At 40.9% G+C, this 272,555-nt stretch overlaps 14 protein-coding genes, 2 long non-coding RNA genes, 1 other non-coding gene and 4 pseudogenes across 33 annotated transcripts in view; 7 read left to right on the top strand and 14 right to left on the bottom strand.

The window, feature by feature from the left end:
• LOC103695871 (nodulation protein H-like) overlaps positions 1-12,274 on the top strand; it is a 12,553-nt gene extending 279 nt beyond the window's left edge. The window contains exons 1-6 of one of the 3 annotated variants that reach the window (XM_008777304.3): positions 1-112; positions 807-1,045; positions 1,123-1,381; positions 11,354-11,533; positions 11,653-11,808; positions 11,891-12,274. The exon at positions 1-112 is cut by the window's left edge and continues 279 nt beyond it. In XM_008777304.3, coding sequence (XP_008775526.2) covers positions 83-112; positions 807-1,045; positions 1,123-1,381; positions 11,354-11,533; positions 11,653-11,808; positions 11,891-12,082 — 1,056 coding nt within the window. In that variant the 5' untranslated portion in view covers positions 1-82 and the 3' untranslated portion in view covers positions 12,083-12,274. Of the gene's footprint in view, positions 113-775; positions 1,046-1,122; positions 1,382-11,353; positions 11,534-11,652; positions 11,809-11,890 lie in introns of all 3 variants that reach the window. The other 2 variants (XM_008777306.3, XM_017847046.3) reach the window with 2 other exon arrangements.
• A 569-nt stretch (positions 12,275-12,843) lies between these two features.
• On the bottom strand, positions 12,844-18,781 carry LOC103700767 (receptor-like serine/threonine-protein kinase SD1-8). The gene is made up of 7 exons (XM_039125859.1): positions 17,339-18,781; positions 15,904-16,041; positions 15,658-15,827; positions 15,079-15,289; positions 13,604-13,841; positions 13,338-13,488; positions 12,844-13,245 (listed from the first exon to the last, which is right to left on the bottom strand). The coding sequence occupies exons 1-7, from the start codon at positions 18,609-18,611 to the stop codon at positions 12,937-12,939; spliced, it is 2,490 nt and encodes an 829-aa protein (XP_038981787.1). The 5' UTR covers positions 18,612-18,781; the 3' UTR covers positions 12,844-12,936.
• An 18,798-nt stretch (positions 18,782-37,579) lies between these two features.
• On the bottom strand, positions 37,580-43,600 carry LOC120110554 (receptor-like serine/threonine-protein kinase SD1-8). Its single transcript, XM_039125860.1, has 7 exons — positions 42,154-43,600; positions 40,719-40,856; positions 40,473-40,642; positions 39,895-40,105; positions 38,420-38,657; positions 38,154-38,304; positions 37,580-38,061 (listed from the first exon to the last, which is right to left on the bottom strand). The coding sequence occupies exons 1-7, from the start codon at positions 43,424-43,426 to the stop codon at positions 37,753-37,755; spliced, it is 2,490 nt and encodes an 829-aa protein (XP_038981788.1). The 5' UTR covers positions 43,427-43,600; the 3' UTR covers positions 37,580-37,752.
• A 4,884-nt stretch (positions 43,601-48,484) lies between these two features.
• Positions 48,485-79,457, bottom strand: LOC108510942 (G-type lectin S-receptor-like serine/threonine-protein kinase SD1-1). Of its 5 annotated transcripts, XM_039125849.1 has the most exons (9): positions 78,624-79,457; positions 78,384-78,547; positions 77,994-78,204; positions 50,779-50,889; positions 50,536-50,702; positions 50,145-50,355; positions 49,305-49,542; positions 49,076-49,226; positions 48,485-48,987 (listed from the first exon to the last, which is right to left on the bottom strand). In XM_039125849.1, the coding sequence occupies exons 1-9, from the start codon at positions 78,853-78,855 to the stop codon at positions 48,679-48,681; spliced, it is 1,794 nt and encodes a 597-aa protein (XP_038981777.1). In that variant the 5' UTR covers positions 78,856-79,457; the 3' UTR covers positions 48,485-48,678. The 5 variants fall into 5 exon arrangements, with proteins under 5 accessions (XP_038981777.1, XP_038981776.1, XP_038981775.1 ...); XM_039125848.1 differs by lacking the exons at positions 77,994-78,204; positions 78,384-78,547; positions 78,624-79,457 and adding an exon at positions 52,577-53,910 and having other exon boundaries at positions 49,305-49,374; positions 49,477-49,542; positions 50,779-50,901; XM_039125847.1 differs by lacking the exons at positions 77,994-78,204; positions 78,384-78,547; positions 78,624-79,457 and adding an exon at positions 52,577-53,910 and having other exon boundaries at positions 50,779-50,901.
• Positions 57,545-61,367, top strand: LOC113462040. Of its 4 annotated transcripts, none has more exons than XR_005511675.1 (5): positions 57,545-57,961; positions 58,036-58,164; positions 60,319-60,703; positions 60,788-60,887; positions 60,972-61,367. It is a non-coding gene; the product is annotated as an uncharacterized LOC113462040 (long non-coding RNA). The 4 variants fall into 4 exon arrangements; XR_005511676.1 differs by having other exon boundaries at positions 59,978-60,703; XR_005511674.1 differs by having other exon boundaries at positions 58,036-60,522; positions 60,611-60,703.
• On the bottom strand, positions 62,077-63,367 carry LOC103698295 (annotated as a pseudogene).
• LOC113461483 lies at positions 72,064-72,171 on the top strand. The gene has a single exon (XR_003383757.1). It is a non-coding gene; the product is annotated as a small nucleolar RNA R71 (small nucleolar RNA).
• Positions 79,458-91,174: 11,717 nt separating the features above from the next.
• On the bottom strand, positions 91,175-109,569 carry LOC103697499 (G-type lectin S-receptor-like serine/threonine-protein kinase At4g27290). 4 transcript variants are annotated; one of them, XM_039125843.1, is made up of 10 exons: positions 107,818-109,563; positions 106,032-106,154; positions 105,792-105,958; positions 105,402-105,612; positions 93,408-93,518; positions 93,168-93,334; positions 92,778-92,988; positions 91,930-92,167; positions 91,699-91,849; positions 91,175-91,610 (listed from the first exon to the last, which is right to left on the bottom strand). In XM_039125843.1, exons 1-10 carry the CDS (start codon positions 109,109-109,111, stop codon positions 91,302-91,304), a joined length of 2,982 nt encoding a protein of 993 aa, XP_038981771.1. In that variant the 5' UTR covers positions 109,112-109,563; the 3' UTR covers positions 91,175-91,301. The 4 variants fall into 4 exon arrangements, with proteins under 4 accessions (XP_038981771.1, XP_038981772.1, XP_038981774.1 ...); XM_039125844.1 differs by having other exon boundaries at positions 93,168-93,331; XM_039125846.1 differs by lacking the exons at positions 105,402-105,612; positions 105,792-105,958; positions 106,032-106,154; positions 107,818-109,563 and adding an exon at positions 95,248-96,576 and having other exon boundaries at positions 93,408-93,530.
• Positions 109,570-118,322: 8,753 nt separating this feature from the next.
• LOC103697497 (G-type lectin S-receptor-like serine/threonine-protein kinase SD1-1) lies at positions 118,323-120,892 on the bottom strand. 3 transcript variants are annotated; one of them, XM_026801262.2, is made up of 6 exons: positions 120,626-120,892; positions 120,386-120,552; positions 119,996-120,206; positions 119,148-119,385; positions 118,918-119,068; positions 118,323-118,829 (listed from the first exon to the last, which is right to left on the bottom strand). In XM_026801262.2, exons 1-6 carry the CDS (start codon positions 120,786-120,788, stop codon positions 118,521-118,523), a joined length of 1,239 nt encoding a protein of 412 aa, XP_026657063.2. In that variant the 5' UTR covers positions 120,789-120,892; the 3' UTR covers positions 118,323-118,520. The 3 variants fall into 3 exon arrangements, with proteins under 3 accessions (XP_026657063.2, XP_038981782.1, XP_038981783.1); XM_039125854.1 differs by having other exon boundaries at positions 120,386-120,549; XM_039125855.1 differs by lacking the exons at positions 119,148-119,385; positions 120,386-120,552; positions 120,626-120,892 and having other exon boundaries at positions 119,996-120,089.
• A 1,032-nt stretch (positions 120,893-121,924) lies between these two features.
• On the bottom strand, positions 121,925-124,209 carry LOC120110659 (receptor-like serine/threonine-protein kinase SD1-8). The gene has a single exon (XM_039126239.1). It carries the CDS (start codon positions 123,221-123,223, stop codon positions 121,925-121,927), a length of 1,299 nt encoding a protein of 432 aa, XP_038982167.1. The 5' UTR covers positions 123,224-124,209.
• Positions 124,210-132,262: 8,053 nt separating this feature from the next.
• Positions 132,263-138,783, bottom strand: LOC113462724 (receptor-like serine/threonine-protein kinase SD1-8). Of its 2 annotated transcripts, XM_039125852.1 has the most exons (7): positions 137,447-138,783; positions 136,458-136,577; positions 136,218-136,381; positions 135,847-136,057; positions 135,020-135,257; positions 134,792-134,942; positions 132,263-134,703 (listed from the first exon to the last, which is right to left on the bottom strand). In XM_039125852.1, exons 1-7 carry the CDS (start codon positions 138,738-138,740, stop codon positions 134,395-134,397), a joined length of 2,487 nt encoding a protein of 828 aa, XP_038981780.1. In that variant the 5' UTR covers positions 138,741-138,783; the 3' UTR covers positions 132,263-134,394. The 2 variants fall into 2 exon arrangements, with proteins under 2 accessions (XP_038981780.1, XP_038981781.1); XM_039125853.1 differs by lacking the exons at positions 135,020-135,257; positions 136,218-136,381; positions 136,458-136,577; positions 137,447-138,783 and having other exon boundaries at positions 135,847-135,980.
• Positions 138,784-143,111: 4,328 nt separating this feature from the next.
• On the bottom strand, positions 143,112-144,737 carry LOC113462728 (annotated as a pseudogene).
• An 814-nt stretch (positions 144,738-145,551) lies between these two features.
• LOC103707168 lies at positions 145,552-150,042 on the top strand. The gene is made up of 3 exons (XR_005511677.1): positions 145,552-147,668; positions 148,346-148,393; positions 149,302-150,042. It is a non-coding gene; the product is annotated as an uncharacterized LOC103707168 (long non-coding RNA).
• Positions 150,043-152,567: 2,525 nt separating this feature from the next.
• Positions 152,568-167,486, bottom strand: LOC108510683 (annotated as a pseudogene).
• Positions 166,658-167,538, bottom strand: LOC103698371 (annotated as a pseudogene).
• A 4,938-nt stretch (positions 167,539-172,476) lies between these two features.
• Positions 172,477-188,155, bottom strand: LOC103707212. Its single transcript, XM_017842824.3, has 14 exons — positions 186,363-188,155; positions 185,047-185,175; positions 184,740-184,891; positions 183,108-183,318; positions 182,768-183,005; positions 182,525-182,675; positions 182,143-182,450; positions 175,857-177,238; positions 174,838-174,957; positions 174,598-174,761; positions 174,227-174,437; positions 173,400-173,637; positions 173,166-173,316; positions 172,477-173,077 (listed from the first exon to the last, which is right to left on the bottom strand). Exons 1-14 carry the CDS (start codon positions 187,636-187,638, stop codon positions 172,769-172,771), a joined length of 5,040 nt encoding a protein of 1,679 aa, XP_017698313.3. The 5' UTR covers positions 187,639-188,155; the 3' UTR covers positions 172,477-172,768.
• A 29,448-nt stretch (positions 188,156-217,603) lies between these two features.
• Positions 217,604-220,771, bottom strand: LOC120110552 (zinc finger BED domain-containing protein RICESLEEPER 2-like). 2 transcript variants are annotated; one of them, XM_039125842.1, is made up of 5 exons: positions 218,848-220,771; positions 218,667-218,749; positions 218,423-218,556; positions 217,836-218,345; positions 217,604-217,732 (listed from the first exon to the last, which is right to left on the bottom strand). In XM_039125842.1, exon 1 carries the CDS (start codon positions 220,344-220,346, stop codon positions 219,171-219,173), a length of 1,176 nt encoding a protein of 391 aa, XP_038981770.1. In that variant the 5' UTR covers positions 220,347-220,771; the 3' UTR covers positions 217,604-217,732; positions 217,836-218,345; positions 218,423-218,556; positions 218,667-218,749; positions 218,848-219,170. The 2 variants fall into 2 exon arrangements, with proteins under 2 accessions (XP_038981770.1, XP_038981769.1); XM_039125841.1 differs by having other exon boundaries at positions 217,836-218,556.
• Positions 220,772-224,483: 3,712 nt separating this feature from the next.
• Positions 224,484-229,445, top strand: LOC103707166 (probable NAD(P)H dehydrogenase (quinone) FQR1-like 1). Its single transcript, XM_008791553.4, has 4 exons — positions 224,484-224,636; positions 226,760-226,853; positions 227,807-228,069; positions 228,883-229,445. Exons 1-4 carry the CDS (start codon positions 224,614-224,616, stop codon positions 229,112-229,114), a joined length of 612 nt encoding a protein of 203 aa, XP_008789775.1. The 5' UTR covers positions 224,484-224,613; the 3' UTR covers positions 229,115-229,445.
• Positions 229,446-239,723: 10,278 nt separating this feature from the next.
• LOC120110658 lies at positions 239,724-241,100 on the top strand. Its single transcript, XM_039126238.1, has one exon. The coding sequence runs from the start codon at positions 239,724-239,726 to the stop codon at positions 241,098-241,100; it is 1,377 nt and encodes a 458-aa protein (XP_038982166.1).
• Positions 241,101-249,485: 8,385 nt separating this feature from the next.
• LOC103707210 lies at positions 249,486-250,166 on the top strand. The gene has a single exon (XM_008791614.1). The coding sequence runs from the start codon at positions 249,486-249,488 to the stop codon at positions 250,164-250,166; it is 681 nt and encodes a 226-aa protein (XP_008789836.1).
• Positions 250,167-256,786: 6,620 nt separating this feature from the next.
• LOC103707209 (transcription factor bHLH123-like) lies at positions 256,787-259,493 on the bottom strand. The gene is made up of 7 exons (XM_008791613.4): positions 259,050-259,493; positions 258,333-258,927; positions 258,101-258,217; positions 257,930-257,995; positions 257,747-257,812; positions 257,576-257,626; positions 256,787-257,478 (listed from the first exon to the last, which is right to left on the bottom strand). Exons 1-7 carry the CDS (start codon positions 259,382-259,384, stop codon positions 257,329-257,331), a joined length of 1,380 nt encoding a protein of 459 aa, XP_008789835.1. The 5' UTR covers positions 259,385-259,493; the 3' UTR covers positions 256,787-257,328.
• Between the last annotated feature and the right edge of the window lie 13,062 nt (positions 259,494-272,555).

Here is a 272,555-nt window from a genome sequence, read left to right as displayed (position 1 = left end):
GAGGGAGGAGAAGAATATAGGGAGTTCTTTCCATGCCCTTTTTCCATACAGATTCAAGAAAGGGAAAGAGAGGAAGGAAAAAATGATGGAAGAATGCTGTTATTTCAATAAGGTGATCATTTCATCTCTGACTCTTGTTCCCTTTTTTTCCTTTTTGATTTCTTGTTTATAGTAGATTAACCCGTGTTTTGCAACATTTCGTTTTGATGTAAAATTTGGGATCTTTTTTTTTGTTTTGTTGGATTCTGGGAACAAGATGTATCCTTTTTATGCTTTCTCGGTAGATTTGTTTCTATCTGGTGGTTACTTCAATTCTTCATGTCGTTTTGGCTAAAGCTTTGTGTTTTGATCTCGGCGTTCTTTGGGTAGATAACATATGAGATTTTTTTCCTTTTTATCCCTTTTCATTTGGTTCAATTTCTTGACTTTGAGAAACAGAGATTTGGATAGGCTGATTTGGCTTCGAAGATTGAGTTCTTTGTTTTGAAAGATCACCTTTTTAGATCACGTTCCACGGTTTCCCTCCCATAAAAGATCACCACTTTAGATCAATGCATTGTTTTGAATCATCTTTTGTTTCCATTAGCCTCTCAGCTCATGATTTCTTTCTGATTTATGAGGCATTGTCATGCGAAGATACTTTTAGGAACTTCTTGTCTCATAATCTGGTTACTTCCATTTAGCCTTTTTGCATTCTTCCAAGGATTTGTTGGTTGCAAAAAAAAAAAATCGAGGGAGATACTGTATCTTTCTAAACTAGTTGCAAAACTTACAGGGTTGGTTTTCCACAAATCCTTCTCATGCAGGATAGTCTTCTCATAAAGCCTCCGAAGAAATATCCACTTGTGTTATGGATGGCTGCGTTGGCCTTGGTAATGATAAGTGGCGTTTATATATGTATACTGTATTTAAAGCAAAAGTGGGTCCCCACAATGCCTAATCCAATTATGTTGAGACTTAAGGAACCTAAACCCTGTCCTGATCCTGGCATTCCGCAATCCGAGGTTCCTTATGTGCACTATCCAGAACCCACTACTTATAGTAGGTAATGATGGTTTCTTGTTCGTTAATTGATTATCTTTGGTCAGAATCATGTGACACATGTTTTGGTGAATCTTGCAGGAATGAGTGTGCGTGCACACCAGTTTGGTTCTTTGCAATTTTATCGATGCAGAGGTCTGGAAGCGGGTGGTTTGAGACCTTGTTGAATAGCCATGTTAATGTTAGTTCCAATGGTGAGATCTTCTCTGTCAAAGAAAGACGGAGTAATATTTCATCTATCTTGCAGACATTAGATGAAGTGTACAATCTGGACTGGTATAGTAGTGCTTCTAAAAATGAATGCACAGCTGCTGTTGGCTTCAAATGGATGCTTAATCAGGTAAAACCGTATATCCTGCACATTGTTTTTTAAATTATGAATCCTATCTGACCCTAATTCAGCTGAACTTTATCATGTAATGAAATTGAAAAATGCTACACTCTTCTCCTTCTCTACAAACTTTGACTTTGTGCTTCAATTGAAGCTGTGGACCTAGACTAAATTAATTTGTTGTTTGGTTTCTTTTTCTTTTCCTTTTTTTTTTGAAGTTTGACTTTATGGTATTGCAGTCATCAATCTCTCTATCTATATCAGCTTCTGAGCTCCAGGAATTCAGGTTTTTGGGATGGGAAAGATGTGTTTCCTGGTTCCTAACATTAGGAGTATATATGTTTATTACACTGCTTTTTCTTGCTTATAGCCATAACCTCATTTTCTTGGGAAAGAGTGAATCTGTTTGGATGTTAAACCATCTAGACTTCATCACAAATAGAATTTGTTGGGTAAAGAAAAAATGACTTAGTTTTGCAAAATCTTATTATGTGGATGGTTGGGCTTTGAATGATTTTTTTTTCTAGAAACTAAGACTTTGAAGAACCTTTAGAAAAGTGGAACCTTATATTTATGGAGACACCTAAATTGCAGGAATTGTTGTGGATTTTTTTTTTTGACATGACTTTGTAGGATCAGATTTCATGAAACTGCTCTCAAGTCTGGAGTAAGGAAAACTGAAGGCCTTGATCAGATTGAAATTTTTTTCAGGAACCGGTTATGGGGCAGTAAAACTAAAGTGAAGTGTCTAAACCAGAAGGATATAAATGCAAATCGTTATCGGAAGGCAACTTCAAGATATATAAGAAACAGGATGGAACAAATTAGTAGCTTGGGATGCAATTGAAGAAAAGCTAGAAGGTTGTGGATGTGTCATGGAGAATATTAAAATGCTCTAAATTGGAGATAATGTGTCTAGGCAAATTTGCTATTAAGTAAAATTGGGAAATAACATTTGATTTTGATCTTTGATCCGCATTGGTTTCGTGTTGCAAGGATGAGGACAGAAAAAGGAAGTAACACATTGATTGTATAATAATGATGGTTTTGTACTTCTTCAATGAAAGATCTGGGGATTAGTGAAGCAGGAGATGATGCTTGAGTTCCATGGATTTAGCTCAAATATTATACTGAACTGGGCATGAAAGATATTTCACTATTTACAAATTAGCTTAGCCAATGTGGTGAGCCCTTTTTTTTTCGTTTTTGTAACTTAGAGTTTTTTTTTCTTCTCTTGGTCATCTTTTCTTTTATGGTGGGCAGACAGATCTACAAAATTTTTCATTCCAGGCATAGGAAGGAGTGTGATATTTTGCTCAGCAATGGAGAGGGAATGAACATGGAGAAAATCAGGTATATCTCATATCATGGTTGCATGCATTATGAGATTTGGTGCATTTTGACAAGTGATATCTGGCTGTTTCTCTTGAGGAGGTGTTGGGTTAGTGAGCTAGAGATTTGTTTGCCCGGTGGACTGGTTGCAAGAAGAATAAACCTGCGGTTCTAAACTTTGTCTTCTTCTGTGCATTGAGGCTCATAAGAAACATTCCTAAATAAAGTTACTCTGGTCTGAGACTGAAGCCCTGTAACTAGGAAGAAAATTAACACTTTGTAGGCAGTCAAACATGCACTAAATAATGCAAAGTCTCAATTTCGATAATGCTTCACCTTTTAAGATGCCAATAATGATAGTTGTCCCTCTATACAAACATCATGGGATAATTTTTTGTTTTTGGGGGGGGAGGGAGGAGCACCTGCCTATGACATGGGAAGATTGAAATTGGGAAATTTAACTTCCTTGTTGGGGACATGGTGATGAATATATGGAGGAGAGTGAAAGATTCTTTGAAGATTTATTATGGGGCTTTGAGAGGAGGAGGATGTTTGGGGTGGGGTGGGAGGTTGTTACTCAGGATGTTTCTTGTGGAATGTGCAGTTGAAGCATTGGAGAGGGTTCACAAAAAGGTGTATAGTGTCCAACTTTGGGAGGACAGCTAGGGTTGGCTTGTACCTGTATAGGCATTTTCTCCTAGCTTGTATTTCATAAGCATGAATCTGAGGACTGAACTGTGTGGTATTCTGTGGCTGTTCTTTGGTATATGGCCTTCCAATTAATATTTTGGGAAAAGTTAACAGTGTCGTTCCTCAGTTGGGAGGCAAGCATGATGATAGAAGGGATAGGATGGTTTGGTGTTTTCATTTAAATGAGGTGTTTTTTTTTTCTGGTTTTGGCCCGTTTGTTATGTTCCCTTCCTCTGTTTCCTGGTGTTAGGATATGGGACTTTATAGGAACAATTCCTCTAGCTGTGCTGCTGATTTTTGATAAACATCTTATTGATCACCAAGAATCAGTGCAAAATCATGGCACTTACCTTGCCTGCTGATGTTCTCTCTGTCATTCTTTTGTTATATTAGGTTAGTCTTTGTTGTTTTAGATATAAGATTTTAACTTTTGAACTGTTCAGTGTCATTGGTACATATGGTTTTCATGTTACAGTAAGTTTCAGATTTGATTATCCTTTTCCAGTCAATCATTGATTCTTATGATGAAACCTGCTGCTGTTATTTGGGCTAGTCTGAAGGAACTGAAATCTGAATGTTTTGTTAAAGAGATCAACTTTCTTCCTTGTCTGTAATAATAAATTTTGTAAGCTATAGAATGCTAGAACTTTGAAAAGATTTCTGACTGGCATGCTTGAAAAGTTTGGACATTTCTTTTTACAATATAAATAATGGATCATCTGAGCATCTGGAGATCGATTATTGCTTGCCTCTATTGTAGTTTTGATGTTTTATGCTATTTGATCATATTTACATGCCCAACTTGCTAACATAGATGGACTATTTTTGATGTTTTGGCAGTTCTGGCCTTCTGGGTGGATTAGGCATTATGATGTTTATTTTGTATTGCTGATCTGCATTTTGAGCTTGTTATTTCTTTAATATGTGATGCAATTTGAGTACTCAAGTTGTCTTTGTAATGCTCTACCAGCCGCTGAACATTGTTAGTATTTGTTAGTAACGCTAGGTGTGCAGTTTATGATGACTATAGAAAAGGTTTTTCTTAAAAGATGCGAACACTGTATTTGCAAAGAGGCAAATCAATTAGTAGTACAGATAAATATAAAATGAATTAAAAGGTGGTGATGCTAGGAAAAGATGTGCACATTCAGAAGTTGTATAATGAGAATTCTTATAGAAATAAATTTTGAAGATTCTCGTTAGTCAGGTCACGCTTATACCTTTATCATATCTACATAATTGAGACAGGGAAACAATTGAAAAAGGAAATAAAAGCAAAGGACAATGTGTTAAGACTAGTTGAAAAACCGAACATGTGAAAGATTGTGCAAGAGAGTTGGATAATATGTTGAAATAGCTTATTCAATGAAATTCTGAATAATCAAAAAATTGACAAATGATTTTGAAAGAATTATGGTTCTAGGTCAAGAAAAGTATTTAATATTTAGATATGACCTTGTTTGTTTGAAGAAGTTTATGTATATTAGAATTATGTTTCCGTTTATCTCTGTGGTAAACCTAGAGATGAATGCAATTCCTTCTATTAAACCTAAGCTTTGTTGCTGTTTGTTAATATTTGTTGAAACTTCAAAACTCCTAAAATAACTATGGCAGGATGCTTTCTGTTGCATAGGCACGAGTTACATAACCAACAAATTACGTTTGCTGCATACAATTGGTCTTGTAGGTTTAATAGCCAGGCTTTTCTTGTCCATGCTTCCTTTGACCCGGATTCATCACCAATAGAAGGGATGGATGCCAACTGAAGCTGATCTTTATACCTTATCAAACTTTGAATTATCTTACTTTGATTTGTCAGTCGTATTATGTAACTATAGATTCGAAAGATATTTTCCCTTTTTGCTTTTTTTCCCTCTAAGGGGAAGAGAGAGAGAGAGAGAGGTAAAAGTACTGTTGCTATACCATTTTATAAGCCGTTTAATTTGTTTAGTATCACCTTCTACTGAACTACTAAGGCTGCGGTTTTTAGAGGGGATAGATAAGGGGCAACACTTATACTATTCCACAGGATAAGCCTCTTTTTGCCATTTGGTTGGAGGGATAAGTGCAAGTGTATTAGGTGAATGCATCAGTTTTCATAATGATTTTGATTATATCACAAGGACAAAATTGCCTCCCACTTTTTCGGCGTGTTTAAAGAGCGGTACAGGCAAAATGATAATTAGAATGGATAAGTATCCCCTATTCCACGGGATAACTCTACTATGCCATTTTTGTGGAACAGAATTATCCCCCCCTTTTCTCTCTCTCTCTCTCTCTCTCTCTGTTCTTTTGGCATTTACCTAATAAGCCTATTCTTGAGTGTGTTTAGATGTTTGGCAAGATATCCCTATTTTGGGGGATATCCCCACTTATCCCCCCTACCAAATGCGGGCTACAACAACTTCTGAAATTGCCTCTATTATTCTGCACCATCCAACAGCTTCTCGAGCATTATTATAAACCAATGGCTCCTTTATATTTTGGTCTGCTGCCTCTTATAGTACTGCCAGGACAGCATGTAACTCAGTCAAGATGTTTCCCTGATGCCAAGCTATGGAATTTGCTGCACCTAAGAATTTTGGCTTTTTTTTTTAATTTATTAAGACACCATCACCCTCTGGTCTATTTGTCAGAATCAAAAAGGCATTACTGAAGAACTTCATAGACTTGTCTTATGGTTTGTTTCTTCCTTCATTTGTTTCTTCAATAATTTTAATTTTTATAGCTCCCTCTATAACCTTGTTAATTAAGTACTGGAAGGTGTAAAAACTTTCATATATTTTCTACAAAAATCTCTTTTTCCAAATCATGATTTGAAGTTTAGTTTAAGACCTTAAAACCAAAATTTTAATGTCCAGTCCAATCCAACATTCATGTTGGTGTGAGTTTCAACCAAAACTAACGGGCTTAAATTTATTACATATATAGGTTTTTTTATGCTTTTTCCTTCTTTAGAATTCCTTCATTTCTGTAAGGGACAGATGCAGTTTTATATGAAACTTAGAGTTTGCAAGTTTTAAGGATATTTAGAAGCATTATAATTTCAAAATCTAAAGATGTGTAAAGTAAAAGTAGAAATCTTGCATACATTTGGCTATCCTAAAGCCAAAATTTTGTAGAAATCTCCATTGGCATATGTTGGATTGTAATCTAGCATTAAACAATTTCTTCCACTCAAAACATGATATTTTGAAAAATAACTCGTTTTGCACCAAAAAAAAAAAACTCTTTTGAAATTATTTTCTGAATTCTTTCATAATTTTGTTCCTTTTTATGATTTTTGTACAAATTTAGTTGAATTGCAAAAACTAGAGGGATCCAAATTCTCATACATTGTTGAAATATTCAACAATCACATGGTAAGTACTATGTTTGTTGCTGTACATTTTTCAAAAATTGTTTCATTTGATTATTCTGAGATTCATTATGTTTTCATAAATGGTTGTTTACATTTGTCAGAAGATATTTCATTTGATTATTCTGACATTCATTATGTTTCTGTAAATGGTTGTTGAAGTTCCTTTCCTTCTATGTCTTCATAACTTTTTTCTTCACAAACTGGAGTGCTTTAAAGGGCTGTATAAACATAGGATCAATTTCTCCATTATACTCCTGCAAAATGGATTTGTGGTCTGATAACTCAGTAAGGCTTACTTCATTGATAGCGTATAGATGTAGGTAAAACAATGACTATGAAGCTTTTTAAATAAATAATTTTAGCATAAGAGGAAATTTATTTTTCCAAATACCATTCCATTTTCAAATTTGCCATTTGCTCCATCCAATAATGAACTTCATATGGGTAATTAGCTTCCAACTAATTCTTCCCCAACTTAAGCATTTTGATTCATGATGGGAAGGCTTAATGAGGCCACTCTATTACTTAGGTAGTAGACATAATGATTTAGAGAGAAGAGAGAGAATCGAAACATGTTACTAAGTACTAACAGAATATACCTCAAACATTTTTTATTAGTGATGTTGAGGCTACTCTATTACTTAGGTAGTAGACAAAACGATTTAGAGTGAAGAGAGAGAACCTAAACATGTGATTATCAGAATCTACCTTGAGTATATATAAGTTGAATGAATTGTATCGATCTTCTTGGAATTTTTTTTGGGACGTGCAAGAAGCTATGTATGGATGGTTAATTTCTTGGTGTAGACCTTATATACTGAGGGCTGACTAAATATTTGTCAAGCTACTGCTAGTTACACCCTCATTATAATTTTTGTACCTGAGGAAACTAAAATAGGTTGATGCCTCATCCTGTATGTTATCTGGTTTGAAGTTTGGGAAGTGAGAATTTATAGAACTTCCAAAAGAAGCTAGATAATTGTAGACTATATTTCGGAGCACTTTTTGGTAGTGTGCTTTTAGTGTTAGATCCTAAGATCTGATTTTCATAGTGTTTTTACCAGGAATGCTTTTTTGTGCTACTCTTTTTTTGGATGCTAGACATCTCCTTACAACTTTGATGATCAGAGGATAATTACTGTTCTTCTTCAAAAATAGTGTTTTTTATCCTAAATTCCATGTTCTTCTCATAACCATGCACTCGCAATGATCATCACCTCCACTCTCTGCTATAATCGGCAGCCACAAGTCTCATGCATTGCTTTGCTGCTAGTCATACCCTATCACCGCATGGTGGTTATCTTGCATACTGTCTTTCACATTCATTGTCATTCATCAATTGCCAACCCGCTACCACTGATGGAATATGATCAAATTTGGCATCTATGATGGTGATGATGGAGATGGTTGGTTGGTCATATGCTTGTGTACAAGAAGCAACTCATGCTTACAAAAATTAAGGAACATCAGACTAGGTTGGTTTGAATTGTGAAGCTGTGTCTTGACACACCCCGCAAAAGTGGTGCCCTTCTTTGTTTATATCAATTTGTATTAGAGCCTTATTATGTATCCTATATGCATCAAAATCTAACTCCTTGCTATATCTAGTGTGGATTCTTCAGTGTATTCTCCAAACTAGTGAATCTTGCAAAAACAAAAAAGGAAAAGTAATATAGGAGAAAAAGAAAGAAATTAGGAAAAGGAAGAGAAAGTAGCCATTTTGGGAGAGAGTTGCAAAAGTAGTTAACAAGGAAATCATGCTAGTGATGATATTTGGAAAGAACTTAAGTGCCACTGGTCTAGTATGGGGTGTATTGGCTTGTGACAACTATGCTAAATTATGTTAAAACAAAAAAATTCTTTTTAAATTATTAAAAAAAGAATGACTTAATATGTATCATGCCAACCTAGTGTTGGATGCCAATAGTTGGAATGCATGTTTGCCTTACCATGCTGTGTTGATGTAAATGCAATGCTATGCTGCAACAAATTATTGAAGAATTTTTTGCATCTATGCTCCAAATTTTGAGGTTTGCATGTATAACCCTATAAATTTTCATTTTTAGCACATTCCATTACAAATATTATTATCTTTGTTTAGCAGGATTGACCTTATAGTTAGCTATCGTTAGCAGTCGTGAGCCTACCAAGGATTACAATCATTTACTTGTACTTAAAATATAATTTTGTCATAACTAGTATAATTACCTTTGAGCGAAGGGTGGGCGTGCTAGGGCTTTAGGTTGGGCTTAGGGATGGGCTGAGGGGAAAGCTTGAGGTAGATGTAGGAGCCAAGGAAGAGGAGCTTGCGGATGGAGCCGGAGAAGAGGGCAGCATCGACAATGTTGGTCTGGTCTGGAGGTTGATGGTGATGAAGTTGGCGGAGGTGGAGTTGGCTTGGCACTGCTGACTTTGGTTGTGACGAAGGATTTGATGATGGAATGTCAAGTAAGGTCTAGCACAAGTGTGGAGTTTGATGAACCCCAATGAGACTAACTTCTTATGGTCGGTGGAGCCGTGGGTCATATCCCTAGCTCTTCTCCCCTTCTTCCTCTAACCCCTTTCCACTTCTCCCTAAAATCCTCCTTTAGTTTCAACTCAAATCCCTTCGATTGATCTCGAAATCTAATGGAACCTACCCTAATTCAAAAATTCCTACCTGAAGTTTTTCTTAGATCGGAGAGAATGATGATGTTGGAGAACTATGCTGCTGTGCTGCTCCACCTTCAGTCCCTAGTCTTGTCGTGCCCTTCCTCAACTCCTGGATCTCTGATGCCTTTGCTTGTGAGACCAAAGCCCTCTAGATCTCTCTCTTTGACCTTAGCTCCACCATCTCCGCCACCCATTCCCCATCTTTTCTTCCTCCCTCAACATCATTAAAGCACGATCCTACCTCTCCATCCCCTTACAACTCAACTTTGGATTGAAGCGGATGGTGGCGCTGCCGGTGATAAAGAGGATCTTGATGAGGAAATTATGGGCTTTGAAATGGTGCCCAACAACATTTGTCAATACTGCCCCTACCAACTTTTGCCAAATGGACAAGCCGGTAAACAGTGTCTGATTGGACTACACCAAGCTCATGATCGAGTCGGAGTTGAAGCCTAAACTGCAGAAGGTCAGGGGGAGCCCGATGGCTGGGATGGTTGAGCTGGGGATTGGCAGTCTCACTTCGCCTAAAGCAAACACAGTTCAGGAGCCAATCAATTTCAAGTTTGAACCAATTCCCATTTTTTTCAACCCTAGAATTTTGGATGTCATGTAGACGATACCAGGAGGGGGAGATCTAATAAATAGTTCTCTTAAAAGATTTTGGGGGATCAGATGGATATGTTATATTACATAAGGTGGGCGTTTGTTCTACACAAGGGAAAATGTGTCATTTCCATGAAAATGGCTGGTTCTCAAGTCTTTCAGGCATATAGTTGACTAGGAGGGTGTTTATGCAAATACAGAATGTTTGAAATGATGTTTGTGTAAAGATAAGTTTATGGAGCTATAAATGCAAAATTCCCAATGCTAAAAGACTTGAAAGGCTCATCTCTTCATAAAAAAATAGCAAAGACTTAAAAAAAATATTCTGTGCCAACCTAGTGTTGGGAGTCCATTTTGGCCCAATATGGTGTATACCAGTCAGAACAGACTGATACATGTCACTGCTCGACACAATGGTGGGGCAACGGTAATAGGGAGGATTCCAACTTATTCCCTTCTCTGACTTCTTTATTTTCCTTTAACTAGAGAAATGATTGAGCACTTGAGTTTTTCTAGAGTAATGTCACTGTGAAGAGCATTTTATGATAAGACGAACCTAAGCTTACATTAAGATGGTGATACTCCTACATACATTTGCCTAAAGATGGAAAGAAATAACATACATTTGTCAGCAAATCCTTCATATTACTGTTTATGAAATCCTTGAGAGATCTTATGCTCTCATGAGCTGTACATGAGCAGCTTAAGTTCTGCTTGAAATTAGATGAGCAGCTCAAGTTATTCTTGAAGATAAATTAGCTGACTGGAGCTTGGCTCAATTACTAAACCAGCCGAGCTTGAGTTAGGCTGGGCTTGCTCAAGCTGTTCTTGTTGCCATCCCCACTATTATGTTAACGAGGCCCCTTATGAACAGAACCCACATATGACCCAGAGTTGCTTATTGTTTTGTTGCATAAACCTTTACTATAACATTGGAACTCACAAGTTCTCTTGGCGACAATCCTAATAAGATCTTGACAAGGTTATTTCATCAGAGAAATTTCGTTTTCTGAGTAGTGAATGAACTTTCTGCCGGGATAAGCCTCTCATGGAAATCATATAGAATGAAGAACACCCCCCCATATATATATATATGTTAATTTTTATCTTGCAGAAACCTGAAAAATATAAAATTGGGAAATAGTTTTTGCTTGTGGTCTTTTAAGTCTCGTACTTTCTAGTGTCTTTTAAATATATCTTTTTTTTTAATATTTACTGAGATTATCCAATGAGAAGCCTGGTTGTACACTGCTGGTGCTGTCACATGGTGATATTTAGATTTTTTCCTCCCTGAGCTTACTATTTGTTGCATCCACCTGAAGTTCTTGTCATGGCTACTTCAGGGTGTCATCCATCATCATGACGAAATAGTTAAATACTTCAATCAAAGAGGGGTCTCTGCAATATTCCTCTTCAGAAGAAATCTACTTCGTCGCATGGTTTCAGTACTTGCAAATATGCATGACCGGGGTGCCAAGCAGCTAAATGGGACCCATAAAGCTCATGTGCATTCAAGGGATGAGGTCATGCTTTTGCACTTTATACCGAGATGTATTAGTACTTTCTCAAAAAAAGGAACAAAAATCTCTGATACCTATAGTAGACTTGAATCTTGAGATGTGTGGTGGTTTATGGCATACAGGCTGATGTACTTGCAAGATATAAGCCCACAATCAATGTAAATTCATTGGTTCCAGAACTAAAGCAGATGGATAAGTGGGGTGCTGATGCTCTGGATTACTTCAAGAGCACTCGCCACATTCTTCTCTATTATGAAGATCTTGTGAACAACCGCAAGGTGAGTGGTGGGAGCAAGTAGAGGGAATGTAAACAAATATAACTTGTACCAGCCTAACCATAATATTCTTTGTTTCCTGCAGAAGGTTAAGGATGTTCTAAAGTTCCTTAGACTGCCAAAAAGGAAGCTTTCCAGCCGTCATGTAAAGATCCACAGGAGACCATTGTCTGATCAGGTTGAAAACTGGGATGCTGTCTATGATACTCTGAAGGGAACAGAATATGAGAGCTTCTTGCATGCTGACTATCAAATGCAGCAAGAAACCATCAGCTAGGCGCGGCTGGTTGTAAATAACTTATCGTCGGTTCTTTTTTTGCCCTTGCATGCTGGTGCCTCCCGTTGAAGAAATTTTGATTATTTTTATCCTAACAGAAATTCTTATACAGGTTTACAGAGAGATGTTTTTTCCCACTTTGCAGAACGTTCTAATTTATATTTGAGCAATAAAAATGAAAATTGGCAGCAATTTTTGTCCCTATGCTTATTTTCAAGTTTTCAAATCTGATTTTCTTTTTTTAGACAAATGAATCTATTAGGTTGAAACTAGCTTGAGCTGTTGATTCGGTGATATCAGATGATATAGCTCTTTTGGAGCCAAAGGATTGTGCACACCCAGCCCATAAAGGAGTGATGGATTTAGAACAATCAGGTTGGTCCAAGAAAACAAGGCAAAATTTAAAAGAATTAGTAGGTTGGCATCATGTAACAACCTAGGGCTTTACCCAAAATAGCTAGCTAAAAAGTATTATTTGAAATTTTTGATTATGTATAAATACTTAGATTTATCCAGTGAGTAACCGATGTGGAACTAAACACATGTCTATACGGGTGTCCTCGTTAGACTAAGGGTTCAAATTCATTCAAATTTAAATGGTTTTGTGCTGCAGTATTTCCTAATCTATATAGATTATGGGTCGAATTTGCTATGATATCATATTTAACAACTTAGAATTTTATCTAAAATGGTTAGCCGGAAGGTATTATTTAGGTTTCTTGATTCTATATAAGTATCAAAGATCGATCCAGCTAAGACTGAACACAAGCTTGTACGGATTTTGATACATCCACTTTTCTATTCCAAATTAGAAAATTTACAATTTCTTATGGTTGCATTCACCCTGACATCTTTTATCGACCTTCAAATACTGTAACTGATAAGTCATTTATAGTTAGCGAATCTTGCTTGCTTGATGATGAAACAATTTCAGTGGGGCCTTTGTTTGCAACAAAACCAGGTGGTTTAGGGTATGGGAGACTGCTGCTCTCGCTGCCTAGCATCAACACTACAGTCGACATTGCTGGCCTGTCCTCCGGGTGTTCTTGAACACACAAGAGACCCACCTTTATGCACCTCAACACTTCAGCCACGGGAAATGAGTAACCTATTGATTCATCCACTAGTTCCAAGCCATTCCCTTCTTTCCATGAATTCCATGCCTGAAAAATGTGCAGCAAATGTCATTAATTCTTTTTTCTTAAAAAAATAAATAAATAGAGCATCTAATTGAAGGACCTTTTTTTATACTTACATGTCCTAGAAGATTTATATGGCGGTTGGAGAGATAAACCCCTCTATTTTTCTTGCTACTTATGATTTCAAGTACTAAAACACCAAAGCTAAATACATCAGATTTCACTGAGAAGATACCATCCATGGCATACTCAGGAGACATGTATCCGCTGCATTATCATTAAGGTGATTGAACTATTAGATTTTCAATATAGAATATTATATGTACAATAAAATACTTTTCTTGAGCAAATTTTGTACAAATAAATACTTCAAAATACTTACTAGGTACCAACCACTCGGTGTGTATTTACTTCTGCCTCATCCCCCCCAAATATTCTTGCCAAGCCGAAGTCCGAAATTTTGGGGTTCATCTCTTTGTCAAGTAGAATGTTGCTAGCTTTGAGATCCCTGTGGATAATTCTTAATCTAGAATCTTGGTGGAGATAGAGAAGCCCACGGGCGATCCCTAATATAATGTTGTAGCGGGTTTGCCAATCCAGCAGTGCAGCTTTAGCTTTGTCTGATGAAAAATTAGTTGCGTTAACTTTTGTATGCTATTACTCGGAGTAAAATTTAGTGAGCAAAAGAATGCATGCAGTCCAAAAGCCATCAACGTTGGTAACAAATGAACTGCTGGGTATTGTGAGACTCATGCTGGTAAAGATTGATTAAACTGTAATAGCTTGAGAAGCATCACTGTGACAAGCCTATGCTCAACTTGATGGGGCTTGGCAACCCTACCACACATCTGGTTGAGAAATCTAACCAAAATTTTCAACTCGAGCTAAGAAAGTGGTGTTTTGAGTGTTCTCTCTTTTTGAAATGGCATTTCAGTTAAGAAAGCTGATTAGAGAACGTCACTTTGAGTCCACAATACTTATTATCCAAAAGTACTTTTAGATAAAAAATGGTGTTTGGTAAAATTTTCGGAAAACTGTTTCAGCTTTTGCGATAAGCTGAAAATAGCTTTTCGGAAGAAGCTCCAATTTGGAGCTTTCCGAAAATGCTATTTTCAGCTTTGTCGGGAAGCTGTTTTTTGGACCAAAATACCCCCATTTAAATCACACTTTTTCCCCCAAAACCCTTATCCCGCCTCTTCCTTTCTCCCTTTCCCTCTCAATCTTCTTCTTCCTTTCTCTCTATTTATTAGAGAGATAAATGGTCATTAGAATGATAAAAAATTAATTTACACTAATAATTATAATATTTTATATATTTATTATTGTATTATACTATAAATATAATATTATATTATATTATATCATAATACATTGATATGTTATGTTAAATAATTTAATATTATATTAAATTATTATTCTATAATACATAATGTTATAGTACTATCTTATAATAATATAATATTATATTATATTAATATTATACTATATCATATATTTATGTATTAATACATATTATATTTTATTATGCTTTATTATATAATACCGATAATGTTCTTTATGGTTATTTTGTCATATAAAAGTACTTTCTCAGTTTGTTTACCAAACACATGTTAAAATGCCATAGCACTTTAGAAATGTAGTTACCAAATAGCAAACAGATTTTTATAAACGCTCTACTTCCAACAGCTCTACTGCTAACAGCTCCCCCAAACAGGGCCTTAGTCCTCTACCGAAAAAATGGAAAAGCTTAGTACTGATTTGAATGTTAGTTTTACAAGAGGAATAATAACACTTAATCATGACATTGCTAATGAGATATTAAGTGGCGGGTCAGAGGGGAGAAAAAGATTTACTAACCAAATAGGAAGGCATCCAAGCTTTTATTAGGCATGTACTCATAGATTAACATCCTTTCCTCTCCTTGGATGCAGCAGCCAAGAAGCCGAACAAGGTTCCGGTGCTGAAGCTTGGCAATGAGCGTCACCTCATTCTTGAACTCATCGATGCCTTGCACTGAAGTCTTTGCAAGCCTCTTCACAGCTATTTCTTGTTCCTCCCCCAGGTTTCCCTGAATGCACCACATCCAGCATTATGAGACACTGCTAGTATATTGAACAGGGGGGGTATCAAACAGATATCAAGGTCCAGACGAAACCAACATGTATCTAGAATACTGACTTTAGAACCAGACACTGATCAAGAACCTCATAGTGACTTTTTTTTTTTTTTTTTTTTTTCATGTATAGAGTCAAAACCCCCACATGACAGCAATTATCTTGCTAAACATGTCACCTAACCATTTTCTCATGAAAGGGAATTCACATCATCCAGATTGCAATTAGTATAATTTGATCTCACTTATCTCTCCTTCCATCCTGGTACTGATTTCCTAGTAATGACGTTCTATAAAGTTCTGTTCTTGGACAGAGAGCATACCATGTATACAGGGCCAAAGCCACCTTCACCAAGCTTGTTTTTGATAGAGAAGTTATCAGTCGCTGCTATAATTGTACCCAAATCATACAAAGGCAGATCCAACTCCTTTCCTTCAGTGCCTTCATTGATGTAGTTATTGGCGAAGGAACTGGTACCTAACATGGACATAGCTGTTGAACACAAATAATTGTCAGCATGAGCCTTATATTACATTAATTTATTATGATGTTGAAGGTTTAATTGTACCCTGTTTTCTTCTCCTCCTCCTCCTCCTCTTCTTATACCAAATGCAAGAACCAATCCAGCCAAGCAGTAGAGTTCCCAGAACAGAGCCCACCACGATGGCAGCTATTCCGCTCTGGTGTGAATGTTTTGATGCCGAACCTGAAACGTCACTGCCATTGTATGAATACAAGAATTTGTTTTCTTTCTGTTAGTTGTCAGTCCTTCTCAAACTACAATAGTTGTTGCTTAGCTACTTCAGCAACGCAACCAAACTTGTGGGGTCCGGGTTCCCTTGGGGCAGGATCTGTTTCATGGAGTATGACTTTTCGGATGTACTGCTATCATGATCTAAGGTCGTGAGATTATGAGAAGAAACCACAAGAAATCAGATTATAGATAAAAATTTTCATACCGAAACTACATTCTGGCCAATGTAGAACAGGTGTCTTTATAATTGGAAATTTTTGTATATTAATGTCATTGGCGTCTTTATAAACTAATGTCATGTTTTATATACACTGTACATCTAATCAACGTCAGTCAAATCTGTAGGTATAAAACAACTTTCCGTTGTTCATTCTCATCTCTCCAGGACCATAGAAGTGGTGGAGATATGTTCCTGGGAAGCACAGAAGACGGTTTGCAAAATAGCTAACACTGCAAACGGTGAAACAATCTGAATACAACAGGGCGTTGGAGAAAATTTAGAAAGTAGTTTCTGAAAAGTAAACTCTAGGAATTGCGTTCTCTTGACGGCATTCTGACCTTTTTATCAGATATTGGCACATTGTCTAAAGTTATAGAGGTGTTACTCCTGATAAATACCCTGGTCTTACAGGACCTGACAAACTCTAATAGTACAAGGTTATAAACTGGTAAATTTTCCTCCAGTCGAGGATATTATCGTATTTCTATTTTCCAACGCCCAACTAAAATCTAAAGGGAAGCTTCTGTCGTAACTTCCAGGCGAAATTTTTATAGTAGATGAAACGAACATAGCACTAAAGTCAGAGAGGTCGGCTTCTCGCGCTTTTTTTTTTAGTTTGTTTGTTTTGTCTGCTGTGGTGGAATGCTCATACCACTTGGGCATAAATACATACAATAGCACTAAAGTCAAAGACGTCGACTTCCTTGCAAATAAAAAAGACAATTTGCATTTGTTTGGATAGAACCCCCCTTGGTTTTGGAGACTCTGCTTTCCTCCAGCTAGACCTCTAGGCTGGGGTCTACTACACCAAATTCCACTCGTTGCCACTTCGGTGGCCCTGGATTATACACACCATTAGCAATGTGTAAGCTCCATACAGAATCGATGCAAACAAGAGCCGGGCTTGATGTTCGCTGGACTTCAGCTCCCAGTAACCCAAGTTATATCTCATCTAAAAAAGTTCTTTTTTAATTGTAATATTTCATCTAAATTATCACTATTTATCTTAAGCAACGAAACAGAACGTACCTAGATCGGCGGCTGCTAGCCGGACGTAGATATCCTGTCCACCAAACGTGAACACCCTAAGATCAGTGAGTTCGGTAGTCCAAGTTATGCACCCCCCGCCACTGGAGTTAGCACTAGCATAAGCCGTGCACGAACAATTCCTCAAACACATAGCCCTGCACTGATCTAAATTCAAGCTCATGTCGACGGTCGAGTTCGACGTGTCGGGTAGCTTCACCTCGTTCACCGTCACGAAGCCGTCGGTCCCATTCCGACAATCCAGTGCTGTCTTCCTTTTGCACCCATCCGACCCATCCCTCAGAGCCCAATTCGTCGGCGACCTGGGCTCGAACCCCTGCAAGCAGTCGCATATCGGCGAGTTGTTGGTGTCGCAGAGCCCGAATGGACCGCACGGCGACACGCCGTCACACTGGTCCTTGGGAGCAAACCAGAAGATGCTCCACACTTGGCTCTGGTCAAGCCAGACCAGTCGTTGGGTCACGCCGGACTGGTTCACGATCAGCCTCGAGATGACCGATCCGTTGAGGATGTTGAATGCGTAGTAGATTTCATCCCGGTCCATGACAAAGTCGAAGGTGAACATGCTATACGTCTTCATCTCCGGGATGCCGCTGAACCTTTGGCCGACCCATGGCCCCGTGCGCCAGAGCCGGTGCGCGCCGGCCCATAAGAATATCTCGGGGTCGCCCTCGACGTCCAGCGCCATGGAGTAGTAGCCCGGTGCCGGGTCGCTAGGATCGGTCCATGCCGTCAGGTTGCGGTTCAAATGGCTGGTCAAGTTCCACCCGAGCTTCATGCCCGGGAGCAGCGTGTCGGTCGGGTAGTCGAAGCTCTGCCATGCGAAGCTACCAGGATCATTGCTATCACCATTAGCTTCTTTTACGATGAAATTGCCGCTGTCTAAGAGTTGTGCGACTGGGCTGGCTAGGCCCGATGAGCCCGCGGACCAGACGGCCGTGGAGTTCTGGTCGGTGACGACGAGCGTTCCGTTGGCGGTGATTGATAAGCTTCCCTTGGGCTCGGAGATCGGGTGCTGGCGGTTGGCGACCCACACGACGGTCTGTACTGAGACCTTGCGGTACCATATGCCTACATAGCGGTTGTTGGAGTTGATGGGACTGAAGAAGCCTAATTCGAAGATCCCACCGGCGGAGATCAGGATTTGGCCGTCGCGGAGGGGCTGGGTTGGAGTCAGGATGTCGCTTCCAACGGAGAGAGAGAAGAGAGAGGAAAGGAGGAAGAGTAGTGATTGGAATACGGGAGGCCTTCTCATGTTTCCAAATGGCTTAATTTGGTGCAAAGGAAAAAGAAGAAACGTTCTATTTATTCTGGGATTGCACTACCGAACCTTGATCGGATGATTAAGTAAAAAGCTAATAATGATAAGAAAGGATCATCTAACCTATAATCATCATTTTTTAATCTCTCTTGTCTGGACCGTTTCATATGGCAAATGGTGGAATGGAGTCAGACCTGGTGCAGTGCGTTAAGGTTTATCATATAAAATAATGACCGTTGAAGCTGGAACTTGGTGACTCCACGATTTGATCACGGCGGTGGAAGTGGATATGGTAAACCGGGATGAGCACAACACTAGCTTGCGGGGGACGGACGGCTTATGATTCCTTTGGTGGCGATTACAGAGGAGACCAATTGATTGTCGGCTCAAAGACTTGTGTGGTGATGAGCTGAAAGTTCATGATACACGGAATAATATATCGTGGCCCACTGTCATGAGAAGCACGGCATACTACGACCAGCCAATCAGGGTCCACTATTTCGGCATTGAACGAATTCGATGGCTGATATCATACGGAGTGATGAAGCTCTTTCATCTGCACCCGTTGGTGTTTACAGGTCCTTGAGATATTCCTATTCCTGGTGCTTATTTCTACGAACGTGGGGACCAGCATGCATCAGCATATCACGACAATGGAGGATGGTATGTAGCTCCGTGGACTCAATGTTCAAACTAATAGACACCTAACTGGGTGACACAAGTAGTCATCTTTTATAGTTAAGACTGCAGCCCTACTGTTTCATTAAAGAAAAAAAAAAAAAGACTGCAGCTCTGCTGGAATTTAGATGAGATAGCAAGGTTGACTCAATGTTCAAACTAATCTTGGAATATAATATGACCATCAGGCTTTCTAGGAATTAGATGAGATAGCTACGAGATATCAAATTTCAAGACTCTTAACATTGATGGAAGTCCCCGAGGACTAGTATAAACTGTCGCCACTACAAAAGAATTGATATCTCCCGGCGCTATATTTCGTCTATACCGACGCTTTTAAGCGTCGGAGAATTTCCCACCCACGCTCCCCGAAGCGTGGGTCCGACGTCGGGCAGGTGGGCGTGGGTCCGGTTTAGGCCGACGCGTCAAAAAAGCGTCGTCGCTCTATGCCGACGCTTTTAAGCGTCGTTCCGTTTGGAGATACCCGATGCTTAAAAGCGTCGGCATACTTCGACCGACGCTTCACACGGATGTTTCTATTGGACTATGCCGACGCTTAAAAGCGCCGGCTCATGCTCCCTGACCGACGCTATAAAGCGTCGTTAAAGGCGTTCAACATTGCTTGGTATTTCCGACGCTATATAGCATCGGCAATAGCATTTTTGTTAAAATTTTTTTTATAAAAGCAATTTTTAATACTCTATATACATTAATAAAATAACAAAACACATACACTAAATCACATAGATAATAAAATACACATCACAAACAAGAACTTTTCATTCAAAATATTCATATTGTTATATTTGATTACATTGTACTTCAAAAATATTCTAAAAACATCCATCTCAAATTCCTAAGTACACAATCTACGATGTATCAAGAGTCGACGGCATCATCATCTCTACGAATAGATGAAGTATCAGCAACCTACAAGAAAAAAAAATACTTTAGAAACTAAAATACGAAAGTCATCACGCTCATACAAGAATACATTATAATTATATAAAATATTCAAATATATTTAGTTATGTACCGGAGGAGCAAATCTCTGCAAAAAAGATGAAATATGGTCAAGCTGATCCTGCAAAGATTGTATCTTCAACTCTTGGCTCTGCTTCAACTCCGCCATATCAGTCATATGACTCTGCCTCATCTCCTCTATCCTTGTCTCAAATGACTGCTTTATCTGTGCCATCTCTGTCTTCAAACTACAAACCTCTGCAGTGCTAGTACCTTGTCTGGCATCTTGGGTATATCGGCTCACTGCAGACAGCTGAGTGGGGGTAACTCCGACACCGTAACCCCTCACGCGACCATAACGTTCTGGGCCCATCAATTCGGCATAGACCTGAGCCTCGACGCGACTGGCCGCATCGGATGATGATGACTCCCCGACGCGCTCTGAAATAAGATTTGTAGCTCTTTCCTATATCTCTCTCAAAAAAATAAACAGTCACATTAATAATTTAAAAGAAGTAAAATTAATAAAAAAATTATGATCAAATAAAAGATGAATACATACAACTATATCTCTCGACTCGTCCCGGACAAAGCTGCCATCTCGGTGAGTGTGGGTCATCTTATAAAACTCTACCTCACCAGGCTCTCTTCCATGCTCTACTATCTACACATACGGAAAGTATATTGGTAAACTATATATCATGATACGTGCTATATGTTAGTAGAGTTTCAAATAGTTTCAAAAGAACTTACGAATACATTTCTACGTCTCGCATAACTCTTCGAGCCTGAAGTATGAGGAACTGCTTGAGATGCTCGTGCAGCTCTACCAATATTAGAATATGTCTGCCAAAATAAAAGCACACAGTATAATATGATTCAATGTATATATTTGCAATCTATATTAGTAATAAATATAATAGAAGATATTGAAACAATATACATGACCTGTCCTCTTTCAGAAAACCAGTAGTGAACAAGCTCCCTCCACTGCTGAGGGTATACATCAGGAGGAGTCACACGAGCAACCTCCTCCTCTGTCATACCCTCGCACTTGAAGTCCGTCTTCAATTTTGCTTTATATTCTTTCCATTTGCGGTTGAGGGACTTTAGCACCCAATCATGGCTCTCTGGAGGGAGTACAAACTTACCCTACAACAAGGTACAAAATGTTATAATAATATTAAACCTCTAAAATAAAATTATGGTACAAAGCAAATTAACATACAGAAGGTGTCGAATTAAAAAGAATAAATTCAATTCATTACCTCTATAAGTTTAAGAAGCTCAACCTTATACGAAGGAAGCATGTCATTCCACTTCGTATAGTTGAGCGGACACAGCTGACCCTTGCGTGCAACCGATCCTAAAAAGCTTGATAGAAGACTTCCAGCTCTATTGATGGGCTGCCCCAATTCGTTGCATCGGATGATGATCTTCTCACCCGGAGGAAGCTTCCACACATCCTTTCTTGAGTGGGTCTCCGTCTCGTCCTCACCGTCCCTTGTCCATCTATTAAAATTAAATAAAATATGTCTTAAAAAGTTGAAGACAAATATGAACATAAAATATGAACTTTAAATCGAATTACCCTGGATCCGGAGCTCATCCTCCGGGCAATCAGCAGGAGGCTCGTGCTGAGATCCTGACTCGTGCTGCTGGTGCTCACATGGCTGCTGGGACTGTAGGGACTGATCAGAAGTAGATCCCACCTGAGAATGCTGGAACTCCACATCTCTAAATCGTCTCCCCCGGGGCATATTGTTACCTGGTATGCATAAAAAAGAATCAATATTTGGTTAAATGATAAATTTATACTAAATAAAGTTCCCCACCATCTTTTGCTCTTATTTTAGTTTAGTGAGTTCCCCACCATCTTTTGCTCTTATTTTAGTTTAGTGAGTTCCCCACCATACTGCATGCTGCAATGCAATCGATAATTATGTATCTCACTTGCAAAAGCAAAGTTTCATAACCAATTTACAAGCATTGGATTGTGCTTCATTGCTTGGTCTGAAGTTGCAAAAAATGAATGTTACCAATTTGTGTTAGCATCTAGAAAAAGGATGTTAAGAAGGCTTGGAAAAAAAGTGGGGAATTTGATTTATGATAGCCACTTCCCCCTTTTCCCCTAGTAAGAAGAGAGAAAGCCACTTACAAGAAGAAAACTCATTCAAGATCCTCCTAATAATTGGGTCTAAATAGCCAGCGAGAAAGGACTGTGAATAGAAGCAATGCTTTTAGCACAATCAAATTACTGAGCCCTTAGGTATATTCTAAATGCCAAACCCCACAGATTCAACAATTTTTCTGTTCCCAAAAGAAATTGATGATAACAAAGTAAAGTTTTTTATTCCAAAGTCCTCAATGCTTATGGCAATTTAATTATTAACCTCTCTCCCTTATTTGAGAGTGTACAATAAAAGATACAAGTGCATGTGAAAAATCTCACCAATACCAGAAATTAAATGAGACATGGCCAGCCCCAAAATCAGCAAGCTAATGAATAAAGCTACAAAAAGATAAGGGGTGAGAAATCTATTTTGCCTAAACAGTTCTCATCAAAACGTTCATGACTGAAAGTTCCTATCAGATAACTGCCCAAAGTTTGTAGGCATGTGTGTAATGATGTGAAGTCCTGAGACCAAAACAGTCATATCCACTGTAGTATGTGGCAACTTTCTATAACCCATCAGAATTTGAATGTCGAGAAGGAAAATTGTTCTATGACAAAAGATTCCAACAAGTGTTTTCCCACCCATGAAAGCAAAGTTGGTGGGCAAACACTAGTGTATGCCCTGAAGGTTCTTAGAGTAATAATAACTACCTCCAAATTCCTACAAGTCAGAAAGGAATCAATGCCATCAAGATAATTGATGCGGTTGGATCCACTAGACCGCCTCGGACTTAATCATTTGGTTATTTTTGCTTTTGAGTCCTTGATGTTAATTTTATTTCAGCATAGCCTTGCTTGGGTTAGCCGACTTGGCCTTTATTAGAGTCGCTTTGGGTTTAGTTGTTTCTTGAATTCAATTAGATTAAGTCAAGTTAAGGGGTCAGGTAGCCACCTATAAATAGATGTGGTGAGCACCTATTTCAGTATGCAAAAATTAATTGAAAGGCTTTTGCCTTAGCTCTCTTTCCTTCTCTCTTCTCTTCTTGCGACGCCTTCCCCCTCTCCCTAGGCCGCCGTCCAAGGCCGCCGCCCCCTCCTTCATCCGGCTGCACCACCTCTGTCCCGAGAGGCCAGCCACCTTCTCCCTCTTCTTCCTCTCCTCCTTGATCCCTTCCAGCTTCTACAAACAACTCCATCCCGTTGGATTATCAGCCCGTCCTTCCCTGCGCAGTCATCAGTCGGAGGCTGATATCTTAAGATCCCGACGTCCTCTCTAGACCCACGACCTACCGCTGGAAAGCTAACGCGGAGATCTACAACATATCCAAAATTGAGATTGATCTGACGGACGGATCTTTAGAAATCGTGTCTACAATCAGGTCAGAACTACCCTTCCAGAAATCAAGAAGAGTCAAGAATCTTGGGATACGGATCAAATTCTATCGGATCGCATCAATTTGGTATCAGAGCAGTTCAATCTTTGGCCTGGGAAGATGGTGAACACCCGCTCTACAACCTCGAAGCAGCAAGAAGCGGCATCTTCAAAGGGCATCGACCCACATCAAGAAGGCTCGCGATCACCCGCGGCCTCGGCGGACCTGAGACCCGATCTTGATTCCACCGACCGTCTCTTGGAGTTCTTGCGTGGGAATCAAACAACTATGCAGCAGAGCCAACAACAATTGATGGAGAAGATGGATACCACGCAACGCCATATCGAGATGATGTTGCAACTATTGCTAAATCAGCGGCAAGAAACTCCACCGGGGGGAGCTCCGCGTCGGACCCGGGTGGAATCTCCGGCCCCTACCCGTGGACGACCAGGACGGAGGGGACCCCCTCCTCGTGAGCCTCTCCTTCCCAACCCACCAGAGGAGATGCGGCTGGACCAAGGAGAAGATCGACCTAGACCTCGACCCGAGCTCATACCGATTGGCGCACGCGCTAGGGCTCGGGGGTTGAGCCCGATTGGCATCGACGACGGGTCGGATATGGAGGATGATCCCATCCAGAATTTTCAGATGAGGAACCAGCGTGTGGGAGAGTACCCACGCCGAGGATATGAACGAGATCGGGACCGTAATGGAGATCGAGAGGGAGGAAATCGCGGACTGACTCTTAGGCTGAAATTTCCTAAGTTTAAAGACGGCGATCCTCTCGATTGGGTGTATCGAGCTGAGCGGTTCTTTCACTACCATGGCACAGCGGAGGACCAAAAGGTATTGATCTCATCTTTTCACCTAGAAGAGACCGCCCTGCGATGGTTTCAAACCGCCGACCGAGCCCGACCTTTCAACGGTTGGGAGGATTTTTCTGCAGCAATTTGTCGGCGTTTTGGCCCTACCGAGTACGATGACTTCCAGTCTATGCTATCAAGGGTCACCCAAAAGACTACTGTTAGAGCCTTTCAAGAGGAGTTTGAGAGGATCAGCAACCGAGTGGTGGGGTGGAGCGACTCCGCGCTGAAAAGCGTATACCTTGGAGGACTTCGTGTCGACATTCAAGCCGAGGTAAGGACTTTGCGGCCACAATCTCTGGAGGATGCCTTTGCCTTGGCCCTAATGGTGGAAGAGAAGATCAAGACCACTCGATCAGCGGCACGGGGCAGCTGGACCAACCCCCGGGCCGGCCAAACCGCAGGGGGCTCCATCGGCCAGCCGAGAGCGCCGATGGTTGCAGCAGCCAACACAGGGCCGAGGACCCCTCTTCGCTTGTCAGGTGACGTCAAGAGGGTTGAGCGTCCACCCGGGAGGACCTTGACACCAGCACAAGTGGAGGAACGTCGAGTAAAAGGCCTATGTTTTCGCTGCGACGAGAAATTTACACCGGGACACCGGTGTGCGCGGCCCGTCGGAGCGGTGATGTTGATCGACGGATTGGAGGACGAGGCCGTGGCTGAAGATGGTGATGAGGTTGCTGAGGATGAGCCCCAAGATTTAGAGGCCGAGGAAGAGGACGTGCCACCTCAGATTTCATTGCATGCCTACTCCGGATCGGCGACACCGAAAACGCTACGCGTGGACGGCATGATCAAAAGACGTGTGGTGCGTATCCTCATAGATACGGGCAGCACCCACAATTTTTTGGATGAGAGGCTCGTCAAACAGATCGGTCTCATAGCAGAGCCAACATTGGGCTTCGACGTGGCATTGGGTGACGGAGCCACATTGAGGGCGGAGGGCATATGCCGAGGCATCACTTTGACGATCCAGGGCAGCCAATTCAAGCTCGATCTCTATCCGTTGGCATTACGAGGAGCTGATTTGGTCCTTGGTACGCAGTGGCTGCAGAGTCTTGGCCCGGTTACATTCGACTTCGCCGAGATGTGGGTGACTTTCAGACGGAGCGGACGGCGAGTTAGATTGGATGGCATTCGGCCTAGCCCAAGGGCTGCACTTCAGCCCCTAGTCGGCTTGCCCGGACCCGGCGCGCACAGCTACTTGATGCAGCTCTTACCTTTGTCGACGGAGACCACGACGGAGGCAGGTATACCTACTGATTTGGCTGCTCTCTTACAGGGGTTCGCAGATTTATTTGAGGAGCCTCATGGTCTTCCACCCGAGAGGGAGCACGATCATCACATAGAGATTGTACCGGGAGCAGAACCGGCGAATGTGAGGCCTTACCGCTACCCGCACGTTCAGAAGGAGGAGATCTCAAAGATGGTACGAGAGATGTTGGAGAGCGGCATCATTCAGCCCAGTAGAAGCTCATATTCATCGCCGGTGCTGCTGGTACATAAGAAGGACGGGACGTGGCGATTCTGCGTCGACTACCGGGCACTTAACGCGATCACCGTTAAGGACCGGTATCCGATTCCAGTCATCGAGGAGCTGTTGGATGAGCTTGCTGGTGCGGAATACTTCAGCAAACTTGATCTCCGTGCCGGATACCACCAGATCCGTGTCAGGCCCGAAGATGTGCACAAGACGGCGTTTCGGACACACGATGGCCATTATGAGTTCCGGGTGATGCCGTTCGGCCTCACCAATGCACCAGCGACGTTCCAGGGGCTCATGAATGACATATTCAGACCATTACTACGACGGTATGTCCTTGTATTCTTCGATGACATACTGGTTTACAGTCGTTCATGGCAGGAGCACCTAGAGCACTTAGAGGAAGTGCTGAAAATTCTGCGCAGAAATCAATTGAAGGTAAAGCGATCCAAGTGCCTATGGGCCGAGCCGAAGGTCGAGTACCTAGGCCATGTCATCTCTGCTGCAGGTGTGGAGCCGGACCAAGCAAAGATACATTGCATGACCGAGTGGCCGCTACCCAAGAACCAAAAGGAGCTGTGAGGATTTTTGGGCCTAACCAGTTATTACCGCCGGTTTGTGGAGGGATATGGAAAGATCGCCGCGCCACTGACCCTGTTGCTGCGAAAGGGCGAGTTTAGATGGACCGAGGCAGCGACGGAAGCGTTCGAGAAGCTCAAGGAAGCCATGACGACGGCCCCGGTTTTGGCGCTACCCGATTTTGCCAAACCGTTTGTAGTCGAGTGTGATGCTTCCGGTGCCGGCATTGGTGCTGTTTTGATGCAGGAGGGACGGCCAATTGCTTTCATGAGCAAGGCGTTGTCCCCTAGGACCCGCTCGCTGTCCACATATGAGAGGGAGATGATGGCGGTCATCCATGCAGTCACAAAGTGGAGGCCGTACCTTATCGGCCGCCGATTCATCGTTCGGACTGATCAGCAGAGCCTTCCATTTTTTCTTGAGCAGCGCATACATACTCCAGCCCAGCAGAGGTGGGTGTCGAAGCTTCTCGGCTACGACTATGAGATGGTGTACAAAAAGGGCGCAGAAAATCGAGTGGCGGATGCACTATCGCGCCATCCCGAGTCCGGCGAGTTGGCGGCTTTGACTACGCCGGTTTTTCCTTTTATTTCAGACTTGAGGACCGCCACATGCCGGGATCCGGACCTAGTACAGATCCAGAGGGAGTTGGCAGCAGATCCGAGCAGTCATCCCGAGATGGAGGACCGAGATGGGTTGATTCTGGACTATGGGTTGATCCGCGTGCCCACCGATTCAGCCATGTGGCAGGTATTGATCCAGCACTTTCATGATACTCCTTTTGCTGGACACGAGGGATTTTTCAGGACTTACAAGAGGCTGAGCCAGAGCTGTACGTGGGTAGGCATGAAGGCAGCGGTCAGAGCTTATGTACAGCAATGCGATGTGTGCCAAAGGGCGAAGGCGGATTCACTGCGACCTGCGGGTCTACTTCAGCCTTTACCGATTTCTGATCAGGTTTGGGAGGATGTGTCGATGGACTTCATTGAGGGGCTGCCATTAGTTCGAGGGTACTCAGTGATCATGGTCGTTGTGGACCGCCTCAGCAAGTATGCCCACTTTTCGGCGCTCGCACATCCATTTTCTGCTCGACGGGTGGCAGAGGTCTACATACGGGACATTGCTCGATTACATGGTATGCCTCGGACTATTGTTTCTGATCGTGACCGCATTTTTGTTAGCGCATTCTGGCAGGCTTACTTCAAACAGCAAGGGACGAAGCTTGCCATGAGCTCGGCTTACCACCCTCAGACCGATGGACAGACGGAGGTGGTAAACCGCTGCATCGAGCAGTACTTGCGCTGTATGATTGGTGATCGGCCCCGAGAGTGGCTTTCTTATTTACCTTGGGCCGAGTATTCATACAACACCGCTTTCCACTCAGCCATAGGGATGACACCCTTTGAGGCGGTGTATGGACGAGTACCACCGACGCTGCGAGTTTATGATCTACTGTCACATGCGGACCGGACAGAGGCAGATTTTGAGCTCTTAGACCGCGATGCTACCTTACGGCGGTTAAAGTTCCACATAACGACTGCGCAGAACAGGATGAAGCAGCTGCATGATCGGAAGCACAGAGATCCAGTATACGAGGTGGGCGACTGGGTATACGTCAAGGTGCAGCCTTATCGACAGTTGACACTGCGGCCCATGGCGAACCAGAAGCTCTCTCATCGCTTCTATGGGCCCTTTCAGATAATAGAGCGCATTGGACCCGTGGCGTATCGCTTGGACTTGCCGACTACATCGAGAGTTCACCCGATATTCCACGTGTCGCTTCTGAGGGCCCGACTTGGACCCAAGACATCTGTCGGCCCAATCATACATGAGCCACCGGAGGACGAGGTAGTGGAGCCGGTTCGAGTGCTGGCGAAGCGCAGAATACGAGTAGAAGGACGACTGGAAACCCAGATACTAGTGGAGTGGCTGGGGAGAGCAGCAGACCAGGCCACATGGGAGTTTGAGACTGAGATACTTGATCGTTTTCCTGACTTCCGACCTTGAGGACAAGGTTAAGGGAAGCGTGGTGGAGTGATGCGGTTGGATCCACTAGACCGCCTCGGACTTAATCATTTGGTTATTTTTGCTTTTGAGTCCTTGATGTTAATTTTATTTCAGCATAGCCTTGCTCGGGTTAGCCGACTTGGCCTTTATTAGAGTCGCTTTGGGTTTAGTTGTTTCTTGAATTCAATTAGATTAAGTCAAGTTAAGGGGTCAGGTAGCCACCTATAAATAGATGTGGTGAGCACCTATTTCAGTATGCAAAAATTAATTGAAAGGCTTTTGCCCTAGCTCTCTTCCCTTCTCTCTTCTCTTCTTGCGACGCCTTCCCCCTCTCCCTAGGCCGCCGTCCAAGGCCGCCGCCCCCTCCTTCATCCGGCTGCACTACCTCTGTCCCGAGAGGCCAGCCACCTTCTCCCTCTTCTTCCTCTCCTCCTTGATCCCTTCCAGCTTCTACAACAACTCCATCCCGTTGGATTATCAGCCCGTCCTTCCCTGCGCAGTCATCAGTCGGAGGCTGATATCTTAAGATCCCGACGTCCTCTCTAGACCCACGACCTACCGCTGGAAAGCTAACGCGGAGATCTACAACATATCCAAAATTGAGATCGATCTGACGGACAAATCTTTAGAAATCGTGTCTGCAATCAGGTCGGAACTACCCTTCCAGAAATCAAGAAGAGTCAAGAATCTTGGGATACGGATCAAATTCTATCGGATCGCATCAATAATAGCTTAGATGCTGCTCAAGATAGCATCAAGATAATAGCTTAGATGCTGCTCAAAGAATCTGTTCTATTATAGTTAGGAGGAAAGAATTACTTGCAAGGTCCGGAAGCGAAGTGAGAGATTTGATATCCTCATTTATCCTGTTCATTGAAGAAGTTTGAAGAAGATGTGTTGAATCTACTGTAGCTGGCACATCCCTTGAATCTACTGGCACGGCACTGAAACTATTCTAATACAGTAAAATATTGAGAAGACAGAGAACTGGGAGGAGAGTTTGAATGTGATCTTTTCTCATTAGTCCAAGAACTTACAATGTGTGATTGTAGACATGCGGAATTCTTATGAACATTACATGCGGAATTCTTATGAACGTTGTTTTAAAAACAGCCACTACAGCAGCTATAGTGGCCATTATATAGATATTATGTGATTGTAGACATTACATGTGGTTGATATTTTCATTGCTTTGGCCTTGATCTTTTTTCCTTATTTGTTGCATGAAGTTGATATAAAATAATGATTTTTGATACTTCATAAAAATATATTGATATGTTTCAACAACCCATTTTGAGTACATGGTGCCCACTATAGCACCTGCCATCTGCTCTTCGCCATGAAACCCCCCGGCTACTATGTTCCTGCAATCCACTTTTTAGTACATTGCTCATGAAGGATTTTAAAGAGTCCTTTGTTTCCATTTGAGTTCACTCCTTGCCTCTATCTACTCCTGAATGGAGATAAGCATTGCCACCTTTCCCTTTGAAAATATGAGTGTGATTGGAACACTTGTGTTTAGTTCATTAGTTGTTAAGGGTTTCCCTTTCTTGTGCACTTTCAACTTCTTGTAAATTATAAATGTAGATACTATGATTACATAATCCTAATACACAATGCATTGTCATATTTATCTACTTCAAACATTGTCGACCAATCAAATACAACAAAAAACTCCATCAGAGAAATAACAAAATTCAAATTGCAGCCACTCATCATCATCACCTATGTCATTTCCAAAAGCAAAGTTTCATAACCAATTTACAAGCATTGGATTGTGCTTCATTGCTTGGTCTGAAGTTGCAAAAAATGAATGTTACCACTTCCCCCTTTTGTGTTAGCAAAGTTTCATAACCAATTTACAAGCATTGGATTGTGCTTCATTGCTTGGTCTGAAGTTGCAAAAAATGAATCTCACTTAATTGACATACTAACACAAATTTATGTTGTTTTTATGTGGCTGTGGTCGTTTGGTCAAATGGTGAACCAGTTGGATCTCAAGGTAGTATTATCTAAACCCTAATTATGCTTTTCTCTTTTCCCTCCAATATGAATCATGATCTAGTGATTTGCACAAATGACTGTGAATCTGAATTGGGACTGGGCTTCTTGATCAAGATTTCTATGGTTCATAATACTCATGTTTCCTTCCTTTGATTAAAGGTTCTTGGGGAAGCTGGGGGGTTGGATTTGTTAACTGATCCTAGGCCTATTAATCTCCAAGGAGGAAAAAAGTCCCACATGATTCAGGCCGGAGAGTGTTGGGTTGATAAAAATGGTACTCAAATGGGCTTACAAGCCTATAAATCCAGTAGAAAATTCAGTCCAAATCTTGATAGATTATCTAAATAGGCTCTTAGGAGAACTGATTTGATACTTAATTTTTTAACTTAGCCAAATAGCAACAAAATAATAAAAAATAATAATTGTTCAATGTGCATCAACGATCATACTTATCAGGGTTGCCGCTCGATCGAGGTTTGAGGTCTGCTCGGACGGCGCCGGAGAGAAGGGAGGAGGAGGAGATCCTCGGGCGGAGGCAAAGCTAGAGTATCAGTAAAAAAAGAAAAAAACACCCACGAACACACGAACAAGAAGAGGCGGAGAAGGAGGAGAACAAGCGAGACGAGAAGGAGGGAGAAAAGGGAGGAGGAGAAAAATACCTCAGGTGGAGGTCGGGGTTGGTCGGTCGGCGCCGGAGAGGAGGAAGGAGGAGAGGAGGTTGGAGTCGAACGCTCGGCACCGGAGAGGAGGAAGACGGGTGGCAAAGGCAGCGCCAGAGAGGAGGAAGATGGAAGCTAGGGCAGTGCCGGAGAGGAGGAAGACGGAAGCCGGAGAGGAGAAATAGGGCAGAATGAGGGAGGGATCGATCGGGGTCGGGCACTGGGTTTTAAGGGTTTCTAGCCTTAGACGACGCTTAGAAGCATCGTCTTTGATCGACGCTTATACGCGTCGTGTTTACTCGACGCTTATAAGCGTCGTCTTAGGCCGGGGACAATAATGACGCTTAAAAGCGTCGTCCTAGGTCCAGCTCCCACGCTTCCCAGCAACGCTTTCGCTAGACGACTATGACGACGCTTTTAAGCGTCATTTATTCTTCAAAATGCCGACGCTCTTAAAAAGCGTCGGCAAAATTTGGCACGGCAGAAACTTTTGCCGACGCTTTTTCCTAGCGTCAGCAAAAAAGGGTCGGCCTTTTCTAATTTTACTGTAGTGCGCCATATGGAAATAAGTTGTGCCAATTTGATGAGGTTCTTAAAGCCACTACTTTTTTCCGAGAGAAAGAAAGTTGGTTCCATGTTACATACTTACATCTTACCATGGGCCTATAACCATGCTTCTCTGTCTCGTGGCTGAACCACTTGGTTTGCTTGAAGATAGAGTTGTTGGTGCCTGTGTTGAAGACTGTGAGGACCAATGTGGGCATGTGTTTAGTCCGACATCGGTTATTCACCAACGAAATCTTGAGTACTTATACCGAACTAAAGAACCAAAAAAATATCTTCTAGCTAGTCATTCTAGGTGGGCTCCTCGGTTATTATAAATGGCACAGAACGGACCCGGCTCATAACCCATGTGGACTAGGGAATACTACAACATGGGTATATTTGATCTGATCACAAGCTGATTGTGGTGTTTATGATTAAATTTGAATGGATTTGAATCCTTAGCGTGACGAGGATGCCCGGACTTAAACAGAAGGAGTATATGATGACTCGTGCAGATGTGTCCGTAGTCTTCATCGGTTATTCGCTGGTAGATTTTGGATACTTATATAGGTATCAGAGCGAATTTGGCCCATAATCTATGGAAACTAGGGAACACTGGAACATGAGTTCATGGAGGTTGACCACATGCCGATGTGGTGCTTGTGATTAAATTTGAATGAATTTGAACCCTTAGCCTAACGGAAATGTCAAAGCATGAACAGAGGAAGTATGTGAGAACCCGTATGGGCATTATTCAGTCCCATCTCGGTTATTTGCCGAGAAGATCTTGGATACTTATACAGGACTAAAGAATTCAAAAAATATCTTTTGGCTAGTTATTTTAGGTGAGGTCCTGAGTTGTTATAAATAGTATTAAAACGGACTGGACCCATGGCCCAAGTGGACTATGAGACATTGCAGCACGGGCTCATTAAGGCTGACCATGGGCCGATCGTGGTGCTTGTGATTAGATTTGAATGAATTTTGACCCGTAGCCTGACGAGGCGTCATGGTTTAAATGGAAGAAGGATGTGAGGACTTGTGCAAGCATGTGTTTAGTCTCATGTCGGTTATTTGCCGGAGAGATCTTAGATACTTATACGAGACAAAGAACTCAAAAAATACTTTCCAGCTAGCTATTTTGGGTGAGTTATTACAAAGGCGTCACTAATTGAGACACGATCTCAGTGAGTTGGGCTATCTTCTCCTCTAGTAGTATGAGATATTTCATTATTTCATCATCCGTCAAGGTAGAAGTAGCGGCAATACTCGCCTTTGTCCTCCAATATACTTCAAGCACAGATAGCTCTTCTTCTAACAACTTGTACAGCTCGTGCATTTGGACCATGCACTTAAGCTCCCATAGATGTAGAGGACCGAAGTTTTGATACTAACTTTATCCGATCAGAAGAAGAAAGATTTTTTTCAACTCGCTCAACTCGAATCTCTCAAAAGAAAACTAGAAGAAGCTGGAGGAATCTTAAAAGTAGAGTTTTAAGTCTCCTTTTCTTTCATTAATCCTTAAAAAATGAGATACATAGCTTCTATTTATAATGTGAGGTCCACACTAGCACAATATTGGTCTCTAATCCTAATAGGACTCTTTTTCCTAAAATATACATCTTAAATAGAAAAAAGCTAAAAATTTTAAGGAGGTAGATCTCGATTTCTACATCAACTCTTTCTTATGTCGCTCCACTGAATTCTTATCATATTGAGAGCTACTCTCGGTCAAAGTCTTACCTGAAAAGAAAACTTTCGGTTTGACCAGCCCATTTTGGAGCCTAAATGATAGAATTTCGACCCAATTCAACCTCTTGGCCCAAAGTTGTAGATCTCGAAAAGATACTAATTTTTTTTTTAAAAAAAAGATTATCTCAATCAAGCATCGTATGAGCAAATTATGGCCTCGTGAAATTTGGCCTGTGACTCGACATCCCGATGTAATGGATCTCAGGCTTGAACTCTATCCAGCCTTGCTCGTAGTAGTCAAAGTAGTCCACATCGAGTCTGAAGATCCTCCTGGATCCACTCAAGTAGTTATATTTTGTAGTTAAGACTATTGCTCTACTGTTTCATCAAAAAAAAAAAAAAAGACTGCAGCTCTACTGGAATTTAGATGAGATAGCAAGGTGGACTCATTGTTCAAACTATTATATGACCATTAGGCTTTCCAGGATTGAGATGGGATAGCTACAAGATATCAAATTTGAAGACTCACTTTGCTGAAATTCCCCGAGTCCAGTATAAACTATTCCATACGGAAATAAGATGTGCCAATTTGCTGAAGTTCTCAAAGTCGCTACTTTTTTCTTCGATAAAGAAAGTTGGTACCATGTTACATCTTACAACGGCCCATAACCTTTCATGGTCAACAGTCTCCATTCAAGCTCTTCTTCCATTAATCCTCATTTATTTCATAAATGAACTTGTCCCTGGAGAAATTTTCGTCATTTATAATCGGAATCTTTTTTTTTTTTTATGGAAAGGTAAGCAGAGAGACTGCCACCCAGCTTTTATTGAAAATCGATATCTACAGATAGAAAACAGAAAATAAAAAAAAGTATGATGCTACCAAAGATCGAAGCTAGCAGAGATTCCAGCCATCTATGAAAGTGCAAGTGGAATGAAATGGCAAAATGAAGAGTCAGAAGCTGCAGAGAAGTAGAATGAAACGGAGAGCTTAATCCAAGGTTCAATCATCAAGAAGCGGCCCCAACCAAAGTCAGCAACTTGTTCCACATCTTATCATGACGATGGGCCGTTCTTGTTGAACAAAGAGGCGTCCAAGACATATTATACAGGGGAGGTCTTTCGGAGATATATTCTTCTATTTCTTTCTTTCCAAATTCCCCAGTACATGGCTGCAAGCAGTTGGTCAGCTGCCTTCCTTATGGAACAATCAAAGGACGATCTCCTCCAATTAGTCCAAGCATCATGCAAGTTGGAATGCCAACCCCCGATGTTCAGCTGAATTTTTAGAGCTCTCCAAATGCTATTTTGATGAGTAGAGGATTAACGGACTCGACCCTTGGTCCGCCCAAAATATATCCAGAACTAATATGCCAACCTTTCCTATCCAGAATTTCCCCCGCATGAAGCCTATTGCGCAAAGCGAGCCATAAGAAAATCTTCACCTTTTCCGGAATGGCTGCCTTCCAAATAGTTTTGAAGTGAGGACATACGAGCCACCGTTGTTGAGAAATTGTAGAAGGCCGCCATGGAATAGATGTGTAAAGGCCCACATTTTATTAGGCTTGGGGCACTAGGCCAAAGGGGGAGGGAGATTTCCGATTGGAGACTTTTTCCCTCCCCTGTTTCAAACCCATCTATTCCTCCTCCCCAAATCCATCGGAAGGAAAAAAAAAGAAGAAGAGGGAAATGGGGGATCAAAATACTTAATAAATTTCAAAAGAAAATATGTTTATTTGTGATTTAATTTTCAATCATTATTCTGTATTTTGATTTATCATCTGATATGCTCCGACCTCACTCTGGGGGTATTTTGTTACTTACTAGGCTAGTGTAGCTCGTTATCTTATTTTCTCTATTTTTCAGATCTAGAGACTTGATTGCATGAGATTGGGAAGTGCGCTAGACTTTTCGATTATTACTTTAGTTATTGGCATTTTAGTTAGATTAGCTTGGACATTTGATTATGTTGGCATATGCTATTTTGAAATTTTGTAAAACTGCTTTTGAATAACTTAAATATTTTTGTCAATTTTAGGCGTTTGTATTTGCTTAGATATGATCTGTTGCCTTGCACGCCTGTACATGCGGCATCTGCTGCGCTCCGTGCTCGGGGCGTGACGAGAGTTGCTTATTGTTTTGTTGCATAAACCTTTACTATAACATTGGAACTCACAAGTTCTCTTGGCGACAATCCTAATAAGATCTTGACAAGGTTATTTCATCAGAGAAAATTCGTTTTCTGAGTAGTGAATGAACTTTCTGCCGGGATAAGCCTCTCATGGAAATCATATAGAATAAAGAACACACCCCCATATATATATGTTAATTTTTATCTTGCAGAAACCTGAAAAATATAAAATTGGGAAATAGTTTTTGCTTGTAGTCTTTTAAGTCTCGTACTTTCTAGTGTCCTTTAAATATATCCCCTTTTTTTTAATGTTTACTGAGATTATCCAACAAGAAGCCTGGTTGTACACTGCTGGTGCTGTCACATGGTGATATTTAGATTTTTTCCTCCCCGAGCTTACTATTTGTTGGATCCACCTGAAGTTCTTTTGTCATGGCTACTTCAGGGTGTCATCCATCATCATGACGAACTAGTTAAATACTTCAATCAAAGAGGGGTCTCTGCAATATTCCTCTTCAGAAGAAATCTACTTCGTCGCATGGTTTCAGTACTTGCAAATATGCATGACCGGGGTGCCAAGCAGCTAAATGGGACCCATAAAGCTCATGTGCATTCAAGGGATGAGGTCATGCTTTTGCACTTTATACCGAGATGTATTAGTACTTTCTCAAAAAAAGGAACAAAAATCTCTGATACCTATAGTAGACTTGAATCTTGAGATGTGTGGTGGTTTATGGCATACAGGCTGATGTACTTGCAAGATATAAGCCCACAATCAATGTAAATTCATTGGTTCCAGAACTAAAGCAGATGGATAAGTGGGGTGCTGATGCTCTGGATTACTTCAAGAGCACTCGCCACATTCTTCTCTATTATGAAGATCTTGTGAACAGCCGCAAGGTGAGTGGTGGGAGCAAGGTAGAGGGAATGTAAACAAATATAACTTGTACCAGCCTAACCATAATATTCTTTGTTTCCTGCAGAAGGTTAAGGATGTTCTAAAGTTCCTTAGACTGCCAAAAAGGAAGCTTTCCAGCCGTCATGTAAAGATCCACACGAGACCATTGTCTGATCAGGTTGAAAACTGGGATGCTGTCTATAATACTCTGAAGGGAACAGAATATGAGAGCTTCTTGCATGCTGACTATCAAATGCAGCAAGAAACCATCACCTAGGCGCGGCTGGTTGTAAATAACTTATCGTCGGTTCTTTTTTTGCCCTTGCATGCTGGTGCCTCCCGTTGAAGAAATTTTGATTATTTTTATCCTAACAGAAATTCTTATACAGGTTTACAGAGATATGTTTTTTCCCACTTTACAGAACGTTCTAATTTATATTTGAGCAATAAAAATGAAAATTGGCAGCAATTTTTGTCCCTATGCTTATTTTCAAGTTTTCAAATCTGATTTTCTTTTTTTAGACAAATGAATCTTTTAGGTTGAAACTAGCTTGAGCTGTTGATTCGGTGATATCAGATGATATAGCTCTTTTGGAGCCAAAGGATTGTGCACACCCAGCCCATAAAGGAGTGATAGATTTAGAACAATCAGGTTGGTCGAAGAAAACAAGGCAAAATTTAAAAGAATTAGTAGGTTGGCATCATGTAACAACCTAGGGCTTTACCTAAAATAGCTAGCTAAAAAGTATTATTTGAAATTTTTGATTATGTATAAATACTTAGATCTATCCAGTGAGTAACCGATGTGGAACTAAACACATGCCTATACGGGTGTCCTCGTCAGACTAAGGGTTCAAATTCATTGAAATTTAAATGATTTTGTGCTGCAGTATTTCCTAATCTATATAGATTATGGGTCGGATTTGCTATGATATCATATTTAACAACTTAGAATTTTATCTAAAATGGTTAGCCGGAAGGTATCATTTAAGTTTCTTGATCCTATATAAGTATCAAAGATCGATCCAGCTAATAACTGATGTGGGACTAAACACACGCCTGTACGGATTTTGATACATCCAATTTTCTATTCCAAATTAGAAAATTTACAATTTCTTATGGTTGCATTCACCCTGACATCTTTTATCGACCTTCAAATACTGTAACTGATAAGTCATTTACAGTTAGCGAATCTTGCTTGCTTGATGATGAAACAATTTCAGTGGGGCCTTTGTTTGCAACAAAACCAGGTGGTTTAGGGTATGGGAGACTGCCGCTCTCGCTGCCTAGCATCAACACTACAGTCGACATTGCTGGCCTGTCCTCCGGGTGCTCTTGAACACACAAGAGACCCACCTTTATGCACCTCAACACTTCAGCCACGGGAAATGAGTAACCTATTGATTCATACACTAGTTCCAAGCCATTCCCTTCTTTCCATGAATTCCATGCCTGAAAAATGTGCAGCAAATGTCATTAATTCTTTTTTCTTAAAAAAATAAATAAATAGAGCATCTAATTGAAGGACCTTTTTTTATACTTACATGTCCTAGAAGATTTATATGGCGGTTGGAGAGATAAACCCCTCTATTTTTCTTGCTACTTATGATTTCAAGTACTAAAACACCAAAGCTAAATACATCAGATTTCACTGAGAAGATACCATCCATGGCATACTCAGGAGACATGTATCCGCTGCATTATCATTAAGGTGATTGAACTATTAGATTTTCAATATAGAATATTATATGTACAATAAAATACTTTTCTTGAGCAAATTTTGTACAAATAAATACTTCAAAATACTTACTAGGTACCAACCACTCGGTGTGTATTTACTTCTGCCTCATCCCCCCCAAATATTCTTGCCAAGCCGAAGTCCGAAATTTTGGGGTTCATCTCTTTGTCAAGTAGAATGTTGCTAGCTTTGAGATCCCTGTGGATAATTCTTAATCTAGAATCTTGGTGGAGATAGAGAAGCCCACGGGCGATCCCTAATATAATGTTGTAGCGGGTTTGCCAATCCAGCAGTGCAGCTTTAGCTTTGTCTGATGAAAAATTAGTTGCGTTAACTTTTGTATGCTATTACTCGGAGTAAAATTTAGTGAGCAAAAGAATGCATGCAGTCCAAAAGCCATCAACGTTGGTAACAAATGAACTGCTGGGTATTGTGAGACTCATGCTGGTAAAGATTGATTAAACTGTAATAGCTTGAGAAGCATCACTGTGACAAGCCTATGCTCAACTTGATGGGGCTTGGCAACCCTACCACACATCTGGTTGAGAAATCTAACCAAAATTTTCAACTCGAGCTAAGAAAGTGGTGTTTTGAGTGTTCTCTCTTTTTGAAATGGCATTTCAGTTAAGAAAGCTGATTAGAGAACGTCACTTTGAGTCCACAATACTTATTATCCAAAAGTACTTTTAGATAAAAAATGGTGTTTGGTAAAATTTTCGGAAAACTGTTTCAGCTTTTGCGATAAGCTGAAAATAGCTTTTCGGAAGAAGCTCCAATTTGGAGCTTTCCGAAAATGCTATTTTCAGCTTTGTCGGGAAGCTGTTTTTTGGACCAAAATACCCCCATTTAAATCACACTTTTTCCCCCAAAACCCTTATCCCGCCTCTTCCTTTCTCCCTTTCCCTCTCAATCTTCTTCTTCCTTTCTCTCTATTTATTAGAGAGATAAATGGTCATTAGAATGATAAAAAATTAATTTACACTAATAATTATAATATTTTATATATTTATTATTGTATTATACTATAAATATAATATTATATTATATTATATCATAATACATTGATATGTTATGTTAAATAATTTAATATTATATTAAATTATTATTCTATAATACATAATGTTATAGTACTATCTTATAATAATATAATATTATATTATATTAATATTATACTATATCATATATTTATGTATTAATACATATTATATTTTATTATGCTTTATTATATAATACCGATAATGTTCTTTATGGTTATTTTGTCATATAAAAGTACTTTCTCAGTTTGTTTACCAAACACATGTTAAAATGCCATAGCACTTTAGAAATGTAGTTACCAAATAGCAAACAGATTTTTATAAACGCTCTACTTCCAACAGCTCTACTGCTAACAGCTCCCCCAAACAGGGCCTTAGTCCTCTACAGAAAAAATGGAAAAGCTTAGTACTGATTTGAATGTTAGTTTTACAAGAGGAATAATAACACTTAATCATGACATTGCTAATGAGATATTAAGTGGCGGGTCAGAGGGGAGAAAAAGATTTACTAACCAAATAGGAAGGCATCCAAGCTTTTATTAGGCATGTACTCATAGATTAACATCCTTTCCTCTCCTTGGATGCAGCAGCCAAGAAGCCGAACAAGGTTCCGGTGCTGAAGCTTGGCAATGAGCGTCACCTCATTCTTGAACTCATCGATGCCTTGCACTGAAGTCTTTGCAAGCCTCTTCACAGCTATTTCTTGTTCCTCCCCCAGGTTTCCCTGAATGCTCCACATCCAGCATTATGAGACACTGCTAGTATATTGAACAGGGGGGGTATCAAACAGATATCAAGGTCCAGACGAAACCAACATGTATCTAGAATACTGACTTTAGAACCAGACACTGATCAAGAACCTCATAGTGACTTTTTTTTTTTTTTTTTTTTTCATGTATAGAGTCAAAACCCCCACATGACAGCAATTATCTTGCTAAACATGTCACCTAACCATTTTCTCATGAAAGGGAATTCACATCATCCAGATTGCAATTAGTATAATTTGATCTCACTGATCTCTCCTTCCATCCTGGTACTGATTTCCTAGTAATGACGTTCTATAAAGTTCTGTTCTTGGACAGAGAGCATACCATGTATACAGGGCCAAAGCCACCTTCACCAAGCTTGTTTTTGATAGAGAAGTTATCAGTCGCTGCTATAATTGTACCCAAATCATACAAAGGCAGATCCAACTCCTTTCCTTCAGTGCCTTCATTGATGTAGTTATTGGCGAAGGAACTGGTACCTAACATGGACATAGCTGTTGAACACAAATAATTGTCAGCATGAGCCTTATATTACATTAATTTATTATGATGTTGAAGGTTTAATTGTACCCTGTTTTCTTCTCCTCCTCCTCCTCCTCTTCTTATACCAAATGCAAGAACCAATCCAGCCAAGCAGTAGAGTTCCCAGAACAGAGCCCACCACGATGGCAGCTATTCCGCTCTGGTGTGAATGTTTTGATGCCGAACCTGAAACGTCACTGCCATTGTATGAATACAAGAATTTGTTTTCTTTCTGTTAGTTGTCAGTCCTTCTCAAACTACAATAGTTGTTGCTTAGCTACTTCAGCAACGCAACCAAACTTGTGGGGTCCGGGTTCCCTTGGGGCAGGATCTGTTTCATGGAGTATGACTTTTCGGATGTACTGCTATCATGATCTAAGGTCGTGAGATTATGAGAAGAAACCACAAGAAATCAGATTATAGATAAAAATTTTCATACCGAAACTACATTCTGGCCAATGTAGAACAGGTGTCTTTATAATTGGAAATTTTTGTATATTAATGTCATTGGCGTCTTTATAAACTAATGTCATGTTTTATATACACTGTACATCTAATCAACGTCAGTCAAATCTGTAGGTATAAAACAACTTTCCGTTGTTCATTCTCATCTCTCCAGGACCATAGAAGTGGTGGAGATATGTTCCTGGGAAGCACAGAAGACGGTTTGCAAAATAGCTAACACTGCAAACGGTGAAACAATCTGAATACAACAGGGCGTTGGAGAAAATTTAGAAAGTAGTTTCTGAAAAGTAAACTCTAGGAATTGCGTTCTCTTGACGGCATTCTGACCTTTTTATCAGATATTGGCACATTGTCTAAAGTTATAGAGGTGTTACTCCTGATAAATACCCTGGTCTTACAGGACCTGACAAACTCTAATAGTACAAGGTTATAAACTGGTAAATTTTCCTCCAGTCGAGGATATTATCGTATTTCTATTTTCCAACGCCCAACTAAAATCTAAAGGGAAGCTTCTGTCGTAACTTCCAGGCGAAATTTTTATAGTAGATGAAACGAACATAGCACTAAAGTCAGAGAGGTCGGCTTCTCGCGCTTTTTTTTTTAGTTTGTTTGTTTTGTCTGCTGTGGTGGAATGCTCATACCACTTGGGCATAAATACATACAATAGCACTAAAGTCAAAGACGTCGACTTCCTTGCAAATAAAAAAGACAATTTGCATTTGTTTGGATAGAACCCCCCTTGGTTTTGGAGACTCTGCTTTCCTCCAGCTAGACCTCTAGGCTGGGGTCTACTACACCAAATTCCACTCGTTGCCACTTCGGTGGCCCTGGATTATACACACCATTAGCAATGTGTAAGCTCCATACAGAATCGATGCAAACAAGAGCCGGGCTTGATGTTCGCTGGACTTCAGCTCCCAGTAACCCAAGTTATATCTCATCTAAAAAAGTTCTTTTTTAATTGTAATATTTCATCTAAATTATCACTATTTATCTTAAGCAACGAAACAGAACGTACCTAGATCGGCGGCTGCTAGCCGGACGTAGATATCCTGTCCACCAAACGTGAACACCCTAAGATCAGTGAGTTCGGTAGTCCAAGTTATGCACCCCCCGCCACTGGAGTTAGCACTAGCATAAGCCGTGCACGAACAATTCCTCAAACACATAGCCCTGCACTGATCTAAATTCAAGCTCATGTCGACGGTCGAGTTCGACGTGTCGGGTAGCTTCACCTCGTTCACCGTCACGAAGCCGTCGGTCCCATTCCGACAATCCAGTGCTGTCTTCCTTTTGCACCCATCCGACCCATCCCTCAGAGCCCAATTCGTCGGCGACCTGGGCTCGAACCCCTGCAAGCAGTCGCATATCGGCGAGTTGTTGGTGTCGCAGAGCCCGAATGGACCGCACGGCGACACGCCGTCACACTGGTCCTTGGGAGCAAACCAGAAGATGCTCCACACTTGGCTCTGGTCAAGCCAGACCAGTCGTTGGGTCACGCCGGACTGGTTCACGATCAGCCTCGAGATGACCGATCCGTTGAGGATGTTGAATGCGTAGTAGATTTCATCCCGGTCCATGACAAAGTCGAAGGTGAACATGCTATACGTCTTCATCTCCGGGATGCCGCTGAACCTTTGGCCGACCCATGGCCCCGTGCGCCAGAGCCGGTGCGCGCCGGCCCATAAGAATATCTCGGGGTCGCCCTCGACGTCCAGCGCCATGGAGTAGTAGCCCGGTGCCGGGTCGCTAGGATCGGTCCATGCCGTCAGGTTGCGGTTCAAATGGCTGGTCAAGTTCCACCCGAGCTTCATGCCCGGGAGCAGCGTGTCGGTCGGGTAGTCGAAGCTCTGCCATGCGAAGCTACCAGGATCATTGCTATCACCATTAGCTTCTTTTACGATGAAATTGCCGCTGTCTAAGAGTTGTGCGACTGGGCTGGCTAGGCCCGATGAGCCCGCGGACCAGACGGCCGTGGAGTTCTGGTCGGTGACGACGAGCGTTCCGTTGGCGGTGATTGATAAGCTTCCCTTGGGCTCGGAGATCGGGTGCTGGCGGTTGGCGACCCACACGACGGTCTGTACTGAGACCTTGCGGTACCATATGCCTACATAGCGGTTGTTGGAGTTGATGGGACTGAAGAAGCCTAATTCGAAGATCCCACCGGCGGAGATCAGGATTTGGCCGTCGCGGAGGGGCTGGGTTGGAGTCAGGATGTCGCTTCCAACGGAGAGAGAGAAGAGAGAGGAAAGGAGGAAGAGTAGTGATTGGAATACGGGAGGCCTTCTCATGTTTCCAAATGGCTTAATTTGGTGCAAAGGAAAAAGAAGAAACGTTCTATTTATTCTGGGATTGCACTACCGAACCTTGATCGGATGATTAAGTAAAAAGCTAATAATGATAAGAAAGGATCATCTAACCTATAATCATCATTTTTTAATCTCTCTTGTCTGGACCGTTTCATATGGCAAATGGTGGAATGGAGTCAGACCTGGTGCAGTGCGTTAAGGTTTATCATATAAAATAATGACCGTTGAAGCTGGAACTTGGTGACTCCACGATTTGATCACGGCGGTGGAAGTGGATATGGTAAACCGGGATGAGCACAACACTAGCTTGCGGGGGACGGACGGCTTATGATTCCTTTGGTGGCGATTACAGAGGAGACCAATTGATTGTCGGCTCAAAGACTTGTGTGGTGATGAGCTGAAAGTTCATGATACACGGAATAATATATCGTGGCCCACTGTCATGAGAAGCACGGCATACTACGACCAGCCAATCAGGGTCCACTATTTCGGCATTGAACGAATTCGATGGCTGATATCATACGGAGTGATGAAGCTCTTTCATCTGCACCCGTTGGTGTTTACAGGTCCTTGAGATATTCCTATTCCTGGTGCTTATTTCTACGAACGTGGGGACCAGCATGCATCAGCATATCACGACAATGGAGGATGGTATGTAGCTCCGTGGACTCAATGTTCAAACTAATAGACACCTAACTGGGTGACACAAGTAGTCATCTTTTATAGTTAAGACTGCAGCCCTACTGTTTCATTAAAGAAAAAAAAAAAAAGACTGCAGCTCTGCTGGAATTTAGATGAGATAGCAAGGTTGACTCAATGTTCAAACTAATCTTGGAATATAATATGACCATCAGGCTTTCTAGGAATTAGATGAGATAGCTACGAGATATCAAATTTCAAGACTCTTAACATTGATGGAAGTCCCCGAGGACTAGTATAAACTGTCGCCATATGGAAATAAGCTGTGCCAATTTGATGAGGTTCTTAAAGCCACTACTTTTTTTCGAGAGAAAGAAAGTTAGTTCCATGTTACATACTTACATCTTACCATGGGCCTATAACCATGCTTCTCTGTCTCGTGGCTGAACCACTTGGTTTGCTTGAAGATAGAGTTGTTGGTGCTTGTGTTGAAGACTGTGAGGACCAATGTGGGCATGTGTTTAGTCCGACATCGGTTATTCACTAACGAAATCTTGAGTACTTATACCGAACTAAAGAACCAAAAAAATATCTTCTAGCTAGTCATTCTAGGTGGGCTCCTGGGTTATTATAAATGGCACAGAACGGACCCGGCTCATAACCCATGTGGACTAGGAAATACTACAACATGGGTATATTTGATCTGATCACAAGCTGATTGTGGTGTTTATGATTAAATTTGAATGGATTTGGATCCTTAGCGTGACGAGGATGCCCGGACTTAAACAGAAGGAGTATATGATGACTCGTGCAGATGTGTCCGTAGTCTTCATCGGTTATTCGCTGGTAGATTTTGGATACTTATATAGGTAACAGAGCGAATTTAGCCCATAATCTATGGAAATTAGGGAACACTGGAACATAAGTTCATGGAGGCTGACCACATGCCGATGTGGTGCTTGTGATTAAATTTGAATGAATTTGAACCCTTAGCCTAACGGAAATGTCAAAGCATGAACAGAGGAAGTATGTGAGAACCCGTATGGGCATTATTCAGTCCCATATCGGTTATTTGCCGAGAAGATCTTGGATATTTATACAGGATTAAAAAATCCAAAAAATATTTTTTGGCTAGTTATTTTAGGTGAGGTCCTGAGTTGTTATAAATAGTATTAAAACGGACTGGACCCATGGCCCAAGTGGACTATGAGACATTGCAGCACAGGCTCATTAAGGCTGACCAAGGGCCGATCGTGGTGCTTGTGATTAGATTTGAATGGATTTTGACCTGTAGCCTGACGAGGCGTCATGGTTTAAATGGAAGAAGGATGTGAGGACTTGCGCAAGCATGTGTTTAGTCTCATGTCGGTTATTTGCTGGAGAGATCTTAGGTACTTATACGAGACAAAGAACTCAAAAAATACTTTCCAACTAGCTATTTTGGATGAGTTCTTACAAAGGCGTCACTAATTGAGACACGATCTCAGTGAGTTGGGCTATCTTCTCCTCTAGTAGTATGAGATATTTCATTATTTCATCATCCGTCAAGGTAGAAGTAGTGGCAATACTCGCCTTTGTCCTCCAATATACTTCAAGCACAGATAGCTCTTCTTCTAACAACTTGTACAGCTCGTGCATTTGGACCATGCACTTAAGCTCCCATAGATGTAGAGGACCGAAGTTTTGATACCAACTTTATCCGATCAGAAGAAGAAAGATTTTTTTCAACTCGCTCAACTCGAATCTCTCAAAAGAAAACTAGAAGAAGCTGGAGGAATCTTAAAAGTAGAGTTTTAAGTCTCCTTTTCTTTCATTAATCCTTAAAAAATGAGATACATAGCTTCTATTTATAATGTGAGGTCCACACTAGTACAATATTGGTCTCTAATTTTAATAGGACTCTTTTTCCTAAAATATACATCTTAAATAGAAAAAAGCTAAAACTTTTAAGGAGGTAGATCTCGATTTCTACATCAACTCTTTCTTATGTCGCTCCACTGAATTTTTACCATATTGAGAGCTACTCTCGGTCAAAGTCTTACCTGAAAAGAAAACTTTCGGTTTGACTAGCCCATTTCGGAGCCTAAATGATAGAATTTCGAACCGATTCAACCTCTTGGCCCAAAGTTGTAGATCTCGAAAAGATACTAATTTTTTTTTTAAAAAAAAGATTATCTCAATCAAGCATCGTATGAGCAAATTATGGCCTCGTGAAGTTTGGTCTGTGACTCGACATCCCGATGTAATGGATCTCAGTCTTGAACCCTATCCAGCCTTGCTCGTAGTAGTCAAAGTAGTCCACATCGAGTCTGAAGATCCTCTGGGATCCACTCAAGTAGTTATATTTTGTAGTTAAGACTATTGCTCTACTGTTTCATCAAAAAAAAAAAAAAGACTGCAGCTCTGCTGGAATTTAGATGAGATAGCAAGGTGGACTCATTATTCAAACTATTATATAACCATTAGGCTTTCCAGGATTGAGATGGGATAGCTACAAGATATCAAATTTGAAGACTCTCATTTTGCTGAAATTCCTCGAGTCCAGTATAAACTGTTCCATACGGAAATAAGATGTGCCAATTTGCTGAAGTTCTCAAAGTCGCTACTTTTTTCTTCGATAAAGAAAGTTGGTACCATGTTACATCTTACAACGGCCCATAACCTTTCATGGTCAACAGTCTCCATTCAAGCTCTTCTTCTATTAATCCTTATTTATTTCATAAATGAACCTGTCCCTGGAGAAATTTTCGTCATTTATAATCGGAATCTTTTTTTTTGATGGAAAGGGAAGCAGAGAGACTGCCACCCAGCTTTTATTGAAAATCGATATCTACAGATAGAAAACAGAAAATAAAAAAAAGTATGATGCTACCAAAGATCGAAGCTAGCAGAGATTCCAGCCATCTATGAAAGTGCAAGTGGAATGAAATGGCAAAATGAAGAGTCAGAAGCTGCAGAGAAGTAGAATGAAACGGAGAGCTTAATCCAAGATTCAATCATCAAGAAGCGGCCCCAACCAAAGTCAGCAACTTGTTCCACATCTTATCATGACGATGGGCCGTTCTTGTTGAACAAAGAGGCGTCCAAGACATATTATACAGGGGAGGTCTTTCGGAGATATATTCTTCTATTTCTTTCTTTCCAAATTCCCCAGTACATGGCTGCAAGCAGTTGGTCAGCTGCCTTCCTTATGGAACAATCAAAGGACGATCTCCTCCAATTAGTCCAAGCATCATGCAAGTTGGAATGCCAACCCGGCCCCGATGTTCAGCTGAATTTTTAGAGCTGTCCAAATGCTATTTTGACGAGTAGAGGATTAACGGACTCGACCCTTGGTCCGCCCAAAATATATCCAGAACTAATATGGCAACCTTTCCTATCCAGAATTTCCCCCGCATGAAGCCTATTGCGCAAAGCGAGCCATAAGAAAATCTTCAGCTTTTCCGGAATGGCTGCCTTCCAAATAGTTTTGAAGTGAGGACATACGAGCCACCGTTGTTGAGAAATTGTATAAGGACTTTATGGAATAGATGCCATTTTGGGTGAGTTTCCAAGAGGGACCATTTGCAATTCGTGAAGGTCCAACCAAGGCAAGGCAAACTCTTAGTAGCTTTAACTGTCTCATTTGTTGGAGAGTCAATGGTCCTCTAAGTCGAATAAGCCAAGCAAGAGCCCTCAACGACCATTGGGAAGCAACGGAGCAATTACGTTTGCAAGCCAAGGGGTAGCGATCATCAAAGATATGCAACAAGGGTGTCGGCCCATACCAATTATCCTCCCAAAATCTGATTTTTCAAGCACTCCCCAGTCTGAAAGACAAGCAATTCCAGGGGACAACTTCCTTGTACATTTTTTGGTTCTCAATCCAAGATTTCTTCTCAAATAATATGCCCTTTTAATCTGCTTCCACCATGGAGCATTTGAACCAATAATGAGCATCCAATCCCATTTAGCCAAAAGTGCAAAATTCATCTGTTCCAAGTTCTTGTTGCCGAGTCCTCCTTGCTCCTTGGATCTGCAAAAAGTATCCCAATTCACCGGGCAATGGAAACCACCAAAGGAAGGCACGCCTCATCCCATCTATTCTGTGAAGAACCCATTTTGGCAGTTTGAACACCGACATAAGATGAGAATGGAGACCTGTCAAGACTGTGTTCATGAGTGTGAGTCTACCTCCCAAAGAGAGTAGCCTTCCTTTCCATGATGCCAATCTAGCATTGATCTTCTCCATTTACACATAGGAATCTTGGAAATAGTCTTTTCCCCTATTTGTAGGATATTCTGCTTCATTTTTAAGTTAATGAATCCAAACTAGCAACAAATTTTAGCTCTCCCTCATGGTTACTATTTTAAGATTTAGAGGAGGATCTACTTTGCTGTCTTCTTTTGGATGAACGACAGTTTGAATTCTTAGTTTTTTCCATTAGTTTCAAAATATTATACAAAACACCTAGTATCAGAAATTTACACTAATGGACTACGGACATGCGATTAGGACCACATATAGTTGAAAGGAATGCATAGACACTGAAAGAACGAGAACTTTTCATAGCTTGTCTCTGATATGAGAAAATTTTACCACCTCGATCTAATGGTCATCGACCTTCAACTGTTGTAACCGATAATCCATTTATACTTGCCGAGTTTGTCTTGCTTTTTGATGACTCATTTTTGGAGGGAGCCCTTGTTGGAAAAAAACCAGGTTGTTTAGGATCTGGCAATGATGCATTCTTGTTGCCCAACATCAATACCACAGAGGACATCGTCGGCCTGTCCTTTGGACATTCTTGAACACACAATAAGCCAAGCTTTATACAGTTCAAGGCTTCAACCATGGAAATAGAGTTGCTGATTGATTTATCTACTAGTTCCAAGCCATTACCATGCATCCATAAACTCCATGCCTGAAAAAAATATTACATCACTATCATGATTTAATGAAAAACAAGAGGAACATATGAACAGATTTAACTATTATTTTCCCAGTCTTACATGTGCTAGAAGGTTTCCTTGGTGCTCAGATATAGATACGCCTCTATTCTTCTTGCCACTAATGATTTCAAGTACCAAGACACCAAAGCTGAATACATCAGATTTCACCGAGAAGACACCATCCATGGCATACTCAGGAGACATGTATCCACTGCATTTATCATTAAAATGATTATATATTTTTTTTGAAGAATAAATATCACGGCAATGAAAGGTAAATAATACTTACTATGTCCCCACAACTCTCCGAGTATTTAGTGTCGTCTCATCCTCCCGAAATATTCTTGCCAAGCCGAAGTCTGATATTTTAGGATTCATATCTTTATCAAGAAGAATGTTGCTAGTTTTAAGATCTCTATGAATAATTCTAAGTCTCGAGTCTCGGTGTAGGTAGAGAAGACCTTGAGCAATCCCTTCTATAATGTTGTATCGGGTTTGCCAATCCAGCAGCACACCTTTATCTTTATCTGTCCAAAGTTTACTTTATATTAGCCTTACTTGCACGAATAATAAAGAAACGAAAAATCAGTCTGCCTTAGATTGATTTTTTTTTTTTCTAACTGGTAGCAAATAAAGCAAGCTTACACACACATTTACCCCAAGAGTTAAAGAAACTATGGAAAAAATATAACCTGCTCCATGAGGTATGGTGGAGCATTATTTTAATTGGTCTAGAAAGATTGATTACTCTATGGTGGTAGATTCAGAAGAATCAATATAACATGCTTAAGCTCCATGAAGTTGGCCACCTCCACAAGGCTAGCCACTCCCTAATTGTCACGACCAAGAACTTTCAATTTTAGCCTAGAGCGTGGTGCTTTGAGAGACCCTACTTCAAGGTTCATTTTCAGATGAGTGTGCCCAGCTATGTGTTTTCGATTTCCAGTACTCTTCCATTTGATCGGCAAAAGTGGGTTCTTGATTCAAGGCAAAGGTTAGTATTTATTGAACTACGTATTTTCTTGAACTCTTGAACCAAGCATTAGAAGGTATCAATTATGCTGTGATTTTCTTAATCTAATTAGGAACAGGAAACAAAGATAAGGAAGAGAACTGAAGATTAACTAACCAAAGATGAAGGCGTCCAAGCTTTTATTAGGCATGTATTCATATACCAGGATCCTTTCCTCTCCTTGAGTGCAGCAACCTAGAAGCCGAACTAGGTTTCGGTGCTGAAGCTTGGCAATCAGTATCACTTCATTCATGAATTCATTAGCGCCCTGTGTCGAAGTCTTTGAAAGCCTTTTCACAGCTATTTCTTGCTCCTCCCCAAGCTTTCCCTGAAATCACCACATTTAGCATTGCTACACTTAAAAGAGTACTAAATCTAGGGCAGTATCAAACTGTTTGAAAGCCCTGAATGCAACATTGTATTCAGAGTGCTGAATTTAGGACCCTACATCGACTAAGACTTACATGGTGACACTCTACTGAGCTCAGTTGGTAAACTATGAAAATACCTTGTACACGGGACCGAAGCCACCCTTTCCAAGTTTGTTTTCGATTGAGAAGTTGTCGGTCGCTGCAATGATTGTCCCCAGATCAAATAGAGGAAGCTCCCAGTCCTTGTCGTCCTTGTATTCGTTGTTGCAGTGACTAGCGAAGGGAATGGCACCTAAGGTAGCCGCTGCAGTAGTCCCAATTAATAAGTAATCACTACTTATCATGTCATGTTTGCATATTGCGAGGTGGACTATATTTACCTGTTCTTCTCCTTCTCTTCATCCGAACGCAAATGCCCACCACAGCAAGCAGCAGAATCCCCACAACAGAGCCCACCACAATCCCAGTTATGGTACGTGAATGTGAATGATCTGATCCTAGGCCTGAAACATCAGCACCGTCGTATAAGTGTACATGATGAACATTCCTTTCTTTTCCTTTTTGTTTTTTTAGAATTTCTTTTTTTCTTTTTGGATCGTCAAGAAGCTCCATGTATAAATTGGGATGAATATTGGTTGCTTTACTTGGACCGAGCTTTAAGTGGGTTAGACCAAGTTATCCATTAGTTGGTTTGAGTTTGGGTTTTTAACAAAACTTTTCAATGGGGACAAGACTGAAAACTTTTAATTTGAGCCCGGAGTGTGGTGTTTTGAGCGACCCTACTTGAAGGTTCCTTTCAGATGAGTCTGCGTGGCCCGAAATATCTGCGGCTCTAATTTTAACTCCATTTCTGATCCGAATTTACTCGGACAAACCTTGAGCTGGCCCAGACCTTCTTCCAATCCTATCTTGAATACTTGAATGTGGTATTATTTATTCTACAGGTATAATGAACACAGCTCGTAATGCAATGAAAGAGTTTCTAATTGGATTTAAATGGGAATCGTGATTGCTTTAAAAAAAATTAAAGCATGCTAATATAAGAATCTTCATGTGAAACTATGAAATTAAAAAAAAGTTACTCAAGCAATCAAATATTATGGATCATATTTAGCTGTTTATGGGAACAAACTAGACCCGGTCCATCTGCAACCCATATAAAGATGGATCATGTCCTATTCCTTGATTCGTGCTCTACTACTAATAGGGCCAGAAATGGGTCGGGCCGGTCTTCGAGTGGGGCTATGGGCAAGATCTGGAAGAATTAACACTGGATTTGGGCTTAAATATGAAGCCCATTTATTTTTCAGTCCGGGTTTGAGTAGCCCATCTTGAGCCCGAGCCGTGCTCAATTCTGGACAAGGATTGAAACTGAGCCCAAATTTAGCTTAGGGCCCATCTTGGTTTAGTTCCAAAAGAAGCTCGTTCCCAATCGATGGTGGTTCGGTTCTATCCTATTATGTGGCTAGACCAACTTAATCGCTATTTTGATAAACATATTTTTGATTATCAGTAGGATGCTAATGTGAAGCTATAGTATTTCATTAAAAAAAATGATGCAACAAAATGAAAGATTGAGAGATTAAGCTTGAATCGGGTCAGCAGGCCTAATTTTCAGCCCAAATGGATAATTTAAACCAGCCTAGTTGGGTTCGGGCGGGCCCAGATCTAGACTCGGGTAGGGCTCACACTAAAATTTTCCAAAAGCTTTCAAGCAAACGCCCAATCCAAAATCTCAAAAATTTTCAAACCGGCCTATAGTAAAGAGGTTTTGCCGGCCGAGCCGGGTCCATTTTGAGCTCTAACTATCAAGTCAAGTTTCAAAATTTTATTAAAGCAGCAAATGCTAAAGTTGGTGGTCGTCTTCCTCCAAATTAAAATAAAAACATGGTTAGTTAGCTGTCCCATCGGTTTCTCAAGTCGATTTCTTGTGTCCCCACCAATAGGTGTGTCAGCTACACCCGATCCCTAAGCCAAGCCAGACTCCCACCAAACAGAACAAACTGGACTGCGTACACCCTATAACGGCGTACAAAGTCCACCATTGAACCAGTACAAATTGGCACCGGCACCGGCACCGGGATGTAGACATATGCCGATGTCCAGCTTGCATTGGTCCAATGGTATAAATCTTTCTAGTGTGCAGTTGCTGACCTCAGTAAATAAAGCAGTACATACCTAGATCGGCCACTGCTAGTCGGACGTAGAGATCCTGTCCACCAAAGGTAAACACCCTAATATCATTGAGCTCCGTCGTCCAAATTATGCATCCGGTCCCATTGATATTAGCACTAGCATAGGCCGTGCATGAACAATTCCTCAAGCATGTCGCCCTACACTCATCCAGTCTCATGCTCCTGTCCACCGTCGACCTCGACGTGTCCGGCAGCTTTGCCTTCTCTATTGTCGCAAACCCATCAGTCCCGTTCCGGCAGTCCAGCTCCGTCATCCTCGCACACCCGTCTTTTCCTTCTCTGAGATCCCAATTTCTCGGCAACCTAGGCTTAAATCCTGGCAAACAACTACATATCGGTGAGTCGTCCGGATTACAGACCCCGTAAGCCCCGCATTGTGACACATAGTCGCATAGGTCCCTCGGCTTAGACATGTAGATGCTCCACATTTGGCTGTCATCAAGCCAGGCAAAGTGTTGGACCTGGCCGGTGTAGTTCATGGTAAGCCTCGTGATGATGGACGTGCTGGTGGTGTTGTATGTGGCGAAGACCTCATCATTCTTGATGACAAAGTCCACTGTGATGACCTTAAAGCGCATCATATCCGGGATGCCACTGAGGCTTTGCCCGTTCCATGGCCCGGCGCGACACAGTTGCTTTGAGCCTTCCAACAAAATTATCTGGGGGTCGCCATGGAGATCCAGAAACATGGTGTAGAGGCCCGGCGCTGGGTCGCTAGGACTGGCCCATGATGTAAGGTTACGATTAAGACCACTTGTTAGGTTCCACCCGAGCTTCATTCCCAGGAGCAGAGTGTCGGTCGGGTAGTCGAAGCTCTGCCATGCAAGGCTCCCTGGAACAATATTACCGTCGCCCTTAGCCTCTTTAACGATGAAATTGCCATTGTCTAAGAGTTGCGCGATTGGACTGGCAAGGTCCGACGAGCCCGAGGACCAGATGGGTTTAGAGTTCTGGTCGGTGATGATGAGAGTTCCATTGGCGGTGATCGACAGGCTACCGTTGCGCTCGGAGATCGGATGCTGGCGATTAGCAACCCACACGATGGTACGAGGTGAGACCTTGTACCATATGCCGACATAACGATTGTTACTGTTGACAGGGCTGAAGAAGCCTAAGGCGAATCTCTCCCCAACTGAGATCAGGATTTGGTCATCAGGGAGGTGCTGGGTTGGAGTCAGGATGTCGCCTCCAACGGAGAGAGAGAAGAGAGAGGAAAAGATCAAGGAGAGAAAGAGTAGGGCTGCAGGGAGCCTGCACATCTTTCCAAACAGCTCCATATCGAAGAAAAGGTTGCAGACTCAATATGGCTTTTATTCTTCTGAAGTTATAAGGCTTGTAGTACTTCGAACCTTGAGGGTTGATTTGTTGGATAAATTAGAGGATAAGGTGGCAATTGGGCCGCGTCATCTGGTCGGACCTATTCAAAATTCCCGTATGTTAATTCTGCGAGACTGCGACGGCGAGACCATTGACCTATCACTGCCGAAAAGTTAATAGGTTGCTCTAATCAGACCTATTCAAAATTCCCATAAGTGACGAGGAGAGCGTTGACCAGTCATTGTAGAAAATATAATGAGGTCTGGGGCCAAACACTGGCTATTTCGTTAAGGGCATAGGCTGTATCCTTTGTGCGGAAGTATTCACCTTCCTTTGCGCGAATCCACCAATAGATCATGCGATCATCGTTTCGAGATCCATACAGCCTAATTAATGATGTTTAAATTGCTTTGAGATCTGTGTTGGGTGCGATCTAATGGACAATATCACGATCGAAGATTAATTGTTCTTTTGCCAGAAAGAAATGAGTTGAAGTCCATCAAGATTAATTTGTTCCCCAGATCGATCATGGTCTCAAGTTGCACCAATATAATCAAGATTTATTGATTGATGCTGTGCCGTGCCAACCGATCCACTAACTTGAAATAAATGAGTGTCCATTAGACATTATCATAATTAAGCCGGTTTTGGGTGGGGACACTATATTTTTTTTTTTCCGTTGATAAGGAAGGCAGGAAAAGCAGCCATCCGGGGGTGGGGACAAAATTATAAATGGGTTATGCATTGTTTTCTCAATTAGATTTGATGGATGTGAATTGCTTTGACATCCATATACAGTGGGACCCAATGGCCGATGTTATGAAAGAAAATCAACCATTCCTAAAATGAAAGAAGAATTCTTCATCAATAATCTCCTTTGCAGTTGTAACTTGGCATTATTTTGTCGTACGGTTTGCATCTTTCGCAGGAAGGATTCACCTTCCTTCGCGCGAATCCACAAATGGGGATAACGCAATTTTTGCTTCGTGATCCGTGCAGCTGGTTAAAGATGAGTTCGGATTGCTTTGAGATCGGTGTTGGGCACTGCACGATCCAACAGACGGCGTTGCGAAGGAAGAACAGCGAACTCGTTTGTCACGGATGACGCAACACCTATCGGAAGAGCTGAAGCATTGCTATTAGTCAAAGGAAACTAAAAGCCCAATCCTAAAATTATGTATACCGCACATGCTACCGAAATGAAAAATAATAACATAATAATATGTTTGACGTATTTCGTCGATTTGATCGATGCCAGCGGTCGCGCGCCCTTATTCTCACCGCCTTATGCTCACCTCCTTAATTTCTTCCCCTCCAACATGGTAAAATTTCACTGCTCGCCACTGCTCCACCGGTAAATCCTGCCCAACGCCAATATCGGTTTGTAATGATGTGATATTAATTATTCGTCGGCAATATACATATATTTCATTCACTACCTCAAAGTCCCAGTCTTTTACCACCATACAATGGTCTTCATACTATTTCTCTTCTCCCTTTCTTTCTCAATATTCTGAGGAGTTGGAATCTCCTAGCGGTGCAACTTTTGCACGACAGAACTCTGCTACTATCTTATTCATTTTGGAGATAAATAAAGTTGCCCATGTTTGAGGTGGGTGATGTAGCCACCCATGCTGGTACTTAACTCTACGGAGGATCCTCGTTCTATTTTGAGATAGCCTTGATATCAGAATTTAAATAGTCCTGGAAAGAGGATCCTCGTTCTACTTTGAGATAGCCTTGATATCAGTATTTAAATAGTCCTTTCCAGCAAAACGAAATGGCTCTACAATTCCCCCAAAGCCAAGGACGTCAGTGATCACTTAAGCTCACCAGGGCACACGTCACCCCAACATCAGCTGAACATCACAGAAGTATTTTTAACTCAGCAAGAGGGAAAAAAGACAAAGCTCCTAGAGGAGATTAGAGAGCTAGTCTCACAAGCATCTGGCTCCTTGATGGTGATGTCGGAAAAGCTGATCTCGCTACGGATACGTTTCCATCGGTTAGAGGTTCCATCATAGCAATTAAAGCAATACAGGCTCCATCATAGCGATTAAAGCAAACCCATCATAGTTATGAATGTATAGGACTTAGATGTATATTGTATCAGGATCTTGGAGAAGGTGCATGAAATAGACCTGGAGACCAGGTTCTTCCGAGGCGGGCCAGTCACCTTGGTACCGGTGGCGTGGATGGGGAGATTGGCTCGACGCTGCACCTACGCTGTACACATCCCATTTTGGGCTTTCGGACTTCGCCAATAATGAATTGGGTGGACTCGGTGGATAATAACCTACCTTTTTTTCTTTTTTTTTTTCTTTTGTTAATAAGTGGTTTTGTATTTTAAACTTAAAAAACACTGTGATCTATTGAAATATCTATAATGCGGACTGGATAATTATGGTGGTCCCCGTTCGTAGTTTGCAAGCGTGCTAGAATTTTTCCACCGCCAGATCAATCATGATCTTAAATTGTACCAATATAATAAAGATTTATTAATTTTCGCCATGCCGACCAATCCACTAACTTGAAATAAATGAGTGTCCGTCAGAGATTATCATAAATAAGCTTGTTTTGAGTGGGAACATATTTATAAATAGGTTATGTATTGTTTTGTCACTTAGATTTGATGGGTCATAAGTGACAAATGGATCAAATATTTTTTATTAGGGATGACAGCTTGGTTGGCCCACAAAATATTGACCGAATCGGATATAGAATTGGTCAAAAATATACCAATCCAAACTTAATCTATTTATTAGGTTAATCAAGAATTAAAAAACAAATTTAATTATTTTATTAAATAAATAATTTAGCTCGATCTAGAATTGATTAAAATAAATTAAACAGTACGAACACAGTTCGAACTTGGCATCCCAACCGTTGGGTCAACTTAAGTTACAACTTCTATTTATCTACCAGTACATATCTGAAAGATACTTTGTGCTGATCGAACGCTGTACTCATGCGAAAAAAGATATTTGTTCGTGCTAAGGGTACGACCTTCGTCCCTCTGCAAACTTCAGTGCCATGGCTTGCTCCTTAAGATGATCATTTCCTTAAGATGTCATTGATTCCACTTAGCTGCTGCAATACAAGTAGACCAATTTCTATCTATACAATTACAAGACATGATTCATCATTAGAAAAAAATTTTTGCTGTCAAAGATAGATGAATTAAACTGTAAGTAGAAAGCACACAAAATTACCATAAGAGGAAGCACAACAAAAGTTGAACTTTAATATTCTAGAATGTACCCCATAGCTGGACTGCATGCTCATAGCTTTAGTAAGTAATTATGATGGCTACAAGATGAATGGAGCTCAAGAAAATACCAGGAAGAATATTAGATAGTTCCAAACTACCGATGCCTATAAAGCATTTCCCAACTTTCTATACATTTTTGGGTGCGAGATAGGTTCTCCATAAATTGGTTCCAGAAGAACTTACTTAGGACAGGAAGAATAAAGGATTTCGTTGTCATATGAAATTAAAACATTTACTCGAACATCATAGAAAAACATGGTAAGAATATGTACGGATAAAAAGGGAATAAAAGAGGAGGTGCTCAAAATCCACTATAGGAAAAAAGGATTTTATCGACGCTTTTTTGCTGACGTTTTACAAGCATCGGCAATTTCCGATCTACCGCCAAAACTAGCCGACACTTTCAAAATGCGTCGGCAAATGACGATGCTTATTAGCGTCGTCGTAGACTTAGGATAAGACAACGCTTATACGCGTCGTTGAAAACCAAATTTCCATCAAAACCCGCGGCCGCCCCCTTCTCTCTCCATCCTCGATCGATCAAGCTCTAATAGAGCTACCTACATCAATCTCTCACCTCCATCCCGAGCCTCCGTCGCCGTCGACCTACCGCCTTCTAAGATTGAAGATTCCCGGCCCCTGTTCCTCTCTCGGTCGATGCCCTAGCTGCCGACATCAATCTCTCACCTCCATCCCGAGCCTCTGTCGCCGTTGACCTCGCCGCCGTTTAAGATCGAAGATTCCGCTTCTCCGCTGCTGTCGATTTCGCCATCGTCTAAGGTAAGTCTCCTCCTCCTCCTCCTCCTCCTTGTTTTCTTCTTGTTTTTAACGCTCGCCCGGCCCCCGTTCCTCAGTCATCCTCTCTCGGCCGAGCAACGTCCGATGCCTCTCCTCCTCCCTCCTCTCCAACGCCGAGCGACCGCGCATCCGCAACCTCCTCTCCTCCTCTCTCCTCTACGGCGCCGACCGGAAGATCCCTAGAGGTATTATAGTCCGGTTCTCAAAATTCTAGATCTTTAGCACAGATCACACTGCAGGTTTCTCAAAATAAGAATTCACACCATTGATCATGATCCACAATATTTAAAATGTGTACAAAATCAAAAAATCAAATATTTTTAAGGCCTTCGGATCATCTTTCAAAGTGCTAAACTAGATATAGGAGTGCTCTGTTTTAGAACTTTTTAACTGTGAGAGCTGGTGTACAAGTTCTGTTTACTTGCCACTTCTTATCACAGTTGCTGATGTTATAGTGTCCTTGATAATCTAAGAGGTCATTGTGTATTTAGTACCAAATTTGTTAAGATGCTGAAAGTCCAAGGCTGAGGCTGACTGGATTCATCTTCATGTAGTTGTTACATGTAGTTGTTATATATTTTCTTCAATTTACCAGTTCTAGAATATAGTATTATTCAGCTTCATCGAAATGTAGAGGTAGCATATTATAGTACAAAATTGCTTCCTGTGCAAATTTGATGAATTCTGACCGAGGCAATCTGCATCTAGTAGTTAAAACAAATTTCAGCGTGCCTGTTTAGCAAGTCTTTCATATTTATTGGTGATTGTGGTACAAACAGGTGACTGATAACTGCTTTGGATTTTCCGAAAAAATAAGCACTCCTAGATTTGTAGCAACATTATGGTTCACCCGTAATCAGGGTTTGAACAATTATAAGCCATGTGCTCATGTCTTCCTATATAATAGCTGGACACAACTCAAATATGTTGCATATAATAATAATTTTTGAAAAGGCCTCTCATGGATAAATTTTGTCAAGGTTCTTCGGTAATTTTTAGATTGTACTTAAATGTTTGTAACATGGGATAGAACCTAACTCTTTAGTTTGTTCTTTCTTTAACTGACTACAACAGATAAATTCTTTTGAATTTCCATGAGTATGTATTGTTGATTCATACCCTGATTTTGTTTTATTATTTTTTATATTACTTGCAGTTCAATCAGTATTTTAATAGAATGGACAAAAGTTGGATAAATAAGTCGAGATCCAGTGCCGAATATTTGAATGGAGTTCAGAATTTCGTTAAATTTGCTTCTGAAAAATCTGAAATAAATGGAAATATTTTTTGTCCATATCAAAAATGTGTAAATTGTTTTGCCATGACTTCAAAAATTGTTGAAGAACATTTAGTATGGAATGGTTTTCTGAAGGGTTATACAGAATGGATATTTCATGTAGAGTCTAAATTGTCGTCTTCATCTAACCAACCCTTAATTATGGAACACACTGCTAGTATTGGATCTAGTAACACGGACAGAAATTCTGTTGTAGAAGATGATATGAGGGGCTTACTCAGAGATGCTCTTGAACATAATATTAGAAATTTAACAGATTTCAGTAGAGAGTAAGAAGGAGCTCTAATAGGTGATGAACATACCGTTAATGAATCTATATATGTTGAGGAACTTATAGATTCTGAAGATAACACAACTCGGTAACATAACTTGCTGAAAGATTGTGATAAAGAACTATATTCGGGTTGTAAGAATTTTTCGAAGATTTTTTTTTCTGGTGCATTTATTTTATTTGAAATATTTGATCGGATGGTCTAGCAAGTTTTTTACAATGCTTCTTCAATTATTAAATGATGCATTTCCAAAAGGTGTTACTTTGCCACCATCTTCTTATGAAGCCAAAAAACTAGTAAAAAAATTGAATCTTGAATATGAGAAGATACACAATTGTCCAAATGACTGTATTTTATACCGTGGTGAAAATATTAACGAAGATTCGTGCTGAACATGTGGATCTTTACGATGGAATAAACAAAATGAAGACGAGCCTAATCTGTCGAATGCAGTGGAGGCTGCACAGACTAAAAAAAAGGGGATAAAATTTTGAAGTATTTTTCTCTCATACCTAGATTGAAAAGGATGTATGCATCATCAAAGACGGCTTCCTTGATGAGATAGCATGATGAAGGCCGTATAAGAGATGGAATGTTAAAACATCCAGTGAATAGTTTAGCATGGAAAGCATTTGATGAAATGGAATGAAATGCTTCCTTCGTATAAGGTTGAGCTTCTTAGAGTTATTGAGGTAAAGAATTGAATTTGCTTACTATCTTCAATTATTGTTTGATTTAACATTGTTATAACATTGTTGACTTTGGTATAGAAAAAGTTTGTCCTTCTTGCAAATAGTCATGATTGGGTGCTGAAGTCCGTCAACCGCAAATAGAAAGAATATAAGATGAAGTTAAAGGCGGACTGAAAGTACGACGGCATGACTGAAGAGGAGGTGGCCCGTGTTTGTCCTCCAGATGTAATATCTCATCAATGGATGGAGCTTGTCCACTATTAGTTTTCTGAGAGAGCTTAGGTTGTGTATATTTTTTCAATACCTTAGATTGTATTTACTATTATTATAGATTAAAAATTTATACATTGTTTATTATTTTTTGGGAAAGATATATTCCAACATTAGTAGAGCTGCTCGAGCATCGCAGACTGTTCCTCACATTTCAGGCTTGATGAGTTATGCGAGGCATAGAGATGAATTCGTAAGTTTTTTTGAAACTCTTTAAATTTATCTTAAATTGTTCTATTATGGGAGGGAGCTTTTTGAAATATACTTTTTATTGTAGATGGATGATAATGGGAGGAAGCCTAGTAAGGTAGAGTTTTATAAGATGACTCACCGACCGAAATAGCAGCTTTGTTCGGAAGGAGTCAAGAGATATAGTTGTATGTATTCATCTTTGACTAGTGCAATGATTTTTTTCTATTATTCGCATACATTAATTTAACTTTTTCTTTTGAGAGATATAGGACAGGGCAACAAGTCTTATTTCAGAGTGCATCGGAGAGTCATCATTATCCGACGCAACCAGTCATATCGAAGCTCAAGTGCTCGCTGAATTGATGGGCCCAGAGCGTTATGGTCGAGTGAGGGGTTACAGCGTTGGAGTTACCCCCACTCATTTGTCTGCAGTGGACATGTATACAAGAAATACTAGAGCAAGTAGTACCACCGTAGAAGTTCATCATCTTCAAACAACTATTAAAGAGCTGAAGCAGAACCAAAAAAATTTGCAGTTTCAGCTTACGAATATTTCATCTTTGTTATAATGATTTCTCCCTTCTCAGGAAAATAACTATATATATTTGAATACTTTACATATTATCAGTTATGATGTATGAGTTAATGTATCACATTATTCCTAACTTCTAAGGTTTTTCTTTTTTTTGTAGATTCCTTATACTTCAAACGCTCGTAGAGATGATGATGATGGAGCTGAATCCCGTCCCTGATACCTTCTAAACTATTTTTTATGGAGTTTGATATGTATATGTTTCTTATTTTTCAAAGTACATTGTAATTCTAAACCTATTATGTAAATTTAATCAGATATGATAATATAAATATTTCGAATGATCTAGATGTTTGTGTTAATGTAATGTAAATTTACAGGGTTCATATTGTTATAATGTGTGTTTTATAATATGTGTTTTATGAGACATATTTGTAATTTTATTTTTTTAAAAAAAATTTACAAACTCCGACGCTTTTAAGCGTCGGTAAAAACGTGTCGTGGCACGCCCGACACGCCTACGCTATAAGGCGTCGGTGAAAGTATGGTTTATGCCGACGCTAAACTAAAGCGTCGGGAAAAACAGATTTTGACCGACGCTTTAAAGCGTCGGGAGTGCCGACACTTTAACGCATCGGCGAAAACACGGATGAAAACTGTCAGGTTCGAATCTGTCTGGTATTCACCGACGCTTTATAAGCATCGGCAAATTCCTGTATCGCCGATGCTTTGGCGATGCTTTCGGTAGCATCGCGGGATGTTAAGCCGATGCTTATTAGCGTCGTTAAAGGTTATAAAAAGCATCGGAAAATGTTAGTTTTCCTGTAGTGATCCTATCGAGATTTCACGGTAACACTTCAAAATTAAACTTGCACTTTTGTTTCAAACATGGTGAATGCATAGCCAACAAAACTGTAACAATCTAAGTCTTTGCCCTGCTGATTAAAGGGAAAGCTAAAACAAATATGTCTGCACCCCTATATAACTCAACGGTCTCAGTCTGCGATAGCCTTCTTGTCCTATAAAGGCAAACATGGAAAGTTAAAGCTTTATTAATTAATAGAAATCTAGCATGCAAAACCAAATCGAAAAAAAACAAAGACTTATTACCTGCAGTGTCCCACAATCCCAAGTTGACAATGCTCCCATCCACATAAACATTAGCACTGAAGTTATCAAAGACAGTGGGATTTGGGAATATAATCCTGCCCAGAAGTCACATTCTAGTGGATGTAAGATCTAAATCACGGGCATATAGATACTTATTTCGTCTGGAGCTTACGACAAACAAAATTCTCAGGACAATCAAAGGGCATAAAGAGATCTATGTTTGAAATTGAGAATGATTCTTTCCATCTGAGATTCTAGTCCTTCAGAGAAACCTAAGAACTTAAGGAACTAGAATAGGTAAAAAAGTTAAATTGCCATACAGTTTGCAGAAACAAGAACAAGAACCATTGATTGTTTCTTCTCAAAACAGAATTGATTATTTTAGAAGGGAAAAAGGAAAAATGCCAAACAAAACAAGACTGGGATCTAAGCAATAAGCAGCAGAAATAATGGGTGCGAAACAAAAGGAGAGAATGAAAATTGTGAAAACAGAGGTTTGGTTTCTGGGCAAAAATAAGTAGAAATGTATAGAATATGAACTAAAAAAAAGGAGTAAATCCACAAAAACTAAACAAACAAGGGTAGACGCACAATAGAGCCAAAAAAAAGGGTAAGATCTTTAAAAAAACAAACCTAAAGATTCTTTATACATATATATATGAAAAAAAAAAAGAGACGTTCTCAGTTTGGGCACCAGAGGAGAGGGCCAAGATACATACAGTAGGGAACTTGTTGCTGGTGTAGCACTAGCACAGTAGCTGATGAGCATGTAGGTCTTCCCCACAGCCCCATCCCCAACAGTCACACATTTAATGAACCTTGTAGCACTCATCCCTCTCCCTCTTCTTACTCTCCCCACTGGAAGAGAGCAAACTTCCTGAGAGAGCAAAAGCAAGCAACACGCAGACACACACACACACACACATACAGATAGGAGAGACCGAGAGAGCCTCCAAGGGGAAGAGATAAAAAGACACAGAGCAGAACTAGAGGAAGAAGATGAATAGGAAACAGTATCTCCAAGCCTTGCAAAGAAAGGAAGTAAATGATGTATAAGCACTGGTACGGAAGGAACACGACGGCGCCGCGATGGAGAAGAGTGGGCGTTTTTACTGTTTCACGACGAGGGTTTCACTGTTTCGGTGAAATAGCTCTGCGCCTCCTTAGGACGCCTAGGTCGCTTAAAGACTTGGGCCGGCCCTGACAGGACCTCGTCGTTATTCATGGCAGTCCATTATGAAAGGCGTTATTGGGCACAATATCCTGGAGGTCACTTAGCCCATATTTGGAAAGCTATTAGTAGAGCTTTTTAAAATAGAATTTTTATAAAAAATTATTTAATGTGTGGTAACTATATTTCTAAATTACTATGATACCTTAACATGTGTTTGGTAAACAAATTGAGAAAGCACTTTTGGATGACAAAATTGTCATAAAGAAAATTGCATAATATTATACAACATTGTTGCGCTCCGTGATCGGATGCTGGCGATTGGCAACCCACACGATGGTACGAGGTGAGACCTTGTACCATATACCGACGTAACGATTGTTAGTGTTGACAGGGCTGAAGAAGGCTAAGATGAATCTCTCGCCAGCTGAGATCAACTCTTGGGGCTCAGAGAGGGGTCGGCCTAGGGCTAGGGTGTCACCTCCAATGGAGGGAGAGAAATAAGAAGAAAGGATCAAGAAGAGAGAGAGTAGGGCTACAGGGAAGCTGCCCATCTTCCCAAATAGCTCCATTTCAAAGAAAAGGTTGCGGACTCAATACGGTTTTTGATTCTTCTGAAGTTATAAGGCTTGTAGTACTTCTTAACCTGAGAGTTGATTTGTTGGATTAATTGGGGGATGAGGTGACTATTGGGCCGTGTCATCTTGTCGGATCTATTCAAAATTTTCGTACATTCTGCGACAATGAGAGCTTTGACCGATAATTGCTAAAAAGATACTAGTCCTTCAGGGGGCATTTGGTAACCCCAACAGGATCACCATGGTGATTTAAGATCTTTGGTGATCCGAATGCTGGAGTGATTTGATCCTTAGTGATTTAAGATCAATGTGTTTGGTAGGCCATGGTCCAGTGATTAAAAATCTCCGGATGTCCATAAATAACTTATTTGGTATGGTATGGAGATCCAAGATCACTAACCACATAATACCACAAATACCCCTAATATATCTTAGATGAATTTTTTATGTGTTTTTAATTCTCATGAATAAAAAATGTAAGTCAATATGCTAATTCCTATAATAGCTCCATAATTTTGTAATATATTCTACTTTTAGTAGCCCATATTATATATTTATTAATCATATAAAATATATTATAATAAAATATTAATATATTTATCATATATTAATTATTAATATATTCTATAAAAATATATTTATTACTCCTATAAATTATTCATCTTATAAAAATATGTTATTTTTCATTATAAAATTAATATTTTTATTTATACTTATATTAAATTTTTTAATACTAATAATTATTTTGATTAAAAAATAAGGTAAATAGGAGTAATATATTAAATATTTTCATTATATAAATATAAAATATAATAATATATTTCTACTATAATTTAAAATTATCCTTTAATAATAATATGATTATAATATGATCAGGAATATATTATAATATAATATATATCATTAATATAATTTATAATATCAACACAATATTATACATATATATATATATATATAACATTGACATAATATATTGATGGTATATTGATATATCAATTTTTTTGCTAAATTGAGGGATATTTTTGTCTTTAACTTTCAACCCAGGATCACTGCCTTGGGGTGATCTTGGATTTCCAACCTCAAGGACGGGTATTCCATCACCGAGTTGGACGGTGATTTGAGGAGTGGAGGTGATTTAGAATTACCGTCACGTAGGATCACCGTGGTGCAACCAAACACGGTGATCTTATCACCTCCACCCACATGACCTTTGATCCTGGGACGATCACCCCATACCAAACGCCCCCTCAGAGGTCTGGGGCTAACACTAGCTATTTTGTCAGGGGCAGGGGTTGTATCCTTCGCACCAATCCACCGATGGATCACATGCTTCGAGATCCATACAACCTGGTGAATGATGGAGTTCAGATTGCTTTGAGATCTGTGCTAGGTGTGATGCAATAGATGATGTCGCAGAAGAAGATACTACTCAAACTCTGATGATGGAACACCTATCGAAAAAACAGATATAGTTTCTAATAATTTCTCATCTCCAAGGGCTTGATCGGTGTGTGCCAAGCTCTCCTAGTCACTTACAGAGCAGTCATACAAGTCTACATTGTGCAAGCGATTGAATACTGGTGATGGGAATTGTGAATTCTGATCCAATCATCATGTCCATACGATCCATGCTAATTCGCTTCGCCCTAACACCAATAATTGTGAAGTTTTGGAGGGGAGTTCGGATTGTATCTACTCCAGGATTGTACAAATAGGACCGATTGATCAATCGCGGTCGTCAATGTACGATGGAATGGTAATGAATGTATTGGACTTGCATATGTACATTGTATCTAGAATCTAGGAGAAGACGCATGATCTAGACCTAGAGACCAAGTACTTCTATGCCTCGACGGGGAGATTGGATTAACATTGCACCTCCATTGTGCACATCCCATTTTGGGATTTCAGACTTCCCCCAGGGGCGGCAAATATAAAAGGGTAGCCCCGTTGTTTTGCCGTGAAATTAAGTTGGACAGTATGTTACGGGGGAATCACAACAATCCTCCATAATGAATTGAGAAATTAAGTAGATAATAACCTATCTTGTTTTCCTTTCTTTTCTTCTTCCGTCCGTACATTGTTCTTAATTCTAAACTTCAAAACATTGTGATCTTTCATAATTTCTGTAGTCAGGACTAGATAATTTTGGGGTTATCGGTGTTCATAGTTTGCAAGTGTGCTGGAAATTTTTTGCTACCAGATCGATCATGGCCTTAAGTTGCACCAATATGATCAAGATTTATTGATTGCTGTCGTGCCGTGCCAACCGATCCACCTAACTTAAAATAAATGAGTGTCGATCAGACATTATTATAATTAAACCGGTTTTGGGTGGGGACATAATCATAAATGGGTTAGGCATTGTTTTGTCAATTAGATTTGATGGGTTTGGATTGCTTTGAGATCTATATACAGTGAGATCCAATAGTCGATGTTATAGTGAGAGAGAGATGTTGGAAGTCAGTTGCTTGTCTTTTAGTAGGAGATAGCGATGTTTTTGTCTTGTAATAGAAAAGAGAGTGCTCTTGGAAAGGCTTGAGTCTTCTTCGTGAGAAGGGCCAAACTTATTGTTTCGGCCTTTATTTTAGTTTGAGTAACTTCATCTTCTCTCCTAATTTTTTTCTTCCACTATTTTTTTTCTGCTCGCAATTCTCTACAAATATTGTTTTATGCTCGGTGTTTGTTCTAGTTTTTGGACCTACGCGATCGATCTATTTTGAATAGCATGTCATTCTACAAAAGAAAGAGACTTAGATATACTCGAATGGCTCTCCACACAAATTCGTTTAGGTCATAGATCGAACGATAAGGTCCAATATCAATGACCTAAGCAGTTTTTTTTTTTTTTTTACTGAACCAGATGATTCATATAATTCTAGTACGGATATATCCCAAAAAAAAAAGTCAAAAGGCAACAGATCTCGGAGCGCACTAGGCAGCTCCTCTCCCCAACTTAAAAGGTATCTCCCGTGTGGTTGGCCAAGAGCAGTTATCCATGACAGAATATGCTGAGATCTCTAATCTGCAGGAGGACTTAAAGGTAACCCTGTTTTTGCCGCTTGGTATCTAATTTCAACACTCATGAATACCGGTTCAAACAGCATATATAAGACATATCAGTTAGGTTATTCCAGTCTGAGATAAATATTAGATATATCATCAAAACAAAAACTGAATTGGTTGATTCAAGATTTGATATCCCTATAAACTAATCTTGTCCTTCATTCATTACAAAACCAATTGCTTGGTTAACTTTCCATGTATCTGCATCTTGGATTGAGTGCTGTCAATCATGTGACTTCGTCCCTCGTCTGTTCTACTGGCAATTTGGAATTGCAACATTAATTCATATTTTCCTGTCAACTGGCTGATGATACCCTCTTCGAAGTTGATGAGTTGGCAGTTTTGTCCTTGCAAATCATCATCTTTGTTGTCAACATTATGTGTTCCTAAACTCCAGTTGGTGTTTAATTAATGATATTATAACGTTCACAATGACAACTTATCATAGTGATGTTTTTACATATACAACGGCACAGAAATGATAACTAATATAAGACAGCAAACTAACAACCATTGCTCATAAAAAAAAAGGCGTAGTAACAGCCAATGTCACCGACATCATAACGACTTAGAGAGCCCGTTACAGGATACTTCATTTTGACTAATATGATCTAATCAGTTGGATATATAATATACTACCTCTAAATTGATCACACTCCAAAAATCTTTATAGATATGTGTGCGCTATGAGCAGTTTAGATGAAGGACTTTCTATTTGAATTTTGAATGCAGTTTTGCTGGGCAGGCTGGCATTCCGGGAGCCCGGACAAATTCGTTGGACAGAACAGTATATCAAGTTGGTCTACCGCTATTCTGTATCGTGGGATTACGCCTTATATGGTTACATTTAAATGAGCGAGTTTTCTTGGGCTGCCTGAGAATTTGCTTGATTAGTTTTTCTATCTTTTCTTGTCCTCCTTTGTTTTATCTTTTTCATAGTTTCTTATTTTGTAAGATTTTCTTGATTCTTTCTCTCTTGTCATTTTATTTAATGAAAGGTGAGATGGTCATTTGGGACCACGACGCTAGACTAGTTGCGGCAGGAGAGCTGGCGGATCTTGACTCGTCAGTGGTGTGCGACGAGCTTCGAGTTGCCTGAGAGGGTGTCTCCTATGTGAGGCAGATACTGGGGCTGGACCGTATTACTCTCGAGTGGGATTCGGCCACGATGATTAGGTAGATCCGAGATCGAGGACACATAGCTGAGGACCGGCTGCTAATCCACGAGATTTGTAAATTACTAAGGGAGTGCGACTCCCACCAGGCCACACACGTCTACAGGGAGGCAAATGGTGCTATTAACTAGGTTGCTTCCTTTGCAGCTCACCACTCTAGAGGCTTCGTATGGATGAATAGTAGGGTTGTGCCAGGACCTTTTTGTAGTTTTTTATTTTCTGATTTTGCTGGCCGCATCTACACTCGCTGTGTGTGAGCCACTGTTGTACCAAAAAAAAAGGTGAGATGGTCTGCCACCTTCTAGCTCAAAAGAATTCTTAATTATCTAGACTATACTATGATTGACGCGAGGTGGTGTCCAAGGTACAATGGTTATTGAGTCTGGTGATTGTCCTAAATACTTGTAATGGTCAAAGTATTTCACATCGAGTTTGGTGATCCTCTTGAATGAAAGGAACACTTGTGGACTGCATGCATTTATTTTCAAAAATTACAGTAGAAGCATTTAGAAATTAAACAATTCATACTTATGCACTAGCATGTTAATTTTTGACTCTTTAACTTGATTTGTGCCTTCATTAGTGATTTCAAGTCTATCCCAAATCTTCTTAGTGGAGTTACATATTGATAGAGTTACATGTTGATATTCTATTGAATTTATTTGCATCTAAGGCACAATAAAGCACATTCATAGCTTTGGCATTTAGTTGTGCCTTTTTCTTATCATTTTCATCCCAGTCCTTTTCGGGTTTGGGAATTACTAAGTTATCAACAGTGTGTATGGAAATGTGAGGTCCATTGACAATAATTCTCCAAACATCATAGTCTTGGGCTTGAATGAATATTCTTATTCTTGCGTTCCAATAGGTATAGTTTGTTCCATTAAATAGGGGTGGCCTATTGGTTGACTGTCCTTCACCTGAGGTTAATCCAAATTGGGTTGCCATTAAATTTTTTACTCAAGAAGGGACTTAGACAACAGTCACTAATGAAGAGCACCTGCTTTGATATCACTTGTTGCCCAGTAGGCAGCCCAAGAGGGGGGTGAATTGGGTCTTAATTAAAAATGTGGAATTTTAATTCGTGATTAATTAGAAATGTCAGTTTAGAATGTTAGATGAATGAAGACAGTGAGATAAAGGAAAGCAAGATACAAACACACGGGATTTATAGTGGTTCAGAGCTAACCTTGCTCCTACGTCCATTCCCCAAATTTTACTTGAGATTTTCACTATAATCCTCGGATTACAGCACGATTGTTTTACAAGCTCACAACCAAAATTTTGTTTTACCGTCTCACAACGAACCACCTCGTTTGTTTTACTCGGGCTCACAAACAATTTGGTTGGTTTTCACAAAGGATCACCAACTACAACCTTAGACCTCCTGATTCAATTTCTTGATTGAATCAAGCATCCAAATATAAAAATGAATGTATAAATACAAGCTTCTAAAAAGCAGATAAAATACTTTTAATGAGAACAAGAAAAAGAAGCTTCTCAGATAATTTTTGCCGATTTAGATGCTGCTTTTTTTCTTCTGGATCCTCTTCGGAGTCAGTCAGCAATGGAGGATCTTTCTATTTCAACTCTGGTGCGGAGAAAGGGTGGGTTCTTCGATGAAGAGTTGCTTTCTCTCGATTTTCCCTTTGAGTGTTTTTTGAGCTCTTGATTCAAATGATTTGCTTGATCTTCTTTGTTTGGATTTTTCGTTCTTATTACTGTTTCACTTAGAATGGGTCTTTTTATATCTCCATTTGAAAAACTAGCTGTTAGACACAAAGGAGTAGCCGTTCTGTCGCCCCTGGCACTTCTGACAAAATATCCGTTGAAACTGGAGTCGTCTTGCCCGTCTAGGAGTAGGCTCGACTAAAGTGGGAGACGTCTCGCATGATTCTGCAGTCGGCTCTGACTCGGGATCCTTCTGACAAGTTATCGCTCGATTCTCGTTGGAGTCGGCTCGCGCGGTTCGGGAGTCGTCTCGCATCTTGGTCTGCCGAAAAAGAGTTCTCTACCTTTGTCTGAGAGAGACGTCTCGTAGCAGTAAGGAGGCGACTCGCGCTTCGTTCGAAAGATAGGAGACGCCTCGCGCTTGACTCGAGTCGACTCGCACTTCGCGATCCGAAATACTCTTTCTGTCTGCCTGAGAGAGTCGTCTCGTAATAGCCGAAAGTCGTCTCACGCTTCATCCGAACGACAGGAGACGGCTCGTGCTTGACTCGAGTCGACTCGCGCTTCATACCTGAAATACCTCTTTCTGTCTGCCTCTTTCTATCTGCTTGAGAGAACTTGTCTACTTTGACCAATACATCCTCGATAATCCCCCTCGAAATTTTGATTGACCTATCAGCTAATTGCAAAGTGACAAAGGTTGGCTTCAACTTACCTAAACTAAGTTGCTCATATACAGAATATGGCAACAAATTCATACTTGCCCCTAAATCTAACAATGTTCGCTCTATCCTAAAGTCGCCTATGATGCATGAGATGGTTGGGCAACCTGAATCTTTATATTTGAGAAGAATGTTGTGCTGCAAAATAGCACTCACATTTTTAGTTAAAAATATCTTTTTCTTAACATTTAATCGGTGCTTGACAGTACACAAGTCCTTAAAAAATTTGGCATATAACGGTACTTGTTTGATTGCATCAAGAAGAGGTATGTTAATCTTTACCTGCTTAAAAAGCTCTAGAATTTCAGAATTAGGTTTGAGCTTTTGCAACGGCTTTAATCGTTGTGGAAAAGATGGAGGAAAAGGGCATTCAACTTTCTCAGTAGAAGTTGGGATCTCAACTTCTTCTTTGTCCTTTTCATCAGCTTTGGGCGCATCAGAATTAGAAGTGATCTGCGGTCTCAATGAGATGGTCTGATCAATAACTTTTCCTTTATGCAAAGTCATAATGCTCTTTGCATGCTCTGTATGCGAACTACAAGGAGCCGCATTATTACTACCATGCACTTGTGGGTTAGGTTGGGGTGGAGCTGGAAGCTTACCCTTCTCCTGGGTACTTAGGACGGTAGTCAACATTGATAATTGGTTCTTTATATCTTCAAAATTTCGAGTATTTTGAGCATTGATATTGGCTTGATCTTGCAGAAAAGATTGTATAGATTGCAAGGTATCCTCGATATTCGGCTTCTGAGAGGGCGGTGATGCAAAAGTAGGATGTGCAGGTGGAGGAGCTGAATGGTATGACTGCTGCGGGTGATCGTTTCTCCACCTAAAATTCGGATGATTCTTCCAACCAGGGTTATACGTATTCGAGAATAGATCATTATAAGGCTTCTGGTAGGAGTTCATCGCATTTGCTTGATCGTGCAAGACTTACTTGAATGCCGGTATGGTGGGGCAATCTGTAGTGGTATGACCAGACGTGTGGCAGATCCCACAACACTCGTTTCTAATCTCTATAGTTTTAACGGGCTCAACCTTCCTAAGTTCAATTTCTTCTACCTTCCTAGTGAGGGCTGCCATTTTAGCATGAAGATCATCCTCAGTTCTGAGGTTGTAAAGGCCTCCCTGTCCAGAGCTAGTAGGCTTGGGCAAAGACTTATTATTTCTATCCCCGTTATCCTAAAGTTGGGCAGTCTCAGCAAGGGAATCTAAATATTTTCATGCCTCGTCAGGTTGCTTTTCTAAAAATCTACCATTGCACATGGTCTCTACAAACTGTTTCAACTGTGGAGACAAACCTTCATAGAAAAAACTAATAGTTCTCCAAGTTTCGAACTCGTGATGAGGGCATGAGAGAAGAAGGTCTTTAAATCTCTCCCAACATTCATAAAAGGTTTCAGTATCTTTTGTTGGAAATTGCTGATGTGCCTTTTTAGAAAGTTGGTGCTTTGTGCGGGAAAGAACTTTTTCAAAAATTCTCTTTGCATATCTTGCCAAGTTCTTATTGATCTAGGTCGGAAAGAGTTTAGCTATGTTTTGGCCTTATCCTTTAGAGAGAAAAGGAACAACATCAGCTTGATGACATCCTCCATGACGTTCGGTATTCTAAATGTAATGCTCAATTCTTCAAAGTCTTTCAGATGAAGGTAAGGACTCTCAGACTTTAATCCATGAAATTTTAGTAGCAATTGAATTACCCCTAGTTTGATGTCAAAATGTCCTACATTATCAGGAAAAATCATGCGTGAAGGCTGACTAGTTCTAGTAGGTTGTAGGTATTGTCTCAAAGTCATAACAGGAGGTTCACGTTCTCGATCATGGTGGCTCCCCGCATCTTCATTTAAATCAGTCATCTCACAGGGTGTGAAATACTGTGAAGGAATCTCAAGATTGTGTCCCAAAGAATTGTCACAAAATGAACAACTTAATCGACCGGTGTCGTCCCTATTCCACTTTAGCATGCAATTTTTTTTTCGGTTTTTTTTCAATTTTTTTATTTTATTTTATTTGTTAAAAAAAGCTGAAACTTACCTCAACTAAATTTTTAATTAAATATGAAAATATACTAATAATTCAGTCGTTCTCCGGCAACGGCGCCAAAAACTTGATGTGTTCGCAAAACTGCTCTCCCAAGTGCATGAGAATCACACAAGTAGTATAACTCAGAAGTCCGAGGCTGATTTCTCAAGGAACGATTTATGTATTATTAGCATAATTTTAGATGTAATTTTCAGTTGATTTTTAGAAATTAAAAGCAGAGAATAATAGGTAAATAAACAAAGTTCAATAAAATAGAGATGGTTAGGGATCTGGAATTTTTCTCGATAATATTACTTTCAACAAATAAACTCGGCAATTCTCGATCAAGAATCAAATAAATAAAATAGTTCTAATCATGGAATATATCGTTTGAATATATGAACTCAATGTCTAAGTATTCATCATGCCAGTTATGTCTACGACAAATCAAATATCAGAGCGATCCATGCATCAATAAATATAAAACATGATGAATCTATCTAATAAATAAATATGAGAGAATCAGAATATATATGAAAAGATGTAAATCAATTAAAACCAAAGTTCAGAGTTTACTTCATGAGAGCAATAAGCCAAGGGTCCTTCCATCACCCTTGACCAAGAGATTTAGCCTCTCATTACAGGCATCAGCATCTCTTCTTCTTTTTTTTTTTCTTTTTGGAAAATAGAGCCTCCTCTGTTTCTCCGTTTCTTTTTTTTTTAATGGCAGAGGCCCCCCTCCCCCTTTCAGTCGGCTATCCCTTATACTCAACTCTCCCCCTCGATGGATCTTGGGAACGTGCTAGAGATCGATGCTAAAGAGGCGAACGGCGGGATCTTGGGCGCTTGGGATGTGGTCGGATGGATGGATGGAAAGCGGAGACGAAAGGAAACCATCACGGCTGGACGCGAGATCTTTGAACGCGTGAGGCTGGAATCTGGGTCGCGAATCCGGAAGCTGATTCGGAAGGGGCGGATTCCTCAAATCTGGGAGGTGGCTGGGACATGGAGGGAAGCTGAGATGCTTGCGGAAGGAGGAATGCGCTGTTAACACGGAAGATTGCACGCGGACGGCTGAAATTCGGGAAGTGAATCATGGACGCGGGCGCTTAGGATCAATCCGGAATGTTGAGCCGAAATTGCTGGGATTCGGAAGCTAGAAACGCTGCTTCTGATTTCTTTCTTTGGCCACGGAAAGCTGGGAATGCTGGGTGTGGATGAGCTGGAAATGAGCTTGGACTCGCGAACGGGTGAGGCTTGGATGCTTGGGAGAAGCAAATGTGGACGATGAAGAGTTGGACACGGACGGCTGGATCGCGAGCTCCTTCAAATGGACGCACGGGATAATTTAACACGGACAGCTGGGAGGAAGCTGGGACACGGACGATGAATAACAAATGGGGGGTATGCTGCTGCTGTACGTGCTGCACTTAGTCTGCTAATGCTCTTTTTAGTGTGCAACTGGGGCTGACCCCATGCGGTTAGCTGTTCACCTACGATGTTGCATCTTTTTTGGACCCAATGCTCATTTTAGCTTTGATTTACGATCACCTACACCCAACAAAAATATAATATTAAATCAGCAATTTTATCATTATTTGTTAGCAATAATACTAATTTAAGTGGTATATAGATCGCACTTTTGTGCTCTCATCATAGAAATTGCTCTTGAACTCTATCCAGAACTACTCGTAGTGATCAAAATGGTCTACATCGAGTCTGAAGATCCTTCTGAATCAACTCAAGTAGTTTTTTGTTGTAATTAAGACTGCAGCTCTACTGTTTCATCAAAAAAAAAAACTACAGCTCTATTGAAATTTAGATTGATAGCAAGGTGGACTCAATGTTCAAACTAATCTTGGAATATTATATGACCATTAGAATATTCAGGATTTAGATGAGATAGCTACAAGATTTCAAATTTCAAGACTCTAAGTTTGCTGGAATTCCACGAGTCTGGTATAAACTAAGGCTTCAAATAGGTTGGGTTGACCCATGACCCGACCTATTTAGACTCGATCCCACCTGATTTAAAGGACCTATAGGAACGAGTCAGGTTCTAAAATTGGACCCGTTCTATTTTCGGGTTGGATTTGGGTTTACTAAATTCTGATCCTACTTGACCCGACCCATTACCTTTTTGGGCAATTTTGGGTTTCTTACCCTATGACCCGACTCGACTCAAATTCTAAAAATCCGTTATGCCCGTAATCATGACCCGAGGTGCATGACCCATCCGTACGACCCATCCATGTGATGTGCCATGTCCCTCCGGGAACTATGATTGGCTCACCCTCAGTCTCTTCCAAATCACAAATACGAAAGAAAAGACTGAAATCCCCTATTCGTTCTCCATCGCCATCGGCTATCTCTCTCCCCCTCCCTCTCCTGTTAGAGCGCTCTCTCCTATCAGCGGTCAACCATCGCAACCGTGACTACTCCTCCCTTTCATCACTCTCTCCGACTTCCCCTCCTTCTCCTTCTTGCGTGAACACGTTCATGAGCGGCGACGCCACCCTCGGTTGCGTGATTTGAGCCTCGTCGGTGACGATGACGACAATGGCGAAGATGAGTCTGACTGGTGCGTGTCAAGCTCTACGGCGTCTTCGTCATCAAGGACAACACCAAGATGAGGGCCTCTCTAATCGAGGTTGAGGTGCTCCCCACCTTTCGATCCAGTGTTCCCCCTCCGAGGTCTCCTCCTGGCGCCGATACCACCGACAAGCGCCTCCAGTGGCCCAGCATCTTCAAGTCACGGGGAAGAAGTAGAGGAGGGACTTGGTGTCAGGGTCATCGGAGAGGAAGCAGAGGAGGCCGACGGGGGAGAAGCCATGGCGGAGGTGGGGGAGAGGGTGGTTGGAAGTAGGGGGGAGGTGAGATCGAGAAAGAGGAGGGCGGCAGGGGTCGAAGGGGGCCCAGCATCGGAGGGAGAGTAGAGGAATAGGGACCAGACAGGAAAGAAAGGTTGAATGGGTTTGGACCCGAACCAGACTCAAATTTTTTAGGTTGGAACACGGTTATACATGCACCTAACCCAACCTGTATGTTCCATTGGTCAAAAATTGTAGCCATGGACCCGATCCGATCGTGTATTGGGTTGGGTCTGGGTCTAAAATTAGGATCCGAACAAGAAACTAGATTGGATCGGGGTCACTTAGGACCCAGACCGATCCAACCCATCTGCACCCCTAATATAATCTGTCCCCATACAGAAATAAGATGTGTCATTGCTGAAGTTCTCAAAGTCACTACATTTTTTCCTAGGAAAGAAAGTTGGTACCATGTTACATCTTACCACGGGCCCATAATCGTTCATGGTCAACGGTCTCCATTCGAGCTCTTCCCCCATTTATCCTCTTTTATTTCAAACATGAACCAATCAAGCGAGAAATGTTGGTCATTTATTCATAGGAATCATGGAAATGGATACCTTTTTCCATATTTGTAGGATATTTTGCTTCATTTTTATGTTAATGAATCCAAACTGGCAAAAAATTTTAGCTCTCCCTCATGGTTACTATTTTAAGATTTACAGGAGGATCTACTTTGCTATCTTCTTTTGGATGAACAATAGTATGAATTCCTATTTTTTTTCATTATTTTCAAAATATTATACAAAACACCTAGTATAAGTTCTTTACACTAATGGACTACTTGCTTGTGATTAGAATTTGAGATAGTTGAAAGGAATGCATAGACACTGAAAGAACGAGAACTTTTCATAGCTTGTCTTTGGTATGAGAAAAGTTTACCACCTAGATCTAATAGTCACCGGCCTTCAACTATTGTAACCGACAATTCATTTATACTTGCAGAGTTTGTCTTGCTTTTTGATGACTCGGTTTTCGAGGAAGCTTTTGTTGGAAAAAAACCAGGATGTTTAGGATCTGGTAAGGATGCATCCTTGGAGCCCAACATCAACACCACAGAGGACATCGTCGGCCTGTCTTTTGGACTTTCTTGAACAGACAATAAGCCAACCTTTATACAGTTCAAGGCTTCAACCATGGAAATTGAGTGGCTGATTGATTTATCCACCAGTTCCAAGCCATTACCATGCATCCATAAACTCCAAGCCTGAAAGAAATATTACATCACTATCATGATTTAATGAAAAACAAGAGGAACATATGAACAGATTTAACTATTATTTTCCCAGTCCTACATGTGCTAGAAGGTTTCCTTCATACTCGGATATGGAAACGCCTCTGTTCTTCTTGCCACTAATTATTTCAAGTACTAAGACACCAAAACTGAATACATCAGATTTCACCGAGAAGACACCATCCATGGCATACTCAGGAGACATGTATCCACTGCATTTATCATTAGGATGATTACATTTTATTTTTTTAAAGAATAAATATCACAAGAATGAAAGATAAATAATACTTACTACGTCCCCACAACTCTCCGAGTATTTAGTGCGGTCTCATCCCCTCGAAATATTCTTGCCAAGCCGAAGTCTGATATTTTAGGGTTCATATCTTTATCAAGAAGAATGTTACTCGCTTTAAGATCCCTGTGAATAATTCTAAGTCTCGAGTCTCGGTGTAGGTAGAGAAGACCTTGAGCAATCCCTTCTATAATGTTGTATCGGGTTTGCCAATCCAGTAACACACCTTTATCTTTATCTGCCCAAAGTTTAATTTATGTTAGCCTTACTTGAAAAAATATTAAAGAAATGGAATATCAGTCCCCCTCAGATTGACACATAAAGCAAATAAAGCATATAACCCAAGAGTTAGCAAATAAAGCAAGCTTACACATGCGTTTACCCCAAGAGTAGTTGAAGAAACTAGGACAAAAATATGCCGGTTAGTGTTAAAACCTGGTATTGACTTGTCTTCAAAGATTAGTTACAGCGTGGTGATAGATTCAGAAGAATCATTATAACATACTTAAGCTCCATGAAGTTGGCCACCTCCACAAGGCCAGCTACTCCCGAATTGTCACAACTAAGAACTTTTAATTTTAGCCTAAAGAGTAGTGCTTTGAGCAACCCTACTTCAAGGTTCATTTTCAGATGAGAGTGCCCAGCTATGTCTTTTCGATTTTCAGTACTCTTCCATTTGATCAGCAAAAGTGGGTTATTGATTTAGCGCAAAAGTTAGTATTTATTGAACTGAGTATTTTCTTGAACTCTTGAACTAAGCATTAGAAGGTATCGATTATGCTGTGATTGTCATAATCTAATCAGGAACAGGAAACAAAGATAAGGAAGAGAACAGAAGATTAACTAACCAAACAGGAAGGCGTCCAAGCTTTTATTAGGCATGTATTCATATACCAGCATCCTTTCCTCTCCTTGAGAGCAGCAACCCAGAAGCCGAACTAGGTTTCGGTGCTGAAGCTTGGCAATCAGCATCACTTCATTCATGAATTCATCAGTGCCCTGCGCTGAAGTCTTTGAAAGCCTCTTCACAGCTATTTCTTGCTCCTCTCCAAGCATTCCCTGAAATCACCACATTCAGCATTGCGATACTTAAGAGTACTAAATCTGGAGGCAGTATCAAACTGTTCGAAAGCCCTGAATGCAACATTGTATTCAGAGTGCTGAAATTAGGACCCTACATCGACTGAGACCTACATGGTGACACTCTACTACGTTCAGTTGGTAAACTATAAAATTACCTTGTACACGGGACCGAAGCCACCCTTTCCAAGCTTGTTTTTGATTGAGAAGTTGTCGGTCGCTGCAATGATTGTCCCCAGATCAAATAGAGGAAGCTCCCAATTTTTGCCGTCCTTGTATTCGTTGTTGCGGTGACTAGCGAAGGGAATGCCACCTAAGGTAGCTGCTGCACTAGTCACAATTAATTAGTAATCACCACTCATGTCATGGCTGCATATCGCGCGGGGGACTAATTTTACCTGTTCTTCTCCTTCTCTTCATTCGAACGCAAATGGCCGCCACAGCAAGTAGCAGAATCCCCGCAATAGAGCCCACCACAATCCCAGCTATGGTATGTGAATGTGAATGATCTGATCCCAGGGCTGAAACATCAGCACCGTTGTATAAGTACATGATGAACATTCTTTTGTTTTCCTTTTTGTTTTTTTGGAATTTCTTTTTATCTTTTTGGATCGTCCAGAAGTTCCACATATAAATTGGGGTGAATATTGGTTGCTTGACTTAGCCCGAGCTTTAAGTGGGTTAGGCCAAGTTATCAATTAGTTTGTTTGATTTTGGGTTTTTAACAAAACTTTTAAATGGGGACAAGACTGAAAACTTCTAATGTGAGTGAGGAGCGTGGTGTTTTAAACTACCCAACTTAAAGATTCCTTTCAGATCAGTGTGTGTGCTTGAAAAGTCTACAAGCTCTAATTTTAACTCCAAATCTGATCCAAATTTACTCGTGCCTAGTCGGTAGCCCATGTCAAAGTCGGCCCAGCCTGACAATCCTCGGGTTGGCCTGGACCCACTTCCAGTCCCACAATGAATACTTGGATGTAGTATTATTTATTTTATGGGTATAATGAGCATAGATTGCAATGCAAAGAAAGAGTTTCTAATAGGACTTAAATGGAAATTATGATTGTTTTAAAAGATTAAAACCTACTCGTATAAGGGACTTCATGTGAAACTATGAACTTAAAAAAAAGTCACCCGAGCAATCAAATATAATGGATCATATTTAGCTGTTTATGGGCAAAATCTAGACTTGGTCCATTTGCAACCCATGTAAAGGTGGATCACGTCCTATTCGTTGATTCGTACTCTACCACCAATAGGGCTGAAAGTGAGTTTGGGCCGGTCTTCAAGTTGGGCGACGGGCAAAGTCCGAAAGAATTAAGACCGGTTTTGGGCTTAAATATAAAGCCCATTTATTTTCTGTCCAAGCTCAAATGGCCCATCCTTGGCCCGACCGAAGCTCAATTTTGGACAAAGACCGAAATATAAAGTTGAATACTTTATAGTCGACTGCACTGTACCGGACGAGGCCGAGCCCGAACCTGAGCCTGCGCCAATAGAGCAGACCCCGAGCTCGGCATGGGCTCTGCATGTTGATGGTTCTTCAAACTCGGGGGGTAGCGGAGCGGGTCTCATCCTTACCAGCTCGGATGGCGTGGTTGCTGAACAAGCTCTACGCCTCGAGTTTTTCGCTTCCAACAATATGGCAGAATACGAAGCACTCATCGCCGGGCTCAAGTTAGCCAAAGAGCTAGGAGTGAAGGACCTGAGGGCCTTCAGCGATTCTCAGCTCATCGTGAACCAAGTCCTGGGTGACTTCGAAGCCAAGGACCCCACAATGCAGAGATATCTCTGGAAGGTACGGGACCTCACCTCGACCCTGAATTTTTTTCACATCCAACATGTTGCCAGGTCAGAGAACCTTAGAGCAGACCAGCTGTCAAAGTTGGCATCCTCTCGCATGAGCGAGCTTCCCAAAGCGGCGGCGCTGGAGTATCTCCAAAAACCCAGCACGGAGGAGCTTGAGCAGGCCCTTTGCACTGAGTTCGAGCCAAGCTGGATGGACGAGCTCGTCAGCTATCTGCGAGACGAAGTCCTCCCCAGTGATGAACGTGAAGCTCGCCGAGTGAAGCGTTCCGCCGTCTGGTACATATTGCACGAGGAAAAGCTTTATCGAAGATCTTTTACCTCCCCCCTCCTCAGGTGTCTCCGCCCAACAGAGGCAGATTATGCAATGCGTGAAGTCCATAAAGGAATTTGTGGAAATCATCTGGGGGGACGAGCACTAGCGCATAAAATTTTGCGCCAAGGATACTACTGGCCGACACTCCAGAAGGATGCCTTGGACTTCGTTCGAAGATGCGACCGATGCCAGAGAAACGCCAATGTCCAACATCGACCCTCGGCTCCGTTAACCTCCATCAGCTCCCCTTGGCCTTTTGCCCAGTGGGGGATCGACATCTTGGGACCATTCTCTCTGGCGACCGGACAAAGAAAATTCCTAGTCGTCTCCATCGACTATTTTACCAAGTGGGTGGAAGCCGAGCCAGTCGCCCAGATCACCGAGCAGAAGATGCGGGATTTTGTCTGGAAGTCAATAATCTGCAGATTCGGTCTTCCCCGCATCCTTGTATTAGACAACGGCCGCCAGTTCGACAACCTTCGCTTTAGAGAATTTTGCTCAGAGCTTGGCATCGACCACCGCTTCACCTCGGTCGCGCACCCTCAGACGAACGGAGAAACTGAGGTAACAAATCGTACTATTTTGCAGAGGCTCAAAGCCAGGCTCGACAAATCCAAAGGACAGTGGGTCGAAGACCTATACAATGTCCTGTGGGCTTACCGGACCACGTTCCGTGTCCCCACCGGCGAAACTCCTTTCAATTTAACATATGGAACGGAAGCCATCATCTCGTTGGAGATCGGACTCTCTTCTCCGAGGGTAGAACATTATGACGCCAGCTCCAACTTCCCACAGCTCAGAAATAACCTGGACCTAATCGAGGTGATAAGGGAGGCCGCCCGAGTTCGCATGGCGAGGTACCAGCAAAAAATAGCACAGTACTACAACGCCAGAGTCAAAATCAAATCCTTTAAGGCAGGGGACCTCGTCCTTAGAAGAGCTGAGGCCTCCCGGCCGACCGAGCAAGGGAAGCTGGCTCCGAACTGGGAGGGACCTTACCGAGTCGTACGTGTCCAACGGCCCGGAGCGTACAAGCTGAAGTCTCTCGATGGGATCCCCATCCCACGAAGTTGGAGTTCCGAAAATCTCCGGATGTACTACCAGTAAAACCCTAAGGGATCCCCCATTATAAATCTCACTTTTCTACAACAGCTTATGTGCAATTGCTCAAATGTGCCAAAATTCTCCTAATGATTGTCTCATGACTATCAGACTTGGCCCAGCTCGTCAATCGGCATTGAGCGAAGCCGGTCGCCTTAACAAAACTCCGGAGCGTCACCATCGAGCTCGGCTCGATCTCCATCGGCCATCGAGCTCGGCTCGATCTCCATCGGCCATCGAGCTCGGCTCGATCTCCATCAAACATCGAGCTCGGCTCGATCTCCATCTGGTCGTGATCAGCAGAATGTTCGTGATTGGCGATGAACATTCTTGATGGCAACTAGTTTCTATTATGCCGGCGTCCCCAGAGAACGGACTCTGAGCAAAAGAGCGTCCTCAAGAGTTCGCCGAGGAGCAAAGCTGACGACCTCGGCGTAAGACGCTCGACCCCAATGGTACCAGGTACCCCTTTTGATAAATGTTTTACACTCATTTACTTCATTCCTGATTAAGCGCCTGAATGAAACCCCGACCAGCGTCGAGGTACCTGGCCGGGCCAATCATTGCCTGGCCTCGCCCGTCTCGCATGCACTGCTCAATGGTGAACTCTAGCCTGGTTTACACCGGCAGCTCGACGAATTCCCATCCCGAGCTTCAGGATATTGGACTTGCTTTAAGTCGGAAGAGGTCCGACAATCCGCCTCGGCAACCCAAGGTCCGAGCTCGCGGAGTCCGAACAAAATTCGAGTTGGGTTAGTGACCTTTGGTCCTAGGGCTCGGCCGAATTCTGAGCCAAGCTCGAGAAGGCTCGCCGAGCCTAAGCGTATTTTCTTTTTTCTAAACACCGCAACATCGCTGATCGAAGGTCCGAGCAATGGAAACTGGGGACCAGAGCTCGGACTGGGCAAATATGCCGAGCCTAAACGTAGGTCTAACTATGTAACGGACGAAATTGGGGCTGCAGAGCCCAAGTCCTTGGAACCTAAAGCGGATTCGATTGAAGAAACCTAGGTCTACTGCGAATCGAAACATAAACCAATCGCAAGTTAAAAAAAGGATATTCATTTAGGGGAGCCCGAAGGCTAAGTACAAAGTTTGGGCTCGGCCTTATAACAATATGAAGGCCATCCCGATTTATAAAAATGATGAAGAATATGAAAAACCTAAGGCTCGACCCTAGTCTTCGGCAACTTCGGGGACGGCTGGTTCCTCCGCGGCCGAGGTCTCCGCATGACCATCTTCAGTAACCTCGGGAGCAGCCTCGAGCGCCCCAACCGGGCCCTCCTCGGCGGCCTCGTCGACCGCCGGTGCTTCCGCCTCTGATTCTTCGACCCCCGCTCCTGGTTGAAGCAGATTAAGGTCGAAGTCGGGGAGAAGTCGCCGCAATTGATTGCGGAAGTCCTTGAAGCCCTGGATAAGCCCGTTCACGCCCTCTTCCTCCAACAGGTCGCGAAACTCTTCCGATTCACGGAAGAGCTTGACGGCGTTTTGGGCCTGCTCTCGAGCCTCCTTCTCCCGAGCCTCGTGATACCCGGCCTTCCGCTCCAGATTCTTTATTTCCCGTTCGCGAGTGACGAGCAAGGATTGCGCGTCGAGCAAACGGACCTCGAGCTCCTGGGCCCTGAGGTGAGCCTCCCCCACCTCCTGCTCGCGGGTAGCAAGCGTCGACTCGGCCTCGGCCAGACGAACCTCTGCGGCGTGAACTTCGGATCTAGCCAGGGCATGTGCGCCCTTCTCCTCTTCGAGCTCGGCAGTCAGAGCCCGAATCTCATCCTCGGCCGCCCCCACCCTCGTCTGGAGCTCCTGTCGCTCGGCCTCGGACACCAGACGCTTCGCCTCGGCCTCCTCATGCCCTCGCTGATACCTTCGGGCTCGCCCCCGATAATCTTGAATTATGTGCATCAGCGTCTCGGTCTCGTGCAGATGCTGTAAAAGAGGAACGTGAGAAATGAATCTAACAAATAAACTTGCACAAATATAAAAGTTAAACTTACCCGGATGGCAGAGCAAAGGGCCGAGTCCATGAAGGCGCCATAGTTCATGGACCGGATCTTGGCCTGGTCGGCCGGGAGCAGCGCGACCCGAAGAACTTCACGCGCCGTCTGGGGATTATCGAGGGCCGAATCGCCCTCGAAAACCGCCCAACCAGGAGCATAGGGCACCCTCTCCTGGTGACCCGACGAGCCCGGTAGACTGGGCTCTGCTGGCCTCGGCGGAGGCGGCCCCGTAGCTCCCTGGCTATTTCCCGGCTCGGGACTGGAGAATTGAGGTCGGACAGGCGGCCGATCTGATTGCCGCAAAATTGGAGCGGGACACGCGAGCGCCAAATCCGCTGCAGAACTTGTCCTTCCTTGGTCGGTGCTTGGGGCTTCCTGCCGACCAGAAACTTGTGAAATTGGCGCCGGGCATGGGAGCGCCACCGTAGCTCCACCAGAGCTCGCGCCCCTAGAACCTGGGCCCTCCCCCCGACCAGCCTCGGAGTGCTCGGTACTAGGAGCGCCCCTCTCGGCGACCACGGTAGCTGAGACCTTCGCCTTCTTCTTTGGCTTAGGTAGTTCTCCCGCAAGCTCGGCCGCCCTTTTCTAGAAGAAGGCGTACAGGATCTCGCTCTTGGTCACCATTTTCGCGATATCTGCAAGGACGAGCAAGATTAGAACGCAGAATGTTTGACAGAAAAGAGAAGGGAACTCTATTATTACCTTTACCCTGAGGACGCGCCGAGCTCAGGCCAACATTCACTAGAGCGTCCTCGCTTATGAGGCCACTCAGAAGAATACCGTCCCCGAGGCTACGAACGGCGTCAAGGATCCCCTGCTCGCGCGTAGAAAGCTTAGGGACTTTGTTGACGGTCCTGAGTCGGCTCGGCCTCCACCTAGGATCAAACCCCCATGTCCGCTCAGAGCCCAAAAAAGAAGAATTTCTTCTTCCATTCGTGAATGGACGACGGAGCGCCCTGGAAGAGTGACCGACCCGCCCGAAGGGCGACATAGAGCCACTCTCCGTCTTCCAGGTTCGACTTCAACATGAAAAGTCGCCGGAAAACATTCACGGAGGTCGGAATCCCTTGCGCCAAACACAGCGACAGGAATCCGACGATTGTCCTCCATGCGTTCGGAGCAAGTTGCGCCGGGACCAACTGGTATTCCGTAAGCAACTCGTTCATGAACCCATGGAAGGGAAACCGTAGGCTGGCCTAGAGTGCCTCCAGATACACTCCGATCCGGCCTACTGGGGGATTCGTTACTTGATCCCCCAGTCCGGCGGGCTCCAAATGGAACCCTCGTCGAGGAAAGAACCACTCCTCGACCATCTCGACCTCTAACTCGCTTATGGTGGACTCGATGTCACTCGGACCGGGACCCATTAAAAAAAAGGGGGAAGAAGAAAGGGTTCCGGGCGAACAAAAAAAAGGGGGGGGGAACCTGTGAAGTTCGTCGGAGATCGGTAACTTCGGACTGAAGAAACTAAACGTAGAAGGTAGAAGAAGACAATAAGAAGGTAGCTGGAGGCCAGGTGGGGATTTATATAGATCCCTCCAACGGCCCAGATCAGCAATGAAAAATGCTGCTCCTCGTTCAGATCATGACGCGTGTTGGCTCGAGAGCCGGAGCACCGCATTCAATTCTGGCTGACGCTTCGAACACAGAAGCGCCTCGTCGGATTGTGTGGCCCTATCATGAGCCCACGACGCGAGGACGTTTCGAGAAAGGCACCCTAATAATGAGACGTTTCGGGAAAGAAGAGACGCCGCCCATTAAAAGCGCCTCGAAGCGCGCGATAATTCAAAATCTCCCTAACCTATGATAACCCGACTAAAACTACTTCCCGCGCTCGAGCTGGTGGCCAGCTTGAGCTCGGAAGTCGGAGGGTAGTGTTGGGGGAAAATCCAAGTCGCACCAGTCCGGAGGCGCTCGCCTAGGGAGCGCCGACCAGAAGGCGTCCGACCCGGAAAGCGCCCGATCAGGGGGCCCCAACCTCGCAACACGGGAAAACCCAAGTGGCGCCCGACCAGAAAGGCGTCCGACCAGAAAGCGTCCGACCAGGAGACGCCGACTAGAACGCGCCGACCTCGTGACGCTCGAGTCAGAGGCACCCCACTGAGCAACTGGCTCGGCTCGGCACCCGGCCAGGTGCCGAGCCCTAAAGATGCCTTGTCTAAATATTCGACCCCAGCCTAATCTCTTAAAGAGAATCTGACAACTAGATATCCAACTCCACCGTACTCTGCTATCGTCGTCAAGCCATTAAGGCACGTGACCTCCGCAGGCCTCTGGCACACCCGATCATTAATGTGTGTGACCCCTGCGGGCCTCCAGTGCACTCAACCATTAAAGAACACAGATCAAGATGATCTCCGGATCGCTGGACCATCAAAGCGTATGGCTCTCCCTAATCACCGGTTCACTCAGCAATTAATGCACTTGCTATCTACGAACCCCAAGCCCACCATGGCCGGCGGTTGAACCACTCCAACAGGTCCGATCAACCATGACAATTCGCTGGCTCCGGTCTGATCCGGTCTCGTTCTCCACAACGCCATTAATGAGCATGATCGTGCCCAATTATCACGAAGAAAACAATTTCCCCTATCACCTCCTAGGTAATATAATATCCTTCTATAAAAGGAAACCGGGGGGAAAGAGGACAGACACAAGAACAAACATTCTCCTCTTTTACCACACTCATATACTAGCCCCCTCTGACTTAAGCATCGGAGGGCCGGCGCCGGAGATTCCAGCCACCGGCTTCTTGCAGGACTCTCCAGGAGGACACCACCAGCTGACGTGCCGCCGCCCACCGTTCCAGCAGCGGAGCTCCTCCCCTCTCAGCTCGCGGCTGCCCCCGGGTCCAATTTCCAGCAACAGTTGGCATTGAAGAACAGGCTTCATACAGGAGAGGTCATTGCCAGGAAAGGATGTGGTCGGTGAGTTCAGGCTGATCATTGTGTAGTTCTAACTTTGAATCCGCGTCTCACCTTTTCCTTAAATGCACCTTCGCCGACCAACTTCCGTGCTCTCTGGACTTCATGGAGGAAAAGAAAAATTCAGCCGGAATGTGCATGAGCCTAGGATCAACTTGCGATGACGCTATTCTTCTAAAGGTCGAGGACATCTTCTACGCCTATGTAATCGGCCTTGCTATCTATCTTTCTTCTATTATTCTCTGCACATTCTCCTCTTGTCCTTTGTAATATACTTTTAATCCAATAAACTGGGGGAGGATTCTTCTTCTCCCTGAATTCCTGAAAAAGAAATCTATATTACAGCCAGCTGGACGAAGGACTCTTTCTATTTGAATTTTGAATGCAGTTTTGCTGGGCTGGCTAGCTTTGCGGGAACCCCGACAAATTCGTTGGGCAGAACAGAATATCAAGTTGGTCTTACCACTATTCCGTATTGTGGGATTACGCCTGATATTGTTATATTTTATTGGGCGAGTATTTTAGGGCTGGCCTGAGAATTTGCTTGATTAGTTTTCCTATCTTTTCTTCTCCTCTGTTTTATTTTTTTTATAATTTCTTATTTTTTAAATTCTTCTTTAATCTCTCTCTTTTGTCATTTTATTTAATGAAAGGTGAGATGGCCTCCCACCTTCTAGCTCAAAAGAATACTTAATTATCTAGCCTATACTATGATTGACATGAGGTGGTGTCCAATGTACAATGGTTGTCAAGCCTCGTGATCGTCCTAAATACTCGTAATGGCCAAAGTATTTCACATCGAATTTGGTGATCCTCCTGAATACTCGCAGTGGTCAAACTGATTCACATCGAGTTTGGTGATCTTTCTGAATACTCGTAGTGGCCAAACTGGTCCACATCGAGTTTGGTGATCCACATTGAGTCCGATGATGCTCTTGGATCATAGCTCCCATTGTTTAGGGATTTAGCTCCTACTAAATTAGAACTAAAGATGGGAAACGCTTGCTTTCCTGCCTTGTAGCTGAACCGCTTGGTTTTACTCGAAGATAAAGTTGTTTGTGCTTGTGTTGATGACGTCGCCATCATCGCCTCATCCGTTGAGATAGAAATAGCAGCCATACTCGTCTTTATCCTTTAATGTAGTTCAAGCATGAATAGCCCTTCTCCTGATTGCTTAAACCGCTCGCGTATGTGGACCATGCACTAAAGCTCCAATAGGACCGAAGCTCTAATACCAATTTGATCCAATTGGGGAGAAGGAAGATTTTTTTCAATCCGCTCAACTCGAATCTCTCAAAAGAAACCTAGAAGAAGATGGAGAAATATTGAAAGTTGTTCTTTAAGTCCTCTTTTTTTTATTGATCCTTAAAAAAAAAGAGGTAAATAGCCTCCATCTAGTAAAAAAAGCTGAAAATCTCAAGAAGATATATCTCGACTTTTACATCAACTCTGCCTTCTGTCACTCTGCCAAATTCTTATTACATAGAGAACAACGCTTAGTCAAAGTATTACTCGAAAAGAAAACTTCAGTTTGATTAACCCATTTTGAGGCTTAAACGATAGAATTTTGGCCTGATTCAACCTTCTAAGTGGTTGGCCCAAAGTTGTAGATTTTGAAAGGATACCCAATTTCTTTTAAAAAAAATCATCTCAATCGGACATCTTATGACCAAATTATGGCCATCTGAAATTTGGCCTGCGACTACTCGTAGTGATCAAAATGGTCTACATCGAGTCTGAAGATCCTTCTGAATCGACTCTAAGTAGTTTTTTGTTGTAATTAAGACTGCAGCTCTAGTGTTTCATCAAAAAAAAAAAACTGTAGCTTTGTTGAAATTTAGATGTGATAGCAAGGTGGACTCAATGTTCAAACTAATCTTGGAATATTATATGACCATTAGAATATTTAGGATTTAGATGAGATAGCTACAAGATGTCAAATTTCAAGACTCTAAGTTTGTTGGAATTCCACGAGTCGGCTTCAAATAGGTTGGGTTGACCCATGACCCGACCTATTTAGACTCGATCCGATCTGATTTAAAGGATATATAGAAATGAATCGGGTTCTAAAATTGGATCCGTTCTATTTTCGGGTCGGATTTGGGTTTACTAAATTCGGATCCTACTCGATCTGACCTATTACATTTTTGGGCAATTTTGGGTTTCTTACCCTATGACCCGACTCGACCCAAATTCAAAAAATTCGTTATGCCCGTAATCATGACCCGTGGGCCATGACCCATCTGTACGACCCATTCACGCGCTATGCCATGTCCCTATAGGAACTGTGACTCGCTCACTCTCAGTCTCTCCCAAATCACAAATATGAAAGAAAAGACTGAAATCCCCTATTTGTTCCCCATCGCCATCGGCCATCTCTCTCTCTCTCTCTCTCTCTCTCTCTCTCTCTCTCTCTCTCTTCCTCCCTCCCTCTCCTGTTAGAGCGCACTCTCCCATCAGCGGTCAGCCATCGCAACCGTGACTACTCCTCCCTTTCGTCACTCTCTCCAACTTTCCCTCCTTGTCCTTCTTGCGTGAACCCGTCCATGAGTGGCGACGCCACCCTCGGTTGCATGATATGAGCTTCGTCGGCAACGATGACGACAATGGCGAAGATGAGTCTGACTGGTGTGTGTCAAGCTCTACGGCATCTTCATCATCAAGGACAACACCAAGACGAGGGCTTCTCTAATCGAGGTTGAGGTGCTCCCTGCCTTTTGATCCAGCGTTCCCCTTCCGAGGTCTCCTCCAGGCTGCTGATGCCACCGACAAGCACCTCCGGTAGCCCAACATCTTGAAGTCACAGGGAAGAAGTAGAGGAGGGACTTGGTGCTAGGGTCATCGGAGAGGAAGCAGAGGAGGCCGATGGGGGAGAAGCCATGGCGGACGGGGGGAGATGGTGCGGGCACCAGAATCCGGAAAAGACTCCAATCAATTAACTCAAGGTCACTGTGGCTAATTTAAATTTGATCGAGTCTTGTAAATAAAATCATTGAGTCAGAAAGCAAGCCAAGTCAGGTTTCTACCACCACCTTTGCACACCCTTGGAGCACCACCTCGGCATCCACATCAACATCAGCTAGCCACCTCACCACTACTCCAACCAATGGAAGCACGCCAACCAGGATGAAGTCAAGCATAAGGAGCCGACCACATCATGCCATCTCATCAAAGGAACCAATGCAACATCACGCCACCTCATCAGAAGAACCAATCCCTATGCAACATGCTATGTGCCACCTATTGGGACGCCACCTCATACAAGTTGACACGTCACCCAAATTCAAAGTCCAAGAGGTCGGCCATAATTCAAATGCAAGAAAATTTCAAATGGGATTCAACAACTCTTCAAACCTTCCCCTTAAAGCTGGCCAACTTTCCTTCCTTTTCTCTAGCAATCAAGCCTTCAAATGTGGGGCGCCATTCATTATGTGTTTAAATTTCAAATCATGAGGAAAGTCTATAAATACCTCCTCATGACATCTTGTAATGTCAATTGATGAATGAATAAAAAGTGCTTCTTTCTTCCTTAGCAATCTTGCTTCGTCACCTTGAGAGAAGGTTGGGCGTGAGGCTCTTGTTCCAGGTCCTTAAAGTACTCCATGTCATTGGGTCAATTATCCTTCCAAACCAATAGCAAAAGGGCCCTGTTGCAACGGAAGATGAAGCTTGATCATCCAATCATCAACCTTCGAGAGTGAGATCAAGGATCCTCCTCCAAAAAAAAATTCCAGAAGTTCAATATTTGGTAAACCTTAACTCTAGGTCTGATTTATTGAAGGAAGTGTCCTAATCAAGTGGTTTCTCAACCACAACGGTCCATTCTTCTAAGTCCTAAATGAATTAGTACATGCGGGTAACTACTCTTGAAATTACTATGCTCATGTTAATGTTTTCTTATCCCATATGTGACTGAATTTTCTGCTGCTATTAGGCTAGTTAATCAACATAACTTACTGATAATCCTTATGTTTAAATCCCTCGCATTCATCCCGCATCAGGAGAGGGTGATTGGAAGTAGGCGGGGGTGGCGAGATCGAGAAGGAGGAGGGCAGTAGGGGTCGAAGGTGGCCCAGCATCGAAGTTAGAGTAGAATTATAGGGACCAGTCAGGAAAGAAAGGTTGAATGGGTTTGGACTCGAACCAGACTCAATTTTTTTAGGTTGGAACTCGGTTATACATGCACCCGATCCAACCTGAATGCTCCATTGGTCAAAAATTGTAGCCATGGACCCGATCCGATCTTCTATTGGATTGGGTCTGGGTCTAAAATTAGGACCCGAACAAAAAACTAGGTTGGGTCACGGTCACTCAGGACCCAGTCCGGCCCGACCCATCTGCACCCCTAATATAAACTGTCCCCATACAAAAATAAGATGTGTCATTGCTGAAGTTCTCAAAGTCACTACATTTTTTCCCAAGAAAGAAAGTTGGTACCATGTTACATCTTACCACAGGCCCATAACCATTCATGGTCAACAGTCTCCATACGAGCTCTTCCACCATTGATCCTCTTTTATTTCATACATGAACCAATCAAGCGAGAAATGTTGGTCATTTATTCATAGCAATTAATCATGGAAATGGATATCTTTTTCCATATTTGTAGGATATTTTGCCTCATTTTTTTGTTAATGAATCCAAACCAGCAAAAAATTTTAGCTCCCCCTCATGGTTACTATTTTAAGATTTAGAGGAGGATCTACTTTGCTATCTTCTTTTGGATGAACAACAGTATGAATTCCTAGTTTTTTTTTTCATTATTTTCAAAATATTATACAAAATGCCTAGTATAAGTTATTTACACTAATGGTCTGCTGACTTGTGATTAGAATTTGAGATAGCTGAAAGAAATGCATAGACACTGAAAGAACGAGAACTTTTCATAGCTTGTCTTTGGTATGAGAAAATTTTACCACCTAGATCTAATAGTCACCGACCTTCAACTATTGTAACCGATAATTCATTTATACTTGCAGAGTTTGTCTTGCTTTTTGATGACTCGGTTTTCGAGGAAGCTTTTGTTGGAAAAAAACCAGGATGTTTAGGATCTGGCAAGGATGCATCCTTGGAGCCCAACATCAACACCACAGAGGACATCGTCGGCCTGTCTTTTGGACTTTCTTGAACAGACAATAAGCCAACCTTTATACAGTTCAAGGCTTCAACCATGGAAATTGAGTGGCTGATTGATTTATCCACCAGTTCCAAGCCATTACCATGCATCCATAAACTCCAAGCCTGAAAGAAATATTACATCACTATCATGATTTAATGAAAAACAAGAGGAACATATGAACAGATTTAACTATTATTTTCCCAGTCCTACATGTGCTAGAAGGTTTCCTTCATACTCGGATATGGAAACGCCTCTGTTCTTCTTGCCACTAATTATTTCAAGTACTAAGACACCAAAACTGAATACATCAAATTTCACCGAGAAGACACCATCCATGGCATACTCAGGAGACATGTATCCACTGCATTTATCATTAGGATGATTACATTTTATTTTTTTAAAGAATAAATATCACAAGAATGAAAGATAAATAATACTTACTACGTCCCCACAACTCTCCGAGTATTTAGTGCGGTCTCATCCCCTCGAAATATTCTTGCCAAGCCGAAGTCTGATATTTTAGGGTTCATATCTTTATCAAGAAGAATGTTACTCGCTTTAAGATCCCTGTGAATAATTCTAAGTCTCGAGTCTCGGTGTAGGTAGAGAAGACCTTGAGCAATCCCTTCTATAATGTTGTATCGGGTTTGCCAATCCAGTAACACACCTTTATCTTTATCTGCCCAAAGTTTAATTTATGTTAGCCTTACTTGAAAAAATATTAAAGAAATGGAATATCAGTCCCCCTCAGATTGACACATAAAGCAAATAAAGCATATAACCCAAGAGTTAGCAAATAAAGCAAGCTTACACATGCGTTTACCCCAAGAGTAGTTGAAGAAACTAGGACAAAAATATGCCGGTTAGTGTTAAAACCTGGTATTGACTTGTCTTCAAAGATTAGTTACAGCGTGGTGATAGATTCAGAAGAATCATTATAACATACTTAAGCTCCATGAAGTTGGCCACCTCCACAAGGCCAGCTACTCCCGAATTGTCACAACTAAGAACTTTTAATTTTAGCCTAAAGAGTAGTGCTTTGAGCAACCCTACTTCAAGGTTCATTTTCAGATGAGAGTGCCCAGCTATGTCTTTTCGATTTTCAGTACTCTTCCATTTGATCAGCAAAAGTGGGTTATTGATTTAGCGCAAAAGTTAGTATTTATTGAACTGAGTATTTTCTTGAACTCTTGAACTAAGCATTAGAAGGTATCGATTATGCTGTGATTGTCATAATCTAATCAGGAACAGGAAACAAAGATAAGGAAGAGAACAGAAGATTAACTAACCAAACAGGAAGGCGTCCAAGCTTTTATTAGGCATGTATTCATATACCAGCATCCTTTCCTCTCCTTGAGAGCAGCAACCCAGAAGCCGAACTAGGTTTCGGTGCTGAAGCTTGGCAATCAGCATCACTTCATTCATGAATTCATCAGTGCCCTGCGCTGAAGTCTTTGAAAGCCTCTTCACAGCTATTTCTTGCTCCTCTCCAAGCATTCCCTGAAATCACCACATTCAGCATTGCGATACTTAAGAGTACTAAATCTGGAGGCAGTATCAAACTGTTCGAAAGCCCTGAATGCAACATTGTATTCAGAGTGCTGAAATTAGGACCCTACATCGACTGAGACCTACATGGTGACACTCTACTACGTTCAGTTGGTAAACTATAAAATTACTTTGTACACGGGACCGAAGCCACCCTTTCCAAGCTTGTTTTTGATTGAGAAGTTGTCGGTCGCTGCAATGATTGTCCCCAGATCAAATAGAGGAAGCTCCCAATTTTTGCCGTCCTTGTATTCGTTGTTGCGGTGACTAGCGAAGGGAATGCCACCTAAGGTAGCTGCTGCACTAGTCACAATTAATTAGTAATCACCACTCATGTCATGGCTGCATATCGCGCGGGGGACTAATTTTACCTGTTCTTCTCCTTCTCTTCATTCGAACGCAAATGGCCGCCACAGCAAGTAGCAGAATCCCCGCAATAGAGCCCACCACAATCCCAGCTATGGTATGTGAATGTGAATGATCTGATCCCAGGGCTGAAACATCAGCACCGTTGTATAAGTACATGATGAACATTCTTTTGTTTTCCTTTTTGTTTTTTTGGAATTTCTTTTTATCTTTTTGGATCGTCCAGAAGTTCCACATATAAATTGGGGTGAATATTGGTTGCTTGACTTAGCCCGAGCTTTAAGTGGGTTAGGCCAAGTTATCAATTAGTTTGTTTGATTTTGGGTTTTTAACAAAACTTTTAAATGGGGACAAGACTGAAAACTTCTAATGTGAGTGAGGAGCGTGGTGTTTTAAACTACCCAACTTAAAGATTCCTTTCAGATCAGTGTGTGTGCTTGAAAAGTCTACAAGCTCTAATTTTAACTCCAAATCTGATCCAAATTTACTCGTGCCTAGTCGGTAGCCCATGTCAAAGTCGGCCCAGCCTGACAATCCTCGGGTTGGCCTGGACCCACTTCCAGTCCCACAATGAATACTTGGATGTAGTATTATTTATTTTATGGGTATAATGAGCATAGATTGCAATGCAAAGAAAGAGTTTCTAATAGGACTTAAATGGAAATTATGATTGTTTTAAAAGATTAAAACCTACTCGTATAAGGGACTTCATGTGAAACTATGAACTTAAAAAAAAGTCACCCGAGCAATCAAATATAATGGATCATATTTAGCTGTTTATGGGCAAAATCTAGACTTGGTCCATTTGCAACCCATGTAAAGGTGGATCACGTCCTATTCGTTGATTCGTGCTCTACCACCAATAGGGCTGAAAGTGAGTTTGGGCCGGTCTTCAAGTTGGGCGACGGGCAAAGCCCGAAAGAATTAAGACCGGTTTTGGGCTTAAATATAAAGCCCATTTATTTTCCGTCCAAGCTCAAATGGCCCTCCTTGGCCCGACCGAAGCTCAATTTTGGACAAAGACCGAAACAGAGCCCAAATTTAGGCTTAGGCCCAGCCCAGTTTAGCTCCAATATAAGCTCGTTCTCAATAGACAGTGGTTTGGTTCTATCCTATTATGTGGCTTGACCAACTTGATTGCTATTCTGATAAACATATTTTTAATTATCAGATGGTTGCTAACGTAAAGCTATAGTATTACATAAAAAAAAAGTGAAGCAACGATATGAATGATTGGGAGATTAAGCTTGAATCGGGTTGGCAATCCTATTTTTCAGCCCAAATAGTTAATTCAGGCCTACTCCATTGGGTTTGGGGCGGGCCCTGGTCTATGCTCAGGCGGGGCTCTAGCTGAAATTTTCCAAAAGCTTTCGAGCAAATGCCCAATCCAAAATCTCAAAAAATTCTCAAGCCGGCCTGTGGTAAAGAGGTTTTCCTGAGCCAGGTCCATTTTGAGCCCAAACTACCAAGTCAAATTTTCGGAATTTCATTAAAGTAGCAAACGCTAAAGTCAGTGGTCGCCTTCCCCCGAATTAAAATGAAAACACGGTTAGTTAGCTGTCCCATCGGTTTCTCAAGTCGATTTCCTATGTCCCCACCAACAGGTAATGTGTTTACTACACCCGACCCCTAAGCCAAGCCAGACTCACACCAAACAGAACAAACTGGACTGCATACACCCTATAACAACATACAAAGTCCACCTTTGAACTAGTACAAACTGGCACCGGCACCGGCACCAACACCGGGGTGAAGACATCTGCCGATTTCCAGCTTGCATTGGTCCAATGGTATAAATATTTCTAGTGTGCAGTTGCTGACCCCAGTAAATGAAACAATACATACCAAGATCGGCCGCTGCTAGTCGGACGTAGAGATCTTGTCCACCAAAAGTAAACACCCTAATATCAGTAAGCTCCGTCGTCCAAATTATGCATCCGGTCCCATCGATATTAGCACTAGCATAGGCCGTGCATGAACAATTCCTCAAGCACATCGCCCCACACTCATCCAGTCTCATGCTCCTGTCCATCGTCGACCTCGACGTGTCCGGCAGCTTTGCCTTCTCTATTGTCGCAAACCCATCAGTCCCGTTTCGACAGTCCAGCTCTGTCATCCTTGCACACCCATCTTTCCCTTCCCTGAGATCCCAATTTCTTGGTGACTTAGGCTTAAATCCCTGCAAACAACTACATACCGGTGAGTCGTCCGGATTACAGACCCCGTAAGCCCCACATTGTGACATATAATCGCATAGGTCCTTCGGCCTAGACATGTAGACACTCCACATTTGGCTGTCATTGAGCCAGATAAGGCGTTGGATATGGCCGGTGTAGTCCACTGTAAGCCTCGTGATGATGGACGTGCTGGTGTTGTACATGTAGAAGACCTCGTCGTTCTTGATGACAAAGTCCGCTGTGAAGACATTACCGTCCATGGCCCTAATATCCGGGTCGCCACTGAAGAATTGCCCGTTCCATGGCCCGGCACGCGTCAGTTGCTTTGAGTCTTCCAACAAAATTATCTGGGGGACGCCACGGAGATCTACAACCACGGTGTAGGAGCCCAGCGCTGGGTCGCTAGGACTGGCCCATGATGTGAAGTTACGGTTGAGGCCACTCGTTAGGTTCCACCCGAACTTCATTCCCGCGAGCAGAGTGTCGGTCGGGTAGTCGAAGCTCTGCCATGCAAGGCTCCCTGGAACAATATTACTGTCGCCCTTAGCCTCTTTAACGATGAAATTGCCGTCGTCTAAGAGTTGCGCGACTGGACTGGCGAGGCCCGAGGACCAGATGGTTTTAGAGTTCTGGTCGGTGATGATGAGAGTTCCATTGGCGGTGATCGACAGGCTGCCGTTGCGCTCAGAGATCGGGTGCTGGCGATTGGCAACCCATAGGATGGTACGAGGTAGGACCTTGTACCATATGCCGACATAACGATTGTTAGTGCTGACAGGGCTGAAGAAGCCTAAGGCGAATCTCTCCCCAGATGAGATCAAGATTTGGCCGTCGCGAAGGGGCTGGGTTGGAGTCAGGATGTCGCCTCCAACGGAGAGAGAGAAGAGAGAGGAAAGGATCAAGGAGAGAAAGAGTAGGGCTGCATGGAGCTTGCACATCTTCCCAAACAGCTCCATATCGAAGAAAAGGGTGCGGACTCAATACGATTTTTGAATCTTCTAAAGTTATAAAGCTCATAGTACTTGGAACCTTGAGGGTTGATTTGTTGGATAAATTAAAAGATAAGGTGACAGTTGGGCCGCATCATCTAGCCGGACCTATTCAAAATTCCCATATGTTCTGCGACGGCGAGATCATTGACCTATCACTGCCAAAAAGTTAATAGGTTGCTCAGATCGGACCTATTAAAAATCCCCATGTGTTCTGCAACAAGAAGAGCGTTGACCGGTCATTGTAGAAAAGATAATGTGTCATTAAGAGGTCTGGGGCCAAACACTGGCTATTTCGTCAAGGGCAGAGGTTGTATCCTTCGCGCTGAAGTATTCACCTTCCTTTGCGTGAATCCACCGATAGATCATGCGAATATCGCTTCGAGATCGATCCATACAGCCTAATTAATGATGTTTAGATTGATTTGAGATCTGTGCTGGGTGCGATCTAATAGACGATGTCATGGTAGAAGATTAATTGTTTTTTTGCCGGAAAGAAACGACTTGAAGTCCGATGATGTAACACCTATCCGAAAAATAGGTATACTTTCTAATAATTTCTTGTCTACAAGGGCGTGATCGGTGTGTGCCAAGCTCTCCTAGTCATTTACAGAATGGTCATGCAAGCCTTCATGTGCAAGCGATTGCGTACTGATGATGGGAATTCTGAATTCTGATCCAATCATCATGTCCATACCATGCATGCTAATTAGCTTCGCCCTAACACCAATAATTGTGATGTTTTGAAGGGGAGTTCGAATTCTTTCTACTCAAGGATTGTACAAATAGGACCCATTGATCAATCACGGTCGTCAAACATTTACGGAATGGTAATGAATGTACTGGACTTACATGTACCTTGTATCAGGAATCTTGGAGAAGATCCATGATCCAGACCTAGAGACCAAGTCTTCCAAGCCGGGCCAGTCACCTTAGTCCCAGTAGCCTCGATGGCGAGATTGGATTAACACTGCACCTCCATTGTGCACATCCTATTTTGGGCTTTTAGAGTTCCCCCAGATCGATCATGGTCTTAAGTTGCACCAATATGATCAAGATTTATTGATTGATGCTGTTTCGTGCCAACCGATTCACCTAACTTGAAATAAATGAGTGTCCATCAGATATTATCATAATTAATCCGGTTTTGGGTAGGGACACTATTTTTTTTTTTCGTTGATAAGGAAGGCTGGAAAAGCAGCCATCCGGGGGTGGGGACAAAATTATAAATGGGTTATGTATTATTTTGTCAATTAGATTTGATAGATGTGAATTGCTTTGACATCTATACATGGTGGGACCAATGGTCGATGTTATGAATGAAAATCAACCATTCCTAAAATGAACGAAGAATTCTTCATCAATAATCTTCTTTGCAGTTGTAATTACCGTAGGATCCGTGGTCCACATCCTACGGTGGGATGTTTTTTTTATAAGTAAAATAAAGATCCCAAGGCCTGACCGTCTAATCCACTTAACTTCTTCTGGCTGATTGTAAATGGACCAGAGCCTTTGTTTAGTAGAATAGCAGGGGCGGTTGGCCTCGTTCTCCTGCAAACTTTAGTGCGTGGCTTGCTCCATGCCTTGAGACTCTTTCCAAGTACGATGCGCGGGTAGGCTGGGCCGCCATGGTGTTCATGAAACATGGAAGAGAGAGTATAATGTGATGTAGAAACTGCACACAGAAGGCGATAAGTCCAATTATAACTAGTTTGGGTACTTACACCAAATCAAATAAATCCGAAGTAACGGACTGATCCTGGATCCAAATAGGTGAATGATTATAGCTTACTTCCTAAAAGAAATGCTCTCCCAAAAATAGATAGGCTAGATTTATCTCTTCTTTTCTTTCAATATTTTAAGTAATCTGCTTTGAATGAAAGAGTAGAAGCTAAGATCCTTCTTTAAGATACGGAATAAGAATTTCAAGCAAATACATATGTATCTCTCTCTCTCTCTCTCTATATATATATATATATATATATATATAGATGTCGGAAGTCCTTTACTCATCTTTTAGTAGGAGATGGCGATATTTTTGTCATGTAATGGAAAAGAGAGTGTGGTTTTACAATAGAGAGAGAGTGTTATGTGAAAACTTAGAGCTGAGGAAAGATATCTTGGAAAGACTTGAGACTTCTTTGTAAGAAGAGCCAAATTTATTGTTTCGGCCTTTATTTTATTTTGAGTAAATTTATTTTCTCTTCCTATTTTTTGCTTTTACTAATATTTTCTTTTTGTAATTTTCTACAAATACTATTTTATGCGCAGTGTTTGTTTTAGTTTTTGGATCTACACGATCAATCTACTTTGGGTAGCGAGTTATTCTACAAAGGAGAGAGACTTAGATATACGCGAATAGTCCTTTACTCAAATTTTGTTAGGTAGTAGATCGGATGATGGGGGTCCCATAGCAATGATCTAAGCTGGGGTCCTCCACTCCAAAGTCTCTCTATGTGTGTATGTGTATGAGCAGTTTAGAGAAAGCAGATTGCATCAAATAACTTGAATCATTGGTGTAGGATGCTTATTATCTAATTCAAAAAAGCTGTAATTCTATGTAATAGTCCAATTAATTGCTAGATGGTTATAGTAGTTCTAATATATTACGACCAGCTCCCTCCATTCACATATCTTGGTTGCCCGTATATTATAACAAGGATATGAAACAATGTTGGTTGCCACTCTTGGAGAAGATGAGTACTAGACTTATGACACGGAAAGGGAGACTGCTCTCTTGGGGAGGAAGAGTCACTCTTGTCAACTCCATTCTCTCAGCATTCCCTTCCTACCTCATGTCCATCTTCAAACCCTCTAGAATCTAGATGGGTGGTCAATAGAATTGTTTGCTACTAAAAGTAGAATATATGACAAAATTATAGAGCTGTTATACGAATTAGCATATTGACTTATATTTTTGATTCATAAGAATTAAAAATACATAAAAAATCCATCTAAGATATATCAGGGGTATTTGTGGTATTATGCGGTCGGTGATCTTGGATTCCCGTACCATACCAAACAAGTTACTCATGGATATCCGAAAATTTGTAATCACTGGACCATGGCCTACCAAACATATTGATCTTAGATCATTAGGAATCAAATCACCCCAGCATTCGGATCATCAAGAATCTTAGATCACCGTGGTGATCCTGTGGGGGTTACCAAACGCCCCCTAGAGGATATGTGCTCTTACTTGGTGTGATGCGTGTTTATGAAAGAACAGAACTCGAAAGCTATATGCTGTCTGTGGAGCCGGGGAATATAATTGGGGTTATCAATGAGTTAGCTAAGAATGGGTTGCAATGGTAGTGAGGAACTTAAAACGGCAGAAATCAGCAAAGATAAGCTTGGCCATCGGAGAAAAAGGATGAAAAATATGTAATTAGGCATGATTCATCAGAGACAATATTTTCATACATTCAACTAAAAGAACCACTTTTAACTGACAAAATGATCAATTTCTTGTTCTCCAGTAGTTGAAATTTTACCACAGTAGCTGATCAGGATCCTTTTCTCCAGAAGAATTAGTTGGGAAACTCTTGCAGCTGATTTCCATATGGGCCTCTTCAATCTTTTCATCACTGCATCAGTACCAGTCCTAAGTGTACTTCTCTTGACTGGTGCTGGATCAATTACTGCAACGCGTTGCATTGGCATTCTAGGCAAGGATGCAACGGAGCATTTGAACAATGTAAGTTATATCATTGTGAAATTCATGAGATCTCTTGATTTCTTAATTTATCGTAATGAAGATTAGAAGGAAAAAATTAGGGTCTTTTTTTTTATTGCTTTTTTTTATTGGTAGTCACTCTGTCAGCGGATTTCATTGTTGTCGCATTCAACAAGGACCTCGCAGCATTTTGGAATTGCACCAGTTTCTGATTGGGAAAGAAGGCAATCATATCAGATTTTGTGAAGATTCTTAGGTTGGCCCCTTTCCTTTATGCCTCTTGTTTGGTGATACGTTCTCTGGAGCTATTAAAGTCAACGTTTCAGTAGCCTCTCAGTGGAGTTGGAGAAAATCGCAGTTGGAGTTTTAAGCTGCACGGTCCTCTTTCCCAGTATCAGATGGCACAGCTTGACAGCTTGCATGACCTGTTGGCCCACATCCTGCCGTCAAGGATTGCTGATGCCCCAGTATGGAAACGTACTCAAAGTTGATCCTTTACCATAGATTCCTAATACTCCAGTAGCCAAACTGGTTCACATCAAATTTGGTATTCTTTCCAAATACTCGTAGTGGCCAAACTGGTCCACATCGAGTTTGGTGATCCACATTGAGTTTGATGATGCCCTTGGATCATAGCTCCCATTGTTTAGGGATTTAGCTCCTACTAAATCAAAACTAAAGATGGGAAACGCTTGCTTTCCTGCCTTGTAGCTGAACCGCTTGGTTTTACTTGAAGATAAAGTTGTTTGTGCTTGTGTTGATGATGTCACCAATCGAGACACGATCTTAGTGAATTGGGCTATCTTCTCCTCTAGTTGTATAAGATGTTCCATCATCGCCTCATCCGTTGAGGTAGAAATAGCAACCATACTTGCCTTTGTTCTTTAATGTAGTTCAAGTATGAATAGCCCTTCTCCTGATTGCTTAAATCGCTCGCGTATGTGGACCATGCACTAAAGCTCCCATAGGACCGAAGCTCTAATACCAATTTGATCCGATCGGGGAGAAGAAAGATGTTCTTCAATCCGCTGAACTCGAATCTCTCAAAAGAAAACTAGAAAAAGATGGAGAAATATTGAAAGTTGGTCTTTAAATCCTCTTTTCTTTCATTGATCCTTAAAAAAAATGAGGTAAATAGCCTCCATCTATAATGTGAGATCTGCCCTTACACAATTTGTGTCGGATTCCTCTTTCTAGTCCTAGTAGGACTCGTTTTCTTAAAATAGACATTTCTAGTAAAAAAAGCTAAAAATCTCGAGGAGGTATATCTGAACTTTTACATCAACTCTGCCTTCTGTCGCTCTACCGAATTCTTATTACATAGAGAGCAACGCTTGGTCAAAGTATTACTCGAAAAGAAAACTTTCAATTTGATCAACCTATTTTGAGGCTTAAACGATAGAATTTCGGCTCGATTCAACCTTCAAAGTGGTTGGCCCAAAGTTGTAGATCTTGAAAGGATACCCAATTTGTTTAAAAAAATCATCTCAATCGGGCATCGTATGATCAAATTATACCCACCTGAAATTTGGCCTGCAACTTGGTTTTCTGATGTGACGGATCTCGCTCTTGAACTCTATCGAGGACTACTCGTAGTGATCAAAGTGGTCCACATCGAGTTTGAAGATCCTTCTGAATCAACTCAAATAGTTTTTTTTTGTAATTATGACTGCAGCTCTACTGTTTCATCAAAAAAAAAAAACTGTAGCTCTATTGAAATTTAGATGTGATAGCAACGTGGACGCAATGTTCAAACTAATCTTGGAATATTATATGACCATTAGAATATTCAGGATTTAGATGAGATAGCTACAAGATTTCAAATTTCAAGACTACAAGTTTGTTGGAATTCCACGAGTCCGATATAAACTAAGGATTCAAATAGGTTGGGTTGACCCATGACCCGACCTATTTAGACTCGATCCGACCTGATTTAAAGGACATGTAGGAACGAGTCGGGTTCTAAAATTGGACCCGTTCTATTTTCGAGTCGGATTTGGGTTTACTAAATTCTGTTTCTACTCGACCCGACCCATTACATTTTTGGGCAATTTGGGTTTCTTACCCTATGATCCGACTCGACCCAAATTCAAAAAATCCGTTATGCCCGTAATCATGACTCGTGGGCCATGACCCATCTGTACGACCCATCCACGCGCTGTGCCATTTCTCTCCGGGAACTGTGACTCGCTTACTCTCAATCTCTCCCAAATCAAAAATACGAAAGAAAAGGCTGAAATTCCCTATTTGTTCCCCATCGCCATCGGCCATCTCTCTCTCTCTCTCTCTCTCTCTCTCTCTCTCTCTCTCTCCCCCCCTCCCTCTCCCGTTAGAGCGCTCTCTCCCATCAGCGGTCAGCCATCGCAACCGTGACTACTCCTCCCTTTCGTCACTCTCTCTGACTTCCCCTCCTTCTCCTTCTTGCGTGAACCCGTTCATGAGCGGCGCGCCACCCTTGGTTGCGTGATATTAGCTTCGTCGGCGACGACGACGATAATGGCAAAGATGAGTCTGATTGGTGTGTGTCAAGCTCTACGGCATCTCATCATCAAGGACAACACCAAGACGAGGGCTTCTCTAATCGAGGTTGAGGTGCTCCCCACCTTTCAATCCAGCGTTCCCCTTCCGAGGTCTCCTCCAGGCCGCTGATGCCCCCGACAAGTCATGGGGAAGAAGTAGAGGAGGGACTTGGTGCCAGGGTCATCGAAAAGGAAGTAGAGGAGGCCGATAGGGGAGAAGCCATGGCAGAGGGGGGGTGATGGTGGTTGGAAGATGGCGGGGGTGGCGAGATCGAGAAGAAGGAGGGCAGCAGGGGTCGAAGGGGGCCCAACATTGGAGGGAGAGTAGAGGAATAGGGACCAAACAGGAAAAGGTTGAATGGGTTTGGACCCGAACTAGACTCAATTTTTTTAGGTTGGAACTCGGTTATACATGCACCCGACCCGACCTGAATGCTCCATTGGTCAAAAATTGTAACCATGGACCCGATACGATCTTCTATTGAATTGGGTCTGGGTCTAAAATTAGGACCCGAACAAGAAACTAGGTTGGGTCACGGTCACTCAGGACCCAGTCCAGCCCGACCCATCTGCACCCCTAATATAAACTGTCCCTATACAAAAATAAGGTGTGTCATTGCTGAAGTTCTCAAAGTCACTACATTTTTCCCCAAGAAAGAAAGTTGGTACTATGTTACATCTTACCACAGGCCCATAACCATTCATGGTCAACAGTCTCCATACGAGCTCTTCTACCATTGATCCTCTTTTATTTCATACATGAACCAATCAAGCGAGAAATGTTGGTCATTTATTCATAGCAATCATGGAAATGGATATCTTTTTCCATATTTGTAGGATATTTTGCTTCATTTTTTTGTTAATGAATCCAAACCAGCAAAAAATTTTAGCTCCCCCTCATGGTTACAATTTTAAGATTTAGAGGAGGATCTACTTTGCTATCTTCTTTTGGATGAACAACGGTATGAATTCCTAGTATTTTTTTCATTATTTTCAAAATATTATACAAAACGCCTAGTATAAGTTATTTACACTAATGGCCTGCTGACTTGTGATTAGAATTTGAGATAGTTGAAAGAAATGCATCTGACACTGAAAAGAACGAGAACTTTACATAGCTTGTCTCTGGTATGAGAAAATTTTACCACCTCGATCTAATAGTCATCGACCTTCAACTATTGTAACCGATAATTCATTTATACTTGTAGAGTTTGTCTTGCTTTTTGATGACTCGGTTTTCGAGGAAGCTTTTGCTAGAAAAAAACCAGGATGTTTAGGATCTGGCAAGGATGCATCCTTGGAGCCCAACATCAACACCACAGAGGACATCGTCGGCCTGTCTTTTGGACTTTCTTGAACACACAATAAGCCAACCTTTATACAGTTCAAGGCTTCAACCATGGAAATTAAGTGGCTGATTGATTTATCCACCAGTTCCAAGCCATTACCATGCATCCATAAACTCCATGCCTGAAAGAAATATTACATCACTATCATGATTTAATATAAAACAAGAGGGATATATGAAGATATTTAACTATTATTTTCCGAGTCTTACATGTGCTAGAAGGTTTCCTTCATGCTCAGATATGGAAACGCCTCTGTTCTTCTTGCCACTAATTATTTCAAGTACTAAAACACCAAAACTGAATACATCAGATTTCACCGAGAAGACACCATCCATGGCATACTCAGGAGACATGTATCCACTGCCTTTGTCATTAAGATGATTACATTTTTTTTTTTTTGAAGAATAAATATCACAACAAAGAAAGATAAATAATACTTACTACGTCCCCACAACTCTCCGAGTATTTAGTGCGGTCTCATCCCCTCGAAATATTCTTGCCAAGCCGAAGTCTGATATTTTAGGGTTCATATCTTTATCAGGAAGAATGTTACTCGCTTTAAGATCCCTGTGAATAATTCTGAGTCTCGAGTCTCGATGTAGGTAGAGAAGACCTTGAGCAATCCCTTCTATAATGTTGTAGCGGGTTTGCCATTCCAGTAACGCACCTTTACTTTTATCTGCCCAAAGTTTACTTTATGTTAGCCTTACTTGCAAAAATATTAAAGAAACGAAATATCAGTCCGCCTCAGATTGACACATAAAGCAAATAAAGCATATAACCCAAGAGTTAGCAAATAAAGCAAGCTTACACGTGCATTTACCCCAAGAGTAGTTGAATAAACTAGGACAAAAATATGCCGGTTAGTGTTAAAACCTGGTATTGACTTGTCTTCAAAGAGTAGTTACTGCGTGGTGGTAGATTCAGAAGAATCATTATAACATGCTTAAGCCCCAAGAAGTTGGCCACCTCCACAAGGCCTGCCACTCCCTAATTGTCATCTCCAAGAACTTTTAATTTTAGCCTAAAGAGTAGTGCTTTGAGCAACCCTACTTCAAGGTTCATTTTCAGATGAGTGTGCCCAGCTATGTCTTTTCGATTTCCAGTACTTCTCCATCTGATCAGCAAAAGTGGGTTATTGATTTAGCGCAAAGGTTAGTATTTATTGAACTGAGTATTTTCTTGAACTCTTGAACTAAGCATTAGAAGGTATTGGTTATGCTGTGATTGTATTAATCTAATCAGGAAGAGGAAACAAAGATAAGAAAGAGAACAAAAGATTAACTAACCAAACAGGAAGGCGTCCAAGCTTTTATTAGGCATGTATTCATATACCAGCATCCTTTCCTCTCCTTGAGAGCAGCAACCAAGAAGCCGAACTAGGTTTCGGTGCTGAAGCTTGGCAATCAGCATCACTTGATTCATGAATTCATCAGCACCCTGTGCCGAAGTCTTTGAAAGCCTCTTCACAGCTATTTCTTGCTCCTCTCCAAGCATTCCCTGAAATCACCACATTCAGCATTGCTATACTTAGGAGTACTAAATCTGGAGGCAGTATCAAACTGTTCGAAAGCCCTAAATGCAACATTGTATTCATAGTGCTGAAATTAGGGCCCTACATCGACTGAGACCTACATGGTGACGCTCTACTAAGTTCAGTTGGTAAACTATGAAATTACCTTGTACACGGGACCGAAGCCACCCTTTCCAAGCTTGTTTTGGATTGAGAAGTTGTCGGTCGCTACAATGATTGTCCTCAGATCAAATAGAGGAAGCTCCCAGTCCTTGCCGTCCTTGTATTCGTTGTTGCGGTGACTAGCGAAGGGAATGACACCTGAGGTAGTTGCTGCACTAGTCACAATTAATTAGTAATCACTACTCATGTCATGGCTGCATATTGCATGGGGGACTAATTTTACCTGTTCTTCTCCTTCTCTTTATTCGAACGCAAACACCCACCACAGCAAGCAGTAGAATCCCCGCAACAAAGCCCACCACAATCCCAGCTATAGTACGTGAACGTGAATGTCCTGATCCCAGGGCTGAAACATCAGCACCGTTGTATAAGTACATGATGAACATTCTTTTGTTTTTATTTTTGTTTTTTTAGAATTTATTTTTTTGTTTTTGGATCATCCAGAAGTTCCATATATAAATTGGGATGAATATTGGTTGCTTGACTTAGCCCGAGCTTTAAATGGGTTAGGCCAAGTTATCAATTAGTTTGTTTGATTTTGGGTTTTTAACAAAACTTTTAAATGGGGACAAGAGAACTTCTAATTTGAGCGAGGAGCATGGTGTTTTGAGCGACCCTACTTAAAGATTCCTTTCAGATTAGTGTGTGTGCCTGAAAAGTCTACAAGCTCTAGTTGGTAGCCCATGCCAAAGTCGGCCCAGCCCGACAATCCTCGGGCTGGCCTGGACCCACTTCCAGTCCCACAATAAATACTTGAATGTAGTATTATTTATTTTATGGGTATAATGAGCACGGATTGTAATGCAAAAAAATAGTTTGTAATAGGATTTAAATCGAAATTATGATTGTTTTAAAAAATTAAAACCTACTCATATATGGGACTTCATGTGACACTATGAACTTAAAAAAAATCACCCGAGCAATCAAATATTATGGATCATATTTTGTTGTTTATGGTTAAAAACTAGGCCTGGTCCATCTGCAATCCATGTAAAGGTGGATCATGTCCTATTCCTTGATTCATGCTCTACTACCAATAGGGCTGAAAATGGTTGGGGCCGATCTTCAAGTCAGGCTACGGGCAAGGCCCGAAAGAATTAAGACCGATTTTGGGCTTAAATATAAAGCCCATTTATTTTTTGTCCGAGCGTGAGTGGCCTATCCTTGGTCCGACCGAAGCTCAATTCTGGACAAGGACCGAAACAGAGCCCAAATTTAGGCTTAGGCCCAGCTCGGTTCAGTTTCAAAATAAGCTCGTTCTCAATAGACAGTAGTTCGGTTCTATCCTATTATGTGGCTTGACCAACTTCATTGCTATTCTCATAAACATATTTTTAATTATCAGATGGTTGCTAATGTAAAGCTATAGTATTACATAAAAAAAAGTGAAGCAACGATATGAATGATTGAGAGATTAAGCTTGAATCGGGTTGGCAGGCCTACTTTTCAGCCCAATAGATAATTCGGGCCTGCTCCATTGGGTTTGGGGCAAGCCCAGGTCTATGCTCAGGCGGGGCTCTGGCTGAAATTTTTCAAAAGCTTTCGAGCAAATGCCCAATCCAAAATCTCAAAAAATTCTCAAGCCGACCTGTGGTAAAGAGGTTTTTCGGCCAAATCGGGTCCATTTTGAGCCCAAACTACCAAGTCAAATTTTCAGAATTTCATTAAAATAGCAAACGTTAAAGTCAATGGTCATCTTCCCCTGAATTAAAATGAAAACACGATTAGTTAGCTATCCTATCGGTTTCTCAAGTTGATTTTCTATATCCCCACCAACAGGTGTGTCAGCTACACCCACCCTAAGCCAAGCCAGACTCATACCAAACAGAACAAACTGGACTGCGTACACCCTATAATAGCATACAAAGTCCACCCTTGAACCAGTACAAACCGGCACCGACACCGTCACCGGGATGCAGGCATCTGCCGATTTCCAGCTTGCATTGGTCCAATGGTATAAATCTTTCTAGTGTGCAGTTGCTGATCTCAGTAGCTGAAACAGTACATACCTAGATCGGCTGCTGCTAGTCGGACGTAGAGATCCTGTCTACCAAAGGTAAACACCCTAATATCAGTGAGCTCCGTCGTCCAAATTATACATCCAGTGCCGTTGATATAAGCACTAACATAGGCCGTGCATGAACAATTCCTCAAGCACATCACCCGACACTCATCCAATCCCATGCTCCAGTCCACCGTCGACCTCGATGTGTCCGGCAGCTTTACTTCTTGTATTGTCACAAACCCATCAGTCCCATTCTGGCAGTCCAGCTCTGTCATCCTCGCACACCCGTCTTTCCCTTCTCTGAGATCCCAATTTCTCGGCGACCTAGGCTTAAATCCCTGCAAACAAGTACATACCGGTGAGTCGTCCGGATTACAGACCCCGTAAGCCCCGCATTGTGATACATAGTCGCATAGGTCCTTCGGCTTAGACATGTAGACGCTCCACATTTGGCTGTCATCAAGCCAGACAAGGCGTTGGACCTGGCCGGTGTAGTTCACCGTATGCCTCGCGATGATGGACGTGCTGGTGATGTTGTACATGAAGAAGACCTCGTTGTTCTTGATGACAAAGTTTACTATGATGACCTTATAACGTATAATATCTGGGATGCCACTGAAGCTTTGCCCGTTCCATGGCCCGGTGCGAAACTGTTGCTTTGAGTCTTGCAATAAAAATCCTTGGGGGTCACCACGAAGATCCAAAAACAAGGTGTAGGGGCCCGGCGCTGGGTCACTAGGACTGGCCCATGATGTGATGTTACGGTTGAGGCCACTCGTTAGGTTCCACCCGAGCTTCATTCCCGGGAGCATAGTGTCGGTCGGGTAGTCGAAGCTCTGCCATGCAAGGCTCCCTGGAACAATATTACCATTGCCCTTAGCCTCTTTAACGATGAAATTGCCGTCGTCTAAGAGTTGCGCGATTGGACTGGCGAGGCCCGACGAGCCCGAGGACCATATGGTTTTAGAGTTCTGGTCGGTGATAATGAGAGTTCCATTAGCGGTGATCGACAAGCTGCCGTTGCGCTCCGAGATTGGGTGCTGGCGATTGGCAACCCACACGATGGTATGAGATGAGACCTTGTACCATATGCCGACGTAACGATTGTTAGTGTTGATAGGGCTGAAGAAGCCTAAGGTGAATCTCTCCCCCGCTGAGATCAGGATTTGGCCGTCGTAGAGGGGCTGGGTTGGAGTCAGGACGTCGCCTCCAATGGAGAGAGAGAAGAGAGAGGAAAGGATTAAGGAGAGAAATAGTAGGGCAGCAGGGAGCCTGCACATCTTCCCAAATAGCTCCATTTCGAAAAAAAAGGTTGTGGACTCTAAACGGCTTTTGATTCTTATGAAGTTATAAGGCTTGTAGTACTTCTAACCTTGAGAGCTGATTTGTTGGATAAATTAGAGGATAAGGTGGCAGTTGGGCCGCGTCATCTGGTCGGACCTATTCAAAATTTTCGTATGTTCTACAACGGACGGTGTTGCGAAGGAAGGCCAGTCATTCTTCGGCCGGAAAGATACCAGGCGAACTCGTTTGTCACGGATGACGTAACACCTATCGGAAAAGCTGAAGCATCGCTATCGGCCAAAGGAAACTAAAAGCCCAATCCTAAAATTATGTATACCGCACACGCTACCGAAATGAAGAATAATAAAATAATGATATATTTGACGTATTTCGTCGATTTGAGCGATGCCAGTGGTCGCGTGCCCTTATTCTCGGGTAGTTCTATATACACCCCCCCTATTGCTCAGGACACCCCCCAAAAACCAAAAAAAAAATACCCAAACTAACCTTTAGTGTAATTACCATATTGCCCTTGAAATTTTCTCAGTACACCCCCCCTTCCTCCTTCCTCCTCCTCCCCATCCCCCACCTCCCCGTCCTCCCCTCCACCTCCCCGTCCTCCTCCGCCACCTCCTCTCACTCCTCTTCCCCCACCTCCCCGTCCTCCTTCCTCCTCCTCCCCATCCCCCACCTCCCCGTCCTCCTTCCTCCTCCTCCCCATCCCCCACCTCCCCGTCCTCCTTCCTCCTCCTCCCCATCCCCCACCTCCCCCCCCTCCTCCCCTCCACCTCCCCGTCCTCCCCCTCCACCTCCCCCTCCACCTCCCCGTCCTCCTCCTCCGCCTCCCCCCTCCTCCTCCGCCACCTCCTCTCACTCCTCTTCCCCCACCTCCCCGTCCTCCTTCCTCCTCCTCCCCATCCCCCACCTCCCCCTCCGCCTCCCCCCGCCTCCCCGTCCTCCTCCTCCGCCTCCCCGTCCTCCTCCTCCGCCTCCCTCCTCCTCCTCCGCCGGCGAGGTGCTCGTTGCTTGGGAGATGGCCGGGGAGGTGCTTGAGGCGAGGTTTTTTGGGCGGAAGGGAGAAGCCGGCGGGTGTTTTGGAGGGGAAGAGCGGGGTGGGGGGGGTTTGGGGGGTGTAGAGAGCAATTTAGGTGAGGGGGTGGGAAGGGTGGGGGGTAATTTAGGAATTTTTAATTTTTTAGGGGTGTCCTTAGCAAATGGGGGGGTGTAGAGAGTATTTAATTTTTTTTTAATTTTTGGGGGGTGTCCTGAGCAATAGGGGGGGTGTATATAGAACCACCCCTTATTCTCACCTCCTCATGCTTACATCCTTAATTTCTCCCCCTCCAACAAGGTAAAATTTCACTGCTCGCCACTGCTCCACCGGTTAAATCCTGCCCAACGGCAATATCGGTTTGTAATGATGTGATATTACTTATTCGTCGGCAATATACATATATTTCATTCACTACCTCAAAGTCCCAGTCATTTACCATCATACTATGGTCTTCATACCATTTCTCTTCTCCCTTTCTTTCTCAATATTCTGAGGAGTTCGAATCTCCTAGCGGTGCAACTTTTGCACGACAGAACTCTGCTACTATGCTGTCCATTTTGGAGATAAACAAAGTTGCCCATGTTTGAGGTGGATGATGTAGCCACCCATGCTGGTACTTAACTCTACGGAGGATCCTCGTTCTATTTTGAGATAGCCTTGATATCAGAATTTAAATAGTCCTTTCCAGCAAAACGAAATGGTTCTACAATTCCCCCAAAGCTAAGCATGTCGGTGATCACTTAAGCTCACCCGGGGCACACATCACCCCAACATCAGCTAAACATCACAGAAGTATTTTTAACTCAGCAAGAGGGAAAAAAGACAGCTCCTAGAGGAGATTAGAGAGCTAGTCTCATAAGCATCTGGCTCCTTGATGGTGATGTCGGAAAAGCTGAGCTCCCTACGGATTTGTTTCCATCCGTTAGAGGTTCCATCATAGCAATCAAAGCAATACAGGCTCCATCATAGCGATTAAAGCAAACCCAGTCATGGAACTCTCTTGAAACAAGCATCCACCTGCCACAATTTCATTGGTAGCAGGCCCTTCCAAAAGTCCCTCGCGGCCACAATTGCTTGGCCATTCACCGAGCAAGCCTACATGTACAAGCGATTGCATACTGGCGATGGGAATTACGTATTCTGATCCAATCACGTACCATGTCCATACCATGCATGCTAATTAGCTTCGCCTTAACACCAATAATTGTGAAGTTTTGGAGGAGAGTTCGAATTCTCTCTACTCGAGGATTGTACACATAGGACCCATTGATCAATCACGGTAATGAATGTATTGGACTTACATGTACATTGTATCAGGAATCTTGGAGAAGATCCATGATCTAGACCTAGAGACCAAGTTCTTCCAAGCTGGGCCAGTCATGTTAGTCCCAGTAGCCTCGATGGGGAGATTGGATTAACATTGCACATCCATTGTGCACATCCTACTTTGGGCTTTTAGAGTTCCTCCAGATCGATCATGGTCTTATGTTGCACCGATATGATCAAGATTTATTGATTGATGCTGTGTCGAGCCAACCGATCCACCTAACTTGAAATAAATGAGTGTCCATCAGATATTATCATAATTAAGCCGGTTTTGGGTGGGGACACTATTTTTTTTTTCCGTTGATAAGGAAGGCTGGAAAAGCAGCCATCCCTTGGTGGGGACAAAATTATAAATGGGTTATGTATTGTTTTGTCAATTAGATTTGATGGATGTGCATTGCTTTGACATCTATGCATGGTGGGACCCAAAGGTCGATGCTGGGAAAGAAAATCAACCATTCCTAAATGAAAGAAGAATTCTTCATCAATAATCTTCTTTGCAGTTGTAACTTGGCCGGACAATTAGGGTCCGTAGTCCGATCCTACGGTGGGATGTTTTTTTTTAAAGGAAAATAAAGATCACAATGCCTGACCGTCTAATCCACTTAACTTCTTCTGGCTTATTGTAAACGGACCAGAGCTTTTGTTTAATAGAATAGTAAGTGCGGTTCTTCCGAGCGAAAGGTACGGCCTCCGTTCTCCTGCAAACTTTAGTGCGGTTTGCTCCATGCCTTGAGGGGGCGTTTGGTAACCCAGCAAGATCACCCTGATACTTAAGATCTCGGTAAATCGTATACTGAGATAATTTGATCTCTAGTAATCTAAGTTCAATATATTTGATAGATCATGATTCAGTAATTAAAAATTTTTAGATATTCATGAGTAACTTATTTGGTATGGTACAGAGATCCAAGATCACCGACCACATAATACCACAAATACTCCTGATATATCTTAGATGAATTTTTTATGTGTTTTTAATTTTCATGCATAAAAAATATAAGTCAATATGCTAATTTCTATAATAGCTCTAAAATTTTGTCATATATTCTACTTTTAGTAGCCTTTATCATATATTTATTAATCATATAAAATATATTATAATAAAATATTAATATATTTATCAATATATTAATCATTAATATATTCTAAAAAATATATTTATTACTCCTATAAATTATTAATCTTATAAAAATATGTTATTTTCATTATATAATTAATATTTTTATTTATACTTATAATAGATTTTTTAATACTAATAATTTTTTTATTAGAAAAATAAGGTAAATAGGAGTAATATATTAAGTATTTTCATTATATAAATATAAAATATAATAATATATTTCTACTTAATTAAAAATTATCCTTAAATAATAATATGATAATAATATGATTAGTAATATATTATAATATAATATATATCATTAATATAATATATAATATCAACATAATATTTTATATATATATATATAACATTGACATAATATATTGATGGTATATTGATATATCAATTTTTCTGCTAAATTGAGGGGTATTTTTGTCTTTAACTTTCAACCCAGGATCACTGTTCTGTGGTGATCTTGGATTTCCGACCTTAAGGATGAGCATCTCATCACCGGGTTGAGCGGTGATTTGAAGAGTAGAGGAGATTTAGGACCACCGCCATGTAGAATCACTATGGTGAAACCAAATGCGGTGATCTCATCACCTCCACCTACATCATCCTTGATCCTGGGACGATCACCATATTCCAAACGGCCCTTGAGACTCTCTTCCAACCGCACGAGCCTGATGAGTCCAACTACGATGCGCGGGTAGGCTGGGCTGCCACGGTGTTCATAAAACATGGAAGAGAGAGTATAATGTGATGTGGAAACTGCACACAGAAGGCGATAAGTCCAATTATAACTAGTTTGGGTACTTACACCAAATCAAATAAATCCGAAGTAACGGACTGATCCTGGATCCAAATAGGTGAATGATTATAGCTTATTTCCTTAAAAAAATGCTCTCGTAAAAATTTTAAGTAATCTGCTTTGAGTAAAAGAGTAGAAGCTAAGATCCTTCTTTAAGATACGGAATAAAAATTTATTTTATTTTGTTTCTGCCTTTATTTTTTTTGAGTAAATTTATTTTCTCTTCCAATTTTTTTCTTCTACTAATATTTTCTTCTTGTAATTCTCTACAAATATTATTTTATGTGCAGTGTTTGTTTTAGTTTTTGGAGCGATCGATGTACTTTGGGTAGCGAGTTATTCTATAAAGGAGAGAGACTTAGATATACTCAAATAGTCCTCCACTCAAATTCGGTTAGGTAGTAGATCTGATGATGGGGGTCCCATAGCAATGATCTAGGCTGGGGTTCTCCACTTCAAAAATCTCTCTCGTGTGTATGTGTATGAGCCGTTTAGAGAAAGCAGATTGCATGAAATAACTTGAATCATTGACGTAGGATGCTTATTATCTAATTCAAAAAAGTTGTAATTCTATGTAATAGTCCAATTAATTGCTAGATGGTTATAGTAGTTCTAATATATTACGACCAGCTCCCTCCATTCACATATCTTGGTTGCCCGTATATTATAACAAGGACCTGAAACAATGTTGGATGCCACTCTTGGAGAAGATGAGTACTAGACTTACGACACGAAACGGGAGACTGCTCTCTTGGGGAGGAAGAATCACTCTTGTCAACTCCATTCTCTCAGCATTCCCTTCCTGCCTCATGTCCATCTTCAAACCCTCTAGAATCTAGATGGGTGGTCGATAGAATTGTTCTGACGAGAAGAGCTTTTCTTTGGAAAGGAAAAGACAGTGTCAGCGGATTTCATTGCCTAGTGAGGTGGGATAGCATTTGCCGAAGGAAGGAGGTCTTAGAATCAACTATATTAGTCACATGAATCTTGCTCTGTTGGCTAAGTGGGCGTGGAAACTGTTGTCGCATTCAACAAGGACCTCGCAGCATTTTGGAATTGCACCAGTTTCTGATTGGGAAAAAAGGCAATCATATCAGATTTTGTGAAGATTCTTAGATTGGCCCCTTTCCTTTATGCCTCTTGTTTGGTGATATGTTCTCTGGAGCTATTAAAGTCAACGTTTCAGTAGCCTCTCGGTGGAGTTGGAGGAAATCGCAGTTGGAGTATTAAGCTGCACGGTCCTCTTTTCCAGTATCAGATGGCACAGCTTGACAGCTTGCATGACCATGGATTCCTATTACAAATTTCTTAACAGCTGTGGTCTATTTTGACATTACTATAGAGTCACTTGAAAAGTGGCAGTGCCGGAGAAAATCAAAGTATTTGTTTAGTTGGCATTGAAGAACAGGCTTCACACAGGAGAGGTCATTGCCAGGAAAGGATGGTCGGTGAGTTCATGCTGATCATTGTGTAGTTCTAACTTTGAATCCGCGTCTCACCTTTTCCTTAAATGCACCTTCGCTGACCAACTTCCGTGCTCTCTGGTCTTCATGGAGGAAAAGAAAAATTCAGCCGGAATGTGCATGAGCCTAGGATCAACTTGCGATGACGCTGTTCTTCTAAAGGTCGAGGACATCTTCTACGCCTATGTAATCGGCCTTGCTATCTATCTTTCTTCTATTATTCTCTGCACATTCTCCTCTTGTCCTTTGTAATATACTTTTAATCCAATAAATCGGGGGAGGATTCTTCTTCTCCCTGAATTCCTGAAAAAGAAATATATATTACAGCCAGCTGGATGAAGGACTCTTTCTATTTGAATTTTGAATGCAGTTTTGCTGGGCTGGCTAGCTTTGCGGGAACCCCGACAAATTCGTTGGGCAGAATAGAATATCAAGTTGGTCTTACCACTATACTGTATCGTGGGATTACGCCTGATATTGTTATATTTAATTGGGTGAGTTTTCTAGGGCTGGCCTGAGAATTTGCTTGATTAGTTTTCCTATCTTTTCTTCTCCTCTGTTCTATTTTTTTATAATTTCTTATTTTTTAACTTCTTCTTTCATCTCTCTCTTTTGTCATTTTATTTAATGAAAGGTGAGATGGCCTCCCACCTTCTAGCTCAAAAGAATACTTAATTATCTATTCTATACTATGATTGACATGAGGTGGTGTCCAATGTACAATGGTTGTCAAGTCTCGTGGTCATCCTAAATACTCGTAATGGCCAAAGTATTCCACATCAAGTTCGATAATCCTCCTGAATACTCGCAGTGGCCAAACTGGTTCACATTGAGTTTGGTGATTCTTCCGAATACTCATAGTGGCCAAACTAGTCCACATCGAGTTTGATGATCCACATTAAGTCTAGTGATGCCCTTGGATCATAGCTCCCATTGTTTAGGGATTTAGCTCCTACTAAATAAGAACTAAAGATGGGGAACGCTTGCTTTCCTGCCTTGTACCTGAACTGCTTGGTTTTACTCGAAGATAGAGTTATTTGTGCTTTTGTTGATGACGTCGCCAATCGAGACACGATCTTAGTGAGTTGGGCTATCTTCTCCTCTAGTTGTATGGGATGTTCTATCATCGCCTCATCCATGAGGTAGAAATAGCAGTCATACTCGCCTTTGTCCTTTAATGTAGTTCAAGCATGGATAACCCTTCTCTTGATTGCTTAAACCACTCGCGTATGTGGACCATGCACTAAAGCTCTCATAGGACTGAAGTTCTAATACCAATTTGATTTGATCGGGGAGAAAGAAGATTTTCTTCATTCCGCTCAACTCGAATCTCTCAAAAGAAAACTAGAAGAAGATGGAGAAATATTGAAAATTGATCTTTAAGTCCTCTTTTCTTTCATTGATCCTTAAAATGATGAGGTAAATAGCCTCTATCTATAATGTGAGGTTCGCCCTTACACAATTTGGGTCGGATTCTTCTTTCTAGTCCTAGTAGGACTCGTTTTCTTAAAATAGACATTTCTAGTACAAAAAAGCTAAAAATATCGTTTTCCCGATGTGCAGATCTTGCCTTTGAACTCTATTCAGGACTACTCGTAGTGATCAAAATGCTCTACATCAAGTCTGAAGATCCTTCTGAATCAACTCAAGTAGTTTTATGTTGTAATTAAGACTGCAACTCTACTGTTTCATCAAAAAAAAAAAAACTGCAGCTCTTTTGAAATTTAGATTGATAGCAAGGTGGACTCAATGTCCAGACTAATTTTGGAATATTATATGACCATTAGAATATTCAGGATTTAGATGAGATAGCTACAAGATTTCAAATTTCAAGACTAAGTTTGTTGGAATTCCACGAGTCTGGTATAAACTAAGGCTTCAAATAGGTTGGGTTGACCCATGACCCGACTTGATTTAAAGAACCTGTAGGAATGAGTCGGGTTCTAAAATTAGACCCGTTCTATTTTCGGGTCGGATTTGGGTTTACTAAATTCTGATCCTACTCGACCCGACCCATTACCTTTTTGGGCAATTTTAGATTTCTTACCCTATGACCAGACTCGACCCAAATTCAAAAAATCCGTTATACTCGTAATCATGACCCGTGAGCCATGACCCATCTGTACGACCCATCCACGCAATGTGCCATGTCCCTCCGGGAACTATGACTGGCTCACTCTCAGTCTCTCCAAAAACACAAATACGAAAGAAAAGACTGAAATCCCCTATTCATTCTCCATTGCCATCGGCCATCTCTCTCTCTCTCCCTTCCTCCCTCTCCTGTTAGAGCGCTCTCTCCCATCAGTGGTCAGCCATCGCAACCGTGACTACTCCTCCCTTTCATCACTCTCTCCGACTTCCCCTCCTCTTTCTCCTTGCGTGAACCTGTTCATGAGCGGCGACGCCACCCTCAGTTGCATGATATGAGCCTCGTCGGTGACGACGACGACAATGGCAAAGATGAGTCTGACTGGTGTGTGTCAAGCTCTACAGCGTCTTCATCATCAAGGACAACACCAAGACAAGGGCCTCTCTAATCGAGGTTGAGGTGCTCTCCGCCTTTCGATCCAGCGTTCCCCCTCTGAGATATCCTCCGGGGTGCCAATGCCACTGACAAGCGCCTCTGGTGGCCCAACATCTTCAAGTCATGGGGAAGAAGTAGAGGAGGGACTTGGTGCCGAGGTCATTGGAGAGGAAGCAAAGGAGGCTGACGGGGGAGAAGCCATGGCGGAGGCGGGGGAGAGGGTGGTTGGAAGTAGGCGGGGGTGGCGAGATCGAGAAGGCGGAGGGCGGTAGGGGTTGAAGGGGGCCCAACATCGGAGGGAGAGTAGAGGAATTGGGACCAGACAGGAAAGAAAGGTTGAATGGGTTTGGACCCGAACCAGACTCAAATTTTTTAGGTTGGAACTCGGTTATACATGCGCCCGACCCAACCTGAATGTTCCATTGGTCAAAAATTGTAGCCATGGCCCCGATTCGATCTTCTATTGGGTTGGATCTGGGTCTAAAATTAGAACCCAAACAAGAAACAAGGTTGGGTCGAGGTCACTTAGGACCCAGTCCAATCCGACCCATCTACACCCCTAATATAAATTGTCCACATACAAAAATAAGATGTGTCATTGCTGAAGTTCTCAAAGTCACTACATTTTTCCCCGAGAAAGAAAGTCACTACCATGTTACATCTTACCACAGGCCCATAACCATTCATGGTCAATAGTCTCCATTCGAGCTCTTCCCCCATTGATCCTCTTTTATTTCATAAATGAACCAATCAAGTGAGAAATGTTGGTCATTTATTCATAGGAATCATGGAAATGGATATTTTTTTCCATATTTGCTGGATATTTTGCTTCATTTTTATATTAATGAATTCAAACTAACAAAAAAGTTTAGCCCTCCCTCATGGTTACTATTTTAAGATTTTGAGGAGGATCTACTTTGCCATCTTCTTTAGGATGAACAATAGTATGAATTCTTAGTTTTTTTTCATTATTTTCAAAATATTATACAAAACACCTAGTATAAGTCATTTACAATAATGGACTGCTGACTTGTGATTAGAATTTGAGATAGTAGAAAGGAATGCATAGACACTGAAAGAACGAGAACTTTTCATAGCTTGTCTCTGGTATGAGAAAAGTTTACCACCTCGATCTAATAGTCATCGACCTTCAACTATTGTAACTGATAATTCATTTATACTTGCAGAGTTTGTCTTGCTTTTTGATGACTCGGTTTTTGAGGAAGCTCTTGTTGGAAAAAAACCAGGATGTTTAGGATCTGGCAAGGATGCATCCTTGCAGCCCAACATCAACACCACAGAGGACATCTTCGGCCTGTCTTTTGGACTTTCTTGAACACACAATAAGCCAACCTTTATACAGTTCAAGGCTTCAACCATGGAAATTGAGTGGCTGATTGATTTATCCACCAGTTCCAAGCCATTACCATGCATCCACAAACTCCATGCCTGAAAGAAATATTACATCACTATCATGATTTAATGAAAAACAAGAGGTACATATGAACAGATTTAACTATTATTTCTCCAGTCTTACATGTGCTAGAAGGTTTCCTTCATGCTCGGATATGGAAACGCCTCTGTTCTTCTTGCCACTAATTATTTCAAGGATTAAGACACCAAAACTAAATGCATCAGTTTTCACCGAGAAGACACCATCCATGGCATACTCAGGAGACATGTATCCACTGCATTTATCATTAAGATGATTACAATTTTTTTTTTGACGAATAAATATCGCAAGAATGAAAGATAAATAATACTTACTATGTCCCCACAACTCTCCGAGTATTTAGTGCTGTCTCATCCCCTCGAAATATTCTTGCCAAGCCAAAGTCTGATATTTTAGGGTTCATATCTTTATCAAGAAGAATGTTACTCGCTTTAAGATCCCTGTGAATAATTCTAAGTCTCGAGTCTCGGTGTAGGTAGAGAAGACCTTGAGCAATCCCTTCTATAATGTTGTAGCGGGTTTGCCAATCCAGTAACACACCTGTATCTTTATCTGCCCACAGTTTACTTTATGTTAGCCTTACTTGCAAAAATATTAAAGAAACGAAATATCAGTCCGCCTCAGATTGACACATAAAGCGAATAAAGCATATAACCCAGGAGTTAGCAAATAAAGCAAGCTTACACATGCATTTACCCCAAGAGTAGTTGAAGAAACTAGGACAAAAATATGCCGGTTAGTGTTAAAACCTGGTATTGACTTGTCTTCAAAGATTAGTTACAGCGTGGTGGTAGATTCAGAAGAATCATTATAACATGCTTAAGCTCCATGAAGTTGGCCACCTCCACAAGGCCAGCCACTCCCTAATTGTCATGACCAAGAACTTTTAATTTTAGCCTAAAGAGTAGTGCTTTGAGCGACCCTACTTCAAGGATCATTTTCCGATGAGTGTGCCCACCTATGTCTTTTCGATTTCCAGTACTCCTCCATTTGATCAGCAAAAGTGGGTTATTGATTTAGCGCAAAAGTTTTTATTTATTGAACTGAGTATTTTCTTGAACTCTTGAACTAAGCATTAGAAGGTATCGGTTATGCTGTGATTGTCTTAATCTAATCAGAAACAGGAAACAAAGATAAGGAAGAGAACAGAAGATTAACTAACCAAACAGGAAGGCGTCCAAGCTTTTATTAGGCATGTATTCATATACCAGCATCCTTTCCTCTCCTTGAGAGCAGCAACCAAGAAGCCGAACTAGGTTTCGGTGCTGAAGCTTGGCAATCAGCATCACTTCATTCATGAATTCATCAGCGCCCTGTGCGGAAGTCTTTGAAAGCCTCTTCACAGCTATTTCTTGCTCCTCTCCAAGCATTCCCTGAAATCACCACATTCAGCATTGCTATACTTAATGGTACTAAATCTGGAGGCAGTATCAAACTGTTCGAAAGCCCTGAACGCAACATTGTATTCAGAGTGCTGAAATTAGGACCGTACATCGACTGAGACCTACATGGTGACACTCTACTAAGTTCAGTTGGTAAACTATGAAATTACCTTGTACACGGGACCGAAGCCACCCTTTCCAAGCTTGTTTTTGATTGAGAAGTTGTCGGTCGCTGCAATGATTGTCCCCAGATCAAATAGAGGAAGCTCCCAGTCCTTGTCGTCCTTGTATTCGTTATTGCGGTGACTAGCGAAGGGAATGACACCTAAGGTAGCTGCTGCACTAGTCACAATTAATTAGTAATCACTACTCAAGTCATGGCTGCATATTGTGTGGGGGACTAATTTTACCTGTTCTTCTCCTTCTCTTCATTCGAACGCAAATGCCCACCACAGCAAGTAGCAGAATCCCCGCAACAAAGCCCAACACAATCCCAGCTATGGTATGTGAACGTGAATGATCTGATCCCAGGGCTGAAACATCAGCACCGTTGTATAAGTACATGATGAACATTCTTTTGTTTTCCTTTTTGTTTTTTTAGCATTTCTTTTTTTCTTTTTGGATCGTCCAGAAGTTCCACATATAAATTGGGATGAATATTGGTTGCTCAACTTAGCCCGAGCTTGAAATTGGGTTAGGCCAAGTTATCAATTAGTTTGTTTGATTTTGGGTTTTTAACAAAACTTTTAAATGGGGACAAGACTGAAAACTTCTAATTTGAGCGAGGAGCGTGGTATTTTGAGCGACCCTACTTAAAGGTTCCTTTCAGATCAGTGTGTGTGCCTGAAAAGTCCACAAGCTCTAATTTCAACTCCAAATCTGACCCACTTCCAGTCGTCCCAGCCCATGCCTCGGGGTGGCCTGGACCCACTTCCAGTCCCACAATGAATATATGAATGTAGTATTATTTATTTTATGCGTATAATGAGCGCAGATTGCAAAAAAAAAAGAGTTTCCAATAGTATTTAAATGGAAATTATGATTGTTTCAAAAAATTAAAACCTACTCATATAAGGGACTTCATGTGAAACTATGAACTTAAAAAACGTCACCCGAGCAATCAAATATTATGGATCATATTTAGCTATTTATGGGCAAGATCTAGACCTGGTCCATCTGCAACCCATTTTAAGGTGGATCATGTCCTATGCCTTGATTCGTGTTTTACTACCAATAGGGCTGAAAATGGGTTTGGGCCGGTCTTCAAGCCGGGCTACAGGCAAGGCCCGAAAGAATTATGACCGGTTTTGGGCTTAAATATAACGCCCATTTATTTTCCGTCCGAGCTCGAGTGGCCCATCCTTGGCCCGACCGGAGCTCAATTATGGACAAGGACTAAAATGGAGCCCAAATTTAGGCTTAGGCCCAGCCCGGTTTAGTTCCAAAATAAGCTCGTTCTCAATAGACAATGGTTTAGTTCTATCCTATTATGTGGCTTGACCAACTTGATTGCTATTTTGATAAACATATTTTTAATTATCAGATGGTTGCTAATGTAAAGCTATAGACTGCGTACACCCTATAAGAGCATACAAAGTCCACCCTTGAACCAGTACAAACTGGCACCGGCACCGGGATGCAGACATCTACCGATTTCCAGCTTGCATTGGTCCAATGGTATAAATATTTCTAGTGTACAGTTGCTAACCTCAGTAAATAAAATAGTACATACCAAGATCGGCCGCTGCTAGTCGGACATAGAGATCCTGTCCACCAAAAGTAAACACCCTAATATCAGTTAGCTCCATCGTCCAAATTATGCATCCGGTCCCATTGATATTAGCACTAGCATAGGCCGTGCATGAACAATTCCTCAAGCACGTCGCCCTACATTCATCCAGTCTCATGCTCCTGTTCACCGTTGACCTCGACGTGTCCGGCAGCTTTGCCTCCTCTATTGTCGCAAATCCATCAGTCCCGTTCCAGCAGTCCAACTCCGTCATCCTCACACACCCGTCTTTCCGTTCTCCGAGATCCCAATTTCTCGGCGACCTAGGCTTAAATCCCTGCAAACAACTACATACCGGTGAGTCGCCCGGATTACAGACCCCGTAAGCCCCGCATTGTGACACATAGTCGCATAGGTCCTTCGGCTTAGACATGTAGATGCTCCACATTTGGCTGTCATTAAGCCAGACAAGGCGTTGGACCTGGCCGGTGTAGTTCACGGTATGCCTCGCGATGATGGACGTGCTGGTAGTGTTGTACATGATGAAGACCTCATCGTTCTTGATGACAAAGTCCACTATGATGACTTTATAACGTATAATATCTGGGATGCCACTGAAGCTTTGCCCGTTCCATGGCCCGGTGCGAATCAGTTGCTTTGAGTCTTCCAACAAAATTCCCTGGGGGTCGCCGCGGAGATCCAGAAACATGGTGTAGGGGCCCGGCGCTGGGTCGCTGGGACTGGCCCATGATGTGGGGCTACGGTTGAGGCCACTCGTTAGGTTCCACCCGAGCTTCATTCCCGGGAGCAAAGTGTCAGTTGGGTAGTCGAAGCTCTGCCATACAAGCCTCCTTGGAACAATATTACTGTCGCCCTTAGCCTCTTTAATGATAAAATTGCCGTCGTCTAAGAGTTGCGCGACTGGACTAGCGAGGTCCGACGAGCCCGAGAACCAGATGGTTTTAGAATTCTGGTCGGTGATGATGAGAGTTCCATTGGCGGTGATCGATAGGCTGCCATTGCGCTCGGAGATCGGGTGCTGGCGATTGGCAACCCACATGATGGTACCAGATGAGACCTTGTACCATATGCCGATGTAATGATTGTTAGTGTTGACAAGGCTGAAAAAGCCTAAGGCGAATCTCTTCCCGGCTGAGATCAGGATTTGGTCGTCGCGGAGGGGATGGGTTGGAGTGAGGATGTCGCCTCCAATGGAGAGAGAGAAGAGAGAGAAAAGGATCAAGGAAAGAAAGAGTAGGGCTGCAGGGAGCCTGCACATCTTTCCAAACAGCTCCGTATCGAAGAAAAGGCAGCGGATTCAATACGGCTTTTGATTCTTCTAAAGTTACAAGGCTTGCAGTAGTTCATACCTTGAGGGTTGATTTGTTGGATAAATTAGGACATGCGGTGAGTATTCGGCCACGTCATCTGGTCGGACCTATTCAAAATTCCAATATGCTGTGCGACGGCGAAATCATTGTCCTTTCGTTGCAGAAAACGCGATGGGTTGTTCAGAGGTGCGACTGTGAACCAGCCACATGGTCTGGGGATCAACCATCCTTGCGCCGGAAAGATACAAGGTGAACTCGTTTATTAGTTCTCGGATGACTTAACACCTATTGGAAAAGCAGAAGCATCACTACCTTGAAGTCCCAGTCATTTCCCATCATACTATGGTCTTCATACTATTTCTCTTCCTTTCTTTCTCAATATTCTGAGGAGTTGGAATCTCCTAGCGGTGCAACTTTTGCACGACAGAGCTCTGCTACTATGTTTTCCATTTTGGAGATAAATAAAGTTGCCCATGTTTGAGGTGGATGTTGTAGCCACCCATGCTGGTACTTAACTCTACGGAGGATCCTCGTTCTATTTTGAGATAGCCTTGAATCTTGATATCAGAATTTAAATAGTCCTGGAAAGCGGATCCTCGTTCTATTTCGAGATAGCCTTGATATCAGAATTTAAATAGTCCTTTCCAGCAAAACGAAATGGTTCTACAATTCCCCCAAAGCTAAGCATGTCAGTGATCTCTTAAGCTCACCCGGGGCACACATTATTCCAACATCTGCTAAACATCACAGAAGTATTTTTAACTCAGCAAGAGGGAAAAAAGACAAAGCTCCTTTAGGAGATTAGAGAGCTAGTCTCATAAGCAACTGGCTCCTTGATGGTGATGTTGGAAAAGCTGAGCTTCCTACGGATATGTTTCCATTGCAGGCTCCATCATAGCAATTAAAGCAATACAGGCTCCATCGTAGCAATTAAAGCAATCCCAGTCATGCGACTCTCTTGAAACAGGCATCCACATTCCACAATTGCCTTAGTAGCAGGCCCTGCCATAAGCCCCTCGCGGCCACAATTTTGTGTACAAGCGATTGCATACTGGTGATGGGAATTATGTATTCTGATTCAATCACCATGTCCGTACCATATATGCTAATTAGCTCGGCCTTAACATCAATTATTGTGAAGTTTTGGAGGGGACTTCCGATCGGCCTGCATAGGACAGACTGATCAATCACGGTCGTCCATGTATGATTGAATGGTTATGAATGTATAGGATTTATATGTATATTGTATCAGGAATCTTGGAGAAGGTGCATGAATTAGACCTAGAGACCAGGTTCTTCCGAGGCTGGCCGCTCACCTTGGCAGTGGCGTGGAAGGGGAGATTGGCTCAACACTGCACCTACGTTGTACACATCCCATTTTGGGCTTTCGGACTTCGCCAATAATGAATTGGGTGGACTCCGTGGATAATAACCTACCTTCTTTTCTTTCTTTTTTTTTTTCTTTTGTTAATAAGTGGTTTTGTATTTTAAACTTGAAAAACATTGTGATCTTTTGAAATATCTATATTCTGGACTAGATAATTACGGTGGTCCGCGTTCATAGTTTGCAAGTGTGCTGGAATTTTTCCACCGTCAGATCAATCATGATCTTAAATTAAATTTTACCAATATGATCAAGATTTATTAATTTTTGCCATGCCGACCAATCCACTAACTAACTTGAAATAAATGGGCGTCTGTCAGAGATTATCGTAAGTGACAAATGGGTTATATATTGTTTTGTCACTTCGATTTGATGAGTGACAAATGGATTAAATATTTTATAAAAAAAAATTTCATAGATATTTTTTTAAATATCAGATTTTGCATGAATATTTTAAAAAAAATGGTATTTGCATTATCTTCGTAAAATTCTGTTATTACACAAATACTTCTTGTTCTATTATATTTTTATTTATTAAAAATAAAATTAAATTATGAAATGAAGTTATTACCCTTGCTTTCTCTCCCTCCCCCGCCTATCTGCCTCCCAACCCCCGTGCCCGGCTCCCCGCTAGAGTTGGGCACTGGGCCGGGCCGCCCACGGCCCGGCCCGGCCCGGCACGAAGCGGGCCGTGCCTAGCACGGCACGAAGCGGGCCGTGCCTAGCACGGCCCGCTAGCTACAATGCCGGGCCGTGCCTGGCACGGCCCATTTAAGAGGGCCGTGCTGGGTCACAGGGTACTGACCCGCGGGCCGAGCCCGGCACGGCCCGCTTCGGGCCTGGGCCGGCACGGCCCGCTCTAGGCCCGCGGGCCTGGGCCCGGCCCGGCCCGATAAAAATTAATGCTTCATACATTTTTTTAATAAATTAATAAATATTGAAAACTAAGGATTTATGAATATAAAGCCACCTTAATGGTGGGGGGTTTGGCATAGACCCCTACCAGTTTATTAATTTAAATCAAAATGGTACATGAAGGGAGGTTTGGACCTTGGTCTGACCTCCAGAATACAATAAGAAAGGGCCGAGGTTTGGACCTTGGTCTGACCTCCAGAATACAATAAAAATGTACAATTATAAAAAATTAAGAAATCTTACTAATCATCAGTGATTCAGTGAATCAGTATTCACTCTTCAGTCTTCAGTAGTATTTGTATCATCATCATCAGAGGATGTTGTATTATGTCCACCTTTATCTTGAAGTCTTGCCTCAGCATCCAACCAATCTTTGAAACCGAGAAGCATCTCCACCGTTTCGCCCGTCATCCTACTTCTCTTTTCGTCAAGAACACGCCGACCTGCACTAAAAGCGGATTCCGATGCTCCGTGGACATCGGCACAGCTAAAATATCGCGTGCAATTGCAGACATAACAGGATATTGATTTCTAACACTCTTCCACCAAGATAATACATCTAGATTCTCTATTTGATTTTCATCATATGCAGACTGAAGATCATTTCGTAAATAAAATTCTAGTTCACTACTTAAAGATGAAGAAGATGAAGATAAACTTGAAGCATGTGTGTGTCTTCTCTGTGCAATGAATGAAAAAATAGATGACGAACGAGAACTACTAGAAGAAGAAATAGAAGTTTGTATTTGTGTTCTAGATCCACGAATTTTTTCATCATATATAGCATAAATATCATAAAGAAGTTGTTTTACCTCATTTTTAGCAGGTTCAGGATCTTTAATCATATTTTCACAGTATGCATCAAGTAAAATTAGCACGCCATTTAATTTAACTCTAGGATTAAATACAGCAGCTAAGTTATGCATAGGACATATCTTGTCCCAATACTCATTCCATTTAGATTCCATTAGGTCAATAATAGGCATTAAAACATCATCATATCTATGTTCTGAAAATTTTTGACTAATTATATATGCTTGTTGTAAAAATGAACATGAAGTTGGATAATAAATACCAGAAAGAACATTGGTAGCATTATAAAAACTAAGCAAAAAATCTTCCAAAATTTTTTCTTTATTCCAATCAGTTTCAGTCAATGTAAAGCCTAATCCACGATCATTAATATATGCACTTAATAAGTTTTTATATGGGTATGCATCATGTATCATACTATATGTTGAGTTCCAACGAGTAATTACATCAAGTTTAAATTTTTTAAAACGTTTACCATGATTTATGCATAGTTCCTTAAATTTTTGAAGTCTTGATCTTGAAGCATGAATAAAAGAAACTGCATTTCTAATTTTACCAATCACATCTTGAATCATGCCCATGCCAGCTTGAACAGAAAGATTTAAGATATGACATGCACATCTAATATGCAATAAATTTCCATCTAACATGGGATGCAATGAGTCTTTTAATAATGCAACAGCAGAATTATTATTAGATGCATTATCAAAAGTAATAGACATAATTTTATCATTAATATTATATGAACATGCAGTTTGATAAATGATATTTGAAATTTGTTGTCCAGAATGTGGAAAATCAAAAGCACGAAAAGCAAGAATACGTTTATTTAATTGCCAATCATTATCAATATAATGAGCAGTAATGGCAATAAAACAATTACTACCTACAGATGCTGACCAAATATCAGAAGTTAATGAAATTTTTACATTTAAAGTAGAAAATGTTTCAATTAAACTTTGTTTCATTGCTAAAAAGTTAGTCATAGCTACTCTTCTAAATGTACGCCTACTAGTTCTTTTGTAAGCAGGTTGTAGGTTTAATTGAACATATTCTTCAAAATTAAAAGGTTCACATAAACTAAAAGGTAATTCATCCTTAACTATCCATTTTACAAGTATTTTTCTTTGATTTTCATGATTATATGCAAAATTACCTACAAGTAATCCCCCTTGTATATTAAGGGTACTTTGAGTTTGAGCATGAGAATCATGCATCCTATGACTCTCTTGATATCTTTTTAAATGCCCTGTTCCCCCACTACTACTACAACTATAAAGTTTGGCACATTTTTTACATTTAGCTTTTCAGACTCCATCAACCATAACTCTATCAAATTCATTCCATACAGCACTAGTCCTCTTACGAGAAGAGGTTTGATCTTCACTCGGTTCACTAGTTCTAGAGGAACTAGGAACATGGGGTTGGGGATTAGTTTCTTCTCCCTCAGAAACAGGAGGAATGCCAAACTGACTTTCCTCAAAAGATGACATATCTAAATTGATTAATTCAAAAAATAAAAACTAACCGCAAGGAGGAATTGAGTAGAGGGTCGGAGGGCAGAGGCAGAGCCAAGATTCTGAGCTTCCTCTTGTGCTCTCAACAGAAGCGACCTTCTCTTCTCAACAGGAACCTCCTCTTGTGTAGCACTTGAACACTTGCTAAATGCAAACTAAAAATTAAATTGCTAGAAGAGCACTTTAGAAGAGAGAAATAATAGCAGTAGAGAAGGAGAGAACAGTTGGTTTGGTGTGGTGAGAATGAGGGATGAATGGGCTATTTATAGAAGCCCAAAAAATTTTTTTTCCCAAAATACCCCTCAATTTAGCCGTTTTTGGACTGTTGGGAGGGGTAAAATTGGAATTTTCCCAAAATAGCCGTTAAAAACGGCTATTTTTCTCCCCCCCTCACCAGACGGGCCGTGCCAGGCACGGCCCGTTTGCGCCCGTTACGGGCCGTGCCTGGCACGGCCCGTCTCGTGCCGAGCCCGACCCGGCCCGCCAATAGACGGGCCTGGGGCCGGGCCGGGCTGGCGTTCCGTGCTGGACGGGCCGTGCCGGCACGGCCCGCTTCATAAGCGGGCCGGGCCAGGCACGGCCCGTTTAGTCCTCGGGCCCGGTGGGCCTGGTCCGGGCCGGCCCGGCACGGCCCGTTGCCCAACTCTACTCCCCGCTCCCACCACACCCGTCTGCCCAACCACCCCCCCATGCCTGTCTTCCCCACCCCCCGCGCCCTGTTTCCCCTCCTCCCATCGCGCCCATCTGCCCACCCCCCCATGCCCGTCTTCCCCACCCTCCGCACTCGGCTACCCCTCCTCCCACCGCGCCCGTCTGCCCAATCCCCCCACACCCATCTTCCCCACCCCCCGCACCCCGCTTCCCCCACCGCCAACACCCCCCTTCCACGGGATCGCGAGCGACGCGATCGGAAGATCGCGCTCGTGAGATCACGATCGCCGGCATTTGCCGGCGGGCGTTCGCGATGGCGAGATCTTCTTCCTCCTTCCTCCTTCCTCCCTGGTCTGTGACCCCTAACTTGAAAGACTTGCAATTGACCTTCAGTCAGAAAAGATGACCCATGACTTACCAAGCCAAATTTCATATCACACTATTTTTTATCTACATGACTGATTGGACGGAACTTGGCGTCCCTCTGCTCCCCTCTCACCTGGACAAAAAAAAATCCCAGACCTTCTTCCAAAATCCAATTTCATTGCAGAAAACTGACACGACCCATCTTTCATTCAGTGTTCCCTCACTTTCTCCCTTCAAAAGTTACAAAAACAAAAACCAAAAAATAGAAGGAAAAAAAAAACCCTGCTGAGACACCAGAGGTATCAACAGTGTAATAGATCGAGAGAGAGAGAGAGAATCCTGACGGGCCGAGATTCTTTTGGATTCTGTGAACCTATGCTTGTTGCCATCCTTTCATGCTTGAACTCTACTCTCCTTATGATATTAATCCTATCATGAGATCAATTACGGGATAAATCTAGATCCAACCAATTTGTAAATCTTATTATATATTTTTGTTTTATTCATGATAAAGAAACAGACTTTTAGTCATAGAACGAAATACATTTCCTAATAAATACAGGGTTATAAAGGCTATCACATTAATTAATTTATCTAAATTCTTTCGATCTACTAGTTTTTTTACGTAAATACCCTTCTAAATATAGAAAATTGTATGAATATCCTTGTAAAGTTATTATTTGCTTGTATACCCTTATAAAAATTTCTATTTGCACGCCTACCCATTAAGAGTATTTTAGTCATTTTAATTTGAAACCGTTAATTTTTTAACGGCGTTAGATGACATAAGTATATATGCAAAAATAAGAATAAAAATGGATAGAATAACAAAACAAGTATTTTACGAGGGTATACATGCAAATATCAATTTTGGAAGGGTATTCACGCAAAATCTGATATTTAGAAGGATATCCATGCAAAAAAATCTTATTTTTTATTAGGGACGACAGCTAGTTTGGCCCACAAAATATTGACCGAATCGGATATAGAATTGGTCAAAAATATACCAATCCAAACCTAATCTATTTATTAGGTTAATCTAAAATTAAAAAACAAATTTAATTATTTTATTAAATAAATAATTTAGCTCGATCTAGAATTAATTATAATTTATTATTATTATTATTATTATTATTATTATTATTATTATTATTATTATTATTATTATTATTATTATTATTTACCTGCCAGTATATATCTGAAAGTGACTTTGTGCTGATCGGTCGGTGTACTCATGGGAAAACTTCAGTGCCATGGCTTGCTCCTTCAGACGATCATCTCCCCGAACCGCACTGGCCAGACAAGTCCAAGAATGATCTGCGGGGAGGCTGGGCCGCCATGGTGTTCATCAAATATGGAAGAGAGAGCATAATGTGACGAAGAAACTGCACACAAAAGACGAGACTTCCAATTATAACTAGTTTGGATGTGATATGGATGATGACGAAGGCAAGACCAACTCAGTTAAGTAAGCTCCTAATGAGAGCACTTACACCGAATCAAATAAATCCAAAGTAACGGACTAATCTTTGATCCAAATACGTAATAATTCAGTCTTATTTCCTTAAAAAAATAAAAATCTCTCCTAAAAATAGATAGACTAAATTTACCTCTTCCTTTCTTTCATCTTTGTATGAAATCTGCTTTGAATCAAAGAGTAGAAGCTAAGACCTTTCTTTAAGATATGCAATAAAATTCCAATCAAATATATATATATATAAAGAGAGACAGAGAGGTCCTTTGTTTGTCTATTTTGTACTAAAATTATATTTCAAATTTATCTTTATTTTCTACTTCAATATTAGTCGAAATAAATTGTCTTTCAATACTAGTCCATTTTAGTTAGGAAGGGCCTTAGGCTTAATATATTCAAATTTGCTTTTTATTTTTTATAAATAAGGAGAAGAGTTAGGTGAAAAGTTGGAGAGGATTTTTTTTAATAAGAAAAAATGTCTTAGAGAGGCTCAAGGCTACTTTGTAAGGGAACCAAACTCATTATTTCAGCCTTTACTTACTTTTTAATCCATTTCTTTACTCTCCTAATTTTTTTCTATTATAATTATTATTTTTTCAATTTTCTGTAAATATTATTTTGTGTTTGATGTATGTTCTGAATCATGGACCGACGCAATCGATTTACTCAGAGTAGCATACTATTCTACAAAAGAGAGAGAAACTTGTCTGTACTTAAAGTATTTGTTTGGTTGGCATTGCCTGAGAAAATTAAGGTATTTATTTGGTTGGCATCGAAGAACAGACTTCATCCAGGAGAGGTTCTCGTCAAGAAAGAATGGTCGTTGAGTTCAAGTTGATCATTGTGTAGTTCTGACTCTAAATTCTTGAAGAATAAATATACATATGATCATGAACAGCTCAATATATTTGGAGACCTAAGGCTATTTGGTCTTTGAGACCTTCCTTACAGTAGGCCGGATTAAGACAAACTCATAGAAAGGCCGTTTTCCTTTCCAATTTGTTCTTAAAATGTTTTCTACGGTGGACCTTCTTTGGGCCGAGACCTTAGGCGATCGCCTAAGTCGCCTAAGGATTGGGCCGGCCCTGCATATAATGGTTGACATGAGATGGCATCCAATGTAGGATGATTGTCGAGAGAGCAATAATTCATGAAAAAGTGATCGTGCATTCCGAGTGAAATTTGACACGGATCTTTGGATACATCGAAAACATCGTATTGCATGTCAGCTTTGCGTGAGAGCCTCATACAGCAGCCCATAGATGTGATGTTTGCTCAACATAAGAAATCAAACGAAGCTCAAGACGGCTCTTTCTTACTCAAACTAGATGCACATATGGAGGTTGCTGCAAACGGGCCTGTAAATACGTGGGCTCTCATCATCTTCTATTGTGACCCAAAGTGCAGCCCAACATGGCTTGCCGGCCCGTTTGGAGTTCATTAAGCCTCAACAACCATGATCCATGGGCCCCAAGTAAAAGCTTCAGGAAACGCGGTTACGGAGAGGATGGAAGCGGTTACGAGTGATGTTGATGGCGTTTCATCGCCGGCGGTTGGCTTGAAGGGTTGCCTGGTATGGACATCTTGGAGGGAGATCCAAAACTATGGTGACATGGATTAGTGGCAATGAATACTCGCAATATCCCTCCAAAGCTATGTTGTAAATTATTTTTAGAGAAACAGATTCTAAATGGAACAAAAATCAGCTCCTCCCTATTGTTCAAAAAAAAAAAACATCATCACCATTTAACCCAAATATAATACTTCTTGGACTTTAATGTGGAAAAAAACAAAGAACAAAAGAAAATACACCTACAACAATCTCTTCCACCAAAATCAACATGATCCAAATCCTCATGTCTGGTCCAGATAAGCTCCGTTGAGTTAATTAGCAAGCTTTGCCTTTCATATTTTCTACAAAAATCAACAAAATCTATCAAGCTATCAGCCTTGTAACATTGTAACTGACATATTATTCAGTGTACATGAATCTTGCTGGCTTGAAGATGACTCTACTTCAAGGGGAAGTCTTCCTGTAACAAAACCAAGTTGTTTAGGATTTGGTAATGCCGCGCTATCACTACCCAACATAAACACTATAAATGACATCGATGGTCGATCTTCCGGGCGTTTTTGCACACATGGATGACCCACCTTTATACAATTTATTGCCTCTTTTGCAGCCTGCTTCTGCTTCAGAAGCTAGAAGAGAAAAAAACAAGAAGGGAAGAACAGGGATCGTGATCCCCTGTCCGAGCAGCCAACGGCCATTCATCCTTATCCACTCCGGGTGGGGTATAAAAACCACCGACTCCACCGATCTCCCACGGCCTCTTCCTCCTCCTCTTCCTCTTTCCTTCTTCCTCCTCCATCTCCCTTCCGTTCTCCTCTCCTTCCCTTCCTTTGTTCCTTTTTCTCTCCTCTCTCTTTTCTCCGGTAGAGCTCACGGCTGCTCGAACTTGTGCCACCAGAAATTAGGGCCGTCAGATGCCACTAGAGCAGAGGTAACGCTCTCGCCTCCCTTCCATTTCTTCTTCTTCTTCCCACGATTGGGATCCATGTTCGCCGGCCGAGAAAGCAGCCGGAAATCGACCGGCAAAGAGAACCATGGTTTTCCCCTGTTTTTCTTCCCCTTATTCGACCGCCGCCGCCGCCGGCGTTCGTCGCCGAGGGCCTCAGCCCTTCCTTGCATTTGCCCCGGGTTGGAGTCAATACCCAGCCGCCGGCGAGCAGGCTGGGTATTTGAGGACAATCAAGCCCAAAACCTTCCCTGTTCGGCCCTGTTTTGGGTTGGCTTCGGCCGGTCGGCCACCGCCGCCAGCTGCCCAACACTACCCTCCACCATCTCCGGTCGTCACCTCACCGGACCACATGACCACAGCCAAGCCATCCTCTCTATCTTTCGTTTTACCGAGGAAGAAGGAAGAAAGAAGAAAGAAAGGACTAAAGAAGAAGAAGAAGGGGAGGAGACAGAGAGACCGACCGGTCCCTCTCTCTCTCTTATTTCCTCTCTCTTCTCTCTACCCTCCTCTCTCCACTTTTTCTCTCTACTTTCTTTCTCCTCTCTCCACTTCCTACTTTCTCTCTCTAGAATGTCCAAGGAACCCAATATCTGGTCCTGTCAACTTGATCTACAAATCCAAGTTGATCCCTATAAAAGCCCCGATTTTGTCCTGGTGCCCGGGCTGCCTATTGGACCGATCACTCCGACTCGATGTCTTTGAAACCTTAATTGATGAACCATGTTAGTTAACCCTAGCCCTGATCGAGTCCTTGCCTTATGATTTGTAGCTATGGACCCGACTCGACCTGACCCGATCTTCTATTGGGTTGAGTCTGAGCCTAAAATTGGGACCTGAACATGGGCCGAGTTGGATCTGGATCACTCATGACTCCGTCCGATCCGATCTGTTTGCACGCTTAATATAAATTGTCACCGTACGAAAATAAGATGTTGCAATTTGCTGAAGTTCTCAAAGTCACTATTTTTTTTTTCTAGAAAGAAAGTTGGTACCATGTTACATCTTACCATGGGCCCATTACCTTTCATGGTTAATCGTCTCCATTCGAGCTCTTCCCCAATTGATCCACTTTTATTTCATACATGAACCAATCATCCGAGAAATGTTGGCCATTTATACATAGGAATCTTGGAAATGGTCATTTCCCCTATTTGTAGGATATTCTGCTTCTTTTTTCAGCTGGTGAATCCAAACTAGCAACAAATTTTAGCTCTCCCTCATGGTCACTATTTTAAGATTTAAACGAGAATATGCTTTGTTGCCTTCTTTTGGATGAACAACAATTTAAATTTATAGTTTTTTCGATTATTTTCAAAATATTATACAAAATACCTAGTATAACTAATTTACACTAATGGACTCCTAACTTGTGATTAGGACTTGAGATAGTTCAAAGGAAAGCATGGACACTGAAAGAACAAGAACTTTTCATAGCTTGTCTCTAGTATGAAAAAATTTTACCACCTCGATCTAACAGTCATCGACCTTCAACTATTGTAACCGATAATTCATTTATACTTGCTGAGTTTGTCTTGCTTTTTGATGACTCGGTTGTCGAGGAAGCTCTTGTTGGAAAAAAACCAGGATGTTTAGGATCGGTTAAGGATGCATTCTTGCTGCTCAACATCAATACCACAGAAGACATCGTCGGCCTATCTTTTGGACATTCTTGAACACACAATAAGCCAACCTTTATGGAGTTCAAGGCTTCAACCATGGAAATTGAGTTGCTGATTGATTTATCTACTAGTTCGAAGCCATTACCATGCATCCATAAACTCCATGCCTGAAAGAAATATTACATCACCATCATGATTTAATGAAAAACAAGGGGAACATATGAACAGATTTAACTATTATTTTTCCAGTCTTACATGTGCTAGAAGGTTTCCTTCATACTCGGATATGGAAATGCCTCTGTTCTTCTTGCCGCTAATGATTTCAAGTACTAAGACACCAAAGCTGAATACATCAGATTTCACCGAGAAGACACCATCCATGGCATACTCAGGAGACATGTATCCACTGCATGTATCATTAAGATGAATACTTTTTTTTTTGAAGAATAAATATCTCAACAATGAAAGGTAAATAATACTTACTACGTCCCCACAACTCTCCGAGTATTTAGTGCCGTCTCATCCTCTCGAAATATTCTTGCCAACCCGAAGTCTGATATTTTAGGGTTCATATCTTTATCAAGAAGAATGTTACTAGCTTTAAGATCCCTGTGTATAATTCTAAGTCTCGAGTCTCGGTGTAGGTAGAGAAGACCTTGAGCAATCCCTTCTATAATGTTGAAGCGGGTTTGCCAATCCAGTAGCACACCTTTATCTTTATCTGCCCAAAGTTTACTTTATGTTCGCCATACTTGCACAAATAATAAAGAAACGGAATATCGGTCTGCCTCAGATTGATTTTTTTTTTTCTAATTGTAGCAAATAAAGCAAGCTTACACATGCATTTACCCCAAGAGTTAAAGAAACGATGACACAAATATACCGGTTAATGTTAAAACCTGGTATTGACTTGTCTACAAAGATTGACTATAGTATGGTGGTACATTCAGAAGAATCATTGTAACATGCTTAAGCTCCATGAAGTTAACCACCTCCACAAGGCCAGCCACTCTCTAATTGTCACAACCAAGAACTTTAATTTTAACCTAGAGCGTGGTGCTTTGAGTGACACAACCTCAAGGTTCATTTTCAGATGAGTGTGCCCAGCTATGTCTTTTCGATTTCCAGTACTCTTCCATTTGATCAACAAAGTGGGTTATTAATTCAGGGCAAAGGTTAGAATTTATTGAACTTACTATTTTCTTGAACTGTTGAACTAGGCATTAGAAGGTATCGATTATGCTGTGATTTTCTTAATCTAATCAAGAATGGGAAACAAAGATAAGGAAGAGAACAGAAGATTAACTAACCAAAGATGAAGGCGTCCAAGCTTTTATTAGGCATGTATTCATATACTAGCATCCTTTCCTCTCCTTGAGTGCAGCAACCTAGAAGCCGAACTAGGTTTCGGTGCTGAAGCTTAGCAATCAGCATCACTTCATTCATGAATTCATCAGCGCCCTGTGTCGAAGTCTTTGAAAGCCTCTTCACAGCTATTTCTTGCTCCTCCCCAAGCATTCCCTGAAATCACCACATTTAGCATTGCTATACTTAAGAGTACTAAATTTTGAGGCAGTATGAACGCAACATTGTATTCAGAGTGCTGAATTTAGGACCCTATGTCGACTGAGACCTACATGGTGACACTCTACTAAGCTCAGTTGGTAAACCATGAAAATACCTTGTACACGGGACCGAAGCCACCCTTTCCAAGCTTGTTTTCGATTGAGAAGTTGTCCGTCGCTGCAATGATTGTCCCCAGATCAAATAGAGGAAGGTCCCAGTCCTTGCCGTCCTTGTATTCGTTGTTGCGGTGACTAGCAAAGGGAATGGCACCTAAGGAAACTGCCGCAGTAGTCACAATTAATAAGTACTCACTACTCATGTCGTGGTTGCATATTGCGAGGTGGACTAAATTTACCTGTTCTTCTCCTCTTCATCCAAACACAAATGCCCACCGAAGAAAGCAGCAGAATCCCCGCAACAGAGCCCACCACAATCCCAGCTATGGTACGTGAATGCGAATGATCTGATTCCAGGCCTAAAACATCAGCACCGTCCTATAAGTACATGATGAATCTTCCTTTGTTTTTCTTTTTGTTTTTTTAGAATTTCTTTTTTTCTTTTTGGATCTTCAAGAAGTTCCAGATATAAATTGGGATGAATATTGGTTGCTTGGCTTAGCCCGAGTTTAAATGGGTTAGACCAAGTTATCAATTAGTTGGTTTGAGTTTGGGTTTTTAACAAAACTTTTAAATGGGGACAAGACTGAAAACTTCTAATTTGAGCCTGGAGCATGGTGTTCTGAGCGACCCTACTTAAAGGTTCCTTTCAGATGAGCGAAAAGTCTACGAGCTCTAATTTTTACTCCATACCTGATCCAAATTTTGTGGCCCGACAAACCTCGAGATGGCCCAGACTTACTTCTAATCCTACCATGAATACTTGAATGTGGTATTTATATTCTATGGGTACAATGAGCACAGCTCGTAATGCAACGAAAGAGTTTCTAATAGGATTTAAATGTGAATCGTGATTGCTTAAAAAAAATAAAGCTTGCTAATATAAGAATATTCAAGTCAAACTATGAAATTTAAAAAAGTCACTCGAGCAATCAAATATTTTGGATTATGTATAGCTATTCATGGGCAAAAACTGGAATCAAATTAAAAAAACTGTCCTATTCTTTGATTGGAATCAAAGCCTGACTCCCACCAAATAGTACAAACTAGACTGCATACACCCTATTACAGAGTACAAGGTCCACCCTTGAACCAGTACAAACCGTCACCGGCTTCTGCACCGGCACCGGCGATGCAGACATCTACCGATTTTTAGCTTGCGATGATCAAATGGTATAAATCTTTCTAGTGTGCAGTTGCTGACCACAGTAAATGAAACAAGACATACCTAGATCGGCCGCTGCTAGCCGGACGTAGAGATCCTGTCCACCAAAAGTATACACCCTAATATCAGTGAGCTCTGTCGTCCAAATTATGCATCCGGTCCCGTTGATATTAGCACTAGCATAGGCGGTGCATGAACAATTCCTCAAGCACGACGCCCTACACTCATCCAGTCCTATGCTCCTATCCACCGTCGACCTTGATGTGTCCGGCAGCTTTGTCTCCTCTATTGTCACAAACCCATCAGTCCCGTTCCGACAGTCTAGCTCCGTCATCCTCACACACCCGTCTTTCCCTTCTCTAAGATCCCAATTTTCCGGCGACCTAGGCTTAAATCCCTGCAAACAAGTACATACAGGTGAGTCGTCAGGATTACAGACCCCATAAGCCCCGCATTGTGACACATAATCGCATATGTCCTTCGGCTCAGACAAGTAGACGCTCCACATTTGGCTGTCATTGAGCCAGACAAGGCGTTGGACCTGGCCGGTGTAGTCCACGGTAAGTCTCGCGATGATGGACATGCTGGTGGTGTTGTACATATAGAAAACCTCGTCGTTGTTGATGACAAAGTCCAATATGAAGACCTTATAACGCATAATATCCGGGATGCCACTGAATCTTTGCCCGTTCCATGGTCCGACGCGCCACCGTTGGTTCGAGTCTTCCAACAAAATTATCTGGGGGTCGCCATGGAGATCCAGAAACATGGTGTAGGGACCCGGCGCTGGGTCGCTAGGACTGGCCCATGATGTGATGTTACGGTTGAGGCCACTCGTTAGGTTCCACCCGAACTTCATTCCTGGGAGCAGAGTGTCGGTCGGGTGGTCGGAGCTCTGCCATGCAAAGCTCCCTGGAACAATATTACCGTCACCCTTAGCCTCTTTAACGATGAAATTGGCATCGTCTAAGAGTTGCGCGACTGGACTGGCGAGGCCCGACGAGCCTGAGGACCAGATGGGTTTAGAGTTCTGGTCGGTGATGATGAGAGTTCCATTGGCGGCGATCGACAGGCTACCGTTGCGCTCGGAGATCGGGTGCTGGCGATTGGCAACCCACACGATGGTATCAGATGAGACCTTGTACCATATGCCGACGTAGCGATTGCTAGTGTTGACAGGGCTGAAGAAGCCTAAGGCACATCTTTCCCCAGCTGAGATCAACTCTTGGCCGTCGGAGAGGGGTTGGCCTGGGGTTAGGATGTCACCTCCAATGGAGGGAGAGAAATGAGAAGAAACGATCAAGAAGAGAAAGAGTAGCGTTGCAGGCAGCGATCCCATCTTGCCAAACAGCTCCATGTCGAAGAAAACGTTACGGACTTTTGACTCTTCTGAAGTTATAAGGCTTCTAGTACTGCTTACCCTGAGAGTTGATTTGTTGGAGAAAATGCAATGGGTTGTTCAGAGGTGTGAACGCAAACCAGCCACATGGTCTGGGGTCAAGGCTAGCTATTTTGTCGTAGGGTTTGCATCTTTTTCGCGCGGAAGGATTCACCTTCCTTCGCACGAATCCACCAATGGATCACGCAATCTTTACTTCGGGATCCGTGCAGCCTGTTTAATGATGAGTCCGATTGCTTTGATATCTGTGTTGGGGGAGATCGAACGGACAGCGTCGGAAAAGAAGCTCAACCATTCTTTCGCGGGAAAGATACAAGCCGAACTCATCTGTCAATTCTCCGATGACGCAACACCTATCGGAAAAGCAGAAGCATAGCCGTTGCGTAAACGAAACTACAAGCCCTAACTTTCTGCGGATTAACCAACCATATCTTGACATTAATACCTGTCATGCGTCAATAAGTCAGACGCCAGTTCTCGGGGTCAAGGGGCACTTGCGATTCATGTGGAGCGCCCGTAGGCTCCCCTGGCCCTTCACCGAGCAAGCCTACATGTACAAGCGATTGCATGCTAGTGGTGGGAATTATGTATTCTGGCTTCGCATTAACATCAATTATTGTGGAGTTTTGAAGGGGACTACGGATCGGCTCTGCGTAGGACCGACTGATCAAGGTCGTCCATGTATGATTGAGTGGTTATGAATGCATAGGGCTTATTACATATGCATTGTATCAGGAATCTTGGAGAAGATGCATGAATTAGACCTAGAGACAAAGTTCTTCCGAGGCGGGCTTGGTACCGGTGGCGTGGATGGGGAGATTGGCTCAACACTGCACCTTTGCTGTTAGCTGGTTTTGGGTGTCAGTCAGAGATTATCATAACTACGCTCGTTTGGGTGGGGACTGGGGACACAATTATAATTAGGTTATGTATCGTTTTCTCACTTAAATTTGATGAGTCACGAGGGGCAAATCTCTCAACACGTAATGTTTTTTATTAGGGCTGACAGGTGCGTTGGGCCCGACAAAATATTGACCGAATCGAATATTGAATAGATTTAAAATATATCAATTCAAACTTAATCTATTTATTAAATTGATCAAAAATGTAGTAGCTTTCGGCAAACTGGCCTGTAAACACGTGGGCAATCCAGCTCCTGCTATTTATTTTATTACGGCATCTTCAAAGCCGACTTTGATTGTCCCAAGGAAAAGGGCGCCCGTAGACAGGAACTGGTTGGTGGGAACCGAATGATCCAGGGGTACCCAAATTCCTTGCATTGACCATCAAGCCATTCTCGACAGTAACCTGCTTAGACTCCAGAGCACGTCTGATACTTTTTGCAGATTAATTGAAGCAAATGTCTTCGCTTGGAAACTTTCCCCACACCTTCTGCAAAAAATAGTGAATCCGAGATGCTGTTTTCTTCTTCGAAATCCAACTGAATTTTATTGTGGATCCTGCTGGAGTTGAGAGATAGTCCTGGTATGAAACCTCATGAGATCTGATTGACTGAGCGGCAATCCAATCAGCTGCTTGATTCGCTGCCGAAACACATAGGATCGAGGCTTGGAAATTTGTAGCAATAGACTTCCACTGCCAAATATCCTTCAAAACTAGGTTAACCTGCACTTTGGAATAAGATGAATTGAGCCAGGAGATAATAGTAGATGAATCTCCTTCAGCCCACACCTGCAAAGCTTCATAAGTGTATATGGATGTGTGAATACCATACCATGCTGCAAGAAGCTCTGCATAAGATACTGAGATTTTTCAAACTAGTTTGTTTGCTGCTGATATCAACCGACCATTGTGAACACGAATAGCATAACCTACTACAGCCTTATCATCCATTACAGAGCCATCAAAATTAACTTTTAAATTAAACTAGATTTTGAACTCATTATTTCGGTTTCTATTTACTTTTGAATATATTTATTTACTCTCCTATTTTTTTCTTCCACTCAAATTTTCTCCTCTCAATTCTCTGCAAATATTATTTTGTGTTTGATGTTTATTCTGGACTATGGATCGGCGCAATCGATCTATTCCGAGTAGCATACCGTTCTACAAGAGAAAGAGAGAAACTTGGCTATATTCGAATTGTTCTCCACTAAAATTTGGTTAGGTCATAGATCGGACGATGGAGGTCTCATATCAATGATCTAGCTATTGGATATACTATACTATCTCTAAATTTCTCGCACACCAAAAAACTATATACATGTATATGTGTGTGAGCAGTTTAGAGGAAGTAGATTGCATTCAATGGCTTGAATTATCGATGTGAGGTTCTTATCATCTAATTCAAAAAAGGTGTAATATTACAAGTCGTAGTGCAACTAATTGCTATATGGTTCTAGTAGTTCTAATGTATTAAAACCAGCTTCTTCCATTCACACATATTGGTTTACCCCTGTACGATAAATAGATTCTAAAACAATATTGGATGCCACTCTTGGAGAAAATGAGTACCAGACTTACGGCATAAAAAGGGAGATTGCTCTCTTGGGGAGGTAGAGTCACTCTTGTCAACTCCGTTCTCTCAGCATTCCCTTCCTACCTCATGTCCATCTTCAAACCCTAGATATAGGCGGTCAACAGAATTGATCAAGATTGGAAGTTTTTCTTTGGAAAGGAAAGGACAGTGTCGGCGGATTTCATTACCTTGTGAGTTGGAATAGCGTTCGCCGCTCAAAGGAAGAAGAGGGTTTTAGAATCAACAATATTAGGAACCTGAACCGCGCTTTGTTGGCTAAGTGGGCATGGAAACTATGGTTGCATTCAGCAAGAACCTCGCAGCATTGTGGAATTACACAGGTTTTCGATTGGGTTAAGCTAATCATATCAGGTTTTCGGAAAACTCTTGGATTGGCCCCTTTCCTTTTACTAGTGTCACAACTCAAGACCTCACCCAAAATGGCTAGCCGGAAGGTATTAATTGGGTTCCTTGATCCTGTATAAGTATCCAAGATCTACCCAGTGAATAACCGATGTGGGACTAAACACACGCCCGCATGGGTCCTCGCATATTCCCCTCGTTCAAGCCCTGACGTCCTCGTCAGGCTAAGGGTTCAAATCTATTCAAATCTAATCACAAACACCACGATTGGCCCGTAGTCAGCCCCAATGGATCCGTGCTGCAATGTCCTTTAGTCCACATAGGTTATAGGCTGGGTCCGCTCTGATACCATTTATCACAACTCAGGACCTGATCCAAAATGGCTAGCCGGAAGGTATTAATTGGGTTCCTTGATCTTGTATAAGTACCCAAGATCTACCCAGCGAATAACCGATGTGGGACTAAACACACGCCCGCACGGATCCTCGCATAAATTATGTGAGGACCCGTGCGGGCGTGTGTTTAGTTCGATATCGGTTATTCGCTGGGTAGATCTTGGGTACTTATACAGGATCAAGGAACCCAAACAATACCTTCCGGCTAGCCATTTTGGGTGAGATCCTGGGTTGTTACAACTAGTATGTTCTCTAGTGCTACTAAAATCAATATTTCAGTAGCCTCTCAGTGGAGTTGAGAAATCTCAGTTGGAGCATTAAGCTGCTCGGACCTCTTTCTAAATATCAGATGGCCCAGCTTGATAGCTTGCATGACCTATTGGCCCACATCAAACCGTCAAGGATTGCTGATAACCCAGTATGAAAACTTATTCAAAGTGGATCCTTTACCACGGATTCCTATTACAAATTTTTAACAGCCGTGGTCTATTTTGCCATTACTATAGCGTCACTAGGAAAGTGGCATTGTCTGAGAAAATCAAAGTATTTGTTTGGTTGGCATCGAAGAACAGGCTTCATACCGCAGAGGTCATTGCCAAGAAAGGATGGTCGGTGAGTTCAGGCTATCCATTGTGTGATTCTAATTCTGAATGTGTGTGGCCAAAATAAGAAATCAAACACAGCTCAAGGCGGCTCTTTCTTACTCACAATATCCCGCATTGAGAAATATATCAAGCATCTCTGTTCTACATTGGCCAACTTCTCCGGCCTACAGGTTCTTCAGGAAGCTAATCGCGTAGCAGATTGTTCGGCCCATATTGCGGGTATCGAGCAAGATGAAAACGTTTGGTTTCAAGACTTGTCCTCGAATGTCATCCTATTTTATCAGAGTGGATGCAAGGGGAATCCCCTTTATTCCCTTGTAATGAGTGAGCTCGCTTCCCTGCTACCAAAAAAAAAGGTCCATAGGCCCCCTGAACATCAACTAATGTTATTCGTGCGTTAGCCAGAGGAAGCTTGCAAAGAAATTTCGGTGCAGGTAGCAACATACGCCGCTCAGCAAGCACATTTCATGGTTATCAACCCCTGAACTTGCCAACATATTGTAAATTATTTTCTTTTTCTGACTGAAATTTTGTAAATTATTTTCAGAGAAACATATTGTGAATTGAAGAAAAATCAGCACCTCTCTATTGCTATAAAAAAAGAAGCCTTCACTTTTTAACCCAAATATAGTACTTCTTAGACTTTAATGTGAAAAAAAAATAAAGAACAAAAGAAAATACACCTACAACAATCTCTTCCCCCAAAATCAACATGATCCAAATCCTCGACATGTCTAGTCCAGATAAGCTCCGTTGAGTTAATTAGCAAGCTTCACCTTTCATATTTTCTACAAAAATCAACAAAATCTATCAAGCTATCTGCCTTGTAACATTGTAACGGACATATCATTCACTGTACATGAATCTTCCTTGCTTGAAGATGACTCTACTTCAAAAGGAAGTCTTCTCGTAACAAATCCCGGTTGTTTAGGATTTGGTAATGCCGCGCTATCACTGCCCAACATCAACACTACGGATGACATTAATGGTCGATCCTCCGGGTGTTCTTGCACACATAGAAGACCCACCTTTATACATTTTATTACCTCTTTTGCAGAAAAGTTGCATCCCAGTGATTCATCAACTAGCTGCAAGCTCTTCTCCCCGTTCCATAAACTCCAGGCCTAACAAAATTCCATTGAATGTCAGAATTTGAGTAAGAGGTTCCCACAAATGAAATAATTTGATCCCCACTTACCTGTCCAAGAAGATTTAGGTGTGAAGAGTGGACGTAAACTCCTCTATTTTTCTTTCCACTAATGATCTCCAGAACTAAAACACCGAAGCTGAACACATCAGATTTCACCGAGAAAATGCCATCCATTGCATACTCAGGTGACATGTATCCTCTAAATTTCACCAACAAAATAATTGAAATTAACCATGAGCATTTATAGTGAAAACATAATGAGTCGCAAACATTTTTGTTAATCAAGCTTACTATGTGCCAACTACTCGTCTGGTGTTGACTTCAGTCTCATCTCCTCCAAAAATTCTCGCCATACCGAAGTCTGAGATTTTGGGATTCATCTCTTTATCGAGAAGAATATTGCTAGCTTTAAGATCTCTATGAATAATTCTAAATCTGGAGCCTTGGTGAAGATAAACAAGTCCTCGGGCAATCCCTTCAATGATATGATATCTGGTTTGCCAATTCAATAATGCACTTTTTTCTCTATCTGGTAAGCATACAAAGATATACACTGATCTTAGATTTTTTTCTTGATTTAATGATAGTGATAATTTAATGAAAGGAAGGGAAATGGGAAAGAAAAACAAACCAAATAAGAAGAAATCCAAACTTTTGTTGACCATATACTCATATATCAACATTCTTTCCTCTCCTCGAATGCAGCAACCCACCAGCCGCACAAGATTCCTGTGTTGAAGTTTGGCAATTAGCACAACCTCGTTTTTGAATTCATCGAGGCCTTGTACTGAAGTTTTAGCTAGTCTTTTCACTGCAATTTCCTGTCCATCTCCAAGTTCACCCTAGTAAATAACACAATCAACATACCAAAAACATTAGCAAAATCTTTATGAAGTAAACATTAGTAAACTCATGATCATATAGATCCCTTCCCTATTGTATGGGATCAGGATCAAATCCATAATCAAATATATCTTTTGAATTAGTTTACAACCTTTATTGCTGATATTTGAACTTAGTGGATCCACATAGATGTGTGTTTGGTCCCATATTAGGAGTGTGCTGGGGAGGTTTTGGATATTAATACAAGATAAAGGACCTCAAATAATAATCTCCTGGATAGTTTTTCTGGATGAAATCTTGAGTCATCATAAATTGTATTGAAGTCAACCGCACTCATGGCATACATGGCTAATGGACATTGCATCACCGGTCGTTCTAGGATAGTTATGACCCAGTCATGCTTTTGTGTTTAGACCCTTTTACTGACAAGAACACCAACACTTAATCAAATGTGAGGAGTACGTGAGGACATGTATAGGCATATGTTTAGTCCCATACCGAGTGTACATTAGGAAGGCTTTGGCTAGGGACCGGTGTCGTTACATGATCTACCAACGTTGGCTTCAGAACAACTGATTCTTTTGTTAAGAACAAGGGAAATCTATTCATAATTATCTAGATTCTATCAGAGCCGAGGAGAGCTCTTGTCCGATGGTGGAAAGATTGTGAAGCCCAATAGTCTCACATCGGAAAGACTCGTTCCAGAGCCTGGGCATATGAGGTGGGTGTCTCCTAATCCTGCAGACGCGTTTTGGGTGAAAAACAAAATCGGGGAGGGGTGAAGGATGCTTGCGTGAAGCCCCGAAACCGGACAATATCTGGCAGGGGAGCCCCGTGTTCCCCCCTCATGTAGCCCCCACGTGGGCACTGGGTGCCTCACATGCTCCGCGCAGGCGGGGGCGTGATATTTGGTATCAGAGATTGGGTTCATTCATAAGTTGTTTAAGACTTGGACAAAAAAAAATTTTATATTCTTCGAGGATGAAATATGAATGACAATTATGCATGAAACTGTTATATAGAAAGAAAATATATTTGAGGATGAAACTTAAGAGTTTTTCCTTTGTTTACTTGGAATATGAAATATTAGATCTTTTCAAATTACAATGCAAAATTGGTATTTTGATTGAAAGTCATTTAGTAAATTTTGAGAATAATTATCAATCTTGAAAAATATTTGAGGCTCAAATGTTCTACTATGGATAAAGTGCAGTAGTTTATGATCCTGCAATAAATCAATCAAATAAATATTAGTTGATGTTTTGACCAAAAAAAAAAAGAAGGTTTCTACTACGAACAAGGAAGAAATCAAAGAAGAGAAACAAGTTCATCAAAATGATATGCAAAAGGCAGAGAAATGAGGTATTAAATATTCATAGACAAGTAGTATTTTGATCAAAAGTTATTAGTGAATCCAAAGGATTTTGATGTTTTGAATCAGAGTGCGCAGCAAAAACATAGTGGTCTGAATTATTTATCTAAGTTGGTCGGAAGTATTATCCCTTTGATTCGGAAAGTTTTAATAATAAAAGATTTGATCTATTTTTTTTTATGTAGTAGGACTTTCTGGATAAATAAAAGGAAAATGTTTTGATTTTTTGGATGTCGCTGTGCTATCTTGGGTTCTCCAATTTTATGTCGTGCTAAAAAATTCTTAGCATCTTTTGTCTAGAATTAATGGATCATCGATTTTGATCTTGGATCTGGAATATGTTGGTATAGACCTCCTTTCTCCTAAATCTGAAGCTTGAATTTTTTTTTTTTCAAATAATATCAACCTTCTATCTGATTAAAAGAAATTGAGGTTGTCAATCGACTTTAATGAATATCTAACAAGGGTGGATTAGAGTTGTTTATGACCTAATCTTGTGATAGATCGGTTAATCGAGAGAAATTGATATTTTGACAAAGAAACTTGATGTTTTTATTCAGAATTAAGACGTTGATTTTCGATTAGGAAAGAAAAGTTTGATTTAAATCACCTACCAAAAGAATCAAATCTGAAAGTATCGTACCTTATTCTTTTGATAAGATCTAATAATGAAGTTGTATTGATAAGTAGAATTTTCGGAAAACTTAAGTTAGTTTTCTAGTGGAGAAGAATGTTGTTGATTCTCAGGATAATCATGATATCCATTGCTGTCTAATGATCATTATTACATGTTCATTTTGTGAATCACATTACTAACCATTTAATGATTTGACTCTGATTAAGGCCGGTCGGTATTTTTTGTGGGGTTAGTACTCTACCATAATAAGTGCATGAAATCTATTTTATTCCGAGATCTATCTCAAATACAATTAATTTTATCAATCTTGTTGTGAAATGATCCCAATCTGACCTAGTATAAACTTGCATCAAGATAATGATTGCAATCTTAGATTTTAGTTAGTCACTTATCTAGTGCTAATCTTACTCATATGTATAAAATTTTTGACACTTAACCAAGAGTCATATATCTCACTGATTTTGATCAAAGAGAATGAGATCATAGATTTATGTTACTCAATGGGCTGAACATCGCTAAATTTGAAAAGACTAGATTTTGTAAATTTCGAGGACGAAATTTTTATTAAGGAGGAGAGAATGTAATAACCGGCCCAAAATGGGCCAATCGGGCCGAAGCCGGCGGACCCAACCGGTTTCAGCCCATGGTTGAAGAAGAGAACTAGACAAGGGATCGCGATGCGATCCTCTGGTCTTCTTCCTCGGGGTAACGGGGGCGAGACTGGAGCGGAAATATCGTGGCCTCTTGAATGGCCTCTGATTCTGCTCAACCACCGCGAGCATCACGGCGGTGAACGAGCCACAGCCATTTTCTTTCTTCCCCGGAGAGGGATATAAAAGCCCCCGATAGCTCACCCGATCCGAGACCCCCCTCCTCCCTATTTTCTCCTTTTCCTCGGACCAGGATGTTGCCAGATCTAGGCACTCCGGCAGCCTGATGTTCGCCACCGTCCTCACTCATGCTGGGTTCTACCTTCGGTATCCTCCACCAGCGCCTCTCCTCGTCGGACTTCACCACCCGCGCCCCTGCTCTCATTGGTAAGGTAAGATCCATCCATTCCTCCTTTTCTTTACTGCCTTTCCTCCTCTCGATCCACTCGGGAGGATAGATCAAATAGAAGAAGAAAGAAAGAAAGAAAGAAAGAGAGAAGAAAGGGAAGGGGGGGGACTCACCGTGGGCGCCGGCCGCAGGCACGGCCGTGCTGCTGCAGGCGCCGGCCGCATGCCATGGCCACGGGCCGCAAGCGCGGCCCCAGGAGCGGCTGCGGCCACGAGCGCCGCAGGCACTGCAGGTGCCGTTGGCCCGCTGGGGGCGCCGCTGGCCGCTGCCCGTTCCTCCCCGAGCATTCCGACGAGCTCGCCCTCTTCCCTTCACGAGCGAAGAAAGAACAAGAAAGGGGGGAGGAGAAGAAGTCGGGAAAAAGAGAAGAGGAGGAGAAGAAAAAGAAAGAAGAAAGAAGGAGAAGAAGTTTCGGGAAGGAGGAAAAAAAAAAGAAGAAGAAAAGAAAAAAAAAAAAAGAAGAGAAGGAAAAGAAAAAGAGAAGAAGGAAAAAGAAAAGAAGGAAAAGAAAAGGAAAGGAAAGAAAAAGAAAAGAAAAAAAAACGTAAATAAATAGTGAATACGTAGGGTTTTAGTCCAAATTATCCGGTTGGGACTTGAGATTTATTCAGGTCCATGTTAGAGTTTTAATTTAATAATGCATCTGGAACTGTTTGATAGGTATAGAGAATTTGACAGACGAGATTAGGGTTGTGTGGGCAAATTGAGGTAAGTAACCCTGGCACTGATGTTATTAATTTTTTAAAAAAATTACTATTTAATTGTAAGAATAAAATAATGAAAAATATATTTGTTATGATGTATTTTCTTAAAAGTATGATCAAGCATATGATTGCATGTGATTCATGAGTCTGATTAAATTGCATCCTTCATGAATATTTGAGTATAAATTATGGTTATGATAAATTGCATGAAAATGAGATTTATGGCATGATCATGAATTTTAATATTACGATGAATTATGGTTATGATAAATTGCATGAAAATAAGATTTGTGGCATGATCATGAATTTTATACATTACGATGAATTATGGTTATGATAAATTGCATGAAAATGAGATTTATGGCATGATCATGAATTTTATACATTACGATGCCATTTGTCATTTTTCAACCTATGTATGGAAGTATGATTTATGAAAAAGAATAATAATTTATGAACTCTCATATAGCTATGCCCACCTCTAAAAATAGAGGTCAGTCGACCCCCCTGGAGCTAGCATCCAACGAATATGGCCCTCTGCCAACAGGTTAAAGTTGGTAACGAATAAGAATAAGTTATAAAACTCGTCGACAACGAATACCAACCCTGTCATGGGATTATAGTGACCATAGCAGCACATCCGTCTGAGAGTAAGATTTATAAAGTATGGATGAATGGCAGCATTTTTATATGACTTGCATTATCATGTTTATGAACTTGCATGGTTGGAGCATATTTTGCTTTATAACTTGTTTTGAATAATTTATCTGTGAAATGCTTTATTTTCTGTTAAGTTCTTCAAATGATGCATTGGCATGAGAAAAATTATGCTTGATCTAATAAGATAGTACATGGTTACTTACTGAGTAGCAAGCTCATACCCCTCCTGTTGTTTTCTTTTATTTATTTCAGATAATTAAGGCGATTAGGAGCGGAAAAGAGTAAATGAAAATTGGAGTTGAAGCATAGTTACAGGGACTCTTAGAAATATCTATGTTAATAAGTTTAGGTTGTAATATTGCAAACTCAAGTATTTGATTTAGATGCTCTGTACTTGCTTTTTTATGATTAGTAAATAAATTTGATCAGATTGGGTCTTATTTCATGAAATAAAACTGTTATCATGGGCTTCGTGCTATTGTGGGCAGCAACCTACAATAGCACGGCCGTGTCATAAATCGGATCTGGGGTGCGAAAAATCATATCCGGATTCGGGGCGTGACAGATTCAGATTTTTGGTAATGCACTATCCAAGAACCAAACTAAAAATCTCTAACTGCTAAGTAGAGAAGTATGAAAATTGGAGCACACAAAAAGAAAATCTTTACTAAAATGTGCCTCATGCTTCAAACAGAAAATGGAGTTACAGATTTGCACTTAGCTAGCACAAAGGCAATAGTAGATGAAATCCTGTGTTGGCTGTTGAAAGATACAAGTTCCTCATTGAAAAATCGAAAGATATAGCTAAGCATATGCTAACCATTAAGTATATCTGGAAGGTCACTTGCTGACAGTAAGTCTATCAGGTCATTTCTAAAATGTGTTCTCACTCTCAAGGATCTTATTGTTTACCGAATAGTCTTTGTAAAATTATCGCCAAGGTTCTTTCCCCTAGGATTGCTCGTTACTTGCCTTTCTTGGTTGCCATTTGACTACTTTCTTTGGTCACGCTCAGTACCTTGTTCTCTAACAAGTACTTGCATAATCACTCCAGTGTTTCTACACTGTGGACTCGAGACTCATCCATCTGACTAAGTAATCTGTGCACTAATCTCATTGGATCAATCACCGTCCCTCGTGATGGATCCATCGATCATGAGCATTTAGAAATTAATACCTAATGACATATGCCTCAAATTCTCAACTCCTTGAGAATATGTATCATCATTTATTAATTTTTTGGACGATTCATGGACATATACAAACATGAATAAAAAACAAATTGCCCAATCTTATTTATTGATAAGAGTCAAATTGCAAATTTGTACTCCAGATTACAAATATGTGTCAGCCATATTGGCTTCTAGGACATACTTCTAACACGAACACTGGCCCCGCCAACGGATATAAAGTTGGCATACAAACATGAATCTATATCGATTACGAACACTGGCTCTATCATAGGTATAAAGTGACCATAGTACAAATATCTGTGAGCAATATTTTGAACTATAATATGGCTAAATGATAGAAGAATGATTTATTTATTTATTTTAAAAATAAAATATGAATTATTTATACATGCATAATTAGTTTTATGACTTGTTTTATTATACCGTATTATGAAATACTTATTTTGGAATATCTGTTAGTTTTCTTAAATGATGCATTGACATGAAAAATCTTATGCTTGATCCGATAAAGTAGTGAAAGATTTACTTACTGAGCTATTTCTCATATACCTCTGTTTTTATTTTTCTCCCCGAAAAAAAAGATCAGTAGGGGCAAAGATTGGGCCAGGCGTAGAATTCGCACTAGCAAGCTTGGCAATTTGTAGAAGAGTTATAATAGTGTATAGCTAATGATGGATTTGGCATTGATGTTGGTTTTTAGATGCTCTATACTTCCTTCTATTTAGTTTGCAATGAAAGTTGGACAAATACTATTTTTCTATGATTTGTTATTATGGGCTTCGTGTTATTGTGGACAATACCCTACGGTAGCACGGCCATTCATGCTCCAGATCTAGGATGCGACAAATCATGCTCCGAATCTGGGTTGTGGCACTCCAGGCCTAACAAAATTCCATTCAATGTCAAAATTTGAGGAAGAGGTTCCCACAAATGAAATAATTTGATCCACACTTACATGTCCAAGAAGATTTTGGTGAGAAGAGTGGACATAAACTCCTCTATTTTTCTTTCCTCTAATGATCTCCAAAACTAAAACACCGAAGCTGAACACATAGGATTTCACCGTGAAAACGTCATCCATTGCATACTCAGGTGACATGTATCCACTAGATTTCACCAACAAAATAATTAAAATTAACCATGGGCATTTATAGTGAAAACATAATGGGTCTCAGACATTTTTGTAAATCAAACTTACTATGTGCCAACTACTCTTCTTGTTACTTCTGTCTCATCTCCTCCAAAAATTCTTACCATACCAAAGTCTGAGATTTTTGGGATTCATCTATTTATCAAGAAGAATATTGCTAATGATGTTATTCGAGCTAATGATGAAGACGATGAGGAGGAGGCATCTGATCGGCGCACGTTAGGCTCTATGGTGTCTTCATCATCATGGGCAACACCATGACGAGGGTCTCTCTAATCGAGGCCGAGGTTCTCCCTGCCTCCCGATCTAGCGTTCCTGCTCGGGGGTCTCCTCTGGGCTGCCGATGCTGCTGACGAGCGCCTTTGGCATTTCAGCATCTTGGAGTCTGTTTTCATTACTCTCGATGCTAGGTGGAGCGGGGAGGAGAGCACTGGGAGGGGGTTGAGAAGGAGGGACTTGGCGTCGGGGTTGTCGGAGAGCAAGAAGAGGAGGCTGGCGGGGGAGAAGCCACGGTGGAGGAGAGGGGGAGAGGGGGAGTCGGAAGCAGGTGGCGGTGGCGGGATCGAGGAGGAGGGCGGCGGGGGTCGGAAGGGGCCCGATATCGAAAGGGGAGTAGAGGAGTAGGGATCAGACAAAAAAGAAAAGTTGAATGGGTCCGGAATTGATCCGACTAGGTTGGGACTAGGTTATATATGGACTCGACCGTATCCGAATGACCCATTGGGTCAAAACTTGTAGCTATGGACCCGACCCGACCCAATCTTCTATTGGGTTGGGTCTGGGCCTAAAATTAGGACATGAACATGGAACCGAGTTGGGTCGGGGTCACTCATGACCCAGTCCGACCTGACCTATTTACACGCCTAATATAAACTGTCAACATATGGAAATAAGATATTGCAATTTGCTGAAGTTCCCAAAGTCACTACTTTTTTCCTCCAGAAAGAAAGTTGGTACCATGTTACATCTTACCATGGGCCAATTACCTTTCATCGTCAACCGTCTCCATCCGAGCTCTTCCCCAATTGATCGTCATTTATTTCATACATGAACCAATCATCCGAGAAATGTTGGTCATTTACGCATAGGAATCTTGGAAATGGTCATTTTCCCTATTTGTAGGATATTCTGCTTCAATTTTTAAGCTAGTGAATCCAAACTAGCAACAAATTTTAGTTCTCCCTCATGGTCACTATTTTAAGATTTAAATGAGGATCTGCTTTGTTGTCTTCTTTTGGATGAACAACAATTTGAATTTTTAGTTTTTTTTTATTATTTTCAAAATATTATACAAAACACCTTGTATAACTAATTTACACTAATGGACTACTAACTTGTGATTAGGACTTGAGATAGTTCAAAGGAATGCATAGACACTGAAAGAACGAGAACTTTTCATAGTTTGTCTCTAGTATGAAAAAATTTTACCACCTCGATCTAATAGTCATCGACCTTCAACTATTGTAACCGATAATTCATTTACACTTGCTGAGTTTGTCTTGCTTTTTGATGACTTGGTTTCCGAGGAAGCTCTTGTTGGAAAAAAACTCTCGATCTAATAGTCATCGACCTTCAACTATTGTAACCGATAATTCATTTACACTTGCTGAGTTTGTCTTGCTTTTTGATGACTTGGTTTCCGAGGAAGCTCTTGTTGGAAAAAAACCAGGATGTTTAGGATCGGGCAAGGATACATTCTTGCTGCTCAACATCAATACCACAGAGGACATCGTCGGCCTATCTTTTGGACATTCTTGAACACACAATAAGCCAACCTTTATGCAGTTCAAGGCTTCAACCATGGAAATTGAGTTGCTGATTGATTTATCTACTAGTTCGAAGCCATTACCATGCATCCATAAACTCCATGCCTGAAAGAAATATTACATCACCATCATGATTTAATGAAAAACAAGGGGAACATATGAACAGATTTAATTATTATTTTCCCAGTCTTACATGTGCTAGAAGGTTTCCTTCATACTCGGATATGGAAATGCCTCTGTTCTTCTTGCCACTAATGATGTACTAAGACACCAAAGCTGAATACATCAGATTTCACCGAGAAGACACCATCCATGGCATACTCAGGAGACATGTATCCACTGCATTTATCATTAAGATGAATACTTTTTTTTTTTTGAAGAATAAATATCTCAACAATGAAAGGTAAAAAATACTTACTACGTCCCCACAACTCTCCGAGTATTTAGTGTCGTCTCATCCTCTCGAAATATTCTTGCCAAGCCGAAGTCTGATATTTTAGGGTTCATATCTTTATCAAGAAGAATGTTACTAGCTTTAAGATCCCTGTGTATAATTCTAAGTCTCGAGTCTCGGTGTAGGTAGAGAAGACCTTGAGCAATCCCTTCTATAATGTTGAAGCGAATTTGCCAATCCAGTAGCACACCTTTATCTTTATCTGCCCAAAGTTTACTTTAGTTTAGCCTTACTTGTGCGAATAATAAAGAAACGAAATATCAGTATTCCTCAGATTGATTATTTTTGTAATGTCCGGGCCCAATACAGACCGGGCCCAATACTATAGGGCCCAGTTGGAGGGTATTGGGCCAGGGAGGGGTTAGCGGGCCACACTGGCCCAAGAATGACTGTCATCTCCCGCCTGAGGGCTGAAAGGACAGGACCACCAGATGGCCAACGGAGAGACCCCCACAGACATGCAAAACGGAAGCCCGCCACCTCCTTTCCCCCTCAGCAGGTGAGCTCTGAACTGGCCTGAAGGGGAGGGGCAGCTGGTGGCTCCCGGGACATTGAGGAAGGAGAGGATGCCACCTCTCCTTCAGGGTCAAATCCTAAGCCAAGCTTTTATAACCCTAAAACCTGCTAACTTCTGGTTTTTTTGATATACCTTCCTAAGCCTCTAACCCTCTGAAATTGCTGTACCAGAGAGTTAAGCCCTGGAGCTGGAGGCAGAAGAGACCCCGCAGCTTTAGGAGAGGAAGGAGGGAGTGTACCGAAGTGATTCTGCACAGCTTCGACCGGCCACAACAAGGTACAGACCCTTGTAGGTAGATCTAGGCAAGAAAGGGGTGGAGAAACCCCTCTGTGGGGTGTTCTCCTCCCTGTTTCATCAACGAAACAGAGAGGAGGAGACCGGCACAGTGAGGATCAACATTGACAGGGGAAATCGGAGGAGGACCCACGGGCTGCGGGCCGGACCCACCGGCCGCAGGCCGGCCCGAGGACGGCCATGCTCAGGCCCACATCCACCCGGGCCGAGCCCAATCGGACTCGGCCTGCGGGTGACCGACCCTGGCCGCGGCCGCCCTAGGGCTGAGGGGCAGCCAAGGGGCCGCAGGGTCTGGCCGTGCCGGCGACAGACGCGGCCTCAAGGCCGCCAGCCTCAGCCGAGCCCCACCCCTCCACCTGCCGAGAGGTGGTGGCGCGGCATCCACAAAGAAAAAGAAAAAGAATGGGGAAAAAGGGAGAAGAGGGTAAACGGAAGATGAAGAAGAACAAAAAAAAAGGAACATAATATGAAAAGGGGGTACTTACCTCGGACCACGGCCTTACCTCGCCGTGGTCGGAGCCGGTGAGGACCCCCGGAGGAGGCCCGGCCTCGATCTCACCTCCCGGCCTTCCCCCTCTTCTCCGGCATCACTTCGGAGAAGGGGAAAAAGGGACCGCCCTCCCGCCGCCGCTGCCCGAGGGAGGAGCACCCCTTCGGCCGGTGGATCGGGGGGCGCTGCATCTCCCCGGTCGCCTGCGGAAGGAGAGAAAAGGGGCGGATGGCGGAAGGGAACCGGAAGAGAAGGCGACCGGGGAGGGGCTTCGGCCGGAGCGGGGGGGGTTCAGTGGAAAGCGAGGGAGACGAAGAGACCAGAGGAGAGAGAGAGTCACGGGCGGAAAGAGGCCGAAGCCTCTGGAACCTCCGAGAAGAGCCCTTAATGGGCTGCCTAACGGGTCGGATCCAAGTTTGGGTCCGAAACCCGTTAGGCCCAAATAGCCTGAATTGGTTTGGGTAAATCCAATAAAGGGGTTGATCCAAGCCCAATCGAATTAAATGGGTCAAATTAAGCCTAAATAGTGTTGGGTCTGAACCTGACCAAGCCTGAATGAACCCAAATTAAGCAAATTGGGCTAAACCTGAACCCAATTAAACTCAATTCAGCTGGGTCCGAACCATGTTCATAACATGTTGACTCCAGCAGGCCCAATTAGCCCTAAATCAGGCCCAGACCAGGCCCAATTAAATTGGCAGAAGGCCAAATTGGCTAGGAAAGAGTGGACCTAACCACAAACCAGGCCCAACCCTTCCATTAGAGGCCCAATTAGGCCTTGTAGACTCAAATTTACTTCAATTGGACTAAAATTTATGACAAATAGAGGATAATGTGAGTCTTATAATATGGTTTTAGGAATCAAAGACTCGTCGTCCGGACTCAAGAAATTGATAACAACTTATTGTAAGTAACCTGTTCTAATCCTGTTATGAATCATGCCATGTTTACTAACACCTCCTAAGCATTTTTTTAAGTATATATAATTCATGCATGCTATGTTATGATGGATAAGTAACTTGCCTGATCTCATAAACTATGGCCATGTATGCACCATGATTATGCTGATATTTTAATCATGCATGTAAGTTAATATAGCGAAATCCTATCTAGCCAAGAGGTACTATAATGGACTCAAAGATGCTACTGATCGAATGCAACTGAGCTGGCCTTACTAGTGGCCGAGAATGACTAAGCTAGCCTTGCTAGTGGCCGAGAATGACTAAGCTGGCCCCGCCAGTGGCCGAGAATGACTTCGCAGTAGCATCCTAGAGAATGAACTACGGCATGCCGGGGGCACGGTTTCATATGCATATTTTATGAAAATTTTGTGACTTGAAATACTGCTCTGTTTACCTCGCATACATATTATGCCATGATAAATTGTTAGATAATATGCATGTCAGCTTCTGAAATCCTGATAAACATGTTTAGCCTATTAGTTGATCCGATAGGATTACGTAGGATTACTTACTGAGCCGTGTAGCTCATGCCTGTTTGTTTTTCATTTTCTTTCAGATCCTCACCAGTGATCGCCATCAGATATATTTTTCTTTTGTTAGAGAGCTTCGTTATTTTTGGAGAAGCCTACATACTTTTGTACATTTGAATAGTATAGAAGTTCTGTATTTTGTATCAGCCTTCAAGATTGTACTGCAAATATTTTAATATATGTGAGCTTTGAAGTCTATTGGCTACTTGTTACCCCTGTATGAGGTTGCGTGCTATTGCGGGCGATAGTCGGCAATGGCACGGCCGTGTCACGGATCCGAGTCCGGGGCGTGACATTTCGTGGTATCAGAGCTTTAGGTTAAACAATAGAATAACCATAAAATACCTGAGGCAATGGGTAGTTAAGAATTTTACAGCTCAAGAAAAATATCATAATATGCTAGTTTATCATAATCTTACTTTAAAATTTTGACTGCTAGGCGATCACTCGAAAGACATGGACGACGACAGAAGACCACCCTCCCCGGAGCCTAGTGAGCAGTCAGTCCCCCAGGATACTCCACGGTCTGTAGCAGGTCAGGCAGACCTTGCCGGAGTATATCAGCTCATGGCACAACTGCTACAGCAGCAGCAGATGATGCAGATGGCTGCTATACAACTGCTACGAGAGGTTCCGCCGACTGAACCCCCCGACCTTTGAGGATGGGCCCGACCCTATGGCGACAGAAGCATGGATCCGGGAGATGGAGAAGATGTTCCGAGCTCTCCATTTCCCCGATGAGGTGATGGTCCGGCTGGCGATCTCTATGCTGAAAGGGAACGCCGAGTACTGGTGGACGGCCATGAAGACGGCCTATGCCGTCGATGGACTCACCTGGAGGGACTTCAAGAGGTTGTTTAACACCCAGTATTTCCCGGACTCAGTCAACCAAGCGAAGCAGAACGAATTCTTGGCACTGACCCAGACCGACCAGATGTCCGTTCTAGAGTACGCCAATAAATTTAACGAGCTGGGACGATTTTGTCCCAAGTTCATGGAGGAGGAGAGAAGTAAGGTAAACCGGTTTGAGCAGGGATTGAGGTACGGGATTCGGTCCGAAATATCCTCCCACCTATTCTCGAGCTATCGGGATGTGCTGGACCGAGCCTTGAAGGTTGAGGCTGACCTGATACGGTCCGGAAGAGAGAGGGACGACCTGAAGAGGATCCGGTCATCGGGAGCGCAGAGTAGTGGATCCAGAGGCAGCAAGGGGTCTGTGCCCAAGAAGAAATAGAGTAGAAGCTGCCTCACCTGTGGCAAAAACCACGACGGTACCTGCTTGAGGAAGATCGAGGCTTGTTTTTCATGCGGGCAGACAGGACACATTGTCTGCGACTGCCCGAGTCGGAAGAGGGATGAGCCCAGACGTACTGCACCGAAGGACCAGAGATCGAGGGGTAACCCTCGGGTTTTCACACTGACTCGTCAGGATGCCAGTGCTAGCGATCAGGTGGTGATAGGTATACTTCCAGTCAACTCGGCCCCTGCCCTCATTCTATTTGATTCTGGTTCTACGCATTCTTTCGTATCAGTTAGCTTTTCCAGACAACTACATACCATATCTGAGAAATTAGTAGAACTATGGCATGTTGCTACGCCCCTTCAAAAGACTGTAAGTGTTGACACTAAACACAAAGGCTGCATAATTCAGATAGGGGAAAAAGAATTAGAGACAAATCTTCTGCAGCTTGACATGCAGGACTTCGATATTATTTTAGGCATGGACTGGATGTCTCAGTACCACGCTCATATTGATTGTTATCATAAAAGGGTGGTATTTCAGATACCTGAGGAGCAAGAATTTTTCTTTCAGAGCGACATACCCCTTCGAGGTGCTCCTACACTGCACTTCATTTCCGCTTTGAAAGCTGGAAAGGCTCTGAGAAAAGGGTGTATGGCCTATTTGGCCAGTGTAACGGATACCCAAAGAGAGATCAAACTGGAAGACATTCCAGTGGTCAGGGAATACCCGGATATTTTTTCGGATGAATTACCAGGATTACCCCCAGACCGAGAGGTCGAATTCACTATCGATCTCGCACCAGGAGAGGGGCCGATCTCTAAGGCTCCTTATCGGATGGCTCCTGCTGAGTTAAGGGAATTAAAGATACAATTACAGAAACTCCTGGATAAAAAGTTTATCCAGCCTAGTGCATCGCCATGGGGAGCGTCTGTCCTGTTTGTGAAAAAGAAAGATGGGAGTATGCGGCTGTGCATCGATTACCGGAAATTGAACAAGATAACAATAAAGAACAAATATCCCCTGCCCCGGATTGATGACCTGTTTGATCAGCTGCAGGGTGCCCAAGTCTTTTCCAAGATAGATTTGTGGTTCGGTTACCATCAGTTGAAGATCAAAGCTGATGATGTGCCAAAGACTGCATTTCGAACCAGGTACAAGCATTATGAATTTTTGGTTATGCCTTTTGGACTGACCAATGCTCCGGCTGCATTTATGGACTTAATGAATAGAGTCTTTAGGCGGCATTTGGATCAGTTCATGATAGTCTTTATCGACGACATTCTAATCTACTCAAGGAGCGGAAAAGAGCATGAAGACCACTTGAGAGTGGTACTACAGACCCTTCGAGAGAAAAGGCTGTACGCCAAGCTGGACAAATGTGAGTTCTGGCTGGACAGTGTAGCGTTTCTCGGTCATGTGGTCTCCAAGGAAGGAGTGTCAGTGGATCCCAAGAAGATAGAAGCGGTGGTGGATTGGCCTCGTCCTACCAACGTCAAAGAAATTAGAAGCTTCTTGGGATTAGCCGGGTATTACCGGCGATTTGTAGAAGGATTCTCCAGGATAGCCACTCCCTTGACCCGTTTGACTAAGAAGCGGGCCAAGTTTATCTGGGACAACAAGTGCGAGAAAAGCTTTCAGGAGCTTAAACAAAGGTTAGTATCTGCCCCAATTTTAACATTGCCGTCATTAACTGAAGAATTTACCATTTATAGTGATGCTTCCAAGAACGGGCTAGGCTGTGTGCTGATGCAAGACGGCAAGGTAGTAGCCTATGCCTCGAGACAGCTGAAACCCTATGAACAGAATTACCCGACCCATGACTTGGAGCTAGCCGCAGTGGTGTTCGCCTTGAAACTTTGGAGTCATTATTTGTATGGCGAACACTGTGAAGTGTACACCGACCACAAGAGCCTAAAATATATATTCACCTAGAAGGAATTGAATATGAGGCAAAGAAGGTGGTTGGAACTCCTGAAGGATTATGACTTGAGTATTAAGTACCACCCAAGGAAGGCCAACGTGGTGGCTGATGCTCTGAGCAGGAAGTCAGCAGTGGGCTCCGCCGCATTACTCACCACTCAACCACAGATTCAGAGGGATCTTGACCAATTACAGGTTGAGGTGGTCACAGAAACTGCAAGAAGTCTACTGGCCACCTTGAGAATCCAACCCGCGCTGATCGACAGGATAAAAGCCGCTCAACAGTCTGATGAGCACGTCTGTCAACTCAAGGATGAAGTGGAGAAAGGGTTGCGACCCGAATTCCAGATCCACCCAGATGGCACCCTGAGATTTGGCCACCGGTTATATGTTCCGGCTGATGCTGACCTGAGGAAGGAAATCCTGGAAGAGGCCCACCGATCCCATTTCTTCATCCACCCTGGCAGTACTAAGATGTACTGGGACCTTCGGGAACGTTACTGATGGAAGGGGATGAAGAGAGAGGTAGCCGAGTTTCTGGCCCGATGTTTGACCTGTCAGTTGGTGAAAGCAGAGCACCAGAGGCCGGCAGGGTTATTGGAACCAATAAAAATCCCAGACTGAAAATGGGAGCACATCACGATGGATTTTGTCACGGGGCTCCCCAAAACGGTAAGAAAGAATGATGCAGTGTGGGTGATTGTTGATCGCCTCACAAAATCGGCTCACTTCCTACCTTTCAGAATTGGTACCTCTTTGGACAAACTGGCTCAACTGTACATTGATGAGATTGTGCGCCTGCACGGAGTGCCAGTAAGCATCATTTCTGATCGCGACCTCCGATTCGTATCCCGATTCTGGAGAAGCTTCCAGAAGGCTATGGGTACCGGATTGAGGCTCAGTACAGCATATCACCCCCAGACTGACGGCCAGTCAGAGCGGACAATCCAAACTCTGGAGGACATGTTGAGGGCATATACTATGGACCTAGGTGGAAACTGGGATAGCCATCTACCCTTGGTAGAGTTTGCATATAACAACAGTTACCATTCCAGCATTCAAATGGCCCCTTATGAAGCTCTCTATGGGAGAAGGTGCCGATCCCCCCTACATTAGGATGAAGTCGGGGAACGGAGATTATTGGGCCCCGAACTGGTCCAGCACACCAGAGACAAAGTACTACTGATTAGGCAACGGCTTCAGGCTGCCCAGGACAGACAGAAAAGATGGGCCAACAGAGGAAGGAGGGCCTTGGAATTTTTGGAGGGGAACTTTGTCTTCCTAAAAATTTCTCCATCGAAGGGTATTACCCGATTCGGAAGACACGGCAAGTTAAGTCCTCGCTACATCGGCCCATTCGAGGTTCTTGCCAGAATAGGCAAGGTTGCCTACAAGTTGGCCCTACCTCCAGAACTATCAGGCGTACACGATGTCTTCCATGTCTCTCTGCTACGGAGGTACGTCCCGGATCCCAGCCATGTAGTGCCACATGAACCTCTACAATTAAATAAAGATTTAACCTATGAGGAGGCTCCCCTGCGCATCATAGACAGAAAAGAGTAAATCCTCCGAAGGCGCACCATTCCCTACGTTAAAGTCCAGTGGACCAATCACACTGAAAGGGAAGCTACCTGAAAACTGGAGGAAGAGATGCATCAATGTTACCCTCAGCTCTTCGAGAACCGAGTTATGTTTAATTTCGAGGATGAAATTTAATTTAAGGGGGGAAGGATGTAATGTCCGGGCCCAATACTATAGGGCCCAGTTGGAGGGTATTGGGCCAGGAAGGGGTTAGCGGGCCACACTGGCCCAAGAATGACTGTCATCTCCCACCTGAGGGCTGAAAGGACAGGACCACCAGATAGCCAACGGAGAGACCCCCACAGACATGCAAAACGGGAGCCCGCCACCTCCTCTCCCCCTCGGCAGGTGAGCTCTGAGCTGGCCCGAAGGAGAGGGGCAGCTGGTGGCTCTCGGGACACTGAGGAAGGAGAGGATGCCACCTCTCCTTCAGGGTCAAATCCTAAGCCAAGCTTTTATAACCCTAAAACCCACTAACCCCTGGTTTTTTTGATATACCTTCCTAAGCCTCTAACCCTCTGAAATTGCTGTACCAGAGAGTTAAGCCCTGGAGCTGGAGGTAGAAGGGACCCCGCAGCTTTAGGAGAGGAAGGAGGGAGTGTACTGAAGTGATTCTGCACAGCTTCGACCGGCCACAACAAGGTACGAACCCCTGTAGGTAGGTCTAGGCAAGAAAGGGGTGGAGAAATCCCTCTGTGGGGTGTTCTCCTCCCTATTTCATCAACGAAACAGAGAGGAGGAGACCGGCACAGTGAGGATCAACATTGACAGGGAAAACCGGAGGAGGACCTACGGGCTGCGGGCCGGACCCACAGGCCACGGGCCGGCCCGAGGACGGCCAAGCTCAGGCCCACGTCCACCCAGGTCGAGCCCAATCGGACTCGGCCTGCGGGTGATCGGCCCTGGCTGCGGCCGCCCTAGGGCTGAGGGGCAGCCAAGGGGCCGTTGGATCTGGCCGTGCCGGCGACAGACGCGGCCTCAAGGCCACCAGCCTCAGCCGAGCCCCACCTCTCCGCCGGCCGAGAGGTGGTGGCGCGGCATCCACAAAGAAAAAAAAAGAAAAAAGAAAGGGGAAAAATGGAGAAGAGGGTAAATGGAAGAGGAAGAAGAACAAAAAAAAGGAACATAATATGAAAAGGGGGTACTTACCTCGGACCACGGCCTTACCTCGCCGTGGTCGGAGCCGGTGAGGACCCCCGGAGGAGGCCCGGCCTCGATCTCACCTCCTGACCTTCCCCCTCTTCTCCGGCATCACTTCGGAGAAGGGGAAAAATGGATCGGCCTCCCGCCGTCGCTGCCCGAGGGAGGAGCACCCCTTCGGCCGGTGGATCGGGGGGCGCTGCATCTCCCCGGTTGCCTGCGGAAGGAGAGAAAAGGGGCGGAGGGCGGAAGGGAACCGGAAGAGAAGGCGGCCGGGGAGGGGCTTCGGCCGGAGCGGGGGGGGGGGTTCGGTGGAAAGCGAGGGAGACGAAGAGACCGGAGGAGAGAGAGAGAGCCATGGGCGGAAAGAGGCCGAAGCCTCTGGAACCTCCGAGAAGAGCCCTTAACGGGCTGCCTAACGAGTCGGAACCAAGTTCGGATCCAAAATCCGTTAGGCCCAAATAGCCTGAATTGGTTTGGGTAAATCTAATAAAGGGGTTGATCCAAGCCCAATTGAATTAAATGGGTCAAATTAAGCCTAAACAATGTTGGGTCTAAACCTGACCAAGCCTGAATGAACCCAAATTAAGCAAATTGGGCTAAACCCGAACCCAATTAAACTCAATTCAGCTGGGTCCGAACCATGTTCATAACATGTTGACTCCAGCAGGCCCAATTAATCCTAAATCAGGCCTAGATCAGGCCCAATTAAATTGAAAAAAGGCCAAATTGGCTAAGAAAGAGTGGATCTAACCACAAACCAGGCCCAACCCTTCCATTAGAGGCCCAATTAGGCCTTGCAGACTCAAATTTACTTCAATTGGACTAAAATTTATGACAAATAGAGGATAATGTGAGCCTTATAATATGGTTTTAGGAATTAAAGACTCGTCGTCCGGACTCAAGGAATTGATAACAACTTATTGTAAGTAACCTGTTCTAATTCTGTTATGAATCATGCCATGTTTACTAACACCTCCTAAGCATTTTTTAAGTATATATAATTCATGCATGCTATGTTATGATGGATAAGTAACTTGCCTGATCTCATAAACTATGGCCATGTATGCACTATGATTATGCTGATATTTTAATCATGCATGTAAGTTAGTATAGCGAAATCCTATCTAGCCAAGAGGCACTATAATGGGCTCAAAGATGCTACTGATCGAATACAACTGAGCTGGCCTTGCTAGTGGCCGAGAATGACTAAGCTGGTCTTGCTAGTAGCTGAGAATGACTAAGCTGGCCCCGCCAGTGGCCGAGAATGACTTCGCAGTAGCATCCGAGAGAATGGACCACGACATGCCGGGGGCACGGTTTCATATGCATATTTTATGAAAATTTTGTTTGACTTGAAATACTGCTCTGTTTACCTCGCATACATATTATGCCATGATAAATTGTTAGATAATATGCATTTCAGCTTCTCAAACCCTGATAAACATGTTTAGCCTATTAGTTGATTCGATAGGATTACGCAGTATTACTTACTGAGCCGTGTAGCTCATGCCTGTTTGTTTTTCATTTTCTTTCAGATCCTCACCAGTGATCGCGATCAGATATATTTTTCTTTTGTTAGGGAGCTTCGTTATTTTTGGAGAAGCCTACATACTTTTGTACATTTGAATAGTATAGAAGTTCTGTATTTTGTATCAGCCTTCAAGGTTGTACTGCAAATATTTTAATATATGTGAGCTTTGAAATCTATTGGCTACCTGTTACCCCTGTATGAGGCTGCATGCTATTGCGGGCGATAGTCGGCAATGGCACGGCCGTGTCACGGATCCGGGTCCGGAGCGTGACAATTTTTTTTTCTAATTGGTAGCAAATATAGCAAGCTTGCATACGCATTTACCCCAAGAGTTAAAGAAACGATGACACAAATATATTGGTTAGTGTTAAAACCTGGTTTTGACTTGTCTACAAAGATTGACTACAGTATGGTGGTAGATTCAGAAGAATCATGGTAACATGCTTAAGCTCCATGAAGTTGGCCACCTCCACAAGGTCAGCCACTCCCTAATTGTCATGTCCAAGAACTTTAATTTTAGCCTAGAGCGTGGTGCTTTGAGCGACCCAACTTCAAGGTTCATTTTCAGATGAGTGTGCCCAGCTATGTCTTTTCGATTTCCAGTACTCTTCCATTTGATCAGTAAAAGTGTGTTATTAATTCAAGGGAAAGGTTAGTATTTATGGAACTAAGTATTTTCTTGAACTGTTGAACTAAGCATTAGAAGGTGTCGATTATGCTGTGATTTTCTTAATCTAATCAGGAACGGAAAACAAAGATAAGGAAGAGAACAGAAGATTAACTAACCAAAGATGAAGGCGTCCAAGCTTTTATTAAGCATGTATTCATATATTAGCATCCTTTCCTCTCCTTGAGTGCAGCAACCTAGAAGCCGCACTAGGTTTCGGTGCTGAAGCTTGGCAATCAGCATCACTTCATTCATGAATTCATCAGTGCCCTGTGTCGAAGTCTTTGAAAGCCTCTTCACAGCTATTTCTTGCTCCTCCCCAAGCATTCCCTGAAATCACCACATTCAGCATTGCTATACTTAAGAGTACTAAATTTTGAGGCAGTATGAGCGCAACATTGTATTCAGAGTGCTGAATTTAGGACCCTATGTAGACTGAGACCTACATGGTGACACTCTACTAAGCTCAGTTGGTAGACTATGAAAATACCTTGTACACGAGACCGAAGCCACCCTTTCCAAGCTTGTTTTCGATTGAGAAGTTGTCAGTTGCTGAAATGATTGTCCCCAAATCAAATAGAGGAAGCTCCCAGTCCTTGCCGTCCTTGTATTCGTTGTTGCGGTGACTAGCGAAGGGAATGGCACCTAAGGAAGCTGCTGCAGTAGTCATAATTAATAAATACTCACTACTCATGTCGTGGTTGCATATTGCGAGGTGGACTAAATTTACCTGTTCTTCTCCTTCTCTTCATCCAAACGTAAATGCCCACCGAAGAAAGCAGTAGAATCCCCGCAACAGAGCCCACCACAATCCCAGCTATGGTACGTGAATGTGAATGATTTGATCCCAGGCCTGAAACATCAGCATCGTCGTATAAGTACATGATGAACCTTCCTTTGTTTTCCTTTTTGTTTTTTTAGAATTTTTTTTTTCTTTTTGGATCGTCAAGAAGTTCCACATATAAATTGGGATGAACATTGGTTGCTTGGCTTAGCCCGAGTTTAAATGGGTTAGACCAAGTTATCAATTAGTTGGTTTGAGTTTGGGTTTTTAACAAAACTTTTAAATGGGACGACTGAAAACTTCTAATTTGAGCCTAGAGCGTGGTGTTCTGAGCGACCCTACTTAAAGGTTCCTTTCAGATGCGTGTGTTACCGGAAAAGTCTACAAGCTCTAATTTTTACTCCATACCTGATCCTAATTTTGTGGTCCGACAAACCTCGAGCTGGCCCAGACTTACTTCCAATCCTACCATGAATACTTGAATGTGGTGTTATTTATTCTATGGGTACAATAAGCACAGCTCGTAATGCAACGAAAGAGTTTCTAATAGGATTTAAATGGGAATCGTGATTGCTTAAAAAAAAATAAAGCTTGCTCATATAAGAATCTTCATGTCAAACTATAAAATTTAAAAATGTTACTCAAGCAATCAAATATTTTGGATCATGTTTAGCAATTCATGGGCAAAAACTAGAATCAAATTAAAAAAACTATCCTCTTCTTTGATTGGAATCAAAGCCCGACTCACACCAAACAGTACAAACTAGACTGCATACACTCTATTACAGTGTACAAAGTCCACCCTTGAACCAGAAACTAGCACCGGCACTGGCACTAGAGATGCTGAGATCCGTCGATTTTCAGGTTGCAATGATTGAATGGTATAAATCTTTCTTGGGTGCAGTTGCTGACCAAAGTAAAACAATACATACCTAGATCGGCCGCTGCTAGCCGGACGTAGAGATTTTGTCCACCAAAGGGAAACACCTTAATATCAATGAGCTCCATCGTCCAAATTATGCGCCCGGTCCCATTGATATTAGCACTAGCATAGGCCGTGCATGAACAATTCCTCAAGCACGTCTCCCTACACTCATCCAGTCCCATGCTCCTGTCCACCGTGGATCTCGATGTGTCCGGCAGCTTTGTCTCCTCTATTGTCACAAACCCATCAGTCCCGTTCCGGCAGTCCAGCTCCGTCATCCTCGCACAGTCATCTTTTCCTTCTCTAAGATCCCAATTTATCGGCGACCTAGGCTTGAATCCCTGCAAACAACTACATACTGGAGAGTCGTTCGGATTACAGACCCCGTATGCCCCGCATTGTGACATATAATCGCATAGGTCTTTCGGTCCAGACAAGTAGACGCTCCACATTTGGCTGTCATCAAGCCAAACAAGGCGTTAGACCACGCCGGTGTAGTTCATGGTAAGCCTCGCGATGATGAACATGCTGCTGGTGTTGTACATGTAGAAGACCTCGTCGTTCTTCATGACAAAGCCCAATATGAAGATCTTATATTGCATAATATCCGGGATGCCACTGAACCTTTGCCCGTTCCATGGCCCGACGCGCCACACTTGGTTTGAGCCTTCCAACAAAATTATCTGGGGGTCGCCACGAAGATTCAAAACCATGGTGTAAGAGCCCAGCGCTGGGTCGCTAGGACTGGCCCATGATGTGAGGTTACGGTTGAGGCCACTCGTTAGGTTCCACCCGAACTTCATTCTCGAGAGCAGAGTATCGGTCGGGTAGTCAGAGCTCTGCCATGCAAAGCTTCCTAGATCAATATTACCATCTCCATTAGCCTCTTTAACGATGAAATTGGCATCGTCTAAGAGTTGCGCGACTGGACTGGCGAGGCCCGACGAGCCCGAGGACCAGATGGGTTTAGAGTTCTAGTTGGTGATGATGAGAGTTCCATTGGCGGCTATCGACAGGCTGCCGTTGCGCTCGGAGATCGGTTGCTGGCGATTGGCAACCTACACGATGGTTCGAGGTGAGACCTTGTACCATATGCCAACGTAACGATTGCTAGTGTTGATAGGGCTAAAGAAGCCTAAGGCGCATCTTTCCCCAGCTGAGATCAACTCATGGCCGTCAGAGAGGGGTCGGCCTAGGGTTAGGGTGTCACCTCCAATGGAATGAGGGAGATAAGAAGAAACGATCAAGAAGAGAAAGAGTAGGGCTGCAAGCAGCCAGCCCATCTTGCCAAACAGCTCCATTTCGAAGAAAACATTACGGACTCAATCCGGCTTTAGATTCTTCTGAAGTTATAAGGCTTGTAGTAGTTCCTGCCCCGAGAGTTGATTTGTTGGATAAATTATGGGATGAGGTGAGTATTGGGCCGTGTCATCAGGTCGGACCTATTGAAAATTCCAATATATTCTGCGACGACAAGAGCATTGACCTATTGTTGCAGCAAACGCAATGGGTCGTTCAGAGGTGTGACTTTGAACCAGCAACATGGTCTGGCCCCAAGACTAGCTAGCTATTTTGTCGTAGACTTTGCATCTTTAACGCGGAAGTATTCAACTGCCTTTGCGCGAATCTACCAATGGATCCGTGCAGCCGGATAATAATAGTTCGGATTGCTTTGAGATTTGTATGGGGAGTGATCCAACGGACGGCGTCGCGATAGAAGATCAATCTTTCCTTCGCTGGAAAGATACAAGCCGAACTTGTCTGCCAATTCTCGGATGACGTAACCCCCATCGGAAAAGCAGAAGCATCGCCGTTGCCTAAAGGAAACTAAGAAAGGTATGCTTGCTGCTTGTATTTAAGTCAGACGCCAGTTCCCTCGGGCAAGGGGCACTTGCGATTCATGCGGAGCCGTGATTAGTGGGGCGTCCGTGGGCTCTCCTGGCCGTTCACCGAGCAAGCCTACATGTACAAGCGATTGCATACTGGCGATGGGAATTATGTATTCTGATCCAATCACCATGTCCATACCATATATGCTAATTAGCTGGGCCTTAACATCAATTATTGTGAAGTTTTGGAGGGGACTTCGGATCGGCCTGCATAGGACCGACTGATCAATCACGATATGATTGAATGGTTATGAATGTATAGGACTTACATGTATATTGTATCAGGAATCTTGGAGGAGGTGCATGAATTAGACCTAGAGACCAGGTTCTTCCGAGGCGGGTTTGGTACCGGTGGCTCAACACTGCACCTAGGCTGTTAGCTGGTTTTGGGCGTCAGTCAGAGATTATCATAACTAAGCTGGTTTTGGATGAGGACACAATTATAATTAGGTTATGCATCGTTTTCTCACTTAAATTTGATGAGTCACGAGTGACAAATGGATCCCTCAACACGAAATGTTTTTTTATTGGGGCTGACAGCTGCGCGGGGCCCGACAAAATATTGACCGAATCGAATATTGAATAGATTTAAAATATATCAATTCAAACTTAATCTATTTATTAAATTGATCAAAAATATAGTAGCTCTCGGCAAACTGGCCCGTAAACACGTGTGCAATCCAGCCCCTGCTATTTATTTTATTACGGCATCTTCAAAGTCGACTTTGATTGTCCCAAGGAAAAGGGCGCCCAGTAGACAGGAACTGGTTGGTGGGAACCGAATGATCCAGGGGTACCCAAATTCCCGGCATTGACCATTCTCGACAGTAACCTGCTTAGACTCCCGAGCAAGTCTGATACTTTTTGCAGATTAATTGAAGCAAATGTCTTCGCTTGGAAACTTTCCCCACACCTCCTGCAAAAAATGGTGAATCCGAGATGCTGTTTTCTTCTTCGATATCCAATTGAATTTTATTGTGGATCCTGCTGGAGCTGAGAGATAGTCCTAGTACGAAAGCTCATGAGATCTGATTGGGAGCGGCAACCCAATCAACTGCTTGATTCGTTGGCCGAAACACATGGGATCGAGGCTTGGAAATTTGTAGCAACAGACTTCCACTACCAAATATTCTTCAAAACTGGGTTAACCTGCACTTTGGAATAAGATGAATTGAGCCTAGAGATAATAGTAGATGAATCTCCTTCAACCCACACCTGCAAAGCTTCATAAGTGTATATGGATGTGTGAATACCTTACGGTGCTGCAAGAAGCTCTGCATAAGATACTAAGATTTTTCGAACTAGTTTGTCTGCTGCTGATATTCACCGACCATTGTGAACACGAATAGCATAACCTACTACAGCCTTATCATCCATTACAGAGCCATCAAAGTTGACTTTTAAATTAAACTAGATTTTGAACTCATTATTTCGGTCTTTATTTACTTTTGAATATATTTATTTACTCTCCTATTTTTTTTCTTCCGCTATAATTTTCTCCTCTCAATTCTCTGCAAATATTATTTTGTGTTTGATGTTTGTTATGTATTATGGATCGGCGCGATCGATCTATTCCGAGTAGCATACCATTCTACAAGAGAGAGAGAGAGAGAAACTTGGCTATATTCGAGTTGTTCTCCACTGAAATTCGGTTAGGTCATAGATCTGACGATGGAGGTCTCATATCAATGATCTAGCTATTGGATATACTATACTATATCTAAATTTCTCGCACACCAAAAAACTATATACATGTATCTGTGTGTGAGCAGTTTAGAAGAAGTAGATTGCACTCAACGGCTTGAATTATCGATGTGGGGTTCTTATCATCTAATTCAAAAAAGGTATAATTCTACAAGTCGTAGTGCAACTAATTGCTATGTGGTTGTAGTAGTTCTAATGTATTATAACCAGCTTCTTCCATTCACACATATTGGTTTGCTCCTGTACGATAAATAGATTCTAAAACAATGTTGGATGCCACTCTTGGAGAAAATGAGTACCAGACTTACGGCATAAAAAGGGAGATTGCTCTCTTGGGGAGGTAGAGTCACTCTCGTCAACTCTATTCTCTCAGCATTCCCTTCCTACCTCATGTCCATCTTCAAACCCTTTAGAATCTAGATGGGCGGTCCACAGAATTGATCCGATGAGAAGTTTTTCTTTGGAAAGGAAAGGACAGTGTCGGCGGATTTCATTACCTTGTGAGTTGGAATGGCGTTCGCCGCTCAAAGGAAGAAGAGGGTTTTAGAATCAACAATATTAGGAACCTGAACCACGCTTTGTTGGCTAAGTGGGCATGGAAACTATGGTTGCATTCAGCAAGAACCTCGCTGCACTGTGGAATTACACAGGTTTTCGATTGGGAAAAGGCAATCATATCAGGTTTTCGGAAAATTCTTGGATTGGCCCCTTTCCTTTTGGTGATATGTTCTCTAGTGCTATTAAAATCAATATTTCAGTAGCCTCTCAGTGGAGTTGGAGAAATCTCAGTTGGAGCATGAAGCTGCACGGGCCTCTTTCTCAATATCAGATGGCATAGCTCAATAGCTTGCATGACCTATTGGCCCACATCAAACCGTCAAGGATTGCTCTATTACAAATTTTTTAGCAGTGGTGGTGTATTTTGCCATTACTATAGAGTCACTTGGAAAGTGGCATTGTCTGAAAAAATCAAAGTATTTGTTTGGTTGGCATCGAAGAACAGACTTCATACCGGAGAGGTCATTGCCAAGAAAGGATGGTCGGTGAATTCAGGCTATCCATTGTGTGATTCTAATTCTGAATCTGTGTGGTCAAATAAGAAATCCAACACAGCTCAAGGCGGCCCTTTCTTACTCAAACTGGATCCACACATGGAGCTTGCTGCATACTGGCCTGTAAACACGTGGGCACTCATCATCTTCTATTGTAAGCCACAGTGTAGCCCAACATTGCTTACGGGCCCGTTTGGTGTTCATGAAGCCTCAACAACCATGTTCCATGGGCTTCAGGAAACGCGGTTACAGAGAGGATGGAAGCGGTTACGAGTGATGTTGAGGGCGTTTCATCGCCGGTGGTTGGCTTGAAGGGAAAGTTGCCTGATCAGAAGCCTGGTGGGATGGAAATTGTGTGTTTGGGGGACAATCCTGTCTTGGAGAGCGGAAAAGCTGAATTAGTGGCTGCCTGGTATGGACATCTTGGAGGGAGATTCCCTTCAGATGCCACTAGAGCCGAGGTAACGCTCTCGCCTCCCTTCCCTTTCTTCTTCTTCTTCCCACGATTGGGATCCATGTTCGCCGGCCGAGAAAGCAGCCGGAAATCGACCGGCAAAGAGAACCATGGTTTTCCCCTGTTTTTCTTCCCCTTATTCGACCGCCGCCGGCGTTCATCGCCGAGGGCCTCGGCCCTTCCTTGCATTTGCCCCGGGTTGGAGTCAATACCCAGCCGCCGGCGAGCAGGCTGGGTATTTGAGGACAATCGAGCCCAAAACCTTCCCTGTTGGGCCCTGTTTTGGGTTGGCTTCGGCCGGTCGCCCACCGCCGCCAGCTGCCCAACACTACCCTCCACCATCTCCGGTCGTCACCTCACCGGACCCCATGATCACAACCAAGCCATCCTCTCTATCTTTCGTTTTGCCGAGGAAGAAGGAAGAAAGAAGAAAGAAAGGACTAAAGAAGAAGGGGAGGAGACAGAGAGACCTGTCCCTCTCTCTCTCTTATTTCCTCTCTCTTCTCTCTCCACTTTTTCCCTCTACTTTCTTTCTCCTCTCTCCACTTTCTACTTTCTCTCTCTAGAATGTCCAAGGAACCTAATATCTGGTCCTGTTGACCTGATCTACGAATCCAAGTTGACCCCTATAAAGGGCCTGATTCTGTCCTGATGCCCGGGCTGTCTATTGAACCGATCACTCCGACTCGATGTCTTTGAAACCTTAATTGATGAACCATGTTAGTTAACCTTAGCCCTAATCGAGTCCATGCCTTATGATTTGTAGCTATAGACCCGACTCGACCTGATCCGATCTTCTATTGGGTTGAGTCTGGACCTAAAATTAGGACCTGAACACGGAACTGAGTTGGATCGGAGTCACTCATAACCCAGTTCGACCCGACCTATTTGCACGCCTAATATAAACGGTCACCGTACGGAAATAAGATGTTGCAATTTGCTGAAGTTCTTAAAGTCACTACTTTTTTTCTCTAGAAAGAAAGTTGGTACCATGTTACATCTTAGGGCCCATTACCTTTCATGGCCAATCGTCTCCATTTGAGCTCTTCCCCAATTGATCCTCTTTTATTTCATGATGAACCAATCATCCGAGAAATGTTGGTCATTTAGACATAGGAATCTTGGAAATGGTCATTTCCCCTATTTGTAGGATATTCTGCTTCATTTTTAAGCTAGTGAATCCAAACTAGCAACAAATTTTAGCTCTCCCTCATGGTCACTATTTTAAGATTTAAACGAGAATCTGCTTTGCTGCCTTCTTTTGGATGAACAACAATTTAAATTTTTAGTTTTTTTGATTATTTTCAAAATATTATACAAAACACCTAGTATAACTAATTTACACTAATGGACTCCTAACTTGTGATTAGGACTTGAGATAGTTCAAAGGAATGCATAGACACTGAAAGAACAAGAATTTTTCATAGCTTGTCTGTAGTATGAAAAAAATTTACCACCTCGATCTAATAGTCATCGACCTTCAACTATTGTAACCGATAATTCATTTATACTTGCTGAGTTTGTCTTGCTTTTTGATGACTCGGTATTCGAGGAAGCGCTTGTTGGAAAAAAACCAGGATGTTTAGGATTGGTCGAGGATGCATTCTTGCTGCTCAACATCAATACCACAGAGGACATCGTCGGCCTATCTTTTGGACATTCTTGAACACACAATAAGCCAACCTTTATGCAGTTCAAGGCTTCAACCATGTAAATTGAGTTGCTGATTGATTTATCCACTAGTTCGAAGCCATTACCATGCATCCATAAACTCCATGCCTGAAAGAAATATTACTTCACTATCATGATTTAATGAAAAACAAGAGGAACATATGAACAGATTTAACTATTATTTTTCCAGTCTTACATGTGCTAGAAGGTTTCCTTCGTGCTCGGATATGGAAATGCCTCTGTTCTTCTTGCCACTAATGATTTCAAGTACTAAGACACCAAAGCTGAATACATCAGATTTCACCGAGAAGACACCATCCATGGCATACTCAGGAGACATGTATCCACTGCATTTATCATTAAGATGATTACAATTTTTTTTTTTTTTGAAGAATAAATATCTCAACAATGAAAGGTAAATAATACTTACTACGTCCCTACAACTCTCCGAGTATTTAGTGCCGTCTCATCCTCTCGAAATATTCTTGCCAAGCCGAAATCTGATATTTTAGGGTTCATATCTTTATCAAGAAGAATGTTACTAGCTTTAAGATCCCTATGTATAATTCTAAGTCTCGAGTCTCGGTGTAGGTAGAGAAGACCTTGAGCAATCCCTTCTATAATGTTGAAGCGGGTTTGCCAATCCAGTAGCACACCTTTATCTTTATCTGTCCAAAGTTTACTTTATGTTAGCCATACTTGCGCAAATAATAAAGAAACGAAACATCAGTCTGCCTCAGATTGATTTCTTTTTTTCTAATTGGTAGCAAATAAAGCAAGCTTATATATGCATTTACCCCAAGAGTTAAAGAAACGATGACACAAATATACCGGTTAGTGTTAAAACCTGGTATTGACTTGTCTACAAAGATTGACTACAGTATGGTGGTAGATTCAGAAGAATCATTGTAACATGCTTAAGCTCCATGAAGTTAGCCACCTCCAGAAGGCCAGCCACTCTCTAATTGTCACGCCAAGAACTTTAATTTTAACCTAGAGCGTGGTGCTTTGAGTGACACAACTTCAAGGTTCATTTTCAGATGAGTGTGCCCAGCTATGTCTTTTCGATTTCCAGTACTCTTCCATTTGATCAACAAAGTGGGTTATTAATTCAAGGCAAAGGTTAGAATTTATTGAACTAAGTATTTTCTTGAACTGTTGAACTAGGCATTAGAAGGTATTGATTATGCTGTGATTTTCTTAATCTAATCAAGAATGGGAAACAAAGATAAGGAAGAGAACAGAAGATTAACTAACCAAAGATGAAGGCGTCCAAGCTTTTATTAGGCATGTATTCATATACTAGCATCCTTTCCTCTCCTTGAGTGCAGCAACCAAGAAGCCGAACTAGGTTTCGGTGCTGAAGCTTGGCAATCAGCATCACTTCATTCATGAATTCATCAGCACCCTGTGCCGAAGTCTTTGAAAGCCTCTTCACAGCTATTTCTTGCTCCTCCCCAAGCATTCCCTGAAATCACCACATTCAGCATTGCTATACTTAAGAGTACTAAATTTTGAGGCAGTATGAACGCAATATTGTATTCAGAGTGCTGAATTTAGGACCCTATGTCGACTGAGACCTACATGGTGGCACTCTGCTAAGCTCAGTTGGTAAACTATGAAAATACCTTGTACACGGGACCGAAGCCACCCTTTCCAAGCTTGTTTTCGATTGAGAAGTTGTCAGTTGCTGCAATGATTGTCCCCAAATCAAATAGAGGAAGCTCCCAGTCCTTGCCGTCCTTGTATTCATTGTTGCGGTGACTAGCGAAGGGAATGGCACCTAAGGAAACTGCTACAGTAGTCACAATTAATAAGTACTCACTACTCATGTCATGGTTGCATATTGCAAGGTGGACTAAATTTACCTGTTCTTCTCCTCTTCATCCAAACACAAATGCCCATCGAAGAAAGCAGCAGAATCCCTGCAACAGAGCCCACCACAATTGCAGCTATGGTACGTGAATGCGAATGATCTGATCCCGGGCCTAAAATATCAGCACCGTCCTATAAGTACATGATGAACCTTCCTTTGTTTTTCTTTTCGTTTTTTTAGAATTTCTTTTTGTTTTTTTAGAATTTCTTTTTTTCTTTTTGGATCTTCAAGAAGTTCCACATATAAATTGGGATGAATATTGGTTGCTTGGCTTAGCCCGAGTTTAAATGGGTTAGACCAAGTTATCAATTAGTTGGTTTGAGTTTGGGTTTTTAACAAAACTTTTAAATGGGGACAAAACTGAAAACTTCTAATTGGAGCCTGGAGCATGGTGTTCTGAGCGACCCTACTTAAAGGTTCCTTTCAGATGAATGTGTTACCCGAAAAGTCTACGAGCTCTAATTTTTACTCGATACCTGATCCTAATTTTGTGGCCCGACAAACCTCGAGATGGCCCAGACTTACTTCCAATCCTACCATGAATACTTGAATGTGGTATTTATATTCTATGGGTACAATGAGCACATATCGTAATGCAACGAAAGAGTTTCTAATAGAATTTAAATGGGAATCGTGATTGCTTAAAAAAAAATAAAGCTTGCTAATATAAGAATATTCATGTCAAACTATGAAATTTAAAAAAGTCACTCGAGCAATCAAATATTTGGATCATGTATAGCTATTCATGGGCAAAAACTAGAATCAAATTAAAAAAACTGTCCTAATCTTTGATTGGAAACAAAGCTTGACTCACACCAAATAGTACAAACTGGACTGCAAACACCCTATTACAGAGTACAAGGTCCACCCTTGAACCAGTACAAACCGTCGTCGGCTTTTGCACCGACACCGGCGTTGCAGACATCTACCGATTTTCAGCTTGCAATGATCGAATGGTATAAATCTTTCTAGTGTGCAGTTGCTGACCATAGTAAATGAAATAGTACATACCTAGATCGGCCGCTGCTAGTCGGACGTAGAGATCCTGTCCACCAAAAGTATATACCCTAATATCAGTGAGCTCCGTCGTCCAAATTATGCATCCAGTTCCGTTGATATTAGCACTAGCATAGGCCGTGCATGAACAATTCCTCAAGCACGTCGCCCTACACTCATCCAGTCCCATGTTCCTATCCACCGTCGACCTTGATGTGTCCGGCAGCTTTGTCTCCTCTATTGTCACAAACCCATCAGTTCCGTTCCGGCAGTCCAGCTCCGTCATCCTCACACACCCGTCTTTCCCTTCTCTAAGATCCCAATTTTCCAGTGACTTAGGCTTAAATCCCTGTAAACAAGTACATACAGGTGAGTCGTCTGGATTACAGACCCCGTAAGCCCCGCATTGTGACACATAATCGCATATGTCCTTCGGCTCAGATAAGTAGACGCTCCACATTTCGCTGTCACTGAGCCAGACAAGGCGTTGGACCTGGCCGGTGCAGTCCACGGTAAGCCTCGCGATGATGGACATGCTGGTGGTGTTGTACATGTAGAAGACCTCATCGTTGTTGATGACAAAGTCCAATATGAAGACCTTATAACGCATAATATCCGGGATGCCACTGAACCTTTGCCCGTTCCATGGCCCGACGCGCCACCGTTGGTTCGAGTCTTCCAACAAAATTATCTGGGGGTCGCCATGGAGATCCAAAAACATGGTATAGGGACCCGGCGCTGGGTCGCTAGGACTGGCCCATGATGTGATGTTACGGTTGAGGCCACTCGTTAGGTTCCACCCGAACTTCATTCCCGGGAGCAGAGTGTCGGTCGGGTAGTCGGAGCTCTGCCATGCAAAGCTCCCTGGAACAATATTACCGTCACCCTTAGCCTCTTTAACGATGAAATTGGCATCGTCTAAGAGTTGCGCGACTGGACTGGCAAGGCCCGACGAGCCCGAGGACCATATGGGTTTAGAGTTCTGGTCGGTGATGATGAGAGTTCCATTGGCGGCGATCGACAGGTTGCCGTTACGCTCGGAGATCGGGTGCTGGCGATTGGCAACCCACACGATAGTACGAGGTGAGACCTTGTACCATATGCCGACGTAGCGATTGCTAGTGTTGACAGGGCTGAAGAAGCCTAAGGCGCATCTTTCCCCAGCTGAGATCAACTCTTGGCCGTCAGAGAGGGGTCGGCCTGGGGTTAGGGTGTCACCTCCAATAGAGAGAGAGAAATGAGAAGAAACGATCAAGAAGAGAAAGAGTAGGGCTGCAGGCAGCCAGCCCACCTTGCCAAACAACTCCATGTCGAAGAAAACGTTACGGACTTTTGATTCTTCTGAAGTTATAAGGCTTCTAGTGCTGCTTACCCTGAGAGCTGATTTGTTGGAGAAAATGCAATGGGTTGTTCAGAGGTGTGGATGCAAACCAGCCACATGGTCTGGTGTCAAGACTAGCTATTTTGCCGTAGGTTTGCATCTTTCGCGCGGAAGGATTCACCTTCCTTCGCACGAACCCACCAATGGATCACGCAATCTTCACTTCGGGATCCGTGCAGCCTGTTTAATGATGGTCGGGATTGCTTTGAGATCTGTGTTGGGGGAGATCGAACGGACGGCGTCGGGAAAGAAGATCAACCATTATTTCGCGGGAAAGATACAAGCCGAACTCGTTTGTCAATTCTCGGATGACGCAACCCCTATCAGAAAAGCAGAAGCATCGCCGTTGCGTAAAGGAAACTGGAAGCCCGCGGACTAACCAACCATATCTTGACATTAAAACCTGTCATGCGTCAATAAGTCAGACGCCAGTTCTCGCGGTCAAGGGGCACTTGCGATTCATGTGGAGCGCCCGTAGTCTCCCCTGGCCATTCACCGAGCAAGCCTACATGTACAAGCGATTGCATGCTAGTGATGGGAATTATGTATTCTGATCCAATCATCGTGTCCAGACCTTATATGCTAATTAGCTTCGCATTAACATCAATTATTGTGGAGTTTTGAAGGGTACTTCGGATCGGCTCTGCGTAGGACCGACTGATCAAGGTCGTCCATGTATGATTGAATGGTTATGAATGCATTAGGGCTTACATATGCATTGTATCAGGAATCTTGGAGAAGATGCATGAATTAGACCTAGAGACAAAGTTCTTCCGAGGCGGGCTTGGTACCGGTGGCGTGGATGGGGAGATTGGCTCAACACTGCACCTTTGCTGGTAGCTGGTTTTGGGCGTCAGTCAGAGATTATCATAACTACGCTGGTTTTGGGTGGGGACACAATTATAATTAGGTTATGTATCATTTTCTCACTTAAATTTGATGAGTCACGAGTGGCAAATGCATCTCTGAACACGTAATGTTTTTTATTAGGGCTGACAGCTGCGTTGCGCCTGACAAAATATTGACCGAATTGAATATTGACTAGATTTAAAATATATCAATTCAAACTTAATCTATTTATTAAATTGATCAAAAATATGGTAGCTTTCGGCAAACTAGCCTGTAAACACGTGGGCAATCCAGCTCCTGCTATTTATTTTATTACGGCATCTTCAAAGCCGACTTTGGTTGTCCCAAGGAAAAGGGCGCCCGTAGGCAGGAACTGGTTGGTGGGAACCGAATGATCCAGGGGTACCCAAATTCCTTGCATTGACCATTAAGCCATTCTCGACGGTAACCTGCTTAGACTCCAGAGCAAGTCTGATACTTGTTGCAGATTAATTGAAGCAAACGTCTTCGCCTGGAAACTTTCCCCACACCTTCTGCAAAAAATAGTGAATCCGAGATGCTGTTTTCTTCTTCGAAATCCAACTGAATTTTATTGTGGATCCTGCTGAAGCTGAGAGATAGTCCTGGTACGAAACCTCATGAGATCTGATTGGCTGAGCGGCAACCCAATTAGCTGCTTGATTCGCTGCCGAAACACATGGGATCGAGGCTTGGAAATTTGTAGCAACAGACTTCCACTGCCAAATATCCTTCAAAACTGGGTTAACTTGCACTTTGGAATAAGATGAATTGAGTGAGGAGATAATAGTAGATGAATCTCCTTCAACCCACACCTACAGAGCTTCATAAGTGTATATGGATGTGTGAATACCATACGATGCTGCAAGAAGCTCTGCATAAGATACTAAGATTTTTCGAACTAGTTTGTCTTGACCATTGTGAACACGAATAGCATAACCTTCTATAGGCTTATCATCCATTACAGAGCCATCAAAGTTGACTTTTAAATTAAACTAGATCTTGAACTCATTATTTCGGTCTTTGTTTACTTTTGAATATATTTATTTACTCTCCTATTTTTTTTCTTCCACTATAATTTTCTCCTCTCAATTCTCCGCAAATATTATTTTGTGTTTGATGTTTGTTTTGGATTATGGATCGGCACGATCGATCTATTCCGAGTAGCATACTGTTCTACAAGAGAGAGAAAGAAACTTGGCTATATTCAAATTGTTCTCCACTGAAATTCGGTTAGGTTATAGATCGGACGATGAAGATCTCATATCAATGATCTAGATATTGGATATACTATACTATTTCTAAATTTCTCGCACACCAAAAAACTATATACATGTATATGTGTGTAAGCAGTTTAGAGAAAGTAGATTGCATTCAATGGCTTGAATTATCAATGTGGGGTTCTTATCATCTAATTCAAAAAAGGTGTAATTCTACAAGTTGTAGTGCAACTAATTGCTATATGGTTCAGTAGTTCTAACGTATTATAACCAGCTTCGTCCATTCACACATATTGGTTTGCCCCTGTACGATAAATAGATTCTAAAGCAATGTTGAATGCCACTCTTGGAGAAAATGAGTACTAGACTTGCGGCATAAAAAGGGAGATTGCTCTCTTGTGGAGGTAGAGTCACTCTTGTCAACTCCGTTCTCTCAGCATTCCCTTATCCTACCTCATGTCCATCTTCTAACCCTAGAGATGGGCGGTCAACAGAATTGATCAGATGAGAAGTTTTTCTTTGGAAAGGAAAGGACAGTGTCGGCGGATTTCATTACCTTGTGAGTTGGAATAGCGTTCACCGCTCAAAGGAAGAAGAGGGTTTTAGAATCAACAATATTAGGAACCAGAACCGCGCTTTGTCGGCTAAGTGGGCATGGAAACTATGGTTGCATTCAGCAAGAACCTCGCTGCATTGTGGAATTACACAGGTTTTCGATTGGGAAAAGGCAATCATATCAGGTTTACGGAAAATTCTTGGATTGGCCCCTTTCCTTTTAGTGATATGTTCTCTAGTGCTATTAAAATCAATATTTCAGTAGCCTCTTAGTGGAGTTGGAGAAATCTCAGTTGGAGCATGAAGCTGCACGGGCCTCTTTCTCAATATCAGATGGCATAGCTCAATAGCTTGCATGACCTATTGGCCAACATCAAACCGTCAGGGATTGCTGATAACCCAGTATGAAAACTTATTCAAAGTGGATCCTTTACGGCGGATTCCTATTACAAATTTTTTAACAGCCGTGGTCTATTTTGCCATTACTAGGAAAGTGGCATTGTCTGAGAAAATCAAAGTACTTGTTTGGTAGGCATCGATCATACCGCAGAGGTCAGGGTAGTTCTAAATACACCCCCCCTATTGCTCAGGACACCCCCCAAAAATTAAAAAAAAAATACCCAAACTAACCTTTAGTGTAATTACCATATTGCCCTTGAAATTTTCTCAGTACACCCCCCTTCCTCCTCCTCCGTTTCGTGCTCCGTTCGGCACTGGATCGCCGAACAAAATGCTTCTATTCGGCTGAACGGTGCCGAACAGAAGGCTTCTGTTCGGCAACCCTCAACCGAACAGAATCCTTCTGTTCGGCGGAGGGGAGGGGAGGAGGGGTAGGAGGGTGGGGAGGAGGCGGCGGAGGGGGGAGGGGTAGTTGGAGGAGGGGGAGGTGGAGGAGGAGGAGGAGGAGGGGGAGGTGGAGGAGAAGGGGGTGGAGGAGGAGGCAAAGAAGGGGGAGAAGGCGGAGGGGGATGCAGAGTAAGAGGGGATGGGGATGGGGGGCGGAGGTAGAGGGGTGGAGGAGTAGGAGGAGGGAGGAGGGAGGAGGGAGGAGGAGGAGGAGGCAGAGGCGGGGCGGAGGAGGAGGGGAGAGGGATGAGGGGGAGGCAGAGGCGGGCGGGAAGAGGGGGAGGGGGAGGGGGAGGAGGAGGAGGAGGGGGGAGGAGGAGGAGGCAGAGGCGGGGCGGAGGAGGAGGGGAGAGGGATGAGGGGGAGGCAGAGGTGGGCGGGAAGAGGGGGAGGGGGAGGAGGAGGATGAGGAGGGGGGAGGAGGAGGAGGCAGAGGCGGGGGTGGGGAGGTGGGGGGTGGGGAGGGTGGGGGTAATTTAGGAATTTTTAATTTTTTAGGGGTGTCCTTAGCAAATGGGGGGGTGTAGAGAGTATTTAATTTTTTTTTAATTTTTGGGGGGTGTCCTGAGCAATAGGGGGGGTGTATTTAGAACTACCCCAGAGGTCATTGCCAAGAAAGGATGGTCGGTGAGTTCAGGCTATCCATTGTGTGATTCTAATTCTGAATGTGTGTGGCCAAAATAAGAAATCAAACACAGCTCAAGGCGGCTCTTTCTTACTCACAATATCCCGCATTGAGAAATATATCAAGCATCTCTGTTCTACATTGGTCAACTTCTCCCGCCTACAGGTTTTCAGGAAGCTAATCGCGTAGCAGATTGTTCGGCCCATATTGCAGGTATCGAGCAAGCTGAAAACGTTTGGCTTCAAGACTTGTCCTCCTATTTTATCAGCGTGGATGCAAGGGGAATCCCCTTCATTCCCTTGTAGTGAGTTAGCTCGCTTTCCTGCTTCCCAAAAAAAACGTCCATAGGCCCCCTAAACATCAACTAATGTTATTCGTTCGTTAGCGAGAGGAAGCTTGCAAAGAAATTTCGGTGCAGGTAGCAACATACGCCGCTCAGCAAGCACATTTCATGGTTATCAACCCCTGAACTTGCCAGCATATTGTAAATTATTTTCTTTTTCTGACTGAAATGTTGTAAATTATTTTCAGAGAAACATATTGTAAATTGAACAAAAATCAGCACCTCTCTATTGCTAAAAAAAAAAGCAGAAAAAATCATCACCCTTTAACCCAAATATAATACTTCTTAGACTTTAATGTTAAAAAAAAATAAAGAACAAAAGAAAATACACCTACAACAATCTCTTCCCCCAAAATCAACATGATCCAAATCCCCGACATGTCTAGTCCAGATAAGCCCCGTTGAGTTAATTAGCACGCTTCACCTTTCATATTTTCTACAAAAATCAACAAAATCTATCAAGCTATCGGCCTTGTAACATTGTAACGGACATATCATTCACTGTACATGAATCTTGCTTGCTTGAAGATGACTCTGCTTCAAAGGGAAGTCTTCTCGTAACAAATCCCGGTTGTTTAGGATTTGGTAATGCCGCACTATCACTGCCCAACATCAACACTACGGATGACATTAATGGTCGATCCTCCGGGTGTTCTTGCACACATAGAAGACCCACCTTTATACATTTTATTACCTCTTTTGCAGAAAAGTCGTATCCCAGTGATTCATCAACTAGCTGCAAGCTCTTCTCCCCGTTCCATAAACTCCAGGCCTAACAAAATTCCATTGAATGTCAGAATTTGGGTAAGAGGTTCCCACAAATGAAATAATTTGATCCCCACTTACATGTCCAAGAAGATTTAGGTGTGAAGTGTGGACGTAAACTCCTCTATTTTTCTTTCCACTAATGATCTCCAGAACTAAAACACCGAAGCTGAACACATCGGATTTCACCGAGAAAACGCCATCCATTGCATACTCAGGTGACATATATCCACTAAATTTCACCAACAAAATAATTGAAATTAACCATGAGCATTTATAGTGAAAACATAATGAGTCACAAACATTTTTGTTAATCAAGCTTACTATGTGCCAACTACTCGTCTGGTGTTGACTTCAGTCTCATCTCCTCCAAAAATTCTCGCCATACCGAAATCTGAGATTTTAGGATTCATCTCTTTATCGAGAAGAATATTGCTAGCTTTAAGATCTCTATGAATAATTCTAAATCTGGAGTCTTGGTGAAGATAAACAAGTCCTCGGGCAATCCCTTCAATGATATGATAGCGGGTTTGCCAATTCAATAATGCACTTTTTTCTCTATCTGGTAAGCATACAAAGAGATACACTGATCTTAGATTTTTTTCTTGATTTAATGATAGTGATAATTTAATGAAAGCAAGGGAAATGGGAAAGAAAAACAAACCAAATAAGAAGAAATCCAAACTTTTGTTGACCATATACTCATATATCAACATTCTTTCCTCTCCTCGAATGCAGCAACCCACCAGCCGCACAAGATTCCTGTGTTGAAGTTTGGCAATTAGCACAACCTCGTTTTTGAATTCATCAAGGCCTTGTACTGAAGTTTTAGCTAGTCTTTTCACTGCAATTTCCTGTCCATCTCCAAGTTCACCCTAGTAAATAACACAATCAACATAGCAATAACATTAGTAAACTCTTTATGAAGTAAACATTAGTAAACTCATGATCATATAGATCCCTTCCCTATTGTATGGGATCAGGATCAAATCCATAATCGAATATATCTTTTGAATTAGTTTACAACCTTTATTGCTGATATTTGAACTTAGTGGATCCACATAGATGTGTCTTTGGTCCCATATTAGGAGTGTGCTGGGGAGGTTTTGGATATTAAAACAAGATAAAGGACCTCAAATAATAATCTCCTGGATAGTTTTTCGGATGAAATCCTGAGTCGTCATAAATTGTATTGAAGTCAACCGCACTCATGGCATACATGGCTAATGGACATTGCATCACCGGTCGTTCTAGGATAGTTATGACCCAGTCATGCTTTTGTGTTTAGACCCTTTTACTGACAAGAACACCAACACTTAATCAAATGTGAGGAGTATGTGAGGACTTGTATAGGCATATGTTTAGTCCCATACCGAGTGTACATTAGGAAGGCTTTGGCTAGGGACCGGTGCCGTTACATGATCTACCAACTTTGGCTTCAGATCAACTGATTCTTTTGTTAAGAACAAGGGAAATCTATTCATAATTATCTAGATTCAGATTTTTGGTAATGCACTATCCAAGAACCAAACTAAAAATCTCTGACTGCTAAGTAGAGAAGTATGAAAATTGGAGCACACAAAAAGAAAATCTTTACTAAAATGTGCCTCATGCTTCAAAACAGAAAATGGAGTTACAGCTTTGCACTTAGCTAGCACAAAGGCAATAGTAGATGAAATCTTGTGTTGGCTGTTGAAAGATACAAGTTCCTCATTGAAAAATCGAAAGATATAGCTAACCATATGCTAACCATTAAGTATATCTGGAAGGTCACTTGGTGACAGTAAGTCTATCAGGTCATTTCTAAAATGTGTTCTCACTCTTAAGGATCTTATTGTTTATCGAATAGTCTTTGTAAAATTATCGCCAAGGTTCTTTCCCCTAGGATTGCTCGTTACTTGCCTTCATTGGTTGATAGAGCTCAACCTGGGTTCATTAAAGGAAGAACTACACTTGAAAGCTTTCTTTGTACACATGGAGATACAGTCTACTGTAAAGGCTAGCTATGTAAACTAGATTTTGAAAAAGCATTTGATAAATTAAACTGGATTTTTTTTTCTCTTGATTTAATGTCTGTTAGAGGGTTCCCTCTTGAGTGGATTTCTTGTATAGGTAGCAATGTGTTGGGTCAAGTCAAATAAGGACAATATCATCTAAAACCTTGACCTATACTTGACCTGATATCGGGAAAAGAGTAATAACAGACTTGCATAAGAGCATTCACAAATATTGACATCCAGAACCTTTGATATCAGTTAAAATAAAATAAATGTGGATTTTAACTTGATCAGCATACCTTATAAACAGGGCCAAACCCACCCTCTCCAAGCTTGTTGAGAATGGAGAAGTTGTCGGTGGCAGCAGCAATGGTGCCAAGGTCAAACAAAGGCAGCTCTAGGTCGTCTCCTTCGAAAGGTTCATCATTGTGGTCACTGAAGGAAGTCGTACCTAACATAAATGTACCAAATAGCAGCCAAATTAATTCACAGTAAAGTTGTTCTTGCCATCTGGTATTACCGTGTGGATCACAAATTGAAGCAAACAATTGGAACGCGAAAAACATTTCAATTCCAAAATGTGAGGGTAGAAAGATTTCTACTTACCTCTTCTCCTTTTCTTCCTTCTCCACAAGAAAAAGCCCACACAAACAAGTAGGAGCACCACTAAAACAAGGCTTACGATAACTGCTATTGGTGCATGTCCGCTCCCATTAGATTGGCTGGGTGTTGAATCTATATCATCATCATAGTTAGAAATTATTTTGAAATGTAATGACAAATTAACGGCTGCAAAAATTTGGATGATATATAGCTTTTTCGAAATGCATATAAGAAGCATTCATGATTCGCTTAACTGCTGACTTAGGTCGCAAATGAATAATAAAAAAAAAGAAAAAAACGCCATGACACAAATTTAGATGACATAGAATCATACTTTTCTGCTTCAAAATGAAGCGAACTTGTCTTTTTGACTCTTGATGCACATCACTACAAGTCACATTATGCAATTTTTATTTGCAAAAGAAAAAAAAAGGGGGGTATAAAAGAAAAAATCCATTTGCAACATTCATCCCATGAGGGCGGCTAATTTGATACTTGTTGCAAATGTCCAACATGTGCCAATGGAAATCACGCATGTGCTGTCAAATATTAATTAACGGTAGCAAAAGTTGATGCTGTCTATGTACACGCATCCACAGAACAGTTAGTCGCCCAGGAAACTCGTACCAAGACACTGTTTAGATCAAATTTTGGACCTAATTGGGACCCTAAATGCGGTCTCTGCCACAAAATTTGTTTCATCTTGGAGGCACTAAACATGAGTAAATCTAATTCTGCTAGAAACAAATCTAGATAGCCTACATTGCGTGACCTGACCTGATCCAAAATAAACCAGTCTAAGGTCAAATCCTAACCTCTTGCCTGATTTGGATGGGACCCAGATACAGCGCGGCTCAAATAATCTCCACATGGTAGGGCCACCTCGTTGGTTTGTTGGAAGGTTAGCCGGTCAGCCCGGAAGGCTTAGACGGAGATCTGCAGTCCTAGAGATCACACGGCAAGTCAAAAACGTCGGCTTTTCGTAACACATTCTAAACCAAGCAACCTGCCAATCGGACCCCACCACCACTCGATTTTATTCTCTTCGGCTCCGCTACACCTACGAATCAATGTGTAGCTTGTCGGTGTGTAGATGTGCATACACTAATAGCATTAGATCGAGCTCACTAGCCAGTGCATTGTACACCTAATAGCAACCAAGCATAATACTTCAAAATTCAAAGGCTTATAAATTGGCGTGACATGCCGATCAATAATGATCAAATCATGCAATTATAGTGTATACATGATTATTTGGTGCAGAATACGCGAATCAATTTAATCTCAACCTACGATGAGAACCATGGAACCGAACGTACCTAGATCAGCCGCTGCCAGCCGGACGTAGAGATCTTGTCCAGCATCAGTGTACAGCCGTATATCGGTGAGCTCGGAGAACCACCTTACGCACCCACTTCCACCCCCACTGACATTAGCACTCGCAAAAGCAGTGCAAGAGCAGTTCTTCAAGCACATAGCCCTGCAATCCTGAAGGTTGATGCTCATGTCCACGCTGCAATTTGATGTGTCCGGCAGCTTTGCGCCGCTCACCGTCGCGAACCCATCTGTTCCATTCTTGCAGTCCAGCTTGGTCTTCCTCACACACCCGTCGGATCCATCCCGGAGAGCCCAATTCTCCGGCGACTTCGGCGTGAACCCCTGCAGGCAGTCGCATATCGGCGAGTCGTTGGGGTTGCAGGCCCCGTAAGGCCCGCATGCCGACAATTGGTCGCACGGGTCCCTCGGTGCATACCAGAAGATGTTCCACACGCCGCCTCCGGCGAGCCACACCGACCGTTGCATCACGCCGGACTGGTTAACCACTAGCCTTGATATAATGGACTGGTTAACTATACTATAAGAGTATGTCACCTCCTCCTTGTTGTTCACAAAGCTCAAGATGATCAAGCCTTGGTAGGTGGCGGTGTCCGGGATGCCGCTGAACTGTAGCCCATTCCACGGACCCGTCCTCCACAGTCTGCGCGACCCCCTCCAAAGGAATATCTCGGGGTCACCATCTATATCCATGGCCGCGTAGATCTCTCCGGGGGATGGATCGCTGCTGCTCTTCCACGCCGTCAAGGTGTGGTTCAGGCCGCTTGTTAGGTTAACCCCGAGCTTCATGCCGGGCAGCAGCGTGTCGGTGGGGTGGTCGAAGCTTTGCCATGCGAAGCTGTCGGAGTCCGTGCCGCCCTCTTCTTTCACTACGAAGTTCCCATCGTCCAAGAGCTGTGCAACGGGATTACTTAAGCTCGTCGCAGCTGTGGACCAAACTACGGTGGAGTTCCCGGTGGAAATGATGAGGCTGCCATTGGTGGCGATCGACAGGCTTCCCGTCGATTCTGTGATCGGCTTCTCGCGGTTGGCCACCCATACTATTGTTTGGATGGCGATCCCGTTGTACCAGATGCCGATGTACCGATTACTTGAGCTGGGAGGGCTGAAGAAGCCCAGCGCGAATCTCCCACCGGAGGAAATTAGTGTTTCATTGTCAGCAAGAGACTGGTTTGGATTCAGGGTATCACCTGCAATGGAAAGGGAGAAGAGAGGGAACAGTAATGGTAGAAGGAACGATCTGTTCTGGATTAGTTTCATGATTCCCAATGGGCAAAATGTCTCGAGGAATACCAAATGTTTTTAATTCGTTGGGACCAGGTTTGGTGACAAGTTAAATACTTATCCCCTCTGCCTTGTCAGCTTCCCATCATTCTCAAATGTCTTTCTTCAGGACTAATGGTAATGCTAAGTCATGTCAATGATCGGATGGTTAAGATCTCCTTCATGATGAGTTTGGGATGTTGAGCATCTATTTAGATGGCGTGCAGCATGGTGTTGATGAAATCATCAGGGAGCAAAAACATATAGGTATTCCCACCCTAAAATGAGTAATTCATTCTGCTACGGGGTGTTGAAGCTGGTCTAAATTTAGGGTCACAACTTAGGTTCTAATTTCTCAGAAGAAAGGGGAGAGGAAAACGTATCATAGTAGCCTGGTTCAACCCTTGCCAACTTGTGAACCAAACGAAGAGAAGGGTCCTGATCACCTTTATGAAGAACCATAGCATATACCTTTGTTTGTTTGCGCGACAATTTATAATCTCGGTTGCTTCTTTGCGAAGAAAAATGGATTAAAAAAAAAAAAAAAAATCTGTGGACCAGATCCATTGGGAATCTATTAGGTAATTCATTTCATCTTACATCCATGATGAATTGTCCTTAGGTTTACTTATGAAGCCCCCGCGCCGTCTTAGGAGACTGGAGAATCTACTTGGGCCTCTCGACCGTCTTTCTCGAGTCCAAAGGTCACGTCGTCGGACGTCATTAGAAGATTTTGAGTGAGTCCATAACAACCACCAGTTTCCTGTAGAATAACAATTTTTTCTCAAGTTGACAAAATTTATGGTTTCTTGCTGTCCAATAATATCATCTTTGGCTTACGATAAAATTGTACGTGTTAAAATATTTATGCTATTCAGTTCTCGCTTATATGAGGATAAGTTTGATTTAGAACTGCCTCATCTCGCTGCAAAACAAGACTGTTTCGGTTCAGGCAATGTTGCAGTATGGCTGCCCAAAATAAGAACTAAAGATGACATTGTTGGCCCATCATCAGGTAAGAAGCCCAGTTTTATAGGGTTATGCATATCATGACTTCAGTTACGGAAAAAGAGTAATCAATACAGGGATCAACCAGTTCCAAGCCCCTGCCTTCATTCCTTGGATTCCTGAAGCAATTTTAAGTTCTTTCATTGAATGGATGCGACGAATTCCATAAAAACAATGGATGTGATGGATGATTTCGTACATGCACGTCCAAGAAGGCAGAGGTGTGGATCGCAGACGTAAAATCCCTTTCTCTTTTGCCCACTAATGATTTCATCTATTAAGATGCTGAAATTAAATACATCAGGTTTCACTGAGGAGGAGATACCATCTACTGCATACTCTGAGATTGCATATCTCCATTGCATACCAAGATTAGATTAATAAGATATATTGAACACTGGATATTAATATTAGATTTATACGTTTATATTTTTCTGAATGTTATTAAGTCCCAACCGCTCTTCTTGTCTTGGTTCTGGTTTTATCTCCTCCAAAATTCCTTGCCATTGCTGCTGAGAGTCGTTGGTGGAGGGAGCAGGGTAATGCACGGTAGCAAGTGTGGCAGAAGCAGAAGCCATTGCACCTTGCTAATTGTTTCTTCTATACATGATTCATATTGCTAAACAAAAAATGACACTGAGAATCTCTGTATATCATCCAATCAACTATTTCGCGATCGCTATCAAAATTCGTGCGGACGTTTATTTAGTTCTACATTAGTTATTTGCTGGATAGATCTTAAGTAGTTATACAGGATCAAGGAACCCAAATAATACTTTTCGGATAACTATTTTCGGTGAGATCCCGGGTTGTTACAATCATCACGAGCATACTACGATTATGGTGTTCTAGCGCTTGCAACGAAAGTTGCCAATTAGTCCTGCCCTGAAATTCGTGCTTCGTTCAAACGTCAAACCTAGGTAGCCCAGTTATCTGTAGATTCTTGTGCTGGGCCGCGCAAAATCGGGTAGAAGCCCAAATAAATATTATTGGGCTGGGTCTTTGGGATCTCAAAGCTTGAAGAGGGTGGATTCGGGCCCCCTAGGACCCAAAGAGAGCAACCAAATCGGAAACTCCAAGTCTTAATCACCCCTACGATCATCTATGTAGTGGTTAGTAAACAAATTAGTACCGAAGATATGTGCTGCACTGGCAACCGAGTTAGAGAACGGCATGCTATATATTGGTTCGCTTTGCAAAGTACTTCATGGATTCCATACTTACAATAGTCCTCATTCTTTTCTAGTTGGACGCACTCGAGTTTGACATAAGAGCTGCTTACATAATCCTTTTGTTAAGGTAATTTTCAATTAGGTAACAGAAGGAGAAATTTAGGATTGGCCACTACCAGTAGCTACTAAAGATAACCAGAATTAATCCAAAAGATATCTTAAGGAATTACCTATTCAATTCTAATGATTTTATTGTTTAGGTGGTGATTGAGCAATCATGCATTTAAAACTAAAAAGTGTCGATGATCCAAAGTCCATTGAAGATATATTCTCAAATCTAAATGAGCCTTAGGTTTATTGGTTGGCACTTCTTCCATTGGTGCACACTAGGGTTAGACTCTAGGTTTATACTTTAATGGCGGTACTCCACATTTCTTTTTAGAGAAATATGGTGAGGATGCCTCCATTGCAGTTCTAAAAAATATATATTTTAAACGAATGATGAACTAAGAACAGAGCACTCGACAAGCAATCGAGTTTACTAATCCTGGAGGGCAAGAGCGCACACAATAGAGTTGATTAAAGTTCATTTTAAAAGAGAAGGGACCCCATATCGCTTATGTGGTATTAATGCATAAGTTTTTGATTGCCTAAATAATGCAAGTTGACATTAAAATTTATTTGGTCAAGTCATGTTTCAGCAATCTTTTATTGTCGAGGGACACGAGCAAATTTCTAGTTCTTGTTACAAAAGTTCAACATGCCGAACGAGGACAAATGACGAGTTGGAACGTGACTTCCCAACCGCGTGTTGGGCCCACCAATTTGGAAGACCAGGAGCCTTTAAGAGATCAAGATCAAAGCTAAAGAAAAGCTTGCAAGATGGATAAAAAGGCTGAGGACTTTGGAAGCCATGCAGGTGTGGAACACCAAATTCCACTTCGGCTCAGTGCATCGTTTCTACTTTTAGCGAAGAGATTTCTAGTGCATCACTTTTTTTTTTTTTTTTTTTTTTTTTTTTTTTTTTTTTTTTTTTTTTTTTTTTTTTTTGCTAATGCGGGTGAATCATACCTGACGGGATCGGATACACCCAATAAGGTCAAAAAATAGGATACCTCGGAGTGCCAAGGGCAACTCCCCATCACCAATCCACAAGGTGCCTCCGGAGTGTCGAGCTACGAACGCAGCTACCCAATCCGCGGCACCATTCCCTTCACGATAAATATGTTTGGCCTGAAAAGCCCATCCATCCCCCGCCGTAGCCCAAATGTCACGGAGCAAGGGATGATCACTACCGCCACCCCTTGGACCCCCCTGGATCCAACTGATGACGGTGGCCGAGTCACCCTCCAGGATGACGGACCTAGCCTATAAGACATACCGTGCATGGCGAAGGCCCGCCCAGGCTGCACTCAGCTCCGCACTCGGAACCGAAGTGTCAAATAACTGACTGCCACCGGCAGCCACAACCCTGGCAGACGGGTCCCGAATAACAAAGCCCGCGCCTCCCCGCATGCCACCATCCAAAACAGACCCATCAAAGTTGACCTTGAGGAAACTCGGGGGTGGGGGCTCCCAGGTGAAAAACACCGTACGGGAAACTGCCGAAGCAAAGTGGGAACCCCAGGTGTCCCGAGCTATCAAAGTCCCTCCAACAGGGATGGTGTAACCCAACTCAGCCGCCTGAACGCGGGCACGCTCGACCACAAATCGCGGCGACATACGACGTTCGTCGAAGGTACGAGCATTCCTAGCCAACCAGATCTGGAAGGCAGTGCAGCTCGCTCGAACAGCCCCCTGGCGAAGCAGCGGAGACTCCGAGCCCTGGCGCATGGCCTGTAAGAACGGGTCCCTACCCCGCCATACGACCTGTGGGACCCCTGCCAGACGCCAAGTGCCCCTAGCCCATGTGCACCGACTCCATCATGTATTTGTTGCTTAACGTACGGTCATATTTCTGAATTTCAACAAACACCGCGTAAGGCGGGCAGGCTTGAAGTGGAAATAAAGTTCCCACTCGCGTGCGGCCATCTAAACAGAGTTAGGTGCCACTCTTTCTTATTCAAAAAGCGATGGGAGAAGAAAAGTCAAGGGGACAGGGGGGAGAGAATACGGATCAAGTTACAGAGCAGAGTGACATAGAGATTAGAAAATAGAGTGGAATTGAAAGGGATGGGTATGCCAGAGAATTAGGGGTGCATTTGGTCCACGATCAGAGTCAGAATTGGAATACATTGGAATGAAAATTAGAATGACCATATTTTCTAGCACATTTGGTTCGTGATTAAAACTAAAATTGAAATATTTTTAAAGTAATTTTTAAAAAAATTAATTAGACAAAAGAGGTATTTTTGGAAAATTAATTTATTAAGTAAAACTAATTGAATAGAATTTGAACACTAAAGCAGAGTTGATATTAGATTTTAGGGTCTTGGGGCATTTTCCATTCCCTCCTAGAATGATAATAATCAAGTAGCTGGAGTCGAATTACTCATTCTCATTTTTATTCTAGAGACCAACCTCCTCCCCCCAACCAAATATGCCCTAGACACTTTGGCCATCAAGAAAAGAGCTAGCATAAATCTAGTAAAGGATTGTCATATCATTGCCAGATCTATGCATTGAATTGCATAATGAAAGATGCCCTTTACCCTAAAGGATATTTTCTTGATCCTTTGATGTAAAGTAAGTTTTGTCGGTGACTCGTTCATATATTCTACAATTTATTGTCGAAACTACACTAACAATTATAGATGAAAGTCAACCGAATAATATCCGTCTAGATCCATTTTTATATCCAAATCTATCTAGATATAAATAGGAATTTGAACATCCGACTAATATCCATAACCATCAAAAAAAAATAGATATGGATATGGATAGATAATTACCTTATCCGTATCCAAATATCCAAATATCCAATTCTATTTGTAATCCTATCTAAAAAAAAAAGTATATAACTACATTAACATGCTATTAACTTGATTTATATCCAACTTATATTTGTATGCATATCCATACTTCTAGTATTCAATTTATATTCGTATCTGTTTAAAATAAACATGAATATAATTTTTGTATCCAATTAATATCCGCATCCATATATATATTCATCAAACAAAATAAATATAGATATGGATATACTAATATCTAATCTATAACCGTTCCGATTTTAGTCCTACTAATAATGCCTCTACCTAGGGGCTCACCCAACCTTTTATTTAAGGTCTGATGTTCTTGTCAGGCAAAGGGTCCAAATTTATGATCTATCTGTAGTCAACCCAAGATCTCATTAAAAAGCTAGTCAAATAGCATTATTTGAGTTTCTTGATCCTACACAAGTACCTAAGATCTATACAGTGCATAGCTAATATGGGATTAAACACGTGCCAGGATGGATCTTCATAATACAAAAATACAACCAAATTAGATTAGCCCAAACAATGAAAGGTAGCTTATAGTTAAAAGAATTTAAATAAATTTAGTAGCAATTTTTCATTTTCAAGCAATAAAAATTTTCTTCTCAAATTGGCAACATCAGCGGTCCACTATATTGCAATCAGTGTGTCGCATATTTACACTATGAAGTTCTTGCTTATTTGAGGATGACTTTTGATTGGAGCTATCTCTTATTGCTACCAAACCAGGTCGATTTAGTATAGACAAAGCTCTATGACCCATGCCCTATATATATATATATATATATATATATATAGGGGATTGATAACCTACTCTCTGTTATGGTAGGTTATCAATCTACCCATTTTTCATTGGACAAAAAATACCCTTATTTTTTGTAACTTTTAAGGGTGCTTTATGTCTTTTTATAATCTCACATTAACTCACCCTCTCAACCCCCAATTAATGCTCTCTCCCCCCCTCTCTCTCTCTCTCTCCGGTGTTTGTGTGTATGCATGTATGTACATACATACGTATGCATGTATGCATGTATGTATATGTATGTATGTATATCTATGTATGTATGTATATGTGTGTGTATGTATGTATGTATGTATATATGTATGTATGTATGTATGTGTATGTATGTATATGTATGTATGTGTATGTATGTATGTATGTATGTATGTATGTATGTGTATGTATGTATGTATGTATGTATGTATGTGTATGTATATGTATATGTATGAGAGAGAGAGAGGGAGAGAGCATTAATTGAGGGATTAAGAGGGTGAGTAAATGTGAGATTGTAAAAAGACATAAAGTATCCTTAAAAGTTATAAAAAGTAAGGGTATTTTTTGTCTAATGAAAAATGGGTAGATTGATAACCTACCATAACAGAGAGTAGGTTATCAATCCCCATATATATATATATATATATAACATTGTGCACATCTTGGGAGGATTCTTGTTGTAGTAGCCCATCTCTTGTGGCCTTGTGGGCCGGCCTGAAAAGGCCAGGCCCAAGACTCCTCACGAGCGGTGCACATGAGGGAGGCGGAGAGCAAGACTCCGGCTAGGAGTCTTCTTCCTCCCCAGTCGCACCGGTAACCGAGAATCTCATTGTGATCCAAAGACCGGCCGTATAAGACCGAGGTTCAACCTATTTAAAGACCTCCTCCTCCTCCTCCTTCGAGTTTCATCGACGGTTATCCGAGATCTCGCCGTCAATTCCTAGCCATTTATTTGGATTTTCTCCTTCAATTTCTGTTGGGAAGGGTCGCCAGATTTGCGTCGGAGTGAGGTAGGACCCAAGCCGCTTTCCTTCTCTTCTTCTTTCGGTCTTCTAGCCATGATTATCACCTTGATTTGGGCTGGAAAATCGCTGGATTTCCGTCAGAAATAGGGGTGCCCTGTTTCGGTCTTTCTTTCTTATTCACTGGCGCTGGCCACTAGAATAAGCCGAGCTTCGCCGCCTCCAAAGACCTCTGAAATCATGTGGCCATCAGTCAGGGAGATCAGTCGTGATCTAGACCAAGTTACCGTGCATCACCTCTTACTTTTCTTGATTTTTCTTTCATCTTTCTTACATCGGCCAACCACCGTCACTGGTGATGACGTGACTGAGAGACTGCTTTTGGCCGCTGTCATGGGATTGAGCCACCTTGGTAGTCGCCGCCTCTAATACGATGAAGAAGATAGAGAATAACTCTCCCCTATTTCGAGAAAAAGAACAAAGCCTTCTCTCTCTTCTTTCTTTTTTTCTCTCTCTTCTTTCTCTCTCTTGTTTCCTCTCTATCTAGATTGTCTCTCTCTAGGATTGTAGGACCTGGTAAGGATGTTTCTCAGTGACTTTTGGTTGGCTCTGGTGAAGGGCTCTAATCCATAGTTGTCGGGCAGCATGCCAACTCCCTATCATGGCACTTACTGAGCACATTTGAATTTTATCATCATCATCATTCAATCTTTATTGAACTATCTATATTGTAGCCAAAATCTTGTTCTTGAGTTGATTTGTAAGACTACTCGAATCTGATCAATCCAAGCACCTGGATGTTACTACCTAGTTGGCGTTGTCCTTCTTCCACTCCGATCTTTGTCGGTCATCTAACAATCTGATATGTTACTCTTGCTTTGATTGAAGATTGATTACTTTCTTAATTAGATGAATTGGATTATAATATGCCAAATGATTCAAACAATTGGGTGTTGTCATTTAGCTAGTCTCGTATTTCATTCTATATGAATCTATTTTCATAGTCAGCGCTAGTTTTGTATAGGAATGCAGTTATTCGGACAAGAAGAAGCCCATCAAAATCTTATATTCTAGTTTCTATATCGAGGTAAGGCCCCGACCATTTATTTATTTTTAATTTTTAATTTAAAAATAATAGAGAATATGGGTAATTCAAATATTAGAATTAAGTAATTATTGAATAATTGATTCATTAATATGGTGAGTGATTGATAAGAAATAAGTTGGTTTTATATTGATATTAAATTGACTAGATATGTTAGGTGTGGATTGATAGTGTTGTAGCAGCTTGGATTGCGATAGAGGTAAGAATTTCTGTACTTGAGAATTTCATCGATGGATTTGGTTTGGCATGTAAGGATATATTTAGATATGTTAGGTGTGGATTGATAGTGTTGTAGCAGCGTTGGATTGCGATAGAGGTAAGAATTTCTGTACTTGAGATTTTCATCGATGGATTTGGTTTGGCATGTGAGGATATATTTTATATGATTTCCAGTATAAATATATTTGTATGATTATTATATATATCAAATATTGAAAGCGTAATTATATTAACAAGATTTCTTGAACTTAAGAAAAATGTACTGTGCAAGTGAAAACTGATTTGACAAAAGTAACATGTAAATCAAACGAATAAAGTATAGTTTGGACCTTATCATGGGATAGCCTCTACAAGCTTATGCGTAGGATAGTGTCCATGGGCTTATGCATGAAATAACGTCCACAGGCTCATGTGTGGGATATCCTCTATGAGCTTATATGTAAATAGCCTCCACAAGCTTATGCTTAGGATAGAGTCTATGGGCATATGCGTAGGATAGCGTCCATAGGCTTACGCATATGATAGCCTCCACAAGCTTATATATGAGATAGCCTTCACGGGCTTATGCGTGGAATAGCCTCTACGGACTTATGTGTGGGATAGCATCTGCAGATTTTCGTGTGGGATTTTGTCACTTGGACTGGATCATGATCTTGGTTAATCCAAAGCCGGAAGATAATTGATATTAAACCTAAAAATCAAGTTAATAAGAAATGAATGGCATGATATAAGAAACTAAAACTATTGTTGAACTATTGGTTACATTTGATATATATATATATATATATATATATATATATATATATATATATATATATATATATGCGTGCGCGCGCACTTCTATGATAAATGATAATATGCATGTTATTTGTATGAGCTTTTCGAGAATTGATATGATATTCATTTTATCAGGTATTGCTAATTAATTATTTTTTTATTACTTGTTGTGTAGTGGTTCGGGATTCTTATTGGGCTGTAAAGCCTACAGTCCCCTTTTTTTTTTTTTTTTTTTTAGAGTTGCAGGTTGCAAGTGGCTTAATACTAAGCTATGGTTGAGATCACATGTAAAATGGGTAAATAGATAGAGAATCACTGATACTAGTTGGATGATTAAATTTTGTAATTAGACCAGTTTTGTTATTTGTTATGAAATAAGATTGTTTTGGTTCATGAATATTGAAATTGTGATAAATTTTCAGGTCTAGCATATTCTTTAGTGGTTTGCCCTAGGAAGTGTTTGGCCATATTACGTGGCCGACTCGGATGGTGGGTTCGGGGCGTACTTGTACATGTAGTAGACCTATTTTTATACATCTTTTGACTTGTTATTGGAAAAAGTAAGCATCACAAGGGTTGATCAATTCTAGATTTCTGTCTTCATTCCATAAATTCCATGCCTGAAACAATATTGAATGCGAAGAAGGAACAAAAATTGTTGCATGAATTCCAATTAAAACAGATAGCTGTGAAATTTAAAATAACACATACATGTCCTAGTAGGAAGAGGCATGGATCGGAGAGATAGATTCCCCTACTCTTTGGGTCACTTAAGATTTTGAGTACTACAATGCTGAACCTAAATAAATCAGATTCCACCGTATATCAATTTAATTACATATTTTGAGCAATGGAAATAAACCGCAGAGGCATACAATGTCTGACTTTTTTTCTGGTTGTTCATTAGCAGATAAATGGGGACGTTACCATGTTTCGATCGCTCTTCTTTTCTTGGTTATGCTCTCCTACAACGGACTTGCAGAAGAGAGTGGAGAGAAAAGTTAGAAGGAATAGACTTCTCATAGGAATATGAAGTGTTTGTTAGTTCCGAGCTTTTCTGAAGGGAAGGGCGCAGGGAGAGGGAGGAAGAAGGGTGGTTGCGTATGTCTGACGTTAAAGCGAGGAACAGAGAAATTTTAGGCAAGCGACTGGTTCTCCTTATCAAGGGCCCGAGAAAAGTCAAAAAGTCTTTGAAATTATTGTAGGGCACGTTTCAGGTGCTTCGCGAAAGGGGAAGGGTCGGGGGCGTATCTTTTGCCCGAAAGGAGGATTCACCTTACTCCCCGCTGAGCAACCCTTAAGGTGAACGAAATTTGGAATACTTTGAAATCTATGCTGTGGATGACCTAATGGTGGATTTATATGAGAAAAAATGAATCTTATTTTACCTGAAAGATATAATCCTGATCCAAAGGGGGAAACTGCTGAGATTTCCCGAAGGGATCATGATGCAAGATTCAGTTGTACCTTTCATCTGAAGAATGATTAGTTTTATTTTACGATGTGCCTCAGACAGATCTCAAAGCATTTCAAATTTTTATATACATTTAGATTCGAGCTAAAGAAGGAAAATTCTTTTTTTCGCATGAAAGATAGGGCCTCTGGTCATGATACACAACATACTTGCTCATAGGGATGGCAATTAAGATTGGTCGAACAAGATACAGATTAAGTCGGATACAGGATTTGGATAAAATAAAAATCAAAAAGTTTTTTCGTGGATATATATTTATTTGTAGAACTACGCCCCAAGGTGTTCCATTTCAAGCTACGTGCTCTCTCTTCCTGGACTGAGCCGCGGCTAACTTGCCCTCCAGATCAAGGAGAAAGAAATGCGGCTAGGGGACCTCGAGAAGCCGCTGCTTCTCCTCAGCTGTGGCTGATGTTCCTCCTCTAACCAAGCTGATTGCTCCTGATGGCTGGTTGTCCACTATTTCTTCTCCTTGTTTTGAAGTTTTCTTGCCTAGCTTTTGTGTGTGTGGGGCGGGGGGCGCGTTTTTAGGAAGGTTGCTGCTGCAGGGGCTGTCTTTTAATTGTTGTTAGCTGATCTGCTCCCTACGGCTGAAATTGATTCGGGAATTAAGTAAATAGTAATAATAATATCTATTGAAACAGTTATGTAATGAGTTATGTCAGCTTTTATTTAACTATACCTTTAAATAACAAAAGATATTTTTTGAAATAACTTCGAATGATGATTTTTTTTATATAGTTTTCTGTTTTACACAAAAAAAGGTAGGCATAAAGAAGCCTGTATGTCGAGGAATAATTTATATCATCTCTTCTTTGAAATTGTTATGTCTGTAAAAAATTTGACAACGCTGCAGGGGAGTAGGTGGGAGGGACTCTTAAGGTTGACCTTAATTATATATTGCAAAGAAGTTAACAAGTTGTTTTAAAGGGCTTGAATGAGGGACGAAAACTTAGAAAATATGACAGTATTTTATGTTTTGCCGCTCAGTGTAAGTAGGACAAGGAAGAGCAATAGCTAGATTTATATCATGCTTCTTCTGGCTTTTGGCGTTTTTAGGAAGGTTGCTGCTGCAGGGGCTGTCTTTTAATTGTTATTAGCTGATCTGCTCCCTACGACTGAAATTGATTCGGGAATTAAGTAAAAAATAATAATAATATCTATTGAAACAGTTATATAATGAGTTATGTCAGCTTTTATTTAACTATACCTTTAAATAACAAAAGATATTTTTTGAACTAACTTCGAATGATGATTTTTTGTATATAGTTTTCTGTTTTACACAAAAAAAAGGTAGGCATAATGAAGCCTCTATGTCGAGGAATAATTTATATCATCTCTTCTTTGAAATTGTTATGTCTGTAAAAAAATTTGACAACGCTGCAGGGGAGCAGGTGGGAGGGACTCTTAAGGTTGACCTTAATTATATATTGCAATGAAGTTAACAAGTTGTTTTAAAGTTGTTTTTAAGGGCTTGGAAGAGGGACGAAAACTTAGAAAATATGACAGTATTTTATGTTTTGTCGCTCTATGCAAGTGGGACAAGGAAGAGCAATAGCTGGATTTATATCATGCTTTGCCACATGGCCAAGGAGACAAGAGTTCGAATCCACTTGAGGTCGGCCCTTGAGGGATGGGATCAACATAGGATGACAGGTGATTACCGGCGCCTTTTAGTCTTTAAAATATAACAATTACACAAATATCTTTTTAATAATTATTTAACCAATTTTATCAACTAACTAGAAAATTTATTATATTATAAAAAATTAATTTATGCTAATAATTATAATATTTTATATCTTTATTATTGTATTATACTATAAATATTGTATTATATTATATTATATCATAATACATTGATATGTTATGTTAAATATTTTAATATTATATTAAATTATTATGCTATAGTATATAATATTATATTACATTACAGTAATATTATGCTATATCATATATTTATTTATTAATACATATTATATTTTATTATTCTCTGTTGTATAATACTATGCAATGTTCTTTATAGTCATTTTGTTATACAAAAAATATTTTTTCATTTTGGTTATCAAACACATGTTAAAGTGGCACAACACTTTACAAATATAGTTAACAAATAGCAAATAACTTTTTATAAAAATTCTACTTCCAAAAGCTTTACTGCCAACAGCTCCCCCAAACGGGTTACTTATCCACACCCAAAAGCTTAAGCTGACAAAAGTGACTAAATTGAGTAATAACTATTATAATTAAAAATACCAAAATGATTAATTACTAAGACAATCGAACAAATAATTAGTATGAAATGACCGAAATGAGTAATAATCAAGTAAATTGAATTAAATAATTAGTATGGAGTGGATTTAACCTTTCAAATTCATTAACTCGTGAACTCACCGAACTCCAACAAATATGAACTCTGATATCATATTAGCTAATCAACCGGGCAAGAAAATGTACCCGCGGCGTTCTCGGAGTTTTTCAGAAAAGGTTTGTTTGCTCCCCGCAACCTTCCTTTTTTTTATTGCTGGTATATATCGATGGCTGAAGATAATTCATCAGATTAACAAAAGCATCAACAATGTATGTTAAGCTTAACAATTAAAAACAGGTGCGATGTTCTTGGTCAATCTTGGAGATGGAATTAAGTTTTGATTATTATTTATTTGAAAAAAGCCAAAATAAATAGTGATTAGTGGATTCTAGAATTCCAGAAAACACTAACACACACACACACAAAAAAAAAACAGAATCAACAGAAGTCCAAGAAAATTAAGAAAGGAACTTCAGGAATGCAATCATGCACAAGAGTAGAGAAATAAAAAAAAACCCGTTAAACAAATCGCCCTTAATTATCATAATTTAAAGAAAATTCTTATCTTGGGAGATCATTGTGCACTATTGTTTTATTTAAAGACTATATTCTATATATTATAATTAAAAGAAAAGAAAGATGAACGTTGCTTGTCCTTGCCAACCAAGCTATGATCCAAACGAATTCATTGAGTTGCACAGTTGGTAGATGAATGTTTTATTTAGACAGATGACAGCTACTTTGCTTTATTGCACATGGCCGGTAGTAGTATAGATTTATTTGACATTTTGTTACCATTTAGAAGTCTAGAATCCAATAATATTGATGGCTAGCTACATGGCAAACTAGAAATAATAATTTATTCTTTTGTTTCTTTATACTAGTAATACCATTTATTTGCCATATGCACTGCTATATATATATATATATATATATATATATATATATATATATATATATATATATATATATATATATATATATATATATATATATATATATATATATATATATATATGGATAATACGAATTTATGTTAACTATATCTTTTTTAAGAAACACGGCGCACTTATAACTAATATTTGCATAACTGATTTCTTTAAAAAAAATTATTTGCATATATGTAAAGAAATTTTGAGGTTTAAACTCTATTCATTTTTAACTGAATTTTAGACCAATTTATGTAAAATTTAATATTTTTTACCAAAATTTGGCCTACGTTTAATTTTAAATTTTAATGCAAATAAGTTAATCTTGGAATTTACAATTTAAACATCATCAGATGAGAAAACTCAAGAAGAATCTAACAATTGGATATGATTTGTGTCCTTTTTTTTGCTTAAAAAAAAAGAAGGGGGGAGGAAGAGACAAGCCCACCTCCGTGTAGCAGCCCCCACTAGGCCCCCATCCTGCCAGAAGAATGTTCAATGCGGGCAGAAATGACCGTGTGTTGGGTACCCGGCCGGTTTTACTCATACCCTCTCCATCCATGGGCCCGGCTCGGTTGTCCCTCTGGGCTTCGGTACGAAAACCACGTGTGAGTACGTCACACCTGACACCATCGAAGCTACCAGCAGAGCAATACGTCTTTTCAGACTCCGTATCCGAGTAGGGAGCATCCGGTCTCTATAATTTAATCGATGTCCGTGCGTTACGAACTCGAAACCACTTGGTTAGAAGTAAGGCCACGCATTCACTGGGCTACCACAGCATATGATTTGTGCCCTCAAAAGCGAAGCAAGGGATGGAGAAACAGTTGGATATGTTGCTGGGGAGACATCCTTCGAGGGGAAGCCGTCTACTGTCTTTTGTTCATCAATGTTTATGGGTCCTCGATATCAGCAGAAGGACGCGACGAATGCAAGCTACCCAGTCCCCTCCCAAAGTCTCTCTCAAACAAAAGGAAAACAAGGACTTTGGTCCAAAAGAGCTAAAGTCATGGTTGTATAAAGGCGTCGGATCATTTTGATCACATCACAGCGTTATGGATATTGCTGAACTTTTCAGCATAAATATGTTCCCTGACCGAAAGAGAAAAACTAACTCTACTTGAGGGTGCGCCCAAAGATTCATGAATTTATTTACATGAAGCTGATGACAAAAACTATAATCGAGAAAAAGATGAAATAAAACCGATCAAATCCGGCCCGGTCTGATTTGCTGCATACAATGAGAAAAAGCAATGGATGATTTCAAGCTTAAGCGAGGTGATAAGATGATTTCTTAAATTTATAAAGAGCTTCCAAGGTGGTACTTTCTGGTTGTGCTTCTAGTGGCCAGGTTAATCCTAGAAAATGAAAAATTTTAGGTAGGCCAGGCTTGCAGCCAACTCCTCATTTATATAAAATCTGATCCATAGTGCATTAAAAGCAATCCAATTTTATGGATTTTGATACCTTCATCGTGATTCCTATGAATTGGCCACAATTTTCCTCTCTTTTATTTATTACAAGTTTTCATATTTAACTTTTATCTGCTACGGCCGAAACTTCTCTGCTATAGTTTTTATTAAAGCAATTATGCCGTAACCTCCCCAAATAAATCATCTGGTTTCAAGAGATTGTGATATGGCTTCATAAAAAATTTTGAGCATGCGTAAAACTATCATGAGCGCTCAGGTGAATTATGACATTACAAACCCAACTGCTTGTGTGAAAATGGGCGTTTTTTGTGCAATAAAAACTGTGAAATAATTAAGGTACAATAAAAATATTAAAAAAATTATAAAGTAAAGGATAAACTTGTGAGGTAGCTTAGCATACACCAGTTTGCATTTAATGGCTCGTAGGTAGTTTGGAGAAAATCGGTCATATTCAAAACTATCAGATCTACCATAATGTCTTGTGGGGCTTAGCTCTAGTCTTGAAATCAACCAAGGGATTCATAAAAGCCTTCTTCTAGCTAATGTCAGGTATAACCTATCTGTCATATCTTTTTAACTCACCTAATAATGTACCTTACTAATATCTCTCCTGACAAAACCGCTAAATCTTTGCCCCTTCTCTCAAGGCAAAAAAGAAGGGCAAAAAAAGATAAGGTTATGCAAACACTTGGACTATGTTTTTACCAAAATGAATAGAACTGCTGCCTCCAAACTCCGAGGGGGCATAGATGGAAACCCCAAACTTAGGCTTCGTCTGGAAGAGCTGTTGGCAGTAAAACTTTTAGACATAGAGCTTTCTGAAGTAAAACTTTTATAAAAAATTATTTGCTGTGTGGTAACTGCATTTCTAAAGTGATTTACTACTTTAACATATGTTTGGTAAACAAACTAACAAAGCACTTTTAGCATGACAAAATAACTATAAAGAACATTGCATAGTATTATACAACAGAGCATAATAAAATATAATATATATTAATATATTATAATGATGTTATATTACATTATACTATATCATTATAATATAGTAATATTATACTATATCATATATGTATATATTAATATAATATTATATACTATAGCATAATAATTTAATATAATATTAAATTATTTAACATAACATATGAATATATTATGATATAATGTAATATAATATTATATTTATAGTATAATATAATAATAAAAATATAAAATATTATAATTATTAGTGTAAATTAATTTTTCATAATATAATAAATTTTCTAGCTATATGATAAAATTGGTTAAATAATTATTAAAGGAATATTTTGTATAATTGTTATATTTTATCATAGGTATTTTGGTCAAAAATATAGCTTTCCGACCAGATCTAAAAGTGCTTTTCCGAAAAACTCCAAAATAGAGCTTTTCCCAAAAAGCTATTTTAAACTTTCTGGAAAAGCTAAAATAGCTTTCCGAAATTTTTACCAAACACCTCTATTTTATCTAAAAGTGCTTTTGGAGGGCCAGAAAGTGCTTTTTAGCTCTCCAAAAGTTTTTCCAAATGGAGCCTTAAACTCTTGCCCAAATAATAAAGCTTACGCCACTTGCATAGTTTATTAAGCGCCATCATCAAAGTATATAATTTTTTTTTATGTAAGGAAGACCGGAGGATCACCCAATCACCCAAAATTATTAAAGAAGAGAACGTATTTACAAGAAAGATGGAAGAATTTACAGGTTGGCTGGAGAGAATACAACAAAAAGGGGAGCTTTCAAGGTTTACCTCAAACTTGAGGGATAAAAGCAAGAGAATAGGGTTAAGGGTGAAAGTGGATCGGATAATATCCATTCGATTCTATTTTCGTATCTGAAACTATCGGAATATGGATAGAAATTTGAACATCCAACTAATATCCATATCCGTCAAAGCAAAATTGTCACGCCCCCGTCTGTGCGGGGCACATGAGGCACCTAGTGCCCACATGGGGGCCACATAAGGGGGGAATATGAGGCTCCCCTGCCAGATATTGTCCGGTTCCGAGGCTTCACGCAAGCGTCCTTCATCCCTCTCCGATTTTGTTTTCCTCCCAAAACACGTATGCAGGATTTGGAGACACCTGCCTCATATGCCCAGGCTCTGCAACGAGTCTTTCCAATGTGGGACTATTGGGCCTCACATCCTTCCCACCATCGGACAAGAGCCGTCCTCGGTTTTGATACCAAATGTCACGCCTCTACCTGCGTGGGGCACGTGAAGCACCCAGTGCCCACGTGGGGGCCACATGAGGGGGGAACATGGGGTTCCTCTGCCAGATATTGTCCGGTTCCGGGGCTTTACGCAAGCGTCCTTCACCTCTCTCCGGTTTTGTTTTCCTCCCAAAATGCATATGTAGGATTTGGAGACACCCGCCTCATATGCCCAGGCTCTGGAACGAGTCTTTCCGATGTGGGACTATTTGGCCTCACAAAAATAGATATGAATATGAAAAGATAACTATTCGATCCGTATCCGAATATTCAATTTTATTTGTAATACTATTTAATTTTATATAACATTAATAAAGTTTTAAGAAAAAATAAAGGGTTTTTTGTATGGATACCCTTCTAAATATCGAATTTTGCGTGAATACCCTTTCAAAATTGATATTTACATGTATACCCTCTTAAAACTCTGTTATTGTATAAATACCCCTAATATAACGGTTGTTCTAACGGTGTTAAAAAAATCATATTTATATTAATTAAAAATAAAATAAAAATGTGAAATAACGTTATTATCCTCACACTTCCCTCCCCCCTCCCGCACCCGGCTTCGGCACCATCGCACCCCCCCCCCCCCCCCCCCCCCCCCCCCCCCGGCGCCTGCCCGCCTCCCACGTATTGCGATCCCGATCGCGATCGCAGACGTTCCACACAGCTGTTCTTGTGCGAGAAGAAGAAGAAGAAGAAGACAGGAGCTCCACACAGCTGTGCTCTGCTTCAGAATCTCTTGGGCTAGGAGAGAGAGAGAGAGAGAGAGAGAGAGAGGAATGCTGGTTTGAGTTGGAAAGAAGGTAGCTTGTCTAAGGACCAGAAATGATGCTAGGTAGGCTTTAACAGCACTGAGTTGGTGGTAATGGAAACAGAAAAAGAGAAACAAAATCAGGATAAAGGCTGCACAAAACCACTTAAAATCCAGCAAAAGCTCATAGAAATGAGTTTGCTTTGTGATAACAAGCAAGAGAGTCTCTTCTTTTTTTGTGTGTGTGGGTGGTGGTACTATTGGTCGTTTTTAAGTGAATTTACGGCGGGTTTTCAAGGCAGACAGGAAGGAGATATGGGTTTCTTAGGAGCTTGTTAGCTTGCTCCCATGGCCTTGTTATTCTCTAAAGGGATGGGAAATGCCAGCCAATGAGGAGGAAAAGCCCTAAGGGGAGTAGGGTTCAAGTGTGGAAGGATGGCAACAAGCATAGGTTCACAGAATCCAAAGGAACCTCGGCTCGTCAGGATTCTCTCTCGATCTATTATACTGTTGATACCTCTGGTGTCTCGTTAACTGGCTCTCTTTTTTTTTTCCTTCTGTTTTTTGGTTTTTATTTCTTTTAACTTGTGAAAGGAGAAAGTGAGGGAACACTCAACCAAATATGGGTCATGTGCCAGTTTTCTGCAATGGATTTGGATTTTGGAATAAGGTATGGGATATTTTTTGTCCTCCTCATAGGGGAGCAGGGAGACACCAAGTTCCGTCCAATCAGTTATTTCAATAAAAAATAGTGTGATTTGAAATTTGGCTTGTGGACGGACTTAGTTAGTAGGTCATGGGTCATCTATTCTAACTTGAAGTCAATTGTAAGTCTTTCAAGTCATGGGTCGCCCAGCACCTCATAATTATGATATGACTAAATTAGATTTGCCCAAATTCTTATCCAAAAGCACGGTAAAGTTTCTATTTACTTGTATACCCTTATAAAAAATTTTATTTACACGCCTACCCATTAAGAATATTTTAGTCATTTTAATTTGAAACCGTTAATTTTTTAACAGCGTTAGACGGCATGGATACATATGCAAAAATAAGAATAAAAAAGGGTAGAATAGCAAAACAAATATTTTACGAGGGTATATATACAAATATCAATTTTGGAAGGGTATTCGCGCAAAATTCGATATTTATAAGGATATCCATGCAAAAAACCCAAAAATAAATATCCATATTGATGTGCTATTAACCTAATTTATCATCCACTTAATAATATCTTTAATTCTGTAGTCATAAAGTTTAATTATCTGACTTATATCAGTATTTATATCTATACTTTCGATGTTTGATTTGTACCTATATCCTTTTAAAACAAATATGGATATGAATTTTTGTATCTGACTAGTATTCGTATCCGTATCTGTATTCGTCAAACAAAACAAATATGGATATAAATATACTAGTATCATATTCTTATCATATTTCAACCTTAGATAGAATTACAAAGTCTTCCAAAATACTAAGAGGAGATGCAATGGTACCAACTAGTTCAGCAGTCTTCACTTTCCTTTTCCAAATTAGATGAAAAAGACATAAAGACAGTGTGGGAGAAAACATATCAGGAGGAGTGGTGATTAAGATAAAATGCGATGCAGTCCTTTTACCTTCTTTCAGACTTCGACAAAACCCCGTACCTTTGCTACTACAAATGAGCGACCAGTCATTCAGCATTGACAAGGCCAATAGAGCCGCAGCAGAAGGAGAGAAGCTCTCATCAAAGGATATAAGTGTTGAAGATAGTGGGAGGAAACAAGAAAATAAAGGAAATTGTAGAACAATTCAAGGCTTTGAGGCACGTAAAATCGCTTTCTTTAAGGTGATATTTGCCCCCACTCAAAAGAGTTTGCTAATAGGTTTCTAGCAAATCACCCCCAGGATACAACAAAGCCTTAGGGAATTCTGCAGATAGCAATTCTGAAGAGATTCCAAAAAACTCTCCTGAAACTGTTTTAGAAACTAAAGGAAATAAACTTCTTTTGACAGAATTGCCGGAAGTGGGGAAATAAAATATTGCATATATTATCAAATCTGGCCACGGCTCTCTATTTATAGAGATATGATGCCTCTTTCCAATCGGTGCATTTTCTATTTCAAAATAATCCATCTTCTGTTGCATCTATTGGCATCAAACGACACATCTTTTGCCAACCAATTAATTTAAGTTGCCGCAAGTTCCGATTTTATTCGTAACTGTCTGTGAAGCAAAGAATGATTCGCACAGATTGCCAAACTTTTGATTGAAAAATTATATCTTTAACAGTCACTTTAAAATACCGTTTGTATCTTCAACGGCCACTTTAAAGCAACTATTCGTGTTATATCTTCAACAGCCATTTTAAAGTAAGTGTTCCTGTTATATCTTCAACGGCTATTTTAAAGCAACTGTTCGTGAGGTTTAATCACATGAGGTTTGATCCGGAGTGATTAATAATTATAGTAAACTATGAATTTACTATTTTTATATTACAATCTATTATATATTTCCAACATTCCCCCACTAGATTGTAATATTAAATTTCCTTTAGTTTCTAACAATATAACCATGCATACATAAAAGTATCTTTCGATTTAAACCTTCACTTAGTATAAATGTCTCAAAGCTCTAATGAAGTTAATGGTGGCCGAAGCTTAAACCAATGCTTCTTTATTAGAACCGGAAACATTACACACATAGTTATATTCAGTTTCATTGAGAAGTTCATAACTCGCTTTAGCACTATTATGGCCATGTGCTAATCCTGGTTTCATGAATATTTACAAGAGTAAACCCCAAACTCTTGCTAGAAGCGGCACCACTTCTATATTCATATAGGTGGGATCCCATTTTTATTTGTGTCCCTGTTACTATAGACACTTAAAAATATTTTGGATTCCATTAAGAGTTATAACTCATCCTCTATTAATGTAACAGTCAGCACTAATTTTCTTTTGGGACTCAATGTAAGTATTAGTGCTATCAGTCACATAATAGTAACTTGTTATTACCCTTTAAACCTTAGTACTAGTTTTTTTTCTAGAGTAAGGTTGGGTTACCATTACCGGTGACTATTTACAAAAGGGTTTCAGTCCCATTCTAGTAGAGGTAATTTTCACCAAGTCTCTTGACAAACCTTTGGTTAGCCGATCCGCCAAATTACTGCTAGATCTTACATAAACGATGGTAACAATTCCATCCATTATTAATTGTCTGACATATTCATGTCTTAAACTGATATGTCTAGATTTACCATTGTAAACTTTACTATATGCTCTAGACATAGTAGTTTCACTATCACAGTGTAAAGAAATAGGTGGCATAGGTTGTGGCCATAACTTAATGTCTAATAACAGATTTCTCAACCATTCTGTTTCCTTTCCGGCAGCTGCCAATGCTATAAATTTAGATTCCATGGTTGAGTGTGAAATACATGTCTGTTTCTTAGAGGCCCAACTAATCGCTCCACCAGCAAGTGTAAAAATCCATCCTGTCGTGGATTTATTGTCACTTGCACTTGTAATCCAACTTGCATCAGTGAATCCTTCCAGTACACCTGGATAATTAAAATAGAACAATCCCAATTCATTTGTTTTCTTGAGATATCCAAAAACTCTATTTATTGCTTTCCAGTGATCTGTACTAGGCATACTGCTGTATCTAGAGAGTTTGCACACAGCAAATGCAATATCAGGCCTTGTACAATGTATAGCATACATTAAACTTCCAATAGCACCGGCGTATTCAAGCTGTGCCACTACTCTACCAGAATTGTCAGTCAATTTTCCATTAGGATCGTATGGGGTACTTGCTTCTTTTATTCCTAGATGTTTAAATTTCATCAACAATTTCTCAATGTAATGAGATTGATTTAAGGCATATCCCCCACTATGTTTCCTAACCTTTATGCCTAAGATAGTATCTATTTCATTAACATCTTTCATTTTAAACTGAGAAGTCAGATACTTCTTAGTTTCAGACACACCTTCTAAATTGGTTCCAAAAATTAGTAATTCATCCACATAAAGACAAATGATCACGCCATAATGTTGAGTAAACTTTGAATAAATGCACTTGTCAGCATTGTTATGTGTAAATCCATATGATAAAATTATTGAATCAAACTTTTCATGCTATTGTTTTGGTGCTTGCTTTAAACCATATAATGACTTGACCAATTTACAGACTTTTCTTTCATTTCTAGGAAGAACAAATCCTTCTGGTTGTTCCATATAAATCTCTTCATCAAGATCACCATTTAAAAATGCTGTTTTAACATCCATTTGATGAACATGTAATTTATAAATTGAAGCTAATGCCATAAGAACTCTACTGGATGTTATTCTTGCCACTAGTGCATAAGTATCAAAATAATCTATGCCTTCCTTTTGTGTAAACCCTTTGGCTACTAATCTAGCCTCAAAGGTTTGTAAAGATCCATCTGTATTGTACTTCTTTCTAAATACCCATTTGCATCTAATTGGCTTTGATCCTTGAGGCAAGTCCACTAGAACCCAAGTATTGTTAGACAATATTGAGTCCATTTCATCATTTATAGCCTCTTTCCAAAAGGTTACATCTCTTGATGACACTGCCTCACTATAAGTTTTAGGATCGTCCTCAATATTTAATAAAATGGGTATTTTCTTGAGTACAGTGGTTCTATTACCTTCAACAAGAAAGACTATAGATTGAGAAGAAATTAAATCAGGGCCTAAATTCTTTTCTTTTCTATTTCTCTGACTTTTCCTAGGCTCCAAAGAAGTATTATGCTCCTTCCTTTTATTATTCTCATGGTTTGACATGGTGGGAGTTAAGTCAGTTTGTGAGGGTTGTGTGCTATCAATGGTAGGAATAGACTTAGGCACAAAATCAATATAGAATTTATCTTCTATAAATTCTGCATCCCTAGTTTCCACTATAACATTAGACTCTAAGTCTAACAATCTATATGCTTTTGAATTTTGAGCTTACCCCACAAACACACTTTTAATTGCTCTTGGCCCTAATTTGGTTCTCTTTAGATCAGGAACTCTATAAAAGACCAAACACCCTCATACTTTAAAATAGTCTAAATTTGGTTTTCTTCCTTTCCACAATTCATAGGGAGAAATTTGCATGGATGGAATTCTATTATGAACATGACATGTAGTGAGCAATGCTTCACCCCACAAATTAAAAGATAACTTAGCATTTAAAATCATTGCATTAACCATGTCAATTAAAGTTCTATTTTTTCTTTCAGCCAAACCATTTTGTTGAGGTGTATATGGTGCTGATTTTTGGTGTATAATACCGTGCTCTTCACAATAAGCAGAAAATTCATTAGAAAAATATTCTCCACCTCTATCACTGCGAAGAATTTTAATTTTCTTTTCCTTTTGATTTTCTACTTCTGCTATATAACATTTAAAGAAGTCAAATGCTTCGTCTTTGCTTCTCATTAAATATACATATGTGTATCTTGAGCAATCATCTATAAATATTATAAAATAGCATTTGCCACCTCTTGTTAGAATTCCATTCAATTCACAAATATCGGAATGTACCAATTCCAATATTTGAGTATTTCTTTCCACCTTGGGAAAAGGCTTCTTAGTGATTTTTGCTTGAATGCAAATTTCACACTTATTATTGTCTTTATGCATATAAGAAATATATCCATGCTTATGCATAAAATGTAATGACTTCAAATTTAAATGTGCTAGTCTAGCATGCCATAAAGAACAAGAATCAACAATATAAGCAGAATGTGATGATACTTTATTAATGTTATCAAGACTGAGTTTAAACATACCATTACAAGAATATCCCTTCCCAACAAAAATCCCATTCTTAGAAAGGACCACCTTATCAGATTCTAGAACAACTTTAAAGCCTTTCTTACATAACAGACTAACAAATACAAGATTTTTTCTAATTTCTGGGACATGCAGGACATTTAACAAAGTCAGTTTCTTTCCAGAAGTAAATTGAAGTTCAACAATTCCTTTTCCAAGGACTTTTGCAGGGTTGTAATTTTCCATTAGTACTTCTTGACCAACAGCAGCACCTTCATAACTCTTGAATTGATCTCTATCATTGCAAACATGAACTGTAGCACCAGAGTCAAGCCACCACTCAGACGACTTGTTGGCCGTTGCCATATGTATTTCTGTAATCATACTAATTTGCAATATAGAAACCATAGCAACAAGATCTTTGATCTCTTCTTCCACCATGTTTGCATTGTTTTCATTGTTGGTTGAACTTGGACTGACTTTCTTTTCATCGTGACGATGCCTGCACTCACGAATATAATGGCCTTTCTTTCCACAATGATAACAAATTTTATTCCTTTTGTTGGGATTGATATTCTTCTTGAAGCTAGAACCTTTCTTTTGCACTTGGAAAAATTTCTGACTTCTTTGGTTTTTGTTAGACTCCTTTTTACTAACATAATTCACATTAGAATTCAGATACAGAGCATCTCGTTTTCTAGTTTCTTCTTCAATCCTTAGATGCTTTGGTATTCGTTCTACGTTTAAATCTTCTGTCAGGTGCAGAAGTTTCTTCCTATAATCATTCCAAGTGGGAGGAAGTTTTGCAATAATTGCCCCCACTTGAAGTGACTCGGGAATAATAATTTTAAGATCACCGAGTCTACTAACCAAAACTTGCAATTCATGTACTTGATCCATGATTGGTATGTTATCAGTCATCTTAAATTCAAAATATTTCATAATCAAAAATTTGTCCGTACCTTGCCTTTCAGTTGTATACTTCTCCTCTAATGCTTTCCAAATTTCTTGTGGAGACTTCAAAGAGACATAGAGATCATAGAGACGATCTGACAATGTGTTCAAAATGTGGCCTCGACAAACAAATTCATCATCCTCTCGCTTCTTTCATTCTTCTTTGACTTGATCAAAATATTGTGGAGTTTCAGAAGGAATTGGCCGTAGACTTGGATCTAACACATAAGCGATTTTTAGTGCAGTGAGAAGAAAAGTCATCTTGTCTTTCCAACGAGTGAAATTAGTTCCATCAAATCGATCTAACTTGACGAAATCTTGATTCATGACTTTGAAGGCAGTACTTGATTCAAAAGCCATTGCAAATATCACCTTAAAATTGTTGAAGATAGTGGGAGAAAACAAGAAAATAAAGGAAATTGTAGAACAATTCAAGGCTTTGAGGCACGTAAAATCGCTTTCTTTAAGGTGATATTTGTCCCCACTCAAAGGAGTTTGCTACTAGGTTCCTAGCAAATCACCCCCAGGATACAACAAAGCCTTAGGGAATTCTGTAGATAGCAATTCTGAAGAGATTCCAAAAAACTCTCCTGAAATTGTTTTAGAAACTAAAGGAAATAAACTTCTTTTGATAAAATTGCCGGAAGTGGAGAAATAAAATATTGCATATATTGTCAAATCTAGCCAAGGCTCTCTATTTATAGAGATATGATGCCTCTTTCCAATTGGTGCATTTTCTATTTCAAAATAATCCTTCTTTTGTTGCATCTATTGGCATCAAACGACACATCTCTTGCCAATCAATTAATTTAAGTTGTCGCAATTTCCGACTTTATTCATAACCGTCCGTGAAGCAAAGAACGATTCGCACAGATTGTAAAACTTTTGATTGAAAAATTATATCTTTAACAGTCACTTTAAAATAACCGTTTATATCTTTTTTTTGCTAAAGCAACTATTCGTGTTATATCTTCAACAGCCACTTTAAAGTAAATGTTCCTGTTATATCTTCAACGGCTATTTTAAAGCAACTGTTCGTGAGGTTTAATCACGTGAGGTTTGATCCGGAGTGATTAATAATTATAGTAAACTATGAATTTACTATTTTTATATTACAATCTATTATATATTTCCAACAATAAGAACATAGAAGAAGCTCATCCCTTTATATTTTTGACAAAAAGAGCTCTTTATATGACTTTTGTCCATTCACATTGCGTCTAGTGCATTGCTCCTAAACCGTCCAGAAAGTACCTCTATATTATGGGCACATTTGATTGAAATACTTTATAAGATCCACCAGCTTGCAGAAAAAAAGTTTATATGCAATTGCATCATGTAAAATATAGGCATTTGACTTGCCCTTACTTTTTCCTTTCCAAAAAAAAAAAAACTCCATGCTCAAAAATCAAATCAAATTAAGCTTCGGATATTGTTTAAGCCCCCCACCCCTCCAACCCAATGAACAAAAGGGAGTGAAAAAAGTTTTTTTTTTTTTATAGAAGAACAAAAAATTAAATCACTCATTTTTTGTTCAACTATACTGCAATGAAAAAAGAGTGCTGCTAAGCATCCAGAACAGAATGGTTTCTCAAAAGCATATAGAATGAAATGAATGTTTTGATGAAAGCATGAGTGGAGGCCATTAATGATGAATGGACATTAGACGGGATCATAGCAAAAATTCAGTTTGAGAGACCTTCAAGCAGTAGGATGGTAAGGCCCCAGCCTAAAGACTCTTAGCTATGAATGCATTGGGGGCCCCCAAAAGACTCTTAGCTATGAATGCATTGAGCCCCCAAAACAGTCTTAGCTATAAATGCATTAAGACCCTCAAATCTAAAGACTCTTAGCTATAAATACATTGAGGTCCCAAAAGATTCTTAGGCATAAATACATTGAGGCCCCAAATAATTTCTAAATGCATTTATTATGATTATTATTAGTAAGTTCGCCTTAGGCTCCTAAATTTGTTGAGCTGCTTCTAGTGGAATACGTGTGCGTTGACTTGAAAAGATAACTCTGTTCTATTTTTAGCAAAGGGGATTGATAACCTACTCTCTGTTATGGTATGTTATCAATCAACCCCTTTTTTTAAGACAAAAAATATTCTTACTTTTTATAACTCTTAATGGTATTTTATGTATTTTTACAATTCCATATTAACTCACCCTCTCAACCCCCTAATTAATACTCTCTCCCTCTCTTTCTTTCTCTCTCCGTTATATATATATATATATATATATATATATATATATGTGTGTGTGTGTGTGTGTGTGTGTGTGTGTGTGTGTGTGTATGTATGTATGTATGTATACATATACATATATATAGATACATACATATGGATGTATATATATATACACACACACACACGCACACACGTACGTATATATACATACATATATCTATCTATATATATACATACATCTATATGTATGTATGTATCTACATATATATATATATATATATGTGTGCGCGCGCGCGTGCGTGCGTGTGTGTGTGTGTGTGAGAGAGAGAGAGAGAGGGATAGAGCATTAATTGGGGGTTGAGAGGATGAATTAATATAAGGTTGGTAAAAAACATAAAATATTCTTAAGAGTTATAAAAAAGTAAGGATATTTTTTGTCTAATAAAAAATGGGTAGATTGATAACCTATCATAGCAGAGAGTAGGTTATCAATCTCCTTTTAGCAAATTACTAATATTTATTCTAACTTAAATAAATATTGAATCCAAAACCTGAATATATCCGACAAACAGGATTTTGGGAGGATGCAAAACAATAGCATGCACCCTAACGGTCGGAACTCAGAAGTGCCCATCCAGTGTTCCACATGGTGGTGGGCCCCTATTTCTTTTATGCGGGAACCTACCACGATAGAGGTATCCTTGCTGACCCACCAACTTCCACTGATCACACGGTCATAAATTCAGAACCACATGTCATGGACATTATCTTCTTCTTTCGGTCGAGCAATTCCATGCATCGCTTTCGGAACCACATGTCATGGACCTTATCATGGACGTTATGTCATCTGGGTGTATTAACTACTCGCATTGTTCTTCTTGAGCTGCTACAGGGTTGGCACGTCCTATATAAATAAATATTATACTTTCTTTGACGCGCGCACACACACCAGAAAAAAAAAAAAGCTTTAAACTGCCGGTCATCCAAGTCGGACACAAGGATTGGTATTTTATGCCACAATTGCATCATGATCCACTGCAATAGCTTAAAGTAAGCTGCGGTCGTCAGAAGGCCAACGAGATGAACATAGTGGTAATGTCAAACATGCCGGGTATCTAAATAAGTTTGCCTACATTAAAATTTTCAGGCTGTTGCTTATAGCTCACTCCAAGCCGGTCCCACTCAAACTCCCATAAGATAGGTTTGCCGACTTAAATAGGTCGCAATCCACTTTTTTGAGATTCGTGTAAAATATTGACGTGGCCGAAATAGGAGCGCGTACCATAGGATCTAGTATGGTACGCGCCCCATATGATTTTTGTTCATAATCTACTGCAGTTACACAAATTTGACCCATCCTTTTATGCCAGGTAGAAGGCTAGTTGTTAAAGGCTTTTCTTCTGGTCATTAGGGCTGGTCCCAGTCGAATCAATAGATACGATTAGGTAGATCAAGCTTTAAGCATTTGCTATAGTTATGGTCTCTAACTACAACCACATTTTATGCCACAATTGTCACGTAGCCCATACAAATTTTAGCTTTTAGGCTTGGGGTTGGGAAGTTCAAACTCAGCCTACCTGTGTAACCTGCTTTTGCCTAGGGCTGCAAATGGGTCGGGTTGGGTCGGGTCCTAGGTGACCCCGATCCGACCCGGTTGCATGTTCGGGTCCTAATTTTGGACCCAGACCCGACCCGGTTGAAAAACGGATCGGGTCGGGTCGGGTCCATACCTACCCCGATGGGTCATTCGGGTCGGGTCGGGTCCGGATCGGGTCCGGGTCGGGTCCGGATCGGGTCCGGGTCGGGTCCGGATCGGGTCCGGATCGGGTCCGGGTCGGATTTGCATTTTTAATTCAATATTTTGTCAACTCCAATACTCCATCACCGATTCACCAATTCACCATCAGGTGAAGCCTTTTGCAAGCTCAACAATTCCTCCTGAAAGGCTGGAAGCGTGAAAATAAAGGCTGCAAGCTCAACAATTCAATATCTGTTACATTCAAAACCGGTTCAGAATACGTTTCACCAAAAAAATTGAAGGCAAACTGATCAACCAGGTTTAGATCTAGCTTATTCAAAACACATTTATCCATCTGTTACATTCAAAATAGGTTCAGATCTAAAACAAAATCAACTTGTCCAACATTGAGACTGCAAGTACCTGCATCTAAAACATTTGAACAGGTGCAACTTTCCATCTAAAACATAAACATTTGAACAGTTGCAACTTGGAATTGCTATTCATAAAGAATCAAAGCTGGTTACAGTATTAGCATCAAAGGATTTTTCAAAGCAAAATTCAACCCCATATGACAAAGGACAATCCAAACAACAGCATTACAACCTGGGTCACAGTTTTAGGATCACAACATTACAATTTACTACATCACAGCAAAATTCTACCCCATATGACAATCCAAAAGGATGCATCACAACATCAACATCATGTTCAGTGAAGATGACTTGTCCCATTAGTTAAGATAGATTACCACCATCCTGCATAAAGCAAAGAAGCAACATCAGTTTACGATCATTATACTATAAAATTATAAAGTTTAAGCATCAATGAGTACACTTTTATGTTTGTGCAGGAGCTTTGAAGTTATGCTGTCTTTGCTGGTTATGTAAACAGGTTTGTCATGCAATATATACATCCTTCTAACTTGAACACATAGAATCATAAATTTCTCTTTGCTTGCACCTACATCTGATAGCAACATATATAATGATGCAAGTAGGTGGTCATTTGGAACACTAAATTTTGAACATGAACTTCATGAATTCTACTAATTCAACTCAGTGCCTTCTGTTAACTTGATTCATCATAAATTCCCAACTGTATTTAGATACCTATCTCTTTTCAGCAGACTTCAGTCCACTTCGAGTTGATGTTGCGAAGATTAAAATTTAAGCACAATTTTCTTACTTCATAACGAGCAATAAAAAAAGCATTTTGCAGTCAGCATATAATAAGATAATAATCAACAACAAGATAGTCTCAATGCAAGAGATGAGATGATACCTTTCCACAGAACTCACAGAAATACTTGGCATGCTGGGAGACTTCCATTTTCTTGATTTGCTTTCGCAAACTAGCACCATATCTGGTACCTGGATCCCAAGACATGACAATGAATCGGAGAAAATAGGCAACAGCTACTGCAATGGTAGAAATAGACAAGCAAAGGAAAACAGCTATGAAGAATTTGGTTACCATATTTGCCAACAATTCCAGCCTTCTTGGTTCACTTCGTCTGCATCAAGAAAAGAAGAAACAAAAAACACACTTGTCAGGAGGAGTCAAACACCTAAAGAATTATAACAACTTCTTTCTCAAACCATTCCAATTATTGATATCCACTAGTAAACATGAGACATACAGGACAAAGGCCAATAGACACTTCAATTCCACCACCTATGCACTAAGATGTAAGTTTATAATCAAAGCTGGTTACAGTATTAGCATCACAGGATTTTTCAAAGTAAAATTCAACCCCATATGACAAAGGACAATCCAAACAACAACATTACAACCTGGGTCACAGTTTTAGGATCACAACATTACAATTTACTACATCACAGCAAAATTCTACCCCATATGACAATCCAAAAGGATGCATCACAACATCAACATCATGCAATTAACATCAACATCAACATCAACATCAACATCATGTTCAGTGAAGATGACTTGTCCCATTAGTTAAGATAGATTACCACCATCCTGCATAAAGCAAAGAAGCAACATCAGTTTACGATCATTATACTATAAAATTATAAAGTTTAAGCATCAATGAGTACACTTTTATGTTTGTGCAGGAGCTTTGAAGTTATGCTGTCTTTGCTGGTTATGTAAACAGGTTTGTCATGCAATGTATACATCCTTCTAACTTGAACACATGGAATCATAAATTTCTCTTTGCTTGCACCTACATCTGATAGCAACATATATAATGATGCAAGTAGGTGGTCATGTCACATGAAATGATGCAAATCGGAGAATTCAAATGTAAGCATAATAATGAAGATGAACTCTACTACTTACCAGCATAAGTTAATCATCGATATTAATATCAACAACAGTTTCGTAATCTTCAATCTTGTATTTTGTATGAGAAGGTGGATCATCTACAAATGAAGAAAATATGAAATTAAAAATCTCAAAGTTTTAAAGCACTAGTACAACTGATGCATGATAAAATTTATGAATGTTATAGAAATTGAACCTGCAAGATGAGGCAAGCTGTCTCGAAGCCAATCCTGTGTGCACACCAATACCTCAACCGTATTCGGAGATAGACTACTACGAAAATCATCCAAAACCCTGCCAGCAGTGCTAAAGGCAGACTCAGATGCAACGGTAGAAATGGGAATTGCCAAGATATCACGTACCATCCTAGACAATATTGGATATTTTGATTCATTGAATTTTCAATACTGTAGAATGTCAAAATTTTGATCTTCTAATGGATGAATCTGCTCCAAAAAATTAAATGGCATGTCATTTTTATTAGTATTATTGACTAATATTTTAATGTAAGCATCCAAATTAGAGATCGTAAAATACCTTCTCTTCCAAATAAGTCTCTAATTCTGACTTAGATGGTTGGGTAACTTGTACTCCATGGATGAATTCTTTATAGCCATGCATAAAACGATTCTCATCTCTTCCACCATGGGATGTAGACACCCTCTCATCCACTTGATTAAGAGAGACATTTGTGCCATATAAAATTGCATAATTATCATACAAAGTTTGAAGAACATCATGCACTTTGTTGATCTCAAATGAAGCACGATCATCATTACCATGGATTGTCTGAAAGCAATATCTAATAAGATTCATCTTATGTCTTGGATCAAGGACAACCCCTACAGCAAGAATGTGAGAGCATTCCTTCCAATACTTGTCAAATTTTTCTTGCATCTTTAAAGCCATCATCATCACAACTGCATTTGAACTCCTAGATTCTTCAATCAAGAGCATATTTATTCTCCAAATCTCATAGAAATACAAATTTGCAGTTGGATTTTTTGTTTGTGAAAAAACTTCAGTTATAAGATGAAAAACCTTTAAGAAGTCACAAATAATGATGCCTTGAGACCAATCTTCCTCAGTTGGCGCACCTTCAAAATTAGGATCCCGGGCCACAAGTCGCATAAATACATCCTTGAATTGTATAGCATCATTTAACATGAGATATGTAGAATTCCAACGAGTAGGTACATCTAAGCATATCCGTTTTTTACCATTCATCTTGAATTGTTTCACAATTCCCATAAATAATTCCAACCTTCCTTGAGATGATTTTATATATTTAACAGCCTCGCGGATCCTATGAATAGCACCCTCCGCTACCTTCAACCCATCCTTCACAATCAAATTAAGAATATGTGCACAGCAACGCACATGAAAGAATTTACCATCCAAAAGTAAATCTTTTTTAAATTGTTTTTGAAGTTCTGTTGCTACAACTGTATTTGCTGACAAATTATCAAGAGTGATTGAACCCAACCTTTTCTCAATATTCCAAGATAAAATACAGTTAGCTATAGCATCACTAATGACTAAGCCTGTATGTGGTGAAGGAACCAACTTAAAATTGATAATATGCTTTTTCAGTTTCCAATCATTAGTGATATAATGTGCAGTGAGACACATGTATCCCAATGTTTGATTTGATGTCCACATGTCCGATGTTAAGCTGATTCTTCCACGGTTCATCTTGAACAAATCTTCAAGTCTTCATTTTTCCTTTTCATAAATTTTAAAGCAATCAGAAGACAATGTTGTCCTTGAAACAATATGAAATTCTGGTCTAAGGTTCCTAACAAAGGTCTGAAATGCTGGATGTTCAACTGTTGTAAATGGCATCTCTTGTAGAATTACCATCTTTGCAAGGTCCTCACGACTTCTTTCCTGATCAAATGAATAGGGAACTAACTCGTTCAATGGAACACCATCTTTTGAAGTCACGGTGCCTATTAATATTTTCTGTTTCTTATCATTATATTTTTTTGCCTTACAAATATTTGCATGTTTGTGAAGATGGCTTGTCCCATTTTTAGGATCAGCTGAAAAAATAAAATGACAATAATTGCATCTAGCCTTGTCTTTTTGATTTTCTACCTCACAATAATGATTCCATATCTCCGACCTTCTTTTTCTGTTCGTTTTAGAGCTATCTGTATTAGAAGGCTCCATTACTTGAGAACCACTACAACGAAGTACACTTGAAACTTCAGCCATGTTTTCATTGCTATCCATCTCGGACATTAACCTATTTTGCATGCAAGCATTAAATAAAGATGTATGAGCATAAAATGCAACTTTATACAATGAAAACAAAAAAATTAACGGCTTAATAACGATGTATATCTATGACAAATAACTGAATAAGTAACAAATATTTTAAATTTATATAAGGACAAAAATTTGCCACCAAAAATATAAATAAATAAATTCCTTCTTCAGAGTAGAAACTTCAACTTGAGAGTACAGATTTCAATTGAATAGTTACACACTTACACTGTTACACAGTTACACTAGCAGGAGCTAATTAATATACAGGCATACGGACAATCTAAACTTATTGTGAGCTAATTAATATACAGGAGCTAATTAATATACAGGCATACGGACATTAACCTATTTCATAGGCTTATAGCGTATTCATTGAATTTCATTCTCCACCATCCATGTTTTTTCATAATTTACAGCATGCAAAGCCAACTATAGAAATCCCTACTATATGGATCCTCCAGTCAAGACCCAAGCAGAGAAAGTAGATCGAGGAAGACCACAGCACTGTTCAAAACCTCTTGCAGAATATCACAAGTTATGCAAAAAAAAACAAAAACCACAGCACTGTTCAAAACCAGATCAAGGAAGACTTTAGCAGAGAGAATGTCGTGCATATAAAATCTTGAAAACTATGATTAAATCTCAAAAAAATTGTGCAAACTAGGTTAGATCTCACAGATTGGTAGAAAATAAAACAAGTAGGCCGAAATGATGCTCCCCAAGTGTGGCACGCCCCTCCTCCAAATCTTCCGACTATCCTCGAGGACCCCGACGACCCCCACCTCTCCCTCTCCCTCTCCCTCAAGTCCGGCGTCGTTGCCCTGTTACAAGATAAGCCCCCTTCGCCGGAACCATCTCCCGGCCTATGCTAAAAAAAATACGGAGGACTGGAGGAGGGACATACCTTGGGACGCCGAAGAATGGGAAGAGGGAGATCCGCGGAATGGGGAGTCGGAAGTCGAAAGATCTAGGGCACCGAGCACGGAAGCGGGCTACTCTTCTCCAAATGATCCTCCGCCGCAGCTCAAGATCTAGGGCACAGCCGCACGGGAGATCTAGGGCACCGAGCACGGAAGCGGTCTACTCCTCGACGTCCTCGTCTCCTCCAGATGATCCTCCGCCGCACGGGAGATCTAGGGCTTGGGCACAGCCGCTGCGCCGCACGGGAGAGAAAAAGGGAGGAAGGGGTCCAACAGGTGAAGCGGTCCAGCGGATGATTTATATATCATCCGTTGCGGGCTGCGGGCAAAGCACAGAGCACAGTAGTCAGTAGCACTGCGGGCCTGCGGCCCAATGGGCTGCATGTCTTAAAAAAATGGTCCAAAAAATTGGGTCGGGTCGGGTCGGGGTGCGGGTCGAAATTGGGCAGACCCGACCCGACCCGAAAAATAGAACGGGTCCAAATTTAGGACCCGACCCGGCCCCGCGGGTCCTAAAATGCGGGTCGGGTCGGGTCTTAAGCGGGTTTTGCCTAATAGTCTAACCTGTTTTTGCTCACACAAATTTTCTTTTTTAACAGTACTCGGACAACCGTCTAGATAATATAGATTCCGTCATCTAAAATCAAATTAACTAATTAGGGTTATCAATTCTGAATTCAACTCATTAACCGAAAGTGATGCAATATGTTTTCAACTAACCTAACTCCGCCTGCACCAAGAACATAAGAGAAACTATAATCAAATGGACGACAATATTTTTAAAATAAAGCCATCATATTTTTATAGTTGTGATAATAATTGGATGGCCGCCACAATATATTTAATTGTGTGTGTGTGTTCTCAGAAGGGGGGGGGGGGGGGGGCGCAGAATCGGAAAAGGTTATCCCATGGCAGTTCATGGTTAAGGTAAAGGAAAGAATTTGTACAGAAAGGAACCTCTCTATAAAAAAAAGTAGAGGCATTATGGGAAATTCACTCTATCTAATTAATAAAAGTCCCATCCCACCATCTCCCCTTAACGTGAGTACCCAAGCAGCCACTGCAACATCACAGCACAGCAGCCATTCAACCCCCCCTCCCTCCGTTTCTTTCTCTACAGTCTACCCTCCAAGAAGTCTCCAATCCCCCTTTCTTTCTTCCTCATGGCCCAGCTGGATCAGGAGTAATGTGAGGGAAGGAAAACCAAGACCAAAACCAAAAAAGAGAAGGGATGAAAGATTAGAGTGGCTTCAGACGTGTATCAAGCCAACCAAATCCCTCCTCTCTCTTTCTCTCCACCCAAAACAAAACTACTGTCCCCAACTTTCCAAATTGCCCCTAGCCAAGGAAACTCCCCACCCCCCTTCCATCAAGGGGAAAGACTCATATTAGCTCCTGTTCCCGTTTTATATGGGCCTTTGCTTTCTTTTGGTCAGCCTTCCAGAGGCCTTCTATTGGCGGGATCGCCTACGTTCTCAGACCAGCCCTGACCTCAACTTTGGTAATTTTATTTTTATACTATTAGTTATTTATCTAACAAAATAATGATTTTTAAACTTATTTTTATGAAATAAAAAAAAAATCCTAATGTTGGGATCAACACTGAAACCTTGATTTCTGTTTTGTTTTTTTTTTTTTCTGTTTAGTCTTTTCTTTCTCTGACTGCGTGTGCGCGTGCGCGTGCGCGTGCGCGCGCGTGAAAATCTCAATGCTTGTACGTGCCATGTAAGGTTACCGAAGATTAACGTGGTCCCCTGGGGCCTGGAGAAACGCGTGGGCTCCCAGCATCCAGCGTTGCCCCTCGTCATGCTTCGCTGGCCAATACGCGGGCTTAAGTGCCAGAAACGTAAATACGACCAATTGTAAGGCTTTCTTTAATTAACGCTGCCGGGGAGTTCTGGAGCCGCAAATGTCCACGTGGAGAAATTATATACTCGTAGATCAAACTCTGAGACCAATGGAGCCTGGACCGTGTTCCCCAGGCTTGACTTTCTGCCTTCAGACTCCATCATCCGACGGTCAGCATCAGCCGATATAGAAGAATCCTATTGATTCCGAGTCCAGATTACGAACAAGTCAACGGCTCAGATTAGCTTCCTGCCTTGTTTGCGCTGATACAAGAAAAAAGAAATTATTAGAATTTATTAAAATTATCAGATCTCCCGCAATATAGCCCCCTTCACGGGAGATGTACGCTCCGCTGCGCACATTTAGGGTATAGTTCTCATAACTGGGGGTATAACGAACACTTCAACTTTCCAACTTAGATGCAAGCGGAAATCCTCCCGGTTAACTTACCGCCTGCTCTCCTTTCGGGGCCTCTAAAATGAATCCGGACCGTCAGATTCACGACAAGGTTTTCAGCTCCACATAACTTCTAATCTATTTCGCGACCTAATTTAATAATCATATCAAAGCACGAATCTTGAATCAGGATTGAGAGTTGGGATTTATTTAAAAAATTTCTCGGCATTGATGGGAGATGATGGGGATGACATCAAGGGCCAAGGTGGTCATTAGGAAAGCAGCTGGCTACTAATTTTTATTAAAAGCAGACCAATCAGAGATTACTGAATAAGATAGGGTTTAAGTCTACTGTAACACTTAAATAATACGGACGTCAGCGCAGTCGAGCTGGGTTCCCTCTATAAATACCCGACCCTCTCCGTCGTCCTTTCCAAAAGCTAGAAAGATATAAATTAAAGAAAGGAGGTTCTTCTCAACTTCTCCTTCCGAAGCAGACCGGTAGAGCTCCAAGATCTCCATTAATGGCGGCCAAGGTTTATATAGTGTAGGTGTTTCAAGAACCCCTAATTCATTCTCTATGTCCCTCTTGGTCTATCTTCGTGTCAATTTCTTTCTCCTGCGGTTCCATTCTTATGTTATGCGTTTCTTGATTTCTAATGAATTCTTTCCCCAGATTTTCTGGTGATTCATGGAGAATTAGTTTGGGTTGGAAGTATCTTGGAAACTCGATTTAATCAATCTATGGCGTTGATTTCTTCCCTTTTTTGACGAAATCTTCATATTTGTAGATTTGGTGGGGAAATGGACTTTTACCCCTTTATTGTCCTATTGGAATACTGATGAACTCGTCGAGTTTTTTTGCTCATCGTTCATTCGTTTCTTGATTGATCGTTAGCTGTAGTTCTCAAATTATTATTAATCGAGATGATTGTGTAGTGATCTGAAGTTTGGGAGTGAATAAATTGATGCTATTTTTATTCTCTCCCTTTTAAATTTCTTGTGTGGTTCTTGTTCTTGAATATTTCTGATTCTTTGACATTGAATATTTCTGAGTCTTTGGCAGAAAGTTAGATCATTTGGAGTATTAGGGTTTAGTTCTCTATGCTCTGCTTCATGTGCTTGACTCCAAATTATCTGGAAAATTAATAAAATTTGGTTATTATAAAATGTTTCAATTTTATTTTTCTAATGATTTCTTGATATGAATTCCAGCTCCATCTGTTGAGGAAACCAACTATGCTAACTAACCAATAAAGAAAAAAGAAGATAACGAAAGAGTCGAATCTTTAGCTTTCTCTTTATGTGATTTAGTTGTCTGGCTGTGTGTTATTTGTTGGAGCTCAAGGTCGTATCAGCATGGTAGGTTTGTGGGTATGATTAGTGGAGTTTCTGGATGGTTTTCGACTTAATTCTTTATGTGCCTTTTGAAGTTGTCCTTGGTTATATAGGGGTTGTTATTATTCATGTTGTGTTTGTCGTTATTGCGATGACGTTGATTGCTTACCAGAAGTTTCCTATTCATGTTGTGTCTGCTTGTTATGACAAGTATTAACAAGCATAAGAAACTTTTTTAATATAATTCTATTCTTCAGTGTTGTATATTAAATTTTGCGTGACAGATAACTAACCTTTGCAATTTTTGTCTATCGTTAAAAAAAAGCTCTGTTACATCAACTGATTTTTGTTTCTTTGTATTCTTTGCAAGTGAAACCATTTGAACTATCAATTACCGGCTTCTAGAAGGCCCGATATAGAATAAGACCTGCAGACGCTCGAGTCTTAATTATTCTTCACATTGTATGGATCATAAAATGATATAGTGCAAGGGATATATATGTTTTTTGCTTAATGTTAACATGAAGAATTTCATCTTTCTCCATCTCTCACCGATTTAATAATATTCATTCGTCTTTGAATACTAGATCATTGAAGCAATTTCTGTGCAAAGTATTTCAGCAAGTGTATATACAATTTAGGATTGACAATTTCTGAATGACAGGCAAAAACTCATGTTTTTACTTTCACTTTCAAATTAAGTCTGAGAGTGAGCTACAATGGTTTGCTGTCTTTTTCATCATCCCCTGGAGTGTCCCTGTACATTTCTTTATATATGCATACTAGTCCAGCATTGAACCCAGAATACTATATAATGCTGAACTAATCAAGATGCTCACCCGTAACAAACCAGTTAATTTGACCTCTGGTTTACTTTTTTGCTTGTTATTATGAAGTAACATTCTTCCTTTCTCAGTTTATTCGGTGACATGATTGCCTCATGCCTTAGAACTGTTTTGCCTTATTAATTATATCAACACTAAGTGACTACTTCCCTTTGTGTATTTGTTTTTTGTTAAATACTGCTATCACTAATTATATTTTGTGTTGATATGTTCTGAGCATGCTGCAACTGCCCATTTTCCATTTTCTCTTTCTATAGTTAAGCCTCTACTTTGGATATTAATGGAAAGGAAGGTGAAGGACACGCCGTGGTGCCACAGAATAAATAATGACAGTCTGTTACCAAATTGTGTTTTTAAATTTATATTTTGTATATTAAAAATATGAAATGAAGCTGTCATATTATCTTTCTTGCTATGTACTCATCATAATGCTTTTAGAAACAATTTCTTATTCAAATACAGGTGCCATCTTTTAATGTGTGTACAGGTACTACTCGATGTATGGTCATGTTGAGAAGTTGGCAGAGGAGATCAAGAAAGGTGCCACATCTGTCGAAGGAGTGGAAGCTAAGCTATGGCAGGTTTGTGCTTTTCAGTCCATCCTAATCTACTTTCAGTGCGTATACATTTTAAATATCTGCAGTTATCATTACTTTACCAGCTCTTTTTGACCGATATTTCTTTATCTGTCAAATCAATGCTTGGAAAAATCTCTTTTTTCAGTCAGATACAAAAGTGGATTTATATGTCTATGTATGTGGAGTTAGGTATTAAGGAACATTTCTATATTTATTGGGTTGTTGGGTTGATCTTGGCTATTATGAAACATAATGTGAGTTCTGGAACTATGTAGCCTTCAACATGTATGTAAATGAAATCTAATACCCTTAGTCTGGTAAAATGCACAGGAATTATGTTTGAGCTTATTTCTAAATGATTGTGGACTCCCAAGTAAAACCTTTGTCTCTAGTTATGGTAGATGATGCAAAACCTATTAGCAGCACAATGGAGATGGGCTTGCTGTGTCCACTAAATGTTGATTTTATACATTGATAATATTATTTGTTTAGCTACATAATTAGAAGAGTTTTTTTGTTCTCTTCTCCTCCTAAAAGAAAACAGTATATCATTGTAGTCCCAATTATCCCTGCAGTCTTCCACCCTCATGCTATATTGTATCTGTTTTTCTGCTGTCATGGTATCAGTTGGCATGCTATTCTGTAAATATGGGTCTTAAGGACAATTCTTTCAGAGATGATTCATATGTTTTCAATGTTTGGTTTTTCTTAATCAATGGCACTCAAAAATCCTGTAGTTGTAATATTTATCCTTTGATACTTTCTTTTACTTGAAGTGCTAAATGGCAACTAGAAGTTTTTTGGGTAAATAAGGTGGAGTATCCTTTGGGTGAAAAGGCGATTGCACAGCCTGCATGTTACAATTTTCAGACATTCCCAGTAAAGCATAGTGATGCTGCTGCTTCTTTTAATCTTGTAACAACTTGTTCTTAATTAGTCTAACTTTGACCGTACAGGTACCTGAAACACTTCCTGAAGAGGTTCTTGCAAAGATGAGTGCACCACCTAAGAGTGATGTACCAATCATCACACCAAATGAACTTGCTGAGGCTGATGGATTAATATTTGGGTTCCCAACGAGATTTGGTATGATGGCAGCACAGTTCAAAGCATTTCTTGATGCAACTGGAGGTCTCTGGCGAATGCAGCAGCTTGCAGGGAAGCCTGCAGGAATCTTCTTCAGCACTGGATCTCAAGGCGGTGGACAAGAGACTACCGCGTAAGCATTATGATGCTCTATTATCATGAACATTCTGGACTTCTTGAATTGCTTATTTACACTATTGCAGCATGTCCTGAAATTCTCAAGAGATTGTTATTCAGAACTAGACATCTTCTGGACTTAAACAATACTATGGTTCTGGAGAAATGAACTCCTATTGCCTTGACAACCCTCATCTCCAACAACTTATCCTTTTCAAGCCTTATGTTTTGCCGACTCTTCCATATATGCCAAATATATATGATTTCTCAATGCATAAAACTCCAGCTTAAAGATAGCCTTACCATGTATTGCTGCCAAGGTCACACCATTACCATGAATATTGCCTCAAAATTTCATGAGATCAATCCAACTTTAAAGTTCAGTACAATGATTCTTGTTGGACCACTTATTGCTATACAATTTTGTAACCATATTGGGCTTTTCCAGTTCCACCATTTCCATCCTTTTTCTTTATTATTGTTATCCCAAGTCATCACCATATGAAAATCTAACTTAAACCTAGTCTAAGATTCTTGAAAAAAATAAAAATTCGAAAAGCCTCGGCAAAGCATCACTTTTACATCTGTCCTTAGCTCTCACAGGCCTCCTTGATGGTTGCTATATTTCTGACTCACTATTCACATGGAATTTCGCAGGCCTTACTCCAATAATAATTTGAAGTAAAACCAGTGCTACTGTCATGACATAATATTATTTCCTGTAGATTATGCTACATTATTTTAAAAAATAATGAACTTCGTATGAAGAGCACAAAACAGAAGAAAAGAAAAAAAATTTATGTCCCATCAACTCTTTTCTCTTTTGCAGTTTAACAGCCATAACTCAGCTGACCCACCATGGAATGATCTTCGTGCCCATTGGATACACTTTTGGGGCTGGCATGTTTGAGATGGAGAAGGTGAAGGGAGGCAGCCCCTATGGGGCTGGAACATTTGCTGGGGATGGTTCAAGATGCCCAACTGAGCTTGAATTGGAGCAAGCTTTCCATCAGGGAAAATACTTTGCCATAATTGCAAAGAAGCTCAAGGGATCTGCCTGATCTGCTTATACCTCCACAGTCATTTGCCATTCTATATGCCTCACTTCAATCTTTCTTTTATCATTTTCCATTGGGTCAAAATAATTGTGGGCTTTGTTAATTTTTTTGAGCCAGTGGCTTTGATATATATCTTCTGTTAGTACAGGCTCTTACATAAAGTTGGCTATTTTGTTTGTGGTAATATAATGTTGTTGTTCTTTTGGGACCATCAGCAAAGTGTCTATGTATTTTTGTTGTCAGGATAAAATGTCTATTTGACAAGTACCTCTGTTATGTGTTTTCTGAAGCAGCATTTTTAATGATTGATCATTTTTGCTAGTTGGCAGAAAAATGTCGCATCTTAAGAGTCAAATTTTATTTCTTGCTGCCTTTCGTGAGTGCTGCACTGATTAGCTCATTCTTAGACCTCAGAGTTTTAGTTATGGTTGTTGGTTTCGTACCTCCTCATGAGGGACCCATCTCATTTGATATTAAAAAAAAAAAAGAAGCATAAGATGGTAGTTTAAGAAAAAAATAGAGAAAAAGAAAAAAAATATACTACTTTGTCGAACGACCGGATGGTTGATTTTATTCAGATTTAGCTAAAATTTTCGTATGTTCTTTTTGGCATTGAGAGCTACAAATTGAACGGTTTGGTTTTTTAAAAATTCTTCTCTATTGATTATTTTAAGCATCAACACTTGGTGAGATTTAATTTCTATTTTGCTGTTTATTATGCAGCCACTAGTTGAACTAGAAAGGATCTATTGTAATTCCATTATTCTAAATAGTGGAAATTTTTTGTTTGACTAGGTTTTATGGTTTTTTCTTCTTTCACATTGAAGAATTTTTTATGTTAAAAAAATTATGTTGCCTCTTTGTGTGTTGATTGCTTAATTATTTTGCTTGTAAAGAAAACGAAGAGGAAAAAAAGTTTACAGCATTATTATTTCTTGATTGCATTTTTTCAACAAAGTGGTATCAGAGTAGGTTGCTAGTGGCTGAATTTTCTTGTGTTGATTAAATGAAAAAGCATTTAAGTAACAATATAGTTAAACTCACATCTTTCAATTATTTAATTTGGAAGCCCCAAATAGAAGATTTACAATTTTGCAAAGATTTGTATGATCCTATTAAATGAAATAGTATCAAACTAAGTGACAAAACTCGGCAAAAATAGGATAAAATGAATAGAAAGATGGATTAATCAAACAGTGGATAGATGATAGTATTTTTCATCATGTTGCTAAGGAGATTAATGTCCATAGTTTATAGAAAAAATTAGACTCTTTATAAGCGCAAGACTGCACAAAACAAGACATTCATGATCAGAAAGCTTGTGAATATGAAGTTTAAGGAGGAAAGTTCAATGGCCGAGCATTTGAACAGATTTTAGGATGTGGTAAAACTGCTAAATGCTATGAAACTGATGTTAGATAATGAGCTGCAAGCATTGTTGTTGTTTAGCTCTTTGCCTGATAGTTGGAAAACTCTATCTGTGTCACTTAGTAATGCATGATAGTTGGAAAACTCTATTTGTGTCACTTAGTAATTCAACTCCTAATAATGTAGTAACATTGAGAATGGTAAAAGATAGTATGCTTAATGAGGAGACCAAAAAAAGAGAACATGGTACAACTATACAGCCAGAGACATTGGTTAAGAAAGATGGGGGAGGAGTAAAACTAGAATCTTGCAAATTTCTAAAAATCATGATAAGTCAAGGGAAAGGTCTAAATTCAGAAAAGAGATCAAATGTTTTCATTGTGGCAAGCGAGGGCACATGAAAAGAGAGTGCAAAAAAGTTAAAAGAGAGCAATTAAGGGGAAGAGGTAAAGAAAAGAATAAAAAAAGATACAACAACAGTTACATCTGATGGTGATGTCGATATTATTTGTGATGATGCTTATATAAACCTTACATGTCAGGATTGTACTTGGGTTGTTAACTCAGGTACCTCTTTTCATGTTACTTCTCGACGAGACTTCCTTTCACATCCTACGCTAGTGGTGATTTCGGCAGTGTCAAGATGGAAAATGGAGTAACTAAGATTATGGGCATGGGAGACATTTGCTAAGAAACGGCATTGGATGTCAACTACTGCTGAAAAATATAAGACATTCCAGATTTTGGCGGGACTTCTTCACATCCTATGCTAGTGGTGATTTTGGCAGCGTCAAGATGAAAAATGGAGCAACTAAGATTGTGGGCATGGGAGACATTTGCTAAAAAACCAGCATTGGATGTCAACTACTGCTGAAAAATATGAGACATATTCCAGATATCCGCCTCTACTTGATCTCTACTGAAGTACTTGATGATGAAGGTTACCATAACCACTTCGGTAAAGAAAAATTGAAGCTTACCAAAGATTCTCTAGTAGTAGCAAGAAGAAAGAAATCGAGCTCACTTTACATAAAACAAGCAAAATTATGCAAGAGGGAGGTGAATGCAGTTGAAGAGTCCTCCATTGAATTATGGCATAAACAGCTTGGACACATAAGTAAGAAGGGACTTAACATTCTGTCCAAAAAGAAACTCCTTTCTATTAAAGATACGCTCTTAAAGACTTGTACTCATTGTTTAGCTGGCAAACAACATAAAGCTATATTTTTATATAGAAGATCACATAATTTGGATTTAATTCACACCGATTTTTGCAATATGCATGTTAGAACTCTTGATGGTGCTTTATATTTTGTTACTTTTATTAATGATCATTCTAGAAAAGTATAAACTTTGGTTTTAAAATTTAAAGACCACGTGCTCGATGTATTCAAGCATTTTCATGCTAATGTTGAAAGAAAAATGAAAAAAACAACTGAAGTGTATTCGAGCATAACATTTTGTAGTGAATATAGAGGTCCATTTGAGAAATATTGTCGAGATTATGGCATCAGGCTTAAGAAAACCATTTCTAAAACACCTCAATATAATAGAGTTGCTAAGAGAATGAATCGTACTATTTGTAAATGAATTCGGAGTATGCTCTATCATACTAAATTGTCTAAATTCTTTTGAGGTAAAGCAATGAAAACTGCAGTGGATTTGATCTACCTTTCTCCTTTAGTTTCTCTTAAAGATGATGTACCATAAAGAGTGTGGATTGGGAACGATGTGTCATATGATCACATTCCTAAAGATGAGAGATCCAAGCTTGATGGCAAGTCTAAACAGTGTATCTTTATAGATTATGCACATGAAGAGTTTGGTTACAGATTATAAGATCCGGTTGATAAGAAAGTTATCAGAAGCAAACATGTGTTTCTAGAATACTAGACGATTGAATATTTTGAAAAGATTGAGAAGTCAAAGTCTGTTAGTAGAAATTATATCGATCTAGGTCTAGTGCCTCTAACCATGATTAATGATGACAATAGGAAAGATGTACAAGAAGATGATGATAACACAGTTGATGAGCCCGCACCTGACAATGATGTCTTGGACGAGCATGTTGAGCAAGCCTGCCAGAACCACCAGTCGAGCCTCAGTTGAGAAGATCTACTAGAGAGCACCAAACTTCCCAGAGATATTCTCCTCATGACTATATAACGATCACTGATGAGGGAGAACCAGAATGCTACCAAGAGGCTATAAATCATGAACAAAAGAGAGTGGTTAAAAGCCATACAGAAGAAATTCTTGCATAAGAACCACACATTTGAGTTGATAAAACTACCTAAGGGTAAAAGAGCACTCAAGAACAAGTGGATGTTCAAGTTAAAGACTTAAGAGAAGAGCTCACAGCCAAGGTACAAAGCACAGTTGTTTGTGAAAGGTTTTGGTCAGAAAAAGGATATTGACTTTCAAAAAATTTTCTCACCTGTGGTCAAAAAGTCTTTAATCCGAGTTATTCTTGGTTTATCTGCAAGCATGAATTTGGAGATTGGGCAACTTGATGTAAAAACTTTCTTCATGGTGACTTAGAGGAGGAAATTTACATGGAGCAACTATAAGGGTTCATACTTAGAGGCAAAGAGCATCTCATGTGTAGATTAAAAAAGAATTTGTATGGGCTCAAGCAGACACCTCGGCAGTGGTATAAAAAGTTTGATTCATTTACGATGGACCATAGGTATAGTAAAACGACTTCTGATCATTGTGTGTTTATGAAGAGATTCTCTGATAAAGATTTTATTATGCTTTTGCTTTATGTGGATGACATGTTGATTGTTGGCCATGATGTTAAGAAGATTGAAAGCTTGAAAAGAGAGTTAAGCAAGTTTTTTGCCATGAAGGACTTGGGGCCGGTTAAACAAATCCTTGGCATGAGAATTACTCGTGACAGAAAGAATGGAAAGCTTTGGTTATCTCAAAAGAGATATATCGAAAAAGTGTTAGAAAGGTTCAACATGAGCAAGTCCAAAATAATTGGATCTCCACTTGCAGGTCACTTCAAAATAAGTTCCAAGTAGTGTCTCGTACAAGTCAGAAAGATAAAAAAAAAATAAAGAAGATTCTTTATACATCTGCAATTGGCAGTTTGATGTATGTCATAGTTTGCACAAGGCCGGATATTGCTAATGCAGTTAGTGTTGTAAGTCGGTTTCTTTCTAACCCTAGTAAGGAATATTGGGCAGCTGTCAAATAGATTCTCAGGTATCCCGGAGGCACTTCTAGAGTCTGTTTATGTTTTGGTAATAGTAAACCTATGTTGGATGGGTACACAAATGCAGATATGATTGGTGATATAAATTCTAAAATAGTCCACATCAGAGTACTTGATAACTTTTTTAAGGGGAGCAGTGTCATGGCAATCTAAGTTACAAAAATATATTGCTTTGTCCACTATGGAGGCCGAGTATATTGCAGTTACAGAAGCTTGTAAAGAACTTTTGTGGATGAAATTTTTTAACAAGAGTTGGGCCAACAACAAGAGAAATATATGCTTTATTGTGACAGTCAAAGTGTCATCGATCTCTTAAAAAATCCAACATTTCATTCAAGATCCAAGCACATTGATGTGAGATATCATTAGATTCGGGATGCTTTGGAGATGAAGTTACTGTGTCCTGAAAAAATCCATACTGATGATAATGGGTCAGATATAATGACTAAAATCGTACTCATGCAAAAAATTATTGCTTAAAAAGAGAAAGCGGGCTTGGTAGAAGCCCCCACATGAGTCGGAAGGGGGAGATTTGTTGGTGTGGTCCCTCCTCATGTGGGACCCATCTCATTTGATATTAAAAAAAAAGCATAAAATAGTAGTTTAAAACCACTGGCTTGGGGGTGAGGTAATTATGTAAAACTGGGAGTCTTCGGGTCTGCGGAAAAACAAAGATGCAGAGAAAAATATGCTACTTTGTCGGATGATCGGATTGTTAATTTTATTCAGATTTGGCTGAAATTTCAATATGTTGTTTTCCAGCATTGAGAGCTACAGATTTAACGATTTGAATCTTGGAAAAGCCTTATTTATTTATTATTTCAAGCATTAACACTTGGTGATATCTATTCTCTATTTTACTGTCTATTGTTAAAATCCCTCTCATTAGTAATGAATGTTCTTGTTGTGGAAGCTAAGATTAAATCTTATTGATGTTTGTGCAGCCTCTAATTGAACTAGAAAGGATCTATTGTAATCTCATTATTCTAACTAGTGAAAGTTTTTGGCTGAACTAGGTTCCGTAGTTTTTTCTTTTATATCGAAGGACTTTTCACGTCAAAAAATTATGTTGCCTCTTGTGTATGAATTGCTTGATTATTTTGCTTGTTAATTGCTTGAGTAGATTATAGAGATTATTGTTGTTTGGTGAATGATATTCTATTTAATTGCACAAAAAGGAAAAAGAAGTTTGTGGCATCATTATTTCTTGATTGTATTTTTCCTACAATAGTGACTTTTACCATAAGATTCTGGCATTATAATTCAATATTAAACCTTTTTTATTAAAAAAATATTAAGGGTTTTTGTTTGGAGGGAGAAAGTTGAGCTTAATTTCCCCATGGATTTTAATCTGTCATGCTTTTATCATGCCCCAAATTTATCATCCGGGTCGGCCACGTGACATGGCCTCATATTTTCTAAGGCAAAATCCGATAGAACAATGATTTCAATTCACATTAAAAGAGTTTCATCATTAACAAGTAACAAAATTATCTAGTTACTATTTCAGCTATTTGATTGGTATCAGTGATGTTCTAACTATTCACTTATCATTAACTAGTTAACATAGGTCAGATATTGACAACATTATTATTCTGACATTGGAATAGTCTCGCCCATGCTCCAGCACACGACAGGCCAAAACACACACACCATATTTCTGCCCATGGCTGGCAATCACAATATCGCATCTCATCCACAGCTGACATCACATATACCATATTTCACATATACCGACTAGTCTAGGTGCCTCTTTTTCTCTAATCTTATAGTTATGCAAAATTTAATTTACTTATAATTAAACATAATTATTATTATGATTTGATTTTGGTATTAGACTAGTCACAGCCACGCTCCAGCCAATGGCAAACCAAACATATTGCCATGCTTCTGCCCATGGGCAGCAACCACAATATCATATCTTAGCCTACGACTGATACGCCATGTTTCACATGTGGCCGGCTAGTCGAGATGCTCCCCTTTTTTTACTCTTACAATCATATGAATTTCAATTTAATTATGTCACAACTATGATTAAGTGCAGCTCATTATCTGAAGTAGACTTTCTAGCATTGGGCTAGTTACAACCATGCTCCAGCCCGTGTTAGGCCGAACACAATGCTACACTTCAGCCCAAGGCTAACACAAACACATACATCATGTTTCTTGCATTGCCAACTAATCCATATGTCGCTCATGCCTCATCATACAATTATGTCAAAGCATGGTTTTCTTGATTTATTTACACTCTATATGATTTCTATAATTAAGCAACATTTAAAAAGTTTCATACAGAGATAACTAAGTAACTTCATAATTCATGCAACATCAAATCATCAATACATAATAAATATATTTATATGTGTAAAATATCCACAATCAAGATATATCTATATGCAAAACTTCCATAATCATGTAAATGATTGTGTCGAGGAACTCTCATTCCTCAACTCAGCGTGTAGCGACCCACTCTTTGATCTAAGAACCAGGGTAAAAGTACCCCGCTCAGTTTCTTCTTGCCCAGATGTTTTCTCCCTTAAAAATCAAATCCAAACGTCACAATAAAGATCATGAAGTGGAAATCAGAAATCAAGAACCTTCTACTGAAGTCCAGAAGGTCCATCATTGGGCCCCTTGAATCCCTCCCTTTGGATCAACTAGAGAGAGGAGAGAGGAGAGAGGAGAGAGGAGAGAGAGAATCGAATAGCGAGAAGACCGTGGAGTCTCTCTCTCTTTCTTAAAAGAGAGGAAGGGGAGGGAAGAGCTCAATCTACGATGGTGGCGGTCATAAGGTGGTGTTCCACGTTGGTGGTGGCTGGAGAATGGCGTCCCATCACGGCGAGAGGCCGTGACAGCAGTCGGCGACAATGGTCAGCCAGTAGAAAGAAGAAGAAAGGGAGAAATAGGGGATACACTGTTCCACAGAATCCAGCAACTTGCTGGCTTAAATTGAGCCTCTAATGGCAGCTTTGAGATGGAAGAAACAGGAAAGAAGAGGAACTTGGGCTCTTACCTCAACTCCAGCGACGTCCCAAAGGTGGCTTGGCGACTTTTTCTGGCGGAGACTCATAGGGAAAAGCTCCGCAAAAAGCTTGGACAATGGTGGGTGGCTTCCGCGGTGGGATGCCTAAGGAGGTGTAAAGATCTGAAATTGGGCCCGTCCTTGGGCCCAATGAACTGAAGTCGGCAATGGATGCCGACTTCAGTTTGTTCATCATGGTCATCCCCACGATGAACACGCTGGCCAAACGGCCAGCGGATTCCCCTCCCCCTCCCCGCAAATGCCTCTCCCTCTCTCTCTCTCCCTCTCTTTCTCTTCTCTGAGAGCCCATCCCTCAAAAAAAAACTCATCTTTTCCTCCTCTTTCCCCTTCCTTGAGAGCCGCTGCCGTCGCCGGAGACCCGTCATCGCCGGAGCCGCCATCGCCGTTAGGAAGCCTTATGTCGACGACCGGAGGTGAGAAAGATCGGATTTAAAGGGAAAGGAATGAGGGTTATTAATGGGTTTTCCTTCCCCTGTTTCGGGGAAGTTTTTGTGAGATCCGGCCGGCCGACGGCGGCCGGCCGGGGTCAATCCGGCCGAAATGAGTTCGGCCGGAGGTGGGTGAACGGGGGTCGGGCTTCCAGCCCCGGTCTTCCTCTCTTTCCTTCCTTTCTTCCTCTCCTTCTTCTTTTCTTTTCTTCTTCCCTTCCGTCGCCGTGACAGTGGAGTGGCCGGCGGCGGCTGACTGAGCGCCGCCACCGAGGGCCACAGTCGGCTGCCGAAGGCCGACCGGAACCACCAGCCACCCTCCTCCCTTCTCCTTCTTCTTCTTCTTCTTCTTCTCTTCCTTCTTTCTTCTTCTCTTCCTTCTTCTTCTCTTCCTTCTTCTTCTTCTTCCTTATTCGGCCTGGGTTTTTCCTTGCTTTGAAATCCGTGCCTTAATGGTGAACCAGACTTTGAACCGGGTCTAAACTGTGAACCGGTTCCACCTATTCCGTGAATGGGTTTTGATTAGGGTCTGAATCTGAATCAAGAATTTGGGTTGGGGAATCTGTGTTGGGCTGAGTTGAACCTAATTGGATCTGTGGGCTGGGTTGGTTTGGGCCCGAGATCTGATCTGGACTTGTAATCTGGTTTGGTTCATTTGGGCCTAATCTGTGTTGGGCCACAATTGGTTTGGGTTTAAAGGATTCTGATTTTTGGAATTTAGTTTACTTGTTCTTAGGGTCTATGTTTGATATTGGGGGCCCATTCTTGGATCTATGAACTTAGGAGCTTAAGGGGTTGGAATTAGTTTAAATTATGATTCTTAATTAATTAAATAATTAATATTTATGTTTAATCAGGGGTTCGTGATATCTGTGGCAGGGATTTTTAAGCGAACCCAGGTAGGTGACCTATTGCTTTAAAGTAGAATTTTAACATGTATCATGTATATGTTGATGTATGATTTATTATTGGCATTATATGTTAGAATTAGAATTAAGCATTTAATTTTATAAACTATTAATTTATTATTGGCATTATGTGTTAGAATTAGAAATTAATATTTAATTTCATAAACTGTTATGTACTTTACTATTGGGAGTTTGATCATGACTTGAGTTGGAAAGTTGATTATTGATTTTTAAAATCCGCGTGACTATAGTCTAGGCCCCGCCAATGGGATGATACGTTGGCCCTGTCGACTTGTACTGAGGAACTAGTTCCGACACCGCGACCACCGGTGATAGAATAGTGGCGGCACAGGGTGCATTTTTGCTCTTCGGAGCGGCTCGGTGGAGCGTGAGATTGGCACCAGGGGGTGCGGCACAGTGGGGCATTGGCTCAGTGGAGCGGCTCTTCGGAGAGTTGTATTGGCACTACGGTGTAACCATGCCACTGGGTGATGTGGCCGTAGTCATGCAGTTGAGTTATTTTGAGTCTCGGATTGGATTTACGGGTTATCGTGTGGATTTTGAATTTATGAGTTTTAACTGCTTTTCATATGTATCATGACATGTTATAAGATGACTTTATTGCATGATGTTGCCTACTGAGCTGTTAGCTCACTCCTACTATTTACATTTTGCAGGTGATGACATATGATTATGGGGATTACAGGATGGAGTGATCATGATGTAGTTAGCTAGTAGATATTGACTTTTTCTTTTGACTTATGTATATATGGACATTTGATATAAAAACTGGAATTTTTCTTTAATTATTTATTGATATTGATAAGATTTATCTGCCTTGCGTGCTTGCGGGGTCCGCCCTGCAGGTGCGCGGCGTCTGCTCGCGCCCCGGGCCCCGGGTTCGGGGCGTGGGTGGATCTAACACTAATGATGTATTATTCGGAAAAAATAAAAAAAAACTTAGAAATATAGGGACACATGTGAAGAAATGATAATGGGGTAGAAAATCTTACAGTGGATGGATCTAACCCTGATGTTGTGTTATTTGTGTATGTATCAGCATGGCGCCCCGCCGTACACGTGTGGCACCTCGCCGCCTGATCGAGACTATCGGGAGTGATCCAGCCACTTCTCATCCGACTGAGAGGGTCCAGGAGGACGAGACTGATCAGACAGTACTGGATGGACCAGATCATGGCCAGGAGAGCAGGATGGGGGGACCGACCCAGGTGATGGAGCTGATCAGAGAGGTTGTTGGGTTAGTTCGGCAGCAGAGGGGACCACAGCAGCTATTTCCCTCTGCTAGTTCTTCAGATCAGGGGAGGAGTATAGCAGAGTTCAGGAAGTTGGCTCCTTCGGCCTTCAAGGGAACTACCGATCCCCAAGAGGCCGAATGTTGGGTAGATGAGATGGAGAAGGCCTTCAGGGCCATGGGTTGTACTGAGGAGGAAAAGATCAGATTTGCCACCTATATGCTTCAGGACCGACCTCATCATTGGTGGGAGTTTGTGGAGAGGACCATGATGCAGGATGCAGGATTTGTGACCTGGCCGGGATTCCGCATGGCCTCTACTCCAAGTATTTCCCTTCCAGTCGTATCAGGGAGCTGGAGTGGGAGTTTCTGAGCCTCTCTCAGGGGAGTATGACTGTGGAGGACTATGAGGCTGAGTTTGATTGGTTGTCCCGTTTTGCACCATCTCTTGTCCAAGACCCTAAATATAGGATGAGTAGATTTGAGGAAGGACTGAGGCCTCGCCTGCGTCAGGGTTTACCTGCTGTTCACTCGACTGATTATGATGACCTAGTTGACAGAGCTAAAAATATGGAGATCATCTGGAAGGAGACACAGGATGCTCAGAAAGGGAAGTCGAAGAGGACCAGGGACTTTGATTCTGACGGTGAGCGGCATCTGCGCCGACCTATGCAGTTCCGTCCAGGAGCAGGGCAGCGAGTTCCACATGGGAGGACTGCACCGGATCGCAGGGGGATAGCAGGAGTGTGCTTCAGGTGTGGCCAGACTGGACATAGAGCTGTTGAGTGTCTTCAGACACGGCCTGGTATTGGGGCATGTTTCAGGTGTGGTCAGCAGGGCCACCGGATAGCTGAGTGCCCTCAGACTCAGACTTTTTCTGGAGTTTGTTTCGGGTGTGGTCAGCCGGGTCACAGGATTTCCAGTTGTCCTCGTACTAGATCTGCGCAGAGGCCACCGAGTTCTGTAGCTCCTCAACGACAGACTTTCTTCACTCCAGTACAGGCTACCCAATCAGCTGTCCCCAGGCAGCAAAGGGGAGGAGGATCTCGTACCCAGGGACGAGTTTATGCGCTGACTCAGCAGGATGCTCAGGCATCCAACACTATAGTGTCAGGTACACTGTTGATATCTTCCACTTATGCTTATGTGTTATTTGATTCTGGTGCTATGCATTCTTTTATCTCATCTTCATATGTGCATAAGTGCGATTTACACTACTCTTCCTTAGAGAGGGAATTATACATTAGTACTCCAGCTGGGGGTACAATGACAGTTAGTCAGATCTGCATTTCCTGTCCAATACTAGTTGAGGGTAGAGATTTGAGAGCTAATTTGATTATTATGAATCTGCATGATTTTGATGTAATCTTGGGTATAGATTGGTTGGCTGCATACCACGCTACCATAGACTGTTTTCTGAAGAGGGTGACCTTCCGGATCCCGGATATTGATGAGTTCAGTTTTATGGGTGATGACTGGGGTGTCTCTTCTCAGGTAGTGTCTGCTATGCAGGGCATAAGATCTCTTAGAAAGGAGTTTCCCATCTTTATGGCCGCAATTGCAGATTCTGAACAATCTGAACAGAGAATTGAAGATATACCAGTAGTCAGTGAGTACCCTGATGTCTTTCCTGATGATTTGCCTGGCTTACCTCCTGATAGAGATGTCGAGTTTGCTATTGATATAATCCCTGGTACTGCACCTTTGTCTAAAGCTCCTTATAGAATGGCCCCTGCTGAACTAAAGGAGCTGAAGGACCAATTATAGGAGCTATTGGATCTGGGTTTCATTCGACCTAGTGTCTCTCCTTGGGGTGCCCCAGTATTATTTGTAAGGAAGAAAGATGGTAGTATGAGACTATGTATTGATTACCGGAAAATCAATAAGGTGACTATTAAGAATAGATATCCTCTACCCCGGATTGATGATTTATTTGACCAGCTTCAGGGTGCTCAGGTATTTTCCAAAATTGATCTTTGATCTGGATATCATCAGCTAAGAATAAAGGAGTCTGACATAGCCAAGACTGCTTTCCGTACCAGGTATGGACACTACGAGTTCCTTGTGATGCCTTTTGGTTTGACTAATGCACCAGCAGCATTTATGGACCTGATGAACAGAGTGTTTAAGCCTTTTCTGGATAAATTTGTCATAGTATTTATTGATGATATTCTGATATATTCAAGGAGTCAGGCAGAGCATGAGCATCACTTGAAGATTGTTTTGGAGACTCTGAGGCAGAATCAGTTGTATGGTAAATTAAAGAAATGTGAATTTTGGTTGGACAGGGTGATGTTTTTGGGGCATGTTATCTCTAAGGAAGGAATTATGGTTGACCCAAAGAAGATTGAAGCTGTGGTTGATTGGAGCAGACCGAGTAATGTGTCTGAGATTCGCAGCTTCCTTGGACTAGCCGGTTATTACAGAAGGTTTGTGGAGGGCTTCTCTAGTATTGCTGGACCCCTGACTCGACTCACTCGCAAAGGAGTGAAGTTTGAATGGTCATCCCCACGATGAACACGCTGGCCAAACGGCCAGCGGATTCCCCTCCCCCTCCCCGCAAATCCCTCTCCCTCTCTCTCTCCCTCTCTTTCTCTTCTCTGAGAGCCCATCCCTCAAAAAAAAACTCATCTTTTCCTCCTCTTTCCCCTTCCTTGAGAGCCGCTGCCGCTGCCGTCGCCGGAGCCCCATCATCGCCGGAGCCGCCATCACCGTTAGGAAGCCTTATGTCGACGACCGGAGGTGAGAAAGATCGAATTTAAAGGGAAAGGAATGAGGGTTGTTAATGGGTTTTCCTTCCCCTGTTTCGGGGAAGTTTTTGTGAGATCCGGCCGGCCGACGGCGGCCGGCCGGGGTCAATCTGGCCGAAATGAGTTCGGCCGAAGGTGGGTGAACGGGGGTCGGGCTTCCAGCCCCGGTCTTCCTCTCTTTCCTTCCTTTCTTCCTCTCCTTCTTCTTTTCTTTTCTTCTTCCCTTCCGTCGCCGTGACAGTGGAATGGCCGGCGGCGGCTGAATGAGCGCCGCCGCCGAGGGCCACGGTCGGCTGCCGAAGGCCGACCGGAACCACCAGCCACCCTCCTCCCTTCTCCTTCTTCTTCTTCTTCTTCTTCTTCTTCTTCTTCTTCTCTTCCTTCTTCTTCTTCTTCCTTATTCGGCCTGGGTTTTTCCTTGCTTTGAAATCCGTGCCTTAATGGTGAACCAGACTTTGAACCGGGTCTAAACTGTGAACCGGTTCCACCTATTCCGTGAATGGGTTTTGATTAGGGTCTGAATCTGAATCAAGAATTTGGGTTGGGGAATCTGTGTTGGGCTGAGTTGAACCTAATTGGATTTGTGGGCTGGGTTGGTTTGGGCCCGAGATCTGATCTGGACCTGTAATCTGGTTTGGTTCATTTGGGCCTAATCTGTGTTGGGCCACAATTGGTTTGGGTTTAAAGGATTCTGATTTTTGGAATTTAGTTTACTTGTTCTTAGAATCTATGTTTGATATTGGGGGCCCATTCTTGGATCTATGAACTTAGGAGCTTAAGGGGTTGGAATTAGTTTAAATTATGTTTCTTAATTAATTAAATAATTAATATTTATATTTAATGAGGGGTTCGTGATATCTGTGGCAGGGATTTTTAAGCGAACCCAGGTAGGTGACCTATTGCTTTAAAGTAGAATTTTAACATGTATCATGCATATGCTGATGTATGATTTATTATTGGCATTATATGTTAGAATTAGAATTAAGCATTTAATTTCATAAACTATTAATTTATTATTGGCATTATGTGTTAGAATTAGAAATTAATTTTTAATTTCATAAACTGTTATGTACTTTACTATTAGGAGTTTGATCATGACTTGAGTTGGAAAGTTGATTATTGATTTTTAAAATCCGCGTGACTATAGTCTAGGCCCCGCCAATGGGATGATACGTTGGCCCTGTCGACTTGTACTGAGGAACTAGTTCCGACACCGCGACCATCGGTGATAGAATAGTGGCGGCACAGGGGTGCATTTTTGCTCTTCGGAGCGGCTTGGTGGAGCGTGAGATTGGCACCAGGGGGTGCGGCACAGTGGTGCGTTGGCTTAGTGGAACGGCTCTTCGGAGAGTTGTATTGGCACTACGGTGTAACCATGCCACTGGGTGATGTGGCCGTAGTCATGCGGTTGAGTTATTTTGAGTCTCGGATTGGATTTATGGGTTATCGTGTGGATTTTGAATTTATGAGTTTTAGCTGCTTTTCATATGTATCATGACATGTTATAGGATGACTTTATTGCATGATGTTGCCTACTGAGCTGTTAGCTCACTCCTACTATTTACATTTTGCAGGTGATGACATATGATTATGGGGATTACGGGATGGAGTGATCATGATGTAGTTAGCTAGTAGATATTGACTTTTTCTTTTGACTTATGTATATATGGACATTTGATATGAAAACTGGAATTTTTCTTTAATTATTTATTGATGATTGATAAGATTTATCTGCCTTGCGTGCTTGCGGGGTCCGCCCTGCAGGTGCGCGGCGTCTGCTCGCGCCCCGGGCCCCGAGTTCGGGGCGTGATAGGAGGAGAGGGCGACTCCTTTTACAGAGGAACTCAAGGGCTTCGCCTAAATCCGGCGGCCCCCAAGGTTCCTTATTTTTGTCAGAATCAGAGAAGAGGTAGACTTCGCCACCAAGGTGGTAGCCTAGTGGTACTGGGCGTAATTTCTATCCTCATGGTCCCAAATTCGAGTCGCTGCAGCGTTGATTAAAATGTGGCTTCGGCCACTGCTTGGACATGAGGTATAGGAACACTTCTTGGATCTCTAGTAGCCAGGATGGTGCCAGGTGTGACATACTCACATGTGGAACTCGAGCCAGAGCCCAGAGAGGTAGCTGAGTCGAGCCCATTGATAGGGAGGGTATGAGTAAAACCGATCGAGATGCCCAAGACACAGTCATTTCTGTCCGTATCAAACATTCTCCTGGCGGGGCGGAGGCCCAGTGGGGGCTGTTACGCGGGGATGGGCTTGTCCCTTCCTCCCCCCTTTCCCTTTTTTTTTAGCAAAAAAAAAAAAAAAGGTAGACTTCTATTGGGAATCTTCCTTCCAACCGTACATGCAAAGCACATCCGAGCGGCTCAAATGGCCAGTCCAAGCCAACTTTGGTTGAACCAGGCCCAACAATATGAAAAAAGATTATTTTTTTTTATTACAACGGCGGCTTATATTAGTCAAACTTGAGCACAACCAACAAAATCAAAAGGCAAGAAATGACAAAATAAAGAATGAGAGACCTTCTGGTAAATCCAGAGGACCTCGCTGAAATGCTGCGCAACAAAGAAAGCAACCTAATCTGCAGCTCTAGTCGCCTTATAGTATGCACGTACGGCATGAAAGGTTATGCAGTTGCCCGCCATCCTCCAGATATCACGCAGCAGAGGGTTGTCACCCCTTCTCGGCTCCCCCTATTGAATTCTCACTGTGGCTGAATCCGCATCAAGCAGGCCCAAAAATATGAAAACGGCTCTCCCTGCTTTTGCTATAACTCTGGTATCTAGAGTGAACATAAAAGGAAGTTTAAGCTGACTTGCAAATTTAAAAACTGTGGCGTCTTTGGATTATAACCCGCCTGCGCCAAAGTGAAAGATTCGGAAGGTTCCCTGTAGATGACGTGCAAAATAGATTATTGTCCAATAATTTATGTCCAACAACCTCAGTTTCCTTAGTTAGAGATTAGAATTTGAATTACATTTTCCCATATAATTTTCAGGAGAATTCCTATATTGTTAACTTTTTTATTTTATTTTCTCAAAATAGTGAGGGTTTTTGAACAGCTCATCTTTATATGAGTATTGAGTCCCATTATCAAAATGTTTTATCTCCTTTCAATTGGCAAGTAAATTAATGGAAGAACAGTTGATAAATTTTTGATTTTTGCAAAACCTAAAATCTTATGAATAGTAAAAATTATGCTGAGGTATAGTTTTTATAATTGTACCAGATAATGAGAATGTATTTGATCCACTTCCAAACTTACTAGCTAGGTTGACTTCTGAGCAACTATGTATGTTGACAGCATGGTAATAAATAACAATTCCTACCACTTCAGTTACATCATTAAGATAAATAATATGAAAAAATATGATGATTATTATTTTCCACTATAATTCTTATTTTTCATTATAATGGACCATTATAATACAAACAATAGCAGTTATTTTTGCTTGTGTTTCCTCTCTCATAAAAAAACAAAAAAATATTTCATTCAATTTTCCTCAAAATTTTCTTCAAAAAATGATTCTAGCTACAATCAAAAAATATCTTATTTTATCTAACAAAAAATTGTCATTATTTTCATTATTTTCTATCATTTTTCATTATAGTATCGTTATAACAGCCACTATTTCAAAGATTATTTTAATATTAAAAGTTTAAAAGTTAATTTTGAGAACATAATGATAGTTATAACTGTCATAATGGTTAATATCTTTAAAGTATGGTTCACAGTGTTCTGCTTACCCCTTCATGAAGATGTTACTGGGATCTGTTTCCGTAATGCCTATATTCTCTTCATAGCATTATTTATAACTCTCAAATATTTAATTCAAATATCTATATATATTTTTTGTAATACCTTGTACAAGCTTTTAGATTTCTCCGTATGTCTTGATCGATGATTACGGAAACAAAAGCGTAGGGTTGGCATTATTGCGTGCTTTTGTCTAAGAGGAATATCTGATGTTAGAAAGAGCAAGTCGTAAGCGCTACCCTGAGATAGAAGTCTCAAAGCTAACCATGATAAAACTGATATATCTTGTGTTTTTCTCGTTTACTAATCTTAATAGCTTTATGTTTTTATCCCGAGCCTTGATGCTGGAGGAAACACGAGGAAACGTCAAACTTATTGCTGATTCACCGATACTACTTCTATGGTTCAAAGAATAACCCCTTCCTTTGGAGGAAGCAAACCAATTTAACCACCCAGGTGCCCCACAAAGAATGTCCATGTGTAAGTATAATGTATTCGCTCCTTTAGGTGGGCATGAACTCCTATAAATCCATTCTCCAAACAAGACATTTCCCACGCCAAAAAGACATTCGGCCGTTTCAATTCGGTGCCTGTTACACCCCCGCTTGCATGGGGCACGTGAGGCACCCAGTGCCCACGTGGAGGCCACATAAGGAAGGAACACGGGGCTCTCCAGTCAAATATTATCCGGTTTCGAGGCCCTCACGCGCGCCGCACGCACCGCTCAAACCCCTCTCCGGTTTTATCTTCCTCCCAAAACGCGTCTGCAGGATTTGGAGACACCCGCCTCATATGCCAGGCTTTAGAACAAGTTTTTTCGATGTGGAATTATTGGGCCTCACACCCTTCCCACCATGAGACAAGAGCCGTCCTCGGCTCTGATACCAAATGGCATACCCCGCCTCCGTGGGGCACGTGCAGCAACCAGTGCCCACATGGGGGCCACATGAGAAGGGGACATGGGGCTCCCCTGCCAGAAACGGTCCGGTTCCGGAGCCCGCACGCACGCTGCACGCAATGCTCAAGCCCCTCTCCGGTTTTGTTTTCCATCCAAAACGTATCTGCAGGATTAGGAAACACCTGCCTCATATACCCAGGCTCCAGAATGAGTCTTTCCGATGTGGAACTATTGGGCATCACAATGCCAAATCCAAGCTTTGAGACGCGGAGGTTATGCACGTTAAGGAATGATCAAGATACGGTCCGCCACTATTTCAGTCGACTCTGTTCAGGAAATCCATAGACTAGAGGAAAAGGTTGGAAATTTGAATAGAAGTAAACCAGTATAGCATGTTTTGGGCTTATATCAATGACGGCATTAAGGGAGTGTGAAAGCCTAAAGTGTTATGATAGCTTGCTATTTGCCGGCGTTATTTACGGGCGTCGGCCATTAGCTTGGTTTTTGCATGAGAATCCCAACTCTGGCTCGCAAATCCATTTGAACAAGCTCATTCCTTCTTCGTCTATTGGTCTACACAAGTCCTCACATACTCCTCCGTTTAAACTCCGGTATTCTCACTTGACTAAGGGTTGTCCTTAATAATTAGAACCTTACACAAAAATAGCTAGCTAAAAGGTATTATTTGAATTTTTTAGCCATATATATATGTATTCAAAATCTACCGATATGGGACTAAATACACTCTTGGATGGGTCCTCAAAACCATATTGGCTACCACTCTACAAAAAGGAAAAAGAAAATACTTACCCTATTTAAACAAACATACGGGTTAATGTTCTTCAAACAATTGCTTGAAATGATTTAGATTTGGAATTTATAACTAAGATGACTACACTATCTGTCACCATGGCAATCTTATTCTCTTGATTCAGATGATTTCAACTCCAAAAATATTTGTTATTCTAGTCCTAACCAACTTCATACAGCCAAGTGGGCATGACGACATGGTTTTGCTAATCCTCTTACTTACCACTTTACCATCATGGTCGAAATGACCAACAGAATTACTTTCATCAGTTTGAAATTGAAAAACATCCAATTAGTCCCGCGAACAAATCAAAAATATTCTAGACAAACCTAATTCCGTCAGGAGCTTCCATAGAGAAAGTTTAATGCATGTAACTTCATTTACTTGACAAACTAGAGTTTTCTGGGGCTATCAAGATCCTGCATGAAGTTATAAAATTGAGCTACGATCTGCTTGAGCTGGCTAGGATTTTGGAAGACTCAACTAGAACTTTATACGAAGTTGTAAAGCTAAACCTGGTGATTATTATTAATCAAGTGCGTCTTTCACGGCATTTATTCCCTTGCATCCTTGTAGAGCTCTGCTTGCATTTTTTTCACATCTTTTAAAAACTAAATCTGCTCTCTTCTTTTCATGCGTAACATATACCTTATAAGAGGTTCTTTACGTTTGTCCACAAGTTTCTTTGCATGAGTCCTGAATTCCTCAGAATTCGCAGGTCATCATTGGTCACAGCAGCTGCAGAAATGATCTGAGTCTACCATATTGAATCGCTAAAAACTGCATTCCCATGCTAAGCTAGATCGATATAATAGTTCTATGTTGTGATAATCGCTGCCCCAATGGTGAATAGTATGAAGAATAAATAGAGGAAGAACAAGAGAAATCAACACAGAGATTTTATGCGGTTCAGCAGTGTGTCTACATCCACGGAACGAAGCGGCTGTATTTTCACTATGCAAAATAACAAAGGGTTACAACATATTTAACTAACCCTAGCCTGATACATATATTTTTAAACTTTCAAAAATACCTATGTACCATATCGTGGGGGGCATTACCCTCGCACCCCCAACTCCTATCAACATCCCTAGCAAACTTAATTAAATTATTGCCCCAAAGGCATGCAGGTAGATGCCGTCCTTCGTTCCATTTTGTTACTAGAATGCCAGTGTACCACTCAAATATAAGCCACTTACTCTAACATTCTATTTCTTAGATCTATCTCATTGGAAAAATCAAACTACTCCTAGGCTTAGAGAAGTGCATCCCTTCATCCAGCGATCGAGTACAATGAAGCATTGAGATAAGTTGAATGAAGTGATTTTTCCCTCAAAATGGAATAATAATGATAACTTGGAATATTTCTCTCAAACTAGAGTAAAATTATGCTGGCATTGCACCAACGCTGTTTCCATCAAAAAGACATTGCAACAACTATATCGGTAGAACCTTGCATCCCATGCATGTCCAAACATTTCAAAATCCATTGCATCTTTGAGCTTATGTACACCGATATCTATATCTATCTATGATATTATACAATGCGAACTTGTGTTGGTTACTAAACTTAGTTTTTAATATTTAGTAACTTATGGTTTTATTTTCAATAATTGCATATTAGTATGGTGAGAAGTTACATGTCTTTTGGGTTTTTGGTCATGTGGGAGTTACATGGAGTTATAAGGAATTTATTTAGAGGGAGTTATTTGAGATGTATTTGGGGTTATGAATGGTGTAATGACTAATTCAATTAGGGAGGTTAAAAGACCACCTAAAGTCCCTATAAATATCCATGTACTCTGATTGTTTTTTATGTGAGTTGAATGAAAATTATTTTTCTTCCAAACTTTCTTCTTGAGTGTTCTTCCTCGTATTTTTTTATCTAACAAAGTGGTATCAGAGCTTGATTGATCCAATGACCAACAATACGATGGCATTTTCGGTTCCTCAACTCACCAAAGACAACTACAAAAATTGGTGCACCAAAATGAAGGCACTTCTTGGCTCGCAAGATGCATGGGAGATGGTTGAAAAAGGCTATGTGGAGCCTGAAGATGAAGCGACTTTGATGGAGAATCAAAGGCAATCGCTAAGGGAGTCAAGGAAGAAGGACAAGAAGGCTCTTTTCTTGACTTATCAAGGGTTAGATGAAGCCACCTTTGAGATTGTTGGAGCTGCTACAACATCAAGACAAGCTTGGGAATTTCTTCAAAAAGCATACAAGGGTATTGATAAGGTAAAGAAGATTCGTCTTCAAAGCCTTAGAAGTGATTTTGAGACTTTACAAATGAAAGATTCAGAATCTATTGTTGATTATTTTACAAGAGTTATAGTGATTGTTAATCAATTAAGGAGGAATGGTAAAACTCTAACTAATGTTCGAGTGGTGGAAAAGGTGTTGCGGTCTTTGGACCCGAAATTTGTTTTTGTTGTTGCAGCCATAAAAGAATCCAAAGATTTGGAGGAAGCGACAATTGAAGAAATTATGGGCTCTTTGCAAGTTTATAAAAAAAAGCTTAACAGAAGAAAGGAAGAAAAGCCATTGGAGCAAGTTCTACAAACGAAGCTTACTACAAAAGAAGATTATGGGAGAACTCAAGAAAGAGCCTGAGGACGAGGTCGTGGCCGTGGCTGAGGACGAGGAAGAGGAAGAATCAATCGTGGCTCATCAAACAATGAAGAGAAGGAGCAAGGTTCAAATCCTATAAGAGGAAGTGGACGTGGTAGAGGAAGGCAATATAAAAGAATGTGGTATGATAGATCTAATATTCAAAGTTATAAGTGCAAGAAGTTTGGGCACTACTCTTCAAATTGTTGGAGTGCTACTAATCAAGTTGATGAGAAGGTTAATTATGGTGAAAAGAGAAATGAAGAAGAAGAGCCATTTCTATTATTAGCATATAAAGGAGAACAAAGCAACAAAGAGGAAGCATGGTATCTTGATACTGGAGCGAGCAATCACATGTGTGGCAAAAGAAGCTTATTTGCGGAGCTTGATGAATCAGTCGGTGGTCAAGTTACTTTTGGAGATTCTTCTAAAATTCCGATAAGGGGCAAAGGCACTATTTTGATTCGGTTGAAGAATGGCACTCATACATTTATTTCTAATGTTTTCTATGTGCCAAATATGAAGAATAATATTTTGAGCCTGAGGCAACTTTTGAAAAAAGGTTACAATATTAAAAAGCAAAATTGTACTCTTTCTATAAGAGATTCAAGAAATAGATTGATTGCAAATATTGAAATGACAAAGAATAGGTTCAAATGGCACTCATACATTTATTTCTAATGTTTTCTATGTGCCAAATATGAAGAATAATATTTTGAGCCTGAGGCAACTTTTGAAAAAAGATTACAATATTCAAATGCAAAATCGTACTCTTTCTATAAGAGATTCAAGAAATAGATTGATTGCAAATATTGAAATGACAAAGAATAGAATGTTTCTTCTAAACATTCAAAGTGAAGTTGCTATGTCTTTGAAGGCATGTTTTAAAGATTCATCATGGCTTTGGCATTTGAGATATGGTCATCTTAACTTTGGTGCTTTAAAGCTTTTATCTAAGCATGATTTGGTGAAGGGATTGCCATTCATAGAAGATCCAAAGCAGCTTTGTGAAGGTTGTCTTCTCGGCAAGCATCATAGAAGGAGCTTTCCAAATGAAGCAACATATCGAGCACAGGAGCCACTAGAACTTGTGCACACAGATGTTTGTGGGCCAATTGTTCTACCTCTTTTGGTGAGCACAAATATTTTCTCACTTTTACTGATGATTTCAGTAGAAAAATATGGATTTATTTCTTGAAAAACAAATCTAAAGCTTTTAGTACTTTCAAAAGATTTAAGATATATGTTGAAAAAAAAAAAGTGGTTATACTATTAAATCCTTGAGATCCGATAGAGATGGAGAATTTACTTCTAAAGAATTTGAAGCTTATTGTGAAGAGAATGAAATTCGTAGACCTTTGACGATTCCATACTCTCCACAACAAAATGGAGTTACAGAAAGAAGAAATAGAACTATTCTTGATATGGTGAGATGCATGTTGAAAAGCAAAGGTATGCCAAAACAATTTTGAGCCGAAGCAGCAAATTGTGTCGTTTACATCTTGAATAGATGCCCCACAAAAGGCTTACGGAATATCACACCATAAGAAACATGGTCCGGTAAGAAGCCCATTGTTTCTCATTTAAGAGTTTTTGGAAGTATTGCTTATGCTCATTTACCAGAAGAAAAGAGAACTAAACTTGATGATAGAAGTACTAAATATGTTTTCATTGGTTATGATGCTCGCTCAAAGGAGTATAAATTATATAATCCATGTAATGAAAAAGTTGTTGTTAGTAGAGATGTTGAATTTGATGAAGAAGGCACATGGGATTGGAGTTCTTAAGAAGAAAAAAGGCAATCCGGCACATTTATTGAAGAAGAGCAACCAAGAAATGAAGAGTTACAAGCACCTACACCATCTTCATCTTCATTCCCAGCAGAACTAAGTTCAAGGCCAAGCAAAATGAGAAGACTAAGTGAAATATATGAGTAATAGAGAATGAAAATAATCTAACTCTTGTTTGTCTTTTTGCCAATTGTGAGCCTATAGATTTTGAAGAAGCCATTAAAGATCACAAATGGAAGAAGACTATGGATGAAGAAATCAAGGCTATTGAGAAAAATGACACATGGAAGTTAGCTACTTTGCCAGATGGGCACAAGGCAATTGGAGTAAAATGGGTACACAAGATGAAGAAGAATGCACAAGGTGATGTAGAAAAGTACAAAGCAAGGTTGGTGGCCAAAGGATATAGTCAAAGGTATGGTATTGATTATGAAGAGGTATTTGCTCCCGTTGCTTGTATGGAAACAATTAGATTGATAATTTCTTTGGCGGCTCAATTTAAATGGCAAATATTTCAAATGGATGTAAAATCAGCATTTTTGAATGGTTTTCTTGATGAAGAAATATATGTTGAACAACCACAAGGTTATATCAAAAAAGGAGAAGAGGAGAAAGTTCTCAAGCTAAATAAGGCTTTATATGGCTTAAAGCAAGCTCCAAGGGCGTGGAACCGAAGAATTGATTCTTACTTCCTTGAAAATAATTTTATGAAGTGTCCTTATGAGCATGCACTCTATAGTAAGGTGAATGAAAATGGAGATATATTTCTTGTTTGCTTGTATGTTGATGACTTGATCTTCACAGGAAGCAATCCAAACATGTTAATGCAATTCAAGAAATCAATAATTCGGGAGTTTGAAATGACAGACATTGGCCTTATGTTCTACTTTTTGGGAATAGAAGTGAAGCAAACTGAAAATGGCATTTTCATGTTACAAGAAGGATATGCAAAGGCAATATTAAAGAAGTACAAAATGGAAGATTGTAATCCAGCAAACACTTCGGTGGAATGTGGCACAAAATTAATGAAGTATGGTGATACAGAAAAGATTGATCCTACTATGTTCAAGAGCCTAGTTGGAAGTCTTCGTTACTTGAAATGCACAAGGCCGGATATATTATATGGAGTTGGACCTGTGAGTCGTTATATGAAGGAGCCAAAATCATATCACCTGAAGGCCGCTAAAAGAATCCTTCGGTACATCAAAAGTACTATTGTACAAGATTTATTTTATTCTTCTTCCAAAGATTTTTGTCTTGTAGGTTACTCGGATAGCGATTGGGGAGGAGACTTGGATAACAGAAAAAGTACTTCCAGCTATGTATTTTACTTAGAAAACACTGCATTCACATGGTGTTCGAAGAAACAGCCAATTGTTACTCTTTCTACATATGAAGCCGAATATGTAGCTGCCTCCTCCGGTGTTTGTCATGCAATTTGGCTAAGAAAGCTACTAAAGGAGATACAATTTTCACAAAAACAACCTACAAGATTGTTCATTGACAACAAATCTGCCATATCACTAACCAAGAACCCCATCTATCATGAAAGAAGCAAGCACATTGATACTCGATATCATTTTATAAGAGAGCACGTGAAGGACAAGGAGATCGAGCTTATACATGTCAAATCTCAAGATCAAGTAGTAGTTATATTTACTAAGCCCCTCAAGAGTGAAACTTTTTGCAAGTTAAGGAGTTTGCTTGGAGTTGCAAAACTAAGTTTAAAGGAGGGTGTTGGTTACTAAACTTAGTTTTTAATATTTAGTAACTTATGGTTTTATTTTCAATAATTGCATATTAGTATGGTGAGGAGTTACATGTCTTTTAGGTTTTTGGTCATGTAGGAGTAACATGGAATTATAAGGAATTTATTTAGAGGGAGTTATTTGAGATTTATTTGGGGTTATGAATGGTGTAATGACTAATTCAATTAGGGAGGTTAAAAGACCATATAAAGTCCCTATAAATATTCATGTACTCTAATTGTTTTTTTATGTGAGTTGAATGAAAATTATTTTTCTTCCAAACTTTCTTCTTGAGTGTTCTTCCTCATATTTTTTTATCTAGCAACTTGGGGGTGCAACTCTACCACTCGAGTCCAACTCCACAGCAACTTTGTTTTTTAATACCAAAGCGGTGTCCAAGTTCGACTCCAGCACCAGCTCCACCCCCATTTCCTAATGCTGATACAGAACTGCTGCTCTGCATCTAAAATTTCCGCCATTTCTCTCTTTTCCGAGCACCCAAGCACCTGCTCGAGAGTCCGGACTATATTCTTTAACAAACTATCCCTGCCATGTGTTTTTCATACTCGCGGTCGCATGCATTAATTGCGCATGCAGAGTTCTAGTAGCTTGAAATGCTGAAGTGTTTCGTAGCATTACATTTTACTACAAAATGCACAGGCTCGTGGAACGTGGCACTGTGGCAACAATTTTGCTGCTGCATTCATCTTAAAGCTAGGTATTCACTAGGAATGACGAGACCTGCATTCATATTATTTTGCTGACATATTTTTGACTCTGGTTCTCTCCCTCTCTCTCTCTCTCTCCCCCTCTCTCTCTCTCTCACACACGTACACACACAAATGCTCTTGGAACAAAGGAGGAACAGCCACTGGTGTTATTCACCATTCATTTTGCGCAAAAAGTCAATGGCAACACCAGTGGCTGTACCTTTCTCCGACTCTTCTCTTTCTCTTTACTCTCTTCGACCTGTACATCTATGTTGCAGATATATTGTATTTAATAAAAACTTTGGTGGCTAATGGAGTGCTTATCTTCTTAGCCCCCGTCACCCTCAAAAAAAAAAAAAAAACACACACCAGCAGTTGTACTTTCTTTGATCTTATAGCGTTTACTCATGAAAAAATAAATTAAAAAATGAGGAAAGGAACCTTTGTTATTGACTATTTAACAGGAAACTTTCTAAAATATCTTTTTTTAACAATAATAATGTCCGAATTTTGGAGCATATTTGATTTCATGATGAAGTTAAAAGAAATAATAAGTACCATGAATATTCCAGCTGCTTAAAATGATCTGTAGGTACGGACATAACTTTTTTTTCTCCCTTTGACAAAAATAGTTATGAACATATTTGGTATAATTTATTTTTTTTTTTGTTGTTGTAAAAGGAAGGCAAAAGGAGCCACCCGGCTTTTATTGAAGATTAATCGTATTTACAACAGAGATGAGGGGCAGAGATGAGTTACATTGCCAAGAGAAAAGAAGCTAAATGGTTCCAAACCAAATGCCTCATAAACGGAATAGAATACTTGGTATAATTGAAAATTCAAAATGGGTCCTATCGGACCCAATGGGATTAGGAAATCTCCAACAAATTATTTCCTGATTATTAAGAATTAAATCTTGAAACGTGAATATAACAAGTTGGGCAAATAGCATTACCCAAGATAACGTTCATACCCGTTATGATTTCTGTACTAGAGTTATACCCCATGGTGACTCTAAAGACAATTGTAGGTTACCTTGAGTTTCCACTAGAAAGTATGCACACATGCTTTTCAGAAGAAACAACCTCCTGAAAGCATCCATTTTGAACAAAAACACATTGATGAGCCATAATTCAAGTCATATAGATTTGACGAATAACCAACATCGAAACTTGAGAAGCACATGCTCCTCACATAGGGACAACTTTCTATCGCGCAAAGCAGCCGTACACTTTCTCTCTCCAAGGTGAAATCCCAATCTATTTTCCTAAGCTACCTGAGTTCAATGGAGGCCTGAAGTTTCTCCATTTCACAATCAAAAAGTAAATGCAAATGCATCTAGTCTTTCTCCTCAAAAAGAAATCATTTCTCAAGGGCAAAAACGCATATCGCCAAATTAAATTAAAATCCCGACATCATTCAGAACAGTAACAATGATAAAGCTTCACGGTCTCGACTTCTTTTTCGGTACATCCATCTGAAGTTCTTCAGCCACTCAAAACTGTTGAGTGTCATCATAACTTGCTGCAGCACAGCATCAGATAAGAGCTAAGAGAGCCAAAAAAAGAGAGAAAAAAACATACTGCAAGTTGGACAGCGACAAACCCACATCCCTCACACCCCAGTCCTTCAAGTAGTGCATGTTAGACCAAGCATTATCTTTCTCTATTTATAGTAAGCTTGTGGGAGTGCCAAGTGCATGCATACATGTTCCCAAGATATGTGACTCGAGGTTAAGGCTTTATTCCTCCAATTTAAATGAAACTTCGAGGTTCGCAGATATCTCCTACTGCTATAGATTCCTAAAAATTAAAAAGAAAATGACAGAAAAGGTCTTAAACTAAAATTTAGGTTTGTACATCATTTTGATCGGTCATTAAAATATTGTTAATGATGTAGCTGGCTGTACTCATGCAAGATCAGTGTGAGCACCGATGTTAAAAAAAAAAAAAACTATTAAAATTGCATTAAGTTCTCTTTTTATGTCAATTACTGAACTCTAACCATAAATATAACATAATTCATGTTGGGACGATTTCAGATAGAATTTGAAAGGACTATCTTCTCCTCCTATGTTGTGCAACTGCTCGCAGTCCTATCCAAATAAGAAAATTTCAAACAGAATGAAGGATGGGCCTAATGCTTCTTCCAATCAACGCCCGTGAATGTGATGATCCTAAAAAAGGCATAGAGGCAACCCCACCTTACTAAATTATCGAACACCCCTGTAGAGAGAGAGAGAGAGAGAGAGAGAGAGAGAGAGAGAGAGTAGAGAGGAGTCTCGAGTGGGCCACCGTCTGACTTCCACTAACACATTCAGACCATATAAATAAATTTAAAAGTAAGATCCGCAAACAAGACCGCACACTTGCCCATATCCCTGAACTCAATTATTCCTTATTATTATTGATTTTCTTCTGAGAAGAAAAAATAAAAAGAAGAGGTGGTGCCAGGCCTTGTACACGCATGAAACAGGAACAGGACCCACCTTCCTTTCCCTTCTTCACCTTCCTCCCCATGACCTTCTGCTAAATTCAGCAACTAATTACATGAAGCCCCCACCTAAACCAATTCATAAAAACCTGCCAAATTTAGCACCTGTTCCCATTCCCGAGGCCTGGACACCTCTTAATACAATACACTTATGATTATTCCCTCCGAAGTCCTCTACTCCATGGCCAGCCTCACATCATTCACCTTGTAGCCGTCCCAAACTTAGCCTGTCTTTGAAGGGTCCCTGCCTTTCCCTTTGCTTATCTTTACCTTTACTGGGATTTTGCTTTTCTCCCCAGAGTACTAAATGACTTGTGTTTTCTTTTCCCTTCTCTCCTAATCTACCATTTCCTACCTTGCTTTCGCTTGACAACATTCTGATTTTAGAGTGGTTTTCGCCCTTCCTCGGAACCCTAGCTTCTCTCTACCTGAAGGTTCCTCCAAAAGGAGGATGCCAGAAGTCAGCTGTGGTCTCACTGGCCACTGGGTACGTGCTCGAGATTGGAACCAGGCACAGCCCTCGGCTTCTAAGGTCTTGCTTCGGTCCCTCACCATCCTGTGACTTGTCCGAGCCCTTAACAAATCAATGCAACAATATTAGTATGCAATCACCGGTAGACAAGACGGGAATCCAACTAAATCATTTAACAAAACCTAAGAGATTTTAGTACCTGCTGGTGTTGCATGGGATGCCCATTCTTTAAGTATTGACTGCTTAATACCTGAAATTTGTAACCGATGTTAACATTGATTTGAGAGAAGTAAACCATGTTAATAAGTGAACGAGCGTAATTGGTGCGATAGACATATCCGAACGAGAAGGTATTGGGGAAGAGACTTACACCAACTTGATCGTGAAGGAACTTAATGTAGTCGATGGCCTCGTGGAGAACCGATGCGGTGTCGGTCTGAAAAGAATTATGAAACGATTCAGTTGTAAAGCGAGGAGCAATGCTTTTATGAATACTCGAAGAAAAACATTTTTAGGCATAGTCTTTAAGAAAAGAGTGATCGAAAAATCATACCTTTCCAAAAGGTGAAACAAGCTGCTGGAGTGCAGTGATTCTGTCCCCTAATTTCTCTTTCCTGACCTACGAACATGAAATCTAAAAGCTATCATACATGTTTAAAGAGAGAGGAAAAGGAAAAGATCCAACTGCCATTGATTAAGATCTTGATCGGATTGCCCTCCGTACCTTAAAGGTTGGTAATGGCGACGGAGTCTCGATTTTAGGCCTTTTGAATGCGGACTCGTTGCTGCCGCTTTTCTTCGTCGCAGAGGAACTGGAATCTCGAACTCGTTCCGAAATTGACTAAAAGGTTCCAAAATATATTGCAGAAGAAGATCCCAATGAGCTCCCAAAACAAAAACCCTAAATATCAAGAAGAAAATAACTCGAACTACATCAGCATAGCTATGATATTCACCTTCGCGGCGAGGTTACTGCAAGTGGGCTTCTGCTCAAAAGCCTGCGAGACAAATTGGGGAGGCATCGGGTGGGGAAACCCCGTTCTCACTTCACTCATGGAGGCAGCGGAGGCATTCCAAAAGGGAGTGTTGTTGGAGAACTGCAACTGATTACCGGGCTGCTGCTTTGGAGGCGAAGACTTTAGGAACTGAGGGAATTTAGCCCATGAGTGTTGCAAGGGCTCGCTCGAGCTGCCACGATATCCCATCATCGGAGATTGGTAATTCACCAACCGGTTGTCATAAATGGACTGTTGCGGTTTGGCATCAGGCTCGAGCAGGCCTTGTAGCATCATAGAAGAACATCCATAGGAGGCCGGAACAAGGGGGTAGCTACTAACACCGGCAACACTGGACTCTTCACCGGAGCCAAGATGTTGCTGCTCTAATAAGTAAGATTGATTCATGTCCTTGAATAAGTTTGTCGAGGGATCTTCGGTAACTGCATGGACTTGATTGGATTCCATCGATGGGTCTTGCCGAAAATAAGGCCTTGAGCTTAGATCCTCTTGGAGCACGGCATGAAAACTGGTCTCAGCTCTTCCACTACTCCTACTGCATCAATTTATATTGCATAATTAAATGAATCAAAAGGTTCTATTTGCATCGAGTGGAGAGTAAATATAAGAGAACTTATAACAAGAAGAACGAGAAGAAGAAGAAGAAGAAGCACTAACAGTAGGGCTTGTGTCCAATCAATCGACGGAGTTGAGAGGCTGAAACCGGGCATTTGCAAGGTAGAATCAATCACGGAGGGGCCGACGTCGGAGGGCGGGAGCATGTGGGTGTCTTGGAAACTGACAGAGCTACCGGAGACGGAGCCGACCGACTCTTCACCGGATCGGGCCTTGGGTTCCGCCAGCTCGGCAGTTGCCCAGCTGAAGCCCCCACCACCCATGTCGGGGATCGCAGCTGAACCCGAGACCGAGGCCTGGCCGTCGAAGCCATCGCTTCTTGCAAGGTTCCACCAGCTCCCACCACTGCATATCCCTGACTGGAACTCATCTGCCATGGTGTCTCTCTCTCTCTCTCGCTCGCTCTCTCTCTCTGTGTGTCTTCTGTTCTCTTCTCCGCTCTTCTATTCTCTTCCGTTGGCTTGGTATGTTAACTTGGAGCTTTGGCTTCTGACGGAATGGAAAGGACGGGGGAACTGGGAGCTCGCTTTATATAACCCCCTTGGGGGCTATCCAGGTTTGGGCAGGGTTGGGAAGCGTTTGACCAATAGAAGGGAACGGTGAGGAGACGGTAGGCTTACATTTTTTTTTTGCCCGTTCACTACTTGGTTATTATTTCATTTTTTCTCTTTTTAAAAAAATGGAATACTCTAATTTCATGCGAGGGAAATAAGTAGAAAAAACGTCTGCTAAGGCGTGATATAAGATGCCCAAAGGAAAATCTTGGATCCACTGTTTAGCTTGTGGATTCTCTCATTCTTTTTTCTTTAGAATTAAGAGTTTTAGCTTTATTGTTTTAAATGAATATTCTTATCTTGTCATCCAAAAGCACATGTGTATTGATGTTGGCATCCAAAAGGACTTTCTGTGTTAATCATGAAAACTTCCATTCACATACAAACCTGACGGGAAAGAAGATTAATGAGTGTTAAAAGATCTTCTCCAATGGCATCATGCTGTAATTTGAAGCTTCTATAATTGGCATCTTTCATTTTTTATCACGTCTTTCACATTTTGCAGTAGCTATTTACTCGAACAGGTATTCGCATGTCTTAATATTTTTGTTAGAAAATTATGTCATTAAACAATCCAAGCTATTTGATTTGATGCCTTCTTAAAATTTCATTTCTGTGATCCAAAAAAACTATATATTGCAAAAGGCAGATATAATCTAGAAAGGCGTTGCACCTCTATATACTTAAAGATTGTTGAGAATACGCTAATGAATCATAAATGATTTCTATATCAAAGAAGAAATCTAGCAGAAAAAAATAGCAAAAGAAGCATAGGAGAGACATTCTACATAAAAAATAATTCTATAAATACGCATGTCAATTATAATTTTTTTTGCTAATGATGCTTAACATACAAGTCAAGGCTCCATTGCTAATGAATTCCACACAAATAGTTAATTGTTAAATTCTGATTATAACATTCATTGATAATTATATTTTTTATTTGATTTAGCTGAAAAGACAAGAAAAAAGCACTTCTTCTTCGAAAAATCAGTTGTTCTTACCATATCGGAAAAAATTTATAGAGAATGTATTAGAAGTTTAAAGAAAAAACTTTAGAAAAAGTAAATTCTGTATAAAATTATCAGTCATTACATTTTCAACAAAGTTGTTATAAGTGGAATCGGTGATGTGTGACTCATTTTTATAAATAGATCGATAATATAAATTATTTAAAAACTCATAAATTATTTGATAATCAGGAATCATTTCAATGAGAGTTTTGCTTGGAAACTACACAACAAGATTTAAAAAAAAAAAAAAAAAACTCCAAGAAGAGCATCGCTTTCTAGACCCAAGTTTTGGATAAAAAGCATGAAACTCGTTTAGCTATACTTGGAAGATCTAATTCTTTCTTGCTAGGTCGTGTGGTTTCTGTTTCCATAAACGAGTTCAATGAGCACCTTGCATGTCCCTAAATAGAATAAAAAGGCTAAAAATTATAAAAGAATTTTGACTAAATTAAAGAACATTTTTGTTACAACATATATAGCAATAACCATTCATACCAAAATTCCGGTGCTCCTCCGACTTGTTGACCACAGCAGAAAACTTCCATATATGCAACTCTTCGGAATGCCACGTCAGCGCAGACGGTGGAAATTTTCCCCGGCTTCCCCGCTCGATGAGTCGACGAGGGGGAAATTTTTTTTTCTTCTCTTATTAAATATATACATTTTATAAGTTTTTATAAGTTTTCTTCACTGCTGTCTTATTTTCGAAATGACTGAAATACCCTCCCACGTCTCCTCATTTCTTTGACATCCGGGTCCCTCGTTTTTCAACTGAAATTACGGTAGTGCCACTGGGATATCTTGTGTCGGTAGTCTTAGGAGCCCACAAATGTCTTGTATTAGTCTAGGGGTACATGATAGATGGATAGATCTGGACCGTTCATTCAATTTGTCTTCCTTCAATTAGGATGAGACGAATGCTAGCAACCAACATCGAGCTGCTCTGTTTCTCCTAACATTCTCATGGACGCGTCTCTTGGTGGACCCTTGGTCAATTAGGGCTCCTAAAATGCATGTATCTTCGGCTTGATGTGATTTTTATCAATAGGCAATGAACTGGAGCAGTTGGGCATCTACTGATCGATTTATTTGCATGACAAGATACGAACTATTGCACATCATATTAGAGTTTTTGTGCCACATTTAAGGTAGAATATTTGAATTAGAAAGGGTGTGGAAGATTCATATGATTTAAGCAAATTGCACCTGGATCCGATGAAATTTAATGTTGATAGATACCCGAATTCACCAGTAATAGATAGTTGACATTGCTCATAACATGATGATCTGCCAATGCTGAACAAATTCATGTAAGTTGTATTTTTAAAAAACTAATGCAATGATGTTATAATTATTGTTGTTGTGACCATAAAAACTTGGGAAAGCACTATAAGATACTTGATCATAAATCTTCTAATTGCTAAGCAAAAGGTGCAACCACAAAAACAAGCCCGAGACCTGATTTTACAAAGTGCCTAGTCAAATTTTATGAGACCCTTCTCTATTTAGATAGGATTAACCTTGAAATCAAATTTCACGACTAGACTGCAAGAAGTGTTTGCTACTTTTGGATGCATACTAGAATCCTTGGCAAGTGCACGTTTGTGCATCCTAAAATGTAATAGCTCTAAGGCTATTTTCCGAGGAATTCAATCTAGCTTCCATAACTAACTAGTTAAGATGGCCTACCCAAACAAGATGGGTACATCTTTATGGCCGTGAATGGCAAGTTAACGAGAAATTATACCATACACCGCATGCACCATGCCAATCACAACATATCCTCTATGCATGCCCATTCATCATACATTCGTTCTGGTGATTAGCCCACATGGAGGAGACGTAGTGATTGGTGTGGTGCACGACCGTATTGGTGTGCATTTTTCAACCTACCAGTAGCAAAGATTGCATGCATGATGCATGAGAAAGCAAAAGCTACCAACAGAGCCCACCGATGTACGTATGCTTATGCCTTGAACCTAAGCTGTAGGTAGGCTTGGGGTTTTCAGCACCTCAAACAAGAGGGGTAAACAATTTGATTTCCAACGATAACTAACTTGTTAGGTTCTCAATCATCCACAAGAAAATTGTGTTTGTCCCTTGAAAAAGATGCCTACAATCATTCACAAGGTCAGGATTGTAGGGCTACGTACAAAGAACATGCTTATTCATCCTTTTCAATATGATAATCCCTATAAACTCAGCATCTATCATACAGATTTAAAAAAAGCTTTTAGTTCTCATTGCTTTCCAGATTCTGCAGCCACTATCAATTTTCTTTTTATGTGTCAGTTTGCTTAGGCCCCTCCACAAGATTATTCAAAAAATGTGATCAAATTCCACCTACGTTTTTCAAGTGTATATTCTATATCCAAGTTCCAACCTTTTGAAGCATCCGGTTCTCGAACTAACCTTTGGTACAACAGTGTCTTCACTGGGCTATCAAAAAGTGTTTGCACCTGACAAGGAGACAATATGATCTATATCATTCAATTATTGGACTCTGTCGACAAGCAACTAGATGTGATCATCCACACAAACCCCATCAATTTATTCTTAACTACAGGATTCAAAACATCAGATCATTGATAAAAGAACTGGTTTGATTTTGTTTTTCTGTTGGAAAATAATATAATTTAAATTGGTGAGTTGAATCTATTACCACTTCTTTTTTTTTCTCAAGAAAAGAATCTGCACTATCAGTTAATATCTTTATGATCTGCATAACATACATCTTGATTTGTAAATGTGAAACATTTATGGAGTTCAATTGCTTCACACTTTCTCATTTATGATCTGCGTTCTAGGGGATCATGAAAAGCTTACGAGTTTGAAAATAAATGCTAGATTCCTTCATATGTAGCTAGATACGCGTTGACGTCATTAGCGGGCGCAATCTGGAATTTTTCATATTTACTTGAACTTGGTTAGATTCATAGTCAAACTCTTGTGAGCCTAAAAGCTGGCTTGCCAAAAATCAATCGGCATATTTGCTATCCAAGTCAAAGTCCTAAAGTCATCGCTCATGGTTGAATTTAACTAAAAGTAGGTAAGACGACCCGTCGTTAACCAAAATACAGATCTTGCTCACCCATCAAATAATTTAGATTATGCTGAACGACAGAAAGGTTTGAAACTATAAGGGAAGTAGTACAAATTCTCTAGCCAAGAAAACAAGAATATTTTTTTTTTTCCAATCCAAGAGCACCACGTAGACTGTATTGAGATGCAAGCTGATCCAAGTATTTCTCTCTAGGCAAACCAGCATACCACCTTAAATCACGATGCATGGATTTTAACACATGAATTTCTATCATAGACTCATAGTTATATAGAAGTTGCCTACTTCACTGAATGAATGAATGAATGAACAAATAATTACATCCACAAATTGATAGATGGACATATAAATAGATAGATAGAAATAATTAAAGATTAAAGATCAAGAATACAAGCTAAGCTTGAGACATCCCAAGTGATGCATATGCCTAAGAGGACTATGATTGACTAGTATCTTGTTCCACATACGATACACTGCTACACCATAGCCACTTTCCTATCGGGACAATTTGGTCATCAGAAGATTAGCATCACTAAAATCCAATGATTCCTGTGGCAATACAATTCTTCAAAGGGCTGTCTTTTGTAATTTCCATGCAGGTAGAAGAAAACTAGGAGCAGGATGAGTGGGAATGGCCGCAGGACCTCCTCCCACTATCACACTATATTTTATTATTTATATATATTTTATATTATATTTGCACTACCTACTTTTTTACCGTCTCTCTGTGAATGAGTCTAGATTTAAAATTACAAAATCCCATCCGTGGTCGAGGCGGCGCCAGGCGAAGCGAGGAGGGGGAGGCCTCGCTGGCGTCATGCTTATGACCGGGATGTCGTGGGTCAACAGGGGCCCCACACGGCGTGCGCGCGTGCTTGGCGCCTACCTGGGCCCGGGCCTGCTTTCTCCCACCGGAGTCAAAACCCGAAAGCGACCCTCTCTCTCTCTCTCTCTCTCTCTCTCTCTCTCTCTCTCTCTGCGCGTTCTTATTTGGTTTGACGTGGTTCGCACGTACCAAAATAATCCTGGCTCCTTTTGACACCTTTCTCTCTGCGCCCCTCTCGATGTCAAATCTTGCTTCAATTGTTCCATGGATGCCTCCTTTGAAAAACCTCACTCATGTTTTGTCGTTTGTTCGACCTAAATGCCAGATGTGTATTTGTCTGGTCAACTCGCTTTAGATCAAACCGTATCTTCTGTGCATGGATTTCAGTGAATTAGGAGAGTCAACCCTGGATATATATTATTTGGAACATGTGGCCATCGAGGGGCTCTCCCTCCCTGTGTTCTGTGCATGGATTTCAGCGAATTAGGAGAGGCAACCGTAGATATTTTAATACAATCTTGAATGCTAGCTACTTGCTGCTCCTTTCCAAATGTGAGGGTTAGCTAGTGGTTAGTGTATTTACTCACAAAATAAATTGCTTAACTATATATTTTTGTAGTTTTGCATGAATAATATAGGCAATCGTGGGAACAACGTGATGCATGATTTGCTATTCGTTTGTCAAGTTTTATAAAAATGGATGTATAAAAAACTTAAAATGAACTAGATGAGTTTTAGAAAAATAGTTATTTGATTGTTTTCTATAAACATGTTTTGGTAAAATTGACAAATAATGAAAACTAGAAAAAATGAGTTTTTTTTTTATAGAAAATCAGGTTTTATGGATTTATGTTATACTAAAACTCGATACCAACCAAACAACACCAAAGTCAATGGTTGAATGATAAATTCCATGATTGATTTCTTTTCCTAAATTTATAGAACTTTTAACTATTCCTTTTTAATAAAAAAAAGTACATCTTTCTTGCTTTACATTGTCCATATTCGGATAGTAAACATAGCTCATGATTAAGTCACTAATACCTACTAACTTCCAAATCCAAGATGAATATGGTGCTGGAAATGCATTGGTTTGGCAGTTTCGGATATATCCAAATGAACAGAAAAAAAAACAGGGTTTAATGATTTATCATAATTTTCAGATCTCCTAAAAGAAATGATTTATTTTAGAATAAAAAATTATGTTGTTTGAAAATAAAAAAGCAAGGCAAATTATTCCTAGATTCTAAAATTCAATGCTCAGGCTGCAAGAATAGGAGGGGCAACGACATTAATGTAAAACCATCGAAAAATATATGATCTTTCTTATAGTAATTTACATTGTGAGTTGTCAATAAAATGCCATAATTCATCTACAAACTAATTTGTTAATTCAGAAGCAAAACAGTAGCGTGGGGCCTCATTATATAGGAATTAGTCACAGATTGGCATCTTCTTGAAACATTAAACAATAACTTAATGTGATTTAATCTTAATTAAAGCATATGCATTATCAACAAATTCTTGTTTCCAGGATTTATAACTCAGAAGATATATGAAGCAACTATGACTTTACAAAAGTGCAACCCCTAGTATCAGTTTCAACCATATATAGGAAAATTAGGAACTCAAAATTTCTTCTAGAATAGAACAAAAAAATAAAACATGACGCCTATTAGAACTTTCTACTATCGTTGTTCATGGAGTTAACAAACTAACAATTTTAGAATAAATTACAAAAATCCTCCTAAATTAGAAGTAAATTATACTTTTACGTAATAATTTGAAAAATCTATGTTTATTCTTCTGAGGTTTGTTTTTATCATCATTTTAACCCATGACTTAATATAACGTTATTCAAAACCGTTAGCTTTAAATGGGATCTAAATGCTACATTAAAAAATTTAAAAATCAAAGTAATTTTAAATGATATAACAGTAATCAACAATATAAGAAAATATACATATCTTCCTTTTTATTTAAAAGTAATTTCGACTTTTCATATGATGTAAATAATTTTACTCATATTATTAATATAACAGAATGTAAGTATAAATTTTATAAATTATTGAATAAAAGTGTAATAAACATAAATTTTAAGCTAAATTTTACACTAACTATCTGAGTTGATATTTGTAGTGGGCGGTGAATGGTAGCGGACAAACGTCTCAATTAGTAGTGTGTTGACCTTTCGGACGCCCCGGTCGCTTCTGGTCTTCTTCAGAGGACGTCAGGTCCTGCTGCCATCCACTCTTTGGATTTTGTCCTTGTCCTCTTGTGCCTCCTTTCTCTTTCTTTGCCTCTCCATCTCCCTTCCCCCACCTCACATCATGTTGGCTATTTGTTTTATACTATTGTAGTGTTAACTTATGAAATGTTTAAGACATTGAACATTGCGGTGTGTCATCATGCACTTAAGTTGACCACATAGATGCTTTTAGCATAGAAAACAAAACGCATGACTTTCACTTGTTGATAAATAAGTCATGCTAATTCCATTGGTATGTGACACATGTTGCTAATTTAAACCAATATCAATACCAGAACCCAGAACTAGCAATATCGCTCGATACGGTCATAACTCTCATCTAATTATATATTATGGTTTACTTGAGAGTTCTCCCTTTTTTTCACCATTTTTTTCTTAAGGATGTCTATATCTCATAAATATAGATGGGAAAAAGCCGAGGATTATGGTATTAGTTTTATTTTTTTATGACACCACCTATCAGATTCAATGCAAGTTGATGGATTAGATGCCACTAGCTATATATGGGATGGAAATTGAAATGTTATAATTTAGAAGTTCATGTATACAAATCAGACATTTGAATAACTAAAATACTTGACAATAGGGACTCTACAAATTGTTGGAAATATTTTACCTGAAAACTGCTACTTCTTTATTTTATAAAATATTATAAAAAATAATCTACTAGAATAAAATTAAAAGATTGAAAAGAGCTTGTTTGGATCAAGGCGTATTAGATACACTGCCCTAAAAATGTAATTCGCCCCATACGTATAGGTCTGCGGCAATATCGTCCCCAAAGTACAAGAACCTGGCTTAACCCGATCCTTTTCTAATGGGCACGATCATTGGAAGACTTGACCCAATCGACTCCTTCAGATATCTAAATAAAAAAGAAAACTCAAAAGAAGTATAGAAGAAGAGAAAAGAAAAAAAAAGAGAGAAAAAATTTCTGTTTCGTCTCAAGAAGCAAAGAAGTAGCAATTGGGATGGAGTAATCCAAAATATTGGACCCACAGCCTATTTATGGACTCTGTTCGGTGACCGATATAGTGTGGCATTTCCGAAGATGCGATATTTCAGAAACAACACATCCCTATGAAACTGAAACCAATGTTCTCTTCAGAAGAGTCGTAACTCTTCTGAAAAAAGAATCTAAAGAAAAGGATAAGAATTTTAAAATTTTTAAACCATCTAAAATTTAGGGAATAAAGTTGGTATATTTATTTTTTAAAATTAAATCTTTTTTCTAGGTTAAAAATTTAACAATCCTCCACAAAAGATTAAGAAAAATTATGAAAAAAATCTGGGCAACTTATACTGTGCAATAGGTGAGGTGTCTAGTGGACTTGAATCTTACTTAGTATTGATGGTATCTATCTGAAGAAACCATAGTGGATTAGACCTTGAACTAAATTTTTTGACTCAAACTTCTACCTATCACACACACAATATAGATCAATTAGGTCTTTTTGCGGTTAGCACCATTTAAAGGCCTTACGCTTAGTATCTTAATTTTTCATAAGAATTTTATTTAAGGTTATCCCAAATTTCTAGTTCCGGCCTATATGACAATTCTCATATAAATAAGTTCTTCAAGAATATTTATGACCTAATATCTTACAGATTTTCTATCTTGGACTCACTAAGAGTATAACTCGATCTTTCGAGTATATATTTTTGTCACTGATAAGAGCACTCATCATAGAGATAGAAGGAGATATACTCCAAAAAATATTCTTTAATATGATCACTCAATCTATTTCATTTCTACCACATTGACTTAAACATAATTAACTTAAACCTCCCTTACATAGAAATAACTCCAAATAAGCCCAAAAATAACACAAATAAGCCCTTCACTAATAAAATATAATCAAGCCCAGAAATAAAAATAAAATAAATATGCAAATAAGATGGTGGACTAGGCGGATAGATAATCAGCCCCGATGTCCCCATCAACTTAGTAACAAATGCTCCCTGTACTTTTATGAGGAGGATGACACAGATCTTTCGACCTTTCTTGAATAAATTCGTCGTTGTATACTTTGATGACATTCTCATCTATAGTCAAACTCAAGAGCTCCATCTTTCATACTTAAGGCAGGTCTGTGATGTCCTTAGGAGAGAAAGCTTCTTTGAAAACCTCAAGAAGTGTGCCTTCCTGACCGATCACGTTACTTTCTTAGGGTTCATAGTGTCTTCTAAGGGTGTCTCCGCTGATCCAAAAAAAGTAAGCGCGATAGTTGATTGGCCAGAGCCCAAGATTCTAGCGGAAGTACGTAGTTTTCATGGCTTGGCTACTTTCTATCGCCGCTTCATTAGAAATTTTAGTTCAATAATGTCTCTCATTACAGATTGCATGAAGAAAGAAGACTTTATCTGGACTAAGTCGGCATCCCAAGCATTTAATAAAATTAGGAAAAGAATGACCGAAGCTCCTATTTTGCGCCTCCCTGATTTCACGAAGGTATTCGAGGTCGCATGTGATGCCTCTGGCATTAGCATAGGTGGCGTGTTAAGCCAAGAAGATCACCCTGTCGCATTTTTTAGCGAAAAATTAAGTGACGGCAGGTTCCGTTATTTCACCTATGATAAGAAAATTTATGCGGTAGTGCAAGCTTTGCGACATTGGCGACACTATTTGCTACTATAAGAATTTGTATTGTACTCAGACCATAAGGCTTTAAAGTATCTCAACTTCCAAAAGAAACTGAACCATCGACATTGCTGATGGAGCGAGTTCCTTCAGGCCTATACTTTTGTCCTGAAACATAATGTCGGAGTTAAAAATAAGGCTGTTGATGCACTCAGTCGATGAATTTTCCTTCTATCTGTGATGAGCACTAAAGTAATTGGTTTTGAAAGCATCAGAGAACAATATACCAGTTGTTCCAACTTTAGTGAAGTATACCTGACCCTACGAGATGGAGTAGAGAAAGAACAAGATGATTTCTTCCTACAAGATGATTACCTCTTTCGTTCCGACCGATTGTGTATCCTCCGAACCTCATTGAGAGATTTTCTAGTATGAGAAATACACGTTGGAGGACTGTCTGGATATTTCGGAAGAGATAAAACCATTGAAATGGTGGAGAGACATTTCTTTTGGCCGAGTCTCAAGAGAGACGTGGCCAAAATTGTCGGTCAGTGTCGCACATGTCATCTAGCCAAACAACGTAAGCAGAACACTGGTCTTTACACTCCACTACCCGTTCCCGAATATTCCTGGCAAGATGTTAGTATGGATTTCTTGTTAGGGCTTCCATGTACCTCCACCAAACATGATTCTATTTTTATAGTTGTGGACCGATTTTTCAAGATGGCTCATTTTCTCCTCTGTTCTAAGACTTCTGATGCTTCTAGGATTGCGAAACTTTATTTTGACGAAGTCGTTAGACTCCATGACCTCCCAAAATCTATTGTGTCCGATAGGAATGTTAAATTTGTGAGTTACTTTTGAAAAATCCTTTGGCACATGATGGGCACCAAATTAAAATTTTTGTCTGCCTATCATCCACAAACTGACGGCCAGATAGAAGTTGTTAACCGAAGTCTAGAAAATCTTTTAAGATGTCTGGTAGGTGAGCATGCTAGAACTTGGGATTTAGTGTTACCGACCGCCGAGTTTACATATAATAGTTCGGTCAATAGGTCCTTAGGCATGAGTCCCTTCAAAGTGGTGAATGGTTATAAACCTAGGCAGCCCATAGACTTGATTTTCATGTCTCATCATTATAGAGTCTCTGAGTCTGCACAATCATTTGCATCACACCTGTATCAGAAAATCAGCAAACGTATTCACTCTCATAACTTAAAATATAAATCTCTTGCTGATTTGCACAGACATTATAAAGAGTTGAACATAGAAGATTATGTCATGGTGAGAATTAGACTTGAACGACTTTCTTCGGGAACATTCAAAAAGTTGCAATCTCATAGTACGGGACCGTTCAAAGTCCTAAAGAAAATCAATTTGAATGCTTATGTTGTAGATCTTTCTGTGGATTATGGGATTAGTGCGACATTTAATATTGAAGATTTAGTCCCATACAAAAAGTCAACCTTCATTCCTTCTGACCCTTTTGTTGATACATCTGCCTTTGTTGATCACCTTGACCCATCACCTACTATTGAGCCTCCACCTCCAAAGTTTCATGCACGCAGAGAACATATAGAACATATATTAGATGAGCAGGTTATATCTACTAGGAGAGAAAGTTACTGACGTTACCTTGTGCGGTAGAAAGGTCGACCCGAATCGGATGTGACGTGGATTTCGCGAGCCAAGTTGCAGCGCCTTGACCCTGACCTTCTGGAGCAGTATGACAGCCAGCCAGACCTGCACTCGACGGGGTCAAATTTTTCCCATACGGAAGGAGTTGATGGGGACATCGGAGCTGATTATCTATCCACCTAGTCCACTATCTTATTTGCATATTTATTTTATTTTTATTTCTGGGCTTGTTTGCATTTTATTAGTGTAGGGCTTATTTGTGTTATTTTTGGGCTTATTTGGAGTTATTTTTGTGTAAGGGGGGTTTAAGTTAATTGTGTTTATTTGGGCCTTATATATAGGGGACTATCTTCATAATTAGGATTTAATGAAGTATTAAAAGTTTTCTCCCCTCTTCTCTGCCTCCGGTCTCTCTTCCTTCCTTCTTGTCTCTCTCTTCCTCCTCTCTTCTTCTCCTTCTTCTCCTCTCTGCCTCTCTTCCCATCTCTCTCTTCCTCCTCTTTTCTTCTCCCTCTTCTCCTCCTCTCTGCCTCTCTTCCTCCCTTATTCTCCTCTTCTTCCTCCCTCTTCCTCTGTCTTCCTATTTTTGTAGCAGCCGCAGTCATCCCGACTTGGACTTTCACCGCGCCACAGCCCTTCTCCCATCCCGGTCCGACATCATTGAACCTCTTTTATGGAATCTCCAATCACAGAGGTAGGGTATCCACTGTCAATGATAAAATAATGGGCTTAAGCTCCATCCTCCTCGATGATTCTAGGACTCCACTTCGAGACAAACCCTTAGTTAAATGATCTACCAAGATTTTCTCGGACTTGATATATTTTAGAAAAATAGTATTACTTTTTTTGAGTTGTCAAACAAATTTATGACAAATCTGGATATGGCAGTTTATCTTTTTATTAGTACTTTTTAAATTTTTCGATTCTATTACGGCCTTATTACCACAATGAATTGATATGGCCGAAACTGGCTTAGGTACTAAAGATAGCTCTGAGATAGAATTTTTAATCCACTCTATCTCAATACAAGTAGTATCCAAAGCAATTAACTCGGCCTCCATGGTGCTCTGAGATATGATAGTTTGCCTGGATGATCTCCAAACAATGGCAGCACCACCGAGAAGAAAGAGATATCCAATGGTTAATTTAAGATCAAGAGAATCAGTAATCCAATTTGCATCACTATAATATTCAACCATCTTAAGGTATCCATTATAAAAAAGAGAAAGATCAAGAGTTCCTTTAAGATATCGAAATACCCTTTCAATGGATGACCATGAGATTGATTCGGATTTTGAGTATATCTACTTAGTCTTCTTACAACATAGGCAACATCAAGTCTTATCATGTTTGCCACATATAGGGAGAATCTATAATTTGGGAGTATCTGATTTGTTTAACTAGTTCACCTAAATTTCTTTTGAGATGAATACTTGGATCATAAGGGGTAGATATAGATTTTTTATCAGAGTAACCAAATTTTTGAATCATTTTCTTGATGAAATGAGCAAGGAAGAGAGCGATCCCTTCAGAGGATCTGATCAGCTTCATTCCTAGGATGATATCAGATTCACCTAAATCTTTCATATCAAGGTGATTTGAAAGG

This window comes from Phoenix dactylifera, chromosome 4 (assembly GCF_009389715.1).
Source record: "Phoenix dactylifera cultivar Barhee BC4 chromosome 4, palm_55x_up_171113_PBpolish2nd_filt_p, whole genome shotgun sequence".
Lineage (NCBI taxonomy): Eukaryota > Viridiplantae > Streptophyta > Magnoliopsida > Arecales > Arecaceae > Phoenix > Phoenix dactylifera.
The sequence above is the reverse complement of the archived record's forward strand: the minus strand, read 5'-3'. Positions and strand labels throughout refer to the sequence as shown.

Bases quoted from the DNA above. Each gene is read 5' to 3' on its own strand.
- LOC103700767 (XM_039125859.1), bottom strand. From the start codon at position 18,611: ATGAGAAGGCCTCCCGTATTCCAATCACTACTCTTCCTCCTTTCCTCT. The intron at 16,042-17,338 runs GTACGTTCTGTT...GTGACGTTTCAG, and splicing joins GCTAGCAGCCGCCGATCTAG to GTTCGGCATCAAAACATTCA. The intron at 15,290-15,657 runs GTATGCTCTCTG...TGGTGCATTCAG, and splicing joins GCTTTGGCCCTGTATACATG to GGAAACCTGGGGGAGGAACA.
- LOC120110554 (XM_039125860.1), bottom strand. From the start codon at position 43,426: ATGAGAAGGCCTCCCGTATTCCAATCACTACTCTTCCTCCTTTCCTCT. The intron at 38,305-38,419 runs GTAAGTATTTTG...ATGATAATGCAG, and splicing joins CACCGAGTGGTTGGTACCTA to CGGATACATGTCTCCTGAGT. The intron at 38,062-38,153 runs GTAAGTATAAAA...CACATTTTTCAG, and splicing joins ATATAAATCTTCTAGGACAT to GCATGGAATTCATGGAAAGA.
- LOC108510942 (XM_039125847.1), bottom strand. From the start codon at position 53,870: ATGGAGCTGTTTGGAAAGATGTGCAGGCTCCCTGCAGCCCTACTCTTT. The intron at 50,356-50,535 runs GTATTTTCATAG...TGGTGATTTCAG, and splicing joins GCTTCGGTCCCGTGTACAAG to GGAAAGCTTGGGGAGGAGCA. The intron at 48,988-49,075 runs GTAAGACTGGGA...TATTTTTTTCAG, and splicing joins AAGGAAACCTTCTAGCACAT to GCATGGAGTTTATGGATGCA.
- LOC103697499 (XM_039125843.1), bottom strand. From the start codon at position 109,111: ATGGAGCTATTTGGGAAGATGTGCAGGCTCCCTGCTGCCCTACTATTT. The intron at 92,168-92,777 runs GTTAGTTAATCT...AACTTTGGGCAG, and splicing joins CTTGGACGCCTTCCTGTTTG to ATAAAGATAAAGGTGTGTTA. The intron at 91,850-91,929 runs GTAAGTATTATT...TGATAAATGCAG, and splicing joins CGGAGAGTTGTGGGGACGTA to TGGATACATGTCTCCTGAGT.
- LOC103697497 (XM_026801262.2), bottom strand. From the start codon at position 120,788: ATGTTCATCATGTACTTATACAACGGTGCTGATGTTTCAGCCCTGGGA. The intron at 120,207-120,385 runs GTAATTTCATAG...TGGTGATTTCAG, and splicing joins GCTTCGGTCCCGTGTACAAG to GGAATGCTTGGAGAGGAGCA. The intron at 119,386-119,995 runs GTTAGTTAATCT...AACTGTGGGCAG, and splicing joins CTTGGACGCCTTCCTGTTTG to ATAAAGATACAGGTGTGTTA.
- LOC120110659 (XM_039126239.1), bottom strand. From the start codon at position 123,223: ATGTGCAGGCTCCCTGCAGCCCTACTCTTTCTTTCCTTGATCCTTTTC.
- LOC113462724 (XM_039125852.1), bottom strand. From the start codon at position 138,740: ATGGAGCTGTTTGGCAAGATGGGATCGCTGCCTGCAACGCTACTCTTT. The intron at 136,578-137,446 runs GTATGTCTTGTT...CTGATGTTTTAG, and splicing joins GCTAGCAGCGGCCGATCTAG to GCCTGGAATCAGATCATTCG. The intron at 134,704-134,791 runs GTAAGACTGGAA...TATTTCTTTCAG, and splicing joins AAGGAAACCTTCTAGCACAT to GCATGGAGTTTATGGATGCA.
- LOC103707212 (XM_017842824.3), bottom strand. From the start codon at position 187,638: ATGAAACTAATCCAGAACAGATCGTTCCTTCTACCATTACTGTTCCCT. The intron at 174,762-174,837 runs GTAAATTTAGTC...CTACTGTAGCAG, and splicing joins GATGAAGAGGAGAAGAACAG to TTTCCTTAGGTGCCATTCCC. The intron at 173,078-173,165 runs GTAAGACTGGAA...TATTTCTTTCAG, and splicing joins AAGGAAACCTTCTAGCACAT to GCATGGAGTTTATGGATGCA.
- LOC120110552 (XM_039125841.1), bottom strand. From the start codon at position 220,346: ATGAACCGTGGAAGAATCAGCTTAACATCGGACATGTGGACATCAAAT.
- LOC103707166 (XM_008791553.4), top strand. From the start codon at position 224,614: ATGGCGGCCAAGGTTTATATAGT. The intron at 224,637-226,759 runs GTAGGTGTTTCA...ATGTGTGTACAG, and splicing joins GCGGCCAAGGTTTATATAGT to GTACTACTCGATGTATGGTC. The intron at 226,854-227,806 runs GTTTGTGCTTTT...TTGACCGTACAG, and splicing joins TGGAAGCTAAGCTATGGCAG to GTACCTGAAACACTTCCTGA.
- LOC120110658 (XM_039126238.1), top strand. From the start codon at position 239,724: ATGACTGTGGAGGACTATGAGGCTGAGTTTGATTGGTTGTCCCGTTTT.
- LOC103707210 (XM_008791614.1), top strand. From the start codon at position 249,486: ATGGCATTTTCGGTTCCTCAACTCACCAAAGACAACTACAAAAATTGG.
- LOC103707209 (XM_008791613.4), bottom strand. From the start codon at position 259,384: ATGGCAGATGAGTTCCAGTCAGGGATATGCAGTGGTGGGAGCTGGTGG. The intron at 257,996-258,100 runs GTACGGAGGGCA...TCATGTTCGTAG, and splicing joins CGCCATTACCAACCTTTAAG to GTCAGGAAAGAGAAATTAGG. The intron at 257,627-257,746 runs GTAAGTCTCTTC...TACAAATTTCAG, and splicing joins TCCTTCACGATCAAGTTGGT to GTATTAAGCAGTCAATACTT.